Source organism: Ascidiella aspersa, chromosome 2 (genome assembly GCF_963924565.1).
Source record: "Ascidiella aspersa chromosome 2, kaAscAspe10.2, whole genome shotgun sequence".
Taxonomy (NCBI): domain Eukaryota; kingdom Metazoa; phylum Chordata; class Ascidiacea; order Phlebobranchia; family Ascidiidae; genus Ascidiella; species Ascidiella aspersa.
This window is the reverse complement of record NC_139448.1, coordinates 15045906-15260532: the sequence shown is the minus strand read 5'-3', so window position 1 is coordinate 15260532 and position 214627 is coordinate 15045906. Positions and strand designations below refer to the sequence as shown.

At 42.7% G+C, this 214627-nt stretch overlaps 5 protein-coding genes across 5 annotated transcripts; 3 read left to right on the top strand and 2 right to left on the bottom strand.

Annotated features, from left to right (window-relative positions):
- Positions 1-5588: 5588 nt before the first annotated feature.
- Positions 5589-8982, bottom strand: LOC146163908 (chloride channel protein 2-like). Its single transcript, XM_083382731.1, has one exon. It carries the CDS (start codon positions 8931-8933, stop codon positions 6591-6593), a length of 2343 nt encoding a protein of 780 aa, XP_083238857.1. The 5' UTR covers positions 8934-8982; the 3' UTR covers positions 5589-6590.
- Positions 8983-10471: 1489 nt separating this feature from the next.
- Positions 10472-12291, top strand: LOC146163907 (vacuolar fusion protein CCZ1 homolog). Its single transcript, XM_083382276.1, has one exon. It carries the CDS (start codon positions 10575-10577, stop codon positions 11862-11864), a length of 1290 nt encoding a protein of 429 aa, XP_083238402.1. The 5' UTR covers positions 10472-10574; the 3' UTR covers positions 11865-12291.
- A 7976-nt stretch (positions 12292-20267) lies between these two features.
- Positions 20268-24117, top strand: LOC146163906 (riboflavin transporter 2-like). Its single transcript, XM_083381197.1, has 6 exons — positions 20268-20506; positions 20964-21112; positions 21511-21747; positions 22375-22901; positions 22971-23053; positions 23891-24117. The coding sequence occupies exons 1-6, from the start codon at positions 20306-20308 to the stop codon at positions 24098-24100; spliced, it is 1407 nt and encodes a 468-aa protein (XP_083237323.1). The 5' UTR covers positions 20268-20305; the 3' UTR covers positions 24101-24117.
- An 832-nt stretch (positions 24118-24949) lies between these two features.
- Positions 24950-26842, top strand: LOC146163905 (EEF1A lysine methyltransferase 2-like). The gene is made up of 3 exons (XM_083381199.1): positions 24950-25106; positions 25299-25434; positions 25842-26842. Exons 1-3 carry the CDS (start codon positions 24963-24965, stop codon positions 26279-26281), a joined length of 720 nt encoding a protein of 239 aa, XP_083237325.1. The 5' UTR covers positions 24950-24962; the 3' UTR covers positions 26282-26842.
- Positions 26843-32240: 5398 nt separating this feature from the next.
- On the bottom strand, positions 32241-130784 carry LOC146163904 (uncharacterized). The gene is made up of 238 exons (XM_083380628.1): positions 130772-130784; positions 129574-129635; positions 125445-125589; positions 110073-114497; positions 109713-109879; positions 109394-109508; positions 109233-109321; positions 108820-109024; positions 108538-108686; positions 108329-108467; positions 107985-108065; positions 107520-107699; positions 106939-107013; positions 106524-106697; positions 106278-106358; positions 105919-106098; positions 105680-105754; positions 105320-105493; positions 105042-105122; positions 104671-104850; positions 104529-104603; positions 104282-104455; positions 104122-104202; positions 103799-103981; positions 103409-103483; positions 103156-103329; positions 102856-102939; positions 102593-102772; positions 102245-102319; positions 101634-101810; positions 101442-101522; positions 101182-101361; positions 101003-101077; positions 100759-100929; positions 100602-100682; positions 100248-100427; positions 100103-100177; positions 99786-99962; positions 99635-99715; positions 99391-99570; positions 99175-99249; positions 98919-99092; positions 98754-98834; positions 98452-98631; positions 98293-98367; positions 98043-98219; positions 97838-97918; positions 97577-97756; positions 96786-96860; positions 96549-96722; positions 96399-96479; positions 95978-96157; positions 95600-95683; positions 95348-95521; positions 95100-95171; positions 94832-95011; positions 94644-94718; positions 94395-94577; positions 93869-94041; positions 93675-93789; positions 93499-93587; positions 93060-93267; positions 92340-92482; positions 92115-92250; positions 91664-91939; positions 91119-91403; positions 90523-90807; positions 90320-90413; positions 89973-90154; positions 89417-89668; positions 89060-89153; positions 88604-88779; positions 88243-88336; positions 87921-88096; positions 87583-87676; positions 87159-87334; positions 86835-86986; positions 86576-86705; positions 86105-86241; positions 85764-85914; positions 85287-85568; positions 84527-84811; positions 84232-84427; positions 83900-84009; positions 83672-83817; positions 83418-83550; positions 83108-83283; positions 82827-82935; positions 82372-82547; positions 82128-82236; positions 81618-81911; positions 81243-81370; positions 80684-80855; positions 80290-80410; positions 79705-79956; positions 79380-79570; positions 78982-79069; positions 78627-78808; positions 78054-78212; positions 77591-77719; positions 77153-77301; positions 76877-77012; positions 76213-76482; positions 75597-75872; positions 75173-75244; positions 74938-75105; positions 74441-74521; positions 74182-74361; positions 73790-74074; positions 73492-73628; positions 73236-73374; positions 73039-73148; positions 72716-72896; positions 72473-72611; positions 72251-72387; positions 72055-72167; positions 71740-71911; positions 71399-71553; positions 71175-71298; positions 70954-71093; positions 70693-70831; positions 70191-70460; positions 69703-69978; positions 69231-69518; positions 68929-69062; positions 68710-68848; positions 68531-68640; positions 68284-68461; positions 68031-68169; positions 67790-67926; positions 67600-67712; positions 67126-67300; positions 66741-66898; positions 66484-66616; positions 66160-66302; positions 65906-66044; positions 65373-65642; positions 64855-65130; positions 64401-64685; positions 64040-64318; positions 63765-63858; positions 63364-63545; positions 62957-63244; positions 62734-62873; positions 62384-62528; positions 62166-62302; positions 61934-62075; positions 61756-61865; positions 61417-61597; positions 61199-61337; positions 60971-61107; positions 60679-60836; positions 60479-60611; positions 60253-60398; positions 60024-60162; positions 59810-59954; positions 59607-59731; positions 59393-59538; positions 59155-59293; positions 58929-59076; positions 58721-58845; positions 58489-58634; positions 58234-58372; positions 58020-58167; positions 57770-57894; positions 57534-57679; positions 57327-57465; positions 57117-57264; positions 56906-57030; positions 56681-56826; positions 56469-56607; positions 56257-56404; positions 56053-56177; positions 55820-55965; positions 55608-55746; positions 55394-55541; positions 55200-55324; positions 54970-55115; positions 54758-54896; positions 54549-54696; positions 54354-54478; positions 53999-54283; positions 53558-53704; positions 53280-53352; positions 52999-53128; positions 52791-52917; positions 52547-52651; positions 52370-52476; positions 51779-52004; positions 51219-51489; positions 50771-50898; positions 50400-50572; positions 49873-50092; positions 49553-49705; positions 49151-49297; positions 48845-48957; positions 48568-48775; positions 48447-48476; positions 48004-48122; positions 47727-47902; positions 46757-46963; positions 46399-46523; positions 46257-46325; positions 46024-46148; positions 45709-45881; positions 45352-45558; positions 44941-45068; positions 44806-44871; positions 44526-44644; positions 44234-44406; positions 43630-43836; positions 43322-43452; positions 42988-43056; positions 42766-42884; positions 42461-42627; positions 42048-42245; positions 41755-41888; positions 41353-41487; positions 40759-40976; positions 40187-40399; positions 39914-40042; positions 39496-39631; positions 38969-39213; positions 38460-38667; positions 37970-38088; positions 37554-37761; positions 37356-37382; positions 37039-37157; positions 36822-36906; positions 36575-36732; positions 35801-35915; positions 35265-35411; positions 34795-34910; positions 34542-34646; positions 33957-34119; positions 33489-33644; positions 33092-33197; positions 32241-32484 (listed from the first exon to the last, which is right to left on the bottom strand). The coding sequence occupies exons 1-238, from the start codon at positions 130782-130784 to the stop codon at positions 32436-32438; spliced, it is 39852 nt and encodes a 13283-aa protein (XP_083236754.1). The 3' UTR covers positions 32241-32435.
- Positions 130785-214627: the final 83843 nt, after the last annotated feature.

Here is a 214627-nt window from a genome sequence, read left to right as displayed (position 1 = left end):
CAAACATTACACCCAACGGTACGTTAGAAGCACGAAAGAATATTGAGATTTTGCCAAACACGCGAGGGACAACTAACCTTCAAATTTTAATTATTTTCACTTTTACTTCGCCAGTTTCAAAAATGGAATCGCCTGAATGCCAACCATGCAATTGTGCCCTTAGTCGTATTGCCTCGAAATAAATTCCGTCCTTTGGTTGTAAATTTAAATTGAAAAAATGTGTGGTTTTCAAGTAAGTGCAGTATGATTACTTATATTTGCTTCTCAGTCGTTTGGGAAAAATTTTGCGTTAGATCGATTGGGCACTTGTTGTAGCCGAAGCAACAGCATCTCTTGTCACGCCAATGCAATTTAAGGTCGTTACACGCGATAGCCGCCCGCCACAAATTATCGCTAACGATTTTCCCGCTCAATTTATGACGTGCCAAATTACGGAGAAACAGCGCCTATCGAAGCCAACACCCACTGTCAGGCTATGAGGTGCGCTAAGCAGTGTGTTATGTTGCTTCACCCCGTTCGGCGAACCGCCCACATACCTGCTGCTGCTGTTGTGATAAGGAATTAGCGGCAATTTGAAATTTGACCTAAGCTAGCGTCACTTTTTTGAAATGCGCCGAACAGTTTAAATCAGGAAATAACAGCGAAACTGTGACAGACGCTTCGTTGCCGTGCCGCTTATCGAAAACAACAAGTTATTGATGAATTTGTACTCTGCACTTGCAATAAGACGCGTGGAAAATCGTCTTGGATATCACGATGCACAGCTGCAAGTTACTTTTGCAGCATAAATGATGCGTCTGCCAACAAAATGTAAAATTTTTGTGCGATTAAAATATGGTAGGCTTCCATTAATGCGTTTAGAGTATGGTAATAATATACCAGCAACGATTGCATAAAATCAAATACATATCCTATAGGCAATACCGATTTCTAGGAAGCGAAAACGAAAGAGGGTATTATCTATAGTGCATATAAAACTTGTTAAATATTGATGCGTCACCCGGCTTGATTTTTGGCAGGATTTTATGCATTAACAAGATAACGACACCTTTAAAAAGGAAAGCACCCTCTCGAGAGTATAATATCGCGTGAGACAGGCTGTCCATTGGAACAGATACAACAGTGCGAATCAATTAGTGGCAGTAATTCAATCAAATGCCATTTAGGCAAAATCAATTGGTCTTTTTTGTCGCTTTACGTGTTTGAGCGTTCCAAAGGACCCATTAATGTGTTACGTGACGCAATTTGTTGACGTAACTTGTTGTCACAAATCCAGTCATAACAAACACCGCGTTTGTCGCGAAGCCATATTCTTTGGCGTTTTTGAACACCAAGCAATTGACGTCGTACACAATGTTCATGAGCCTTTGAATCGTTTTGCCGACGAAGTGCTTCAGATGCGAGAGATGTCATTTAAGCGCGCTTTGAAAACCATTTTTGGATGTTCAACGCTTTTTGGCTTCATTGAACTTTAATCCTCCATATAAAATGTTAGAAATTATGATTCGCGGGGCCTACATGTAGACAATAGCTGGTTTATATTAAAACTATGCAGTGCAAAGCATTAACCAAATTGAAGGTTTACTTATTTGCTCAAAAATTGCCTCATTTTTCATGTAAACCACACATTTAGAGGGTGTCGCAAACCCGCAATCATCCGCGGTAAAAAGAAACATGCTCTGTTTGAAAAAATATTCTAAGGAAGTCGAAAACGTTTAAAGTGGTAATTTTTTTATTAATTATGTTGCGCAAATATCCAAATATGTGTTTAACATATTTATACCGCATATAGTCGTACTTTTGTCATACGCAAATTCAGTTTTCCCCTGTCTGCAACACAGGACAACTAAGACGTCATATACAACGTAATAATACGTTTTTGGTGTTTCGTTTGCGTCAACAACACATGTGTGACCTAAAATTGGAACTTAGAATGACCAAAGCAATGATAACGAGAACAAAATTGCTTTGATATTCGTCTTGGCGCAATTCGTCAACAAAAATGGCTCGAAATCACGCTGAACTATCAAAGGCGTTTACACAACTCTGTTTGTTTTTGTCAAGGCCATTGAAGAGACGGTTTCAGTCATGAAATCTGTATACTTGTAACAATGCAGAACCCACCGGCCTAAACCCAAACACATTTGTTTTCACAAGGCATTGTCCTTTATGATTCGATAGTATAACCATAATAGAACACCACGTAATTACTACATAAAACACAGTGTCGCGATTCAGTTACACCTCTTGGGCGATATTACTAATATAAGTTCGGATAAAACTGCGTTCTACAATTATAAATTTCGACGAAAGTCAACATTCCGTGATAAACGGAAACCAATCTAAGCAAAACAAAGTACAGAACCTTTTATCGCGCGTTGGTACCTGTTCGAAAAGCCTTGTAAAATTTGCCATGCAAATAACGTGCCAGCGTTGCCATCAAAACTTCGTTTTATGTAAAAGGTCCAAGTTGCTGTAATCGTTGGTGGAAAATCCTTAGAGTAGTAGTGCAATAATCTCGTTACACCCAGCTTAAAGTGACTGTCGCCATGTTGTACTAAATGTCATGCAATGGATAGAACCCGCTTGGACAAACTTAATTCTCCTCTCATTTAAGAAGATCAATGCGGGCGTAAATTATTTTTAAGGTACATTTGTCTTGTTCACGCCGATCTTACACTTATAAATTTTTCATCAAGGTGGGTAGAAACTATTAAAAGCTCATTGTGTTGAAATATTTTAATTTTTTTATTTTGTTGGATGTGTTATCAAAAGAAGCTTTTTTTATGAAAAATTAAATTTGCTCTAATCTTCATATTTAAATTAGTTACTATAAAACTTAAAATCAACAAAGATTGGCTGTGGTTAATTCGATAGTTCAAAGGTTAAGCTACTGTAGGTAATCCCACCGTGACAGTGAAAAACAGAAATATATTTTATTACAAATAAAAAATAAGTTAGTGTGGCCAGTGAAAATAGGAAAATATATTTTATTACAAAAGTGCAGAAGAAAAACAAGTGAAAACAGTTTTGTGTCGTTACTTTTTGTATAGCCCACGTGATGAGCAGGGACGTGCAGTCAGGGGAGGCAGGTGAGGCACTGCCATCAGTTATATCTCTACCGCAAATTTTATGTTTCTATACCTAAAGCGTGCTTTATTTTTTCTTCTATTTCTGTTGCGTTATTCATATCAAGCGTTCGCGCGGTCAAAATCGTTGAATACGCGAAGAGAGGCAGCGCCAAGCCGTGCCTCTCTTCAGATCACAAAAGTTCCATACACTGCATTATGCGTGCCTTTTTCTTCTGCGAATTCTCTCGGAAAACATGATGAACGACGATTTAGCTATGATTTGAGGCTGCTGAGGAATGCCTCAATTGTGACGTCCAAGCTATGAAACCTTTCTTTGTCCAGCTTGAATTCTTGAATTCCCGCATAGTGCGTGTAGATTGACTTCTTGTAGTGTAAAGCTCTAAAGTTGAAGTCATAAATAAAGGCAGACCTCTGTTAAATAACACGCAACTTTTAAAGAGATTGATAAAAAAATAGTGACTGTGTAGATGTCATGGGTGTAGCCAGGGGGGGGGGCCATGGGCCCCACAATAATTTATAAATATTGTACTCTTAATATTAATTTGTTTTGTAGCATTTATGAGCAGTAGCCTACCACAACAGTCGATCCCAGGCGTGTCACGCCTTCAATTGTTTGCGTCATAAACGATGTAGTCATTATTACGTTTGTTATATTAATGTAGTTTTACTACTTTTTAGTCATTTTCTTTTTGCTTTCTGAATACAGTATTGCGCTAAAACTCAGTAAGTTGCTTCTCGAAACGGTTTGCTAGCATATTTATTTGTGTTCTATACGCAGTTCATACAATGGAAAAAGCTAAACATAAAGAGTTCAAACTTTCTTTTTATTTTTATTAGTACTATACCGTGTTTGTGTTGTGGTTGTTAAAGAAAAACGTGACTCGAAAAAGTTTGTGCCTCACCATCTAGGAACCTCACCGCACGTCACTGTGATGAGTGAACAAATGCAAATGAACTTGCCGATTGTATTTTCTTATGATAGGACCGATATTCGCAGTAGTTAATTTCGAAAAAAGGGCGGAAGTCCGATATGTTACTAAATTACTTAATTCCCAGGGTCCAACAACTTAAGTTATTAAAAATGAAACACAAAGTTATTGTTTTCCAAGTTATAAAAAAAAAATTGGCGCAAGAGTAAAAAGTCTCAAAATAAAAAACGTTTCTTTGAACAAATACTTTCGAACGTGTTTTAAATGTGTATAGGTACATATATTTGGTAAATAAAATCATCAATACATATATATATATAACATAGTAGCCTACAGGGGTTCTTTGTCGCTGGCCAAAGACACAATTAAAAAGGTTTTGGCGAGTTTTACTTTGTTGTTGAAGCGTTTAGGTTAGGAATAGGTGGTAGGCTTTTCATACAAAACCGTTAATCTAAGGCAGCCCTTATCTTAACCTGGGGGTAAATCTCCTTGTTTTAGGGGGTAAATCCTACGATATGTATTAAAGCTCTGAATATTCTAGTTCCGTTTCTTTTACTAACCTATGCGAAGCGGACCTGAATCTCATATTGCTTACTATAAAATCTAACGCACGAAACCGACTTGAATTTGATATTCGTTGTGCATTACCTACTGTACTTTACCGGACAATGAACAACAACTCGTTGCCAAAAAGCAAGGGCAGCCGTAGCACGCACTGAATATAACTGATGTAATTTGTTACTTACGTTTTTTATTCAATGAGCACCACTTTATATATTGGGGGTAAATCTTGATATTCATCTTGTTAAAAGGGTAAAATATACCAAAAAGTTTAAAAAACCCTGATCTAAGCCAAAAAAGTTTAAGAATCCGTGTTCCTATAGGAACTTTTTCAAGTTGAAAATAGCAATCGCGATAAAATGAGTCGTTAAATGGAGCTGTTTAAGCTTGTTCACGTTTAACGAGGCACCGAATTCTTACGAATCCCATTACAATGCATTCAGAATTCAGACACTAAGTTGGCGAAAGGTACAATGGTAATAGTTCCAGGGTATGCACAGCGCGTTTAGGCTAAAAAACTTCGCGAAGGCGAAACGTAAACCTACCAAACGTAAAAATATTTCGCGCGAATCGCAAATAAAGATTAATTTAAAGTTTTAGGGGAAAAAAGTGCGGGAATGGCCTTTGTCCACTATGTAAAAGAGGTGGCGGGTCTGATGATTTACTTTGGCTCTCGGATCCGGCCAGCAGGTCGTAAGATGCCGACCCCTGTCATTGTAGGCCTACTATGATAAGAAGCGATTATCAGATGTCATAGGGCAGTGGTTCTCAACCTTTTTTTATCCCGTGGACGCCTTCAACCGATATTCAAAAGTAAATCCTCTTGAGAAAAACAGCGCCTACAAATATAATTATATTAATTTCTCTAAATAATATGTAGAAAAAAAAATGTTTTCGTAAAGCACACAGAGCACAACCATGCCTAACCCGTGTTAAGTATTTAGATCTGACTGTGTTGCAGGGCAGTTAATAATCTTAATATATATAATAATTTCAAAACTTAATGTCTTGGATTAATGGAGTTATTGTATTTAATTGTTGGAAGCACACAAATAAAATGTGGAAATGTGCAATATCAAACACAGACAAAATGTAAGGCACCGACTATGAGAAAGCATAAATAAGCGTTTTTTCGGTTTACGTTAGACACATTAAGGATGTCAAACTGCCAAAAAATATTATTAGTGGCTAACATGCTGTACGCAATTGATCAGGGTCATTCTACACAGTAAAAAGCAGCGTCTTTAAATATAAGTCAATAATAAAATGAGAATGTATTAAAACGACAACCGTACAAAACGGTAAAAAGGCCTTTAGGCTAAGATTCGAAACACATAAAGTAAAAAAAACGTTTAGAAATGCTAGCCATAATATTAGCATTTGACGACGAAATGGAACTTGATTAGTTTGGTATTCTTATTTTAACAATCCATAACTTTATCAAAATCGAGTTATCTTTCACCACATTTAAACTAGATATAAGCAACAAACAACGTCAGTCAGCGAAAACACATGGTACAACTAATAAATAAAAGCAACAAAAATCTAAAAGTTCCAGTTGAGTTACTATTACAGGTATAGATTCTAATATTACGATATGACGAAACATTTTTGGCAGCAAAAATAGACGAAATTATAGTCTTTGAAAATAAGGCAATAAATGAGCATCACCTCGGCAACCTTTAGCGTTAAAAATGGCGTCCCAGGGTCGTTAAGACAAGTTGAAAACACATTGCACAGTGTTGTTTTTCGCAGGTATATATTAACGTTTTTTATTCGGCTTAATAAAACTTGATCAAAACAGTCACTCCAACCTCTAATAACATCTTTAGGAACATATCATTTTTACGAGAAGGGCGCAATTATTTTCAAGCTAGCTTGCTTTCAAACACTTTTGTAATCAAGGCGTTGGTGTAACGCAACTTTCCTACTCCCCGGCAGGTTTTAAACAACACAGTCTATGACACGTTTTACAGTCCAAACCCAATGCTTGGGCAGTGCTAGACCACTAAACTTCGTCGTCACTGCAATCGTCTTCGTGTTGACTTTGCAGCATTGTCATTTCCTGCGAATTGCTGTTATAAAAAAATCGGGTTTGCTCGTCGCTCGGTTTCGTAGCTCCGGCGATGGCGCTTCGAAGTTCTTTCAACGATACAACGCCCACAAGTCGCCCGCTACTAGTGACAAATGCGCTATGCAAGCCCAACATTGAGAATACGTGGTGGACTTTATACAGACAGGCTTGTTCCACAAGCTGGTACGGCGCTGGATCTATACGACAGTTCGCCAGGTGAATGAAATCGTTTCCGCTTACCCTTTCCGGTTCCATTTGAGGTTTTGCAAAGGGCTCTAACTCTATTATGTCCTGAAGATCAGCGTCTACCGAGTGTCGGCTCTCTCTGACATTCGGCTGAGGCTCAGTTTTCATTTCTGGTTTGGAAAAAGGGCGGGAATCCTTTTTGGCCAGCAAGCGCAACAGTGCGGATCGTTGGACCGAACCACTGAGCATCATTGCACCCGGAGTATCCACTAACGGGAATACATCCACATCAGTGCGTTTTAACAGTGCCTCAATGTCAGCGTATGTCGACAAAGAAGACACATAGTCAAATTTTTTCACCATAAAGTCTCTTACATATGTATTAAAAATCTTCTTTTTTCCACCGACTAGATCTGGTAAATATGGCAAGCCCTTGATCTGTATTATACTGTCGTAAATTGACGGTTGCAGAGACTGTGCTATCGCGTTAGCTATTAATACAGCAATCATAACTGGCAATATGTGAGATATTTGACCAGTCAGTTCAAACACTATAACAGACGTGGATATTGTATGTGTCACAGCTCCTGCCAAGCTAGCAGCTCCAACAACCGCATATCCACCAGGTACTATTCGAAACACAGTTGCCCCACTATAAAACCCATCTGGATAAAGAGCAGCAACACATTCACCTACTAAGCGTCCAAAAGCAGCCCCAATCAAGAACACAGGCATAAAAACACCAGATGGAACAGCTAAAGTTATTGCAACAGCAGTCATAAAGAAATGTAAAACAATAAACAGGACTAAAGTGACATATATGTTAACGACTGGGTGCTTCCAGCCTTGCTGAACATCGGGTATGAATTCAGATTCATCAATGTACCCCAGTTTGGCCCATGTCTTATTGTCAAACAGGGCATCAAGTGCCTCAGTTAGGGTCAACTCTCCAGCCATGAATTGGCCAATTCCTCTTGGGTAAGTAAGAGAGCTTATTACAAGTGACACAATAGTAGGATAAATAAAGCGATTTTTTGACATCAATGATTTAAAGCGAGTATGATTGTTTTGAACATTAACAATGCATCTATGAACATAAACAAATAAGGCACCTGCGAATCCACAGACAATTCCAATCACACTGAAAGCAGACAATTCCTGCAAATCAAAAGGAAATTCAACCCGAAAGTTGGTTTTAAACAGTGCTGTTATTGTTTCTTCCTCCTTATTCCACACAGCCAGCAAGCGAAATGCAAGTGCACCACATACTGCACTAAAAAACCCTCTCCAATAATTGCTGACAGCAAAATAGGTGGCAGTGACTTCAATGCTGAACAGCACACCTCCAATTGGTGCGGCAAAATTGCATGCAACTCCAACAGCACAAGCAGCGGCCAACATTTCAAAATGCCTGGTCTCATTTTCATGTATACTTGAAAATCCTTTAAGAAACTTGTTTAGAAGTGTCGCACAAACGCTTGCAATATGCACAAAGGGTCCTTCTTTGCCAATTGGAAGTCTGCTGCCAAGAGCTGATGTAAGTCCAATCATTTTAGCCATCAAAACACGAAATGTTAAATATTCAGGAAGAATAACACCCCTCATAATGGTTTTCATTTCTGGAATCCCAGAGCCTTCAGCTTGGGGTGATACCAAGTGAACAAATCCAACCGAAAATGTGATAAAAACCAAAGGAAACAAGACCCATGCAAGATATTGAAGTGCTACAAAATTTTCCAGCTCTGTGTATAACCAATAATGAGCTTTTTGGCATTTTTGAATGGTGTAATCCATGCCAAAACTTAAAAGGGCCATAATTATTCCAAGCAACAGTAAGAATAACCATTCTGCCCCTATGTATTGACAAAGCAACTTTTGCCAATGTGAACAATTGACACTGCACTCTCTGCAGCAATGTTTATCCATTGAGTGCAATGGGGATGTACCCCGTTTTTTTGATCTTCTATTGTTTAGCAGTTTGTCAGTTGAACACTGGTCATAATTCGAGGATTTGTCACATTCTGTTTGTAATACATCCTCCTCTAACGGCTGGTAGGAGTGATTTGAATTCATACTTTGTGTAAAGTACATGAGTCAGTTGAACTACAACGTTACGAATGATTTAATAACCTTTTTTTACTTAACGAACGACGTCTCAAAAAGTAAACAAACACTACGTCAGGATAACACGTATTGACCTAAAGTTCAGTAAACGGTAATACAATAAGGTGGAACTACAGTATTAAAATTACTTTTTCATGTTTTCTGTAACCAATAAACGAAAATGGATGGATTACTCTAATTTAATATTGAAATGAAAATATTGTGATACGTATTTTTACCTTTCTAAGGTACGACGTACAGTTGTACAGACTGTTTTGTGATGGAATTGAAAAATGTTGTCTAATAATAGCCGCCATATTTGGTCAAATTTGTTTAAGCCAAAGGAGTAGGACCAGGCACTGGTAGGACGAAACAACATTATTATTTCTGTTTTAAAAGTGTGACGTGCACGGTGCTTTTAGACCAAACTTTCCCACCTGGCACCCATTAGTGTTGATTTAGATTAGATAAATCGTATTTATGAATCCAATTTATCGATTCTTTTGTGTAATTTAATTCCTAATCATTTCTAACGATGATATGATACCATAGAATTAGTATTCTACGATGATACAGTTAAAATGTTGTTGGGAGTAATTCAAACCCAATTTTTTAATACGGAAATGACAATTTGAACGAGCTCGAGTTTTGTAAAACATTTAATTTGATTTTTTTTAAGTTAAAAAATAGGCGCTGGTATAGAATCCTACCACAATGAAACACCATTTGGGTTAGGGTGCGGGTTAGCGTTTGGGTTAAGGTGGGTCAAATATTATTATTAAACAAAGAATATAATAATACTTGACCCACCCACACCCGAACGCTAACCCGCACCCTAACTCAAATTTGTGCGTTGATTTTAGAACTGTGGTAGGATTCTAGACCAGCGCCAAAAAATATCCACCCTAATAATATATTGGGATTAATTATAACAATTTTTTTTTTCTTATTTGGCGCTCGTCTAGAATCCTACCACAACGAACATTATTTTGGTTAGGGTGCCGGTTAGCGTTTGGGTTTGGGTGAGTCCAGTAATAGTGTTAAACAATATTACTTGACCTACCCACACCCAAACACTAACCGACACCCTAACCCACATATTATGCATTGCTTAATAATCATTTCAACGTTGTGGTAGGATTCTAGACCAGCGCCTCTTATTTTTTAAACTAAATATTTGGTATAAAGAAGTCAGCCTTGATTAACCTGCACATCTACTCCTAACATAAGTGCACAAAATGTTTTATAATGCCTTTGTTTGTATATCTATTTTGTATCTAGTCTGAATAGTATAACAAATTAAATACAACCTCACTTGACACTGCAAAAAACAGGATAATTGTGCACCTAAGCTTGAAATGTGTCTAGTTTTGTAGGTCTGGTCTATCAAAAAAGCTTGCCATACTTATCTACAGTGACTGCAAACGATCTGACATAGTCATTGTACAATTTTGGGATTTTAGACAGTATATAAACTTTAGAGCATTTGATATCGTAAATTTATCTTTTGTTTCTAATAGGTTGTTTTGTTGATATTTAGGCAACTTCATGAACTACCTATCAGGTGAAAGCCTAATAAATACATATATGACTCTGTGTACCACATGGGTGGTATAGATCTGCCGTTAAATGCTGGAGATAGTGTCCTTCTTCATTTATAATTCTTCATTGTGCAAACGTGAGGGCGAAGAAGAAAAAAAGCTAATTTACTACTATCCACAAAATGAACAGCTCTTTAGAAAGATAAATAATGTTGGCCTGTGTGAAGCTGTGGTCCAATTTGGCAAAACATTTTCACCTGGGTATTGTAATTCTATGCATACCCTTTACCACAGTTATGCGATTTATCAACCAGAGGACCAATATTGGATGGTAATGACTGTTAGCACTCAACAAAATGATGAAAACCTAAAACTTGGTGAAAGAGTAGCCGACTTTCTTTGTCAGGAAATCTTAAAGCTATGGTCCAGCTTGTTCAAACTCTTGCACAGTTCTTTCTTATACAATATGGAACACCAAGGACTAGAAAAACTAAAGGCCAAAACAAATCTGTTTTTTACTGACCATCTTATGCGGATGACAGAAAAACTTAAAAGTTCCATTTTGTTTTCCGGTATGCAATATGTTAAATGCAATCGAGGTGCTGTTCTAAATTTAAAATCAATATTAGGCAAATGTTCTGATGTGAGCTGTTCAATTCTTTTCTACAAAGAACAAGTTATTTTAAGTGATTTGGACATTGCTGATTGTTGTTTGTTTGTTAAATATTTTATTAATAAGATCAAGCCTAACTTAGGTGGCCTTGTGCGCTTTGTTCAAAATAACAAAGTACATGTAAAACTGACTTACGGAAGTTTCTCCAAACTATCCAGTGATCCCATGTATATGAGAACACTTAGCAACGGTTTAACAGAAATGGGTTTGTTAATTTACAAAGTTTCACATTTTTGTTTATGCTTTTTCGTTCCTAACACATCATCACACATGGAAATTTGCCGTAAAGTTGATTCTTTGCTTGGTGCTTATTTATCGGCACTTGCAACCTCTACAGCTCAACTGTTTTCGAAAACACCACTTGTTAATATTAATCATAATTTGCAATCTGCGTTTTTAAAATATCAAGATTCTACTGTTGCCTCTGCCAATATTGGAACCTTTTCTGAGTCAAATTTTGTTGATTTACTTCCTTTTAAAATTGTCCACGCAATTTGTGATATCAGAGCTCTTCGTACATTTGATAGTAAAACCGAAAGTGAAACTGTCGAAAAAGTACAAAATGATTTTTGGGTATCTGCCAAAAAAATGGATAACAAGGAAGTTTATGCCATTCTTCATCACAAAAATGCAAATTTGATACATGTTAATGATGATATTAGAAAAATGTCAAACAACTTCGATACTATGTTTTTTTCTGAATAATAGAACTTAATTGTTGTTAGTTTGTTTTATTTATAAAACTCTTTTATCAATCAATATATTTTGTTATATTTGTTTGTGCAGTGTTCTGTTTTACTTTATTAATCAAATTAGTTATATGCATTATGCACTACAGTGTATTGTTATTTCTGGGCTCAGATAAACTAATGTTGCGTTAATTTCTATTACAATAGTTTTCGGAATTGTTTTATGAGAATTTGAATTAATTTTATTTATGGCGTATAGAAAAATTGCATATGCGAATAAAACTATTTCTCGCCTTTAATAAAACCAGGGTATCACACCGAACCTGAACCCAATTTTACGAACTCGTTTTGGGCTAATTGCGTGAAAATTAATAATCTCTATCGTAAATATAAAATGCTGTTTATGGACTTAGAATTTAAATCGCCATATATTGAACTTTTTTTTTCCCACTCATAACTGAACCTGATTTGTTTTTTGTTGTGTTATAAGAAGACGATCGTAAAAAAACGAATATTGCAAATTAAGCATACCAAAATACCTAGAGCTAGCCAGCTAACAAATGCCAGCAATATATTACAAGCGTTACTTCGATTCGAATTTTTAAATTGGATCAGCTACAGGCGTTTAAAATTTATCGCGAGGTATGGTAAATAGGGCGATTATTTTTGACCTAAAAAATAAAAAAACGTATCCCAAATTTTCACTAATTTTTTGTTGGCAAATTTGTGACCTGTAGAGGTATTAGCTACATAAATTTAAACCAGTGATCGACAAACTTTATTCTTGCGGCCCAAAATACTCTTTCAAGAGCTTTTGAAGGCCCAATATACGTAAAACTTCTACGAAAACAACAGCGAATCTAGAATTTTGTTTAGGGGGACATGGATATTTAAAAATCCTTACAAAGTTACGTCATAAAACAGTTAATCCTAAAATCGGGTAAAAAATACATTGATTGTTTTAAATTAGCAAAACATCAACTAAAAGGATACGTATAACGCATAAAGCACATAAAGAGCATTAGAATAACTTACAAAAAATACATATATATATACTAGTCTAAATCAATGTTTTTCGTGGCAAAATACTCTTTTCAGGGATATTGAAGGCTCACTACGTAAAATCTACAAAAAAGGGTAGGATCCAGGATATTTGCTTTTAGTTGGAGGCATTAGAATGACGTCACAAAAGTATGTCATGAAATAAGTCGTGCGCAAGCCAAATATGAAGCTTAAATCCAGTTTAATTGCGCGTATCGCGAAAAAAATGAGATTTGTTTTAAATTGAAAAAAATTGAATTAAAAGGATACGTTACGCGTGTGGGGCACGAGTTTAAGTTGTTGAGCTTATAATTGGAGATCGACCTATATCACTTTTTTTGACCGATACCGATGTCCGATTTTTTTACAATTTTGTCAACCGATACCCGATTTTTTTATATACCTGGGTAAATGTCCCAAACTTAAATTAATTGAAAATAAAATCCCAAACACGTTTTAGTTTATATACCTATATCATCAATTATAAACTATTATTTTGCGTATTGCCTTGACGATGCTAAAACCCAATTTTTTTTATCAAAAAAGGGTAAGTTGTTTGTTGTATAGGAAAAATTGTATCATTTTTTCGTACTAAAATATCGGCAAAAGTATCGGCCTACATTTACCGATACCGATATATCGGTAGAAGCCATATATCGGCCGATATTATCGACAATCCGATATATCGGTCCATCTCTACTTATAACAGTTTACTCAACAGAAGTGCGTTCTATAATTGACGCTTTCGTTCAGACTCCAATTTCAAGTTGGTATCTAATAACTCGCGCGCCAACCTCAAGACGTTCTAGTGATTAGAATTGTATTAGTTGATGAACGAACAACCAGTTTCAAACTATAGATCGGCGAAACGAGTTAGCATATAGCAGATGCCACTTGCAAATATCAACGCTGTCAGCAGTACAAGTCGATAGCTAAGAAGACGTTAATTTTCAATCGGATTGTGGTTTTAAGTAGCCTACAGAAAATCCCGGAACAAGCTTAGCATGTAACACTTTGGTGCGAGTTAGCGTTGCTTCGCATAGGCAATAATTCTGCACATAAGCAGATACACCATAAAACATACGGTAAATACAAAAGCCATTAGTTGGTAATAAACCATGCCCTCTACACGTGTATAAATTCATAAAACGATTTGAATATTTTTCTACATAATAAAAGTGAAATATTGAACAGTAGCTCAAAGCCAACTAAAATTTGCTCGAAGACCCACTTTTAGGCCTCGGCCCACAGTTTGCCGACCTATTATTTAAATAAACAATGCATTGTTGTATGAAGTACTGCATTAGTGTCTTAATTGGCGTCATCAGTTATTTACTTAATTGTTTTGCTAAAGACATGGAAGTTTGATCAAAAGCTTCACGAGGAAAATGGAATCTAAAATCGTCTGAATAGTACCTAAATATGTCGGAGTAAGTCCTAAATTTAACGTAGGCCTAATAAACTTAAATGGACGAACCAACACCCAAAACAGTAACTGTAGAGACAGGATATGTGACGTCTGGGGACAATTTTTTGGCATCGGCCTGTTTGGTGTCGACGTTTGGCCCCACTAGTTTAACAGGCGCCGTTGGGGCGACTCTGTTTTGGCACCGAGCTGTTTGCCTCTGTTTGGGGTTAGGCGGCAATGGGTATTAGAATTTTAATTAGGGTTGAAATTATTAGGGGAGTTAATGGTGAAGTAAGGGTTCGAGTTATGGTTGGGGAAAAGGTTTTGAAAGCCTTATTCTGGCCATTTAGGTCTTATTCCTAATTTTAAGTCCTAATTAAATTTAGACGTTTTTACGACTTTTTGGAATTATAGTCCTATTTTGGTCGTTGTTCTAACTTCGGTCTTAAGGCTGGAGCCCCGTTGGCTAGTTCCTCTTCCTCTGAAGAGCCAACATCAGCCATTGGGACTTCAATCAAAGGGCTACGAATCCTGTCGTGTTGCTCAGTGTTTATTAATAGAAAATGGGATTAATATTTTTTTAAGACGTAGTCTTATGAGAAATGTAATCGAAATACTCGGCGTTGCCCAGGTTAAGTAACTTGTTACAACAGCCTTTTGCAATAAGCGCAATATCTCACGTGCATTCGTGCAATGCCCCAATTTTGCGTGGTTAAAAATGTATGAATCCATTAAAGCTGTTGATTGTTGATAACCATCGAATACTATTGGTGTACCATTTCCGTGTAAGTGGAAATGAATGTGTAATTTAACATGTAACCCAGTGATTATCAACCTTTTATGGCTTACGGCAGCCCTCAATAAATAGATTTTTGGTACCTCGACTGAAATTTTCGTATTTCACTTACATGTCACTATAAATGGATCTGGAACAATACAATCAACCTAATCATGTAAGAAAATGTCATTTGATATAATGGTCTACAATCGCACACAATTTCCTCTATATCAAAAAGCTTACCAATTGGGGAAAAATCAGATTCTTAAACTTTCTCAAACACATATGGGCCCTTCAGCATTAGGAATGGCATACCGCAGGGTGCCGCGGCACTCTGGTTGAGAACCACTGATGTAACCGAAAGTAAAGTTTTGTATTGTGTATAAAATGGGTTTGTATAAAATGGCATATTGGCAGATGCGTATTCCCTGAGCCAAATCGTTCTCGAGTATAGGTTAAATAAAATATAAGATAAATATGTAACCCCAGGACCAAATCGTTAAGGATACAGTCAGTGTTGTAGTGACAATACCATTACAATTTAGCGAAGGCGATGGTCGGCAGGGCGGCGGAGTCGGTTAAAAATAACCCGAGTCCGACTCCCGAGTCGACTCCGGCCAAAAAAAAACACCCGAGTCCGACTCCGGCCAAATGTAAGATTTCGTCGAGTCCCGAGTCCAGCTCTGACTCTACAGCCTGTATTTTACCCATTTACGCAACTAAATTAAGGTGCATTTTCTGCAATCCACTCATATTGGTATCATAATTGATCCACCCGCATTACATGGTTTAAAAATATTTCATATATCACCATTTGCTATTACACTTTTACAACTTACATTTTAACGCCTTAACAGTTTTAAAATTTAATACTGCGCATGCGCACATCGGACTCGGGACTCGGGTAATTTACGTGGTCTTACTCGAGTCCCGAGTGCCGAGTCCGACTCCGGCAAAACAAACCGAATCCGTCGAGTCCCGAGTCCGACTCCGACTTTGCAGCCCTGAAGGTCGGCCTAACAAATACGTATTTCCGGCGCCTATCATTTTCGGAATGGTTTAGTACAGTGGTCGGCAACCGCCGGTTATGTTCAAGCGTACCTATACTCATCCTAGAGTACAATAGAATAAATCCATGCAAACAATGTTAATAAACGATGTCCCATAATAATAATATAAAACTTTTATTAGTCGTACTTGATGTACAAGCTTATAGTTCGCATTAAAAAAAAGTTATAATAAATTTCCTTTACTGAACATTTGTTGTATTTTTAAGGCCGGTCGGCGACAAAATTCCAGTTTTAAACCGGTCCGCAGTGCAAAATAGTTTGCCGACCCCTGGTTTAGTAAATAAGCGCTAATCTTAAACCGACTCCAACGTATATTGATCAGGAATCACTAACAAACCCAAACCTTAATTTGTTTACTTATATCTAAACGTTGCATTATATACGTGTCGTTAGTTCGGTAAATAGATATTTTTTAAACATGTTAAGTGTTTTTTGCTTTTCGCCGGTCATGGGAAACATGTAGCCTAAATTGTTATACAGCTTATGCGTCGGTCGTTCCTTAACCATTTCTCGCCGATTGTGCCTAAAATGGGTTGACGAAATGCTTCCACACGATTGGAGTAACACCAGTGTGGAGATCTCTCAAATGAAAACCAGAAAATCCCTAAAGCTATGTCAAAAAATAGCTCAAAAAAAAATCCCTAGGTGGCATGAAAAATCCCTAAACCATAAATTAGCGCGTTATACTATTATAATATCACATTAGCTAAAAGATGGTAGGCGTACAAATATATATAACAGAAATGACAAACAAATTAACCTTGTTTACATGCTAAAAGTGAGCTTTAGATATTCCTATATTTTTTTAAATAGCTGCATTGTGTAGCTCAGGGTGGTCCAAGGTTGACAGCATCGCGGGCCACAATATTTCTTTCTTGCATATATTTTACGGGCCACATAACGTAGACTACATGCGTCCAGAAGAGGATCTCACGAAATGGTTAGAATGACGTCACAAAGCATCGTCACATACATGTAAGCTCCAGAAACTTGCTGCTATCGTCGAACTTGTGCGCAAATAAAATCGAGTGTTATAAGACTGGGAAAAATGGTGCGCGTAAAGCGCGAAAAATTTGCGAATTTGACAAAACTTTTAATTTAGATCATTGTTTCTTAATTTTGTTCACCCCTAGCATTTATCTCCAGATTGCTATCAGCCATTTCTAACGGTTATAACTTATGAGTTCGCAAAACAGCCATTTTAGAAAGTTTCATATAAGACGTACTGCGGCTTCTCTCAAACCGGTCTAACACATACAAATTTATGCATAAAAAGGTTGCCTGTTTAAATATTACCGACTGATTGACACAACCCTTAAGTTTTACTTCACCAAGACTTGTGACAAGCGTCTGGGATGATATTTTAAACGCTTCAAAATTCAAAAAACAAAGTTGTCATCTACTTTATTCAAATCACTGCATTTATTATGTGTACATCGTTTACATCGGAAAATTTGAATTCACTCATCACCAGTAGGCATAGGAAGAAAATACAACTGGTGGCAATAGGAACATTGTGGTTCTTTCGCACAAGCACATTGCTTCGTCGAAGCAATCTGTCGTTGTCTTGTAGTATAACTTTTAATAATATTACCGAGTTAGGCTACCTGGATGTAGGTCTAATAGGCATTTAGTTGCCCAAATAAAAGTTAGAGGCTTAGTTTAAGAATGCAATGAAGCGGCGGGCATAATTATACACGTAGGCCTATTTCGGTGCATCTAAAGTATACAGGATCGCAAGGATCGCAAGGACCGCAATGATCGCAAGGACCGCAATGATCGCAAGGATTGCAAGGATCGCAAGGATCGCATGGATCGCAAGGATCGCAAGGTACACAACGATCGCAAGGATCGCAAGGTACACAACGATCGCAAGGATCGCAAGGTACACAACGATCGCAAGGATCGCAAGGTACACAAGGATTACAAGGATCACGAGGATCGCAAGTGTCGCAAGGATCGCAAGGATCGCAAGGTACACAAGGATTGCAAGGTTGAAATCGACAAACAAAGAAAATTAAACAATAAATTCGACTCAATTATAAAATGTGTTTGCGAATTAGCCCGAATCACTATATGCTTGCGTTAAAATAATAATCCAACCGATTTGATGTTTAATTTAAGTCATCTGAGTGTATCTCAAGTAGAGTTATTTGTTCTCGGATCGAAGTTATGTCTATATCAGGGGTGCCCAACCTTTTAGCTGTTGGCAGCCGCATTAACCGTCTTTATTCATCTTACGGCCGCCAGTAATTTTTTTAGAAATGACGCCAGAAAGTTAAGTCATAACGTGACGTCATAGAACAAATATTTCTAAACATATACTTGTTGTTCTCTAATGATCTCGTGCAAAAATATAGAAGTGAAATAAAGTCTAACCCCGCGAAGCGCGAAAAAATGCGTTTATTGTTTTTTTCAATGTGACACGTGACGCAGCTTAGCGGCTGGTCGTCGAAACGGCGCGCATGTAGTTCCAGGGTGGTACTTTGACCTGGGACCAAGTTCGTTGACCTGGGACCTCGGGTCCACTGTCTGTGGTTTATGATTTAATCTTTTTTGCCAGCCCTCACCAGCAAGAATAATGTTGCATGATAGGTTTAAGTTTGTGTTTAGTTTATTACTAATTCTAAACGTTAGTATTTTACCTAACAAAGATTTATATTTTGAGAAACGTTTTAAGAGGAGATTCTTTCGTAAATAACTATATAAGGGAGAACCCCTAAATCGTTTTCACATTTTTCAAGGCTACTCATAAAAATGTTACTATAAAATATTTTAATTATTGTTTTTTCAACAAATACCTCTCAGCATATGGGGCGTTTAGGAGATATTAGTCAGATAATAAAACATACATACAGTTGGATTGTGTAAAAATGTTAACTAAAATAAACGTAGTAAATCAATTATCCACGTGACCTAAGTTGTTTTAAACTAACATATGGATTTTGTAGTAAACGTTTTGTGCTGTGGTCAGTTTCACCATTGGAGCGTCATCATCGCCGATGGAGTTACATAATACTGCAGAGTTCTGAAGGTTGAAGCAATCGCATTTTGACTAAATTCTTGTTTGCAATGTTTCATTCTGACTTGATTTACTAGTATAGAGTGTTGGTGCTGGTCTAGAATTCTACTACTTTTTGGACAGTAACGAAACAAGTTGTCAGAAATGTAAATATGGAAAATTAAATATAATGGTATACTTGACCGTTGGAACCCAAACGCTAACTCACAACTTAACCCAAATAATGTTAGCAATATAAGTACCTAGATAAAAATGTTGTAGGATTTTGGACTGCGCTGATTAAACTATTAAAATGCTTTATTTACTTTCTTAATGAACTATTATTAAGCAGTGATTCTTAAACTTTTTACCTTGAAAAAAAATTATTTATTTATTATTTGTTTGTGTCAGACACGGAGTTTATGAAAAAGAAAAAGGGAAAGTATCTCAATTGATGCAGATATTTATTTAAATAAGATAATTATTTAACTTGCACATGATAGTTTTAAATAAGTGTGATGTGTTCACAAAAAGTTAATTTCAGAACGAAAAAGTCTCTGGGTTTATTTACAAATTCTTAAAGCAAAAAATAATCTCTTATCGTATTGTGAAACATCTTTTTGTTGCAAACCAGTCTGCAGTCAGAGGCGGGTGCACACCGGAGATTTTTTAAAAGCAATTTGTGTGCACACTTGAATTAGTAACTTACATACCTAAATTCCAGATAAAAGGTTTAGTTGTGCTAGGTTCCTGAACCGGAGGTGTGTTAAAACCCTAATTGTACACCTGCACAGTTCAAAATTTGGTGCTAAGTGCCATGAAATGCAGACTGGGCTGCAAATACCATACTAGGGTACATCTCATTTTTCAAAATATAGATTAACCAAAATCTATTTTAATTTGTGCATTTAAATTGTTAAATTCACAATCCATTGCTAAATTTTAACAATATGTTTGTACGCACATGAATAATATATTTGTGTTTTATAACTGTAATTGAGTTGTGTATCTTATGACTATATTCTTAGTATGTGACCAACTTATTAGGTATTCTTATTGGGCTTGTTTCATCCACAGTTGTTTATCATTGACTTTTTTTACAACCTATATTCTCAGCTGTTTTCTGCAATATATATATATATATATTTAACATAAAATCATGATAGTAAATAGGGAATCTGTGATTGTGCATATTTTGGTAATCTTGTTTGGTGCTGGTGCGTGGATTGCAGTCAATGGAGTATGGGTTGAACTACCTTTAATTGTAAACCAGCTACCAGAATCATGGACACTTCCAGCTTACCTCACAGTTATTTCTCAAGTTGGAAATCTTGGTCCAATCATTGTCACCATTATGCAGGTTTAAATATATATATTTACTATAGTTCTTCTAGATACTACTTCTTTAGGATTAATTATTTTTAAGATAAGCAATCTGCTCCGTAGCATTACTGTCATTCAAGGAAATCAAAATCATAAAATTAAATAAACGTAAAGTGGTACCAGCATAAATTTTGCAATGTTTATGTTATTGAAACACGTAACCATTTTCCACTAAATTTATAATGTCTCTAAAACCCGCCAAAATGGTGTTTTATATGAGGAGTAAAATACATTTGACTTGTAATAAACAATACTTGAAATCTGGCCAACTTATAAATTTTCATTAAAAAATTTAGCACTTAAAAGGTGTCCATGCACATAACCCAACAAATATTTTAAATAGAATAAGTTGTTCTACAGAGATTTATATTCATTCAAGAAGGAAGTTTGGTAATTAGATACAATTTCTTTTTCAATTAAACTTTTATTTTTAGGCATTTTTTACCAAGTATTATAGACAAAATGCAATGATCTACAGTATTGTAACTGTTGGTACACTGGCGTGTCTTCTGCTTTGTTTCTTTTGGAGCAAAACTGTTGTGATTTCTGGTGAAGAGTATAGTCTTGCCTTGTTTATTTTATGGTATGTTTACATTTGTTCTGTTTTACAATAATTTATGTGTTTTATGTCAGTTATTTAATACTTAAATATATATATTAACCAGTTCTATAAAAAAGGTAAGATCTATGAAAGTAGGTCAAGTGGAATGTAGCACCAGGCATAGTAGTAGTAGGTGTTATAAACAAATTAATAGGAGTCAGGCTAATTGCCAGTTTTTAGGTAACTTTGTGAAAAGTGTTCTCTCTGTAATTGCACAATCTTCCCCAAAAAATTAAATTGGGCACTAATTTCTGATGCTTAATCATAACCTTGTTTAGAAATCCAATATTACAATCTGTTGGATGTGTGACAATGTGACATTGGCAACTGGTTTTTAGCTAAATTGGTATGTTCATGTAACTAAATCTTTATTTTTGAAGGTATATTTTAGCATTTGTTGACTGCAGTTCATCTGTAACATTTCTTCCATTCATGACCATTTTCCCGAGCATGTTCCTGACAACCTATTTCTTTGGGGAAGGACTTAGCGGCCTTTTTCCTAGCATTTTTGCCTTGATACAAGGAACTGGCAACTCACAATGTATAAATGAGTCCTATGTAAATGAAACAACCAACATAACAGAGTATCACCTTGTTGCCCACTATACTGACCCAAGGTTTGTTTTTCATGTTTGTTTCTCCAGTATTAGGTTTTAGCAGTTGTTCTAATCAGGAATAAAACTTCCTGTTATGGTTCTATAAACAAAGACTTCTTGTTTTATTTGGCATGCAGCATGCACATTCCAATTTTGATACTTGAAAGTTAGGATACGTTCTATCTCATAATAACTTTCATCATTTGATATTTTGTATCTTTTAAATTTACTACAAGTTGGGGAAATGGCGGAGGATGCAAAACAGTTAGCCTACTATTTGTGTTACAACTTACAGTGGGAACATTGTAGGATACCAGCTCACTACCTCTTTTTTGCAATACTATTTATTTTGTACAGTAAACTTTTAAACAATATTAATGCAGTCAACTTTGTTAGACAATCAGTTAGCAAAGAGTGGTTGTGATTGTGTGAAGTGATGTTTACATTTCAGGTTCTTCCTCTAATAACAAAGAGCTAGACACAAATCAGTATTGTGTTACATTTAATTGAATGAATATTGATAAAATTAAACATTTGGGTCCATTTTATGCTAATATATTGGATGTCTAAAACACAGCTTTGTCAATAGTCCCAGTGCCTCTATATTGAGGTTGTTTTGGTTGCACAATCATATTGTTTATTTAACAGGTTTTCTGTTGAAGTGTTTTTTGGTTTGCTTTGCATCATGATGGCAATGTGCAGCATTTCGTTCATCCTTCTAAACCATCTCAACATAGCAAAACAGCTCCACATTCATTCCGAAGACGTAATGTACAGTAAAGGCTTACAAACTGAAGATGTGCCACAAGGTGCTGCATTTACACAGGAGATTGAACTTGAAACATCCAGTAGTAGCTTAGGTGGACCTCGAAGTAGCCCAGACAAGCCTAATGAACCCAATGACGCCTCTGCGTCAACGCTTGTTGTGCCTATTATTACTAAGTTGGGGCATGGCGAATATGTTTATTTGCTTTTTTTGATTTGTATTGTTAATGCTTTGTCAAATGGTATATTGCCATCTGTTTCTTCCTACACTGCACTGCCATATGGTGAGGTACCTTACCATCTTGCTACATCACTTGGAAATATGGCCAACCCTCTGGCCTGCCTGTTTGCATTCTTTTTTCCAATGGCATCTTACATAGGGATTGGTATATTTTCCCTCTTGTCGTCAGGTAACTGCAATTGAGTATTTCGATAATAATTGCAGTTTGGATATGTTTAATCTGTACTTTTATTTTCAGGTTTTGCTGGTTATTTATTGTTTTTGGCTCTCGGTAGTCCTTGTCCAATACTGGTTAATGAAACAAGTGGAGCTGTTTTGATGGTATGTGCAGCACTAAATTGGTTTTAAAATATGATAAACTCAAATACAAATTCTGTTATCTACAAATTTAATATTAACTTAATATATTATAATCCACAATACTCAAACTAGGCATAAAAATTGATGCTAATGCAATATTTTACCGTATGGTTGTAGATTGACCCTGTCAATTTACAGTGTAAAAAAATTCAGGATGTTGGTTTTTGTGCATGTTTGTCAGTGGAATGATCTTATTTTGTTAACAAATATGTTTGTGTCATTATTATAAGTCACAAGATACCTGATAAACAAAAATGGTTAATTATATATATTTTTAAACTGCCAAAAAGTTAGCTAAGTGCAGGAGATGCTGCAGTGGTTAAACTCAATGTGCCAAGCCTACGAACTTTATAGTACCTCAGTTATAAACAATACAACAAAAATTATGAGAACAGCTGACTTTACCTAACAGTCTTGTTCTTCTCCTATTCTTCTAAACAAACAAAGATCTAAGTTCTAAGTCAGAGGTTCCCAACATGGGCGGTAACTGGTGAAATAATGTATCTATAAATTCTTATAGTGAATGTATGTTAGACAACCTAAATATATGACTGATAGCTCATCGAAACGAAAGTGAAGACAATATAATGGTAGACAACTATTAATATAATACTTTACTGTAAAGCAAGATGAGGGGAGCGATATGAAACAATATTGAGCCCAAGGGGGCATTAGTGTAAAAAAGGTTGGGAAACACTGTTCTAAGATGTTTTTAAAATATGTGATTTTTGTCAAAAATATGTTTCTAGGACAATTCCTGAACCCCCCAAAAACGTTTAACCATTTTTATTTTTGTAGGTTTTAAGTCAGATTCTCTTTGTTGGCACTGCATCATATGTGAAAGTTTCAATTGCTCAAATATTCCGACAGCGTGGACACAAAAGGTCGCTAGTTTGGTATGGTGGAATTGTGCAGTTTGGTTCAATGGCTGGAGCCCTTACAATGTTTCCACTGGTTAATATCTACAACAAATTTCAAAGTGGAATTCCATGTGAATTTTGTCCTTGATGTGAAAAAATCGAAACCAATGTATAACAAAACAAGCTACTGATAATTTCTAAAAAATGTTACCCATAATGCATTAGCAATGAAGCTATTTGAAGTGTAAATAAATGGTATTTGCTTTTCTGAGCAAAAACATTTATTGCCAAAATTGTATAAAATGTGAAATAAACCCTTTGGCAGTTTGTGTGATAAGATTCTTTAAATACTAGCAATGTTTTAGTTGGATAATTTTATTTTTGTTATCATATCCAATTATTGTATTTCATGCAAGCATGTCAATTTTTTGCTTATTGCTATAAATGGGATAAAAATGTCATATGATTCTAGTTTTCTGTGTGTATTAGTTTATGTTTTGAATTCTAAATTTAGAAATATGGGCACTCGAATATTACTTTTCTAAGTGTTAAACAAGAATCTTTAGAAAATTTAATTTTTAATACTGCTTAGTGCTCTGCGTTACTGATACATTATGCATTTATTATTTATTTCTTTTAATAAGAAACATTGTTAATTTATGCCTGGTACATCTCATTACGTTGCCTATTTTGATATGCAACATGTTTTATGTTTGTAGAATTGTGATATTTAAGTGGTTTTAACCAAACTTTTAGGAAATATTTTAGTAATAGTTTTTATTGTTATAATATATTTATAAATGTCATGACTTTTTTATTAAGTTGTCTGATCTTACAATGTATACACGCAAAGTGTATTTTTGTGCTTTTGCCTTAATTGGGGAATAATATGTTTTCTGCTTTGTGGTTTTGTCAAGACGTAAAACTTGTTGAACTTGTATTTATTTGCCTTTGTATCTTCAATTATTATTTTTTACCTTAATCACACTAGCTTTGGTAGTGTTCATGTAATGTCAAATGCAAATGAGTTGAAACCCTCTGAATTGGGTACACAGGAATATTGGGAGAAAGTGTATAGTGTTGAACTGCAACAACTGGTTGAGCTAGATGACTCTGGCACTGAGTGGTTTGGCCCAACAACTACAAAACGAATGGTAAATCTTATTGTTTATTGTCAAATAGTTGTACTAATTTATATAAATAAAAAGGTATAATCAGCTTCATCCTACCTATGTTGTTTGAACTGCATCATAAAACACTGCACAATTATTAGCACAAACATGTTTAAAGTCTGGGTGATATAATCACAGTTATAAAATCCTTATGAACCATAAAGGCATTTTTAGGTAAAATGGCTGCAAAGCTGTAGTGACATTCCCAAGGAAGCTTCTATAATAGATTTGGGCTGTGGGAATGGATTGCTGCTGCTGGCTCTTGCCACAAGTGGTTACAGAAATATGCTGGGAGTCGATTACTGTAACAGTTGGGTATACATTACATATTTAGATACATTTACTGTTGCCATTGTTATGATGTGGTATTTATTTTAGGTCATTCATTCATTACTCTACATAATTTTTTGTGATAAAACGCTTTAGCCAGTAATCTATGAATTCATATAGATTGTTTAACAACAAGGGTTAACAAGGGATACAAAAGGGCCTATATTTTTCGTAATGTAATTCCAACTCTTTCCATTATTCAATTCCAACAACCATTTTGGATAATGCTTTATTAAGTTTAAACATGCTTAATCAACTAAAATCTAAAACTACATTTACCTTTTCTGCCTGTTAGAATTAGTGACCAATAAAGACTGTATTTTTTTAGTGACCAATAAAGACTGTATTTTCTTTACTATAATCTCTTCGTTTTTTGTCAATTTTTAGGCGCCTTAGAGCTCGCAAATGGAGTCTTTCAAAGAGAAGGCTTTGGAAATGACTCGCCAAAATGGCTTCAACTCGATATAACTCGACAAACTTTAGTCAAAGACAGTCAAGGCGTTTGCAAAGTCACGGACCTTGACCTATCGAACACAAAAACTTCATCACAAGGCCTATTCAAAGTGTGTTTGGATAAGGGAACGTATGACGCGATAAGTCTGTGTCCGAACGATTCTCACGCACAAAGGCAGGCGTATGCACGTAACGTTACAGAATTGCTGGTTAAAGGCGGCTATTTGGTTATAGCATCATGCAATTGGACGTCGGATGAACTGCAGTCGCACTTCACGAATTTACAATTCCTTTCCGAATTACCTGCTCCGACTTTCTCGTTCGGTGGCAAGACTGGTAAAAGCGTTTCTACTTGCGTTTTTAGAAAACTGTAGCTAAAGTGTTTAAAGCGGCGCAAAATATTCCGCGACCTATTTTTTGTTGTGGTGAAGCACTTAATGGCAAATTGTGGTTCGTTTCGGAGAAATATTGAAACATGATTAGAGTTGTATAGTCAGCGGATACGCTTTTGAAAATGTGCTACTTGTTTTGATTTCGTAGTAATTAAACTCCTGTTGTAACAACTATGCCACTGTTTGTGTTAAACAACGCTTTGTGTCTTAATAGGAAGCATTTGTAGGTCAATGAAAGTCGATAACATGTTTCAATGATATATATTGTCACTAAAAATATCCTTCCAACGGGCTAAAAACCTGACAAATACTGTGATACAGGTCAAATAGTTTTCATTGCAAAAAAACTAACTTTGCCTAGGTTACACTATTTGTAATTCAAACAATAAATAAAAAGTTTAAAATATATTGTGTTTGTTGGGTTAAATTTTATAAAAACAAAAAAGTTTTAGGCTTCACATTTCTTGGCTCTACACTTAAATCATTATCTGCATCATGGTGAGAATGTATTTTTTGTAAATACGTGACTAGGTAATTTTACTGGAGACGGGCACGATTTTGTATCACGCCTTATGGGGAACCTGTCTTTCCGTACCATGTGAAATAAAACTTTGCATACTAAGTCTCCAAAAAATAAAGGCTTTCTACAACCTTTGTAAAAACGGATTTATATTATTGACCCCTACTCCGACCTATTATAGCCTATTACTCCGATTAAAAGTGTATTGCATAAAACTCGTAAGAAAACTTTAACCGTTAACTTAGTAGCCTACCTGTTTAGGTGATCCTACATTAGTCGCCAGGCATGTTCTACTTCAACTTTCTTGTGAAACCTTTACAAAGTTTGTTTGACTTTGCGACGTAGTTAGCGATGGGAACTCTACTAATTTGTATTTATTAGTTTGTTTGTAACTAAGCCTTGTATCACCGCAATCGAGTTTAGGTAAGAAACGAATTTATTGTTCGACGCCCTTTAAAATTAAAACCTTTTGCATGATTGGCGTTGTAATGTACAAACTAAGACTGGTAGATTATGTGTTGAGCTTTGGTTGCCGCACATGATGTTCACGTGGCGGCTCATTCAGAAATGTTAATCAGAGGATTTGCAAAATGACTTGCAACCTGCCTAACCGCATACACAGCCGATGGTAATCTTAAATCGTTGTGCATTGAGGCAAAAAGTTTGTTATTAGACTACGGCAGGGGTCGGCAACCCCTGGCACAAGTGGCACGCGAGATGTTTTTTAAGGGCGCGCCAAAGATTTACCACGCACGAACAAAGTGCAACCATTACATCACTACTACATTATTAACAGTATTATTACCGGTACATCACTAATTTCGATTTGCAGGTTTCTTTTCAAAAATTAGTGTCCGTAGCCTACTGTTGGATTTAACATTATTTTTTGTGGGCGACTCGACGAAATCGCACATTTTGATGGAGTCGGACTCGGGTTCAACTTTTTAGTCGAAGTCGGACTCGGGTTGTTTTAACCGACTCTGCAGCCCTGGTTGCTAGTACAAAACCAAACATAGAAAAATGTTTGGCACATTATTTATAAACTGGCACACTGCATACGAAAGGTTGCCGACCCCTGGACTACGGCCATTAGACCGAAATAAGAATAACATCATCGTCGGATTGAAACAAGTTTCGAAATAGGACTATAATACCTAATAGTCAAATTAAGGTATAAATCAGGATAGGACCATAACCTATCGAAACAGGACCTAATTGTCCAGAATAAGGCCCTTTACAACATTTTACCTAAGTCTACTTCCCCCCTAACTTAACCAACTCCCCTAATAATTTAAACCGCAATAGAATTTGTAACCCCACACTTTAGAATTTGTAACCCCCCTTAACCCAAAACAGGGTGAAAATGTCCTGTGCTTAAACAGCGGTGGTATAAACTAGCGCGCTCAAATGACGACACCAATCGGGCGATGCCAGGCAGATGTCCCTCAATTGTCCTATACCGTATTATTTTGCCCATTTAGGTCTCATTTCATGAATTAAGGACTCATTCCGACAGGTCTAGGTCTTATTTAACAAATTTTGATCTTACTTGGTATGATTTGGTCATACTCTGGTAATTCTGTGAACAGTTGTCTGGCTGTCGCTCATACTGTCATTTGTCTTCCCGCTGCGTGTTGCAATTTCATTCGTCGAAGTCGTTTTATGTCTCGCGTATTCTTACGAATTACTAACTACTAACATCTGGCCGATTAAGGCTATATAAGAACCGGTAAAAGTCGTAAAAACGAGCAGTAATACTGTTCACTCGTGACTTGGGTTGCGCACGTTTACGGAGGTAGAATTATTGATTGTACCGTAAGTAAACCCGTAATTACTGATTTTCCGTTTGTACATTCGTAATAAATATCCTCTCATTGTGGTTCGCATTCACACTTGAATTGGAAGGTCGAGCAAGTGTGCAGGTGAGTGAGCGATTTTCTAACAATTTGAATGACAAACAAGAAAAATATTGCAACTTTTACCGAAACGTTTGTGCCTGAGTTTTCGATTAAAGTAACGAAGTTACACTGTTATCATGAAATTATATTCAGGTCAGTTATTGTATGTAATGCCTAATGCAAATACTCGCAACGATAAAAAAATAATTTAAATAACATTATGTTCGGTACGGTATTTTTTAGTCATTTATTGACCAAGGAGAACACATATATTAATACTTGGGCCATCTCAACCCAAATAAATAGCTACAGTAAGCATTACCGGTACGTCAAACCGGCAACACACAATAAGACCTAAAAAGCAACAATACATAAAGCAGAAAAATCTATAAAACCGTAGGATTAAGATCAACGACAAATTAAAAGTTAAATCCGCAGTGATAACCACGAAATAATTAGAACTTAATCGTCTGAATAAGAAATAAACTTGTCGGACTGAGCCCTAAATTCATCGAAATAAGGCCTAAATGGCCAAAATAACGCCTGAAATAGCCTTGAAGTTTTTGAGTCTTAAGAATCTAAAAACTTGTTTTCAAATTCACGTATTACCTGCCATTAGGCCTATATCGAATTTTTATGATTAGCAAGGTCTACGACAGGGGCGGGCAACGTGCGGCCCTTTGCCATTTTTTGTTCGGCCCTTCACCTTCTTTTAGCTTTTTTCCCTAAATAAGGCTATGAGCGTGCACCAATGTTGGAACGTTTGCTATTTCAGTTTCCTGTTTAAAAGTGCAATCTAACCCATAGGCTAGACCGCTACACTAAAGCAGTTGTTGAACTCGAATGGAAAGCATCTATTACAAAACAATCTTTATTCATAAAGTTTTACTTGCGTCACGTTGCTACGATAAAGAATTGTTTTGCAACAATTACACTTGTCTGCTGCGACTTTTGCCGCGCATATTGACTGAGATATTACGCTTAACAGCTGGTTTTGAATTATTGCTGTTAAATAGTTTGCGTCATGCACATCTGGCCTGGAACCAAACATTGACCAGTTGGTTCAAAATATCCAACATCAGCCTTCTCACTAACTTCTATTTGAACATCCACATGTGTGTCTGCTATGATATTTCATATTCGCTTGTACTTGTGTTTTTCTAGTAAAAGCTGAAAATATGAATTAGTGTTTATTTGATGTGCAAACTGGCCCTTCTGTTAAAAAGGTTGCCCGCCCCTTGTCTACGACAATTAGGGCATCCAATGGCAGAAAAGTCTAGACTTTTAGACCTTGAGGTCCTGGCAATGCACTAATATGGACCTTTAGGTAAACTCCCGGCGTAGATAAATTGAAAATATTCTATTTAAAACAGGTTCCTCTGGCAATATATATTACTTTCTACCAACGTTTCGGCTTACTATCCGGCAAGCCTTCGTCAGGGACTGACACACAAAGCCAACTAAAGGTAATTCCTAGTTGGCTTTGTGTGTCAGTCCCTGACGAAGGCTTGCCGGATAGTAAGCCGAAACGTTGGTAGAAAGTAATATATATTGCCAGAGGAACCTGTTTTAAATATACTATGCCTGGTAGCAACAGCATATTTATTGAAAATATTCGTTGAACATTCACAAAAGATTAGAAAAAGTGTGAGATAGCATTAACAACACTTGACCCACCCTAACCCAAACGCTAACCCGAACCCTAACCCAAATAATGTGAGTTAATGTAATAATTATTTTAATGCTGATGAAAAAGCCCAAACTCGGTGAGCATAAGTTTCTCGTCTATGGCAGGGGCGTGCAACCTGCGGCCCGCGGAACCGAAATATGTGGCCCGCGGTGTGCTTTGATTTTTTTCCGCACCACTATAAACATTCAGGTACCGTAACTGTTAAAATATTGAAACTTCCTGACTGTTCCTTAGTCTAGGTCGCCTTATATAGCATGTGAATTTTTAGTGTATTAGAATTAGAATAGAATGTGACCTGCTAACATATTAGAATAGAATGTTGCCGGCTAACAAAATAAAACTACAAAATGTGTTTTGGATGCTGTTGCTGAAAGTGTACAACTTTGTGTGAAAGTGAATTGCACTGAGCGCTGCAATTTTTTTGTTCTTGAAATGCTTTCGAATAGCTACTTATGGCCATGTAAATAAAGCATATTAAAAATGTCCGTTTGATCTTTTTCGCCCATTCGAAATGTAATTGTTTTATATTCAATTTCAATGTTCATGTGTTGTAACAAAAAGAAATAAATTTCTCTCTGCGCAGCTAAAAAGTAGTTTTTACCGCGAACATCTCGATCTAAATAAGTTTCCACAGCTGAGAAAATTCGTCGCTTTTAAAGTGGCATTACATTTATTGCACTTTGTTTTAACAATTGGTGTGGCATATAATGTTTTAAATTGGCTCAGTTTGGAAAGACCCACAAATGTGGTCTTGTGAGCCTGTAAAACTATATTTTTTGCCAACTTTATTTAACTCTATGTAAACGCAAATTTTTCGCGCTTCGCGCGTCTTTTTTTTTTGAATAATGTTTTATATTATAGCATGGCAGTGTTTTGGCCATTAAGCGCCGTAGATTATTTCACCTTAAAACCAAATATCCCCCTGAATCCGCCACTGTTTTCGTAGTGGTTTTATGTAGTGGACCTTTAAGTAGCTCTGAAAAGACTACTTTGGGCGGCAACAAAAAGTTTGCCGACCACTGCACTAACAGGTAGACGACGAGATATGCAAGTGGCCCGTGGTCTAATCCGAATACACATATTTGGCCCGGCAGTATGAAAGGTTGCATGCCCCTGGTCTATGGTACCATAGGATTGTTACGTCACAAATTGAGGTATTGGAGCCTAAAGCGTTTATGTAATTATTCATTCAATACACATTATTTGGGTTAGGGTGCTGGTTAGCGTTTGGGTTTAGGTAGGTCATGTATTATTAAACTTAATCTTTTGGAGCACATTGTTAAGTCAAATTAGTGCATTGTCCGAGACCTCAAAGTCTAAAAGTCGGATTTTTTGATCCTTTGGATGCACAAATTGTCGTAGACCTTTTTGCTTAGAAATGCACTGATTTCTAACGGATCGGGTGATTTTGTTTTGTCCTCTAAGCTTAAAAGTTTTGCCAATACAAACCGAATCATTCTTATCAAATTGTAATGATAATAACAAAGCATTTAAAACCTTATAAAGTAATTAATTTGTATGGGTACTGATTAAATTTTTTTAGTAATTATTATAGGACTGTTATAAAAACTTCTTGTTTTAAAAATTGATGGGGTCTTTCATTATAATATTTCAAAGAAACATATACATTTAGGGCCTAAATGTAAAATATTCAAATTTTAGGCGTTGTGTTGTATAACAATAAAATGTGGTCCCATTTCCAGTCATTGCTCGTATTCTTATAACTTATTCTCACTTATTTTATCTTTAAGGAGCCTAATTCCCCCTTCTCTATTTTTTAAATAGACCAAAGGTAAAGTGAAGAAAAAAACGTTCATTTTGTTGTGTGTGAATTTTATTAATTTAACCAAATTAAGTGCGAAACATTTTAAGGCACAATTCATTGTTGGGTGTGAATATGCTTTTACTATGTAAATATACTATTTTTTAAGATATATTTTTTACTACATTACTACAGAAATTATTAATATACTAAATACACATACTACAGTCTAAAATGTTTTTTTAGATTTAAATAAATCGGTTGTCTCAGACACGATTCAATCCTTCCTCGGCTTTGATGTTGTAAGCCCCTTGGCTGCAACAAAAATACATATTTTGTTTAGGACTGCAAAGGAAAACTTTAATGACCAAATATCTTACAGTAAAACACGGAGACATTTTAAGACTTTTAAAACATTTCGGCTATGCTTACAAATACAACCCTGCATCATACGTCCAGTGTTTTTAATCTCGGGCACAATCACTAAAATCGTGGTGGCGTACTTGGCGAGTAAATCTATTACATAGGCCGGCCTCGTAGTCGCATTTATATATATATATATATATGTTTCATGAAGTATGTTGGATCAATATGCCGAAAGAGAACGTAACAATATATATATATGTTATTCATTTATATTCAAGGTTATTTTTTCATTTGTCTATGAGGCACCTAAAAACCTTCCATACGGCACCTCAGTTAGAAGCGCTATCCTAGCAAGCAAACAATGCCACGTAAAAGTTACATTTAAAGGGACTGTTTTTTGTTATCTACCTGCACGCGTTTTTTGTATAAAAAAGGATTGCGATGGTTAAAAGCGATTGGTTGCAATGCTATGCAAAACACCAAATGCAAAAAACAAACAATTATAAAGGTATAAATAAATAAATAAATAAATAAATAAATGGTGCTTTACACGTACCCGACGGTTTTCTGGTAGACCATGAAAGCCAGTGCAGCGATGACCACGATCATTACTGCCGCCAAGATGATGAGGATAAGGACCAGCGTCGATTCGGATGTTGCCACTGTAAATATAAACCTTATTTTAAGCAAAATTGAAAACTTTACGGGAAAACTTCGTTTTGTTTAGATTAAACATGTCGCAGGGTATAATATACAATTATACATGCACATCGCAGTTATACTATACATAGTTACTCGTTGCCTAAACTAAATTATCATCGATACGAACGCGTACTAAAGTGCGCTTAACATATACTGTATTTAAACAAATAGGCAGTAAAAGCTACCCCTTGACTGTGAAAGCTTTACTAAGCTTAAATCTTGCATAAAGTATAGGCTGCGACAAGGCTTACGCTTTTTGGCGCAAATTCGTCCTGGATGTTTCGGACTGCCCTGATCTTCGTAGCCAGGGAAACACTTGCAGGTGAAGTTACGGTAACGTTCGTTACCAATGCACTCCGCCATCCTGTCGCAGTCCTCGACGAATTGGTCCAGACACGGGTTGTAGGCTAAAAATAACGAAAGAGAAATGCGCTTGAGATCTGATCAAGGAAGGATTCAAATGCGCTTTAACAAACGTAGATAACAATAGGAAGGGGTGCTCTTCACGCAAATATCAAATTATGTAAAGTGAATAAAAGCTGTAGTAACCAAAAAATGCCATAGTCTTTTAAAAATACGTTAGCCTTAGGTCATAGGCAAATATAAAGTAATCTAAAAGAAAAAAAATCGACTAACCAATGATTTATTTTTACCGTGAATAGCTTTTTTTTTGTTATTTCTACGAAATTGTTATACTCCTTTAAATAGTTTCAACAAACCTCCGATAAAGATTTTCTTAGGAACGATCTTTGCTCCAGCGATGTCGGACAGTCCGGGGTCTTCTTCGAACGTATTCCTTACTTCATTCTGGATTGCGTTGGCGTCCGGCACGTAAATGGTTCCATTTTCGGTCGTATTGAGGAATCGCATGTTGAAAGTCACCTTCGAATGAACAATAAATATAAAAAAAGTGTTAAAAATAATGATGGCACTGCGTAAAGAAATCGCATTTTAGTAATAGGTTTTCATTTTATTTATACCAAGCGATACCGATTGAAATAAGGTCCAAATTTCTGTTACAAAGTGTTCCACTTTTATCTGTTTAGTGCGAAAATCTTAACTGAGCTTACGATTAAGATAAAAGAGAAGTCAATGTTTTATCGTGCAGTGAAAATATCGCAATAAAATATTCTACTACAAATCCCCCGTATGTCCCCTGTTCGCTGCCTGCTTGTTAATAGGGACGTTCTGTCAACTGGTCCAGGCTTTAGAAAACGACATAAGCGCAGTCAGACAGTGACGTTTCTTCTGAACCTCAGCGCTACAATTAAATGTTTCGTTACATTGTTAGACGTCGGCGGTACCTTAGCCAAGTTCTTTTTCGTCGGATCGCTCGTGTCGTTGTGAAGAACGGCACGGACGTCAAATATCTGCACATCTCTGTTGTTCATCTTAAACGAGTCTTCCAACTGTAAAAGTTTGCACATTTCATTGAAAGTTCATAACAGTAACATAAAAAAAAATATATATGTATTGAGCAGCATGTTGCTCGGTAGGCTATAGTAAACACGCATTTGTATTTTTTAAGGTTTTGTTGTTTAGTGGGAAAAAACTTACTTTTTTCAAAACTTTTTCTTTGATGTATTTCAATACGTTTTCTGAAATGGTCCTGTTGTCCATATTTACGATTACCACTCCAGGGTACATCTTGTCCAGTGGGTTGGGTGGAATTACTGAAAAAAACATTGAGATTATCATTTAAGTTTTTCGTTTAACAAACATAGGCCTACATACGAAACAATAATTTTATTCAAATTTGATATTTGGAAGTCTACCAAAACTTTAAGTTAAAAAGACACCCATTGGAAGATAAAATATTAAAAAATTGGCACGCGCCTTTAGGATAAAACTACTTCTGTACGTAACTAACTGATGTTCGGATATTTAAATGAATTAGTACCATAAAATTTCGCAAAGCGCGCAGTAACAGTATCCAACAATATGTTCCAGTCGCCACTGGAACGTGAAGCTTTTTTTCACTGGATTCTGCCAACTGGAATAAATATTGTGGCTGCACTCGTTCTTACCGTATACGCGAAGGTTGAAGCTGCCAAAGGTGGGATAGAGAACGCGATAGAGTTCGCCAGGCGAAGATCTATCGTTTGTCCCGGTCACTATTCGAAATTGCATCTTGCGTTCCACGTTTCGCCTCTTGCGCTTCGGTGTTCCGTCCGCTGAAAAAATGTCATTTTTAAATGCTTGCGTATACAAGAATTTCCTTAGGCGTAGTTCCAATACTTTTCAGCGTCAAAAGGTCAGACCTGAAGTTGTGCGAGAGCTTGTTAATGTAAAACCGCAATATGGTAACAATGTAACTCTAATTTAAGCTTTTAAATAAAATGTTCAACACAAACAATAATGGAAATAGTTCCTATACTGTATAAAACTTTATCCAAATATGTTGGATTGATCATTTTTATGTTGTACATTTCTTGGCAGCCCAAGCGGTTATAAACACGATTTTCCACAAATATTAAACAGTATCCCGGAGAAAATGTTATAACGTTTAAGTGACATATTAAAAAAACGCTTTATTATTTTTACAATTATATTTCATGCTTACCATTTATGTAGTCTGCTGTAATTAATTCGATCTGTTTGATCCAGTAGTTAATATCCGGTTTATCCTTGTCAGTGAACAACGATGCATTTCCGTGCTTGCCCAGTGCTGCTTGGATCTGTTATAGGAGGATGTTAATTAACCAAAAACAATGGAAATGTGGTGATCGCGTAAATTCTCGCGTTTCTGTTTGTGTTTAGCGTCTTTTCGTTTCTTTGTACAATTTTTGTGTGTTGTTTAAATCGTTGGTGTACAAAACGTAATAAAAAATTTAGATAAACACAAGCGTGTGCATTAAATATCCTTCCGTGCAGTACATTATTGTTTTATGTTAATGTTTTTCAGTAAAAGCAGTAGCTCTTGGTACTGGAATAGCTTGTCCGGTATTAATCACCGGTTTGATTTAACTGACGTTTTGCTGCAACCCGACTAGTCGCCTGCAATAAAGTGAAGTAACCTATGCCTGGTATATATTACAGATTAAACAAGAAAAAACCGACAGCCAAACCCGACTAAATAAATATTGAGTTTAGTCTGCAACTGGATTTATTAAAGGGTTATTTAATTCACACAAAGGCCAGTAAAAAAGTGACCAAAAAAGTCATACAAATTGCAACAAAAGGTTTTTAAAAATGATGACGTCCAAGACATACCATATTTTTCCGGGGACTTTTTTAAGACTTTCTGACACATTTTTCGAGATAGGTCAACAACTAAACTTTCTGTTGCAATTTGTTTGAGGTTTAAGCTCCTTTAATTTAGCGTAAAAAGTTTCACCTCAGCAATAAATTCCTCTGCTGTTTTATTTTCGGTCGTGTAAAAGTGAGCAGCGAAATCACGTTTGACGGGCATTTTAAGTTCGCTCATCGTTATGTTGGTTTCCTTTTCCACATTCTTGAATACATCGGGCACGGTTTCCGGCCAACGTAGAGATGCTACAAAAAAGAGCGAAACAGTCGTTTATCAAGTTTGAGTTAGAGTTGTTTGAACAACGCAATTCCTCAAAAATAACCTATATACTTACCATTTACGAAGAATTGCACTTTAATCGAGTCAGAGTCAACTGGTTCGAAATAATCAATTGTCATATTGAAGGGAAGTTTTTCAATCTGAAAAAAAGGTGTGCGTTAGTTTCGTCATAATTATAAAAAATGATTGCTTGTTCTATTATGTCTCATTTATAAAGTTTTAGTCTTAATTAATCTTAAAAATAAACAATGGTAAAGATTGCCATTTCTCACCAAAGGTTTATAATGTTTCATGGCGTTGTTGGCTGGTTCGGAATCCCTGTTTATCCACATGTCAATAATGTGATGGTACGAAACGTTATGAATGACGAAAGAGCATGCGAACGGGTAATCTAAAAAACATTCACGGTTAAGTAAAGGAACAAAGCAAAATGCTTCATAACACAATTATAAACTATAGCCTATAAAAAAGGTAAGCCTAATAAATATTTACGAAAGCACTACAATCTAAATTTGCCAAATAACAAAATCTTATAATTGTAATGGCATGTTACTTTACTAATGGTTTCATGCAAAACAAATTTACTTACTTTTAATTGGGAAGAACGGTCCAGGCACTGCAAAGAAAGAAAATCAAAGTTAAGGATGATGTTTTTATTTTTACATAGTCTACAAAACGTTAGAGGATCGGCGGTTATATAAGTCGTTAATAAACTTTGCCTAAATCTATCAGGTGCAATAAATACTACCGCTCAAGGAAAAAAGAAAAGAGTTAACGCTTGTGTTACCGGAGACGTGGAATGTGCTCGGGTCGACGTCGAAGTTGGTCAGGTTTGGATAGTTCTTTAGCTTCTCAATGCCCTCCTTGGTAAGGTCGGGGGCGAGCGCCGGATTGTTGGGCAGAGCCGCCACCGAAAAGTTGAGACGAATTAGGGCGTTTCCGAGGCTTTCGACGCGCGGGTCGGATATGTTCTTGATGGGTAGCAATTGGGCCAGCTGACAGGAAGAAACAAATTCGAGTTAGAGTTTCAAAAAATGTTTTTTGGCAAATGTTGCCTTTGTTGATGTCAGACGTCAGATGCTGAGTTTAACCGATGTGCCTTTCTATTTAATTTGTTGTTAAATATTACCATTTACTTTTGATCATTTCAAAAAAATGAAAAATTAAACGCGCAAATTAGCGATCGGAAAAAAGGGCAATCACCAGTGCTCCGAGATCGGCAGTTGCTTGGTCGGTGGCAGTTTTGTTGTCAGGGTTGTTAAGGGGGTTTCCAGGGGTCGGGTCTACAGCAATCACCACACTGCCGTCGAATAGTCTCGTTTCTGCAAAAAGTTAGGTTGTTAGTGAGTTTCAATCTCTCGACGACGGGTTCAAAATAAAAAGGTGGCAAAGGTTTCTACTTGCAAAGCGCCCTAAACGATTATGTAAACGAATCCCGAAAAAGGAGCCCAGAAAATGTCACAAGATAACTTTATAACACATTTAATATTGGCGTTAAACGTCAAAAAACAGTTTTATCACTAAGCTATAGAAGTTTTAAGTAAAAATACACGCAAAAAAACGCCAGAAGATGTTTCTCATATTAGCAAAATTATAAAATCAGTTTCTTTGGGCGAAGACTGTCCCTCAAAACAAGAAATCCAGAGAGTTTACAGCAGACGTATGAAAAAAAGGTTTGATTAGATTCCCGCACCTCCAACCGCCATGCCTTCGAGCATAGGCTCAGAACTAATGGAAGCGTTCAGAACGGCCTCGAGGTGCGAGGCGTTGGTGCTGTTATGGGCGGGCTGCTTGAGCAGAACGTGCGCCAACACAGACTGGTCAGGAAGTTGCTCGAAGTACTGCACCACGGGCTGCCAGGAGTCAGGGTTGTTCAGTGACTTGTTGACCGGTTTGAGAACCTGAGCAGAAAATTAAAAATCGATTTATTTTTACCTTTTAAATAAATTTGTTTGAATAATTTAGCGTAAATATGGTGTAACGTTTGTTTCATCGAATAATAAAAAAAGTTAATAATATATAAAAAGTTTGCATATATTGATGTAAATTTCGATAATGGATACCGAAGCACAGTCAAACCTTATGGAACCGATCAAGCTATGTCTTATCGTTATCAACAAATAGAATAGATTATCTTAGCAAAAACGGTACAGTTCAAAAAATTAGCAAGCAAGCAAAACAATGGCAGTCGGATCTTCTAACCTCTGCAACGTATTGGTGGAACACGTCTTTGTCGATTTGCGGATAAAGTCCTAAAACTGCGGGCAGTGGAACATCGCGAAGACGGGCGACAACCAGTCTGTCGATGGGCATGGTGGAGGGGGTTGGAGCGGTTGTAACATTCGGAGTGGTGGCGTTGGTCGCAAGAGTAACGTTTGGAGTCGTGACGTTCGTGGCGATTGTCGGAGCCGCGGTTGTATTCTGAGTCAGAGTCGTAGGCGCCAAAGCTTTGGAATAAAAGGAAATAAGAACGAACATCAAATTTGGAGGCCTATCAGGTTTTGATAGTAACTAAGTACTACTATCAGTTTTCAAGTAATTATTTATCATAAACACGAACTTGAATTAGGCAAAACTGTTATATTAGGAATTTTAATTTAGAGCGGACTACTATGTTTCCAAATAAGATCTATCTGGGGTAGTTTTAAGTATTATTGTAAAGGAATGCATTGCTAACCTGACCTATACCATTTGTTAGCATACAATTGCCATAAAAAGCAAATACTAACCTTTGATGATAATCATCGATTCATTGCTGCCATAAGCATTCAACATTGGCTCTCTTTTGTTCTTCGCAAAAGTTCTTGCCTCCCTTGTTAAACCAACCGGAGTCAGGTTTTCGCCAGGTTTACCAGTGATGCGTACCTAAAATAGTTTGACATTATTTTAGACCAACTGGACTAGGCTTGGTTGATAAGACATTTTAATACAATTGCAATTTAAAAAATGTTATGTGCTTAATTCTAAACCGACATGAGAATCACTAAATATACATAAATATGATTCTGACTGGCCAAATTGAAATGTATGTTAACCTCCAATTTAGGCCCGAAAACATTTTGGTGCAAGATAGGTATTTGATTACACTTGTGATAAAGTGTTACAAAATGTATATTACGATGTCAAAAACCTGGCATTTGAATATACCTGGGCTTGTATTAAGGTTCCGTTGTTATCCTTCGGCTTTGCACGTTCATCGGACTTTTTGCCAAGGTCGACAAAGTCGGAAAACTTCATTGCTGCTCGCGGCTTTTTCTCGTTAATTGCACTGTCAAACTGCAGAACATATGGGTGTCAAACAACATACACGCAGCATTTGTGAATATTGACTAAATTTGTTGCGGATTGTATAAGCTGTCTTACAAAACATTGGTTCGGCTATTGACACTAAGGCGAGTTATATCGTTTAGCAAAACGTACCAGGTCGGTAAAGTTGGCCCGGTTGGACTTGTTCAGTTTGTCGAGCTCAGGCTTGGTGAAGTTCATTTCGCCAAGGAACTCTCGGACTATGTGAGGCCCGATGTCGACGGTGTTGGGTAGCACGGTCACGTCCGCAGGTTTATCGGCTGGTGTCGTCCAGTTCTTCAACTGTTCCAAGATCGGTACAGAACTGGTTCCGTTTGGCAAGAGCATCTGACGAAGGAACATAACAATACACGGTAAGTACGAAGAGTCGCTGGCCGTCCTTATATACGTTATACATGATCGCACCAAGACACCATAGAGATAAAATGTCCAGCGTATCTAAGCGAATCGAATTTAAATGGAGATTTATGACAAAATACATCGAAAATTTGATATACAGATTAACATACACGGATTAAAAATCAATTTCCTGTCATATTCTGCCTAGAAACGCTGGTACTCGCAATACGTTAGGTTAGTAGGTATGTTCAAGATATTTTGGTACAGTTACAGTTTAAGGCAAAGTTGTCACCGACTATTCCCAAAACTAAGCCCTGTCTTTTTATATCGCTGCAACATCAACTTACGCGGAATTGGGCGATGATTGGTTCGCCAGCTGTGGGTTGATAGTATTGGACTTCAACTTCCGTCGGTATGTGGTGCTTCAACTGACTGACAAGCGCTTTCTTGATGTATTTGTCGGTTTCGTTTTTCTTTGTGCTGTTAGCGAAGCTGTCCAAAAGTGCTTCCCTTTCCGAAGGTTTGGTGCCCGTGAAGTGCAAAAGGCCGATGTATTCGACGTACTCTGCACCAAAAGAACATTAGCGTGAACTAACGAAACGGCACATGCAAAAATATGTTTTTGTGTGTGTTGGATGGGTTCCAAATGTGTACAAATTCACACAGAGTATAGTGGTGCGGTATAATATTATTCTAAAGCTAGTTGGCTAATCAAAAATCATTTGCCAGTAAATATTTACGGCACAGCTGACTTGAGGGTCTTTTAGTGCTCCTTACTGTCCTGGACCTGATAAGGATATTTTGTTTTGTGCGTGACATTTTGTTGATATATGCTTATCATTATGCTTGACAGATAAAATGTAGCACTATTACTATCCCCCCTTACCACAATAAGGCTTTTGTAACTAAAAGTCAAAGTGAATTTGTTGTATAATATATACCTGGTGGATATAGATAGGTTGTGACATTTGCTGTGGCGGTCACTAGAGGAAGCTTGCGTGAAATAGATCTGCCAAGTCTTGTCAAAGCATCAAACGGTGACAAAGCTGTGTTAGGTTGCTGGTTGTCGGACAAAACTGCAAAGCAGGAAAAAAATGAATCGTGAGTACGGTTTATTTATTTAAAGGTATACATTATTAGTTACAATAAAAAGTGTGTTATACATAAATAAATAAAGTTGGGAAAAACGTCTTTAATTCAAACATTTGATCATACCATACAAAGTTACATACTATTTGCTCAAACTTTCGCCTAGTGACCAACAAGGTAAACATTGTAGAAAGTACATTTTTGTGCATTCAATTTGGCCAAATTAGTGAAACCTTACGTTACAGTAAACTCACCTGGAATTAGGAAAGGTGTCTGCTCCATCTTAGCACGGGTTTTGGCCGTAAGATAGAATGGATCGTAAGCTAAGTTCTTGGATAACGTCCCGTTGGCGATGATCTTCAGGCCAGTGACACCGTATTGCTCGAATCTGAAAAATAAAATTATTGCAAGTTTATCCTTGGTGTTAAAATTGACAGTATCAAACGTATCATGATGTAGTGGGTACAACCGCATAATTGGTGTTAGTCGAAAACTCGTTTCAGAAAACACCGTTGGTATTAACAAAAACATAGTGCAGTAAAATCACCGTAGCAGGCTGAGATTAGGGAAGTTCTGCAACTCGAGTGAAAGTTCTCGCTCCGCCCCTTTCTTTACGCTTCTGTAGAAATCGTTGTCGCCATTCAGTAGGTCTCGTTTTTCAGAGGTTGTAAGTCCGTCGATTTCCGCCTCGAAGTAGAAGTAACGGTCGGTTGGAAGGATTTTGGCGTCCTTCAAGAAGTTGAACCTGTATGAAGGAAATCACCATTAGAGAATGTGGTATTCCTAAAAAAGGCCTTTAAAAACCCTCATTCGTATTTAATATTTTTTTGTGACAAAAGAGGCTAAAAATATAACCCAGTAAAATAACGAGGTATAAATATTAACTTAATGTTTGTTTAACAAGTAAGTTAGAAATTTATCGTGCATTTTATGACACATTTTTCACCGACAGTGACTCACGGATAGGTGTCTTTGTGTTGCTCTTTTATCATTTGTGATATGGCGTCAGTGTCGTTCAAGTCGGTCTTCAAAACGAAGTGAGCGGTCAAGCCGAATTTTCCCTTAGGCGAGAAATATTGGGCTTCGTAGCTCAAAAAGTCCGAACTGAAGTTGAGGCTTGCGTTTAACTGAAACACGTTATAATAACAGCTGTTAACATATTTCCAATGTTAAAAAAACCGTTGCAAAAAGCTTAGCGTTAAGCGCAACACCTTAATACAAGGTTTGGACCAAAGCAAAAATTAGAAATGCGTCGACAGACGTACCACTTCATTGGCCGCTTGTATAGATTTTGAGAAGCTGCTACTTGAATTTGAAGTGCATGCTTTGTACTGGTTGATTCCGAACGGAACTTGCTCGAACGACAATTCGCCAAGGTATTGGCCTGAGAACAATTGTTGAACAGTTTTATTTTGCCATATTAAAGATTTGCTAAAACTTGACAAAAACATGAGGAACGCTAAATACGTGAATACAAAGTTACTTACGTATTGGGGTAGGAGGAGGCGGCAACCAAACGGTGATGTTAACGTTGGTGGGGTCGGGATTTACAACATCTATGGAGAATAGACAAACCAATGTTTATTATATAGACCCTGGTTGATTTCCGCAAACTGCAACTGTGTCAAGGTCCTTATTAAACTGAACCGCGCAGGTATAACGTATTTTACTTTTCATTGGGCACGACATAACGCACAATACCGCTTATAAAACCGGAGAAACAGAGTGAACACTCACGTTTTCTAAGTTTTGTTTTGAAAGATAGAAAATAATGTTTACCCAAAAAGTAACTTAAACACAGTGCGAACGCTTGTAATTTACCTGATATAGTTGGAGTAGCAGAAAGTGCTTGTCTCATAGTCTTAGTCATGCCGAATGGATCGCTAATGTCGTTCATCGCCAGATCCAAGGCCAAGTACGCTTTTAGTTTGTTGTCGCGTGTCTGGAATACTCTGCAAGTGGAACACATGTTGGTTATTAGGAAGGCGTTCACATTGAACGAACATTTTTATTAGGCATATTTTAGGCAACAACCACACCAGAATCACACTCCTAACGACTTAATAGTCCTTCTAATACACCGCATTTAACATTGGTACGCTAATTTCAAGTGCACAGAAAAGACTTACGCGGTGACGCGAGTTTGGGTTATAACATCGTGGCCAACGTGTGCGTTGTAAATATCCTTGAGAGATTTGGCCAAGGAGTTGAAGTCGACGGCGTCCAAAGGCACCTCGTTTGCGAGGTAAGCCTTGTCGCTGTCTGTGAGATTGTTAAGGTATATCTCGCCGAGTAACTTTCTTGCGGTGGGGATCTGCGTGGTGTTGGGCTGGTACCTGTAGAGTACAACAGAAAACGGTTTAAAAAAAAGTAAAAGATTTGCGTATCATCAAACTTATGTGACGCAGAAAACATGTAGAAAACACATTTTAAAGATTGTATTCCAGTACAATAACATCCCTATGCCATCTATTTAATTGTGAAAACACGACCATTTCAAACTAACATATTTTTGGAAAGCCACAACGGATTATGAAACATGGCATGTTGAAATAAACAAGTTTTGGCGTAGTACCACGCGATTCATAAGTGGTAAAGTTATGTCTGTAATTACTCACGCAATTCTGCTAATAACATTTTTGGCAACATACTGCCATTAACAGAAAATACTCCCTTTAAACATCAGCAACAGTAAGACACAGAAATCATTGTGCAAGATAACAATGAACTTACATCAATTCCATTGGTGCGTTCGTGATTCCGAAGTCCTTGACAGCATTTTCGAGCGCAGTAACGTTCGTGTCGTTGGTCCTCAGTTTAAAGTGAGCGGTCAGACCCGAATTGGAATCCGGAGCAAAGTACTGGACCTCTGGTGTGATTCCAAGTGACTGGAGAGCACTTTCCAGCTGAGACACAAAGCATACATTTAGGTACCGTGAATAAAATTCAACAAGTGCATAACTAACTCGACTCTTATACGAGTTTACAGCGTGTAAAGCAATCTAAACAGACAAGACAAGCTTACCATTCCATCGGTTACACCCTTCATTTGTTGGAAACTGTCGCTGGACTGATTGAGCATTGCTTGAGACTGGTTGATCACAGGCAAAAGTTTTGGGAAGCTGACCTTTCCGTTAAATATTTCTGCAGAAACGCATAACAGTTATGATAATTCGGCAATAAATAGGTGATATTTTACTATCTGCCATTTAGTTGATCTCATACAGTGGTATCAGTCATACATTTTAATATAAAATTTGCACGTATACATGCTTTATTGTATAACATTAAAATGGTAAACTCACTGATTGGTGCTGGAAGTTCTGGCAGCACGACTGTGATATTCGCGTTGTTTGGTTCCAGATTAATGCCTGAAATATACAGAGTTGTGTCATCTATTTTGAAGAACAAAAGTAATCTCAATAGCGAAGTCGTTTTACCTTGAGGTTGGTTTTTAGCCAAAGCGGTTCGGAGTTTGTTGGTCATATTAAACGGATCGCTGATGTCATTCTTTGTTAGTGTTAAATTGAAGTTGACTTTGGGTTTTCCGTCCGGTGTAAGGAAAACGCTACAATACAAGGAAACAATTTTGGTTAAATGACATCTGCAATTAATATAAGAATAACGCGTCACCACAGCAAAACGACACTACTGCGAAACGAATTTAACGTGAAGTGAGATTACCATGCTGTATATCTGCAAAATAATAATAAATATTTTCCATTAGTTAACCAATATACCCTTGTTTGATACTTTTTTGAAGGACGTTATTTTACTTCGCCGCGAACGAACCCCTAAAACAACAAATTGCTGATTTGCCTAATACCATAGTGTGTAAGACATGCACTTACTCTGACACTGTTAGGTTAGCGATGACTGGTTGCCCAGTAGCGTTGTTGTAAAGTTGCTTCAGGGACTCAGCGATGTTGGCCAGAGTTTTATTGTCGAAAAGTTTACCATCGGCAAGCTGTTGCTTCTGTGGCGCGGTAAGGTTTTGCACGAAAGCCTCGCCAAGAAGTTTTCTTGAAGTTGGCACTTTTACGCTGTTAGGAGTAAACCTAAAAACAAGATAGCAAAACATGACTAAAACAAAACAAATGAATAATATTGAACTAATAGTTTGGGACACTAAAATAACAAAAATACCATACTGAAATTCAAATGTTGATTTAAATTTATTATAAACACGTTTGGTTTGTTATACGTACATGTTGGTTTCGTTGGGTGTTTTATTGGCAAAGTCTTGCAGAGCAGTTTGTATTGCAGCGGGATTCGGCTCGTTTGTCTTTAATTCCAAATGAGCGGTCAAACCGGAGCTGTTATCTGGAGCAAAGTACTGCACGCGCGGCTTCACTGCGAAGTTCTCTAGTGCTTTGTCAAGCTGAAAAAGATGAATCATTTCATGTTTAATTGATATGATTTAAGACACTTTTTACATTAGTTGTATACTGTACTGCATTTTTAGGCAAGATAATTTGAAAAATGATTTATCTAGCACAGTTAAAACTTTCTTTAGGACTTACCAATTTGTCAACGATTCCGGCTAACTCTTTGAAGCTTGGGCTAGACGTATTTAACATTGCTTGGTTCTTGTCGATATTTGAACTGACATTTGGCAAGCCAAGCTCTCCATTATAGGTTTCCGTAACTGCAAATAAATTTAATCTTATAGGTGCTTTATTAGTTTTCATAGCGAATAATTTGCTCAGATTATACGTGTTCTATGGTTTACTCTCCATGCCATGTATATACTTACGTTTGGGCATTGGTGGCTTAGGAAGTAAGACTGTTATGTTTGCATTGGACGGTTCAGTCCGTAGGATAGCTGAAACAAAACCAAATGTCATTTTTAATTTATATTTACAAAGTGTGACAATTCTATGGGGAATATAGCTTGCCTGTTTCGTTTGCGGCTAGGGCGTCTCTGAGTGTAGGCGTCATATCGAAAGGATCGCTGATGTCATTGCGAGCAAGTGTAAGGTTGAAATATGCCTTCAGCTTTTTATCAGGCGTTTGGAATAGACTGTGAAATAGTGATATAAAAATATCAGATAACTGGATGAATAAATGAAACTGACATGGTGACTTAGAGCTTATGATGCAAATTTTCTTCAGCAAAACAACTAACTTTCAAAAGGTTAGGTAACAAAGTATAACATAACATGCACAAAATTGCACATATAATGCAAACTGGAAGTATTTCATATCTATTGCACAAAAAACAGAATAAATGAAATGAACAAAAAAAAGTCGTACTTTGTTAATGTTAAGTTGTCGATAATTGGTTTCTTGGCAAAGTTGTTGTAGATGTTTTTCAGCGATGTCGCAAATAGTTCTAGGATTCGTTTGTCCGCTTTAAATGCATCCACTAGATCGGCTTGATCATTCTCGTTGGGAACGTTGAGAAGCACTTCACCGAGTAACTTTCGCGAGGTCGGAATGCGAACGCTGTTGTTGTCGTATCTGGAAATATAAAAGCAATTAAAAATTGCATACTGTTGGCTAATCCAATGCTCTTCAACGGTGTGCACGGTTCATCCTAGGGTGCACAAAAATATGCTTGGGGTGCACCATTACTAAAAGGTATACAAGGGTGCATCACAAACTTTTAATCAATCATTAATATTTGACGTTGAATGCTGTTGTATGACATGCAATAGTACTCGCAAGTAGCCTGCAGCCATAATCAAACTCTCACCGACAGTGTGTAAAACTTCGGCAGCTCCGCTCGGTTTAATTGACATGATGATATTGGTATGCATAATGGTTTTTCCTATCGCTTCTTACCTCAGTTTACCTTTTAAGTATGGGGTGCACGAGTTTGTCATAACAACTTTAAGGGTTCACCAAACCAAAAAAAGGTTCACTGGGCTAATCCACTGAAGTTTATTTAAGGTATCCAAATGTTTGGTCTTCTAGTGCGTTAATACATTTATCGGTTCAGTGTCCTCTAAAAGTATCTAAAATGTTTTATTTTTTGTTTTTTACTAGATACACCTTGTGAGTATAATTGCAAACCTATAATGAGGCAACTTAAACTTTAAAATGGAACAATACATCCGCGAAGCTCTAACTAAACACGAAGCCGACATAACTCGAGCGAAATGTTGGAAACAAAGACCAAACATTGCCGAAGAAACAAGTCGCATTTTTTGCAACACTTCTGAGGTACTTATCGTGCTTGGTGACCACCAACCAATGTAATAGGACATAAAGGAAGACTTACGTCATCGGACTGTTGGGTGGAAGTTGACTGGCGAGATCGCGCGCTGCATCTTCCAGATCGGTTGTGTTGGTTCCGTTTGATTGGACTTCGAAGTGAGCAGTGAGTCCCTTGCCGTCCTTTGGTGTAAAGTACTGAACGGTGGCCTTGGCGCTGAGGTTACGGAAAGCCTCCGACAGCTGGACAAACAGAGAGTCACATTAGGCCAACAAAGCATTTAACCAAAGCAAACGATTAGTTTTATAGCAATACGAGCGCGTTTCACAGCACGATGGTTTACCAAGTTCTCCGTTGCGTTCTTCAATTCCAAAAAGCTTGGACTGCTCCTGTTCAGCATTGCCTGTTTGTTGTAGATGGAGGCGGGAACCAGAGGGAAGCTTACTTCGCCGTTGTGTGTTTCTGTAGCGGAGAGAGTCGCGTTAACATTAATTGCACCGACACCATTAGGTACTAGGTTTGGTGACCAATTCTGACATTTCAAGTAGGGCTATATATACACAGAAATTAGAGAAATACAATAACAATTTGGCTGAAAAGTGATTAATCTGAATTCACTTTAGGTATCGTACCGTTTTTAAAGGCGCGTAGTAAACTTTATTTTATGCTGTATTAACGAAATACTATTAATGAGCGTAGCTGAATGGCTATATATATTACAATCCTAATCAATTCTCCAATAAATCATAATACAAAAGGGTGTTAAGTAGGAGTCTTGCCACATACCTGGTTTAGGTGGAATCGGTGGAAGACCAACTGTAAAAAGCAAACAAATGTTAGATGATTGTTGAAACAACAACATTCACGAATTTAATACTTTAATATGCTATCAAAACGGGTTTCTTACAGTAAATTTTGACAGATTTAGGTTCGAAGGCTGACGGTATGATGTTCAACAGCAAGTTGAACTCGTTCGGGGTTGTGACGTCATATTCTGACATCACCATATCGAAGTGGAAGGGATGCTTTGTGCCGTTGACCGTATCCGGTTCGGTTGTGATGTTGTCCAAATAACTGACGCCGATGTTACTGTTGGTGTCGAGCACTTTGGCCAACTAAACAGAAACTCAAGTTAAGTTTTCGTTCAAAAGGATCGAACGCCATGTTTGTTTATTAAAGCTTACGTTGTAGTAGACAAGAAGCTCCAGTTGTGTTTCGTTCGGCGATGTCGTGAGAACGCCCTTGCCCTTGAACTTTCTTGGTACCCCGACGTAAGTCGTTGAATTAATGTATGGCACTAATAATAATAATAGAAAAAAAATTAAGTATAACAGAAGAGCTTTAATGTTGTTACAGCAAGCTAAAACAGCTTAGCATTTTTATACATGTGTAATGTCAAAAAGCCGAGCGAATTCTTCACAAGAAATCGTCTGCTCTTTTAGCGTGCACTTAGTCCATAACTCTAGACAAGGCAACAAAGTGATGCCAACCTGGTACGCTGTTTCCAATTGCGTTCGACAATGCCGTAGTGTTCAAGTCGTCGGGTGACGTGTTGTTTTTCATTTGCACGTTAAAATGCGCGACGATCGAGTTCGGAGAGTCGTGGAAGGACTCCAAGTACTGAACCGCAGTTGATGCTGAAGAAAAAAACATTATTAAAATTAAACCACTTTTACAGGCGCGATAGCGAGAAGATGACGTATATCTAGAGCAGCTTCATTTACTTTTGGCAAGTCGCAAACAATAATTTTTTCAGATGATTTAGTTAGGTCATTAGTTGCTTATAGTTGTTTTTGGATCCTCATTTAATAGATGATTCTTTGACATAACTACCGATTACCAAGTTATATTTTTTAATTGTAAAACCACTACGTAAATCAATTCATTCTTACGTATATCGAGGGAGGAAGCCTGTGCAGAGGAGGATAGCTTGCTTTTTATCAATTTGGGCAGGTCGTCAAACAACGCAGCTGCTTCGGTGGAATTCGGATTCAGCATTATATCGTGAATTCGAGTCGGAGTCAGTCCGCCGACAGTGATTTTGCCTAAAGTTAAAATAAGAAATAAACCACCAAATATTAACAAATACTTTGAATATAAGTGATACTTGGTTAAAACTAGTTCGATTTAGGGCCCAATAATATTTAGTTCAAATAGGATTATTTTACGATGCTGGTAATTGTTTTTACAAAGTTGTTCATGATGATATTACCTGGGAAGGGAATGCCGTAAACGACGCCAGTGGGCCACACTTCAATTGTGTCTGCCACGATCCGGCTGCCTACGTTCGTGCTGTTATCCGCGTCATGCTGCTTCTGTGCGTCAGTGAGCTGCTTCGCCAGGCCTTCTGGAGTATAAGCGGTCGCGTTGGACAAAGGCAGTAGATGCACAGTCGCATTCAGCAGTTTTGGGTTAGTTTTGTCGACAGCGATCTGAAAAAAACAAACAATGGTCAGATTTTTTAATTGTAGCTTGACATGTAGAAAGTGGTACCTGAATGTAATTTGTCTGTTAATTGTATTAATTGTGGCTGATCTGAATTGCTAGCTGTGCTAAGAGTATTTTGAACTGTTACTGATCAGGAATTAAGATCGACATTTATCCAGCAAGGGATAAGGGGATTTCTATTTTCATATAATCAGTGCAACATTTATTGTAATTTGTCGTTGTCTTGTTTACTATAGTTTATACAGAAAACGCAAACAAGCAATGCAATGCATGTCGAGGACTGAAACTCACGTCTGTTACTGTAGCAGCAAACTTCGCTCCTATGGTGTTCAGTAGTGCATCAAACAGATCCTTGGCAAACTTCCTGGCTCTTCCACTGGATGTTCTATTACCGTTGGGTACATCTTGCAAGATGAAGTCGGACAGGTTGGCCAACTGAATCTCGCTCCTCATTGTACGAAGGTCTGTGAGGACAATGATAAAGGTAAATAGATACCATAAGTCAGAGAAAATCACCATAAGTATATGTTGCTTGGTAAATGCAGCGGACCAACAAAATATAATAGCACAAATTACAGCAACAGATAATGTTTTGCAACTAATGATAACACACTCTGCTAAAACACATTTTCTTTGTTTTACAAAAAAAAAACGTAATCTACCTGGATACACCAGTGAGTCGGGAATGACTTGCAGATAAGTGCTAATATTGGGGAAGATCGACTTAACCGCTTCGGAAAGCGGCGTTCCGTCCTTCTTGTCCGTGATGCCAACAAAGTGAGCGCTCACACTGCAAAACAAGTCATAAAATTGGCATTAAAGCAGAAAAAGCTAAATGGCACAGAGGCTCTTGGAAAAAACGGTTTTGAACATAAATAGAGAAATCAATTCAATTCAATACAATTTGTCTTTACATAGTGCCACCTGATTCCTCTATTTAGAATAAGAAAAATACGGCCATTTACAAATATTCACCATAAATAGTTTCCGTTTAGTTGAAAATATCTAATGTCTTTCAACAAAAAATTCGTTCATAAATTAAAACGTTTTTTGACATCCAAAGTCAAATACAAATATTTACTACAAAAAATAGTAGGACAATCCACTAACCGGGAAGCGGGCGGCGTTTGCGGCTGGAAGTATTCGAACTTGAGTTGGGCGTTGGTGTTGTTGAGGGCCGGGTCGTGTTGCATGCGGCCGAGCAACTCGTCGGCCATTTCCTTGAATGTCTGGTGGTCGCTTGAGTCGGGTCGGAACACCAGGTTGTAAACGTCTTGCGGCGGCACGCTCAGGTCGAACGAGAAGCCGAAGCGGTTGGGATGCGGGGCGCTTGCGTCGCAGAAACGGTCCTTGCCAAATCGCGCAGGGATGAATCCGAAAGCTGTAAAGATAAGGTGTTTGTTTTTTACCTTTTATATGACAAAATAAAATAATCTTGTCGACAGGTTTTGTCTGTCGATTCTAAAACAAACTTAAAATCTAAAAAAAACGAACTAGATTTTTTTATGATGTGCTTTAATCCAGGCAAATTTTGCCTGAAAATAAGAAAAATATATATCTAGTTTGTCGGAGTTACAAAGCTGTCATTGCTAATTGTTCATTTAAAAAAAAACGTGATTAATAAAAATGTAAAATAAAGAAAAGGTTGCATCCGCAAAATGGTCAGTTACCTGCTGCGGTTACGTTTTCCGGGTGTATGTTGAACAAATATTTCGCGACGGCTTCCTTCAGCAGGTTGATGACGTGCACAGGAGTAGCGTTTCTGTCGTTGAGGGCCGAGGTGAGGTTGAATGTGGCCATGAGGCTGGTGTCGTCCACCTTGCTCATACCCGCGTAACTCCAGCGAGCGCCTTCGGCCAGGTGGCTCGAAAGCCTGGTTGAAACCGCCTGCTTGAGCTGCAGAAAAGATTTGTTAGAGAGACGCCAATGCACTACGATGTGGGCGTTAGTATTCAACAAACGACAAATAATGTTAAGCAAGTGATTAACACATCTTAGAAGTAGCCTACTTTCATGAGTTAGAAACAAATTGGTAAACCTAATAATCAAGCGCCCACAACAAACTGTAGTTTACATTTTATAGCGACATTTGTTTTTACTTTTTATTGTAATATCTAAAAAATCAGTAAGAATATCGAAACATTTTTAATTCAATCCGTATAGTGTTTTCGAATTATCCGGCCAGGACCATTAACATAATATTTAAACTGTTAGAATCAAGATTTTCCCTTTATTCATGCTGGATCAAATATAGTTATTACCATAATAGAAACCAAGGCACGGAAGTCATCTGGATATCTGACGAGGTCGGCAACCAGACCAGTTCCGAGATTGTTCATGGTCACTTCACCGCGGAAACGTCGTTTACCTTTGAGTGTTGTAAAAGTTTATTAAATTGCCGAGATGAATTCGTAAAACCAAATCTACAAGTTGCATACCTGAAACTCGGAATGACATCACTTCTAATGTCAAACCAATTGGCGATGCTCCGTTTTGGAGGGCCAATGTTACGAAATTTTCAACCACACAAGGTTCAATGGTTTCTAAATAAGAAATATACTTGTAATCAAGACTAACCATTTGCCAAATAAACCAACGTAACAGTGTGACAGAAAGAGGCTATGACAGAATATAGTTCATAGAATTTTAATAATAAATAAGCGTAATTCTAATAATACAGACCTGCTATTGAAATGGCGAAATGAACACCAAACTTAGAACCATCCAGTGGTTCATAGTACTGAACATTAATTTCTACAATGTCTTGTCCATCGGTATAGTTTTGACGTTTCTTGTATTCTTGTTTAATCTGTAAACGTATACAGTATACCAAATAAACTTTAACACAGCCATTTTTGATAGGAAGTATAAAGATGTTAGCGACACTTACAAACTTGCTAAAGTTTTCGTCCATTTTTTTGAGTGGTTCCGATTTTGTTGGATTCATAAGGTCAGATATTTGAATGCCGTCTGCGTTGTTGACTATCACTTCTCCTACGTACCAGGTGACGACAGGAGGACTAAAAAAACAAAAATTAGGCTCAGAGATAGAAACAGACTATAGCATTCGACGTAGTTAGTAACTAGACTCTATAATGGTATTGTAGCAAAAAGTAGGCTACTATTTTAAACTTGGGGTTAGATATTTATAGTAACACAAAATCGACTTACATGATTTCGGTTGGTGGTAGCGGTGGTGGCGGAGTAATCATTGGCGGAGGTGGCGGTGGTGGAACAGTGGTAGCTACCAAAAAATAAAGCATTTAAAAAAAGCGAAACCTTTGTCCTTGTCTTATAAACAAGTAACAGAAGAAAAATAATAAGCGCCCAAACCAGAAAGCTACAAGAAAGTCTATATAGAAAAATATACTCTATATAGGTATACGAACCTGGGGCGGTTTCAAAAAGGGACAAAATAACATTTAAAACATGAATGGAAGTCATCTTACGTGGTGTGATGATTTGTGGAGTAGGGGGCGGAGGCGGGGGAGGTGTTATCGGAGGTGGAGGAACGATGTTGAAGGGAGGTATCAGAGGAGGAAGTGCTGGTGGCGGAGGAGGAAGCGGAGGTGGTGGAACAATTGGAGTGCAAGGACCTTGAAAAAAGACAAAGACGATTATACACTCATCCAAAGGCGTTAACAGCTCGCTAATGAAATAAAAATTCGTGATAGCAGAAAAGTATTTCAGTGTCTATAATAAAAAATATCATTTAAATTAATTTTAGGCAGGACCACGTTTAAGTAGTTAAAACATGATTTTATATGGTGTCGTGGATAACCATTTAGAATGCCACTATTGGTACATTTGACTGTGTTTGACCGTGGTAGCTCATATTGATATCCTATATTGGGATAATACAGTAGATCACCGCAAAAAACATAACACACCGAGAGTGAACAGGGTCGACACAGGTGCGCTGGTCTTGTTGCGCAACAAGGACACGACGGTGACATTGTAGGTGTGGTTGCACTTGAGTCCGCTAAGTAAGATGGGAGAAGCGATCTCTGCTGGTTGGATCGTTTCCGTTACGTTGGGAGTAGCATTAGGGTCGACAGACGGTTGTAGGGTCAGAAGGTACGAATCGATGGGACGCACCGGCGGTTGTACAGACACCTTGGCGGCGGTAGAATTCAAAATTGCTACCGAGATGTTGAGCACAGAGGCTGGGGCATCTGAAAAAGGTTGTTGGGTAAAGGCGGTCGTCGAAATTTAACAGGAAAGGGGGAAAACATTTTAACTTACCGGTCTCTACCGGAATGGAGGTAGATGGACCTGCGGTGTCATTTTGCGCACCGACCGGAGTCAGAGTTACGTTGTAGAGGGTAGACGGCGTCAGATCGCTGATTGTTTTCTTGGGTGGAAGGGAGCTGGGTAAAACATGGGTTGAAAGTCAAGTTCGTACATATAAACAATAAATACATTGCGACCAATACTTACTTATCGTGGTTTACTGTCAGGTCAGGAGCTCCTATTGCGGTGGCTGTAATGTTGTAATGGGAAACAGCTGGGTCCTTGTTCCATCCTATGGTTGCGTTTGTCTCGGTGACAGACAAAAGGGTAACGTTCAAAGGAATAACAGGACGGTCTGTAGAAAATGTAATTTTGTAAGCTGTCCAATTAAAACCAAAAAAAACATCGTAATTTACCAGTGGTCGCGGTCTTGTTGGAAGGCTTTCCTGTATACTTGCTTGTTGCAAGTTCAAGTTTCACTCGGTATTTCTGAGCGGCAAGTAGGCCAGTGAATGGAACAGTGTCGTTTTTGGTATCAATAGGAAGAGTTTTGTTCTACAAAAGCGTAAAATAATGTTTTTAAATGTATAGTTTAGACCAAAATATTATCCAAATTATTTATACAAACCTCAATGATTTTGGATGGAGTTGAATCCAAAGCGATGGCCAATTTGATGTGTGTGTAAGGTGATGGAAGATTAACTGGCGTCAAATGTACGGTGACGTTAGAATCGGTGGCAGAAAGGGTCCAGTTATCATATGGTTTACTTGCAGCTGATTTAAAAAATAGGGTTTAATATTGATTTAGGACGAAATAAATACAATATTCCTGTAAGTATAGTATATTTGTAATCTTACTTGTCAGGGCAGGTATTGTGGCAGATGGCCCATCCGTGTCATTGAGTGCCCCATACGGAATCAAAGTGACATTATACTGAGTTTCAGGAAGGAGGTCACTGATTGTTTTATTTGATGGTAGGTCGCTAATAAAAATAATAAGTTAGTATATTTAGATTAGATAAATGTTTAATAAAAACACTTAGAAGACTTACTTTTGATGTGCGATAACCACTGGTGTTTGATTGGCCGTAGTCACATTTATTTTATAAAAGGAAACAGCCGGGTCTTTTTTCCAACCAATGGTGGCCGTTATTTCGTCAACATCTAATAGAGTCACGTTTAGGGGAGTCGTTGGACGTTCTATTGGGTAAAATCGTGTGTTAAACGTGATTCACAGGTAAATTTAACAAAAAACTAAAATATTACTTGTGACTGCAGATTTGGATGAGGGTAGTCCCACGAACTTGCTTGCGACAAGCTCAAGTTTAACTCGGTACTTTTGCACTGCCTTCAATCCTTCAAACGGGAGCGTATCATTCTTCGTGTTAATCGGAAGTGATTTGTTCTATTTCACAAAAAATACATATTAGTTTGCGATATTAAAAAAAACGGCCTTGAATTCAAAACTATTCCCATACTTCGATAATGTCATCAGGAGTTGAATCCAATGAGATTGAGAACTTATAATGTTCATAAATTGATGGAAGAGGTGCTTGTTTGAAATGAACAGTGACTTCAGAATCAGTGGTGGAAAGTGTCCAGTTGTCCCATGGTCGACCTAACTCTGCATACGCATTAAACACAGCTCATTTGTTATCTATGTTATTCAATATCTAATATTGAATTAGTGTAAATCATCCCATACACTTACTTGTCACTACTGGTATTGAACTAGATGGACCAGACGTGTCGTTTTCAGCACCAATGGGAGTCAAAGTCACGTTGTAAAGGGTCCCTGGAACTAGGTCGGGAATAGACGTGTTGCTCGGCAAGGTGCTGTAGATTTGAATTTTATATTGTTAGGGTCAGCACAATAATAAAATAAAATAAAACTTGCAAATGAAGAATGACGCACTTGTCGTGATCGATAGTCACATCTGGCGAATCAGCAGACGCTACAGTTATCACATATTTAGAAACAGCCGGGTCTTTCGTCCATCCGATGACTGCACTTGTCTCATCCGTGGATAACAAGGTAAGATTCAAAGGAATGGTTGGCCGATCTATCACAAGTGCGATGTGAGTCATGTACAGCTCTAGTATTATAATATGTACAATAAAACTTACCAGTTTGTGCAGTTTTGTTGGAGGGTGCACTGTTAAACTTGCTGGTCGCAAGCTCAAGTTTCACTTGGTATTTCTGAGCGGCAAGTAGGCCAGTGAATGGAACAGTGTCGTTCCTGGTATCAATAGGAAGAGTTTTGTTCTGAAAAAATAAAATAAATAACTGCTTGTTTGGCTACCAAAATATTAACTAAATGCAATCTAACAATATATACTTCAATAGTGTCGTTAGGAGTAGAGTCCGACGCAATTGCAATCTTGATATGGGTGTAGGGCGAAGGAAGTGTAACTGGCGTCAAATGAACAGTAACTTCAGAATCTGTCGTTGATAGCGTCCAGTTATCGTAAGGTACACTTGATGCTGTAAAAACGGTAAACATGAGAGTAGTCTTGCATAGGTTGTAGTATAACCGTGAAATGGGGCATCGTTAGACGCTTACTGGTTAGGATAGGGATTGTCGCAGGTGGCCCTGATGAGTCATTTCGAACTCCAAACGGAGTCACTGTGACATTGTAAGGAGTTCCGGCAATCAGGTCGGTAACACGTTTCTCGGCTGGCAGATCGCTGAAGAAACATGTAACAACATTAGTTTATGCTGAAAAACCCTTATCAACAAAGCTATATATAGGTAGTTGAAGTAGTCGACTTACTTATCGTGTTTGAATACTTCAGGTGTTAAGCCATTGCTAGAAACATTTACTTCATAGTACGAAACGGCTGGATCCTTTGTCCATCCAATGGTTGCGCTTGTTTCATCCACCGCCAACAAGGTGACGTTCAATGGAATCGTTGGTCGATCTGGGATAAATATTTCGTTATTTCTTACCTTTTGAAAGTTAAAAATATATATTTAAACATACCGGTGACTGCAGTTTTATTTGATGGAGTTCCATTAAAGTTGCTTGTAGCAAGTTCAAGTTTCACTCGATATTTCTGTGCAGCGATCAGGCCAGTAAATGGAACAGTGCTGTTCTTTGTATCAATTGGAAGAGTTTTGGTCTAAAATAAAGAATCAATTATCATTTAGGCCTTTCATTACCCTACTAAATAGATTGTTGAAAACGTACTTGGATAGTGTTATTTGGGGTTGAATCCAACGCAATAGAAAGCTTGATAAGAGTATAAGGCGAAGGAAGTTTGACAGGCGTCAAGTGGACAGTCACATTAGAGTCAGTGGTAGAAAGTGTCCAGTTGTCAAACGGATGACTCGATGCTGCAAGTAATCAAAGGGTATTACTTGGATGCATTATTTTGCTATGGCATATAAAATAGTAATAAAAACCATGTGGTTCATTTCACTTACTTGTTCTGACAGGAATTGTAGCAGATGGCCCTGCGGTGTCGTTAAGTGCTCCAAACGGAGTTACTGTGACATTGTAATCCGTGTCAGGAAGTAGATCGATAATTGTTTTATTTGGAGGCATGGTGCTGCGAAAAATATTGTTTTAAAATTATACAAAAAAAACTTATTACAGTGGAAGGAAGCACTTTGATAGACTTCGGTACTATTGTGAGCACAAAATCCGGCAAACTTGTCACATAACAAAACTTACTTTTGATGCGTAGCGATCACTGGTGTTGAATCGGTCGTAGACAGGTTAAGTTTATAGTAAGAGACAGCGGGATCCTTTGTCCAACCAATTGTCGCCGTTATTTCGTTCACAGACAACAAAGTTACATTCAACGGAACCGTTGGTGGATCTAAAAACAAAATACCGTAAAAAAACTAAAAAATGACAGGTCGCAAAGGCCAAGGGTAACAAATACCAGTTATTGCGGTCTTGTTTGAAGGTGCTCCGTTAAACTTGGCTGTAGCAAGTTCAAGCTTCACTCTGTATTTTTCTACGGCAAGCAAACCAGTAAATGGAACGGTGTCGTTCTTTGTGTCAATAGGAAGTGTTTTGTTCTGAAATATATACATTCAGTGATATATTTATATGTTAGTACAAAGGCTGCATTTAGACTAAAGTGAATATAACTTTAATTCAGTTACGTCCCGATAACCACATACATAATGCAAACCTGTATAGTTTTGTTTGGAGATACGTCCAAAGCGATGGCCAATTTGATGTGCGTGTAAGGTGATGGGAGTTCAACTGGCGTTAAATGTACCGTGACTTCAGAATCGGTGACAGAAAGGGTCCAGTTGTCGTACGGCACACTTGCACCTACAGGCAATTACGTTAATATTTACTCGTTTGTACTGTTGACTTAACAGTTATATTACTGTATCACTGGTCGCCCATTTACTTACTGGTCAAGATAGGAATTGTAGCAGATGGTCCGGAAGTATCATTTTGAGCTCCATATGGTGTCACCGTGACATTGTAATGTGTTCCAGCTATCAAATCGGAAAGTTTTTTCTCAGGGGGTAGATCGCTGGAAAATGTACACAGGAAATAGTTAGTTGTTTTACTTCAATTAGAAAGATGCAAACTTTTTTTAAATTATATGTTGATTACTTTTCGTGTTTAAATAGTTCCGGTTTTACTCCAACTGTAGAAACAGAGATTTCGTAGTGCGATACAGCTGGATCATTCGTCCATCCTATAGTTGCACTTGTTTCATCAACAGCCAACAAGGTTATATTTAACGGTATGGTGGGACGATCTACAAAAAATAAATAAAAGTGAAATGACAATAATGCAGTTTGAAGAATTCAATTCCCAAAATTGAAGCTTTCATTACCGGTAATGGCACTTTTGTTGGAAGGTGCTCCGTTAAACTTGTCGGTAGCAAGCTCCAGTTTTACATTGTATTTCTGCGCTGCAAGTAATCCGGTGAATGGTACTGTGTTGTTCTTGGTGTCAATTGGAAGAGTTTTGTTCTAACGAAAAAGAATACAACGTTTAAACACAAACTTACTGTGAACTCGGAATACAAAACTACCTTATAATTTTTATATTTAATTTTTGTCTTTGCATACCTCAATTGTTTTTTCTGGTGAGGATTCCAATGCTATTGACAACTTGTAATACTTGTAAGGTGATGGAAGCTTAACAGGTATCAAGTTAACGGTAACTTCGGAATCGGTTGTAGAAAGGGTCCAGTTTTCATAAGGGACGCTTGAATCTGCGAAAGTTAAATATTATGCTAGCTTGATACAGTATGATTTCTTATCTCAAAGGAGGTATTCCTACTTGTTATGACAGGTATCGTTGCGGAAGGTCCGGTGGTTTCATTTAGTGCACCAAATGGTGTCAGTGTGACATTGTAATGAGTTCCAGCAACCAAATCACCAACCTTCTTTTCAGATGGCAGATCACTGAAAAAGCGAAAATGTTACACAATCATCTGAAAGCTCAAAGCCAAAAATTGTGCGAATTTAAAATCTTAAACTTACTTTTCGTGTTTAATAACTTCTGGTGGTCCAACACTGGTAACCGTTATTTCGTAGTGAGACACGGACGGGTCCTTCGTCCATCCAACAGTTGCACTTGTTTCATCAACGGCTAACACAGTAAGGTTCAACGGAACCGTGGGTTTATCTAATAAAATATTTGAGGTAATTGTAAGCGCCAATGTCGTACATAATAAATAACAGCAATTTAAAATACCTGTTATGACAGTTTTGTTTGAAGGCAATCCTGTAAACGTGTCTGAGGCAAGCTCAAGCTTGACGTCGTATTTCTGCACTGCGAGTAATCCATCGAACGTGACGGAATCGTTTTTGGTGTCAATCGGTAGCGTTTTGTTCTGTTTGAAATTTGATTATAAATTTAGTTATGCGTTGCAAGTTTTAATGATAGTTACACCGCATTAGAGTTGTAGGTAATTTGTAAATACCTGAATGGTTTTGTTCGGATTGGAATTCAATGCAATGGAAAACTTGTAATATTGGTAAGGCGACGGAAGCTCAACCGGCGTTAACTTGATAGTAACTTGAGAGTCGGTTGTAGAAAGAGTCCAGTTGTCGTACGGTGGACCAGGTTCTGTTTAAGAACATAAATAAAAGTTTTATTGGTACTTGCAAGCACAATTTTAATTGGGTATATGACGGCGGTAAACACACCTGTCAAAACGTTTTTGGTAGTTTCCGGGCTGGTGATGTTTTTAATTGAAGTTCTAGCCGAAACTGAATAGTTCGAGCTCGGATTCAAACCTTGGAAATTCACGTTTTGTCGAGGCAGGTCAGTGGAGGGGATCTAAAATTAATGTGTAATTATTTAGATTTATTTAGACAGTGGAATGTGCCTAACTTGGGATACATACAGTAGTTGTATTCAAAATGTCAGATGTATTCGACGCAGGTGCGATGGTAAGAACATATTCGTCAATGGGTTCGTCGTTAAGCAATTTGGAAAACAATGCTTTCACGTTAACGGTGGTCGGTGTAGACGTCAGGTTAAAATCAACAGCCGGTGGTAAATCTACAAAAAAAACGATAAAAGTTCGCATATTTTATTAGCCTTAGATGTTTAGCATTTGTAATAAACCAAAAAACTTATAAATTAAAATTATGTAATCAAAAGAATGTGTACCATTAAGAAGGTGTTTAGCCTACCTGTCAAGACAGGGAACTTGCTAGTGTTTCCAATTGTATTGCCTGCGTGCGTAAACACACCGACCATGTACTCAGTATCAGGTACTAAGTCCTTGAAGACGACTGTGTAGTTGGTAGGCACTTTCTTTTGTTTAGAACTGTTTAACATTCATACATTCGGGTTATTATATCGTACACTACATTTAATATCTTAAGGCAAAATGGTTTGTGACTGAGTTGTTCACTTACTCGATAATGTGTGTTGGATCAGATCGCAAAGTCACGAACACGTTAAAGTAGTCGATCGGGGTTTTCGGAGGTCCAAATACCAACCCGATTGTAGTGGCCGATTTGTTTAAGTTGACAATGTTGAGGTCGGGTGGCAGAGCTGTATTAAAGATACAAAACAGATGAATAATGTTACGTGCTCAGTGTACTTCGGCTTTACTCAGCAAACTATCACGTACCAAGGGAAGCATTGAAAGGCTTCGACTTGGCTTCTTTTCCGTTACTCATCGTGAAAATGTGGTAAGTGTAATCGGTTCCCGCAGTAAGGTTTCCTTCAAACTTGGCTTGCATTGTCGCATTTTTGTCATTCATCGGAGGATAACTCATCACCGACGAAAGCCTTCTCTCAGTGTCGTTGGCCTAAATTTATTTTAAAGTGTAAATTGACCACGGACAATGTATTCAATAAGTGCTGATTGTATTGGGGAGGTTTATTACCACGTTTATTTTTCTAACCATTAACATAGAGCTGCAACAACAACAACAAAAAAAACCCAAAAAGACTCTTTACATCATACCTTGTACAGTTCCAGTCTGTAGGAGTCAACGTCTCCTGCTACCTGCTCAAAGCTAACGTTGAAATGGTCAGCAGCCGAGGTCGCTGATGCAACAGTGACCGGTAGAGGGTCTGATTTCCAACAAAAAACTATAGTTAAATTGAGCGTTCGCTTCCAGTTTAGAACAGTGTTGTCATACCTGTTGTTAGGTTGTAAACGGTTTCGGGACCGGATACACCACGAACTATTCCAGCAACGGTCAATTGGTAAGATGCACCTGGTGAGAGTGAAGTGTCAAACGAAGCAACTGTGTTGTTGGGTTTATTTGCGTTGAAAAGGGTCTAAAAGAAATGCAAACATTTTGAGTTTAAAATAAAAATATTTTTTAAATACACCAAATAAATTTCTGAAATTTAATCTGATTTGTTTACATTGTTTAAGATGCTGGTTGAGTTTTCCTTCTGCAGTGTCACATTGTATTTATCGAACATGTTTTCATCCTGCTCTAAAGTCGCGTTAATCAGGTAGGGCTCGGTCGTGGTTGTTACAACGACGGCGGGAGGCATTTCTACAAACGAAAATAGTTTCCACCAGCGTTATTTTAAATAAACATCAGTTAGAAGTGTGGATATTAGTCATTTGTACTTACTCATTGTGAAGTTTATCGGCACTACTGGGCTGCGCAAGTTGTTGCTGATTGCCTGAACGTAGGCAGTATAATTCTTTCCCGGAATGAGTTCCTTATCGTCAAACGTAATATCCATTGGCTGAGACCCGTTCTTGGCAGTTATGTTCTGTTTAACACCAAATATGTTTATGAAGGAAACAATAGTATCAACAGGACCACTACAATCGCAATAGCCTTCTATAAGAATCAAAATTGCATATTATGTTTTGATACCTGATTTCAGTGAGCACGATTTCATATAAGTTTACAATTTACCAGGCAATATAGAGTTGGTAATGTCACTTTACAAGTATTCCTGACTAATTGCTTACCGAAGGTTGCATTTCAGTTTCGTTGTTCGGCCGAGTAAAGTAAGTGGCGTACTTCTGGACAACGCCATGCGGTTGTTGGAAAGTCAACAGTGCTGTGACGGGTGTTGTTGCTACTGAAGCATTAGTCACTGGCAGCGGCGCTACAAAAGACAAATCGCAATTACGATTTCAATTCCTATTAAAATGTAAAAACCTAAACAACGTATAAAAAGGGTAGACCTACCAAAAGCCACAGTCTTTCTGGCCGGATCTCCGGAAACATTGGCAACGACAGAAGTGACGTCGACGTTGTACTTCTTTCCGGGAGTCAGACCCTGAATTGTGGTAGTTAGGGGAACTTCGTTAGCGGGCACTGTGATATTGTAAGGCTCAGCATCCTTGGGTGATTTGATTGCCGGTGTAACTGTTACAACGTAGTGGTCTACAGGATCCACAGATGGTTCAAAAGTCACATTCAACGTATTATTTGGCTCCTTTGTTATATTTACTATCGCCGGAGGTAGAGGCAAAGCTGGAAAAACACATACAAAATTTACTATTTTTTAAGTCGCATGAAGCACATTACACGAACAACCGTACCGCTACTTAAAAAAAAACTTTTAAAACACAAAATCATAATTATATACTTACAAATTTCGGCCGTGCTGTTGACAGGCTGGCCTGATTTTCCGTAACTTTGGGCAACGATGGAAAAGTTATATGGTTTCGCTGGGACAAGGTCTTTGTCAAATGTCACGTTAAGTTTTTGTTGGGGGTCGAATGGACCCGACAGTGTTTTTTCCTCGCTCGAGTTTCCGTTGGAGATCGATATTCTAAAGAATAAAAAAAGATAAATAAATATGTTCGTGACCAACACTGCCATTTCGCGACGCTGTTTCCGGCAAGCTACCTATGTGATTCCACAACTACATAGTAGGGCAAGATTACTCCTAATATGTTTATCTTTCTTTGTTTTTAAACCTCTTCTTCGTTTAATTTTTGTATTTTTAAAACAAAAAACATTGTCGTGGAATTAAATAAACTCCATTTACTTGATTTCGTCCGCTTGGCCTTTGGGTGGGTCGAATATAAGCGTAATGTTCCTCGTAGTTGAAGTCGAGGTCACGTTGGTCACTTCAGCAGGAACTGAAATGATATTGAGTTGAATTTGGTTAACCTCATTGCTAGACCGGTAAATGTATTAGGGTTTAAAACCATATTAAGCCTAACATTTGAGCCCAAATGCTATTATTGCATCGTAGGTTAACTTGAAAAAAAAAAGGTGTAATTTGGAATACTACACAAGACTAGAAGGCAGAACACCAACCTGACGTAGCCTCGAACGACGCGGGAACGCTGGAAACGCCTCGAATCACGGTCGTTACGTTGATGGTGAAACCAGCTCCAGGCTTTACATCGATGGAGGAGGCGAGAGTGCCGTTGGCGGGTGTGCTCTTGTTGACCGCTGACTCGCTTGCGTTTTGCCGAGGCAGGAAATCGATGTTGTAGTGGCTGATGCCTTTGCCTTGAGCCGGCTCGAATGAAATTCCAAGCGTCGTTGGGTTGTCGCTGGTTACAGTAGCGTTGGTAATCGGCTGTGGAAGTTCTGCGACAACAAATTGTATATGTAAAAAAAGCGCATACTGAAATTACGGACAAAATGGTGTAAAATGAAAAAGATTGCTTACTCAGTGTTGTGGACGACTTTCGTGGTGAACTGCTTAGGTTTCCCATGTAAGTTGTGACCGAAACATTGTAACTTAGCCCGGGCACTAAAGTCTGGTTCTCAAATAAGTGCTGGTAGGTGTTGTTGTCAGTCGAATAATTAGCGTTAAATGTAGGAAGCAATGCACCGGATTGTGCGTCGAGGACAGAAATTTGAATTTTGTCGAACAACCCAGTTGGCAATACAAAACTTATTCCAATGTCGATTTCGCTAGGATCAAGAAGCAAGTTCTTCACTGGATTCGGTGCTGCATAAAATACAAAAGTTTTCAATTTTTTATAATAAAGCCCAACAACCTTCAAGACATTTTATAAGTATAAAGCTTACCATTGTTTATACAATCGCATATCTACAAGTTCCGTTTATGCATAGGATAACCATAGATGCGAAATGATAAATACTGGCGAAATACTTACCAAGCTGTATAACAGTTGACACGGGCAAGCTGGGTACGCCATTAGCATTAGCCACAACGGTTACATTGTAGGTTTCACCGGGTGTCAGGTTATCCAAGGTCGTGTTTGTTGTGTCTGCATTGAACTTGGTGGACGACGAATTGCTGCGTGTGGTGTCAGACGGATCTACAGTTATGTGGTACGAATCGACAGTGCTATTGGATGGCGCGAAGAAAACATTCAACGATGATGTAGTTGGAGACGTCGCCACCAAAGCGGTCACTGGTTCTGGACGAGCTAAGGGACAGTAAAAATAATACAACAATGAAAAATAGGCAGTGGTAAAATAATCTTTTTGGGAAGAACTATGGTAAACAAAAACGTTTTTATTAATCCGTATAGAGGAAAGATCAGACAAATTATTTATGTGAGGTAATATAATAATGGTATGGCATTGAGATTGATTAGGCTCGCAACAACGTTTTTTGTATCAGGGCTTTGCAAACGTGACATCACAACAAAATTAACTACAAACTTACGAGTAGAAATGACAATCGTTTCGGGATCACTTGACTTGTTGCAGGAGTACGACATAACCGTTACGTTGTACGTCTCAAGTGGTTGGAGGGCTCTGGAGAACACGATGAAATCCACTGGAGCAGAAACGTTCATCGTGTTGAGAACGGTGCCATTGCGGTTGGCAATGTGAGCCAGATAGTAGTCAACCGAACCATTTGGAGGCTCGAAGAAGACAGACACCACCCAGTTCGAAGTGACGGAGGTGTTCGATATGGTTACCGATGCTGGATCTGTAAAAGGATTATTGAAAATCAGATGAGTTTACTTGAATAGTGAAACAAGCCGAACGATTTGTGTACAAAAGTTTTCAAACGGTTATGCTAAATGGTTTACTTATTTAAATTATTCTAGATTGCCTAGCATTTCCCTAAACCGCAAATGCTAATTATACAACACAGCGCACTTTGCTATACATTGCAAGTATTCATAACCTTTGATCGCAATACCCAAAACGTTAAGTTAACAATTAAATACATGCTATAAAGACACTCACAAGTACAGAAGCGTGTTGAAGAAGCGTTTCCGTATTTCCCGTTGACATTAGTTTTGGCTGATATTTCGTATTCAGTTCCCGGAAGTAAATCTTTCTTGGGCACGACGAAGTTGGAGACGTTCGATGGTTTATTGTATGTCTGAAGTGTAAGAAAATGTTCGGAATGTACAAAACATACAAAAAAGTGCCAAAGTTTTTGCAAAATAAACATAAAAACTATCGCAAGAAATAGTTGGTAGTACACCGCGTATTACCTTCACTGTATCGTTGGGATTGACAGTGGGGGTAACAGTAACTTCATAGCGTCCGTCATATCCATCGGGAAGTACAACCGCAACGTTAGTGCTGCCGTTTTTAAGAGGCAGCGCACCGATTGATACAACATTTGGTAGGGTAACTATAAAACAAAATATTTTAGTTTAAAACGAAATACCGGCCCGTTTAACAAAATAAAATATCAAGAACACTTTTTTTAACGGTCACAACAGCGCGATATCTCACACAAGTCAAAGGGTTAAAATGATCAGTAATAATTACTAACGAACAAGATCGCTCACTAGTTTAATTTTAAAGCTTACGAGTTGCGATGTCCTTAGCAACGGGAATTCCGCTCACTCCTTCTATTACTGTTGTGACCGAAACCGAATAATTGCTCTCCGGGGTCAGACCTTCAAAGGTAACTCCTTCAGCTGGAGGGTCAACAGCGGCAATCTAGTAAAACAAAGTCGGTTGATAAAGAACCTTAAATATGTGCAAAATCACCTAAATTGTAAGTGGTAACCTAAACAAGGTTAACCAGCATTATTTTGAAGAACATTGGAGTTATGATGATTACCGTGGTTGTGTTGATTGGGTTGCTTGGGTCAGAGGCCGGGGCAACGCTCACGTTGTATTCGTGCACGGTTTCGTTGTCAAGGATTGGCGCAAACACTGCTTGCACCGACACCGTGGTAAGTGTGGACGTCAGATTGAAATCGATGGATGGCGGTAGTTCTAAAGTTGAAAATAAAATAAAAAAATATTTTTTAAAAAGCCAACTTCTGCTTTAAATAGCAATCGATTAATGTTTACCACACATATTAATTGTTACCGACTAAAATGAAGAGTATAACAGTTATATTTATTCATTACCGGCAGGAAGGTACAAAGTAATTGCATACGCCCGAATCGAAACGTTATTTTCTGTTAGAGCTTTTTATATTACTTTATCGGACAAGTACCTGTTGTTTCAAAAGCGCGAGCAGGTTTGCTTCGAACTCCTTTGAGCACAGCACGAATCTCGATGCTGTAGTTGGTGCCGGGCACAAGACCGGGAATCGTTGCGTTCATATCAGGGTCGGCGCTCACATTAAAAACAAGCTTAAACGGCGTTCCTGATTCGTTTGCGACGGTTACCTGGTAGTTTATAGCAGAATAGATTATAGGTAATAAGCAACTCAATAATTTATTTTAATTTATTTGCCATACGGTTAATTCATAGTTTAACAGTTTTGCCTTTTGTGTCGTTTTACTCAGTTTACAAACCAATAACACATGCAGGCGAAGCTGCTAAACAAATATGTTTGTTCTAAAAAGCAAACTGCATCCTTTCCTTTTTTAAGCATATTGTTATTTTATAAGCCTGTGAAATTAAATTTGCACAACTGTACCTCACCAAACAACGAACAACTATATATTTAATTAGGAGGGCGCACCTCGTAGTCCGAAATTTGCCGCAGTACGTCTTTAGTTGTACCACTTTGGAAATGCAAAGCGATTTCAGTTGCCTTGGGAACAGTTTGCGTTATGACCGGTGTAGGTGGAAGGTCTACATGGAAAATACAGCCGATTATTCCTAAGCAGCACTAAATATAGCGAAATTTAATGTTAGGTTCAATATCTTACCGGTCAAGATTGAAACTTTGGTGGCATTTCCGTCCTTAAAACCGACGAAGGTAAAGACAGACGCCTCGTATTGGGTATTCGGGGTTAGGTTTTGGAACGTAACTGACAGAGATTCGGGATAGATCAGATCCTTGGTTCTAAAAGAGAATGTAATTCATTGCACATAACAACTTTTTCTTACCACGTTGTTTATTTTTTATTTTGACTAAAGCGTTGATAACACTTTATAGCATAAACTTACTGGATGAGATTAGTAGGATCAGATTTCGGTGCAATGGATACAGTGAAGTGCTCGATGTCGTAAGGGGGTTCCCCGAACACGAGCGTTGCAGTTGTAACCGTTTTATTAACGCGAACGAGGTGCACATTGGGTGGCAGATCTAAAAACAATTGTACATAAATAAACCCTACACCTATACTAATATTTAAACGTTGGCTTAATAAATCGAGCCATATATGGTTGCAAAACACGTTTTACACATATTTTTACCAACCTAGTGTGACGTTAAACGGCATCGATTTAGCTTGTTTTCCATTTGCCTGGGTGTGGAAGAAGTACGTGTATTCAGTTCCAGCGGTTAGACTGTCATCAATAGTAACGTTAAGAGGCGTGGTCTTATTTCCGGTTGGGTAAACGACGGTTGAATTTATCTCTCGAGTCGTGTCGTTTGTCTGAAAAATGATTGTCATGTTCAGCACTAAAACTAATAAAAGAAAAGGTACCATCATGCTTAAACGTACCTCGTAAACTGTAACCAGGTAGGAGTCGACGACACCCTCGACTTGTTGGAAGACAATAAGGAAATCGTCTGCGGTTGGTTTAGCCGTGGAATTGGTAACAGGCAAGGGATCTAAATAAAAACGGTTGTTAGAATAACCCAAACTTTGACATCGGCGTGCCTGTTCGCTAACACTTTTACCTGCTACTTGTGCAGTTGTAGATTCTGAACCGGACACCCCTCGGATTTTCCCAGAAACTGCGAAAGTGTAGTTACCACCAGGTGTGTCGGGTTTAAATGAAATCGTGGTATTTCCAGTTGGCGAGGCTGGTACGGTAGTCTATAAGAAAAAAAATTGTAAAACAAAGAACCTACAAAACATAAAATCCACTACAAATTTTATGATAATAAAAACTTTACCTGATTTGAAACGCCGGTTGTAAGGTCGGTGACATTAACCAAGTAACTTTCAAAAGGAACCTTGTTCTGAGATAATGTAAGATTTATCTCGCCAGGTTGCGTTTGGGTTTGGACATCAACCGTCGGCGGCATTTCTAAAAAAACATTTACACGTTTATTTACTTATATATGCTGCAAAATTATCTGTTTATTTTAGTGTAATGGAAAAATATGTATTATTATATAAAGTATTTTTTCCAAAATGAAAATTATTTTAAATGCAATTTGGGAAACACTGCTATGTAAAATCCTTATAAACATACTTAGTGTTACAGACGATTCTTCCGGTTTACTGGACTTATTTCCGTTGTAGGTTGTTGCAGTAACGTTGTACTTCTCTCCAGGAATCAAACTGTTGTTTGCCAACAACTGAGCAAACGTTTCGTCCGAGATGTCGCTGGCGTTGAGCGATACTTGAATAATGGGTTTCGGGTCGGACGAATTGCTTACTACGAGTTTGATTTTGTCAAAAAGTCCAGTAGGTTTAGCGAAGGTGGCTGTAATGTCAACCTCACTGGGGTCCAGTGTGAGGTTTGAAACTGGGCTTGGACCTAAAAACATTAAAAAAATATCATTTTGTTTATCAGTATTATTGCGCCAACAGCAGTTTTTCCCGTTTGACATAATTTACTGAGTATTGCTTGCTTTGACAGCCTTACGGCCAGCAGTTAACCTTTACAAGTGCTACCAAATCCGCACAGATAACCGTCGAACTATACTATAACATATACTTACGCAGAGTTATATTGGACACTGTGGGTTTGCTTGTTACATTATCGAGCACAGCAACCGTCGTGATTTCGTAAGTTTCACCCGGAACAAGATTGCCAAGATCGGTGGATGTCTCGTTGGGGCCGAGGTCTGTGGTGACGGTTTGATTTTCAGGTGCATCCACTGGCTTAACGGAAACGATGTATTTGTCGACAGGACTGGCGGAAGGCTGGAACGTCACGGCGACGGTGCTTTCGTTTGGCGAAGTCAGATTTAAAGACTTGGCGGGGTCAGGACGATCTGCAATTAACCAAATTATGTCAATATATATTCGTCAGTCAAAGAAAGCGTTTCTTGTTACAAAGACCAGTATTTTCGTTATTATTACTGGCAAAAAAACGATTTCGTAAACTCTAAGCTCCAAAAATCCTTTTTTAGGTCACTATGCCAAACATCAATATCTTTAATGTCAAAACAACACGTTGCTTTGCAATAGACATGTATTCTCTTACCAGTATTAAACGCCATCGATATTGGCAGGCTAGTCTCATTGCAGCTTTCGCTTTCAATCGTGAGGGTGTAATTTCTCAAGGGCAAAAGAGAGGTTGTAAAGTTGACCGTGGTTTCCGCGGCGCTAACATTGACGCGTTGCACCAGATCTCCGCTGCTGTCAGTGATTGAAGCCTTGTAGTTGTCAACAGAACCGTTTGCCGGTTTAAAACTGGCAGTCAGGAGGAACTCGGCACTGACTTGGACGTCATTGATGACAACGGGAGCGGGGACTAAAATAAACAACAGGAATTTTTATATTTGCTCAGAAAGGATTTCTCCAGCTTTTGTTTTATTAAAACCTCCTAAGTTTACTACTTCATTATATATCATCTTGGGAATTATCTAAATTTGTATTTCTTGACATGAATGCTTTGCAGTTGGTTTCCACAATAAATTAAGGATAAAGCAAATAAAACATCTTACTAATTGTTAACAGCTATAACCAAAATCAAAATCTCTTACATGTGCAGAATTCCGCTTTGGTTTCTTTGCCGTTGCTGCCTTCTGCAGTGGTTTTGGCTGTGATGTTGTACTTGCTTCCAGGAACCAAATCGCCGACGGGAATAACGAATTCGTTCTCGCCGGAAGGTTTCGTAAAATTCTGAATTTGCATGATCAAATGGTTAATTAATTTACAAGCGAACATTTACAAGGTTATTGCCAAGGCGTTTATTAGGTTTAGATAGTTATTATAGTAGCCTATATATACAAATAAATGATTACAATTGGATCGCTGGCGTTGGAGACAGGTGTTACAGTCACTTCGTACGAGCCGTTGTAACCAGGTGGAATGGCAACCGTCACAACAACGCTTCCGTTTTCTAGAGGACGTGCTTCGATAGATATCACGCCGGGGAGAGCTTCTGAAGTAAAAAATTGTTTGTGCAATCAAGTAAGAAAAGTTTTTATATTTCAACTCGGCAGTAAAAGTGTAAATTTCTTACTGGTTTTAACGGTTTTGTCGTTCGTTGGTCCACTGACGTTGCTTATCCTGGCAACGACTGAGACGGTGTAATTCTCGTCGGGATTCAAGCCAGTGAATGTGTGATTATCGGTAGATGGGGCAACCTGCAAAAGGACATTGTCGGATTTACCGTGCTACTAAGTATGCCTATGCGGCCGTCATACCCATTTCAACAGAAGATATATTTAAAGTAAAACGACTTACCGTAACATTCGAGGTTTCACTCGGATTGTTTGTCGGATACAAAGCAACGACTATATCTTCAACCGGATCTTCGTTGTCCTGCTTCGGTTTCGCCAGTTTTACCGCAACTGTTGTAAACGTCGCCGTAAGGTTGAATGGTACAGCTGGCGGAAGTTCTGCAAAGCAATTTGTAATTATTTTATTTAAATCGTAAATATGTCTGCCATTAATTTAATAGAGAAAAGTAAACGACGACGCTTAGGCAGCAATAAGAAGCAAAATATTGCAGGTTTACCAACCCTAGGTCTGTAATCATAGAACAGAAGTGATTCTAATATGAATAAAAAAGGAAACGACTTTACCTGTAGTTACGTTTACTGCTGCTGGCGCGCTTCTCACGCCCTTCAGTACAGACTGAATTTTGATGTTGTATTTCACTCCCGGGGTAAGGTCGGTAAAGGTGGTGTTCATCAGAGCTGCTGGTGTGACGTTGCGCATGACCTGGCTGCTTGGGGAAGAACTTGACAGGGTAACCTGAGTAATAAAAGTCAATACTTAGGTGTATATACAACTAAAATATATATAAATCTTGCTAAAAGCACTAAAGGTGTTTCTATGATATTCACAAACTAAGCGAGTTTATTTACATATTTTGCTATATTTAAACACATTTGCACCTCATAGGTTTTCGTTTGGTTCAAAAGACTGTCCGTAGTTCCACTCTGAAATCTCAAAGCTATCTTTGTGGCGGTTGGAACTGTAGTCAAGTTAATTGGAGATGGCGGTAGATCTGTGAAAATAATACATGAGAAATTTTCAGTTGATTCTAACCGTAACGATTTGTACTTTCGCCTCTTCCAGATAGTTACGTACCAGTTAAAACCGAAATATCTGAAGAGTTGCCGTCGACCTGAGCCACGAAAGTCGAAACCGTAACAACGTATTCTGTGTCAGGTGTCAGTCCATCGAAAGTGACCGTGTTGTTTCCAGGGTATATGAGATCTTCGTGACTGAACAAGCAAAACATACAAGGAATAGTTAGATGATGATGCCAAATTAATTAATAGACACTAGCAAAAAGTTCAAAATCCTTACCGAATGGTTTCATTAGGCGAGGATTTCTTAGCAAGAGACACGTTGAAGTTGTCGATGTCGAAAGGAGGTTTACCAAACACCAGGGTCGCAGTAGTGGCTGTTTTGTTAATACGGACTACATTGACATTTGGCGGTAGATCTATAGACAAAGGAACAATTACGAAAAAAGTTTAGGTTATCATTTTACTTGTTTTTTTGCTGTACCGCCTATTGAGCTTAAATAAACAGTATCTATATTTGTACCAAGTGTTGCGTTGAAAGGTTGCGATTTCGCTGACTTATTGCCGCTTTGCGTCTCAATGTAGTAGGTGTATTCGCTGCCGGCCGTGAGATTCCCATTGAATGTAACCTCTAACGTGGCGTTTTTATCGCCAGTCGGTGGATACTTCATCTGGGTTGCAATCTCTCTCGTGGGGTCGCTCGTCTGTAGCAATGGAATGCAATTAGCTACTTGGTAACGGCAATAAATAGTCACTTTAAATTTAAACCCTTGTATTATATTGATGGCGCTAAATATTCTTATTGAGCGATACTTTATTATATCTTGGGTACGCTTAATAAAGTACCTCGTAAAGTGTTAACTTGTAAGCATCCACGACGCCTGCAACTTGCTTGAAGCTAACATTGAAATGATCCGGAGTTGTTACAGACGTTGCATTCGTTACTGGAAGCGGGTCTACAAAAGTGGAAATCAAATAACATAACATTCATATACTTTAAATTCGAATATTCCCAGGTTTCGAATATTCTCAAGTCTGCCTACCTGTTGTTATATTTGTTCTAGACTCTGGGCCCGAAACTCCACGAACACTTCCAGAAACAACCAAGGTGTAGGTTTGACCGGGTGTAAGCAAATTCGTTGTAGCTTTCGTTTCGTTGTTGTTTGCCGACGGTATGATAGTCTGTTATAATTTGTAGCATTTATTTTTAACTTATAACTTAAATATCTGTGTCTACTGCATAAAGCTACATCTAAACGTATAAAAAACATTAAACCAATCATTTGACGTGTGGCGTACCTTGTTTACGACGTTGTTATTGCTAGCATCAATCAATGTAACATTGTAATCGTCAAACACATCATTCCGCTGTAAAGTTGCTGTTATGGATGAAGGTGACGTAACAACGTCGCCAACCACTACTTCTTTGGGCGTTTCTACAAGATAAAGTATTTTTTACAAATGAGCTTAAAAAACGCTAAAAACTGAATTGTGCTAAACAAACACTATTTTTAGACATGTTTAAATTGTGATTTAAAGTTAGCATAGGTGTAGGGTACAACGGGCAGGACAACCCTTTTATATCAGTTACACTTACTCAAAGTTGTTGACGAAACTACAGGATCGCTGTAGTTGCCCCCCTTGAAGGTAACTACAGAAACGTTAAGTGTCTGACCAGGCAAGAAATCAGCATTCTTCAACAGTTCCTTGAATTTTCCATCAGTTGGTAGACCAGTGACATTATAAACAGCAATGGCTGTAATGCCGTTATTATCAGTGACTGAGATGTTAAAGCCGTCGTAGTTACCGACAGGAGGTTCAAAGATTGCAGTTATGTCGATTTCGCTCGGTACCAAGGTCAGGTTGACAATGGGGTTTGGAGCTGCGGAAAGTAAAAACAAAGTGTATAAGTTTGTAAAAAAGAACACAATTTCAACACGTAGTTGCAACACGAAGAAATGTACAAATCAATGTGATTTATTAACTTACGAATAATCGAGCTGAATGTATTGGACTTTCCGATCAAATTGCTCTGGTTGTCATAAGCAAATACGGTTGCCGTTAAAGTGTTTCCTGGCATCAGATTAGTCAGATTGGCCATGTTAATAGGAACAGTTGTGTTGTAATCCGTTTCGCCAACTGTGTACTTGATGTCATATTTCGCAGTATCTGTGAAGCGAGATAAACGTCGTTATAAGTGGCATGACCAACGCCCAATTACTCAGGGACAATAATAATCTTGACTCACCGTTTACAGCGGTCCAGTCCGCGTTGGCCGTGAAGGCTGTCACGTTGGACACTGTGAGATCAATTTGGACAGCGGGAGTAACTGTAGAAGACAAATGCGAAGCTATAAGTATAGTAATTGAGAATGTAGATTTCCTTTAAAACAGCGTTTCTCAACATTTTATGGCTAGCGGCACCCCTCACAAATAACAAATAAGTTGCGGCCATCTACAAGGTTTGTTCTGTAGGTAATTCACTAGAATGTCACAATAAACGGAACTGTAGGAAGTTATAATTAGATTTATTCCACTCTAATCTTTAAAAAAAGTTGTAAGAGTTGAGTAAAATCAGATTCCTAAAGATTCTCAAATATAACTCGGCACCCTTGAGCATTAGAAATTGCATTCAAGGGTGCCTGGTACCCCGGTTAAGTAACACTTCTTTAAAACAACAACCATTTAAAACAAACTTTGCGAAAATGTTTTCCCAGCACTTCTGTTATAAGGACAGAATACTTACCGATTACGGTTAAGGGCGATTTGCCAGACAAGTCTCCTGAAGGTCCGTACGATGCAACGTAAACCGAGTAGTTTCGTCCCGGCTTCAAATTTGAAAGGGCCAGGCTATTGTCGGCTGTGGTGGTGTTGATTTGGTCGGGTGGGGTGAGGACCACGTAAGTAGACGGGCCTAAATACAGGTGAGAAAAAAACGCGTAAATTCGACGAAATGACGCGTCATAAAAAGAACACCATACCTCGCACAGGTGTCCACGTAAGGTTGGCCGACGTCGGGGTCACGTTGTGCGCGATAGATATGTTCTTGATAGCTATATAATCACAAATTAAAAATTCATTATTTATATAAGTATTTCTGAAAGATATTTCTCACGCCTCTTCTAAACCTACAGCGGTAATTTCAAACAAAATATTTTTTCTTTTACCTTAGTGTGCACTCTATTGACTGCATTAAACCAGGCGCATTCTAGTTTTGTATGATACTCTAGGTTTTAGCGGATATAAAGAGAGATGAAGTTTGCTCTACACGTCTGAAACATAATCGAAACAAGTAACAGGAATGAAGATATATTGAAAATGCTAGTATCCTATTTATGCACTTTATATTTGCTTTTGACTACAACCTTTAAAAATTTTGCAACTTGAAAAAAAGCGGTATCTTACGCATGACGATCTGTCCCTCGGCGACTGGGCTCTTCACTCCGTCCAGAACGGCCACCACGCTAACGTTGTAGCGCTCGCCAGGCGTCAGATCAGGAGCCGTGGCGCTGGTGTCGTTGCCACCGACTTCGATCAATCGCGAGCGGTTGGCGGGAGGCTTGGCCGGCGTCACCACAACCTCGTATTTGTCGACGGGGCTGGCGGATCGGTTGAAGTGTGCCACGATCGTGTTTTCGTCGGGAGTCGTTAGGTTAAGATCGGTCACCGGTTGGGGAATTGCTGATGAAAACAGGTCCTTGTCAATAATAACACTATTCGGTTTCAGTTCTATGTATTAGAATAGTAAACAACAAACGTACATGGAATACAACAATTTTGTCATAACAGTTGCGTGTTACTAGAAAGTTTTCATTGTTTTCATTGAGGTGTTACAAACATGTTTGGTTATGTCTGAACGTAGTCGCTTTAAAAATATTTCTTAAATATTGCTAGCTGTGTTAAATTTAGGTAGCTCATCTATGGCAAAAACAAGCCAAGCAGAGTGAATTAAAACGATCTAAGAGCAGCGAACCAAACTTGCGCCGAATTGAAAGAAACCGCAAGGCGGCAATTATCATACCGGTCTCGAAAGGCATAGTGGCGGGCAGGCTGGCCTTGCCGCAACTGTTGGTCTCGACGATCAGCTTGTACTTCTGGCTGGGAACGAGGCGTTTGGTGAACGACACGTTTCGTTCGATCGAAGTCAGAGGGACGGTTTCGACGATCGCGTTGTTGGCGTCTGTTATGTAGGCTGCAAAGGAACTGGCAGCGCCCTGTGTTGTGTCGAAAGTGGCGCTGGCCAGGAACTGCTCGTTCACTCTGGTCGAGGTGATGTTGACAGGCGCTGGGTCTGAAGAAGTTACAAAATTGTATTCACTTATGTATCCCTTAAAGAGGCAGCTCTTACAATATACAGATTTAATTATGCTTTTCACAACACAGGTGTAGAGCAAAGTACTTGAAGCAAACTTAACGAAACTAAAGATTATTTAAAAAAAAAACTCTGATGCACAATTTATGTAAAGATGAACCATCATTTTTGTTAAACAGAAGGCCGTTTTTAAAACAAGCAAAATCTCGTCCAGCAAATATTCTACGCACGATGAGGTAAATGAAAAAAATACAAAAAATATTTATTGTTTTTAGACATCGTAAACCTTGGACAAGTTTCCTGTTTATTGCTTTAGGGTTGTCCTATATTATTCTAGCCGCCAGTTATTGCGTATCCGTCATGATGTACTTACACGTGCAGAAAACGGTGGTAGCTGGTGGCCCGAAAGTGGATCCCAACTTGGTTCTGGCTGTCACATTGTACTCTATTCCGGGAACCAACGCATCGGGAATTGTGAATTGTGAAACGTCGTATGGCTTTGTGTAGTTCTGCAAATGACGATGCATAGTTTTGTGAATAACTATTCACTAAAGTCTAACACAAGACGACTAAAATCATTTCGACATAAATTTTCAAGACAATAATTAGAAACGTAGAGTTTAAACTCAGAAAAAGCTATAAAACATACCAATCCAGGGATGACCGTTGATAGATCTTTAGTTGGTTTGATATCGACATCGTATAATCCGGTGTAAGCGGACGGCAATTCCACCGATAAATCGTTAGTTCCATTTTGTTGAGGCGTTGCCTTTACTGCTATTACTTTCGGCAAAGGAACTACATAACATCGATTATTTATGTAAGTTTATTTTACGATTTAAAGATACTAATTTGGAGCTATTGCAAAACGAGTTTCACTGCATGTAAACATCGAAGCTTTAAGGACTACTACTCAGATACAGTATCAACAAATACCTTTCCTAAAATATGCTTAGCACAAATAACAAGAAATCATTGTTTTATAATAAAAAATAAAAACGAAATGTAAGAGGCAAATATGTTTTTGTTCTATGCTTTATTCCCTGGTATAACTATCACTAAAAATAGATCAGTTTTCGGCACTTACGGAGCTTAGCTTCTGTTGGTACTGGCTCGCTAACTTCGTCTCCGCTCTTAGTTGTTATGTTGATCTGGTAGTTGACACCTTGTTCAAGCAGCGGTGAACTGATGGTTGTAGTAATCCTGCCGTCCACGGCTGTTAAATGACAATAAACAAGTTAATCCACGGGGCGCATATCCTTCTCGCTTCCAAAACACTTGATACTGACCTGCGCTATGCAAACAAACGGACAATAGGCAGAGCAGAGATAAGCATCTCGTTGTCATATTTCCATAATATTTAGGCTCGAAACAAAAAATCCTGTCGCGCGTCGCGTCTAATTTCGCGAAGCTCAAGCTTACAATGAACTATCAACGAGCGCTGGGCGACGCACGACGCACAGACATGACAACAATGCCCCGCGGTTAAATTGATGCGTCATATTCGGGCCGGCGAAATACGGTTCACTCAAGAGTAATGTAATTATTACCGTTGGCCGGCACGTCCACGCTGACAAGGGTTTCTTGCGGCTTGCTGTCCGTCGCAACTGTGACCAGGTAGGAATCAGCCACGCCACGCGCGGGTGCGAACGACAGAGGAATGGTGGTGCTCGTCGGTTCTGTTTTCACTTGGTCGACGGCATCGGGCACTGTTGAGAAATTCGATGCATTTTTAACACAGAAGGAAAACTATTATAATAGTTTAATGGACTTGGGTTAACGGTGCGGTTAAGTGTTTGGGGTTTAGCTGTTTAAACACATGCTTTTGGAATAAAAATAAAACTTGCCAAAAAACAGTTCCTTTTTAAACCGTTTATACGAATTGGTATTTGGCGACTGATGTTTAGTCATAGTGAAATTTGTTCATAATATTCCAACTAAGGTTTCAACATACAATTGTTGTGCATTTTGTAAACGATTTTGATTTAAATTAATTTGACACATTTGGATATGTCCGCCTGCTGGTCGAAATTATTGACTGCGATACTTTTATAGTGCGCTCGGCTATATAGCACGCGCCCGTGAGTCAGCCATCTAAACTTAGCATTTTAGCCATTACGTACCGGCGGTGACTTCTACGGTAAGCGGGTCGCCTTCAATCTTGCTGATGGCGTAGCGCGCCTCGATCGTGTAGGTTTCGCCGGGAACGATTCCGCTGCCGTTAAACTCGTGCGTGAAGTTATCGCCGGCCGAGTCGTATTTCGCCACCAAGTCGTAGGGAGGATCCTGTCGCGTCAGGGTCAGGCTGAAACATAAACAAACTTCGGTTGCATGGGGAACGGCCTGGCAAAAGACTACGGTCATAGCGCTCACTTGTAAAAATAAAGCGATCGAACATTTAGCGTGCTATTAGTAGATAACAAATATTTGATTTATTTTTTTCTTTGTCTGATATATAGTAATGCAAGGCTGCTGTACCTGATTTGGTCTACGTTCGCCGGATCCAGAATGAGAGTGACACTGGAATTGGTGGATGTCGTGTTTCCGGTAGGCACTGGTACGGGATCTGTTAAGCGAATAATAATCATAATCGAATTGCGAGCAGGATAAAGTCAAGTCCTGTTTTAATAGCCTACTATGTGGAACAAATAATTTAGCTCATTTAAAACAGAATTAATTTGCCAGCAGTTAAATGGAGAAACTAGACAAAAACAAATACCGAACTTAAAAAGTTTTTCTATGAAAAAATGATCTATAAATGCACATAAAATATTCTGATTATATATATCCACATGTATTTCTCCTTAACCATATAATCTGTGCAAATTAAAGAGTTCCTGTTTGCATCTGTGACGATGTTCGAAGTATGTAATTACCTGTGGCGGTCGAAGCCTTGGTTGGTTTGCTTGGGACCGAATTGCTGACGGCCCTTATAGAAACGGTGTAGTTTGTGTTCGGAAGCACCTCGTCGGCAGCCGTAAATGTTGCGTTGTAAAGGTCGGCTCCTGTTTTGTTCACCCTCTTTTGCGCGACAACCGCTGATGGGTCGCCATTTAAAAGTGAAACCCTAAACCGAACAGTGAGAAGGTAAGCGATACCCGAGAGTTTTAAAATTATTGTTTTAGAACAACAAACAAAATGATGGAACACTATAAGTTTAGTTTTTCGGTGAACCAAAATGTTTCTTATCAACGAACCTACCTGTAAAACTCAACCTTTCCTTTGTCGGGCTTCTTGAAAGTGACGTAAACGTTGGAAATGTCTGCTGAAGTGTTAACGATTGTCACAGGATCGGGTGGTATTGCAACTTCAGACGTGGTCACTTCGCCGGAGATGTTTCCGATTAGAGTGTTCGCTTCCACGGCATATTTAGTGCCAGGAGTTAAGTCGGTGAAGTTGGCCACCAGGGGGCGTTGGTTGCCGGTAATGTTTTGGGTGTGACGTTCCGAAGGCCTGCGGTTACGATTAAAGCTCGTTTGTATTACCTAACAATAATTCATACTTGATTTGTAGCATCGAGCATCTATGTTAAACTATATAATATTTTAATAACCTCTTTTAGTCAGTGCATTGGTTATTCAAATTCAAGGAATAATGGTGGTTTACTTTGTCATCATTACACAATTGCAAACTAGACTGCATATATATGACCTGTTTCGACTCTTTTTGGTTAAATATTTTGATAAATAAAGCAAATTCACAAAAGCAACTATAACTTAGCTAAAAAATAAGAAGTTTATGTTCCTATATTGACATAGTTTTTAAATTACACTTCATATAGCTTACGCAATAAGTTCCACTCTGTATTGGTCAACGTTTGCACCGTTGATAAGCGCCCTCTTAAGGTTAACCGTAGCTTCTGTGCCGTTAGTTGTAATGTTGGCATATTCAACCTTGGGTGGAGCATCTATCCAAACATAACAGAATTAAAACATTGGTCAGCAATCTTAGTGTTGAAAACTAACCTATTTAGCATACATATTAAGACATTCATAAACAAGATTGCTACCACTAAAGGTTTATTCTGAAGACAAATTCAATTGCAATACAATCAATTGCAGTGATTTCTGAAATTTATTCCAGAATTATTAGTTAACAAACCTTTATAAAGCTTGTTAAACAAGATTTATCGCAAAAGAAAAACACTAAGAATTTCTACATCATGCAGCCGAACACTCACCCATTGAGAAAGAAATATTGGCTGGCGGACCTGGAAGTCCATTTTCTCCAATCGGAACAATTGTGAAAGTAAAATTTTGACCAGGTAGAAGAGGTTGATCCGAAGTGGTCGCGTTGATAGATTCGTACAGCTCAAATGGATTGTGCGTCACACCAGTAAATCGTTCCAAAATCTTTCACAGAAAACAAAGCAAGGATTGATTTCGACTTGATTTTCGGCGATTTATTAAACATTTCGGCGGTTTATTAAATATGCATTGTAGATTTGGGAACACAATGCCCGTTTGGTAATTTTAATAAAAATTCTAAAGAAATTATGTTTCAAAAAATCGTCATGTCGTTGTTTACAAACGTTTCGGCAATACCTCATGCCATCATCAGCGCTAAAAACAAGTGAAGATAAAAACGATAACACACACTGATAATGGCATGAGGCATTGCCGAAACGTTTGTGAACAACGATAAGACGAATTTTTGAAATATAATAGCTTTAGTATGGATTGTTTGCGATTTTAGCAAAACAAATGTAGATTGTCGTTTTTTTCTAAATAACCAACTACCTTGCTAGGGTCTTCCGTAGTTGCAAGTGTGATGTTGTACTGCTTAATCGCGCCCTTTACTTCAGTAAAGTAAAGAGTGGCGTTTTCAGGCCCCTTGATCACGTAACCGTATTTGACTGCTTCAGGCCCTGAAAATATTAATTGCGGTGAACTCCCACTCTGGTGTGCAACAACTATATCTCGATACAGTAAACAATTTGTAAGTGATTCTATGATTTGGCCAAGTCACATTTTAGATCACCGTTTTACCACCGAAATGGCAAATCAATTGCTGAACCACTCAACAACGCAAAAAAATGACAGAGCAAGTAAAAATAAAAAATGGAGGTTTTGCGTTTAATTGATCTTAGGTCGCCGAACGCAAAGTGCACTTACTGAGTTTAACTTCCCCGATTTTCTCCGGTTCGGACGTGGAGTCGATATGGTGGGCTGTCACGGTACCGATGTAGGTTTGGCCTGGCAGCAGGTCGATGAAAGTGTGGTTGAAGAATTCGCTCTGATTGCCTGTGGCGATGGCTTCGGCGACCGGCAGCTTCGGTTGGTCTATCGGAGCCAGTAGGAAGGTAAAGTTGGTGTCCGAAATAAGGGATGGGGTTCGCGTGAAGAGAAGACGGATCTTATCAGGGCCGGCGGCGGTGAGATTACCTTGACCAGGTGCGGGTAAGGGCTCTGCAAGCAGAAATAACCAGGCGTTACAATGCCATTGGAATATGAATCTGGAAAATACGCGCAAAATATATTCAACATACGCAACGTAAATTTAGGCTCTGACAGCGATTTTCGAGTTAGAAATTTGACGGAAGGATGTCCAGGAAAAATCCACTTTTCATTAAGTTTATGATTCCTTGTGGAAATAAATAGATTAAGTGTGTTTTAATAGATTACCTGTATCAGCGTAGAAAGTTTTGGGAATACTCTGCTTCGTGTAAGACTCGGTGATGGTAAAGACCCTGTAGGTTTCGTTCGAATGCGCGCCCGGAAAATCTGCCACATACTGAAAGCAAAGCGTTACCAGTAAAAATCAATCCAAAGTGAATTTAATTTACGTTTAAAGTTACGCATACATTTTCAAAATTTAACAACGGTAAGAAAAATTACTGATATGTTATCGTCAAAAGGAAAAACTTACAGTGCCGTTTTTGATTTGATCTTTCTCTATAACGGTAGAGTTTTCGATGTCGAGGGGGTCGTCGCCACGAACAAGATAGACTCGGTAGCTGCTGACAACTCCAGTCGCCGGTTTAAACGTTAGTTTTACGTCATCCATCGTTGTAGTTACGTTTCCGTCAGTCACAGGAGCAGGGCCTGCAAATATACAGCTCATTGTTCAGTGCTTTCCGTATTATATGTATCCTTACAGCCCGACGGGGATCCAGGATTTGTTGGGGGGTTGGGGCATATAATTTTTAGAAATGACGTCACGTTACGTCATAACGTGACATCACAAGGGTCATGAAAAATTTTATAACAAATTTAGACAATTAATTAACACATAACACAATTCTTCTATAAGTTAGACAGACTGGTATACATTTTTTAAGTTCTGAACGCTTTACGAAACTGTAAATCGAATTATATACGCACGTAAGACAACTGAATCGAGGAATGCTTCCGGTTCTGGCTCTCCTGCGAACCGAGCCGCATATTTTACGTTGTACTTCTCGCCGGGCACTAAGTCTTTGACAAACTCAACCTGAAAAAGGTAATAAAAGGTATCTTTAAAGTTAATTTGTTCGAAAGTAGCGTACAATATGTTTTCACCTATGGTTAGAATACGTGTTAAAAAGAGCAAGATGGGGATTTATTGACGCAAATCGGCAAACGGAGAGTGTGACAAAAAACTAGTAGACTGTTCAAGTATTTACCTGTAATGTACTAAGCGGAGCTGTCTTTTCTTGCAGTGTAACGTTGGGGGCATTTGATTTGGAAAGAATGATAAGGTAGCCGTCGAATTGGGGTTTAGTTCGGTTTTGCTTCATTTGTACAAGGATCGTGTTGTTGTCCGTGACAGTAACGATTCCGGCATCAGACATGAAAGGGTCTGTTACATTTTAACGTATTGGTTAGATAAACATTTTTCCGATGCGAGTTATAAACGTGATTGTGTGAAGCCTTTGCAAATTTTATTTGTATTGCGACGGAAAATCAATCCAACTATAATCTACAACTGCTTACCAGTTGAGAGGTTGAATTTACTCGTCGGACTTCGTTTGTCAAAGCTGTGCGTAGTTACATGCAATGTGAAAGAGGTGTTGCGCTCAAGTTGGGGAAAACTGACGTTGAAGGTGGGTTTATCTGTGCTCGGGATCTGGAAACATACAATCGAATTGCATAGTATGTTTATATAAAAAACATAAATTACATTGTTGTAACGTGATGCTGCATTTCGGGAAAACTGGTGAATGTCATTCGTGAATAAAATTGTTAACCTTTTTCGAGGAAACTGGGACATTTGGTTCGTTGTCAGCAGCCAAGGTCAGTGAGAAGTAGTCGACGATACCCTTTACATTATCGAGAACAACATTGCACTCGTGTAGCGTGCAGGTCGGCTTTGCCGTTTTGACTGCTTCTGGGTCTAAAAGTGACAAAAACATAGTGAGATTTCGCTATTTGAGCTTGAAAAAGCCTTTGTTTTGTTTTAGGTTAGTCAATATTACCGATGGTTACATATCCGATCAGGTTTGGATCGCCCTCTACTCCGGCGATTGTAGCTGTTGTATATACCGCATACTTTTCTCCGCTAGTAAGATTGGTGAACGTTGCGGCTCTGAACAAAAAATGATATATTGTAACGCACAAATCATGAATAAAAAGTTGCATATTAAATAATGGTTATAAAACTGGCGCCACAAGGGAGAAACTTATGTTACGTAACCAATAGTATGTACGTTGCACATTGTGACAATAAGCCCAAAACCTATACGTTTTAGCGTCTGACGGCAGAGGTTACACTACAAAAAGTAAACAAGAACCAATATAAATATCGTACAAGTCTGTTGCGTTGTCCGAAGAACTGTTAATCGCTTTCTCTATTGGAGCCAGAGATAGATTCGATTGAGGCTGTAGGATCACGCGGTACTGAGATATCCACGATTCAGCAATAGGGTTCTTCGGTGGTGTAATCTGCAGCTTTGCCGTTTGGTTGTTTACATCGGTAATGTTGCCGGCGATTGCCATGGATTTTTCTGCAGATGAGTATAATTATGTGCGTCGGTAAACGAAATATTTTTTAAGAAATGTTTTGCACTAGTTAATTTCGGGATGGAAATTTCTAAACTACTTACTGGTTTTAAATCCGACGGTGGTCGCCTGGCTGGGCAAATTCTTGCTGAAACTTTGTGCGCTCACAAGATACTCTGTGTCGGGCACCAGGTTTTTGAAAACGCCGTGGAACTGCTCCCTCAGCGCCCTCACTGCAGGCCTGAAAGTGAGCTCATCAATTTGCGTGCTGGGTTCTGCTTGGCTGTAGAGCTTCACTGTGTACTTGTCGGACACTCCTTCGGGTTGCGTGAAAGTCAGGTCGGCAGTGGTCTCCGTCGGAACTATCGTCGGTAAGACAGGTCCCGGATCTGGTAAGATATCAATAGCGGTTCAACGTAGCGCAGAGTTTAGTACAAAAGGCGTAGCCAACACGTCCGATGCAATAAAGTAGTAGAGTATCCCATCTAGCCTTGTCGATGGGTCAATCGTCAATTGTAGGACATTTCGTCAAACAACATTCATATGAAGAGAACGAAAAAAGTCCATTTACCAGTTACTTCACGGATTTGTTTTGTAAAACATACTTGTGACGCTATTTGGTTTTGCCCCCATGTTGAAGATTAACCAATTGGTACCCAAAGAAGCGTTTAATTACGCTTGTTTCGGTAACCATTAGCGACCTGGCTGACTGTGAGAGAAAAAATAGTCGGTAGCAACAAGTCATAAGTATGTAACACCTTATGTGTAGTAATACTTTAAACGCTACGCTACATAATTGAACAAACGCTACATAATTGCTCAACTACCGAATGTAAAATGACAACATGTACTTAAATAACTTACAGAGGGTGACTTCCTGGATGGGACCTATCACGCTGACAACGGCGTCAATCTTTGACAGGGCAGTTATCATGTAGGTCTGGCCCGATACCAGTCGGGTGTAGTTGACTCGGGGCGCTGGACCCTGGGCCACCTCCCTCTGTTGAATAACCACGCTGGGCGAAGTCGCCAGGCCGACGAAGACCTCGTAGCCGGTGATGGGCAGCTCCGTGATCGGCGTCAATTGAACCGAAATGATGTTGTCGAGGCTCACGTTGGCGAAACCAAGTGGTGGCCAGGGAACAGCTAAAAATAACGTGTTTCACAGTTAATGAAGCAGGAAGACCATTTGTTTTTTAGAATTCTTTCATCTTCATTCAATAAGCAGACAAAAAAGTCAAAAAATAGCAAAATCTATAAGGAACTAAAAATGACAAATACATAAAAATGATTTTTGAGCTCGTCAAACGACGGTATATTTCTGAGAAAGGATGTACGTACTTGTTACAGCACTGAACATTGCGTTCTTTGTGCAGGCAATGCCGACACGTCGTGTGACCACTGTTATGGTGTACTTTTGGTGCGCTTCCAGGCGGCTGGTGAAGTTGTGAACGTATGACATTTGACCAGCTATAGCTGGCAGTACCACGTCCTGGAAAGATAAAATAGCGTAAAAGAAGAACCAAACTAAAAGTTTATTTAACATGTCGATAACGGAAAAACGCAGGTTTCTCACAGTAAAACATATGCGGTGTAGGCCACATGGAATTTGTGCTTTAACTAGAAGCGATTTCGACTTGCCGAGAAAAATATAATTAGATAAATTGAAAAAAGACAAATACCTGGATACGATTCGTTGTGTCGTCGGCCTTGGTAATATACACAAGGTAGCTATCCGCTCCACCCTCGGCAGCAGAAAACGTCAAAGAAATCGACGAAATCGTAGCCAATGCATCTCCATCTATCACGGCCGACGGACCTACGACACGAAAAAAAATAGGAGATACAAAACAATTTTTCGCTATTCATAAGAATCTGCGTCCAAAATGCGTAATTTGTTAAAAAAGAAATTAGAGTAAAAAGCGTTTTCGTATTGTGTATTTGTACTGCTAAAAATTCGAATTAGATACAATCAATTCCTAATCCTTGAAAAACTAACAAAACTCCCAAACCCACCCGAATAGAATCCTACAAATTAATTTCATTTTAGTTAGTTTAGTGGTTATATTTTACACTAATGACGGTTTGTCCGTATAACATCGGGTTTGCAATACAGTACGTGTGTTAAAAATAAAATTACAGCTAAAACTCACAGGTCGAGAAGGTGAACGAAACCGGAGGGCCTCGGAAGGGTTCAATGACTGAGGCAACAGTTCCGCGATAGACCTCTCCTGCTGTCAAGTTGTCAAATGGCGCGACGACCATTTGGCGTAGTGATGTTGCCTGCATGGATCAATGACACAATTTAAATCCGCCTTTATGAATCACACAAAGTTTTGTATAAATTTCATCCGAGAGAATTATATTTGCATCTACAAAAAGTAGCCGTTTCTTAAACCTTGCCAAACTTACATTGACAATCTGGGTTTTGTTCGGAGGAACAGCGTCTGGTGAGGCGACTGTGACTTCGTATTGGCTGATCGTCTTGGGGTCGGTTAAAACTGTCACGTTCACCGAACGTTGCTTTACGAATGGGAAAACGTTCGTGGCTTTCGGCATTGGACCTTTGTAATATATCGGTGTTAGACTGGCAAAGAAAACGCAAACTTAAGGAATAAACTAGCAAAAAATTTCTACAAGTTTCTCCAGGATCGTTTACAATTTTATTCTTGCTTTTGAATATTTTGTTGACGCACTTTGGAAATTTAAATTGTATTTCATGAGATGTAAACTAACTTGTTGTCCCAGTCAGTGTAACAGTGGAGCCTGGCTTTCCGTGACTTATTGCAGTCACATTTAATTGGTAGACACTGCCTGGTTTGAGGTTCTTCAATACTGGTGTGGAAATCGACAGTTTGGGTGACTGGATTTCAAAACTGTCGATGACTGTATCGTTTACGTGGAAAGTGAGGCTGTAATGGAGTTAATAACAAGTTACGTATGTTCAAAGCATGCGATTTGTTAAAAGAAACAGAATTGTTCAACATAATTAGTTCTTACTAGGTGGATGTTTATTGATTATGTTGCCGGTTGAAGATTGCAATATTTCACGTTACAAGATTAAAAAAAGTAATATTCAATTGCGGGACAAAAGTAAGCCGAGTTTTCTGGCTTAGGATATCTATTTCATATACTAGTATTATTTTACAGTGAAGCTTACTTGTAACTATCTGCTTTGCCAACTGGTCGATTGAATTCGTATTTCAGAGTCGTTGGAGTGGAGGTGACCTTGGTCAGAGTTACCTTCTCAGGGACTGAACAAACAGAAAAAAAAAATTATTACCACCATCATAAAAATACCAACAGTTAACGCTTACATTCCTTTTTTCAGGATAAGGGCAATAAACCATACTTTTAATTACACACAACACATACACACAAAAAAATTAATTTAGTTAGACAATAAAAAGAATATCTTTATTGTAAAAAGAATTTGTTTATCACATTTAACCATCAATCAAACGAGTGAAAAATCAGGAACCTATTCCAAAGATCTACCTGTAACTCCGACAATTGTCTTCGGTTTGCTTGTCAAGTTATTGCTCACAGTGGTAACCGTCAGCTTATACTCGGTGCCAGGTTGCAGGTTTGTCATCACTGGAGTGGTAACGGTTTCGTTTGGTGACGTAACTTCGAGTTCGTGGAGAACCGGACCGTCGCCTGTCAGTTGTAACCTACCAAACAATATTTGCGATTCTTTGACAATCCACTTTACATTTTAGTTGAGGAATACGCTTAATGCTTGGGAGACTAAAATGTTAGTGCGTTATAATAGCTCTGACCAACAGACGCAAACAGGCAGTGATAAAATGATCCTTACTTGTATTTGTCGACTCCACCGATTGGACGACTGAAGGTAGCTTTGAAAGTGGTAGGTGTAGTGATGGGAGTTCCGTCAACAATCGCTTCCGGCACTGCGTAAAAATACAGGGAAAATACATTTGCATGTTAAGTATCTTAGCTAAAATAAAAACAATATGCGCCAGAAAACATGTTGTATATTTTTAGTTATAAATTACACGAACGTCCAAAGCACTCTACGGTCAAAAATGACAGTTATGACATATATCAAAATCGGAAAATAATAATTTATTAATGCCAACTATGGTTTAGCAGACTGTGCACGCGATTCTATATTATCGGAAACCCTAATTTCTGTTGTTAGTACTTTATTAACGCACCTGTTGCTCCAGGAAGTTTAACCGAATCTCCCTTCACATCGTAGCTAACGGCAACAACTTCCAACTCGTACAAGGTTCCAGGCAGCAGGTTATCGTACACACTTGTGGTTATTGTTTTGTTTTGTGTCTCGATAGCTTCGGAAGATTTTACTGACCCGTTTACTTTCAAAGTGACGCTGGCAAAACAAAAAGCTCAATGAACAGCTCATAAACTTTAAGTATAGACATTGAACCATGTCTTGACTTGTAGTTTTATTCCGAACAAAATTGAATGAAAAAATCTTTTGTTTATAACCCAGCTAGCAACGTTTTTACGCTTCGCCAAACAGAATGTATAATTCAAGACACTTATGATTTTTGAAATTTAATTTAAACAAAAAAAAAAAAAAAAAATCAAGAAAAGCGATAGCACCTATTTCATTTAGTTACTATAAAAATGGGAAGTATACTGCTTACTTGTACTTGTCTACACGCCCGGAGGGTTTGTCGAAGGTAAACTGAAGCGTGTTCAGTGTTGAATTAACACTTCCTTCTGCCACACCACCCGGTGCTAAAATATTTATAAAACATATTGTGATTACGATCGTGAAACGCAACCAGTAAGAAGAATATATCTAGGCTATACGGAAATTCCACCAAAAAGACAGTTAACGCTGGCGTATATATAAATAACGCGCATTATAAAAAATAAAACAGTTATTTATCACTATAGAATGTATTCCATAAATAACAGAATTAAAAAAATCCCTATTTTAAATCACTTTTAGTTCAATTCAACGTTACTTTTTATTTTTCAAAAATATTTAAACTCACGATTGACGAAGGTCAGCACCGTCTTGGGCGCGAGGTACGAGTGATTCTTCTTGCAGACGAAGAGTCCGACGTATTTCTCGCCGGGCCGCATGATCCACGTTTTGTTGCTGGGAGGGAAGTTTTCAGTAACGTTGCTCTTCACCAGCGGCTTTTCCTCGACGATGCTGGTTACGTTGGAAGCTAGCGCGATGCTCACGTAGGAATCGAGCGAATGATTGGCACAATTGCCAGGCTCGGACACAGGCCGAATAACTGCACAAAGCATTAAGAGGTTAAGTTAAATCCTCGTATTTCGGCATATAATAACCGTCCGTTGCGGTACTGATTGCGCTGACTAAAAATTGTAAAAAACTCCTAGCCCTGAATCATATTACTCTGAGGTATTATTACCCAATATAAGTTTTTTATAGGTTTGTACCAATTAGTGTATCACAGGTTACATGCAACGTATATTCTACACGTGGAACAACATTTATTAACTGCGATTTCGAATGAAATCCAATTCACTTGATACCGTAAGCTGCGTTAATTCCCACCAATCTTAAAAAAAACTTACGCGTTGTAAAGCCCAAATCCACCGGTTTGCTGTAGGTCGAATTGCTGTCCGTCACCACGTTTCCGCTGTACGAAGTGTTGGGCTCCAGCGAGTTAATGGTGAAATTCAAGGTAGGCAAACTCTTGTCGGGAGGTAACGTTTTGTTGTACACAACATCGCCCGCAGGATCGCGTAGTGTCACACTAAAACAGATGGACCATTACTTTAAAGGCAATTCGGCAATATTCATACATTTTGCGTTCGCTAAACACAAAGCAAAAATGAGCTGATGTTGCAAAAATTTAAGCAAAAAATTAGAAGACTTTATGCAACAATTTGTATATATGCCATGTATTTGTCAAACTTACATAAATGAGTCTGATACGCCGGTTGGTCGCTGCATTGAGATCTTAGAGCTGTCAAACGATGGTTTAGTATCGGTGATGTTAACTTGTCCAGGAACTGTAAAATTATAGTTTTTTGTTTTTAAATAAATCTGATAAAATACGTAAAAGAGGCGTTTAATACCTTATAAATACACTCCAGGCAAAAGTAAAGGAACGTTACTTACGGATTACGACCCTCTTGATAAATTGATCCGGCTCCGAGAAACTTTCGTTATTGCGCGAAGCGTAGACATAGTACTGCGTTCCCAAAACCAGATTGTCGAACTGGAGGTACTGCAAGGTAGTGGTGGACGAGTTGTGGCGCACGTCGTGCAGGGGTCGCTCGACGTTGGGAAGGGCGTAAATCTTGATGTCGTACCACAAATAGAAATCTCCGAAAGGCTCGATTGCCAAGGTTAAGTTGCTCGCACCGACGTAAATCACTTCAGGAAGCGGGGGTTCGGAGTTATCTTCAACAAATATGAAAACAACATTTATGTTTTTGCTGACAAGATAAATAAAAAAATCCCGGTAAAGCGTGGATGGCCTAAACATAATTATAAAAATATAGTCTATATAGATCAAAAAACAAAAATGAGGGAATTTTTTGTTTACTGGTTCCCTCGTGCAATCACTTTCAATGTTGTGTAATAGCCGTGCGCAACATCTTCATTATTACCACCTTACATTTCGCCCTAATGCTATGAGTGTGTGAACATATTCTCACACTGCTCAAATATGCGCAAAGTGCGGCTGTGTTGAGGCTTAGCATTAAGCTCACCATTGGGCAAGACGAATTCAGTTGAGTTGCTCGGGACACCGAAGCTTAAAGCCACAACCTTTGCGACCCAGACAGCGCTCGGCAGCACGTTGTTGAAGTTCAGAGCGAACGACGTGGGTGTGGTGGGCGAAGCGGGTTTAAACGTGCGCTTGGATATAACTGACGGGTCAATCTGCTGATGGATGGTCGCATTGTATTCGTCTGCTCTTCCCGGCGATGACCTCCACTGGACAGTGATAGTCGTTCCGTTTCGGACCGCCACGACGTCGAGCGGTTCGGCGGGAGCTGTAGGTGCAAATAGGGCTAATGACCGGTGTGTAATTATAAACATGCCCATTTTACTTTGGATGATAAATTTTAGGAATCGATACTAAACAAAACGACTCAATCAACACACGATATATCCCCTTAAATAAAACTTCAGGGTATATTGTGCATTTAATAAAGTACACAACGCCAGGGCCTTCCCATTAAAATTCGTCGAACCTTATAAAGACAAAATCTTGTCGGGAATGATATAGTTCTTGGATGTTAAACGAACTTACGGATGACTACTGAGCCGATGTCAGATTCCGGACCGTTTAATTCCTTGTAGGTGTTGAAGCCTGTTACGAGATACTTTTGACCGAGCTGTTTATCTGGAAACTCTATCGCCGACGTGCTTTCATTTGGATTAACAATCAGTTCTTTAAGTTCCTGTCGGTCACTGAACAGTCGCAATTTTACGACGTAGTTGGTTGGTGTCCAGTTGCCTCGCTTTAGATCGACTATAACGCTTCGGTTGGAATGCGAAACGTTGCCTTGCAGAAGAGGAATGAGATCTAAATGAGAAAATAAGATGAAATTCTACATATTAGTAAAGGTGAGGGTTAAATGACTAGTGCAAAGTGATTAGAGGGTCAAAGACAAATTACAAGGAGAGAATTCAAGCAGAACTCGTTATCATTAGCGAAGAGAATAGTTATATACCTTAATTACTGTAGATATTTGACTTACCAGTGTAACCAGTTAAATTGACTGGTTTACTCGGAACGTTATTGGAGTAGGCTATGCCCGTAACTGTATACTCGGTATCCGGCTCAAGATCATCGAACACAATGGTAGTATTTGGTTTGACAGTGAATGCTTCGATCTATAGAAAACCGAATAAATATATTATCGATTTCTTTCAACAACCTGTCTTGTACGAATCGATTAAATAGGTGTTTGACAATAAATTACCTTCTTCTCTTGAAGAACGCTTGACGAGTTGACCTTTGCAATCGACAGATTGTAGTACATTGCTCCGGCAGTGGCTTTGAGGAAGGTGGTTAGAGAAGATGGAGACATGTGTACAATTTCCATACCACTGGGGGATTTGGGTTCTGCGTGGTGAAATCCGAATAAATAGCTTAACTAGACAAGCGTGAGTTAAGAACTAGTAGTTAAATAAGCGTAAGTATGGGAATTGCAAATCTATAATTTTAACGATAGCCGACATGAATAGCCAGTTTATTGTTATAAGGAAAACATAGTTTAATATATGCATTACAATGCCGATACATTACTGTGGTTAAAACTAGACTCTTTGTAGCTGCTAAGGCCTTCGTTTATTTGTGAAATAGGTATTATACTATTTAAATTATTTCCATGAAACAAAAAAATCCGAAAATATCAAATTTTAGGTCAAATAGGCTTTATTCCAAAAAAAGTTTGATAATATACTAAAGAAAACCGTGTATGGTTTACTAAGGTTTAATAATGTTATTTGAAAAAATAATTCACAACAGGATTACAAAAATTACACAAGAAAACAACAACTGCCCTAACATCCAAGCAAGAACCAAAATCATTGAACCAAATGTCCGTAGTCAAGTCTACTGCCTAAATTTAATTCATTCATGAAGTTTAAAAACAAATCATTTTTGGCCAACTTTTATGTTGGTGATACCGACTGCTTACCCGTGGCCACTGTCAAAGCGTCGGGTGGAGAAATATGACCGTTTACGAAGGCGTGAGCTTGTACGAGGTACTTCTTGCCCGGAAGCAAATCGCTTACGGTGACGTGGTTGGGTCTGATGTTTCTAATCGTTCGAACTTCCTTGTACGACTTGTTGCCAACAAGCACACGCTCTAAGTCATCCGGCAACAGGACGTGGATGTTGTATCCCTAAAATGGAGCAGTGTTTTTTTGGTATGTCCCCGAAATATTGCAAATCTGTAAAAAGTTATGTCCCACAGAGTTTCGTTCCTCAAGTTCAATTTATGTTTCATGAGAAAGTTCGACTTACACTTATTCCGTAAAATAATTTATCTTTTGCAACTTCCTGAACATTTTAGACATAATCAATAACTGCCAACGGATTGCTTCCGTTTTATTATTGTATGTTTATCAACCTACCTGGGCAAATGGAACAGAATTCCAGTTCAGGGCGAAGCCTGTTGTCGTCACATTTGTGGCGGTTATGTTACTTGGCATTCCGAATTGCTCTGTAAAGAAATACATTGTTCATTAGGCCAATTAGTAATTAGTAAAGTTATAAAATCGTAGTTTGCACTGGTACAAACGTAACTTACTTGTTCTGATGTAAGCATAAGCAGGTTCGCCTTCTTCGTGCGTAAGGACCGTAAAAATAGTGAAGCGGTAGTCCGTAACTGGTCGCAGTGTTCCCCAAAAGGATGCGTTATATATCTAGAAAGTTAAGTTTAGTTTTATTGCATGTTATTTTTTTATGAACTTAGGTAGGATGCCAGCACCAAACAAATCTTACCGCAGAGGCACTCTCAAAAGAAATTTTAACTGAGTCTGTAATATTTGTGGTGTTCGAAACTGGTGCGATGTCCACTAGGTAACTTTCTGTGTTGTTGTCCAAGGGTTGGAAGGTCAGCCAAGCCGACACTGGGTTGGACCAGCTGTCCAGCGTTCTAACTCCCAACTCCGGTCCTTTAAGATAGATAAAGAAGCAATGTTTGTACAGGATAAAGTTTGCTCAGTCAACGGTTTCCAAAATGTTGACTGTACCTTAGAAAACCCAAAAGCAAAGCTGTTTTCTCCGAAAATAGATGAAATTATACAGGCAAAAAACAATTTCATTAAACTTCGTTATACATATTTTTCTTCAAATGAATTTAGCTTTTCAGTTTATAGATCTTCTCCTAAAGATGATGTTTTACTTTTACTTTTTTGAAATTAGGGGCTGCAAATCATTAAGAAATGTAAGAACACCACCATACAGATTATCTTAGCATATTTGGAAATCACTTGGGTAGACGAAATACCTTGGTTTTAATACTTACGAGTGGCAACAACCAAAGGATCAGACTTAACAATAGATGCGTTGTTTCTGTTATATCCCTCCACCAGAACTGTATAATTCGTTTCCGGCTCCAGGTCTCGCATTACAAGGTAGTTGTTCTCAGTTGAGTTTGCAACTGGTTTTGATTGGTTAGAGATGTGCGAAACTATGTACCTCGTCACCGCTTTAAAATAAAATCACGTTAAAAGCGCAAATGCACGTTAAAAACTTTGCAAAGTCAAACTCGAACCTTCAGTTGACTTCCACCAAACCTCGGCGGATGTTGGCCCGATAGCGGTTTCGGTGAAATTGATAGTCAAGTTATCTACGGTAAAATCAATGGTCATGTTGTTATACGTTATACTTAGAACGTATAAAGATAAGCAAAAATATAAGAAACTTGCTGATAAATCAGTTGAGAACTACTAGTCAACCCACTTGTTTTAAATGTAAGCAACTTTGATTGAGCAATCGGCAAGTTTGAGATGTTCATGCCACGTAGGAATGCTTTGTACAGAGTTGATGGAATCAGATCTGAGATCTTTATAGACGACCGTAGAGTTGATTTTGAAACCGGTTTTCCGTTGGAGCTGTACGTCAGCGTGTACGACACAGCCCCTGTTGAATAAAATAAAAAATTGATATAAAATAGTAGGCCAAAAAATAGTAACGATTCAGCTGTTTTGCGTAATATGTAAAAACTAACCGTGAACCGCAGTCCAGTTGAAAGTGGCAGTGGTTCCTGTTTTATTGTTGACGTCCAAATATAAGATATTTTCTGTAAGAAAAGATCCAAAATGATTATGGATAAATTTGTTAAACTAAGAAAGTATAACCAACTATTACCAAAGTGTTATCAAGGTTCTTACAAAATTATGTTTAAATGATAGAAAATTTATTCGTTATGGTTCTATGGTTCAGTTCATGTTTCGTGTGTAAATCATTCAAACTTACTGGTGGTGAATGCTTTTGAAGTTGAAGTTCCAAGAAGGACTCTATTTGGAGTGAAAGCGCGCACGACTACGGAGTAAGTCGTGGTTGGGTCCAATTGGGTTATAACCGTTTTATTGTCAGGCATTCTGATGGTTTGATTGGCGAAACTCGACGTAATATAGTAAATCGAAGCATCTGTAAAACAAAGCGAGAAATATTGTTGTTCTATTTCGCTACGGTAGCGCAAACACACCATTAAACAGCTGTTCTTACCTGGTACCCTGTTCCACTCAACGGTGGCAGATGTAGCTGAGACGTCCGATATACCAACTGAAATGTTTCTCGGCGACAGCGCATCTGTTCAGTAGATTCATAATATATAACTTAATTCGTTTAAGTCCCAAATACCAAAATATTAACTTTAGAATTTTAAACAATAGAATTAATAGCGATTATCACAAACGATTTATCTATTTAAGGTTGATGTTATAAAAGTCTGAATGTTAAATTGAATTAAAATTAAAAGTTTAACTACACGTGCTTGGTTCAGAATAGCAAACAGGGTACGATATTTCATCATATTTCTAAACCGGTAGACCAGACAGTTCATACTACTCTTGAGGCGCAAAAACAAAGTCCAATATAAGTTACCTGTCGTGAAAGTTTTGCCCGACGAAACTGAGATCTTAGCGTCGGTTGGATCGTAGCCGTCTACCGTTACGTTGTAGGTCGTTTCAGGCAGCAGGTTGTCGATCACAGCGGAATTATTGGTTACATTTTTCGAAGTGCTGGTTTCGTTAATGGTGTGTGTAACAAAATAGCGATTTGCGTCTACAAAAAACAACAAAACTGTGTAACCAGCACTAAACAAAATTTGAATGGGTAAATTAAATATGAATAGCTAAATTCTAAAACACAAAAGTGACCGTAATAGAAAAACATTTCATAAATTTTGTTGTTTTAAATTTGAAAAACGTTTATTAGTATGAACAACATTTCATTCGATAATCGACAAACAGTCTAACATGCGTTTAGTGTAAATTACAGAAGTTGATCTGTTTAATGTTATTACCTTTTACTACAGGCCAACTCAGACCGGCTTTCAAAGCTGTGACGTTATCCAATGTAAGGGGGATTATCGACGGAGGTACAGCTAAAACACATTAAAAGCGTTAACAAACGTACATACTAAACAAATCGCTGTTGGACATGAAATACTCACTCAGGGACAGTGTTGTCGATTCACCAACCAATACGTTTGTTCCGGCGATGGCCTCTACCTTTAAACTGTATTTCCATCCTGGATGTAGCGGTGTCAAAGTCGTGTTTGTGAACGGTACTTCAATTGGGATGGTTTGGTTACGGCCCGTGTACGAGACATTATAATCTTTCGCAACTGCATATACAAGAACGTTATACAAGGCACGTGCAATAATATGCTGATCATGGTTAAGTATACCTCCGACAGGGGTCCATGTAATGTTGGCTGACGTCGGCGTGGTCTGGGCAATGGTGATTGTAATCTTGTCCAATACTGTTAAAAACAAATTCGACTTTACAAAGGTTAAAATCTCAATAAATATTCGAACATGCATTAAATGGGTTAAATTGTGTTTAAGTTGGTTCGTCTACTCCAGTGTGGACCAACTGCAGGCCCGCGGCTCAAAGTTGGCCCGCGAGTTCCGCTTTTTTGTGCCCGCAAACTGATAGTCAGCTTTGCTTCAATCCAGCAATATCATTTCAATTTTTTATTTTTTTGTTATTGTAATTGACAAAAAAAACTTTGTGAATGATCCTTGTGATGTATAACAATACCACTTTGTTCAACGATGTTCTTTATTTTTAGATACTCGCCTAGCCTAAAACTTAACCAGTTTCGCAAAACCTAAGGGTCAAGGTAAGGAATTTGCAAAATTTTGGTGTTGAAATTATTTCACAACTAACGTTGCTGAACAAAGGTGTGCATTTCATAAAGTTAGTATATATGCCATTAGGCTTTATTTTGCCAGCAATAAGACTAAGAATTGCTATTTAAAAACATTGGCCCGCAAGATAAAAAAAATGTTTTTGGCCCGCGATGAAAAGAAGTTGGACCACGCTGGTCTACTCTATAACAATTATGCGGTTAATTTGTACATCGCAACACACAATGTTCACAGCTATAGTCTGGTCGTACGAGGCTAACAAGTACTAGCGCTTTTTGACTCTAAGATTTGTTTACGTAAACCAATTAGAAAAATCGTAACGTGCCTGTCGCATTGGTGTATGACATGGACTTTCCGATCACATTGCCACTACCGTCCACGGCAATGATGGCAACATCATACGGGACTTTAGGGATAAGGTTGCCCAATGTGGTTTGATTAGTGGTGACGTTCTTCGCGTACTCGGTCCCATTAACGGTGTGCTTCACCACAAAAGTCGGTGAGCCTGAAACAGGTTATGTTTGAATCGTCATTCGCGTTAAAAAAACAGGCATTATTAATTATAGTAACGGTGATAAATGACCACCTTCAAGGTTGGGCCATCCCAAGCTGGCAGAAACCGGCGTGGAATCAACAATCTCCAGAACAAAAGTGGTTGGTTTGGTTGCTAAAATAAAAAAAAAGTTTATAGATCTCAAGATAACCAAGTTACAATTTTCAACCGGTAATGTATGAAAACAGGCCAGATAACACTGTTAAACAATACAATTACATATTATAACAGTGCTAACTTATTGACTTGATGGTGGATTGTCCGACCAGAACACCGGATTTTGTGTACGCTTGTACAATTATTTCGTATGGCAGACCGGGCTTTAACTTCTCAACCGTTGTTGTGGTGTTCGGTATTACCGCCTTTTGAATGACTTGTTTAGCAAAGTAGGTAGTGATATTGTACTGCGATGCAACTGTAAGTATTAGAATTTGTTAATGGATTGCTGAAATAGCCAACAGATTTACTCAATCTACATAAAACTTTACCTTTCACCGGTGTCCATTTAGCGGTTGCCGAAGTAGACGTAACGTTGTCGACATTTACATCTATTGGCTCGATATCTTAAGATAAAAAACCAAGACATTTAAAACTCTAACACAATAAGTGAAGACAAATTTCAGTTATTTTAACATAGTTACACTGACCTGTTGCGTTGCTGACAGATTTCGATTGTCCAATGACGACATTATTTTTGTCGAAAGCTGACACGGTGACAATGTAGGGTTCACTTGGTGTTAGGTCTTGGATCGTTGTTGTGTTGGTCGGTACATTTTTAGATGTGTTTTTCCCGTCAAAGTTTACCTCGACAGTATAGTGCGTCGCATCTGGAATGATAAATTATTGTGACGCGATATTTAAAGCACGCTTTTGCGTAAAATGTGACAACACATTTTTAACGTTTTTAAATGCGGTTTGCATATATACTCGATTAGGCATCGGCAGTTACCTGCAACCGGATTCCACTCAGCTTTGGCCGAAACGGGCGAGGTGTTGATAACGCGCAAAGTAAAGACGGTTGGAAGTGTTGCTGCAAACACAGTGCGTTACAAATATAAAGATCTTCATAAAAAAGTAGCATAGAACTTAAATCAAGTTAAAGAATACAACTTACTAAAATTTTGGACAAGCGATTCTCCGACCGTTACAGCCTTGCTCGTCAATGCAGTTAGTTTGACCTCGTATGTTTGGCCCGGTTTTAATCCAGTAAGCGTGGTATTGTTTGCTAACGGATAGGACACCTTGGTCATGTTGCCCTTGGATATCCAGATGTGGTAAGAGGATGCACCTGTTTTAATATAATCGGACGTTAATGGATATCAGAAAATGGAAAACGTGTTAGGTATGATCGTTATTACAAATAAACCAACCGTCAACTGGATTCCATGTCAAAGATGACGTAGTTGATGAAACGTCCGGGATAATAAGCTTCACCCTCTCGATTTCTTAAGAAGCGTTTAAGTAAGTTATTTATTTAATAAAGCACATTTTCTTAAAAAAAATATCGTAATACAATGTTTTGAACATGCCTTTATAAATTCAAAAGACATCCATAAAAGAAAAAAAATATCAAAAAGTGTATTTACCGGTGGTATTCACATACGACTGAGACAGTGCAATCACGATGTCGTCCTGGTCAAGGGCAGCAACAGTGACGTTGTATGGAACAGACGGAATCAGTCCACTAATGGTTGCATTGAAAGTGGTAATATTTTGAACATACTCTCTGCCATCCGTGATGTGTTTTAAAGTGAATTTTACAGCACCTTTTAACAAGTAATCAGTTAGTGTTCGGCTTTAACCACGTTTTACTGACTGGTCTTTACTTACCTTTGACTGGTTCCCACTTTGCCACTGCAGTGACAGGAGAAACATTGACAACATGCAAAGTGATGTTCAGCGGATTTGTAGCTGAAAATTTACAATCAAGTTTAATTTGCTAGCGCTGGGTGGAAACCACGAATAGATTAAAAACACTTACTGAAGGCGTGTAGATCAGAATCACCGACGAGTAAATCCGTTTTGGTGTCGTAAGCCTTGATTTCTGTCAAGTAGGTCCAGCCGGGTTGCAGGTTATTTAACTCTAATTCATTGATCGGCGAATGCTGATCTTCAGAAAAGTTGCCTCGCGAGTAGGTGATCGTGTAGTTAATAGTACCTTCGTTTTGGGTATTTGTTTTAAATAGTTATATAAAAATAATGCATTTCTGATCAACATGAAACTGGGTATTGAGTAAACTTAATCTACAACCTTATGTTTCGATTCTCACACAATAAGAGTTACTGCTAGGTATATACCTGGTATATGAGACCATCCGGCGACTGCTGAAGTCGACGTTATGTCGGAGAATTCAATCAGAATATCATGTAATTCTAAACCAAAAAAATACGTTCGTTACAACCGTCTTACGACTTTTACAAGCTGACGTCCAGTGAAACGCACCACTACGATTTCGGTAGGTGTTCGATATTCCAATCACAATTCCTGTCGCGTCATGTGCGTAAACCGTGACGTTGAACGGGGAATCGGGAACCAGTCGTTCAATTGTTGTTTCGTTGTTCGTAACGTTTTTCTCAAAGTTCTGTCCATTTACCTTGTATTTGACGTTGAAGTATTTCGTACCTAAATAAAGCAATATACCCTTTACATACCTGGGTAACAGAAACTTAAAGACATTCTACAAATATAAACTGATACACGTCTATGTTAAAAAGGTAGGTTAAAGTTTATTTATTGAAACAAAGTCATTATTTAGTTTCGTGAATAGTAATCGACAAACCACCAATATATAATTACCATTCACGTGTTGCCATTTAATTTTAGCAGTCACAGGAGTAACGTCGACAGCGTGTAGAGTGAAATTAGTTGGTTTTATTTCTGCAAAAAAACGTCGAATTGTGGTTATAGCTGTTGTGAGTTATACTTTCGCCTCAAACTAATGTGAAATGCTTACTTAATGTGTTTGGCGGAGACTGTGCAAGTAGCAAACCCGAGTTTGAGTGTGCGTACACTCTTACGGTGTACGTGTATCCCGGTGACAAATTAGAAACATTGGTCTTGTTGCTGCCTACAGTCAAGTTTGTGGTCGTGGCGTTAGTTACTGTGATTGTGTAATTCAGCGCGCCTGCAAATAAAAATAAAAGTCAGGTTTAATTTTCGCATATGAGAAAACGCGTAACAAAAGGAGATGAGCTTACCTTCGACGTTGTTCCAGTCTACTTTTACGGAGGTAAGAGTTACATGTTCCAGTGTGACATTTATTTTTGGGAGTGCTACGTAAAATACAACGCAACGCGTTAAGTTAAGCAATTATTTTGATTTTAGTTATTTTAACCAATGTTTTTTTACGTATTACGGCACTGCGAAAATCGCTTACCATTAACGTTGTAATAAGAAACAGATTTTCCAATAACAACACCATTGTTATCCAATGCGGTAACAGTAACGTTATAGGAGATTCCAGGGATCAAACCGGCAATGGATGTTTGGTTGGTGGTCACGTTTTTAGACCTTGGCAAATCTTTACTCTCATGTTCAACGGTAAACTTAATAGCGCCTACAGAACAAACAAAATATGCATAAAATAACGACGATACAACATAATAGTTCAAAACAACACGAGAAATAATATTCTACCTTTAACTGTACTCCAGGCAACATTGGCCGTTTCGGGTCCAGTGCTGACAATAGACAAAGTGATGTTCACCGGAGTCGTGGCTAAAAAACAATGTGAAATGTTATCAACGTTTCATCTTCTTGAAGTAGAACTCGGGTTTGTAAAGTTCGGAATACAAATTTACTTTGACATAAAAAGAAAACTGTGCATACTTAAGGAATTAAAAGTCGATATTCCAACAACAATATTTGTGTCTGTGAAGGCGGTTATAGTAATGTTGTAGGTTTGTCCTGGTGACAAATCGGTCAGTTTCGCCTTTGGCTCGGTAGTTGGCATGACGAGGGCCGGCAATTTTTCTCTCGAGTATGTTACATTGTAACGACTTGCTCCTAAAAGAAACTTTTATTGTAGCAGTGTAGACTATTTTATGTACTTGCATTTACCAATAAAATATGAGAACACGCGGAAAATAAATTTGTTAACTAAGAATAGTAACACATTATAATATAAAAATGTTCATGCTTTACGGCAAAAAAGCTGATATATCCGGGTTGATTACTATACATTTTACTAATATAGGGTGAACCATAATTACAGAACAAAATAAACCAAGTATTAAACGGCCTGTATATAATCATCTCATCTTACCAAATATATCAATCATCTTACCGAATATATAATATTTCACATATTATAAGTAATCGTTAACAGAAAAGTGGTCACATGTTTTTAAAGCCTCTGCTTTGATCTTTTCTATCCTTAAATCACTTAACAGTCAATCTTGCGCCAATAAAATTCGCCGCATGATAATCAAACTACAAACCGTATACTGGTGTCCATTTCAAATCTGTAGTTGTCGGGGTAATATTGGAAGGAGTCACTTTTATTGGCTGAAGTTCTGTTTTAATCATAATATAAAAACGTTTAAAAAGGGTCAATCTATTAATGCGAATAGACTAATACGAGTTATAACACGCAATGTCGGACGCATGTCGCTATATAAAAAAATAACAGAGACCCATGTCGCTATTTAAAAAAATAACATCCTGGTAATGGTGCAAGTGGAAAATAAGACAACCACTAGATATAAAGTTCGCCTTAAAATATTAACATATTTTTTTTAAGTGTTGTCACAAATACTTTTTATGCCCTACCGAATAGCAACACTTACTTGTTTTGTTGCTGTAAGAAACAGATTTTCCGATCAGGACGTCGTCAGCACTGTAGGCAAGTACGGTAAGATTGTACGACGAGCCCGGGATGAGTCCAGCGATAACTGCAGCGTTGGTTGTCACATTTTGTGAGTAGTTCCTTCCTTCTACTTGGTGTTCGACGACAAAAGTTGAAGAACCTGCAAAACGAATTAGTCTTCATTCGAGTTTCTTGCTTTATTGCAATAGAGATATACAACAAAACAGAAATGCATGATGTTACCTGGTGGAACTGGTGTCCATGTAACGTTTGCGGAAACCGGGGTCGAACCCAGCAGATTGGTATAGATGACCACGGGGCGGGTCGCTAGTAAAATAGAAAGGTTATGAGTACAACATAGACGTCGCTTCGCTGTTCGTGTTATAGCGACCTTTAACTTAAATTTTTGCTAGTAAAGTAACAACAGTTTAAAAAAAACAAATTTTTGATTTTAGCTGATATACGTTGAGACAGTTTTGGAACGAATTGTTCAGTGGAAATTAAATTCTCATTAAGGTCAAAAAATATCCCAGAATGACTGACTCAGTTGAGTTACGCTGGTTTTTCCAAGAACTCTTCCAGTTTCACTGTACGACGTCACAGTAAAAGTGTACGTATGACCCGGTTTCAGTTGCGTTAAAGTCGTAACGTTATCCGGCGACGTCGTTTCTAAGGTGATAGCCTTCCTCGTGTACGTGACGTTGTACTTGGAGGTTCCTTAACGACAAAATTGATGCGAATAAAACATGAGGTAATTGTGGCCAGGACATCGCAGAAAAATATTGATTTATTAAACCTGGAACTCGTGTCCATTTGAGTACTGCGTAAGTTGATGACGCTTCGGCAATGGTGGCGGTCATGTTGAAAAGATCTGGCAAAATCAATAGAAATGTTGGAAATAAAGCTCAAACGTTTTAGGGCATTTTCAGTAAAATAAAAATATTATTAATTTTATTGTTTATATTAAGATATATTTCTGTACTACAGTTGTTGTCATTTATTTATATTGCAAGATAAATCAAGAACCACCAAGTTTAAAAAGATCTAAAACAACTTCATTGTTGTTGGATTTTTGGAAAGTTGTTTTAGCTATTTTAAAAAAATAACATATCAATATATAAATGATTCCAGTAATATATAATATAAAAGATTCTAGTATTTTCTTGTCTAATGCGACGAATGTTACCTGTTCGATCTGTCAATGGATTGGATTTTCCTATCAGTTTTCCGTTTTTATCGTAAGCAAAAACGGTTACATTGAACGGTGTATTTGGCAGAAAATCGCTGATGGTTGTGGTGGTGCCTTCGGTGACATTTTGAGAAATTGGTTTTCCGTCCACGGTGTAAACGACTACAGTATGTGTTGAACCTTTCACATAGAACAAATTGATAAATAGCGTATTAAACAAACAAAAACAATAATATTTCACCAAATATTGATAAAAAAACCTAATAGACATAAAATGGTTTAAATAAAACGTGCGGTTCGTTGCTTCAAAAATCTCTTACCGATTACATTATTCCATTTTAGGTCAGTGGTCACTGCAGTGACATTTTCTATTGTCAGGGAAATGTTCCTCAGAAGGGTAGCTGAAAAAATTTGATGTTACCACATATCGGCCTACATCTTCAATATCGTATCATTGTTATATTTAGCGACAATACTTACTTAGCGCACCGACGGTTGATTCGCCGATTAGAACTCCATCCTTGCTATATGCACTGATTTTCAGCGTAAAAGTTTCAGCAGGGGTCAAATCGTTGAGATTAGTTTTGTTAATGTTACCCGGGAAGACCATGGGAACCGGCGCAAAACTCCGTGTAATGTTATATTGTGAAGCACCTAATGAATGTTATACACGGTAAAGTAAGTATTCGTTTACATAACGATTAGACCAAGTAATATACTAAAGTACCAATAACCGGGGTCCATTCCACAACAGCAGAACTAGGAGTAATCTTCGAGAATAGTATCGTGATGTTTGCGAGTTCTAAGTGAAACAATATATATTTACAAGAATGATGCTTGTACTCAAAAATTTAGTTAAGACAGCTTACCTGTTTTGTTGCTAACAACGACCGATTTACCAATAACGACGCCTTCATTGTTGTAAGCGAATACCGTTACGTTATAAGGTAACTGCGGATTCAAATCACCAATGGTCGTACCGGTGGTGGTGAGATTTTGAGTGTAGGTCGTTCCGCCGATCTCGTGAGTGACAACAAACTTGGCGACACCTGGAGACACAAACACTAACATTACTATAATATGTCGTAACCATACGTTAATAAACTGTAGTATACTCAACGAATTTAAAATTGTAAATGGTTTGTTATATATTAAACAACTTAAAAGTGCATATGGTTGTTATCAGGTTTATTCTATATCTAATACGCTGATATAAGTGCCATGGAAACTTTATTCTTGCCTGGTACGTTATCCCACTTTAAAGTTGCCTCGACAGAATTGATGTTCGTCACATATGTGGTGATGATCGAGAGAGGAGTGGCTAAAATAAAATATTTTTTTTCGTGATCATTTTCGTTACTATGGGATGTGTTCATCGAACAAGATTCCAACAAAATGAATCGCGTTTAGAAGCGGCAAAATTCAATACAAAACTATTAGCAGTTTCAGTGTACGAAATGACCGAAACACAAGTTAAATTTATCGATTTGGGAAATCAGTTAAACTGTTTGAACTTACTAAAGGGTTTAAGCGTTGATTCGCCCACGAGCACACCAGAGGAGGAATATGCCCGTATATATATTATATAGGTGCGAACGGGAAGCAACTGATTTAGCTTTGTCTGATTGGTGGATGATCCGATGAAGCGAGGCACACCCTTGTTTGTGATGGTGACGTTATATCCCGTTGCGCCTAAAAAAGCATATTTTTACGAAGTGATTTTTTTTCAAAAGTGAAAGCAACGGGACAACGTCATCTTATCACTAGTTTTTTTGCTCTTGACTCACTGTGTATGACTTATCCCAAACCTAATTTAAGCCTATTGTTCAATATCTGAACAAATGTATTGCAACATAATTTTACAAATATCTGTGTAACCTGGAATGGAGTTCCATTTAATAGTAGCTGTTGAGGACGTTTGGTTCGCAACCTGAACTGTTATTGGTTGTAGATCTGTTTCGCGACGAAAACATAAACACGATTTTACTATTTGGGATATATAGTAATTAAACAAAAAAAATCTTTCTTAGTGCCAAGTAATAATATGTTTTTTACTACGGAACTTTAACTCAAGTACCTTTTTGACAACAACTAGCTAACAAAATGCCCAGCATCACCTGTCTCGTGGCGGTAGGTGTTTGACTTGCCCATGACAAGACCGGCTGCATCATAAGCGTAAACGGTTATGTTAAAAGGAGAGTTTGAAACAAATCGGTTAATGGTCGTCTTGGTTCTCGTCGTGTTGATGGAGTATGGTTCACCGTTCGCTCGGTACTTGACAATGAAGTACTTGGAACCTACAGCAAAACCGTGTTACTCGATTTTCTTTAAATCGAGTATACATGTTGGTACCCGGTCGGTTTAATACTATTATAAAAAGTTGTTTATTAACTTTCTGAAAGGCCATGAAAGACATTTAATATGATACCCAAGTATTTAAAAAACCACACTACGTTTGAATAGGACACATACAAACCTTCAACATTATGCCATACAGCATCGGCTTCCAGTGGATCAATTCTAACCACCGAAAGAGTAATATTGACGGGCAGTGTTGCTGAAAAGGTACAGGGGGTGTTAAAAAGGTGGAAACCATCTTAATATACAACCTGTCATTCTAAAACACATACTAAATTTAAGTCTAAGAAACTTCCTATCATAATCCATGGTAAAAACGAACGCTTATATAATTCAAACAAATTGTGTTGTAAGCGTAACTTACTGATTGGTTGGTCATCAGAATCGCCTATAAGTATGACAGCTCTAGTATATGCCTGAACATGCATGATATAGGTCCAGCCTGGATTTAACTCATCTAAAGTGGTCTTGTTAATGTAGCTTTCAAAATATTTGGTTTTATTTTGAGTGGTAGTCGACACGTTGTACAAAAATGCACCTGAAACAGCAAAGACGCACTATGTCGCGCAAGCTGGAAACATACAATATATTTTCGAAGAACTAAAAACATGTATACTATAATATTTTGTTTTGTTAAATTGTAAATATACCAGATAACAATGTAGCCTTGTAATAGTAAAAACTTTGAAAATTGTACCTAAACTACATTCTATGATCAGCAACGTAAAGCTGCTATTGGAGTATTCTACAAAATATGAGGTATAGTTTAGTTTACTTACCTTCTACAGGAGTCCACTCAAAAGCAATCGATGTGGTTGTTACTTTGGTGTAAACGATAGTTATATTATAAAGGTCTGCAACGAAAACAAAAGAAAACTATCTTTTTGGAAAATTTGTACACGCTTATGCAAAACATTAACAATAACGAATTTTAAGTAACAAAAGCTGGAAATTGATTTAAATTGCAGAAAAACACTTCACGACCTATGACCCGCGAACCTCTTGTAGGTGGGCCGTACCACTTTAAGTTTGTTTTTCCCTATTAAAAGCTATAAGCTGTTCGAACATATAAGTAATACATTTTTGTGGTTTTGTATTGCTTGAGTATTGTTTAGCGATAAACATTTTTAATATTTAGTCATTATTGTGGTATGATATGATTCCCTTTTTTACAATACAGTCAATCCCTGCATATTTGGAGCAAAAAGTGTTAAATAGATATTTTCGAATATCTTAAATTCACGTCTTTTTGTGTTTATTTTTTCCGCCTTATAGTGGGCACTGAAATAAATTCTTGGTAAAAGTGGGCTGTGATGTTAAAACATTAATCAGCACTGTTAAGGAAAATGTGAAATGTTACCTGTTTTACTGGTATAAGTTGGAGAAATGCCAACTTTAACGTTTTTCTTGTTATATGCTACCACTGAAACGTTATATGGAACCGTTGGTTGTAGGTTATTAATTGTGGAAGTCGTTGTGGTTGAGTTATATTGTTGAACGCGACCTTGCACGAAGTACTTAAAGATGTAGTATGTGGCGTCTGAAAACATACAAAGGGCTTAAAAATCGACAAAAACTCGGTAGGGTAGGGGGTACTTTTTTTAAACTCCCGTGTTTCCAGTAGCCTAATTAAACATTTTGTGTTAAACATACCGTGGCTTGCTGACAGACAAAACAAAGGACTGTGAACAGTTAACAGCATATAAATCACAACAACATATAATTACTGTGTACGGCGACACGCATTGTAGAGATTTAAGAAGCGAAGAGACTTACTACTGATATTCAAATCAATAGCAAACACGATGTGAGAATGTTCACTTACTTATTACATAGGTGCATGTCCAACGAGCAGACACTGGACTCAAGTTAATGCCAGTCATTGTAATGTTCATCGGTTGGTCGGCTGTAAATCAATTAACCCACAATTCAGATTTCAGTTTATATTAAATGAAGTAACCAATTAACCATTATGTTCATTGCTTTTATGTTAGATCGAGAGAACCTACACTTCGATCTCCAATTTTTCTACAACAATTTGGCAATTGGTTAAAATGAAGGACTATTTAATTGCTGTACCATTTTTTAATTGAACGCACAGCAGGTCACAAATCAAATAAAGCAAACGCGAGTTCGAGACAACTGGCTTAATGCTGTTGACATTCTTACCTGTCTTAGCTTGTGAAACGTAAACAGGTACACTGTATTGATCCAAAACATGGGTTGTAGCAACAATATGGTATAATGTTGATGGAGTGAGATGGTTGAACGAAACATTCGCACTTTCGTTAACATCCGACTTGTTCACCTTGAACGTGTAATCCCATATTTTCAGTAAATGTACAAATAACTGCACATTTTGCAAACTACTATCTTACCCGCTTTACTTCGATGATATGAGATTTATTGGAGAGTGGAGCAATGCTAATCAAGTAGTATTGGAGGTTTCCTTTAGCCTTTCCAAAATTGACATCAATGGTAGTTGGGCCTTCGTGTAGTAGATTCAACCAGGCAACGGGATTAGGTTCTAAGAGTTATAAAAACCAACTCGTTTTTGGACACAAAATCTTGGTATTATATGCTCTCTATCTCACAGCAAGTTTAAGTCTTGCGTAAATCTGCCATAACTAAACTGCGCAACAATACAACACTATACTTACTAGTAGCTTGACGAATTTGAATAAACTCAGTTTTAAATCCGTTAATAACAGCCAATAAGCGAATTGTGTATATTGTTCCGGGCTGCAGTCCGGTCAAAGGCGCCGTGCTGGACATTACATTAAGTTCTTTAACCAAATTTGAATTCCCACTTGTAACGTCACGGCGAACAATATGGTTTGGAACAAAAATGTAAAGTATGTAACCCTGCAAAAAATATGGGACTCAAAATTCCTTAATAAATAGGAAATTTCATGATATGAACAGTTTGACCACTCTATTGTGGTGTTAAATGTATCAAAAGTAAGGTAGATGAAACACAATCAAGACTACTATAATAACGACAAGTTGGAGGGTGAAAAATATCATGTCAAGAATAATTCCTGCTTGAAATGTTTTTCCGTTTAAAACTAACCTCTGATCCAAGCACGGGTGACCAGTCCAAGATAAACGAAGTTAGAGTGACGTTAGATGCTGTGATGTATTCCGGCTTTGGGATTCCAGCTAAATAGGTTGTACAGGAATATAAACCGAACGAAGTAGAACAATTCAGCTACGACAAAAGGCAATACTTACTCGTCGAAACTTGCGTGTTAATCGCCGAACCTTGTATGTTTTTCAAAAAGGGTTTAATGGAAACATTATAGTTGTGCAATGGTCCCAACCCTTTGGTAAATGTCACATTGTAAATCTGTGGTAACATAAAAAAGTAAAGCCTTAGGAAAAAACAAAATATAGCACACAAAATACATAAAACTTACCGAATAGCGCTATAAACATTTGAACAAAACATTCACACGCTAACTAAGATGTGTAAGTAAGTAAATATTTCTAGTTCAGAAATATGTAATATTTTGTTTGGAAATACGTAATATAAGCGTTTCGAAATACGTACAGTTTGATTGGATCGACTGTTTAGCTCGATTGTTTCCAAAACGGAAGGAGGAATTTGCAATTCATCAGATATTTTCAGAACGAATTTGTCAGCAGGCAAAAGCTGCTTAAACACCACATAAACTTCCATATATGTTGAACCAGTTTCGATAAGAACAATAGAGGTTTCTACATGGATATAAAAATCAAAGTAAGTTAAAATTATTGACAATAACAAGCGAACAGCAAGTCGTAAACCTAGTAAATTAAAAATATGAAACATAATCTGTTACAGCCATCATGCAAACAATCTATCTACAAACAATCTATCTACAAACAAGTGACACTGAAACATGCAACTATAAAAACTAATACACACTACCTTCATGCAAAATGCTTGTTGGGGTAACAGTGAATTCGGACGTCCTAAAATGAGAAGTTAGCGGCAGTGATGACCAGGAAGTGGAGTTCAATGCATGATGAATAAGACTTGAAGAGGATTCGTGCGGAACAGTTGTAGTTAAACTCGAGGACGAAAAAGAGGAGGAAAGATTTAAAGTAAAGTTCGACAAGGATGAGAACGGCGGCAGGGTAGTTTCATTCGACTGTGTAGATGGATGCAATGAAGGAAACAAAACACGGCCAATTGTGCTTTGGTTAACTTCAGAAAAAAAGGGAGTTGATAAAGGTACTAAACCGGTAACAGCAGTCGAGTTTTGGAAACCAGTATTTGTAGTGACATACTCGGGAATAACGGAAGACAACTCAGCTATTGAAGTGTTAAATCCACTTAAAGTGTAAGTTTTAGTGGTACCAGATGAAGCTTGTGATACCAAAGCATCAACCGTTGGTGAAGATGTTACTGCAACACCAGGGGTTGTGACCGCACCAGAAGTAATATCTGTTGAAACTTCAGTTCCAGCCGTAACAAATGTCGGTTGCGATACCAAAGCATCAACCGTTGTTGAAGATATTACTGCAACACCAGTGACATCACCAGAGGTAATTCCAGTTGAACCACCAGTTCCAATGATACCAGATGTTGTTTGCATTACCAAAGCATCAACCGTCGTTGAAGATGTTACTTTAACACCAGAGGTTGTGACATCACCAGCGGAAATTCCAGTTGAAATACCAGTTCCAGTGGTACCAAATGTTGGTTGTGATACTAAAGCATCAACAGTTGGTGAAGATGTTACTGCAACACCAGGGGTTGTTACCGCACCAGAGGTAATTCCAGTTGAAACACCAGTTCCAGTGGTACCAGATGTTGGTTGCGATACTAAAGCGTCAACAGTTGGTGAAGATGTCACTGCAACACCAGGGGTTGTGACGGCACCCGCGGGAATTCCAGTGGTAACTTGAGTTCCAGTGCTACCAGATGTTTGTTGCGTTGCTAAAGTATCAACAGTTGGTGAAGATGTTACTGCAACACCAGGGGTTGTGACATCACCAGAGGTAATTCCAGGAGAAACGTCAGTTCCAATGGTACCAGATGTTGGTTGCGTTGCTAAAGCATCAACTGTTGGTGAAGATGTTACTGCAACACCAGGGGTTGTCACCGCACCAGAGCTAATTCCCGTTGAAACACCAGTTCCAATGGTACCAGATGTTGGTTGCGTTGCTAAAGCATCAACTGTTGGTGAAGATGCTACTGCAACACCAGGAGTTGTCACCGCACCAGAGGTAATTCCAGTTGAAATACCAGTTCCAGTGGTACCAGATGTTGGTTGCGATACTAAAGCGTCAACCGTTGGTGAAGATGTTATTGCAACACCAGGGGTTGTGACATCACCAGAGGAAATTCCAGTTGAAACATCAGTTTCAGTGGTACCAAATGTTGGTTGCGTTGCTAAAACATCAACCGTTGGTGAAGATGTTACTGCAACACCAGGGGTTGTGACTGCATGCGCGGAAATTGCAGGTGAAACTTCAGTTCCAGTGGAACCAGATGTTGGTTGCGTTGCTAAAGCATCAACTGTTGGTGAAGATGTTACTGCAACACCAGGGGTTGTGACCGCACCAGAGGTAATTCCAGGTGAAACGTCAGTTCCAGTGGTACCAGATGTTGGTTGCGTTGCTAAAGCATCAACCGTTGGTGAAGATGTTACTGCAACACCAGGGGTTGTGACTGCACCCGCAAAAATTCCAGTTGTAACTTGAGTTCCAGTGGAACCAGATGTTGATTGCGTTGCTAAAGCATCAACCGTTGGTGAAGATGTTACTTCAACACCAGGGGTTGTGACCGCACCAGAGCTAATTCCAGTCGAAACTCCAGTTCCAGTGGTACCAGATGTTGTTTGCGATACTAAAGCATCAACTGTTGGTGAAGATGTTACTGCAACACCAGGGGATGTGACCGCACCAGAGGTAATTCCAGGTGAAACGTCAGTTCCAGTGGTACCAGATGTTCGTTGCGTTGCTAAAGCATCAACCGTTGGTGAAGATGTTACGACAACACCAGGGTTTGTGACTGCACCCGCAGAAATTCCAGTTGTAACTTGAGTTCCAGTGGAACCAGATGTTGATTGAGTTGCTAAAGCATCAACCTTTGGTGAAGATGTTACTGCAACACCAGGAGTTGTGACTGCACCCGCGGAAATTCCAGTTGTAACTTGAGTTCCAGTGGTATCAGATGTTGGTTGCGTTGCTAAAGCATCAACCGTTGGTGAAGATGTTAATGCAACATCAGGGGTTGTGACATCACCAGAGGTAATTCCAGTTGAAACACCAGTTCCAGTGGTACCAGATGTTGATTGCTTTGCTAAAGCATCAACTGTTGGTGAAGAAGTTACTGCAACACCAGGAGTTGTCACAGAACCAGAGGTAATTCCAGTTGAAACATCAGTTTCAGTGGTACCAGATGTTGGTTGCGTTGCTAAAGCATCAACCGTTGGTGAAGATGTTACTGCAACACCAGGGGTTGTGACTGCACCCGCGGAAATTGCAGGTGAAACGTCAGTTCCAGCGGAACCAGATTTTGGTTGCGTTGCTAAAGCATCAACTGTTGGTGAAGATGGTACTGCAACACCAGGGGTTGTGACCGCACCAGAAGTAATTCCAGGTGAAACGTCATTTCCAGTGGTACCAGATGTTGGTTGCGTTGCTAAAGCATCAACCGTTGGTGAAGATGTTACTGCAACACCAGGGGTTGTGACTGCACCCGCAGAAATTCCAGTTGTACCTTGAGTTCCAGTGGAACCAGATGTTGATTGCGTTGCTAAAGCATCAACCGTTGGTGAAGATGTTACTGCAACACCAGGGGTTGTAAACGCACCAGAGCTAATTCCAGTTGAAACTCCAGTTCCAGTGGTACCAGATGTTGGTTGCGTTGATAAAGCATCAACCGTTGGTGAAGATGTAACTACAACACCAGGGGTTGTGACCGCACCAGAGCTAATTCCAGTTGAAACTCCAGTTCCAGTGGTACCAGATGTTGGTTGCGTTGCTAAAGCATCAACCGTTGGTGAAGATGTTACTGCAATACCAGGGGTTGTGACTGCACCCGCAGAAATTCCAGTTGTACCTTGAGTTCCAGTGGAACCAGATGTTGGTTGCGATACTAAAGAATCAACTGTTGGTGAAGATGTTACTGCAACACCAGGGGTTGTGACCGCACCAGAGATAATTCCAGGTAAAACGACAGTTCCAGTGGTACCAGATGTTGGTTGCGTTGCTAAAGCATCAACCGTTGGTGAAGATGTTACTACAACACCAGGGGTTGTGACTGCACCCGCAGAAATTCCAGTTGAAACATCAGATTCAGTGGTACCAGATGTTGGTGGCGTTGCTAAAGCATCAACTGTTGGTGAAGATGTTACTGCAACACCAGGGCTTGTCACCGCACCAGAGCTAATTCCAGTTGAACCAATGGTACCAGATGTTGGTTGCGTTGCTAAAGCATCAACTGTTGGTGAAGATGTTACTGCAACACTAGGAGTTGTCACCGCACCAGAGCTAATTCCAGTTGAAACTCCAGTTCCAGTGGTACCAGATGTTGGTTTTGTTGCTAAAGCATCAACTGTTGGTGAAGATGTTACTGCAACACTATGAGTTGTCACCGCACTAGAGCTAATTCCAGTTGAAACTCCAGATCCAGTGGTATCAGATGTTGGTTGCGTTGCTAAAGCATCAACCGTTGGTGAAGATGCTACTGCAACACCAGGGGTTGTGACAGCACCAGAGGTAATTCCAGGTGAAACGTCAGTTCCAGTGGTACCAGATGTTGGTTGGGTTGCTAAAGCATCAACAGTTGGTGAAGATGTTACTGCAACACCAGGGGTTGTGACTGCACCCGTAGAAATTCCAGTTGTAACTTGAGTTCTAGTGGAACCAGATGTTGATTGCGTTGCTAAAACATCAACCGTTGGTGAAGATGTTACTGCAACACCAGGAGTTGTGACTGCACCCGCGGAAATTCCAGTTGTAACTTGAGTTCGAGTGGAACCAGATGTTGACTGCGTTGCTAAAGCATCAACCGATGGTGAAGATGTTACTGCAACACTAGGAGTTGTCACTTCACCAGAGCTAATTCCAGTTGAAACTCCAGTTCCAGTGGTACCAGATGTTGATTGCGACGCTAAAGCATCAATTGTTGAAGAAGATGTTACTGCAACACCAGGGGTTGTGACCGCACCAGAGGTAATTACAGGTGAAACGCCAGTTCCAGTGGTACCAGATGTTGATTGCGTTGCTAAAGCATCAACTGTTGGTGAAGATGTTACTGCAACACCAGGAGTTGTCACCACACCAGAGGTAATTCCAGGTGAAACGTCAGTTCCAGTGGTACCAGATGTTGGTTGCGTTGCTAAAGCATCAACCGTTGGTGAAGATGTTACTGCAACACCAGGGGTTGTGACTGCACCCGCGGAAATTCCAGTTGTAACTTGAGTTCCAGTGGTACCAGATGTTGGTTGCGTTGCTGAAGCTTCAACCGTTGGTGAATATGTTACTGCAACACCAGGGGTTGTGACCGCACCAGAGGTAATCCCAGGTGAAACGTCAGTTCCAGTGGAAACAGATGTTGGTTGCGTTGCTAAAGCATCAACCGTTGGTGAAGATGTTACTGCAACACCAGGGGTTGTGACTGCACCCACGGAAATTCCAGTTGTAACATGAGTTCCAGTGGAACCAGATGTTGGTTGCGTTGCTAAAGCATCAATTGTTGGTGAAGATGCTACTGCAACACCAGGGGTTGTGACCGCAGCAGAGGTAATTCCTGGTGAAGCGTCAGTTCCAGTGGTACCAGATGGTGGTTGCGTTGCTAAAGCATCAACCGTTGGTGAAGATGTTACTGCACCACCAGGGGTTGTGACTGCACCAGTGCTAATTCCAGTTGAAACACCAGTTCCAATGGTACCAGATGTTGGTTGCGTTGCTAAAGCATCAACCGTTGGTGAAGATGTTACTGCAACGCCAGGGGTTGTGACTGCACCAGAGCTAATTCCAGTTGAAACACCAGTTCCAATGGTACCAGATGTTGGTTGCGTTGCCGAAGCTTCAACCGTTGGTGAAGATGTTGCTGCAACACCAGGGGTTGTGACCGCACCGGAGGTAACTTCAGGAGAAACGTCAGTTCCAGTGGTACCAGATGTTGGTTGCGATACCGAAGCATCAACTGTTGGTGAAGATGTTAATATTAAACTGTGGGACGTTACACTGTCAGAAACAGTATGAGTCGAAGTTATTTCGCGCGTTGATGAGGAATATGGAAGCGAAATCAATCGTGATGAAACATCGGTTGCAGTGGTACCAGATATCGGTTGCGATTGAGTGGAATCAGCAGTTGACGACAATGATCCTACAACACCAGGGGCTGTTACCGCACCAGAGGTAATACCAGTTGAAACTTCAGTTCCAGTCGTACCAGATGTTGGTTGCGATGCTAAAGCATCAACCGTTTGTGAAGATGTTACTGCAAAACCAGGGGTTGTGACCACATCAGAGGTAATTCCAGGTGAAACGTGAGTTCCAGTGGTACCAGATGTTGGTTGCGATGCTAAAGCATCAACCGTTTGTGAAGATGTTACTGCAACACCAGGGGTTGTCACCGCACCAGAGCTAATTCCAGTTGAAACACCAGTTCCAATGGTACCAGATGTTGGTTGCGTTGCTAAAGCATCAACCGTTGGTGAAGATGTTACTGCAACAACAGGAGTTGTCACCGCACCTGCGCTAATTCCAGTTGAAACACCAGTTCCAATGGTACCAGAGGTTGGTTGCGTTGCTGAAGCATCACCTGTTGGTAAAGATGTTACTGCAACACCAGGAGTTGTCACCGCACCAGAGGTTATTCCAGTAGAAATGCTAGTACCTGTGGTACCAGATGTGGGTTGCGATACTAAAGCGTCAATGGTTTGTGAAGATGTTATTGCAACACGAGGGGTTGTGACATCAACTGAGGTAATTCCAGTTGAAACATCAGTTCCAGTGGTACCAGATGTTGGTTGCGTTGCTAAAGCATCAACTGTTGGTGAAGATGTTACTGCAACACCAGGGGTTGTGACCGAACCAGAGGTAATTCCAGGCGAAACGTCAGTTGCAGTGGTACCAGAAGTTGGTTGCGTTGCTAAAGCATCAACCGTTTGTGAAGATGTTACTGCAACACCAGGGGTTGTGACCGCACCAGAAGTAATTCCAGGTGAAACGTCAGTTCCAGTGGTGCCAGATGTTGGTTGCGATACCGAAGCATCAACTGTTGGTGAAGATGTTGATACAAAACTGTGGGACGTTACACTGTCAGAAACAGCACGAGTCGAAGTTATTTCGCGCGTTGATGTAGAATATGGAAGCGAAAATAATCGTGTTGAACCATCGGTTGCAGTGGTACCAGATATCGGTTGCGATAGAGTGGAATCAGCAGACGACGACAATGATCCTACAACAGCAGGGGCTGTTACGGCACCAGAGGTAATACCAGTTGAAACTTCAGTTCCAGTCGTACCAGATGTTGGTTGCGATGCTAAAGCATCGGCAGTTGGTGAAGATGTTGCTGCAACACCAGGGGTTGTCACCGCACCAGAGCTAATTCCAGTTGAAACACCAGTTCCAATGGAACCAGATGTTGGTTGTGTTGCTAAAGCATCAACTGTCGGTGAAGATGTAACTGCAACACCAGGAGTTATCACCGTACCAGAGGAAATTCCAGTCGAAATACCAGTACCAGTGGTACCAGATGTTAGTTGCGATACTAAAGCGTCAATAGTTTGTGAAGATGTTACTGCAACACGATGTGTTGTGACATCACCCGAGGTAATTCTAGTTGAAACATCAGTTTCAGTGGTACCAGATGATGGTTGTGTTGCTAAAGCATCAACTGTTGGTGAAGATGTTACTGCAACACCAGGGGTTGTCACCGCACCAGAGCTAATTCCAGTTGAAACACCAGTTCCATTGGAACCAGATGTTGGTTGAGATGCTAAAGCATCAATTGTTGGTGAAGATGTTACTGCAACACTAGGAGTTGTCACCGCACCAGAGCTAATTTCATTTGAAACTCCAGTTCCAGTGGTACCAGATGTTGGTTTCGTTGCTAAAGCATCAACTGTTGGTGAAGATGTTACTGCAACACTAGGAGTTGTCAACACACCAGAGCTAATTCCAGTTGAAACTCCAGTTCCAGTGGTACCAGATGTTGGTTGCGTTGCTAAAGCATCAACTGTTGGTAAAGATGCTACTGCAACACCAGGGGTTGTGACTGCACCAGAGGTAATTCCAGTTGAAACACCAGTTCCAATGGTACCAGATGTTGGTTGCGTTGCTAAAGCATCAACCGTTGGTGAAGATGTTACTGCAACACCAGGGGTTGTGACCGCACCAGAGGTAATTCCAGGTGAAACGTCCGTTCCAGTGGTACCAGATGATGGTTGTGTTGCTAAAGCATCAACCGTTGGTGAAGATGTTACTGCAACACCAGGGGTTGTGACTGCACCCGCGGAAATTCCAGTTGTAACTTGAGTTCCAGTGGTACCAGATGTTGGTTGCGTGGCTGAAGCTTCAACCGTTGGTGAAGATGTTACTGCAACATCAGGGGTTGTGACTGCACCCGCAGAAATTCCACTTGTAACTTGAGTTCCAGTGAAACCAGATGTTGATTGCGTCGCTAAAGCATCAATTGTTGGTGAAGATGTTACTGCACCACCAGGGGTTGTGACCGCACCAGAGGTAATTCCAGGTGAAACGTCAGTTCCAGTGGTACCAGATGTTGGTTGCGTTGCTAAAGCATCCACCGTTGGTGAAGATGTTACTGCAGCACCAGGGGCTGTGACCGCTACAGAGGTAATTCCAGGTGAAACGTCAGTTCCAGTGGTACCAGATGTTGGTTGCGTTGCTAAAGCATCAACCGTTGGTGAAGATGTTACTGCAACACCAGGGGTTGTGACCGCACCAGAGGTAATTCCAGATGAAACGTCAGTTCCGGTGGTACCAGATGGTGCTTGCGTTGCTAAAGCATCAACCGTTGGTGAAGATGTTACTGCAACACCAGGGTTTGTAACTGCACCAGAGCTAATTCCAGTTGAAACACCAGTTCCAATGGTACCAGATGTTGGTTGCGTTGCTAAAGCATCAACTGTTGGTGAAGATGTTACTGCAACACCAGGAGTTGTCACCACACCAGAGGTAATTCCAGTTGAAATACCAGTTCCAGTGGTACCAGATGTTGGTTGCGTTGCTAAAGCATCAACTGTTGGTGAAGATGTTACTGCAACACCAGGAGTTGTCACCACACCAGAGGTAATTCCAGTTGAAATACCAGTTCCAGTGGTACCAGATGTTGGTTGCGTTGCTAAAGCATCAACTGTTGGTGAAAATGTTACTGCAACACCAGGAGTTGTCACCACACCAGAGGTAATTCCAGTTGAAATACCAGTTCCAGTGGTACCAGATGTTGATTGCGTTGCTAAAGCATCCACCGTTGGTGAAGATGTTACTGCAACACCAGGGGTTGTGACCGCACCGGAGGTAATTCCAGGAGAAACGTCAGTTCCAGTGGTAACAGATGTTGGTTGCGTTGCTGAAGCTTCCACCGTTGGTGAAGATGTTACTGCAACACCAGGGGTTGTGACTGCACCCGCAGAAATTCCAATTGTAACTCGAGTTCCAGTGGAACCAGATGTTGATTGCGTCGCTAAACCATCAATTGTTGAAGAAGATGTTACTGCAACACCAGGGGTTGTGACCGCACCAGAGGTAATTACAGGTGAAATGCCAGTTCCAGTGGTACCAGATGTTGATTGCGTTGCTAAAGCATCCACCGTTGGTGAAGGTGTTACTGCAACATCAGGGGTTGTGCCATCACCAGAGGTAATTCCAGTTGAAACGCCAGTTCCAGTGGTACCAGATGTTGATTGCGTTGCTAAAGCATCAACTGTTGGTGAAGATGTTACTGCAATACCAGGAGTTGTCACCACACCAGAGGTAATTCCAGTTGAAATACCAGTTCCAGTGGTACCAGATGTTGGTTGCGTTGCTAAAGCATCAATTGTTGGTGAAGATGTTACTGCACCACCAGGGGTTGTGACCGCACCAGAGGTGATTCCAGGTGAAACGTCAGTTCCAGTGGTACCAGATGTTTGTTGCGTTGCTAAAGCATCCACCGTTGGTGAAGATGTTACTGCAACACCAGGGGCTGTGACCGCTACAGAGGTAATTCCAGGTGAAACGTCAGTTCCAGTGGTACCAGATGTTGGTTGCGTTGCTAAAGCATCAACCGTTGGTGAAGATGTTACTGCAACACCAGGGGTTGTGACCGCACCAGAGGTAATTCCAGTTGAAATACCAGTTCCAGTGGTACCTGATGTTGGTTGCGTTGCTAAAGCATCAACTGTTGGTGAAGATGTTACTGCAACACCAGGAGTTTTCACCACACCAGAGGTAATTCCAGTTGAAATATCAGTTCCAGTGGTACCTGATGTTGGTTGCGTTGCTAAAGCATCAACTGTTGGTGAAGATGTTACTGCAACACCAGGAGTTGTCACCACACCAGAGGTAATTCCAGTTGAAATACCAGTTCCAGTGGGACCAGATGTTGATTGCGTTGCTAAAGCATCCACCGTTGGTGAAGATGTTACTGCAACACCAGGAGTTGTCACCACACCAGAGGTAATTCCAGTTGAAATACCAGTTCCAGTGGTACCAGATGTTGGTTGCGTTGCTGAAGCTTCCACCGTTGGTGAAGATGTTACTGCAACAGCAGGGGTTGTGACTGCACCCGCAGAAATTCCAATTGTAACTTGAGTTCCAGTGGAACCAGATGTTGATTGCGACGCTAAAGCATCAATTGTTGAAGAAGATGTTACTGCAACACCAGGGGTTGTGACCGCACCAGAGGTAATTACAGGTGAAACGCCAGTTCCAGTGGTACCAGATGTTGATTGCGTTGCTAAAGCATCAACTGTTGGTGAAGATGTTACTGCAACACCAGGAGTTGTCACCACACCAGAGGTAATTCCAGGTGAAACGTCAGTTCCAGTGGTACCAGATGTTGGTTGCGTTGCTAAAGCATCAACCGTTGGTGAAGATGTTACTGCAACACCAGGGGTTGTGACTGCACCCGCGGAAATTCCAGTTGTAACTTGAGTTCCAGTGGTACCAGATGTTGGTTGCGTTGCTGAAGCTTCAACTGTTGGTGAAGATGTTACTGCAACACCAGGGGTTGTGACCGCACCAGAGGTAATCCCAGGTGAAACGTCAGTTCCAGTGGAAACAGATGTTGGTTGCGTTGCTAAAGCATCAACCGTTGGTGAAGATGTTACTGCAACACCAGGGGTTGTGACTGCACCCACGGAAATTCCAGTTGTAACATGAGTTCCAGTGGAACCAGATGTTGGTTGCGTTGCTAAAGCATCAATTGTTGGTGAAGATGCTACTGCAACACCAGGGGTTGTGACCGCAGCAGAGGTAATTCCTGGTGAAGCGTCAGTTCCAGTGGTACCAGATGGTGGTTGCGTTGCTAAAGCATCAACCGTTGGTGAAGATGTTACTGCACCACCAGGGGTTGTGACTGCACCAGTGCTAATTCCAGTTGAAACACCAGTTCCAATGGTACCAGATGTTGGTTGCGTTGCTAAAGCATCAACCGTTGGTGAAGATGTTACTGCAACACCAGGGGTTGTGACTGCACCAGAGCTAATTCCAGTTGAAACACCAGTTCCAATGGTACCAGATGTTGGTTGCGTTGCTGAAGCTTCAACCGTTGGTGAAGATGTTACTGCAACACCAGGGGTTGTGACCGCACCGGAGGTAACTCCAGGAGAAACGTCAGTTCCAGTGGTACCAGATGTTGGTTGCGATACCGAAGCATCAACTGTTGGTGAAGATGTTAATATTAAACTGTGGGACGTTACACTGTCAGAAACAGTATGAGTCGAAGTTATTTCGCGCGTTGATGAGGAATATGGAAGCGAAATCAATCGTGATGAAACATCGGTTGCAGTGGTACCAGATATCGGTTGCGATTGAGTGGAATCAGCAGTTGACGACAATGATCCTACAACACCAGGGGCTGTTACCGCACCAGAGGTAATACCAGTTGAAACTTCAGTTCCAGTCGTACCAGATGTTGGTTGCGATGCTAAAGCATCAACCGTTTGTGAAGATGTTACTGCAAAACCAGGGGTTGTGACCGCACCAGAGCTAATTCCAGGTGAAACGTCAGTTCCAGTGGTACCAGATGTTGGTTGCGTTGCTAAAGCATCAACCGTTGGTGAAGATGTTACTGCAACACGAGGGGTTGTGACCGCACCAGAGGTAATTCCAGCTGAAACGTTAATTTCAGTGGAACCAGATGTTGGTTGCGTTGCTGAAGCATCCACCGTTGGTGAAGATGTTACTGCAACACCAGGGGTTGTCACCGCACCAGAAGTAATATCAGTTGAAATACCAGTTCCAATGGTACCAGATGTTGGTTGTGTTGCTAAAGCATCAACCGTTTGTGAAGATGTTACTGCAAAACCAGGGGTTGTGACCGCACCAGAGCTAATTCCAGGTGAAACGTCAGTTCCAGTGGTACCAGATGTTGGTTGCGTTGCTAAAGCATCAACCGTTGGTGAAGATGTTACTGCAACACGAGGGGTTGTGACCGCACCAGAAGTAATTCCAGGTGAAACGTCAGTTCCAGTGGTACCAGATGTTGGTTGCGTTGCTAAAGCATCCACCGTTGGTGAAGATGTTACTGCAACACCAGGGGTTGTCACCGCACCAGAGCTAATATCAGTTGAAACACCAGTTCCAATGGTACCAGATGTTGGTTGCGTTGCTAAAGCATCAACTGTTGGTGAAGATGTTACTGCAACACCAGGAGTTGTCACCACACCAGAAGTAATTCCAGTTGAAATACCAGGGGTTGTCACCGCACCAGAGCTAATTCCAGGTGAAACGTCAGTTCCAGTGGTACCAGATGTTGGTTGCGTTGCTAAAGCATCAACCGTTGGTGAAGATGTTACTGCAACACGAGGGGTTGTGACCGCACCAGAAGTAATTCCAGGTGAAACGTCAGTTCCAATGGTACCAGATGTTGGTTGCGTTGCTAAAGCATCAACCGTTGGTGAAGATGTTACTGCACCACCAGGGGTTGTGACTGCACCAGTGCTAATTCCAGTTGAAACACCAGTTCCAATGGTACCAGATGTTGGTTGCGTTGCTAAAGCATCAACCGTTGGAGAAGATGTTACTGCAACACCAGGGGTTGTGACTGCACCAGAGCTAATTCCAGTTGAAACACCAGTTCCAATGGTACCAGATGTTGGTTGCGTTGCTAAAGCATCAACCGTTGGTGAAGATGTTACTGCAACACCAGGGGCTGTGACCGCACCAGAGGTAATACCAGTTGAAATTTCAATTCTAGTCGTACCAGATGTTGGTTGCGTTGCTAAAGCATCAACCGTTTGTGAAGATGTTACTGCAGCTCCAGGGGTTGTGACCACATCAGAGGTAATTCCAGGTGAAACGTGAGTTCCAGTGGTACCAGATGTTGGTTGCGTTGCTAAAGCATCAACCGTTTGTGAAGATGTTGCTGCAACACCAGGGGTTGTGACCGCACCAGAGGTAATCCCAGGTGAAACGTCAGTTCCAGTGGTAACAGATGTTGCTTGCGTTGCTAAAGCATCAACTGTTGATGAAGATGTTACTGCGACACCAGGAGTTGTCACCACACCAGAGGTAATTCCAGGTGAAACGTCAGTTCCAGTGGTACCAGATGTTGCTTGCGTTGACAAAGCATCAACTGTTGGTGAAGATGTTACTGCAACACCAGGGGTTGTCAACGCACCAGAGCTAATATCAGTTGAAACACCAGTTCCAATGGTACCAGATGTTGCTTGCGTTGCTAAAGCATCTACTGTTGGTGAAGATGTTACTGCAACACCAGGAGTTGTCACCACACCAGAGGTAATTCCAGTTGAAATACCAGTTCCAGTGGTGCCAGATGTTGATTGCGTTGCTAAAGCATCCACCGTTGGTGAAGATGTTACTGCAACACCAAGGGTTGTGACCGCACCGGAGGTAACTCCAGGAGAAACGTCAGTTCCAGTGGTACCAGATGTTGGTTGCGATACCGAAGCATCAACTGTTGGTGAAGATGTTAATATTAAACTGTGGGACGTTACACTGTCAGAAACAGTATGAGTCGAAGTTATTTCGCGCGTTGATGAGGAATATGGAAGCGAAATCAATCGTGATGAAACATCGGTTGCAGTGGTACCAGATATCGGTTGCGATTGAGTGGAATCAGCAGTTGACGACAATGATCCTACAACACCAGGGGCTGTTACCGCACCAGAGGTAATACCAGTTGAAACTTCAGTTCCAGTCGTGCCAGATGTTGGTTGCGATGCTAAAGCATCAACCGTTTGTGAAGATGTTACTGCAAAACCAGGGGTTGTGACCGCACCAGAGCTAATTCCAGGTGAAACGTCAGTTCCAGTGGTACCAGATGTTGGTTGCGTTGCTAAAGCATCAACCGTTGGTGAAGATGTTACTGCAACACGAGGGGTTGTGACCGCACCAGAGGTAATTCCAGCTGAAACGTCAGTTTCAGTGGAACCAGATGTTGGTTGCGTTGCTAAAGCATCCACCGTTGGTGAAGATGTTACTGCAACACCAGGGGTTGTCACCGCACCAGAAGTAATATCAGTTGAAATACCAGTTCCAATGGTACCAGATGTTGGTTGTGTTGCTAAAGCATCAACCGTTTGTGAAGATGTTACAGCAAAACCAGGGGTTGTGACCGCACCAGAGCTAATTCCAGGTGAAACGTCAGTTCCAGTGGTACCAGATGTTGGTTGCGTTGCTAAAGCATCAACCGTTGGTGAAGATGTTACTGCAACAAGAGGGGTTGTGACCGCACCAGAAGTAATTCCAGGTGAAACGTCAGTTCCAGTGGTACCAGATGTTGGTTGCGTTGCTAAAGCATCAACCGTTGGTGAAGATGTTACTGCAACACCAGGGGTTGTCACCGCACCAGAGCTAATATCAGTTGAAACACCAGTTCCAATGGTACCAGATGTTGGTTGCGTTGCTAAAGCATCAACTGTTGGTGAAGATGTTACTGCAACACCAGGAGTTGTCACCACACCAGAAGTAATTCCAGTTGAAATACCAGGGGTTGTCACCGCACCAGAGCTAATTCCAGGTGAAACGTCAGTTCCAGTGGTACCAGATGTTGGTTGCGTTGCTAAAGCATCAACCGTTGGTGAAGATGTTACTGCAACACGAGGGGTTGTGACCGCACCAGAAGTAATTCCAGGTGAAACGTCAGTTCCAATGGTACCAGATGTTGGTTGCGTTGCTAAAGCATCCACCGTTGGTGAAGATGTTACTGCACCACCAGGGGTTGTGACTGCACCAGTGCTAATTCCAGTTGAAACACCAGTTCCAATGGTACCAGATGTTGGTTGCGTTGCTAAAGCATCAACCGTTGGAGAAGATGTTACTGCAACACCAGGGGTTGTGACTGCACCAGAGCTAATTCCAGTTGAAACACCAGTTCCAATGGTACCAGATGTTGATTGCGTTGCTAAAGCATCCACCGTTGGCGAAGATGTTACTGCAACACCAGGGGCTGTGACCGCACCAGAGGTAATACCAGTTGAAATTTCAATTCTAGTCGTACCAGATGTTGGTTGCGTTGCTAAAGCATCAACCGTTTGTGAAGATGTTACTGCAGCTCCAGGGGTTGTGACCACATCAGAGGTAATTCCAGGTGAAACGTGAGTTCCAGTGGTACCAGATGTTGGTTGCGTTGCTAAAGCATCAACCGTTTGTGAAGATGTTGCTGCAACACCAGGGGTTGTGACCGCACCAGAGGTAATCCCAGGTGAAACGTCAGTTCCAGTGGTAACAGATGTTGCTTGCGTTGCTAAAGCATCAACTGTTGGTGAAGATGTTACTGCGACACCAGGAGTTGTCACCACACCAGAGGTAATTCCAGGTGAAACGTCAGTTCCAGTGGTACCAGATGTTGCTTGCGTTGATAAAGCATCAACTGTTGGTGAAGATGTTACTGCAACACCAGGGGTTGTCAACGCACCAGAGCTAATATCAGTTGAAACACCAGTTCCAATGGTACCAGATGTTGCTTGCGTTGCTAAAGCATCTACTGTTGGTGAAGATGTTACTGCAACACCAGGAGTTGTCACCACACCAGAGGTAATTCCAGTTGAAATACCAGTTCCAGTGGTGCCAGATGTTGATTGCGTTGCTAAAGCATCCACCGTTGGTGAAGATGTTACTGCAACACCAGGGGTTGTGACCGCACCGGAGGTAATTCCAAGTGAAACGTCAGTTCCAGTGGTACCAGATGTTGGTTGCGTTGCTGAAGCTTCCACCGTTGGTGAAGATGTTACTGCAACACCAGGGGTTGTGACTGCACCCACGGAAATTCCAGTTGTAACATGAGTTCCAGTGGAACCAGATGTTGGTTGCGTTGCTAAAGCATCAATTGTTGGTGAAGATACTACTGCAACACCAGGGGTTGTGACCGCAGCAGAGGTAATTCCAGGTGAAGCGTCAGTTCCAGTGGTACCAGATGGTGGTTGTGTTGCTGAAGCTTCAACCGTTAGTGAAGATGTTACTGCAACACCAGGGGTTGTGACCGCACCGGAGGTAACTCCAGGAGAAACGTCAGTTCCAGTGGTACCAGATGTTGGTTGCGATACCGAAGCATCAACTGTTGGTGAAGATGTTAATATTAAACTGTGGGACGTTACACTGTCAGAAACAGTACGAGTCGAAGTTATTTCGCGCGTTGATGAAGAATATGGAACCGAAATCAATCGTGTTGAAACATCGGTTGCAGTGGTACCAGATGTTGGTTGCGTTGCTAAAGCGTCAACCGTTGGTGAAGATGTTACTGCAACACCAGGAGTTGTCACAACACCAGAGGTAATTCCAGTTGAAATACCAGTTCCAGTGGTGCCAGATGTTGATTGCGTTGCTAAAGCATCCACCGTTGGTGAAGATGTTACTGCAACACCAGGGGTTGTGACCACACCGGAGGTAATTCCAGGAGAAACGTCAGTTCCAGTGGTACCAGATGTTGGTGGCGTTGCTGAAGCTTCCACCGTTGGTGAAGATGTTACTGCAACACCAGGGGTTGTGACTGCACCCGCAGAAATTCCAATTGCAACTTGAGTTCCAGTGGAACCAGATGTTGATTGCGACGCTAAAGCATCAATTGTTGAAGAAGATGTTACTGCAACACCAGGGGTTGTGACCGCACCAGAGGTAATTACAGGTGAAACGCCAGTTCCAGTGGTACCAGATGTTGATTGCGTTGCTAAAGCATCAACTGTTGGTGAAGATGTTACTGCAACACCAGGAGTTGTCACCACACCAGAGGTAATTCCAGGTGAAACGTCAGTTCCAGTGGTACCAGATGTTGGTTGCGTTGCTAAAGCATCAACCGTTGGTGAAGATGTTACTGCAACACCAGGGGTTGTGACTGCACCCGCGGAAATTCCAGTTGTAACTTGAGTTCCAGTGGTACCAGATGTTGGTTGCGTTGCTGAAGCTTCAACCGTTGGTGAAGATGTTACTGCAACACCAGGTGTTGTGACCGCACCAGAGGTAATCCCAGGTGAAACGTCAGTTCCAGTGGTAACAGATGTTGGTTGCGTTGCTAAAGCATCAACCGTTGGTGAAGATGTTACTGCAACACCAGGGGTTGTGACTGCACCCACGGAAATTCCAGTTGTAACATGAGTTCCAGTGGAACCAGATGTTGGTTGCGTTGCTAAAGCATCAAGTGTTTGTGAAGATGCTACTGCAACACCAGGGGTTGTGACCGCAGCAGAGGTAATTCCTGGTGAAGCGTCAGTTCCAGTGGTACCAGATGGTGGTTGCGTTGCTAAAGCATCAACCGTTGGTGAAGATGTTACTGCACCACCAGGGGTTGTGACTGCACCAGTGCTAATTCCAGTTGAAACACCAGTTCCAATAGTACCAGATGTTGGTTGCGTTGCTAAAGCATCAACCGTTGGTGAAGATGTTCCTGCAACACCAGGGGTTGTGACTGCACCAGAGCTAATTCCAGTTGAAACACCACTTCCAATGGTACCAGATGTTGGTTGCGTTGCTGAAGCTTCAACCGTTGGTGAAGATGTTACTGCAACACCAGGGGTTGTGACCGCACCGGAGGTAACTCCAGTAGAAACGTCAGTTCCAGTGGTACCAGATGTTGGTTGCGATACCGAAGCATCAACTGTTGGTGAAGATGTTAATATTAAACTGTGGGACGTTACACTGTCAGAAACAGTACGAGTCGAAGTTATTTCGCGCGTTGATGAGGAATATGGAAGCGAAATCAATCGTGATGAAACATCGGTTGCAGTGGTACCAGATATCGGTTGCGATTGAGTGGAATCAGCAGTTGACGACAATGATCCTACAACACCTGGGGCTGTTACCGCACCAGAGGTAATACCAGTTGAAACTTCAGTTCCAGTCGTACCAGATGTTGGTTGCGATGCTAAAGCATCAACCGTTTGTGAAGATGTTACTGCAAAACCAGGGGTTGTGACCGCACCAGAGCTAATTCCAGGTGAAACGTCAGTTCCAGTGGTACCAGATGTTGGTTGTGTTGCTAAAGCATCAACCGTTGGTGAAGATGTTACTGCAACACGAGGGGTTGTGACCGCACCAGAGGTAATTCCAGCTGAAACGTCAGTTTCAGTGGAACCAGATGTTGGTTGCGTTGCTAAAGCATCCACCGTTGGTGAAGATGTTACTGCAACACCAGGGGTTGTCACCGCACCAGAACTAATATCAGTTGAAATACCAGTTCCAATGGTACCAGATGTTGGTTGTGTTGCTAAAGCATCAACCGTTTGTGAAGATGTTACTGCAAAACCAGGGGTTGTGACCGCACCAGAGCTAATTCCAGGTGAAACGTCAGTTCCAGTGGTACCAGATGTTGGTTGCGTTGCTAAAGCATCAACCGTTGGTGAAGATGTTACTGCAACACGAGGGGTTGTGACCGCACCAGAAGTAATTCCAGGTGAAACGTCAGTTCCAATGGTACCAGATGTTGGTTGCGTTGCTAAAGCATCCACCGTTGGTGAAGATGTTACTGCACCATCAGGGGTTGTGACTGCACCAGTGCTAATTCCAGTTGAAACACCAGTTCCAATGGTACCAGATGTTGGTTGCGTTGCTAAAGCATCAACCGTTGGTGAAGATGTTACTGCAACACCAGGAGTTGTCACCACACCAGAAGTAATTCCAGTTGAAATACCAGGGGTTGTCACCGCACCAGAGCTAATTCCAGGTGAAACGTCAGTTCCAGTGGAACCAGATGTTGGTTGCGTTGCTAAAGCATCAACCGTTGGTGAAGATGTTACTGCAACACGAGGGGTTGTGACCGCACCAGAAGTAATTCCAGGTGAAACGTCAGTTCCAATGGTACCAGATGTTGGTTGCGTTGCTAAAGCATCCACCGTTGGTGAAGATGTTACTGCACCATCAGGGGTTGTGACTGCACCAGTGCTAATTCCAGTTGAAACACCAGTTCCAATGGTACCAGATGTTGGTTGCGTTGCTAAAGCATCAACCGTTGGTGAAGATGTTACTGCAACACCAGGGGTTGTGACTGCACCAGAGCTAATTCCAGTTGAAACACCAGTTCCAATGGTACCAGATGTTGATTGCGTTGCTAAAGCATCCACCGTTGGTGAAGATGTTACTGCAACACCAGGGGCTGTGACCGCACCAGAGGTAATACCAGTTGAAACTTCAATTCTAGTCGTACCAGATGTTGGTTGCGTTGCTAAAGCATCAACCGTTTGTGAAGATGTTACTGCAGCTCCAGGGGTTGTGACCACATCAGAGGTAATTCCAGGTGAAACGTCAGTTCCAGTGGTACCAGATGTTGGTTGCGTTGCTAAAGCATCAACCGTTTGTGAAGATGTTGCTGCAACACCAGGGGTTGTGACCGCACCAGAGGTAATCCCAGGTGAAACGTCAGTTCCAGTGGTAACAGATGTTGCTTGCGTTGCTAAAGCATCAACTGTTGGTGAAGATGCTACTGCAACACCAGGAGTTGTCACCACACCAGAGGTAATTCCAGGTGAAACGTCAGTTCCAGTGGTACCAGATGTTGCTTGCGTTGATAAAGCATCAACTGTTGGTGAAGATGTTACTGCAACACCAGGGGTTGTCAACGCACCAGAGCTAATATCAGTTGAAACACCAGTTCCAATGGTACCAGATGTTGCTTGCGTTGCTAAAGCATCTACTGTTGGTGAAGATGTTGCTGCAACACCAGGAGTTGTCACCACACCAGAGGTAATTCCAGTTGAAATACGAGTTCCAGTGGTGCCAGATGTTGATTGCGTTGCTAAAGCATCCACCGTTGGTGAAGATGTTACTGCAACACCAGGGGTTGTGACCGCACCGGAGGTAATTCCAGGTGAAACGTCAGTTCCAGTGGTACCAGATGTTGATTGCGTTGCTAAAGCATCAACTGTTTGTGAAGATGTTACTGCAGCTCCAGGGGTTGTGACCACATCAGAGGTAATTCCAGGTGAAACGTCAGTTCCAGTGGTACCAGATGTTGATTGCGTTGCTAAAGCATCAACTGTTGGTGAAGATGTTACTGCAACACCAGGAGTTGTCACCACACCAGAGGTAATTCCAGGTGAAACGTCAGTTCCAGTGGTACCAGATGTTGGTTGCGTTGCTAAAGCATCAACCGTTGGTGAAGATGTTACTGCAACACCAGGGGTTGTGACTGCACCCGCGGAAATTCCAGTTGTAACTTGAGTTCCAGTGGTACCAGATGTTGGTTGCGTTGCTGAAGCTTCAACCGTTGGTGAAGATGTTACTGCAACACCAGGGGATGTGACCGCACCAGAGGTAATCCCAGGTGAAACGTCAGTTCCAATGGTACCAGATGTTGGTTGCGTTGCTAAAGCATCCACCGTTGGTGAAGATGTTACTGCACCATCAGGGGTTGTGACTGCACCAGTGCTAATTCCAGTTGAAACACCAGTTCCAATGGTACCAGATGTTGGTTGCGTTGCTAAAGCATCAACCGTTGGTGAAGATGTTACTGCAACACCAGGGGTTGTGACTGCACCAGAGCTAATTCCAGTTGAAACACCAGTTCCAATGGTACCAGATGTTGATTGCGTTGCTAAAGCATCCACCGTTGGTGAAGATGTTACTGCAACACCAGGGGCTGTGACCGCACCAGAGGTAATACCAGTTGAAACTTCAATTCTAGTCGTACCAGATGTTGGTTGCGTTGCTAAAGCATCAACCGTTTGTGAAGATGTTACTGCAGCTCCAGGGGTTGTGACCACATCAGAGGTAATTCCAGGTGAAACGTCAGTTCCAGTGGTACCAGATGTTGGTTGCGTTGCTAAAGCATCAACCGTTTGTGAAGATGTTGCTGCAACACCAGGGGTTGTGACCGCACCAGAGGTAATCCCAGGTGAAACGTCAGTTCCAGTGGTAACAGATGTTGCTTGCGTTGCTAAAGCATCAACTGTTGGTGAAGATGCTACTGCAACACCAGGAGTTGTCACCACACCAGAGGTAATTCCAGGTGAAACGTCAGTTCCAGTGGTACCAGATGTTGCTTGCGTTGATAAAGCATCAACTGTTGGTGAAGATGTTACTGCAACACCAGGGGTTGTCAACGCACCAGAGCTAATATCAGTTGAAACACCAGTTCCAATGGTACCAGATGTTGCTTGCGTTGCTAAAGCATCTACTGTTGGTGAAGATGTTGCTGCAACACCAGGAGTTGTCACCACACCAGAGGTAATTCCAGTTGAAATACGAGTTCCAGTGGTGCCAGATGTTGATTGCGTTGCTAAAGCATCCACCGTTGGTGAAGATGTTACTGCAACACCAGGGGTTGTGACGGCACCGGAGGTAATTCCAGGTGAAACGTCAGTTCCAGTGGTACCAGATGTTGATTGCGTTGCTAAAGCATCAACTGTTTGTGAAGATGTTACTGCAGCTCCAGGGGTTGTGACCACATCAGAGGTAATTCCAGGTGAAACGTCAGTTCCAGTGGTACCAGATGTTGATTGCGTTGCTAAAGCATCAACTGTTGGTGAAGATGTTACTGCAACACCAGGAGTTGTCACCACACCAGAGGTAATTCCAGGTGAAACGTCAGTTCCAGTGGTACCAGATGTTGGTTGCGTTGCTAAAGCATCAACCGTTGGTGAAGATGTTACTGCAACACCAGGGGTTGTGACTGCACCCGCGGAAATTCCAGTTGTAACTTGAGTTCCAGTGGTACCAGATGTTGGTTGCGTTGCTGAAGCTTCAACCGTTGGTGAAGATGTTACTGCAACACCAGGGGATGTGACCGCACCAGAGGTAATCCCAGGTGAAACGTCAGTTCCAGTGGTAACAGATGTTGGTTGCGTTGCTAAAGCATCAACCGTTGGTGAAGATGTTACTGCAACACCAGGGGTTGTGACTGCACCCACGGAAATTCCAGTTGTAACATGAGTTCCAGTGGAACCAGATGTTGGTTGCGTTGCTAAAGCATCAATTGTTGGTGAAGATGCTACTGCAACACCAGGGGTTGTGACCGCAGCAGAGGTAATTCCTGGTGAAGCGTCAGTTCCAGTGGTACCAGATGGTGGTTGCGTTGCTAAAGCATCAACCGTTGGTGAAGATGTTACTGCACCACCAGGGGTTGTGACTGCACCAGTGCTAATTCCAGTTGAAACACCAGTTCCAATAGTACCAGAAGTTGGTTGCGTTGCTAAAGCATCAACCGTTGGTGAAGATGTTACTGCAACACCAGGGGTTGTGACTGCACCAGAGCTAATTCCAGTTGAAACACCACTTCCAATGGTACCAGATGTTGGTTGCGTTGCTGAAGCTTCAACCGTTGGTGAAGATGTTACTGCAACACCCGGGGTTGTGACCGCACCGGAGGTAACTCCAGGAGAAACGTCAGTTCCAGTGGTACCAGATGTTGGTTGCGATACCGAAGCATCAACTGTTGGTGAAGATGTTAATATTAAACTGTGGGACGTTGCACTGTCAGAAACAGTACGAGTCGAAGTTATTTCGCGCGTTGATGAGGAATATGGAAGCGAAATCAATCGTGATGAAACATCGGTTGCAGTGGTACCAGATATCGGTTGCGATTGAGTGGAATCAGCAGTTGACGACAATGATCCTACAACACCAGGGGCTGTTACCGCACCAGAGGTAATACCAGTTGAAACTTCAGTTCCAGTCGTACCAGATGTTGGTTGCGATGCTAAAGCATCAACCGTTTGTGAAGATGTTACTGCAAAACCAGGGGTTGTGACCGCACCAGAGCTAATTCCAGGTGAAACGTCAGTTCCAGTGGTACCAGATGTTGGTTGCGTTGCTAAAGCATCAACCGTTGGTGAAGATGTTACTGCAACACGAGGGGTTGTGACCGCACCAGAGGTAATTCCAGCTGAAACGTCAGTCTCAGTGGAACCAGATGTTGGTTGCGTTGCTAAAGCATCCACCGTTGGTGAAGATGTTACTGCAACACCAGGGGTTGTCACCGCACCAGAACTAATATCAGTTGAAATACCAGTTCCAATGGTACCAGATGTTGGTTGTGTTGCTAAAGCATCAACCGTTTGTGAAGATGTTACTGCAAAACCAGGGGTTGTGACCGCACCAGAGCTAATTCCAGGTGAAACGTCAGTTCCAGTGGTAACAGATGTTGGTTGCGTTGCTAAAGCATCAACCGTTGGTGAAGATGTTACTGCAACACGAGGGGTTGTGACCGCACCAGAAGTAATTCCAGGTGAAACGTCAGTTCCAGTGGTACCAGATGTTGGTTGCGTTGCTAAAGCATCCACCGTTGGTGAAGATGTTACTGCAACACCAGGGGTTGTCACCGCACCAGAGCTAATATCAGTTGAAACACCAGTTCCAATGGTACCAGATGTTGGTTGCGTTGCTAAAGCATCAACTGTTGGTGAAGATGTTACTGCAACACCAGGAGTTGTCACCACACCAGAAGTAATTCCAGTTGAAATACCAGGGGTTGTCACCGCACCAGAGCTAATTCCAGGTGAAACGTCAGTTCCAGTGGAACCAGATGTTGGTTGCGTTGCTAAAGCATCAACCGTTGGTGAAGATGTTACTGCAACACGAGGGGTTGTGACCGCACCAGAAGTAATTCCAGGTGAAACGTCAGTTCCAATGGTACCAGATGTTGGTTGCGTTGCTAAAGCATCCACCGTTGGTGAAGATGTTACTGCACCATCAGGGGTTGTGACTGCACCAGTGCTAATTCCAGTTGAAACACCAGTTCCAATGGTACCAGATGTTGGTTGCGTTGCTAAAGCATCAACCGTTGGTGAAGATGTTACTGCAACACCAGGGGTTGTGACTGCACCAGAGCTAATTCCAGTTGAAACACCAGTTCCAATGGTACCAGATGTTGATTGCGTTGCTAAAGCATCCACCGTTGGTGAAGATGTTACTGCAACACCAGGGGCTGTGACCGCACCAGAGGTAATACCAGTTGAAACTTCAATTCTAGTCGTACCAGATGTTGGTTGCGTTGCTAAAGCATCAACCGTTTGTGAAGATGTTACTGCAGCTCCAGGGGTTGTGACCACATCAGAGGTAATTCCAGGTGAAACGTCAGTTCCAGTGGTACCAGATGTTGGTTGCGTTGCTAAAGCATCAACCGTTTGTGAAGATGTTGCTGCAACACCAGGGGTTGTGACCGCACCAGAGGTAATCCCAGGTGAAACGTCAGTTCCAGTGGTAACAGATGTTGCTTGCGTTGCTAAAGCATCAACTGTTGGTGAAGATGTTACTGCAACACCAGGAGTTGTCACCACACCAGAGGTAATTCCAGGTGAAACGTCAGTTCCAGTGGTACCAGATGTTGCTTGCGTTGATAAAGCATCAACTGTTGGTGAAGATGTTACTGCAACACCAGGGGTTGTCAACACACCAGAGCTAATATCAGTTGAAACACCAGTTCCAATGGTACCAGATGTTGCTTGCGTTGCTAAAGCATCTACTGTTGGTGAAGATGTTGCTGCAACACCAGGAGTTGTCACCACACCAGAGGTAATTCCAGTTGAAATACCAGTTCCAGCGGTGTAAGATGTTGATTGCGTTGCTAAAGCATCCACCGTTGGTGAAGATGTTACTGCAACACCAGGGGTTGTGACCGCACCGGAGGTAATTCCAGGTGAAACGTCAGTTCCAGTGGTACCAGATGTTGATTGCGTTGCTAAAGCATCAACTGTTTGTGAAGATGTTACTGCAGCTCCAGGGGTTGTGACCACATCAGAGGTAATTCCAGGTGAAACGTCAGTTCCAGTGGTACCAGATGTTGATTGCGTTGCTAAAGCATCAACTGTTGGTGAATATGTTACTGCAACACCAGGAGTTGTCACCACACCAGAGGTAATTCCAGGTGAAACGTCAGTTCCAGTGGTACCAGATGTTGGTTGCGTTGCTAAAGCATCAACCGTTGGTGAAGATGTTACTGCAACACCAGGGGTTGTGACTGCACCCGCGGAAATTCCAGTTGTAACTTGAGTTCCAGTGGTACCAGATGTTGGTTGCGTTGCTGAAGCTTCAACCGTTGGTGAAGATGTTACTGCAACACCAGGGGATGTGACCGCACCAGAGGTAATCCCAGGTGAAACGTCAGTTCCAGTGGTAACAGATGTTGGTTGCGTTGCTAAAGCATCAACCGTTGGTGAAGATGTTACTGCAACACCAGGGGTTGTGACTGCACCCACGGAAATTCCAGTTGTAACATGAGTTCCAGTGGAACCAGATGTTGGTTGCGTTGCTAAAGCATCAATTGTTGGTGAAGATGCTACTGCAACACCAGGGGTTGTGACCGCAGCAGAGGTAATTCCTGGTGAAGCGTCAGTTCCAGTGGTACCAGATGGTGGTTGCGTTGCTAAAGCATCAACCGTTGGTGAAGATGTTACTGCACCACCAGGGGTTGTGACTGCACCAGTGCTAATTCCAGTTGAAACACCAGTTCCAATAGTACCAGAAGTTGGTTGCGTTGCTAAAGCATCAACCGTTGGTGAAGATGTTACTGCAACACCAGGGGTTGTGACTGCACCAGAGCTAATTCCAGTTGAAACACCACTTCCAATGGTACCAGATGTTGGTTGCGTTGCTGAAGCTTCAACCGTTGGTGAAGATGTTACTGCAACACCCGGGGTTGTGACCGCACCGGAGGAAACTCCAGGAGAAACGTCAGTTCCAGTGGTACCAGATGTTGGTTGCGATACCGAAGCATCAACTGTTGGTGAAGATGTTAATATTAAACTGTGGGACGTTGCACTGTCAGAAACAGTACGAGTCGAAGTTATTTCGCGCGTTGATGAGGAATATGGAAGCGAAATCAATCGTGATGAAACATCGGTTGCAGTGGTACCAGATATCGGTTGCGATTGAGTGGAATCAGCAGTTGACGACAATGATCCTACAACACCAGGGGCTGTTACCGCACCAGAGGTAATACCAGTTGAAACTTCAGTTCCAGTCGTACCAGATGTTGGTTGCGATGCTAAAGCATCAACCGTTTGTGAAGATGTTACTGCAAAACCAGGGGTTGTGACCGCACCAGAGCTAATTCCAGGTGAAACGTCAGTTCCAGTGGTACCAGATGTTGGTTGCGTTGCTAAAGCATCAACCGTTGGTGAAGATGTTACTGCAACACGAGGGGTTGTGACCGCACCAGAGGTAATTCCAGCTGAAACGTCAGTCTCAGTGGAACCAGATGTTGGTTGCGTTGCTAAAGCATCCACCGTTGGTGAAGATGTTACTGCAACACCAGGGGTTGTCACCGCACCAGAACTAATATCAGTTGAAATACCAGTTCCAATGGTACCAGATGTTGGTTGTGTTGCTAAAGCATCAACCGTTTGTGAAGATGTTACTGCAAAACCAGGGGTTGTGACCGCACCAGAGCTAATTCCAGGTGAAACGTCAGTTCCAGTGGTAACAGATGTTGGTTGCGTTGCTAAAGCATCAACCGTTGGTGAAGATGTTACTGCAACACGAGGGGTTGTGACCGCACCAGAAGTAATTCCAGGTGAAACGTCAGTTCCAGTGGTACCAGATGTTGGTTGCGTTGCTAAAGCATCCACCGTTGGTGAAGATGTTACTGCAACACCAGGGGTTGTGACTGCACCAGAGCTAATATCAGTTGAAACACCAGTTCCAATGGTACCAGATGTTGGTTGCGTTGCTAAAGCATCAACTGTTGGTGAAGATGTTACTGCAACACCAGGAGTTGTCACCACACCAGAAGTAATTCCAGTTGAAATACCAGGGGTTGTCACCGCACCAGAGCTAATTCCAGGTGAAACGTCAGTTCCAGTGGTACCAGATGTTGGTTGCGTTGCTAAAGCATCAACCGTTGGTGAAGATGTTACTGCAACACGAGGGGTTGTGACCGCACCAGAAGTAATTCCAGGTGAAACGTCAGTTCCAATGGTACCAGATGTTGGTTGCGTTGCTAAAGCATCCACCGTTGGTGAAGATGTTACTGCACCACCAGGGGTTGTGACTGCACCAGTGCTAATTCCAGTTGAAACACCAGTTCCAATGGTACCAGATGTTGGTTGCGTTGCTAAAGCATCAACCGTTGGTGAAGATGTTACTGCAACACCAGGGGTTGTGACTGCACCAGAGCTAATTCCAGTTGAAACACCAGTTCCAATGGTACCAGATGTTGATTGCGTTGCTAAAGCATCCACCGTTGGTGAAGATGTTACTGCAACACCAGGGGCTGTGACCGCACCAGAGGTAATACCAGTTGAAACTTCAATTCTAGTCGTACCAGATGTTGGTTGCGTTGCTAAAGCATCAACCGTTTGTGAAGATGTTACTGCAGCTCCAGGGGTTGTGACCACATCAGAGGTAATTCCAGGTGAAACGTCAGTTCCAGTGGTACCAGATGTTGGTTGCGTTGCTAAAGCATCAACCGTTTGTGAAGATGTTGCTGCAACACCAGTGGTTGTGACCGCACCAGAGGTAATCCCAGGTGAAACGTCAGTTCCAGTGGTAACAGATGTTGCTTGCGTTGCTAAAGCATCAACTGTTGGTGAAGATGTTACTGCAACACCAGGAGTTGTCACCACACCAGAGGTAATTCCAGGTGAAACGTCAGTTCCAGTGGTACCAGATGTTGCTTGCGTTGATAAAGCATCAATTGTTGGTGAAGATGTTACTGCAACACCAGGGGTTGTCAACGCACCAGAGCTAATATCAGTTGAAACACCAGTTCCAATGGTACCAGATGTTGCTTGCGTTGCTAAAGCATCTACTGTTGGTGAAGATGTTGCTGCAACACCAGGAGTTGTCACCACACCAGAGGTAATTCCAGTTGAAATACCAGTTCCAGTGTTGCCAGATGTTGATTGCGTTGCTAAAGCATCCACCGTTGGTGAAGATGTTACTGCAACACCAGGGGTTGTGACCGCACCAGAGGTAATCCCAGGTGAAACGTCAGTTCCAGTGGTAACAGATGTTGGTTGCGTTGCTAAAGCATCAACCGTTTGTGAAGATGTTGCTGCAACACCAGGGGTTGTGACCGCACCAGAGGTAATCCCAGGTGAAACGTCAGTTCCAGTGGTAACAGATGTTGGTTGCGTAGCTAAAGCATCAACCGTTTGTGAAGATGTTGCTGCAACACCAGGGGTTGTGACCGCACCAGAGGTAATCCCAGGTGAAACGTCAGTTCCAGTGGTACCAGATGTTGCTTGCGTTGCTAAAGCATCTACTGTTGGTGAAGATGTTGCTGCAACACCAGGAGTTGTCACCACACCAGAGGTAATTCCAGTTGAAATACCAGTTCCAGTGGTGCCAGATGTTGATTGCGTTGCTAAAGCATCCACCGTTGGTGAAGATGTTACTGCAACACCAGGGGTTGTGACCGCACCGGAGGTAATTCCAGGAGAAACGTCAGTTCCAGTGGTACCAGATGTTGGTTGCGTTGTTGAAGCTTCCACCGTTGGTGAAGATGTTACTGCAACACCAGGGGTTGTGACTGCACCCACGGAAATTCCAGTTGTAACATGAGTTCCAGTGGAACCAGATGTTGGTTGCGTTGCTAAAGCATCAATTGTTGGTGAAGATACTACTGCAACACCAGGGGTTGTGACCGCAGCAGAGGTAATTCCAGGTGAAGCGTCAGTTCCAGTGGTACCAGATGGTGGTTGCGTTGCTGAAGCTTCAACCGTTAGTGAAGATGTTACTGCAACACCAGGGGTTGTGACCGCACCGGAGGTAACTCCAGGAGAAACGTCAGTTCCAGTGGTACCAGATGTTGGTTGCGATACCGAAGCATCAACTGTTGGTGAAGATGTTAATGTTAAACTGTGGGACGTTACACTGTCAGAAACAGTACGAGTCGAAGTTATTTCGCGCGTTGATGAAGAATATGGAAGCGAAATCAATCGTGTTGAAACATCGGTTGCAGTGGTACCAGATGTTGGTTGCGTTGCTAAAGCGTCAACCGTTGGTGAAGATGTTACTGCAACACCAGGAGTTGTCACCACACCAGAGGTAATTCCAGTTGAAATACCAGTTCCAGTGGTGCCAGATGTTGATTGCGTTGCTAAAGCATCCACCGTTGGTGAAGATGTTACTGCAACACCAGGGGTTGTGACCGCACCAGAGCTAATTCCAGGTGAAACGTCATTTCCAGTGGTACCAGATGTTGGTTGCGTTGCTAAAGCATCAACCGTTGGTGAAGATGTTACTGCAACACGAGGGGTTGTGACCGCACCAGAAGTAATTCCAGGTGAAACGTCAGTTCCAGTGGTACCAGATGTTGGTTGCGTTGCTAAAGCATCCACCGTTGGTGAAGATGTTACTGCAACACCAGGGGTTGTCACCGCACCAGAGCTAATATCAGTTGAAACACCAGTTCCAATGGTACCAGATGTTGGTTGCGTTGCTAAAGCATCAACTGTTGGTGAAGATGTTACTGCAACACCAGGAGTTGTCACCACACCAGAAGTAATTCCAGTTGAAATACCAGGGGTTGTCACCGCACCAGAGCTAATTCCAGGTGAAACGTCAGTTCCAGTGGTACCAGATGTTGGTTGCGTTGCTAAAGCATCAACCGTTGGTGAAGATGTTACTGCAAAACCAGGGGTTGTGACCGCACCAGAGCTAATTCCAGGTGAAACGTCAGTTCCAGTGGTACCAGATGTTGGTTGCGTTGCTAAAGCATCTACCGTTGGTGAAGATGTTACTGCAACACGAGGGGTTGTGACCGCACCAGAAGTAATTCCAGGTGAAACGTCAGTTCCAGTGGTACCAGATGTTGGTTGCGTTGCTAAAGCATCAACCGTTGGTGAAGATGTTACTGCAAAACCAGGGGTTGTCACCGCACCAGAGCTAATTCCAGTTGAAATACCAGTTCCAGTGGTGCCAGATGTTGATTGCGTTGCTAAAGCATCCACCGTTGGTGAAGATGTTACTGCAACACCAGGGGTTGTGACCGCACCAGAGCTAATTCCAGGTGAAACGTCATTTCCAGTGGTACCAGATGTTGGTTGCGTTGCTAAAGCATCAACCGTTGGTGAAGATGTTACTGCAACACGAGGGGTTGTGACCGCACCAGAAGTAATTCCAGGTGAAACGTCAGTTCCAGTGGTACCAGATGTTGGTTGCGTTGCTAAAGCATCCACCGTTGGTGAAGATGTTACTGCAACACCAGGGGTTGTGACCGCACCAGAGCTAATTCCAGGTGAAACGTCATTTCCAGTGGTACCAGATGTTGGTTGCGTTGCTAAAGCATCAACCGTTTGTGAAGATGTTGCTGCAACACCAGGGGTTGTGACCGCACCAGAGGTAATCCCAGGTGAAACGTCAGTTCCAGTGGTAACAGATGTTGCTTGCGTTGCTAAAGCATCAACTGTTGGTGAAGATGTTACTGCAACACCAGGAGTTGTCACCACACCAGAGGTAATTCCAGGTGAAACGTCAGTTCCAGTGGTACCAGATGTTGCTTGCGTTGATAAAGCATCAATTGTTGGTGAAGATGTTACTGCAACACCAGGGGTTGTCAACGCACCAGAGCTAATATCAGTTGAAACACCAGTTCCAATGGTACCAGATGTTGCTTGCGTTGCTAAAGCATCTACTGTTGGTGAAGATGTTGCTGCAACACCAGGAGTTGTCACCACACCAGAGGTAATTCCAGTTGAAATACCAGTTCCAGTGGTGCCAGATGTTGATTGCGTTGCTAAAGCATCCACCGTTGGTGAAGATGTTACTGCAACACCAGGGGTTGTGACCGCACCAGAGGTAATCCCAGGTGAAACGTCAGTTCCAGTGGTAACAGATGTTGGTTGCGTTGCTAAAGCATCAACCGTTTGTGAAGATGTTGCTGCAACACCAGGGGTTGTGACCGCACCAGAGGTAATCCCAGGTGAAACGTCAGTTCCAGTGGTAACAGATGTTGGTTGCGTTGCTAAAGCATCAACCGTTTGTGAAGATGTTGCTGCAACACCAGGGGTTGTGACCGCACCAGAGGTAATCCCAGGTGAAACGTCAGTTCCAGTGGTACCAGATGTTGCTTGCGTTGCTAAAGCATCTACTGTTGGTGAAGATGTTGCTGCAACACCAGGAGTTGTCACCACACCAGAGGTAATTCCAGTTGAAATACCAGTTCCTGTGGTGCCAGATGTTGATTGCGTTGCTAAAGCATCCACCGTTGGTGAAGATGTTACTGCAACACCAGGGGTTGTGACCGCACCGGAGGTAATTCCAGGAGAAACGTCAGTTCCAGTGGTACCAGATGTTGGTTGCGTTGTTGAAGCTTCCACCGTTGGTGAAGATGTTACTGCAACACCAGGGGTTGTGACTGCACCCACGGAAATTCCAGTTGTAACATGAGTTCCAGTGGAACCAGATGTTGGTTGCGTTGCTAAAGCATCAACTGTTGGTGAAGATACTACTGCAACACCAGGGGTTGTGACCGCAGCAGAGGTAATTCCAGGTGAAGCGTCAGTTCCAGTGGTACCAGATGGTGGTTGCGTTGCTGAAGCTTCAACCGTTAGTGAAGATGTTACTGCAACACCAGGGGTTGTGACCGCACCGGAGGTAACTCCAGGAGAAACGTCAGTTCCAGTGGTACCAGATGTTGGTTGCGATACCGAAGCATCAACTGTTGGTGAAGATGTTAATATTAAACTGTGGGACGTTACACTGTCAGAAACAGTACGAGTCGAAGTTATTTCGCGCGTTGATGAAGAATATGGAAGCGAAATCAATCGTGTTGAAACATCGGTTGCAGTGGTACCAGATGTTGGTTGCGTTGCTAAAGCGTCAACCGTTGGTGAAGATGTTACTGCAACACCAGGAGTTGTCACCACACCAGAGGTAATTCCAGTTGAAATACCAGTTCCAGTGGTGCCAGATGTTGATTGCGTTGCTAAAGCATCCACCGTTGGTGAAGATGTTACTGCAACACCAGGGGTTGTGACCGCACCAGAGCTAATTCCAGGTGAAACGTCATTTCCAGTGGTACCAGATGTTGGTTGCGTTGCTAAAGCATCAACCGTTGGTGAAGATGTTACTGCAACACGAGGGGTTGTGACCGCACCAGAAGTAATTCCAGGTGAAACGTCAGTTCCAGTGGTACCAGATGTTGGTTGCGTTGCTAAAGCATCCACCGTTGGTGAAGATGTTACTGCAACACCAGGGGTTGTCACCGCACCAGAGCTAATATCAGTTGAAACACCAGTTCCAATGGTACCAGATGTTGGTTGCGTTGCTAAAGCATCAACTGTTGGTGAAGATGTTACTGCAACACCAGGAGTTGTCACCACACCAGAAGTAATTCCAGTTGAAATACCAGGGGTTGTCACCGCACCAGAGCTAATTCCAGGTGAAACGTCAGTTCCAGTGGTACCAGATGTTGGTTGCGTTGCTAAAGCATCAACCGTTGGTGAAGATGTTACTGCAAAACCAGGGGTTGTGACCGCACCAGAGCTAATTCCAGGTGAAACGTCAGTTCCAGTGGTACCAGATGTTGGTTGCGTTGCTAAAGCATCTACCGTTGGTGAAGATGTTACTGCAACACGAGGGGTTGTGACCGCACCAGAAGTAATTCCAGGTGAAACGTCAGTTCCAATGGTACCAGATGTTGGTTGCGTTGCTAAAGCATCCACCGTTGGTGAAGATGTTGCTGCAACACCAGGGGTTGTGACCGCACCAGAGGTAATCCCAGGTGAAACGTCAGTTCCAGTGGTAACAGATGTTGGTTGCGTTGCTAAAGCATCAACCGTTTGTGAAGATGTTGCTGCAACACCAGGGGTTGTGACCGCACCAGAGGTAATCCCAGGTGAAACGTCAGTTCCAGTGGTACCAGATGTTGCTTGCGTTGCTAAAGCATCTACTGTTGGTGAAGATGTTGCTGCAACACCAGGAGTTGTCACCACACCAGAGGTAATTCCAGTTGAAATACCAGTTCCAGTGGTGCCAGATGTTGATTGCGTTGCTAAAGCATCCACCGTTGGTGAAGATGTTACTGCAACACCAGGGGTTGTGACCGCACCGGAGGTAATTCCAGGAGAAACGTCAGTTCCAGTGGTACCAGATGTTGGTTGCGTTGTTGAAGCTTCCACCGTTGGTGAAGATGTTACTGCAACACCAGGGGTTGTGACTGCACCCACGGAAATTCCAGTTGTAACATGAGTTCCAGTGGAACCAGATGTTGGTTGCGTTGCTAAAGCATCAATTGTTGGTGAAGATACTACTGCAACACCAGGGGTTGTGACCGCAGCAGAGGTAATTCCAGGTGAAGCGTCAGTTCCAGTGGTACCAGATGGTGGTTGCGTTGCTGAAGCGTCAACCGTTGGTGAAGATGTTACTGCAACACCAGGAGTTGTCACCACACCAGAGGTAATTCCAGTTGAAATACCAGTTCCAGTGGTGCCAGATGTTGATTGCGTTGCTAAAGCATCCACCGTTGGTGAAGATGTTACTGCAACACCAGGGGTTGTGACTGCACCAGAGCTAATTCCAGTTGAAACACCAGTTCCAATGGTACCATATGTTGATTGCGTTGCTAAAGCATCCACCGTTGGTGAAGATGTTACTGCAACACCAGGGGCTGTGACCGCACCAGAGGTAATACCAGTTGAAACTTCAATTCTAGTCGTACCAGATGTTGGTTGCGTTGCTAAAGCATCAACCGTTTGTGAAGATGTTACTGCAGCTCCAGGGGTTGTGACCACATCAGAGGTAATTCCAGGTGAAACGTCAGTTCCAGTAGTACCAGATGTTGGTTGCGTTGTTGAAGCTTCCACCGTTGGTGAAGATGTTACTGCAACACCAGGGGTTGTGACTGCACCCACGGAAATTCCAGTTGTAACATGAGTTCCAGTGGAACCAGATGTTGGTTGCGTTGCTAAAGCATCAATTGTTGGTGAAGATACTACTGCAACACCAGGGGTTGTGACCGCAGCAGAGGTAATTCCAGGTGAAGCGTCAGTTCCAGTGGTACCAGATGGTGGTTGCGTTGCTGAAACTTCAACCGTTAGTGAAGATGTTACTGCAACACCAGGGGTTGTGACCGCACCGGAGGTAACTACAGGAGAAACGTCAGTTCCAGTGGTACCAGATGTTGGTTGCGATACCGAAGCATCAACTGTTGGTGAAGATGTTAATATTAAACTGTGGGACGTTACACTGTCAGAAACAGTACGAGTCGAAGTTATTTCGCGCGTTGATGAAGAATATGGAAGCGAAATCATTCGTGTTGAAACATCGGTTGCAGTGGTACCAGATGTTGGTTGCGTTGCTAAAGCGTCAACCGTTGGTGAAGATGTTACTGCAACACCAGGAATTGTCACCACACCAGAGGTAATTCCAGTTGAAATACCAGTTCCAGTGGTGCCAGATGTTGATTGCGTTGCTAAAGCATCCACCGTTGGTGAAGATGTTACTGCAACACCAGGGGTTGTGACCGCACCAGAGCTAATTCCAGGTGAAACGTCAGTTCCAGTGGTACCAGATGTTGGTTGCGTTGCTAAAGCATCAACCGTTGGTGAAGATGTTACTGCAACACGAGGGGTTGTGACCGCACCAGAAGTAATTCCAGGTGAAACGTCAGTTCCAGTGGTACCAGATGTTGGTTGCGTTGCTAAAGCATCCACCGTTGGTGAAGATGTTACTGCAACACCAGGAGTTGTCACCGCACCAGAGCTAATATCAGTTGAAACAACAGTTCCAATGGTACCAGATGTTGGTTGCGTTGCTAAAGCATCAACTGTTGGTGAAGATGTTACTGCAACACCAGGAGTTGTCACCACACCAGAAGTAATTCCAGTTGAAATACCAGGGGTTGTCACCGCACCAGAGCTAATTCCAGGTGAAACGTCAGTTCCAGTGGTACCAGATGTTGGTTGCGTTGCTGAAGCTTCAACCGTTGGTGAAGATGTTACTGCAACACCAGGGGTTGTGACCGCACCAGAGGTAATCCCAGGTGAAACGTCAGTTCCAGTGGTAACAGATGTTGGTTGCGTTGCTAAAGCATCAACCGTTGGTGAAGATGTTACTGCAACACCAGGGGTTGTGACTGCACCCACGGAAATTCCAGTTGTAACATGAGTTCCAGTGGAACCAGATGTTGGTTGCGTTGCTAAAGCATCAAGTGTTGGTGAAGATGCTACTGCAACACCAGGGGTTGTGACCGCAGCAGAGGTAATTCCTGGTGAAGCGTCAGTTCCAGTGGTACCAGATGGTGGTTGCGTTGCTAAAGCATCAACCGTTGGTGAAGATGTTACTGTACCACCAGGGGTTGTGACTGCACCAGTGCTAATTCCAGTTGAAACACCAGTTCCAATAGTACCAGATGTTGGTTGCGTTGCTAAAGCATCAACCGTTGGTGAAGATGTTACTGCAACACCAGGGGTTGTGACTGCACCAGAGCTAATTCCAGTTGAAACACCACTTCCAATGGTACCAGATGTTGGTTGCGTTGCTGAAGCTTCAACCGTTGGTGAAGATGTTACTGCAACACCAGGGGTTGTGACCGCACCGGAGGTAACTCCAGGAGAAACGTCAGTTCCAGTGGTACCAGATGTTGGTTGCGATACCGAAGCATCAACTGTTGGTGAAGATGTTAATATTAAACTGTGGGACGTTGCACTGTCAGAAACAGTACGAGTCGAAGTTATTTCGCGCGTTGATGAGGAATATGGAAGCGAAATCAATCGTGATGAAACATCGGTTGCAGTGGTACCAGATATCGGTTGCGATTGAGTGGAATCAGCAGTTGACGACAATGATCCTACAACACCAGGGGCTGTTACCGCACCAGAGGTAATACCAGTTGAAACTTCAGTTCCAGTGGAACCAGATGTTGGTTGCGTTGCTAAAGCATCCACCGTTGGTGAAGATGTTACTGCAACACCAGGGGTTGTCACCGCACCAGAACTAATATCAGTTGAAATACCAGTTCCAATGGTACCAGATGTTGGTTGTGTTGCTAAAGCATCAACCGTTTGTGAAGATGTTACTGCAACACCAGGGGTTGTGACCGCACCAGAGGTAATCCCAGGTGAAACGTCAGTTCCAGTGGTAACAGATGTTGGTTGCGTTGCTAAAGCATCAACCGTTTGTGAAGATGTTGCTGCAACACCAGGGGTTGTGACCGCACCAGAGGTAATCCCAGGTGAAACGTCAGTTCCAGTGGTAACAGATGTTGGTTGCGTTGCTAAAGCATCAACCGTTTGTGAAGATGTTGCTGCAACACCAGGGGTTGTGACCGCACCAGAGGTAATCCCAGGTGAAACGTCAGTTCCAGTGGTACCAGATGTTGCTTGCGTTGCTAAAGCATCTACTGTTGGTGAAGATGTTGCTGCAACACCAGGAGTTGTCACCACACTAGAGGTAATTCCAGTTGAAATACCAGTTCCAGTGGTGCCAGATGTTGATTGCGTTGCTAAAGCATCCACCGTTGGTGAAGATGTTACTGCAACACCAGGGGTTGTGACCGCACCGGAGGTAATTCCAGGAGAAACGTCAGTTCCAGTGGTACCAGATGTTGGTTGCGTTGTTGAAGCTTCCACCGTTGGTGAAGATGTTACTGCAACACCAGGGGTTGTGACTGCACCCACGTAAATTCCAGTTGTAACATGAGTTCCAGTGGAACCAGATGTTGGTTGCGTTGCTAAAGCATCAATTGTTGGTGAAGATACTACTGCAACACCAGGGGTTGTGACCGCAGCAGAGGTAATTCCAGGTGAAGCGTCAGTTCCAGTGGTACCAGATGGTGGTTGCGTTGCTGAAGCTTCAACCGTTAGTGAAGATGTTACTGCAACACCAGGGGTTGTGACCGCACCGGAGGTAACTCCAGGAGAAACGTCAGTTCCAGTGGTACCAGATGTTGGTTGCGATACCGAAGCATCAACTGTTGGTGAAGATGTTAATATTAAACTGTGGGACGTTACACTGTCAGAAACAGTACGAGTCGAAGTTATTTCGCGCGTTGATGAAGAATATGGAAGCGAAATCAATCGAGTTGAAACATCGGTTGCAGTGGTACCAGATGTTGGTTGCGTTGCTAAAGCGTCAACCGTTGGTGAAGATGTTACTGCAACACCAGGAGTTGTCACCACACCAGAGGTAATTCCAGTTGAAATACCAGTTCCAGTGGTGCCAGATGTTGATTGCGTTGCTAAAGCATCCACCGTTGGTGAAGATGTTACTGCAACACCAGGGGTTGTGACCGCACCAGAGCTAATTCCAGGTGAAACGTCAGTTCCAGTGGTACCAGATGTTGGTTGCGTTGCTAAAGCATCAACCGTTGGTGAAGATGTTACTGCAACACGAGGGGTTGTGACCGCACCAGAAGTAATTCCAGGTGAAACGTCAGTTCCAGTGGTACCAGATGTTGGTTGCGTTGCTAAAGCATCCACCGTTGGTGAAGATGTTACTGCAACACCAGGGGTTGTGACCGCACCAGAGCTAATATCAGTTGAAACACCAGTTCCAATGGTCCCAGATGTTGGTTGCGTTGCTAAAGCATCAACTGTTGGTGAAGATGTTACTGCAACACCAGGAGTTGTCACCACACCAGAAGTAATTCCAGTTGAAATACCAGGGGTTGTCACTGCACCAGAGCTAATTCCAGGTGAAACGTCAGTTCCAGTGGTACCAGATGTTGGTTGCGTTGCTAAAGCATCAACCGTTGGTGAAGATGTTACTGCAACACGAGGGGTTGTGACCGCACCAGAAGTAATTCCAGGTGAAACGTCAGTTCCAATGGTACCAGATGTTGGTTGCGTTGCTAAAGCATCCACCGTTGGTGAAGATGTTACTGCACCACCAGGGGTTGTGACTGCACCAGTGCTAATTCCAGTTGAAACACCAGTTCCAATGGTACCAGATGTTGGTTGCGTTGCTAAAGCATCAACCGTTGGTGAAGATGTTACTGCAACACCAGGGGTTGTGACTGCACCAGAGCTAATTCCAGTTGAAACACCAGTTCCAATGGTACCAGATGTTGATTGCGTTGCTAAAGCATCCACCGTTGGTGAAGATGTTACTGCAACACCAAGGGCTGTGACCGCACCAGAGGTAATACCAGTTGAAACTTCAATTCTAGTCGTACCAGATGTTGGTTGCGTTGCTAAAGAATCAACCGTTTGTGAAGATGTTACTGCAGCTCCAGGGGTTGTGACCACATCAGAGGTAATTCCAGGTGAAACGTCAGTTCCAGTGGTACCAGATGTTGGTTGCGTTGTTGAAGCTTCCACCGTTGGTGAAGATGTTACTGCAACACCAGGGGTTGTGACTGCACCCACGGAAATTCCAGTTGTAACATGAGTTCCAGTGGAACCAGATGTTGGTTGCGTTGCTAAAGCATCAATTGTTGGTGAAGATACTACTGCAACACCAGGGGTTGTGACCGCAGCAGAGGTAATTCCAGGTGAAGCGTCAGTTCCAGTGGTACCAGATGGTGGTTGCGTTGCTGAAGCTTCAACCGTTAGTGAAGATGTTACTGCAACACCAGGGGTTGTGACCGCACCGGTGGTAACTACAGGAGAAACGTCAGTTCCAGTGGTACCAGATGTTGGTTGCGATACCGAAGCATCAACTGTTGGTGAAGATGTTAATATTAAACTGTGGGACGTTACACTGTCAGAAACAGTACGAATCGAAGTTATTTCGCGCGTTGATGAAGAATATGGAAGCGAAATCATTCGTGTTGAAACATGGGTTGCAGTGGTACCAGATGTTGGTTGCGTTGCTAAAGCGTCAACCGTTGGTGAAGATGTTACTGCAACACCAGGAGTTGTCACCACACCAGAGGTAATTCCAGTTGAAATACCAGTTCCAGTGGTGCCAGATGTTGATTGCGTTGCTAAAGCATCCACCGTTGGTGAAGATGTTACTGCAACACCAGGGGTTGTGACCGCACCAGAGCTAATTCCAGGTGAAACGTCAGTTCCAGTGGTACCAGATGTTGGTTGCGTTGCTAAAGCATCAACCGTTGGTGAAGATGTTACTGCAACACGAGGGGTTGTGACCGCACCAGAAGTAATTCCAGGTGAAACGTCAGTTCCAGTGGTACCAGATGTTGGTTGCGTTGCTAAAGCATCCACCGTTGGTGAAGATGTTACTGCAACACCAGGGGTTGTCACCGCACCAGAGCTAATATCAGTTGAAACACCAGTTCCAATGGTACCAGATGTTGGTTGCGTTGCTAAAGCATCAACTGTTGGTGAAGATGTTACTGCAACACCAGGAGTTGTCACCACACCAGAAGTAATTCCAGTTGAAATACCAGGGGTTGTCACCGCACCAGAGCTAATTCCAGGTGAAACGTCAGTTCCAGTGGTACCAGATGTTGGTTGCGTTGCTAAAGCATCAACCGTTGGTGAAGATGTTACTGCAACACGAGGGGTTGTGACCGCACCAGAAGTAATTCCAGGTGAAACGTCAGTTCCAATGGTACCAGATGTTGGTTGCGTTGCTAAAGCATCCACCGTTGGTGAAGATGTTACTGCACCACCAGGGGTTGTGACTGCACCAGTGCTAATTCCAGTTGAAACACCAGTTCCAATGGTACCAGATGTTGGTTGCGTTGCTAAAGCATCAACCGTTGGTGAAGATGTTACTGCAACACCAGGGGTTGTGACTGCACCAGAGCTAATTCCAGTTGAAACACCAGTTCCAATGGTACCAGATGTTGATTGCGTTGCTAAAGCATCCACCATTGGTGAAGATGTTACTGCAACACCAGGGGCTGTGACCGCACCAGAGGTAATACCAGTTGAAACTTCAATTCTAGTCGTACCAGATGTTGGTTGCGTTGCTAAAGCATCAACCGTTTGTGAAGATGTTACTGCAGCTCCAGGGGTTGTGACCACATCAGAGGTAATTCCAGGTGAAACGTCAGTTCCAGTGGTACCAGATGTTGGTTGCGTTGCTAAAGCATCAACCGTTTGTGAAGATGTTGCTGCAACACCAGGGGTTGTGACCGCACCAGAGGTAATCCCAGGTGAAACGTCAGTTCCAGTGGTAACAGATGTTGCTTGCGTTGCTAAAGCATCAACTGTTGGTGAAGATGTTACTGCAACACCAGGAGTTGTCACCACACCAGAGGTAATTCCAGGTGAAACGTCAGTTCCAGTGGTACCAGATGTTGCTTGCGTTGATAAAGCATCAACTGTTGGTGAAGATGTTACTGCAACACCAGGGGTTGTCAACGCACCAGAGCTAATATCAGTTGAAACACCAGTTCCAATGGTACCAGATGTTGCTTGCGTTGCTAAAGCATCTACTGTTGGTGAAGATGTTACTGCAACACCAGGAGTTGTCACCACACCAGAGGTAATTCCAGTTGAAATACCAGTTCCAGTGATGCCAGATGTTGATTGCGTTGCTAAAGCATCCACCGTTGGTGAAGATGTTACTGCAACACCAGGGGTTGTGACCGCACCGGAGGTAATCCCAGGAGAAACGTCAGTTCCAGTGGTACCAGATGTTGGTTGCGTTGCTGAAGCTTCCACCGTTGGTGAAGATGTTACTGCAACACCAGGGGTTGTGACTGCACCCACGGAAATTCCAGTTGTAACATGAGTTCCAGTGGAACCAGATGTTGGTTGCGTTGCTAAAGCATCAATTGTTGGTGAATATACTACTGCAACACCAGGGGTTGTGACCGCAGCAGAGGTAATTCCAGGTGAAGCGTCAGTTCCAGTGGTACCAGATGGTGGTTGCGTTGCTGAAGCTTCAACCGTTAGTGAAGATGTTACTGCAACACCAGGGGTTGTGACCGCACCGGAGGTAACTCCAGGAGAAACGTCAGTTCCAGTGGTACCAGATGTTGGTTGCGATACCGAAGCATCAACTGTTGGTGAAGATGTTAATATTAAACTGTGGGACGTTACACTGTCAGAAACAGTACGAGTCGAAGTTATTTCGTGCGTTGATGAAGAATATGGAAGCGAAATCAATCGTGTTGAAACATCGGTTGCAGTGGTACCAGATGTTGGTTGCGTTGCTAAAGCGTCAACCGTTGGTGAAGATGTTACTGCAACACCAGGAGTTGTCACCACACCAGAGGTAATTCCAGTTGAAATACCAGTTCCAGTGGTGCCAGATGTTGATTGCGTTGCTAAAGCATCCACCGTTGGTGAAGATGTTACTGCAACACCAGGGGTTGTGACCGCACCGGAGGTAATTCCAGGAGAAACGTCAGTTCCAGTGGTACCAGATGTTGGTTGCGTTGCTAAAGCGTCAACCGTTGGTGAAGATGTTACTGCAACACCAGGAGTTGTCACCACACCAGAGGTAATTCCAGGTGAAACGTCAGTTCCAGTGGTACCAGATGTTGGTTGTGTTGCTAAAGCATAAACCGTTTGTGAAGATGTTGCTGCAACACCAGGGGTTGTGACCGCACCAGAGGTAATCCCAGGTGAAACGTCAGTTCCAGTGGTAACAGATGTTGCTTGGGTTGCTAAAGCATCCACTGTTGGTGAAGATGTTACTGCAACACCAGGAGTTGTCACCACACCAGAAGTAATTCCAGTTGAAATACCAGTTCCAGTGGAACCAGATGTTGGTTGCGTTGCTAAAGCATCAATTGTTGGTGAATATACTACTGCAACACCAGGGGTTGTGACCGCAGCAGAGGTAATTCCAGGTGAAGCGTCAGTTCCAGTGGTACCAGATGGTGGTTGCGTTGCTGAAGCTTCAACCGTTAGTGAAGATGTTACTGCAACACCAGGGGTTGTGACCGCACCGGAGGTAACTCCAGGAGAAACGTCAGTTCCAGTGGTACCAGATGTTGGTTGCGATACCGAAGCATCAACTGTTGGTGAAGATGTTAATATTAAACTGTGGGACGTTACACTGTCAGAAACAGTACGAGTCGAAGTTATTTCGCGCGTTGATGAAGAATATGGAAGCGAAATCAATCGTGTTGAAACATCGGTTGCAGTGGTACCAGATGTTGGTTGCGTTGCTAAAGCGTCCACCGTTGGTGAAGATGTTACTGCAACACCAGGAGTTGTCACCACACCAGAGGTAATTCCAGTTGAAATACCAGTTCCAGTGGTGCCAGATGTTGATTGCGTTGCTAAAGCATCCACCGTTGGTGAAGATGTTACTGCAACACCAGGGGTTGTGACCGCACCGGAGGTAATTCCAGGAGAAACGTCAGTTCCAGTGGTACCAGATGTTGGTTGCGTTGCTGAAGCTTCCACCGTTGGTGAAGATGTTACTGCAACACCAGGGGTTGTGACTGCACCCGCAGAAATTCCAATTGTAACTTGAGTTCCAGTGGAACCAGATGTTGATTGCGACGCTAAAGCATCAATTGTTGAAGAAGATGTTACTGCAACACCAGGGGTTGTGACCGCACCAGAGGTAATTACAGGTGAAACGCCAGTTCCAGTGGTACCAGATGTTGATTGCGTTGCTAAAGCATCCACCGTTGGTGAAGGTGTTACTGCAACATCAGGGGTTGTGCCATCACCAGAGGTAATTCCAGTTGAAACGCCAGTTCCAGTGGTACCAGATGTTGATTGCGTTGCTAAAGCATCAACTGTTGGTGAAGATGTTACTGCAACACCAGGAGTTGTCACCACACCAGAGGTAATTCCAGTTGAAATAACAGTTCCAGTGGTACCAGATGTTGGTTGCGTTGCTAAAGCATCAACTGTTGGTGAAGATGTTACTGCAACACCAGGTGTTGTCACCGCACCAGAGGTAATTCCAGTTGAAATACCAGTTCCAGTGGTACCAGATGTTGATTGCGTTGCTAAAGCATCCACCGTTGGTGAAGATGTTACTGCAACACCAGGGGCTGTGACCGCACCAGAGGTAATACCAGTTGAAACTTCAATTCCAGTCGTACCAGATGTTGGTTGCGTTGCTAAAGCATCAACCGTTTGTGAAGATGTTACTGCAGCTCCAGGGGTTGTGACCACATCAGAGGTAATTCCAGATAAAACGTCAGTTCCAGTGGTACCAGATGTTGGTTGCGTTGCTAAAGCATCAACCGTTTGTGAAGATGTTGCTGCAACACCAGGGGTTGTGACCGCACCAGAGGTAATCCCAGGTGAAACGTCAGTTCCAGTGGTAACAGATGTTCGTTGCGTTGCTAAAGCATCAACCGTTGGTGAAGATGTTACTGCAACACCAGGGGTTGTGACTGCACCCACGGAAATTCCAGTTGTAACATGAGTTCCAGTGGAACCAGATGTTGGTTGCGTTGCTAAAGCATCAATTGTTGGTGAAGATGCTACTGCAACACCAGGGGTTGTGACCGCAGCAGAGGTAATTCCAGGTGAAGCGTCAGTTCCAGTGGTACCAGATGGTGGTTGCGTTGCTAAAGCATCAACCGTTGGTGAAGATGTTACTGCACCACCAGGGGTTGTGACTGCACCAGTGCTAATTCCAGTTGAAACACCAGTTCCAATGGTACCAGATGTTGGTTGCGTTGCTAAAGCATCAACCGTTGGTGAAGATGTTACTGCAACACCAGGGGCTGTTACCGCACCAGAGGTAATACCAGTTGAAACTTCAGTTCCAGTCGTACCAGATGTTGGTTGCGATGGTGAAGCATCAACCGTTTGTGAAGATGTTACTGCAAAACCAGGGGTTGTGACCGCACCAGAGCTAATTCCAGGTGAAACGTCAGTTCCAGTGGTACCAGATGTTGGTTGCGTTGCTAACGCATCAACCGTTGGTGAAGATGTTACTGCAACACGAGGGGTTGTGACCGCACCAGAGGTAATTCCAGGTGAAACGTCAGTTTCAGTGGAACCAGATGTTGGTTGCGTTGCTAAAGCATCCACCGTTGGTGAAGATGTTACTGCAACACCAGGGGTTGTCACCGCACCAGAACTAATATCAGTTGAAATACCAGTTCCAATTGTACCAGATGTTGGTTGCGTTGCTAAAGCATCAACCGTTTGTGAAGATGTTACTGCAAAACCAGGGGTTGTGACCGCACCAGAGCTAATTCCAGGTGAAACGTCAGTTCCAGTGGTACCAGATGTTGGTTGCGTTGCTAAAGCATCAACCGTTGGTGAAGATGTTACTGCAACACGAGGGGTTGTGACCGCACCAGAAGTAATTCCAGGTGAAACGTCAGATCCAGTGGTACCAGATGTTGGTTGCGTTGCTAAAGCATGCACCGTTGGTGAAGATGTTACTGCAACACCAGGGGTTGTGACTGCACCAGTGCTAATTCCAGTTGAAACACCAGTTCCAATGGTACCAGATGTTGGTTGCGTTGCTAAAGCATCAACCTTTGGTGAAGATGCTACTGCAACACCAGGGGTTGTGACTGCACCAGAGCTAATTCCAGTTGAAACACCAGTTCCAATGGTAACAGATGTTGATTGCGTTGCTAAAGCATCCACCGTTGGTGAAGATGTTACTGCAACACCAGGGGCTGTGACCGCACCAGAGGTAATACCAGTTGAAACTTCAATTCTAGTCGTACCAGATGTTGGTTGCGTTGCTAAAGCATCAACCGTTTGTGAAGATGTTACTGCAGCTCCAGGGGTTGTGACCACATCAGAGGTAATTCCAGGTGAAACGTCAGTTCCAGTGGTACCAGATGTTGGTTGTGTTGCTAAAGCATCAACCGTTTGTGAAGATGTTGCTGCAACACCAGGGGTTGTGACCGCACCAGAGGTAATCCCAGGTGAAACGTCAGTTCCAGTGGTAACAGATGTTGCTTGGGTTGCTAAAGCATCCACTGTTGGTGAAGATGTTACTGCAACACCAGGAGTTGTCACCACACCAGAAGTAATTCCAGTTGAAATACCAGTTCCAGTGGTACCAGATGTTGGTTGCGTTGCTAAAGCATCAACTGTTGGTGAAGATGTTACTGCAACACCAGGAGTTGTCACCACACCAGAGGTAATTCCAGTTGAAATACCAGTTCCAGTGGTACCAGATGTTGATTGCGTTGCTAAAGCATCAACTGTTGGTGAAGATGTTACTGCAACACCAGGAGTTGTCACCACACCAGAGGTAATTCCAGGTGAAACGTAAGTTCCAGTGGTACCAGATGTTGATTGCGTTGCTAAAGCATCAACTGTTGGTGAAGATGTTACTGCAACACCAGGAGTTGTCACCACACCAGAAGTAATTCCAGTTGAAATACCAGTTCCAGTGGTACCAGATGTTGGTTGCGTTGCTAAAGCATCAACTGTTGGTGAAGATGTTACTGCAACACCAGGAGTTGTCACCACACCAGAGGTAATTCCAGTTGAAATACCAGTTCCAGTGGTACCAGATGTTGATTGCGTTGCTAAAGCATCAACTGTTGGTGAAGATGTTACTGCAACACCAGGAGTTGTCACCACACCAGAGGTAATTCCAGGTGAAACGTAAGTTCCAGTGGTACCAGATGTTGGTTGCGTTGCTAAAGCATCAACCGTTGGTGAAGATGTTACTGCAACACCAGGGGTTGTGACCGCACCGGAGGTAACTCCAGGAGAAACGTCAGTTCCAGTGGTACCAGATGTTGGTTGTGTTGCTAAAGCATCAACCGTTTGTGAAGATGTTACTGCAACACCAGGGGTTGTGACTGCACCCGCGGAAATTCCAGTTGTAACTTGAGTTCCAGCGGTACCAGATGTTGGTTGCGTTGCTGAAGCTTCAACCGTTGGTGAAGATGTTACTGCAACACCAGGGGTTGTGACCGCACCGGAGGTAACTCCAGGAGAAACGTCAGTTCCAGTGGTACCAGATGTTGGTTGCGATACCGAAGCATCAACTGTTGGTGAAGATGTTAATATTAAACTGTGGGACGTTACACTGTCAGAAACAGTACGAGTCGAAGTTATTTCGCGCGTTGATGAGGAATATGGAAGCGAAATCATACGTGATGAAACATCGGTTGCAGTGGTACCAGATATTGGTTGCGATTGAGTGGAATCAGCAGTTGACGACAATGATCCTACAACACCAGGGGCTGTTACCGCACCAGAGGTAATACCAGTTGAAACTTCAGTTCCAGTCGTACCAGATGTTGGTTGCGATGCTAAAGCATCAACCGTTTGTGAAGATGTTACTGCAAAACCAGGGGTTGTGACCGCACCAGAGCTAATTCCAGGTGAAACGTCAGTTCCAGTGGTACCAGATGTTGGTTGCGTTGTTAAAGCATCAACCGTTGGTGAAGATGTTACTGCAACACGAGGGGTTGTGACCGCACCAGAGGTAATTCCAGGTGAAACGTCAGTTTCAGTGGAACCAGATGTTGGTTGCGTTGCTAAAGCATCCACCGTTGGTGAAGATGTTACTGCAACACCAGGGGTTGTCACCGCACCAGAACTAATATCAGTTGAAATACCAGTTCCAATGGTACCAGATATTGGTTGCGTTGCTAAAGCATCAACCGTTTGTGAAGATGTTACTGCAAAACCAGGGGTTGTGACCGCACCAGAGCTAATTCCAGGTGAAACGTCAGTTCCAGTGGTACCAGATGTTGGTTGCGTTGCTAAAGCATCAACCGTTGGTGAAGATGTTACTGCAACACCAGGGGTTGTGACTGCACCAGTGCTAATTCCAGTTGAAACACCAGTTCCAATGGTACCAGATGTTGGTTGAGTTGCTAAAGCATCAACCGTTGGTGAAGATGTTACTGCAACACCAGGGGTTGTGACTGCACCAGAGCTAATAACACCAGTTCCAATGGTAACAGATGTTGATTGCGTTGCTAAAGCATCCACCGTTGGTGAAGATGTTACTGCAACACCAGGGGCTGTGTCCGCACCAGAGGTAATACCAGTTGAAACTTCAATTCTAGTCGTACCAGATGTTGGTTGCGTTGCTAAAGCATCAACCGTTTGTGAAGATATTACTGCAGCTCCAGGGGTTGTGACCACTTCAGAGGTAATTCCAGGTGAAACGTCAGTTCCATTGGTACCAGATGTTGGTTGCGTTGCTAAAGCATCAACCGTTTGTGAAGATGTTGCTGCAACACCAGGGGTTGTGACCGCACCAGAGGTAATCCCAGGTGAAACGTCAGTTCCAGTGGTAACAGATGTTGCTTGCGTTGCTAAAGCATCAACTGTTGGTGAAGATGTTACTGCAACACCAGGAGTTGTCACCACACCAGAGGTAATTCCAGGTGAAACGTCAGTTCCAGTGGTACCAGATGTTGCTTGCGTTGATAAAGCATCAACTGTTGGTGAAGATGTTACTGCAACACCAGGGGTTGTCACCGCACCAGAGCTAATATCAGTTGAAACACCAGTTCCAATGGTACCAGATGTTGCTTGTGTTGCTAAAGCATCAACTGTTGGTGAAGATGTTACTGCAACACCAGGAGTTGTCACCACACCAGAGGTAATTCCAGTTGAAATACCAGTTCCAGTGGTACCAGATGTTGGTTGCGTTGCTAAAGCATCAACTGTTGGTGAAGATGTTACTGCAACACCAGGAGTTGTCACCACACCAGAGGTAATTCCAGTTGAAATACCAGTTCCAGTGGTACCAGATGTTGATTGCGTTGCTAAAGCATCAACTGTTGGTGAAGATGTTACTGCAACACCAGGAGTTGTCACCACACCAGAGGTAATTCCAGGTGAAACGTCAATTCCAGTGGTACCAGATGTTGGTTGCGTTGCTAAAGCATCAACCGTTGGTGAAGATGTTACTGCAACACCAGGGGTTGTGACTGCACCCGCTGAAATTCCAGTTGTAACTTGAGTTCCAGAGGTACCAGATGTTGGTTGCGTTGCTGAAGCTTCAACCGTTGGTAAAGATGTTGCTGCAACACCAGGGGTTGTGACCGCACCGGAGGTAACTCCAGGAGAAACGTCAGTTCCAGTGATACCAGATGTTGGTTGCGATACCGAAGCATCAACTGTTGGTGAAGATGTTAATATTAAACTGTGGGACGTTACACTGTCAGAAACAGTACGAGTCGAAGTTATTTCGCGCGTTGATGAGGAATATGGAAGCGAAATCAATCGTGATGAAACATCGGTTGCCGTGGTACCAGATATCGGTTGCGATTGAGTGGAATCAGCAGTTGACGACAATGATCCTACAACACCAGGGGCTGTTACCGCACCAGAGGAAATACCAGTTGAAACTTCAGTTCCAGTCGTACCAGATGTTGGTTGCGATGCTAAAGCATCAACCGTTTGTGAAGATGTTACTGCAAAACCAGGGGTTGTGACCGCACCAGAGCTAATTCCAGGTGAAACGTCAGTTCCAGTGGTACCAGATGTTGGTTGCGTTGCTAAAGCATCAACCGTTGGTGAAGATGTTACTGCAACACGAGGGGTTGTGACCGCACCAGAGGTAATTCCAGGTGAAACGTCAGTTTCAGTGGAACCAGATGTTGGTTGCGTTGCTAAAGCATCCACTGTTGGTGAAGATGTTACTGCAACACCAGGGGTTGTCACCGCACCAGAACTAATATCAGTCGCAATACCAGTTCCAATGGTACCAGATGTTGGTTGCGTTGCTAAAGCATCAACCGTGTGTGAAGATGTTACTGCAAAACCAGGGGTTGTGACCGCACCAGAGCTAATTCCAGGTGAAACGTCAGTTCCAGTGGTACCAGATGTTGGTTGCGTTGCTAAAGCATCAACCGTTGGTGAAGATGTTACTGCAACACGAGGGGTTGTGACCGCACCAGAAGTAATTCCAGGTGAAACGTCAGTTCCAGTGGTACCAGATGTTGGTTGCGTTGCTAAAGCATCCACCGTTGGTGAAGATGTTACTGCAACACCAGGGGTTGTCACCGCACCAGAGCTAATATCAGTTGAAACACCAGTTCCAATGGTACCAGATGTTGGTTGCGTTGCTAAAGCATCAACTGTTGGTGAAGATGTTACTGCAACACCAGGAGTTGTCACCACACCAGAAGTAATTCCAGTTGAAATACCAGGGGTTGTCACCGCACCAGAGCTAATATCAGTTGAAACACCAGTTCCAATGGTACCAGATGTTGCTTGCGTTGCTAAAGCATCAACTGTTGGTGAAGATGTTACTGCAACACCAGGAGTTGTCACCACACCAGAGGTAATTCCAGTTGAAATACCAGTTCCAGTGGTACCAGATGTTGGTTGCGTTGCTAAAGCATCAACTGTTGGTGAAGATGTTACTGCAACACCAGGAGTTGTCACCACACCAGAGGTAATTCCAGGTGAAACGTCAGTTCCAGTGGAACCAGATGTTGGTTGCGTTGCTAAAGCATCAACCGTTGGTGAAGATGTTACAGCAACACCAGGGGTTGTGACTGCACCCGCTGAAATTCCAGTTGTAACTTGAGTTCCAGTGGTACCAGATGTTGGTTGCGTTGCTGAAGCTTCAACCGTTGGTGAAGATGTTACTGCAACACCAGGGGTTGTGACCGCACCGGAGGTAACACCAGGAGAAACGTCAGTTCCAGTGGTACCAGATGTTGGTTTCGATACCGAAGCATCAACTGTTGGTGAAGATGTTAATATTAAACTGTGGGACGTTACACTGTCAGAAACAGTACGAGTCGAAGTTATTTCGCGCGTTGATGAAGAATATGGAAGCGAAATCAATCGTGATGAAACATCGGTTGCAGTGGTACCAGATATCGGTTGCGATTGAGTGGAATCAGCAGTTGACGACAATGATCCTACAACACCAGGGGCTGTTACCGCACCAGAGGTAATACCAGTTGAAACTTCAGTTCCAGTCGTACCAGATGTTGGTTGCGATGCTAAAGCATCAACCGTTTGTGAAGATGTTACTGCAAAACCAGGGCTTGTGACCGCACCAGAGCTAATTCCAGGTGAAACGTCAGTTCCAGTGGTACCAGATGTTGGTTGCGTTGCTAAAGCATCAACCGTTGGTGAAGATGTTACTGCAACACGAGGGGTTGTGACCGCACCAGAGGTAATTCCAGGTGAAACGTCAGTTCCAGTGGTACCAGATGTTGGTTGCGTTGCTAAAGCATCCACCGTTGGTGAAGATGTTACTGCAACACCAGGGGTTGTCACCGCACCAGAACTAATATCAGTTGAAACACCAGTTCCAATGGTACCAGATGTTGTTTGCGTTGCTAAAGCTTCAACCGTTTGTGAAGATGTTACTGCAAAACCAGGGGTTGTGACCGCACCAGAGCTAATTCCAGGTGAAACGTCAGTTCCAGTGGTACCAGATGTTGGTTGCGTTGCTAAAGCATCAACCGTTGGTGAAGATGTTACTGCAACACGAGGGGTTGTGACCGCACCAGAGGTAATTCCAGGTGAAACGTCAGTTCCAGTGGTTCCAGATGTTGGTTGCGTTGCTAAAGCATCCACCGTTGGTGAAGATGTTACTGCAACACCAGGGGTTGTCACCGCACCAGAGCTAAAATCAGTTGAAACACCAGTTCCAATGGTACCAGATGTTGGTTGCGTTGCTAAAGCATCAATTGTTGGTGAAGATGTTACTGCAACACCAGGAGTTGTCACTACACCAGAAGTAATTCCAGTTGAAATACCAGTTCCAGTGGTACCAGATGTTGATTGCGTTGCTAAAGCATCCACCGTTGGTGAAGATGTTACTGCAACACCAGGGGTTGTCACCGCACCAGAGCTAATATCAGTTGAAACACCAGTTCCAATAGTACCAGATGTTGGTTGCGTTGCTAAAGCATCAACTGTTGGTGAAGATATTACTGCAACACCAGGAGTTGTCACCACACCAGAGGTAATTCCAGTTGAAATACCAGTTCCAGTGGTACCAGATGTTGATTGCGTTGCTAAAGCATCCACCGTTGGTGAAGATGTTACTGCAACACCAGGGGTTGTGACCGCACCAGAGCTAATATCAGTTGAAACACCAGTTTCAATGGTACCAGATGTTGCTTGCGTTGCTAAAGCATCAACTGTTGGTGAAGATGTTACTGCAACACCAGGAGTTGTCACCACACGAGAGGTAATTCCAGTTGAAATACCAGTTCCAGTGGTACCAGATGTTGGTTGCGTTGCTAAAGCATCAACTGTTGGTGAAGATGTTACTGCAACACCAGGAGTTGTCACCGCACCAGAGGTAATTCCAGTTGAAATACCAGTTCCAGTGGTACCAGATGTTGATTGCGTTGCTAAAGCATCCACCGTTGGTGAAGATGTTACTGCAACACCAGGGGTTGTGACCGCACCGGAGGTAATTCCAGGAGAAACGTCAGTTCCAGTGATACCAGATGTTGGTTGCGTTGCTAAAGCATCAACTGTTGGTGAAGATGTTACTGCAACACCAGGAGTTGTCATCACACCAGAGGTTATTCTAGTTGAAATACCAGTTCCAGTGGTACCAGGTGTTGGTTGCGTTGCTAAAGCATCAACCGTTGTTGAAGATGTTACTGCAACACCAGGGGTTGTGCCATCACCAGAGGTAATTCCAGTTGAAATACCAGTTCCAGTGGTACCAGATGTTGGTTGCGTTGCTAAAGCATCAACTGTTGGTGAAGATGTTACTGCAACACCAGGAGTTGTCACTACACCAGAAGTAATTCCAGTTGAAATACCAGCTCCAGTGGTACCAGGTGTTGGTTGCGTTGCTAAAGCATCAACCGTTGTTGAAGATGTTACTGCAACACCAGGGGTTGTGCCATCACCAGAGGTAATTCCAGTTGAAATACCAGTTCCAGTGGTACCAGATGTTGATTGCGTTGCTAAAGCATCCACCGTTGGTGAAGATGTTACTGCAACACCAGGGGCTGTTACCGCACCAGAGGTAATACCAGTTGAAACTTCAGTTCCAGTCGTACCAGATGTTGGTTGCGATGCTGAAGCATCAACCGTTTGTGAAGATGTTACTGCAAAACCAGGGGTTGTGACCGCACCAGAGCTAATTCCAGGTGAAACGTCAGTTCCAGTGGTACCAGATGTTGGTTGCGTTGCTAACGCATCAACCGTTGGTGAAGATGTTACTGCAACACGAGGGGTTGTGACCGCACCAGAGGTAATTCCAGGTGAAACGTCAGTTTCAGTGGAACCAGATGTTGGTTGCGTTGCTAAAGCATCCACCGTTGGTGAAGATGTTACTGCAACACCAGGGGTTGTCACCGCACCAGAACTAATATCAGTTGAAATACCAGTTCCAATTGTACCAGATGTTGGTTGCGTTGCTAAAGCATCAACCGTTTGTGAAGATGTTACTGCAAAACCAGGGGTTGTGGCCGCACCAGAGCTAATTCCAGGTGAAACGTCAGTTCCAGTGGTACCAGATGTTGGTTGCGTTGCTAAAGCATCAACCGTTGGTGAAGATGTTACTGCAACACCAGGGGTTGTCACCGCACCAGAGCTAATATCAGTTGAAACACCAGTTCCAATGGTACCAGATGTTGGTTGCGTTGCTAAAGCATCAACTGTTGGTGAAGATGTTACTGCAACACCAGGAGTTGTCACCACACCAGAAGTAATTCCAGTTGAAATACCAGGGGTTGTCACCGCACCAGAGCTAATATCAGTTGAAACACCAGTTCCAATGGTACCAGATGTTGCTTGCGTTGCTAAAGCATCAACTGTTGGTGAAGATGTTACTGCAACACCAGGAGTTGTCACCACACCAGAGGTAATTCCAGTTGAAATACCAGTTCCAGTGGTACCAGATGTTGGTTGCGTTGCTAAAGCATCAACTGTTGGTGAAGATGTTACTGCAACACCAGGAGTTGTCACCACACCAGAGGTAATTCCAGGTGAAACGTCAGTTCCAGTGGAACCAGATGTTGGTTGCGTTGCTGAAGCTTCAACCGTTGGTGAAGATGTTACTGCAACACCAGGGGTTGTGACCGCACCGGAGGTAACACCAGGAGAAACGTCAGTTCCAGTGGTACCAGATGTTGGTTTCGATACCGAAGCATCAACTGTTGGTGAAGATGTTAATATTAAACTGTGGGACGTTACACTGTCAGAAACAGTACGAGTCGAAGTTATTTCGCGCGTTGATGAAGAATATGGAAGCGAAATCAATCGTGATGAAACATCGGTTGCAGTGGTACCAGATATCGGTTGCGATTGAGTGGAATCAGCAGTTGACGACAATGATCCTACAACACCAGGGGCTGTTACCGCACCAGAGGTAATACCAGTTGAAACTTCAGTTCCAGTCGTACCAGATGTTGGTTGCGATGCTAAAGCATCAACCGTTTGTGAAGATGTTACTGCAAAACCAGGGCTTGTGACCGCACCAGAGCTAATTCCAGGTGAAACGTCAGTTCCAGTGGTACCAGATGTTGGTTGCGTTGCTAAAGCATCAACCGTTGGTGAAGATGTTACTGCAACACGAGGGGTTGTGACCGCACCAGAGGTAATTCCAGGTGAAACGTCAGTTCCAGTGGTACCAGATGTTGGTTGCGTTGCTAAAGCATCCACCGTTGGTGAAGATGTTACTGCAACACCAGGGGTTGTCACCGCACCAGAACTAATATCAGTTGAAACACCAGTTCCAATGGTACCAGATGTTGTTTGCGTTGCTAAAGCATCAACCGTTTGTGAAGATGTTACTGCAAAACCAGGGGTTGTGACCGCACCAGAGCTAATTCCAGGTGAAACGTCAGTTCCAGTGGTACCAGATGTTGGTTGCGTTGCTAAAGCATCAACCGTTGGTGAAGATGTTACTGCAACACGAGGGGTTGTGACCGCACCAGAGGTAATTCCAGGTGAAACGTCAGTTCCAGTGGTACCAGATGTTGGTTGCGTTGCTAAAGCATCCACCGTTGGTGAAGATGTTACTGCAACACCAGGGGTTGTCACCGCACCAGAGCTAAAATCAGTTGAAACACCAGTTCCAATGGTACCAGATGTTGGTTGCGTTGCTAAAGCATCAATTGTTGGTGAAGATGTTACTGCAACACCAGGAGTTGTCACTACACCAGAAGTAATTCCAGTTGAAATACCAGTTCCAGTGGTACCAGATGTTGATTGCGTTGCTAAAGCATCCACCGTTGGTGAAGATGTTACTGCAACACCAGGGGTTGTCACCGCACCAGAGCTAATATCAGTTGAAACACCAGTTCCAATAGTACCAGATGTTGGTTGCGTTGCTAAAGCATCAACTGTTGGTGAAGATGTTACTGCAACACCAGGAGTTGTCACCACACCAGAGGTAATTCCAGTTGAAATACCAGTTCCAGTGGTACCAGATGTTGATTGCGTTGCTAAAGCATCCACCGTTGGTGAAGATGTTACTGCAACACCAGGGGTTGTGACCGCACCAGAGCTAATATCAGTTGAAACACCAGTTCCAATGGTACCAGATGTTGCTTGCGTTGCTAAAGCATCAACTGTTGGTGAAGATGTTACTGCAACACCAGGAGTTGTCACCACACGAGAGGTAATTCCAGTTGAAATACCAGTTCCAGTGGTACCAGATGTTGGTTGCGTTGCTAAAGCATCAACTGTTGGTGAAGATGTTACTGCAACACCAGGAGTTGTCACCGCACCAGAGGTAATTCCAGTTGAAATACCAGTTCCAGTGGTACCAGATGTTGATTGCGTTGCTAAAGCATCCACCGTTGGTGAAGATGTTACTGCAACACCAGGGGTTGTGACCGCACCGGAGGTAATTCCAGGAGAAACGTCAGTTCCAGTGATACCAGATGTTGGTTGCGTTGCTAAAGCATCAACTGTTGGTGAAGATGTTACTGCAACGCCAGGAGTTGTCATCACACCAGAGGTTATTCTAGTTGAAATACCAGTTCCAGTGGTACCAGGTGTTGGTTGCGTTGCTAAAGCATCAACCGTTGTTGAAGATGTTACTGCAACACCAGGGGTTGTGCCATCACCAGAGGTAATTCCAGTTGAAATACCAGTTCCAGTGGTACCAGATGTTGGTTGCGTTGCTAAAGCATCAACTGTTGGTGAAGATGTTACTGCAACACCAGGAGTTGTCACTACACCAGAAGTAATTCCAGTTGAAATACCAGTTCCAGTGGTACCAGGTGTTGGTTGCGTTGCTAAAGCATCAACCGTTGTTGAAGATATTACTGCAACACCAGGGGTTGTGCCATCACCAGAGGTAATTCCAGTTGAAATACCAGTTCCAGTGGTACCAGATGTTGATTGCGTTGCTAAAGCATCCACCGTTGGTGAAGATGTTACTGCAACACCAGGGGCTGTTACCGCACCAGAGGTAATACCAGTTGAAACTTCAGTTCCAGTCGTACCAGATGTTGGTTGCGATGCTGAAGCATCAACCGTTTGTGAAGATGTTACTGCAAAACCAGGGGTTGTGACCGCACCAGAGCTAATTCCAGGTGAAACGTCAGTTCCAGTGGTACCAGATGTTGGTTGCGTTGCTAACGCATCAACCGTTGGTGAAGATGTTACTGCAACACGAGGGGTTGTGACCGCACCAGAGGTAATTCCAGGTGAAACGTCAGTTTCAGTGGAACCAGATGTTGGTTGCGTTGCTAAAGCATCCACCGTTGGTGAAGATGTTACTGCAACACCAGGGGTTGTCACCGCACCAGAACTAATATCAGTTGAAATACCAGTTCCAATTGTACCAGATGTTGGTTGCGTTGCTAAAGCATCAACCGTTTGTGAAGATGTTACTGCAAAACCAGGGGTTGTGGCCGCACCAGAGCTAATTCCAGGTGAAACGTCAGTTCCAGTGGTACCAGATGTTGGTTGCGTTGCTAAAGCATCAACCGTTGGTGAAGATGTTACTGCAACACGAGGGGTTGTGACCGCACCAGAAATAATTCCAGGTGAAACGTCAGTTCCAGTGGTACCAGATGTTGGTTTCGTTGCTAAAGCATGCACCGTTGGTGAAGATGTTACTGCAACACCAGGGGTTGTGACTGCACCAGTGCTAATTCCAGTTGAAACACCAGTTCCAATGGTACCAGATGTTGGTTGCGTTGCTAAAGCATCAACCGTTGGTGAAGATGCTACTGCAACACCAGGGGTTGTGACTGCACCAGAGCTAATTCCAGTTGAAACACCAGTTCCAATGGTAACAGATGTTGATTGCGTTGCTAAAGCATCCACCGTTGGTGAAGATGTTACTGCAACACCAGGGGCTGTGACCGCACCAGAAGTAATTCCAGTTGAAATACCAGTTCCAGTGGTACCAGATGTTGGTTGCGTTGCTAAAGCATCAACTGTTGGTGAAGATGTTACTGCAACACCAGGAGTTGTCACCACACCAGAGGTAATTCCAGTTGAAATACCAGTTCCAGTGGTACCAGATGTTGATTGCGTTGCTAAAGCATCAACTGTTGGTGAAGATGTTACTGCAACACCAGGAGTTGTCACCACACCAGAGGTAATTCCAGGTGAAACGTAAGTTCCAGTGGTACCAGATGTTGATTGCGTTGCTAAAGCATCAACTGTTGGTGAAGATGTTACTGCAACACCAGGAGTTGTCACCACACCAGAAGTAATTCCAGTTGAAATACCAGTTCCAGTGGTACCAGATGTTGGTTGCGTTGCTAAAGCATCAACTGTTGGTGAAGATGTTACTGCAACACCAGGAGTTGTCACCACACCAGAGGTAATTCCAGTTGAAATACCAGTTCCAGTGGTACCAGATGTTGATTGCGTTGCTAAAGCATCAACTGTTGGTGAAGATGTTACTGCAACACCAGGAGTTGTCACCACACCAGAGGTAATTCCAGGTGAAACGTAAGTTCCAGTGGTACCAGATGTTGGTTGCGTTGCTAAAGCATCAACCGTTGGTGAAGATGTTACTGCAACACCAGGGGTTATGACCGCACCGGAGGTAACTCCAGGAGAAACGTCAGTTCCAGTGGTACCAGATGTTGGTTGTGTTGCTAAAGCATCAACCGTTTGTGAAGATGTTACTGCAACACCAGGGGTTGTGACTGCACCCGCGGAAATTCCAGTTGTAACTTGAGTTCCAGCGGTACCAGATGTTGGTTGCGTTACTGAAGCTTCAACCGTTGGTGAAGATGTTACTGCAACACCAGGGGTTGTGACCGCACCGGAGGTAACTCCAGGAGAAACGTCAGTTCCAGTGGTACCAGATGTTGGTTGCGATACCGAAGCATCAACTGTTGGTGAAGATGTTAATATTAAACTGTGGGACGTTACACTGTCAGAAACAGTACGAGTCGAAGTTATTTCGCGCGTTGATGAGGAATATGGAAGCGAAATCATACGTGATGAAACATCGGTTGCAGTGGTACCAGATATTGGTTGCGATTGAGTGGAATCAGCAGTTGACGACAATGATCCTACAACACCAGGGGCTGTTACCGCACCAGAGGTAATACCAGTTGAAACTTCAGTTCCAGTCGTACCAGATGTTGGTTGCGATGCTAAAGCATCAACCGTTTGTGAAGATGTTACTGCAAAACCAGGGGTTGTGACCGCACCAGAGCTAATTCCAGGTGAAACGTCAGTTCCAGTGGTACCAGATGTTGGTTGCGTTGCTAAAGCATCAACCGTTGGTGAAGATGTTACTGCAACACGAGGGGTTGTGACCGCACCAGAGGTAATTCCAGGTGAAACGTCAGTTTCAGTGGAACCAGATGTTGGTTGCGTTGCTAAAGCATCCACCGTTGGTGAAGATGTTACTGCAACACCAGGGGTTGTCACCGCACCAGAACTAATATCAGTTGAAATACCAGTTCCAATGGTACCAGATATTGGTTGCGTTGCTAAAGCATCAACCGTTTGTGAAGATGTTACTGCAAAACCAGGGGTTGTGACCGCACCAGAGCTAATTCCAGGTGAAACGTCAGTTCCAGTGGTACCAGATGTTGGTTGCGTTGCTAAAGCATCAACCGTTGGTGAAGATGTTACTGCAACACCAGGGGTTGTGACTGCACCAGTGCTAATTCCAGTTGAAACACCAGTTCCAATGGTACCAGATGTTGGTTGAGTTGCTAAAGCATCAACCGTTGGTGAAGATGTTACTGCAACACCAGGGGTTGTGACTGCACCAGAGCTAATTCCAGTTGAAACACCAGTTCCAATGGTAACAGATGTTGATTGCGTTGCTAAAGCATCCACCGTTGGTGAAGATGTTACTGCAAAACCAGGGGCTGTGACCGCACCAGAGGTAATACCAGTTGAAACTTCAATTCTAGTCGTACCAGATGTTGGTTGCGTTGCTAAAGCATCAACCGTTTGTGAAGATATTACTGCAGCTCCAGGGGTTGTGACCACATCAGAGGTAATTCCAGGTGAAACGTCAGTTCCATTGGTACCAGATGTTGGTTGCGTTGCTAAAGCATCAACCGTTTGTGAAGATGTTGCTGCAACACCAGGGGTTGTGACCGCACCAGAGGTAATCCCAGGTGAAACGCCAGTTCCAGTGGTAACAGATGTTGCTTGCGTTGCTAAAGCATCAACTGTTGGTGAAGATGTTACTGCAACACCAGGAGTTGTCACCACACCAGAGGTAATTCCAGGTGAAACGTCAGTTCCAGTGGTACCAGATGTTGCTTGCGTTGATAAAGCATCAACTGTTGGTGAAGATGTTACTGCAACACCAGGGGTTGTCACCGCACCAGAGCTAATATCAGTTGAAACACCAGTTCCAATGGTACCAGATGTTGCTTGCGTTGCTAAAGCATCAACTGTTGGTGAAGATGTTACTGCAACACCAGGAGTTGTCACCACACCAGAGGTAATTCCAGTTGAAATACCAGTTCCAGTGGTACCAGATGTTGGTTGCGTTGCTAAAGCATCAACTGTTGGTGAAGATGTTACTGCAACACCAGGAGTTGTCACCACACCAGAGGTAATTCCAGTTGAAATACCAGTTCCAGTGGTACCAGATGTTGATTGCGTTGCTAAAGCATCAACTGTTGGTGAAGATGTTACTGCAACACCAGGAGTTGTCACCACACCAGAGGTAATTCCAGGTGAAACGTCAATTCCAGTGGTACCAGATGTTGGTTGTGTTGCTAAAGCATCAACCGTTGGTGAAGATGTTACTGCAACACCAGGGGTTGTGACTGCACCCGCTGAAATTCCAGTTGTAACTTGAGTTCCAGTGGTACCAGATGTTGGTTGCGTTGCTGAAGCTTCAACCGTTGGTGAAGATGTTACTGCAACACCAGGGGTTGTGACCGCACCGGAGGTAACTCCAGGAGAAACGTCAGTTCCAGTGGTACCAGATGTTGGTTGCGATACCGAAGCATCAACTGTTGGTGAAGATGTTAATATTAAACTGTGGGACGTTACACTGTCAGAAACAGTACGAGTCGAAGTTATTTCGCGCGTTGATGAGGAATATGGAAGCGAAATCAATCGTGATGAAACATCGGTTGCCGTGGTACCAGATATCGGTTGCGATTGAGTGGAATCAGCAGTTGACGACAATGATCCTACAACACCAGGGGCTGTTACCGCTCCAGAGGAAATACCAGTTGAAACTTCAGTTCCAGTCGTACCAGATGTTGGTTGCGATGCTAAAGCATCAACCGTTTGTGAAGATGTTACTGCAAAACCAGGGGTTGTGACCGCACCAGAGCTAATTCCAGGTGAAACGTCAGTTCCAGTGGTACCAGATGTTGGTTGCGTTGCTAAAGCATCAACCGTTGGTGAAGATGTTACTGCAACACGAGGGGTTGTGACCGCACCAGAGGTAATTCCAGGTGAAACGTCAGTTTCAGTGGAACCAGATGTTGGTTGCGTTGCTAAAGCATCCACTGTTGGTGAAGATGTTACTGCAACACCAGGGGTTGTCACCGCACCAGAACTAATATCAGTCGAAATACCAGTTCCAATGGTACCAGATGTTGGTTGCGTTGCTAAAGCATCAACCGTGTGTGAAGATGTTACTGCAAAACCAGGGGTTGCGACCGCACCAGAGCTAATTCCAGGTGAAACGTCAGTTCCAGTGGTACCAGATGTTGGTTGCGTTGCTAAAGCATCAACCGTTGGTGAAGATGTTACTGCAACACGAGGGGTTGTGACCGCACCAGAAGTAATTCCAGGTGAAACGTCAGTTCCAGTGGTACCAGATGTTGGTTGCGTTGCTAAAGCATCCACCGTTGGTGAAGATGTTACTGCAACACCAGGGGTTGTCACCGCACCAGAGCTAATATCAGTTGAAACACCAGTTCCAATGGTACCAGATGTTGGTTGCGTTGCTAAAGCATCAACTGTTGGTGAAGATGTTACTGCAACACCAGGAGTTGTCACCACACCAGAAGTAATTCCAGTTGAAATACCAGGGGTTGTCACCGCACCAGAGCTAATATCAGTTGAAACACCAGTTCCAATGGTACCAGATGTTGCTTGCGTTGCTAAAGCATCAACTATTGGTGAAGATGTTACTGCAACACCAGGAGTTGTCACCACACCAGAGGTAATTCCAGTTGAAATACCAGTTCCAGTGGTACCAGATGTTGGTTGCGTTGCTAAAGCATCAACTGTTGGTGAAGATGTTACTGCAACACCAGGAGTTGTCACCACACCAGAGGTAATTCCAGGTGAAACGTCAGTTCCAGTGGAACCAGATGTTGGTTGCGTTGCTAAAGCATCAACCGTTGGTGAAGATGTTACTGCAACACCAGGGGTTGTGACTGCACCCGCTGAAATTCCAGTTGTAACTTGAGTTCCAGTGGTACCAGATGTTGGTTGCGTTGCTGAAGCTTCAACCGTTGGTGAAGATGTTACTGCAACACCAGGGGTTGTGACCGCACCGGAGGTAACACCAGGAGAAACGTCAGTTCCAGTGGTACCAGATGTTGGTTGCGATACCAAAGCATCAACTGTTGGTGAAGATGTTAATATTAAACTGTGGGACGTTACACTGTCAGAAACAGTACGAGTCGAAGTTATTTCGCGCGTTGATGAAGAATATGGAAGCGAAATCAATCGTGATGAAACATCGGTTGCAGTGGTACCAGATATCGGTTGCGATTGAGTGGAATCAGCAGTTGACGACAATGATCCTACAACACCAGGGGCTGTTACCGCACCAGAGGTAATACCAGTTGAAACTTCAGATCCAGTCGTACCAGATGTTGGTTGCGATGCTAAAGCATCAACCGTTTGTGAAGATGTTACTGCAAAACCAGGGCTTGTGACCGCACCAGAGCTAATTCCAGGTGAAACGTCAGTTCCAGTGGTACCAGATGTTGGTTGCGTTGCTAAAGCATCAACCGTTGGTGAAGATGTTACTGCAACACGAGGGGTTGTGACCGCACCAGAGGTAATTCCAGGTGAAACGTCAGTTCCAGTGGTACCAGATGTTGGTTGCGTTGCTAAAGCATCCACCGTTGGTGAAGATGTTACTGCAACACCAGGGGTTGTCACCGCACCAGAACTAATATCAGTTGAAACACCAGTTCCAATGGTACCAGATGTTGTTTGCGTTGCTAAAGCATCAACCGTTTGTGAAGATGTTACTGCAAAACCAGGGGTTGTGACCGCACCAGAGCTAATTCCAGGTGAAACGTCAGTTCCAGTGGTACCAGATGTTGGTTGCGTTGCTAAAGCATCAACCGTTGGTGAAGATGTTACTGCAACACGAGGGGTTGTGACCACACCAGAGGTAATTCCAGGTGAAACGTCAGTTCCAGTGGTACCAGATGTTGGTTGCGTTGCTAAAGCATCCACCGTTGGTGAAGATGTTACTGCAACACCAGGGGTTGTCACCGCACCAGAGCTAAAATCAGTTGAAACACCAGTTCCAATGGTACCAGATGTTGGTTGCGTTGCTAAAGCATCAATTGTTGGTGAAGATGTTACTGCAACACCAGGAGTTGTCACTACACCAGAAGTAATTCCAGTTGAAATACCAGTTCCAGTGGTACCAGATGTTGGTTGCGTTGCTAAAGCATCAACTTTTGGTGAAGATGTTACTGCAACACCAGGAGTTGTCACCACACCAGAGGTAATTCCAGGTGAAACGTCAGTTCCAGTGGTACCAGATGTTGCTTGCGTTGCTAAAGCATCAACTGTTGGTGAAGATGTTACTGCAACACCAGGGGTTGTCACCGCACCAGAGCTAATATCAGTTGATACACCAGTTCCAATGGTACCAGATGTTGCTTGCGTTGCTAAAGCATCAACTGTTGGTGAAGATGTTACTGCAACCCCAGGAGTTGTCACCACACCAGAGGTAATTCCAGTTGAAATACCAGTTCCAGTGGTACCAGATGTTGGTTGCGTTGCTAAAGCATCAACTGTTGGTGAAGATGTTACTGCAACACCAGGAGTTGTCACAACACCAGAGGTAATTCCGGTTGAAAAACCAGTTCCAGTGGTACCAGATGTTGATTGCGTTGCTAAAGCATCAACTGTTGGTGAAGATGTTACTGCAACACCAGGAGTTGTCACCACACCAGAGGTAATTCCAGGTGAAACGTCAGTTCCAGTGGTACCAGATGTTGGTTGCGTTGCTAAAGCATCCACCGTTGGTGAAGATGTTACTGCAACACGAGGGGTTGTGACCGCACTAGAGGTAATTCCAGGTGAAACGTCAGTTCCAGTGGTACCAGATGTTGGTTGCGTTGCTAAAGCATCCACCGTTGGTGAAGATGTTACTGCAACACCAGGGGTTGTCACCGCACCAGAGCTAATATCAGTTGAAACACCAGTTCCAATGGTACCAGATGTTGCTTGCGTTGCTAAAGCATCAACTGTTGGTGAAGATGTTACTGCAACCCCAGGAGTTGTCACCTCACCAGAGGTAATTCCAGTTGAAATACCAGTTCCAGTGGTACCAGATGTTGGTTGCGTTGCTAAAGCATCAACTGTTGGTGAAGATGTTACTGCAACACCAGGAGTTGTCACCACACCAGAGGTAATTCCGGTTGAAAAACCAGTTCCAGTGGTACCAGATGTTGATTGCGTTGCTAAAGCATCAACTGTTGGTGAAGATGTTACTGCAACACGAGGGGTTGTCACCACACCAGAGGTAATTCCAGGTGAAACGTCAGTTCCAGTGGTACCAGATGTTGGTTGCGTTGCTAAAGCATCCACCGTTGGTGAAGATGTTACTGCAACACGAGGGGTTGTGACCGCACCAGAGGTAATTCCAGGTGAAACGTCAGTTCCAGTGGTACCAGATGTTGATTGCGTTGCTAAAGCATCCACCGTTGGTGAAGATGTTACTGCAACACCAGGGGTTGTCACCGCACCAGAGCTAATATCAGTTGAAATACCAGTTCCAATGGTACCAGATGTTGCTTGCGTTGCTAAAGCATCAAATGTTGGTGAAGATGTTACTGCAACACCAGGATTTGTCACCACACCAGAAGTAATTCCAGTTGAAATACCAGTTCCAGTGGTACCAGATGTTGGTTGCGTTGCTAAAGCATCAACTGTTGGTGAAGATGTTACTGCAACACCAGGAGTTGTCACCACACCAGAGGTAATTCCAGGTGAAACGTCAGTTCCAGTGGTACCAGATGTTGGTTGCGTTGCTAAAGCATCAACCGTTGGTGAAGATGTTACTGCAACACGAGGGGTTGTGACCGCACCAGAGGTAATTCCAGGTGAAACGTCAGTTCCAGTGGTACCAGATGTTGGTTGCGTTGCTAAAGCATCCACCGTTGGTGAAAATGTTACTGCAACACCAGGGGTTGTCACCGCACCAGAGCTAATATCAGTTGAAACACCAGTTCCAATGGTACCAGATGTTGGTTGCGTTGCTAAAGCATCAAATGTTGGTGAAGATGTTACTGCAACACCAGGAGTTGTCACCACACCAGAGGTAATTCCAGTTGAAATACCAGTTCCAGTGGTACCAGATGTTGGTTGCGTTGCTAAAGCATCAACTGTTGGTGAAGATATTACTGCAACACCAGGAGTTGTCACCACACCAGAGGTAATTCCAGTTGAAATACCAGTTCCAGTGGTACCAGATGTTGATTGCGTTGCTAAAGCATCCACCGTTGGTGAAGATGTTACTGCAACACCAGGGGTTGTGACCGCACCGGAGGTAATTCCAGGAGAAACGTCAGTTCCAGTGGTACCAGATGTTGGTTGCGTTGCTGAAGCTTCCACCGTTGGTGAAGATGTTACTGCAACATCAGGGGTTGTGCCATCACCAGAGGTAATTCCAGTTGAAACGCCAGTTCCAGTGGTACCAGATGTAGATTGCGTTGCTAAAGCATCAATTGTTGAAGAAGATGTTACTGCAACACCAGGGGTTGTGACCGCACCAGAGGTAATTACAGGTGAAACGCCAGTTCCAGTGGTACCAGATGTTGATTGCGTTGCTAAAGCATCCACCGTTGGTGAAGGTGTTACTGCAACATAAGGGGTTGTGCCATCACCAGAGGTAATTCCAGTTGAAACGCCAGTTCCAGTGGAACCAGATGTTGATTGCGTTGCTAAAGCATCAACTGTTGGTGAAGATGTTACTGCAACACCAGGAGTTGTCACCACACCAGAGGTAATTCCAGTTGAAATACCAGTTCCAGTGGTACCAGATGTTGGTTGCGTTGCTAAAGCATCAACTGTTAGTGAAGATGTTACTGCAACACCAGGTGTTGTCACCGCACCAGAGGTAATTCCAGTAGAAATACCAGTTCCAGTGGTACCAGATGTTGATTGCGTTGCTAAAGCATCCACCGTTGGTGAAGGTGTTACTGCAACACCAGGGGCTGTGACCGCACCAGAGGTAATACCAGTTGAAATTTCAATTCTAGTCGTACCAGATGTTGGTTGCGTTGCTAAAGCATCAACCGTTTGTGAAGATGTTACTGCAGCTCCAGGGGTTGTGATCACATCAGAGGTAATTCCAGGTGAAACGTCAGTTCCAGTGGTACCAGATGTTGGTTGCGTTGCTAAAGCATCAACCGTTTGTGAAGATGTTGCTGCAACACCAGGGGTTGTGACCGCACCAAAGGTAATCCCAGGTGAAACGTCAGTTCCAGTGGTAACAGATGTTGGTTGCGTTGCTAAAGCATCAACCGTTGGTGAAGATGTTACTGCAACACCAGGGGTTGTGACTGCACCCACGGAAATTCCAGTTGTAACATGAGTTCCAGTGGAACCAGATGTTGGTTGCGTTGCTAAAGCATCAATTGTTGGTGAAGATGCTACTGCAACACCAGGGGTTGTGACCGCAGCAGAGGTAATTCCAGGTGAAGCGTCAGTTCCAGTGGTACCAGATGGTGGTTGCGTTGCTAAAGCATCAACCGTTGGTGAAGATGTTACTGCACCACCAGGGGTTGTGACTGCACCAGTGCTAATTCCAGTTGAAACACCAGTTCCAATGGTACCAGATGTTGGTTGCGTTGCTAAAGCATCAACCGTTGGTGAAGATGTTACTGCAACACCAGGGGTTGTGACTGCACCAGAGCTAATTCCAGTTGAAACACCAGTTCCAATGGTACCAGATGTTGGTGGCGTTGCTAAAGCTTCAACCGTTGGTGAAGATGTTACTGCAACACCAGGGGTTGTGACCGCACCGGAGGTAACTCCAGGAGAAACGTCAGTTCCAGTGGTACCAGATGTTGGTTGCGATACCGAAGCATCAACTGTTGGTGAAGATGTTAATATTAAACTGTGGGACGTTACACTGTCAGAAACAGTTCGAGTCGAAGTTATTTCGCGCGTTGATGAAGAATATGGAAGCGAAATCAATCGTGATGAAAAATCAGTTGCAGTGGAACCAGATATCGGTTGCGATTGAGTGGAATCAGCAGTTGACGACAATGATCCTACAACACCAGGGGCTGTTACCGCACCAGAGGTAATACCAGTTGAAACTTCAGTTCCAGTCGTACCAGATGTTGGTTGCGATGCTAAAGCATCAACCGTTTGTGAAGATGTTACTGCAAAACCAGGGGTTGTGACCGCACCAGAGCTAATTCCAGGTGAAACGTCAGTTCCAGTGGTTCCAGATGTTGGTTGCGTTGCTAAAGCATCAACCGTTGGTGAAGATGTTACTGCAACACGAGGGGTTGTGACCGCACCAGAGGTTATTCCAGGTGAAACGTCAGTTCCAGTGGTACCCGATGTTGGTTGCATTGCTAAAGCATCCACCGTTGGTGAAGGTGTTACTGCAACACCAGGGGTTGTCACCGCACCAGAACTAATATCAGTTGAAATACCAGTTCCAATGGTACCAGATTTTGGTTGCGTTGCTAAAGCATCAACCGTTTGTGAAGATGTTACTGAAAAACCAGGGGTTGTGACCGCACCAGAGCTAATTCCAGGTGAAACGTCAGTTCCAGTGGTACCAGATGTTGGTTGCGTTGCTAAAGCATCCACCGTTGGTGAAGATGTTACTGCAACTCCAGGGGTTGTCACCGCACCAGAGCTAATATCAGTTGAAACACCAGTTCCAATCGTACCAGATGATGGTTGCGTTGCTAAAGCATCAACTGTTGGTGAAGATGTTACTGCAACACCAGGAGTTGTCACCACACCAGAAGTAATTCCAGTTGAAATACCAGGGGTTGTCACCGCACCAGAGCTAATATCAGTTGAAACACCAGTTCCAATGGTACCAGATGTTGCTTGCGTTGCTAAAGCAACAACTGTTGGTGAAGATGTTACTGCAACACCAGGAGTTGTCACCACACCAGAGGTAATTCCAGTTGAAATACCAGTTACAGTGGTACCAGATGTTGGCTGCGTTGCTAAAGCATCAACCGTTGGTGAAGATGTTACTGCAACACCAGGGGTTGTGACTGCACCCGCTGAAATTCCAGTTGTAACTTGAGTTCCAGTGGTACCAGATGTTGGTTGCGTTGCTGAACCTTCAACCGTTCGTGAAGATGTTACTGCAACACCAGGGGTTGTGACCGCACCGGAGGTAACTCCAGGAGAAACGTCAGTTCCAGTGGAACCAGATGTTGGTTGCGTTGCTAAAGCATCAACCGTTGGTGAAGATGTTACTGCAACACCAGGGGTTGTGACTGCACCCGCTGAAATTCCAGTTGTAACTTGAGTTCCAGTGGTACCAGATGTTGGTTGCGTTGCTGAACCTTCAACCGTTCGTGAAGATGTTACTGCAACACCAGGGGTTGTCACCGCACCAGAGCTAATTCCAGGTGAAACGTCAGTTCCAGTGGAACCAGATGTTGGTTGCGTTGCTAAAGCATCAACCGTTGGTGAAGATGTTACTGCAACACGAGGGGTTGTGACCACACCAGAAGTAATTTCAGGTGAAACGTCAGTTCCAGTGGTACCAGATGTTGGTTGCGTTGCTAAAGCATCCACCGTTGGTGAAGATGTTACTGCAACACCAGAGGTTGTCACCGCAACAGAGCTAATATCAGTTGAAACACCAGTTCCAATGGTACCAGATGTTGGTTGCGTTGCTAAAGCATCAACTGTTGGTGAAGATGTTACTGCAACACCAGGAGTTGTCACCACACCAGAAGAAATTCCAGTTGAAATACCAGTTCCAGTGGTACCAGATGTTGGTTGCGTTGCTAAAGCATCAACTGTTGGTGAAGATGTTAATGCGACACCAGGAGTTGTCACCACACCAGAGGTAATTCCAGTTGAAATACCAGTTCCAGTGGTACCAGATGTTGATTGCGTTGCAAAAGCATCCACCGTTGGTGAAGATGTTACTGCAACACCAGGGGTTGTCACCGCACCAGAGCTAATATCAGTTGAAACACCAGTTCCAATGGTACCAGATGTTGCTTGCGTTGCTAAAGCATCAACTGTTGGTGAAGATGTTACTGCAACACCAGGAGTTGTCACCACACCAGAGGTAATTCCAGTTGAAATACCAGTTCCAGTGGTACCAGATGTTGATTGCGTTGCTAAAGCATCCACCGTTGGTGAAGATGTTACTGCAACACCAGGGGTTGTGACCGCACCGGAGGTAATTCCAGGAGAAACGTCAGTTCCAGTGATACCAGATGTTGGTTGCGTTGCTGAAGCTTCAACCGTTGGTGAAGATGTTACTGCAACACCAGGGGTTGTGACTGCACCCGCAGAAATTCCACTTGTAACTTGAGTTCCATTGGAACCAGATGTTGATTGTGTCGCTAAAGCATCAATTGTTGAAGAAGATGTTACTGCAACACCAGGGGTTGTGACTGCACCAGAGGTAATTACAGGTGAAACGCCAGTTCCAGTGGAACCAGATGTTGATTGCGTTGCTAAAGAATCCACCGTTGGTGAAGATGTTACTGCAACATCAGGGGTTGTGCCATCACCAGAGGTAATTCCAGTTGAAACGCCAGTTCCAGTGGTACCAGATGTTGATTGCGTTGCTAAAGCATCAACTGTTGGTGAAGATGTTACTCCAACACCAGGAGTTATCACCACACCAGAGGTAATTCCAGTTGAAATACCAGTTCCAGTGGTACCAGATGTTGGTTGCGTTACTAAAGCATCAACTGTTGGTGAAGATGTTACTGCAACACCAGGAGTTGTGACCGCACCAGAGGTAATTCCAGTTGAAACACCAGTTCCAATGGTACCAGATGTTGGTTGCGTTGCTAAAGCATCCACCGTTGGTGAAGATGTTACTGCAACACCAGGGGTTGTGACCGCACCAGAGGTAATTCCAGGTGAAACGTCAGTTCCAATGGTACCAGATGTTGGTTGCGTTGCTAAAGCATCAACCGTTGGTGAAGATGTTACTGCAACACCAGGGGTTGTGACCGCACCAGAGGTAATTCCAGATGAAACGTCAGTTCCAGGGGTACCAGATGGTGGTTGCGTTGCTAAAGCATCAACCGTTGGTGAAGATGTTACTGCAACACCAGGTTTTGTAACTGCACCAGAGCTAATTCCAGTTGAAACACCAGTTCCAATGGTACCAGATGTTGGTTGCGTTGCTAAAGCATCAACTGTTGGTGAAGATGTTACTGCAACACCAGGAGTTGTCACCACACCAGAGGTAATTCCAGTTGAAATACCAGTTCCAGTGGTACCAGATGTTGGTTGCGTTGCTAAAGCATCAACTGTTGGTGAAGATGTTACTGCAACACCAGGAGTTGTCACCACACCAGAGGTAATTCCAGTTGAAATACCAGTTCCAGTGGTACCAGATGTTGGTTGCGTTGCTAAAGCATCAACTGTTGGTGAAGATGTTACTGCAACACCAGGAGTTGTCACCACATCAGAGGTAATTCCAGTTGAAATACCAGTTCCAGTGGTACCAGATGTTGATTGCGTTGCTAAAGCATCCACCGTTGGTGAAGATGTTACTGCAACACCAGGTTTTGTAACTGCACCAGAGCTAATTCCAGTTGAAACACCAGTTCCAATGGTACCAGATGTTGGTTGCGTTGCTAAAGCATCAACTGTTGGTGAAGATGTTACTGCAACACCAGGAGTTGTCACCACACCAGAGGTAATTCCAGTTGAAATACCAGTTCCAGTGGTACCAGATGTTGGTTGCGTTGCTAAAGCATCAACTGTTGGTGAAGATGTTACTGCAACACCAGGAGTTGTCACCACACCAGAGGTAATTCCAGTTGAAATACCAGTTCCAGTGGTACCAGATGTTGGTTGCGTTGCTAAAGCATCAACTGTTGGTGAAGATGTTACTGCAACACCAGGAGTTGTCACCACACCAGAGGTAATTCCAGTTGAAATACCAGTTCCAGTGGTACCAGATGTTGATTGCGTTGCTAAAGCATCCACCGTTGGTGAAGATGTTACTGCAACACCAGGGGTTGTGACCGCACCGGAGGTAATTCCAGGAGAAACGTCAGTTCCAGAGGTACCAGATGTTGGTTGCGTTGCTGAAGCTTCCACCGTTGGTAAAGATGTTACTGCAACACCAGGGGTTGTGATTCCACCCGCAGAAATTCCAATTGTAACTTGAGTTCCAGTGGAACCAGATGTTGATTGCGTCGCTAAAGCATCAATTGTTGAAGAAGATGTTACTGCAACACCAGGGGTTGTGACCGCACCAGAGGTAATTACAGGTGAAACGCCAGTTCCAGTGGTACCAGATGTTGATTGCGTTGCTAAAGCATCCACCGTTGGTGAAGGTGTTACTGCAACATCAGGGGTTGTGCCATCACCAGAGGTAATTCCAGTTGAAACGCCAGTTCCAGTGGTACCAGATGTTGATTGCGTTGCTAAAGCATCAACTGTTGGTAAAGATGTTACTGCAACACCAGGAGTTGTCACCACACCAGAGGTAATTCCAGTTGAAATACCAGTTCCAGTGGTACCAGATGTTGGTTGCGTTGCTAAAGCATCAACTGTTGGTGAAGATGTTACTGCAACACCAGGTGTTGTCACCGCACCAGAGGTAATTCCAGTTGAAATACCAGTTCCAGTGGTACCAGATGTTGATTGCGTTGCTAAAGCATCCACCGTTGGTGAAGATGTTACTGCAACACCAAGGGCTGTGACCGCACCAGAGGTAATACCAGTTGAAACTTCAATTCCAGTCGTACCAGATGTTGGTTGCGTTGCTAAAGCATCAACCGTTTGTGAAGATGTTGCTGCAACACCAGGGGTTGTGACCGCACCAGAGGTAATCCCAGGTAAAACGTCAGTTCCAGTGGTAACAGATGTTGGTTGCGTTGCTAAAGCATCAACCGTTGGTGAAGATGTTACTGCAACACCAGGGGTTGTGACTGCACCCACGGAAATTCCAGTTGTAACATGAGTTCCAGTGGAACCAGATGTTGGTTGCGTTGCTAAAGAATCAATTGTTGGTGAAGATGCTACTGCAACACCAGGGGTTGTGACCGCAGCAGAGGTAATTCCAGGTGAAGTGTCAGTTCCAGTGGTACCAGATGGTGGTTGCGTTGCTAAAGCATCAACCGTTGGTGAAGATGTTACTGCAACACCAGGGGTTGTGACTGCACCAGAGCTAATTCCAGTTGAAACACCAGTTCCAATGGTACCAGATGTTGGTTGCGTTGCTAAAGCATCAACCGTTGGTGAAGATGTTAGTGCAACACCAGGGGTTGTGACTGCACCAGAGCTAATTCCAGTTAAAACATCAGTTCCAATGGTACCAGATGTTGGTTGCGTTGCTAAAGCATCAACCGTTGGTGAAGATGTTACTGCAACACCAGGGGTTGTGACCGCACCAGAGGTAATTCCAGGTGAAACGTCAGTTCCAGTGGTACCAGATGTTGGTTGCGTTGCTAAAGCATCAACCGTTGGTGAAGATGTTACTGCAACACCAGGGGTTGTGACTGCACCAGTGCTAATTCCAGTTGAAACACCAGTTCCAATGGTACCAGATGTTGGTTGCGTTGCTAAAGCATCAACTGTTGGTGAAGATGTTACTGCAACACCAGGAGTTGTGACCACACCAGAGGTAATTCCAGGTGAAACGTCAGTTCCAGTAGTACCAGATGGTGGTTGCGTTGCTAAAGCATCAACCGTTGGTGAAGATGTTACTGCAACACCAGGGGTTGTGACTGCACCAGAGCTAATTCCAGTTGAAACACCAGTTCCAATGGTACCAGATGTTGGTTGCGTTGCTAAAGCATCAACCGTTGGTGAAGATGTTACTGCAACACCAGGGGTTGTGACCGCACCAGAGGTAATTCCAGGTGAAACGTCAGTTCCAGTGGTACCAGATGATGGTTGCGTTGCTAAAGCATCAACCGTTGGTGAAGATGTTACTGCAACACTAGGGGTTGTGACTGCACCCGCGGAATTTCCAGTTGCAACTTGAGTTCCAGTGGTACCAGATGTTGGTTGCGTTGCTGAAGATTCAACCGTTGGTGAAGATGTTACTGCAACACCAGGGGTTGTAACTGCACCAGAGCTCATTCCAGTTGAAACACCAGTTCCAATGGTACCAGATGTTGGTTGCGTTGCTAAAGCATCAACCGTTGGTGAAGATGTTAGTGCAACACCAGGGGTTGTGACTGCACCAGAGCTAATTCCAGTTAAAACATCAGTTCCAATGGTACCAGATGTTGGTTGCGTTGCTAAAGCATCAACCGTTGGTGAAGATGTTACTGCAACACCAGGGGTTGTGACCGCACCAGAGGTAATTCCAGGTGAAACGTCAGTTCCAGTGGTACCAGATGTTGGTTGCGTTGCTAAAGCATCAACCGTTGGTGAAGATGTTACTGCAACACCAGGGGTTGTGACTGCACCAGTGCTAATTCCAGTTGAAACACCAGTTCCAATGGTACCAGATGTTGGTTGCGTTGCTAAAGCATCAACTGTTGGTGAAGATGTTACTGCAACACCAGGAGTTGTGACCACACCAGAGGTAATTCCAGGTGAAACGTCAGTTCCAGTAGTACCAGATGGTGGTTGCGTTGCTAAAGCATCAACCGTTGGTGAAGATGTTACTGCAACACCAGGGGTTGTGACTGCACCAGAGCTAATTCCAGGTGAAACGTCAGTTCCAGTGGTACCAGATGATGGTTGCGTTGCTAAAGCATCAACCGTTGGTGAAGATGTTACTGCAACACTAGGGGTTGTGACTGCACCCGCGGAATTTCCAGTTGCAACTTGAGTTCCAGTGGTACCAGATGTTGGTTGCGTTGCTAAAGCATCAACTGTTGGTGAAGATGTTACTGCAACACCAGGAGTTGTGACCACACCAGAGGTAATTCCAGGTGAAACGTCAGTTCCAGTAGTACCAGATGGTGGTTGCGTTGCTAAAGCATCAACCGTTGGTGAAGATGTTACTGCAACACCAGGAGTTGTGACCACACCAGAGGTAATTCCAGGTGAAACGTCAGTTCCAGTAGTACCAGATGGTGGTTGCGTTGCTAAAGCATCAACCGTTGGTGAAGATGTTACTGCAACACCAGGGGTTGTGACCGCACCAGAGGTAATTCCAGGTGAAACGTCAGTTCCAGTGGTACCAGATGTTGGTTGCGTTGCTAAAGCATCAACCGTTGGTGAAGATGTTACTGCAACACCAGGGGTTGTGACTGCACCAGTGCTAATTCCAGTTGAAACACCAGTTCCAATGGTACCAGATGTTGGTTGCGTTGCTAAAGCATCAACTGTTGGTGAAGATGTTACTGCAACACCAGGGGTTGTGACTGCACCCGCAGAAATTCCACTTGTAACTTGAGTTCCATTGGAACCAGATGTTGATTGTGTCGCTAAAGCATCAATTGTTGAAGAAGATGTTACTGCAACACCAGGGGTTGTGACTGCACCAGAGGTAATTACAGGTGAAACGCCAGTTCCAGTGGAACCAGATGTTGATTGCGTTGCTAAAGAATCCACCGTTGGTGAAGATGTTACTGCAACATCAGGGGTTGTGCCATCACCAGAGGTAATTCCAGTTGAAACGCCAGTTCCAGTGGTACCAGATGTTGATTGCGTTGCTAAAGCATCAACTGTTGGTGAAGATGTTACTCCAACACCAGGAGTTATCACCACACCAGAGGTAATTCCAGTTGAAATACCAGTTCCAGTGGTACCAGATGTTGGTTGCGTTACTAAAGCATCAACTGTTGGTGAAGATGTTACTGCAACACCAGGAGTTGTGACCGCACCAGAGGTAATTCCAGTTGAAACACCAGTTCCAATGGTACCAGATGTTGGTTGCGTTGCTAAAGCATCCACCGTTGGTGAAGATGTTACTGCAACACCAGGGGTTGTGACCGCACCAGAGGTAATTCCAGGTGAAACGTCAGTTCCAATGGTACCAGATGTTGGTTGCGTTGCTAAAGCATCAACCGTTGGTGAAGATGTTACTGCAACACCAGGGGTTGTGACCGCACCAGAGGTAATTCCAGATGAAACGTCAGTTCCAGGGGTACCAGATGGTGGTTGCGTTGCTAAAGCATCAACCGTTGGTGAAGATGTTACTGCAACACCAGGTTTTGTAACTGCACCAGAGCTAATTCCAGTTGAAACACCAGTTCCAATGGTACCAGATGTTGGTTGCGTTGCTAAAGCATCAACTGTTGGTGAAGATGTTACTGCAACACCAGGAGTTGTCACCACACCAGAGGTAATTCCAGTTGAAATACCAGTTCCAGTGGTACCAGATGTTGGTTGCGTTGCTAAAGCATCAACTGTTGGTGAAGATGTTACTGCAACACCAGGAGTTGTCACCACACCAGAGGTAATTCCAGTTGAAATACCAGTTCCAGTGGTACCAGATGTTGGTTGCGTTGCTAAAGCATCAACTGTTGGTGAAGATGTTACTGCAACACCAGGAGTTGTCACCACATCAGAGGTAATTCCAGTTGAAATACCAGTTCCAGTGGTACCAGATGTTGATTGCGTTGCTAAAGCATCCACCGTTGGTGAAGATGTTACTGCAACACCAGGTTTTGTAACTGCACCAGAGCTAATTCCAGTTGAAACACCAGTTCCAATGGTACCAGATGTTGGTTGCGTTGCTAAAGCATCAACTGTTGGTGAAGATGTTACTGCAACACCAGGAGTTGTCACCACACCAGAGGTAATTCCAGTTGAAATACCAGTTCCAGTGGTACCAGATGTTGGTTGCGTTGCTAAAGCATCAACTGTTGGTGAAGATGTTACTGCAACACCAGGAGTTGTCACCACACCAGAGGTAATTCCAGTTGAAATACCAGTTCCAGTGGTACCAGATGTTGGTTGCGTTGCTAAAGCATCAACTGTTGGTGAAGATGTTACTGCAACACCAGGAGTTGTCACCACACCAGAGGTAATTCCAGTTGAAATACCAGTTCCAGTGGTACCAGATGTTGATTGCGTTGCTAAAGCATCCACCGTTGGTGAAGATGTTACTGCAACACCAGGGGTTGTGACCGCACCGGAGGTAATTCCAGGAGAAACGTCAGTTCCAGAGGTACCAGATGTTGGTTGCGTTGCTGAAGCTTCCACCGTTGGTAAAGATGTTACTGCAACACCAGGGGTTGTGATTCCACCCGCAGAAATTCCAATTGTAACTTGAGTTCCAGTGGAACCAGATGTTGATTGCGTCGCTAAAGCATCAATTGTTGAAGAAGATGTTACTGCAACACCAGGGGTTGTGACCGCACCAGAGGTAATTACAGGTGAAACGCCAGTTCCAGTGGTACCAGATGTTGATTGCGTTGCTAAAGCATCCACCGTTGGTGAAGGTGTTACTGCAACATCAGGGGTTGTGCCATCACCAGAGGTAATTCCAGTTGAAACGCCAGTTCCAGTGGTACCAGATGTTGATTGCGTTGCTAAAGCATCAACTGTTGGTAAAGATGTTACTGCAACACCAGGAGTTGTCACCACACCAGAGGTAATTCCAGTTGAAATACCAGTTCCAGTGGTACCAGATGTTGGTTGCGTTGCTAAAGCATCAACTGTTGGTGAAGATGTTACTGCAACACCAGGTGTTGTCACCGCACCAGAGGTAATTCCAGTTGAAATACCAGTTCCAGTGGTACCAGATGTTGATTGCGTTGCTAAAGCATCCACCGTTGGTGAAGATGTTACTGCAACACCAAGGGCTGTGACCGCACCAGAGGTAATACCAGTTGAAACTTCAATTCCAGTCGTACCAGATGTTGGTTGCGTTGCTAAAGCATCAACCGTTTGTGAAGATGTTGCTGCAACACCAGGGGTTGTGACCGCACCAGAGGTAATCCCAGGTAAAACGTCAGTTCCAGTGGTAACAGATGTTGGTTGCGTTGCTAAAGCATCAACCGTTGGTGAAGATGTTACTGCAACACCAGGGGTTGTGACTGCACCCACGGAAATTCCAGTTGTAACATGAGTTCCAGTGGAACCAGATGTTGGTTGCGTTGCTAAAGAATCAATTGTTGGTGAAGATGCTACTGCAACACCAGGGGTTGTGACCGCAGCAGAGGTAATTCCAGGTGAAGTGTCAGTTCCAGTGGTACCAGATGGTGGTTGCGTTGCTAAAGCATCAACCGTTGGTGAAGATGTTACTGCAACACCAGGGGTTGTGACTGCACCAGAGCTAATTCCAGTTGAAACACCAGTTCCAATGGTACCAGATGTTGGTTGCGTTGCTAAAGCATCAACCGTTGGTGAAGATGTTAGTGCAACACCAGGGGTTGTGACTGCACCAGAGCTAATTCCAGTTAAAACATCAGTTCCAATGGTACCAGATGTTGGTTGCGTTGCTAAAGCATCAACCGTTGGTGAAGATGTTACTGCAACACCAGGGGTTGTGACCGCACCAGAGGTAATTCCAGGTGAAACGTCAGTTCCAGTGGTACCAGATGTTGGTTGCGTTGCTAAAGCATCAACCGTTGGTGAAGATGTTACTGCAACACCAGGGGTTGTGACTGCACCAGTGCTAATTCCAGTTGAAACACCAGTTCCAATGGTACCAGATGTTGGTTGCGTTGCTAAAGCATCAACTGTTGGTGAAGATGTTACTGCAACACCAGGAGTTGTGACCACACCAGAGGTAATTCCAGGTGAAACGTCAGTTCCAGTAGTACCAGATGGTGGTTGCGTTGCTAAAGCATCAACCGTTGGTGAAGATGTTACTGCAACACCAGGGGTTGTGACTGCACCAGAGCTAATTCCAGGTGAAACGTCAGTTCCAGTGGTACCAGATGATGGTTGCGTTGCTAAAGCATCAACCGTTGGTGAAGATGTTACTGCAACACTAGGGGTTGTGACTGCACCCGCGGAATTTCCAGTTGCAACTTGAGTTCCAGTGGTACCAGATGTTGGTTGCGTTGCTAAAGCATCAACTGTTGGTGAAGATGTTACTGCAACACCAGGAGTTGTGACCACACCAGAGGTAATTCCAGGTGAAACGTCAGTTCCAGTAGTACCAGATGGTGGTTGCGTTGCTAAAGCATCAACCGTTGGTGAAGATGTTACTGCAACACCAGGGGTTGTGACTGCACCAGAGCTAATTCCAGGTGAAACGTCAGTTCCAGTGGTACCAGATGATGGTTGCGTTGCTAAAGCATCAACCGTTGGTGAAGATGTTACTGCAACACCAGGGGTTGTGACCGCACCAGAGGTAATTCCAGGTGAAACGTCAGTTCCAGTGGTACCAGATGATGGTTGCGTTGCTAAAGCATCAACCGTTGGTGAAGATGTTACTGCAACACTAGGGGTTGTGACTGCACCCGCGGAATTTCCAGTTGCAACTTGAGTTCCAGTGGTACCAGATGTTGGTTGCGTTGCTGAAGATTCAACCGTTGGTGAAGATGTTACTGCAACACCAGGGGTTGTAACTGCACCAGAGCTCATTCCAGTTGAAACACCAGTTCCAATGGTACCAGATGTTGGTTGCGTTGCTAAAGCATCAACCGTTGGTGAAGATGTAACTGCAACATCAGGGGTTGTGACATCACCAGAGGTAATTCCAGTTGAAATACCAGATCCAGTGGTACCAGATGTTTGTTGCGTTGCTGAAGCATCAACCGTTGATGAAGATGTTACTGCAACACCAGGTGTTGTCACCGCACCAGAGGTAATTCCAGTTGAAATACCAGTTCCAGTGGTACCAGATGTTGATTGCGTTGCTAAAGCATCCACCGTTGGTGAAGATGTTACTGCAACACCAGGGGCTGTGACCGCACCAGATGTAATACCAGTTGAAACTTCAATTCCAGTCGTACCAGATGTTGGTTGCGTTGCTAAAGCATCAACCGTTTGTGAAGATGTTACTGCAGCTCCAGGGGTTGTGACCGCACCAGAGGTAATCCCAAGTGAAACGTCAGTTCCAGTGGTAACAGATGTTGGTTGCGTTGCTAAAGCATCAACCGTTGGTGAAGATGTTACTGCAACACCAGGGGTTGTGACTGCACCCACGGAAATTCCAGTTGTAACATGAGTTCCAGTGGAACCAGATGTTGGTTGCGTTGCTAAAGCATCAATTGTTGGTGAAGATGCTACTGCAACACCAGGGGTTGTGACCGCAGCAGAGGTAATTCCAGGTGAAGCGTCAGTTCCAGTGGTACCAGATGGTGGTTGCGTTGCTAAAGCATCAACCGTTGGTGAAGATGTTACTGCACCTCCAGGGGTTGTGACTGCACCAGTGCTAATTCCAGTTGACACGCCAGTTCCAATGGTTCCAGATGTTGGTTGCGTTGCTAAAGCATCAACCGTTGGTGAAGATGTTACTGCAACACCAGGGGTTGTGACTGCACTAGAGCTAATTCCAGTTGAAACACCAGTTCCAATGGTACCAGATGTTGATTGGGTTGCTAAAGCATCCACCGTTGGTGAAGATGTTACTGCAACACCAGGGGCTGTGACCGCACCAGAGGTAATACCAGTTGAAACTTCAATTCTAGTCGTACCAGATGTTGGTTGCGTTGCTAAAGCATCAACCGTTTGTGAAGATGTTACTGCAGCTCCAGGGGTTGTGACCACATCAGAGGTAATTCCAGGTGAAACGACAGTTCCAGTGGTATCAGATGTTGGTTGCGTTGCTAAAGCATCAACCGTTTGTGAAGATGTTGCTGCAACACCAGGGGTTGTGACCGCACCAGAGGTAATCCCAGGTGAAACGTCAGTTCCAGTGGTACCAGATGTTGGTTGCGTTGCTAAAGCATCAACCGTTTGTGAAGATGTTACTGCAACACCAGGGGTTGTGACCGCACCAGAGGTAATTCCAGGTGAAACGTCAGTTCCAGTAGTACCAGATGGTGGTTGCGTTGCTAAAGCATCAACCATTGGTGAAGATGTTACTGCAACACCAGGGGTTGTGACTGCACCAGAGCTAATTCCAGTTGAAACACCAGTTCCAATGGTATCAGATGTTGGTTGCGTAGCTAAAGCATCAACCGTTGGTGAAGATGTTACTGCAACACCAGGGGTTGTGACCGCACCAGAGGTAATTCCAGGTGAAACGTCAGTTCCAGTGGTACCAGATGATGGTTGCGTTGCTAAAGCATCAACCGTTGGTGAAGATGTTACTGCAACACTAGGGGTTGTGACTGCACCCGCGGAAATTCCAGTTCTAACTTGAGTTCCAGTGGTACCAGATGTTGGTTGCGTTGCTGAAGATTCAACCGTTGGTGAAGATGTTACTGCAACACCAGGGGTTGTAACTGCACCAGAGCTAATTCCAGTTGAAACACCAGTTCCAATGGTACCAGATGTTGGTTGCGTTGCTAAAGCATCAACCGTTGGTGAAGATGTAACTGCAACATCAGGGGTTGTGACATCACCAGAGGTAATTCCAGTTGAAATACCAGATCCAGTGGTACCAGATGGCTGTTGCGTTGCTGAAGCATCAACCGTTGGTGAAGATGTTACTGCAACACCAGGTGTTGTCACCGCACCAGAGGTAATTCCAGTTGAAATACCAGTTCCAGTGGTAACAGATGTTGATTGCGTTGCTAAAGCATCCACCGTTGGTGAAGATGTTACTGCAACACCAGGTGTTGTCACCGCACCAGAGGTAATTCCAGTTGAAATACCAGTTCCAGTGGTAACAGATGTTGGTTGCGTTGCTAAAGCATCAACCGTTTGTGAAGGTGTTACTGCAGCTCCAGGGGTTGTGACCACATCAGAGGTAATTCCAGGTGAAACGTCAGTTCCAGTGGTACCAGATGTTGGTTGCGTTGCTAAAGCATCAACCGTTTGTGAAGATGTTGCTGCAACACCAGGGGTTGTGACCGCACCAGAGGTAATCCCAGGTGAAACGTCAGTTCCAGTGGTAACAGATGTTGGTTGCGTAGCTAAAGCATCAACCGTTGGTGAAGATGTTACTGCAACACCAGGGGTTGTGACCGCACCAGAGGTAATTCCAGGTGAAACGTCAGTTCCAGTGGTACCAGATGATGGTTGCGTTGCTAAAGCATCAACCGTTGGTGAAGATGTTACTGCAACACTAGGGGTTGTGACTGCACCCGCGGAATTTCCAGTTGTAACTTGAGTTCCAGTGGTACCAGATGTTGGTTGCGTTGCTAAAGCATCAACCGTTGGTGAAGATGTTACTGCAACACCAGGGGTTGTAACTGCACCAGAGCTCATTCCAGTTGAAACACCAGTTCCAATGGTACCAGATGTTGGTTGCGTTGCTAAAGCATCAACCGTTGGTGAAGATGTAACTGCAACATCAGGGGTTGTGACATCACCAGAGGTAATTCCAGTTGAAATACCAGATCCAGTGGTACCAGATGTTTGTTGCGTTGCTGAAGCATCAACCGTTGATGAAGATGTTACTGCAACACCAGGTGTTGTCACCGCACCAGAGGTAATTCCAGTTGAAATACCAGTTCCAGTGGTACCAGATGTTGATTGCGTTGCTAAAGCATCCACCGTTGGTGAAGATGTTACTGCAACACCAGGGGCTGTGACCGCACCAGATGTAATACCAGTTGAAACTTCAATTCCAGTCGTACCAGATGTTGGTTGCGTTGCTAAAGCATCAACCGTTTGTGAAGATGTTACTGCAGCTCCAGGGGTTGTGACCACATCAGAGGTAATTCCAGGTGAAACGTCAGTTCCAGTGGTACCAGATGTTGGTTGCGTTGCTAAAGCATCAACCGTTTGTGAAGATGTTGCTGCAACACCAGGGGTTGTGACCGCACCAGAGGTAATCCCAAGTGAAACGTCAGTTCCAGTGGTAACAGATATTGGTTGCGTTGCTAAAGCATCAACCGTTGGTGAAGATGTTACTGCAACACCAGGGGTTGTGACTGCACCCACGGAAATTCCAGTTGTAACATGAGTTCCAGTGGAACCAGATGTTGGTTGCGTTGCTAAAGCATCAATTGTTGGTGAAGATGCTACTGCAACACCAGGGGTTGTGACCGCAGCAGAGGTAATTCCAGGTGAAGCGTCAGTTCCAGTGGTACCAGATGGTGGTTGCGTTGCTAAAGCATCAACCGTTGGTGAAGATGTTACTGCACCTCCAGGGGTTGTGACTGCACCAGTGCTAATTCCAGTTGACACGCCAGTTCCAATGGTTCCAGATGTTGGTTGCGTTGCTAAAGCATCAACCGTTGGTGAAGATGTTACTGCAACACCAGGGGTTGTGACTGCACTAGAGCTAATTCCAGTTGAAACACCAGTTCCAATGGTACCAGATGTTGATTGCGTTGCTAAAGCATCCACCGTTGGTGAAGATGTTACTGCAACACCAGGGGCTGTGACCGCACCAGAGGTAATACCAGTTGAAACTTCAATTCTAGTCGTACCAGATGTTGGTTGCGTTGCTAAAGCATCAACCGTTTGTGAAGATGTTACTGCAGCTCCAGGGGTTGTGACCACATCAGAGGTAATTCCAGGTGAAACGACAGTTCCAGTGGTATCAGATGTTGGTTGCGTTGCTAAAGCATCAACCGTTTGTGAAGATGTTGCTGCAACACCAGGGGTTGTGACCGCACCAGAGGTAATCCCAGGTGAAACGTCAGTTCCAGTGGTACCAGATGTTGGTTGCGTTGCTAAAGCATCAACCGTTTGTGAAGATGTTACTGCAACACCAGGGGTTGTGACCGCACCAGAGGTAATTCCAGGTGAAACGTCAGTTCCAGTAGTACCAGATGGTGGTTGCGTTGCTAAAGCATCAACCATTGGTGAAGATGTTACTGCAACACCAGGGGTTGTGACTGCACCAGAGCTAATTCCAGTTGAAACACCAGTTCCAATGGTATCAGATGTTGGTTGCGTAGCTAAAGCATCAACCGTTGGTGAAGATGTTACTGCAACACCAGGGGTTGTGACCGCACCAGAGGTAATTCCAGGTGAAACGTCAGTTCCAGTGGTACCAGATGATGGTTGCGTTGCTAAAGCATCAACCGTTGGTGAAGATGTTACTGCAACACTAGGGGTTGTGACTGCACCCGCGGAAATTCCAGTTCTAACTTGAGTTCCAGTGGTACCAGATGTTGGTTGCGTTGCTGAAGATTCAACCGTTGGTGAAGATGTTACTGCAACACCAGGGGTTGTAACTGCACCAGAGCTAATTCCAGTTGAAACACCAGTTCCAATGGTACCAGATGTTGGTTGCGTTGCTAAAGCATCAACCGTTGGTGAAGATGTAACTGCAACATCAGGGGTTGTGACATCACCAGAGGTAATTCCAGTTGAAATACCAGATCCAGTGGTACCAGATGGCTGTTGCGTTGCTGAAGCATCAACCGTTGGTGAAGATGTTACTGCAACACCAGGTGTTGTCACCGCACCAGAGGTAATTCCAGTTGAAATACCAGTTCCAGTGGTAACAGATGTTGATTGCGTTGCTAAAGCATCCACCGTTGGTGAAGATGTTACTGCAACACCAGGTGTTGTCACCGCACCAGAGGTAATTCCAGTTGAAATACCAGTTCCAGTGGTAACAGATGTTGGTTGCGTTGCTAAAGCATCAACCGTTTGTGAAGGTGTTACTGCAGCTCCAGGGGTTGTGACCACATCAGAGGTAATTCCAGGTGAAACGTCAGTTCCAGTGGTACCAGATGTTGGTTGCGTTGCTAAAGCATCAACCGTTTGTGAAGATGTTGCTGCAACACCAGGGGTTGTGACTGCACCAGAGCTAATTCCAGTTGAAACACCAGTTCCAATGGTATCAGATGTTGGTTGCGTAGCTAAAGCATCAACCGTTGGTGAAGATGTTACTGCAACACCAGGGGTTGTGACCGCACCAGAGGTAATTCCAGGTGAAACGTCAGTTCCAGTGGTACCAGATGTTGCTTGCGTTGCTAAAGCATCAACTGTTGGTGAAGATGTTACTGCAACACCAGGGGTTGTCACCGCACCAGAGCTAATATCAGTTGAAACACCAGTTCCAATGGTACCAGATGTTGCTTGCGTTGCTAAAGCATCAACTGTTGGTGAAGATGTTACTGCAACACCAGGAGTTGTCACCACACCAGAGGTAATTCCAGTTGTAACTTGAGTTCCAGTGGTACCAGATGTTGGTTGCGTTGCTGAAGCTTCAACCGTTGGTGAAGATGTTACTGCAACACCAGGGGTTGTGACCGCACCGGAGGTAACTCCAGGAGAAACGTCAGTTTCAGTGGTACCAGATGTTGGTTGCGATACCGAAGCATCAACTGTTGGTGAAGATGTTAATATTAAACTGTGGGACGTTACACTGTCAGAAACAGTACGAGTCGAAGTTATTTCGCGCGTTGATGAAGAATATGGAAGCGAAATCAATCGTGATGAAACATCGGTTGCAGTGGTACCAGATATCGGTTGCGATTGAGTGGAATCAGCAGTTGACCACAATGATCCTACAACACCAGGGGCTGTTACCGCACCAGAGGTAATACCAGTTGAAACTTCAGTTCCAGTCGTACCAGATGTTGGTTGCGATGCTAAAGCATCAACCGTTTGTGAAGATGTTACTGCAAAACCAGGGGTTGTGACCGCACCAGAGCTAATTCCAGGTGAAACGTCAATTCCAGTGGTACCAGATGTTGGTTGCGTTGCTAAAGCATCAACCGTTGGTGAAGATGTTACTGCAACACGAGGGGTTGTGACCGCACCAGAGGTAATTCCAGGTGAAACGACAGTTCCAGTGGTACCAGATGTTGGTTGCGTTGCTAAAGCATCCACCGTTGGTGAAGATGTTACTGCAACACCAGGGGTTGTCACCGCACCAGAACTAATATCAGTTGAAACACCAGTTCCAATGGTACCAGATGTTGGTTGCGTTGCTAAAGCATCAACCGTTTGTGAAGATGATACTGCAAAACCAGGGGTTGTGACCGCACCAGAGCTAATTCCAGGTGAAAAGTCAGTTCCAGTGGTACCAGATGTTGGTTGCGTTGCTAAAGCATCAAACGTTGGTGAAGATGATACTGCAACACGAGGGGTTGTGACCACACCAGAAGTAATTCCAGGTGAAACGTCAGTTCCAGTGGTACCAGATGTTGGTTGCGTTGCTAAAGCATCCACCGTTGGTGAAGATGTTACTGCAACACCAGGGGTTGTCACCGCACCAGAGCTAATATCAGTTGAAACACCCGTTCCAATGGTACCAGATGTTGGTTGCGTTGCTAAAGCATCAACTGTTGGTGAAGATGTTACTGCAACACCAGGAGTTGTCACCACACCAGAAGTAATTCCAGTTGAAATACCAGGGGTTGTCACCGCACCAGAGCTAATATCAGTTGAAACACCAGTTCCAATGGTACCAGATGTTGCTTGCGTTGCTAAAGCATCAACTGTTGGTGAAGATGTTACTGCAACACCAGGAGTTGTCACCACACCAGAGGTAATTCCAGGTGAAACGCCAGTTCCAGTGGAACCAGATGTTGGTTGCGTTTCTAAAGCATCAACCGTTGGTAAAGATGTTACTGCAACACCAGGGGTTGTGACTGCACCCGCTGAAATTCCAGTTGTAACTTGAGTTCCAGTGGTACCAGATGTTGGTTGCGTTGCTGAAGCTTCAACCGTTGGTGAAGATGTTACTGCAACACCAGGGGTTGTGACCGCACCGGAGGTAACTCCAGGAGAAACGTCAGTTCCAGTGGTACCAGATGTTGGTTGCGATACCGAAGCATCAACTGTTGGTGAAGATGTTAATATTAAACTGTGGGACGTTACACTGTCAGAAACAGTACGAGTCGAAGTTATTTCGCGCGTTGATGAAGAATATGGAAGCGAAATCAATCGTGATGAAACATCGGTTGCAGTGGTACCAGATATCGGTTGCGATTGAGTGGAATCAGCAGTTGACGACAATGATCCTACAACACCAGGGGCTGTTACCGCACCAGAGGTAATACCAGTTGAAACTTCAGTTCCAGTCGTACCAGATGTTGGTTGCGATGCTAAAGCATCAACCGTTTGTGAAGATGTTACTGCAAAACCAGGGGTTGTGACCGCACCAGAGGTAATTCCAGGTGAAGCGTCAGTTCCAGTGGTACCAGATGGTGGTTGCGTTGCTAAAGCATCAACCGTTGGTGAAGATGTTACTGCACCACCAGGGGTTGTGACTGCACCAGTGCTAATTCCAGTTGAAACGCCAGTTCCAATGGTTCCAGATGTTGGTTGCGTTGCTAAAGCATCAACCGTTGGTGAAGATGTTACTGCAACACCAGGGGTTGTGACTGCACTAGAGCTAATTCCAGTTGAAACACCAGTTCCAATGGTACCAGATGTTGATTGCGTTGCTAAAGCATCCACCGTTGGTGAAGATGTTACTGCAACACCAGGGGTTGTGACTGCACCAGAGCTAATTCCAGTTGAAACACCAGTTCCAATGGTACCAGATGTTGATTGCGTTGCTAAAGCATCCACCGTTGGTGAAGATGTTACTGCAACACCAGGGGCTGTGACCGCACCAGAGCTAATTCCAGGTGAAACGTCAGTTCCAGTGGTACCAGATGTTGGTTGCGTTGCTAAAGCATCAAACGTTGGTGAAGATGATACTGCAACACGAGGGGTTGTGAGATCAGAAGTAATTCCAGGTGAAACGTCAGTTCCAGTGGTACCAGATGTTGGTTGCGTTGCTAAAGCATCCACCGTTGGTGAAGATGTTACTGCAACACCAGGGGTTGTCACCGCACCAGAGCTAATATCAGTTGAAACACCCGTTCCAATGGTACCAGATGTTGGTTGCGTTGCTAAAGCATCAACTGTTGGTGAAGATGTTACTGCAACACCAGGAGTTGTCACCACACCAGAAGTAATTCCAGTTGAAATACCAGGGGTTGTCACCGCACCAGAGCTAATATCAGTTGAAACACCAGTTTCAATGGTACCAGATGTTGCTTGCGTTGCTAAAGCATCAACTGTTGGTGAAGATGTTACTGCAACACCAGGAGTTGTCACCACACCAGAGGTAATTCCAGTTGAAATACCAGTTCCAGTGGTACCAGATGTTGGTTGCGTTGCTAAAGCATCAACTGTTGGTGAAGATGTTACTGCAACACCAGGAGTTGTCACCACACCAGAGGTAATTCCAGGTGAAACGTCAGTTCCAGTGGAACCAGATGTTGGTTGCGTTGCTAAAGCATCAACCGTTGGTGAAGATGTTACTGCAACACCAGGGGTTGTGACTGCACCCGCTGAAATTCCAGTTGTAACTTGAGTTCCAGTGGTACCAGATGTTGGTTGCGTTGCTAAAGCATCAACTGTTGGTGAAGATGTTACTGCAACACCAGGAGTTGTCACCACACCAGAAGTAATTCCAGTTGAAATACCAGGGGTTGTCACCGCACCAGAGCTAATATCAGTTGAAACACCAGTTTCAATGGTACCAGATTTTGCTTGCGTTGCTAAAGCATCAACTGTTGGTGAAGATGTTACTGCAACACCAGGAGTTGTCACCACACCAGAGGTAATTCCAGTTGAAATACCAGTTCCAGTGGTACCAGATGTTGGTTGCGTTGCTAAAGCATCAACTGTTGGTGAAGATGTTACTGCAACACCAGGAGTTGTCACCACACCAGAGGTAATTCCAGTTGAAATACCAGTTCCAGTGGTACCAGATGTTGGTTGCGTTGCTAAAGCATCAACTGTTGGTGAAGATGTTACTGCAACACCAGGGGTTGTGACCGCACCGGAGGTAACTCCAGGAGAAACGTCAGTTCCAGTGGTACCAGATGTTGGTTGCGATACCGAAGCATCAACTGTTGGTGAAGATGTTAATATTAAACTGTGGGAATTTACACTGTCAGAAACAGTACGAGTCGAAGTTATTTCGCGCGTTGATGAAGAATATGGAAGCGAAATCAATCGTGATGAAACATCGGTTGCAGTGGTACCAGATATCGGTTGCGATTGAGTGGAATCAGCAGTTGACGACAATGATCCTACAACACCAGGGGCTGTTACCGCACCAGAGGTAATACCAGTTGAAACTTCAGTTCCAGTCGTACCATATGTTGGTTGCGATGCTAAAGCATCAACCGTTTGTGAAGATGTTACTGCAAAACCAGGGGTTGTGACCGCACCAGAGCTAATTCCAGGTGAAACGTCAGTTCCAGTGGTACCAGATGTTGGTTGCGTTGCTAAAGCATCAACCGTTGGTGAAGATGTTACTGCAACACGAGGGGTTGTGACCGCACCAGAGGTAATTCCAGGTGAAACGTCATTTTCAGCGGTACCAGATGTTGGTTGCGTTGCTAAAGCATCCACCGTTGGTGAAGATGTTACTGCAACACCAGGGGTTGTCACCGCACCAGAACTAATATCAGTTGAAACACCAGTTCCAGTGGTACCAGATGTTGGTTGCGTTGCTAAAGCATCAACTGTTGGTGAAGATGTTACTGCAACACCAGGAGTTGTCACCACACCAGAAGTAATTCCAGTTGAAATACCAGGGGTTGTCACCGCACCAGAGCTAATATCAGTTGAAACACCAGTTCCAATGGTACCAGATGTTGCTTGCGTTGCTAAAGCATCAACTGCTGGTGAAGATGTTACTGCAACACCAGGAGTTGTCACCACACCAGAGGTAATTCCAGTTGAAATACCAGTTCCAGTGGTACCAGATGTTGGTTGCGTTGCTAAAGCATCAACTGTTGGTGAAGATGTTACTGCAACACCAGGAGTTGTCACCACACCAGAGGTAATTCCAGGTGAAACGTCAGTTCCAGTGGAACCAGATGTTGGTTGCGTTGCTAAAGCATCAACCGTTGGTGAAGATGTTACTGCAACACCAGGGGTTGTGACTGCACCCGCTGAAATTCCAGTTGTAACTTGAGTTCCAGTGGTACCAGATGTTGGTTGCGTTGCTGAAGCTTCAACCGTTGGTGAAGATGTTACTGCAACACCAGGGGTTGTGACCGCACCGGAGGTAACTCCAGGAGAAACGTCAGTTCCAGTGGTACCAGATGTTGGTTGCGATACCGAAGCATCAACTGTTGGTGAAGATGTTAATATTAAACTGTGGGACGTTACACTGTCAGAAACAGTACGAGTCGAAGTTATTTCGCGCGTTGATGAAGAATATGGAAGCGAAATCAATCGTGATGAAACATCGGTTGCAGTGGTACCAGATATCGGTTGCGATTGAGTGGAATCAGCAGTTGACGACAATGATCCTACAACACCAGGGGCTGTTACCGCACCAGAGGTAATACCAGTTGAAACTTCAGTTCCAGTGGTACCAGATGTTGGTTGCGTTGCTAAAGCATCAACCGTTGGTGAAGATGTTACTGCAACACGAGGGGTTGTGACCGCACCAGAGGTAATTCCAGGTGAAACGTCAGTTTCAGCGGTACCAGATGTTGGTTGCGTTGCTAAAGCATCCACCGTTGGTGAAGATGTTACTGCAACACCAGGGGTTGTCACCGCACCAGAACTAATATCAGTTGAAACTCCAGTTCCAATGGTACCATATGTTGGTTGCGATGCTAAAGCATCAACCGTTTGTGAAGATGTTACTGCAAAACCAGGGGTTGTGACCGCACCAGAGCTAATTCCAGGTGAAACGTCAGTTCCAGTGGTACCAGATGTTGGTTGCGTTGCTAAAGCATCAACCGTTGGTGAAGATGTTACTGCAACACGAGGGGTTGTGACCGCACCAGAGGTAATTCCAGGTGAAACGTCAGTTTCAGCGGTACCAGATGTTGGTTGCGTTGCTAAAGCATCCACCGTTGGTGAAGATGTTACTGCAACACCAGGGGTTGTCACCGCACCAGAACTAATATCAGTTGAAACTCCAGTTCCAATGGTACCAGATGTTGGTTGCGTTGCTAAAGCATCAACCGTTTGTGAAGATGTTACTGCAAAACCAGGGGTTGTGACGGCACCAGAGCTAATTCCAGGTGAAACGTCAGTTCCAGTGGTACCAGATGTTGGTTGCGTTGCTAAAGCATCAACCGTTGGTGAAGATGTTACTGCAACACGAGGGGTTGTGACCGCACCAGAAGTAATTTCAGGTGAAACGTCAGTTCCAGTGGTACCAGATGTTGGTTGCGTTGCTAAAGCATCCACCGTTGGTGAAGATGTTACTGCAACACCAGGGGTTGTCACCGCACCAGAGCTAATATCAGTTGAAACACCAGTTCCAATGGTACCAGATGTTGGTTGCGTTGCTAAAGCATCAACTGTTGGTGAAGATGTTACTGCAACACCAGGAGTTGTCACCACACCAGAAGTAATTCCAGTTGAAATACCAGTTCCAGTGGTACCAGATGTTGATTGCGTTGCTAAAGCATCCACCGTTGGTGAAGATGTTACTGCAACACCAGGGGTTGTGACCGCACCGGAGGTAATTCCAGGAGAAACGTCAGTTCCAGTGGTACCAGATGTTGATTGCGTTGCTAAAGCATCCACCGTTGGTGAAGATGTTACTGCAACACCAGGGGTTGTGACCGCACCAGAGGTAATCCCAGGTGAAACGTCGGTTCCAGTGGTACCAGATGTTGATTGCGTTGCTAAAGCATCCACCGTTGGTGAAGATGTTACTGCAACACCAGGGGTTGTGACTGCACCCACGGAAATTCCAGTTGTAACATGAGTTCCAGTGGTACCAGATGGTGGTTGCGTTGCTAAAGCATCAACCGTTAGTGAAGATGTTACTGCACCACCAGGGGTTGTGACTGCACCAGTGCTAATTCCAGTTGAAACACCAGTTCCAATGGTACCAGATGTTGGTTGCGTTGCTAAAGCATCAACCGTTGGTGAAGATGTTACTGCAACACCAGGGGTTGTGACTGCACCAGAGCTAATTCCAGTTGAAACACCAGTTCCAATGGTACCAGATGTTGATTGCGTTGCTAAAGCATCCACCGTTGGTGAAGATGTTGCTGCAACACCAGGGGCTGTGACCGCACCAGAGGTAATACCAATTGAAACTTCAATTCTAGTAGTACCAGATGTTGGTTGCGTTGCTAAAGCATCAACTGTTGGTGAAGATGTTACTGCAACACCAGGAGTTGTCACCACACCAGAGGTAATTCCAGGTGAAACGTCAGTTCCAGTGGTACCAGATGTTGATTGCGTTGCTAAAGCATCAACCGTTTGTGAAGATGTTACTGCAACACCAGGGGCTGTGACCGCACCAGAGGTAATACCAGTTGAAACTTCAGTTCCAATGGCACCAGATGTTGGTTGTGTTGCTAAAGCATCAACCCTTTGTGAAGAGGTTACTGCAGCTCCAGGGGTTGTAACCACATAAGAGGTAATTCCAGTTGAAATACCAGTTCCAGTGGTACCAGATGTTGGTTGCGTTGCTAAAGCATCAACCGTTTGTGAAGATGTTGCTGCAACACCAGGGGTTGTGACCGCACCCGAGGTAATCCCAGGTGAAACGTCAGTTCCAGTGGTAACAGATGTTGATTGCGTTGCTAAAGCATCAACCGTTGGTGAAGATGTTACTGCAACACCAGGGGTTGTGACTGCACCCACGGAAATTCCAGTTGTAACATGAGTTCCAGTAGAACCAGATGTTGGTTGCGTTGCTAAAGCATCAATTGTTGGTGAAGATGTTACTGCAACACCAGGGGTTGTGACCGCACCAGAGGTAATTCCAGGTGAAGCGTCAGTTCCAGTGGTACCAGATGGTGGTTGCGTTGCTAAAGCATCAACCGTTGGTGAAGATGTTACTGCAACACCAGGGGTTGTGACCGCACCAGAGGTAATCCCAGGTGAAACGTCGGTTCCAGTGGTACCAGATGTTGATTGCGTTGCTAAAGCATCCACCGTTGGTGAAGATGTTACTGCAACACCAGGGGTTGTGACTGCACCCACGGAAATTCCAGTTGTAACATGAGTTCCAGTGGTACCAGATGGTGGTTGCGTTGCTAAAGCATCAACCGTTGGTGAAGATGTTACTGCAACACCAGGGGTGGTGACCGCACCAGAGGTAATTCCAGGTGAAACGTCAGTTCCAGTGGTACCAGATGGTGGTTGCGTTGCTAAAGCATCAACCGTTGGTGAAGATGTTACTGCAACACCAGGGGTTGTGACTGCACCAGAGCTAATTCCAGTTGAAACACCAGTTCCAATGGTACCAGATGTTGGTTGCGTTGCTAAAGCATCAACCGTTGGTGAAGATGTTACTGCAACACCAGGCGTTGTGACCGCACCAGAGGTAATACCAATTGAAACTTCAATTCTAGTAGTACCAGATGTTGGTTGCGTTGCTAAAGCATCAACTGTTGGTGAAGATGTTACTGCAACACCAGGAGTTGTCACCACACCAGAGGTAATTCCAGGTGAAACGTCAGTTCCAGTGGTACCAGATGTTGATTGCGTTGCTAAAGCATCAACCGTTTGTGAAGATGTTACTGCAACACCAGGGGCTGTGACCGCACCAGAGGTAATACCAGTTGAAACTTCAGTTCCAATGGCACCAGATGTTGGTTGTGTTGCTAAAGCATCAACCCTTTGTGAAGAGGTTACTGCAGCTCCAGGGGTTGTAACCACATAAGAGGTAATTCCAGTTGAAATACCAGTTCCAGTGGTACCAGATGTTGGTTGCGTTGCTAAAGCATCAACCGTTTGTGAAGATGTTGCTGCAACACCAGGGGTTGTGACCGCACCCGAGGTAATCCCAGGTGAAACGTCAGTTCCAGTGGTAACAGATGTTGATTGCGTTGCTAAAGCATCAACCGTTGGTGAAGATGTTACTGCAACACCAGGGGTTGTGACTGCACCCACGGAAATTCCAGTTGTAACATGAGTTCCAGTAGAACCAGATGTTGGTTGCGTTGCTAAAGCATCAATTGTTGGTGAAGATGTTACTGCAACACCAGGGGTTGTGACCGCACCAGAGGTAATTCCAGGTGAAGCGTCAGTTCCAGTGGTACCAGATGGTGGTTGCGTTGCTAAAGCATCAACCGTTGGTGAAGATGTTACTGCAACACCAGGGGTTGTGACTGCACCAGAGCTAATTCCAGTTGAAACACCAGTTCCAATGGTACCAGATGTTGGTTGCGTTGCTAAAGCATCAACCGTTGGTGAAGATGTTACTGCAACACCAGGGGTTGTGACCGCACCAGAGGTAATTCCAGGTGAAACGTCAGTTCCAGTGGTACCAAATGTTGGTTGCGTTGCTAAAGCATCAACCGTTGGTGAAGATGTTACTGCAACACCAGGGGTGGTGACCGCACCAGAGGTAATTCCAGGTGAAACGTCAGTTCCAGTGGTACCAGATGGTGGTTGCGTTGCTAAAGCATCAACCGTTGGTGAAGATGTTACTGCAACACCAGGGGTTGTGACTGCACCAGAGCTAATTCCAGTTGAAACACCAGTTCCAATGGTACCAGATGTTGGTTGCGTTGCTAAAGCATCAACCGTTGGTGAAGATGTTACTGCAACACCAGGCGTTGTGACCGCACCAGAGGTAATTCCAGGTGAAACGTCAGTTCCAGTGGTACCAGATGATGGTTGTGTTGCTAAAGCATCAACCGTTGGTGAAGATGTTACTGCAACACCAGGAGTTGTGACTGCACCCGCGGAAATTCCAGTTGTAACTTGAGTTCCAGTGGTACCAGATGTTGGTTGCGTTGCTGAAGCTTCAACCGTTGGTGAAGATGTTACTGCACCACCAGGCGTTGTGACCGCACCAGAGGTAATTCCAGGTGAAACGTCAGTTCCAGTGGTACCAGATGGTGGTTGCGTTGCTAAAGCATCAACCGTTGGTGAAGATGTTACTGCAACACCAGGGGTTGTGACTGCACCAGAGCTAATTCCAGTTGAAACACCAGTTCCAATGGTACCAGATGTTGGTTGCGTTGCTAAAGCATCAACCGTTGGTGAAGATGTTACTGCAACACCAGGCGTTGTGACCGCACCAGAGGTAATTCCAGGTGAAACGTCAGTTCCAGTGGTACCAGATGATGGTTGTGTTGCTAAAGCATCAACCGTTGGTGAAGATGTTACTGCAACACCAGGGGTTGTGACTGCACCCGCAGAAATTCCACTTGTAACTTGAGTTCCAGTGAAACCAGATGTTGATTGCGTTGCTAAAGCATCAATTGTTGGTGAAGATGTTACTGCACCACCAGGGGTTGTGACCGCACCAGAGGTAATTCCAGGTGAAACGTCAGTTCCAGTGGTACCAGATGTTGGTTGCGTTGCTAAAGCATCCACCGTTGGTGAAGATGTTACTGCAACACCAGGGGTTGTGACCGCTACAGAGGTAATTCCAGGTGAAACGTCAGTTCCAGTGGTACCAGATGTTGGTTGCGTTGCTAAAGCATCAACCGTTGGTGAAGATGTTACTGCAACACCAGGGGTTGTGACCGCACCAGAGGTAATTCCAAATGAAACGTCAGTTCCAGTGGTACCAGATGGTGGTTGCGTTGCTAAAGCATCAACCGTTGGTGAAGATGTTACTGCAACACCAGGTTTTGTAACTGCACCAAAGCTAATTCCAGTTGAAACACCAGTTCCAAAGGTACCAGATGTTGGTTGCGTTGCTAAAGCATCAACTGTTGGTGAAGATGTTACTGCAACACCAGGAGTTGTCACCACACCAGAGGTAATTCCAGTTGAAATACCAGTTCCAGTGGTACCAGATGTTGGTTGCGTTGCTAAAGCATCAACTGTTGGTGAAGATGTTACTGCAACACCAGGAGTTGTCACCACACCAGAGGTAATTCCAGTTGAAATACCAGTTCCAGTGGTACCAGATGTTGGTTGCGTTGCTAAAGCATCAACTGTTGGTGAAGATGTTACTGCAACACCAGGAGTTGTCACCACACCAGAGGTAATTCCAGTTGAAATACCAGTTCCAGTGGTACCAGATGTCGATTGCGTTGCTAAAGCATCCACCGTTGGTGAAGATGTTACTGCAACACCATGGGTTGTGACCGCACCGGAGGTAATTCCAGGAGAAACGTCAGTTCCAGTGGTACCAGATGTTGGTTGCGTTGCTAAAGCATCAACTGTTGGTGAAGATGTTACTGCAACACCAGGAGTTGTCACCACACCAGAGGTAATTCCAGTTGAAATACCAGTTCCAGTGGAACCAGATGTTGATTGCGTCGCTAAAGCATCAATTGTTGAAGAAGATGTTACTGCAACACCAGGGGTTGTGACCGCACCAGAGGTAATTACAGGTGAAACGCCAGTTCCAGTGGTACCAGATGTTGATTGCGTTGCTAAAGCATCCACCGTTGGTGAAGGTGTTACTGCAACATCAGGGGTTGTGCCATCACCAGAGGTAATTCCAGTTGAAACGCCAGTTCCAGTGGTACCAGATGTTGATTGCGTTGCTAAAGCATCAACTGTTGGTGAAGATGTTACTGCAACACCAGGAGTTGTCACCACACCAGAGGTAATTCCAGTTGAAATACCAGTTCCAGTGGTACCAGATGTTGGTTGCGTTGCTAAAGCATCAACTGTTGGTGAAGATGTTACTGCAACACCAGGTGTTGTCACCGCACCAGAGGTAATTCCAGTTGAAATACCAGTTCCAGTGGTACCAGATGTTGATTGCGTTGCTAAAGCATCCACCGTTGGTGAAGATGTTACTGCAACACCAGGGGCTGTGACCGCACCAGAGGTAATACCAGTTGAAACTTCAATTCCAGTCGTACCAGATGTTGGTTGCGTTGCTAAAGCATCAACCGTTTGCGAAGATGTTACTGCAGCTCCAGGGGTTGTGACCACATCAGAGGTAATTCCAGGTGAAACGTCAGTTCCAGTGGTACCAGATGTTGGTTGCGTTGCTAAAGCATCAACCGTTTGTGAAGATGTTGCTGCAACACCAGGGGTTGTGACCGCACCAGAGGTAATCCCAGGTGAAACGTCAGTTCCAGTGGTAACAGATGTTGGTTGCGTTGCTAAAGCATCAACCGTTGGTGAAGATGTTACTGCAACACCAGGGGTTGTGACTGCACCCACGGAAATTCCAGTTGTAACATGAGTTCCAGTGGAACCAGATGTTGGTTGCGTTGCTAAAGCATCAATTGTTGGTGAAGATGCTACTGCAACACCGGGGGTTGTGACCGCAGCAGAGTTAATTCCAGGTGAAGCGTCAGTTCCAGTGGTACCAGATGGTGGTTTCGTTGCTAAAGCATCAACCGTTGGTGAAGATGTTACTGCACCACCAGGGGTTGTGACTGCACCAGTGCTAATTCCAGTTGAAACGCCAGTTCCAATGGTTCCAGATGTTGGTTGCGTTGCTAAAGCATCAACCGTTGGTGAAGATGTTACTGCAACACCAGGGGCTGTGACCACATCAGAGGTAATACCAGTTGAAACTTCAATTCTAGTCGTACCAGATGTTGGTTGCGTTGCTAAAGCATCAACCGTTTGTGAAGATGTTACTGCAGCTCCAGGGGTTGTGACCACATCAGAGGTAATTCCAGGTGAAACGTCAGTTCCAGTGGTACCAGATGTTGGTTGCGTTGCTAAAGCATCAACCGTTTGTGAAGATGTTGCTGCAACACCAGGGGTTGTGACCGCACCAGAGGTAATCCCAGGTGAAACGTCAGTTCCAGTGGTACCAGATGTTGGTTGCGTTGTTAAAGCATCAACCGTTGGTGAAGATGTTACTGCAACACTAGGGGTTGTGACCGCACCAGAGGTAATTCCAGGTGAAACGTCAGTTCCAGTAGTACCAGATGGTGGTTGCGTTGCTAAAGCATCAACCATTGGTGAAGATGTTACTGCAACACCAGGGGTTGTGACTGCACCAGAGCTAATTCCAGTTGAAACACCAGTTCCAATGGTACCAGATGTTGGTTGCGTTGCTAAAGCATCAACCGTTGGTGAAGATGTTACTGCAACACCAGGGGTTGTGACTGCACCCACGGAAATTCCAGTTGTAACATGAGTTCCAGTGGAACCAGATGTTGGTTGCGTTGCTAAAGCATCAATTGTTGGTGAAGATGCTACTGCAACACCAGGGGTTGTGACCGCAGCAGAGGTAATTCCAGGTGAAGCGTCAGTTCCAGTGGTACCAGATGGTGGTTGCGTTGCTAAAGCATCAACCGTTGGTGAAGATGTTACTGCAACACCAGGGGTTGTGACTGCACCAGAGCTAATTCCAGTTAAAACACCAGTTCCAATGGTACCAGATGTTGGTTGCGTTGCTAAAGCATCAACCGTTGGTGAAGATGTTACTGCAACACCAGGGGTTGTCACCACACCAGAGGTAATTCCAGTTGAAACACCAGTTCCAATGGTACCAGATGTTGGTTGCGTTGCTAAAGCATCAACTGTTGGTGAAGATGATACTGCAACACCAGGAGTTGTCACCACACCAGAGGTAATTCCAGTTGAAATACCAGTTCCAGTGGTACCAGATGTTGGTTGCGTTGCTAAAGCATCAACTGTTGGTGAAGATGTAACTGCAACACCAGGAGTTGTCACCACACCAGAGGTAATTCCAGTTGAAATACCAGTTCCAGTGGTACCAGATGTTGATTGCGTTGCTAAAGCATCCACCGTTGGTGAAGATGTTACTGCAACACCAGGGGCTGTGACCGCACCAGAGGTAATACCAGTTGAAACTTCAATTCTAGTCGTACCAGATGTTGGTTGCGTTGCTAAAGCATCAACCGTTTGTGAAGATGTTACTGCAGCTCCAGGGGTTGTGACCACACCAGAGGTAATTCCAGGTGAAACGTCAGTTCCAGTAGTACCAGATGGTGGTTGCGTTGCTAAAGCATCAACCGTTGGTGAAGATGTTACTGCAACACTAGGGGTTGTGACTGCACCCGCGGAAATTCCAGTTGCAACTTGAGTTCCAGTGGTACCAGATGTTGGTTGCGTTGCTGAAGATTCAACCGTTGGTGAAGATGTTACTGCAACACCAGGGGTTGTAACTGCAGCAGAGCTAATTCCAGTTGAAACACCAGTTCCAATGGTACCAGATGTTTGTTGCGTTGCTGAAGCATCAACCGTTGGTGAAGATGTTACTGCAACACCAGGTGTTGTCACCGCACCAGAGGTAATTCCAGTTGAAATACCAGTTCCAGTGGTACCAGATATTGATTGCGTTGCTAAAGCGTCCACCGTTGGTGAAGATGTTACTGCAACACCAGGGGTTGTCACCACACCAGAGGTAATTCCAGTTGAAATACCAGTTCCAGTGGTACCAGATGTTGGTTGCGTTGCTAAAGCATCAACTGTTGGTGAAGATGTAACTGCAACACCAGGAGTTGCCACCACACCAGAGGTAATTCCAGTTGAAATACCAGTTCCAGTGGTACCAGATGTTGATTGCGTTGCTAAAGCATCCACCGTTGGTGAAGATGTTACTGCAACACCAGGGGCTGTGACCGCACCAGAGGTAATACCAGTTGAAACGTCAGTTCCAGTAGTACCAGATGGTGGTTGCGTCGCTAAAGCATCAACCGTTTGTGAAGATGTTACTGCAGCTCCAGGGGTTGTGACCACACCAGAGGTAATTCCAGGTGAAACGTCAGTTCCAGTAGTACCAGATGGTGGTTGCGTTGCTAAAGCATCAACCGTTGGTGAAGATGTTACTGCAACACTAGGGGTTGTGACTGCACCCGCGGAAATTCCAGTTGCAACTTGAGTTCCAGTGGTACCAGATGTTGGTTGCGTTGCTGAAGATTCAACCGTTGGTGAAGATGTTACTGCAACACCAGGGGTTGTAACTGCACCAGAGCTAATTCCAGTTGAAACACCAGTTCCAATGGTACCAGATGTTGGTTGCGTTGCTAAAGCATCAACCGTTGGTGAAGATGTAACTGCAACATCAGGGGTTGTGACATCACCAGAGGTAATTCCAGTTGAAATACCAGATCCAGTGGTACCAGATGTTTGTTGCGTTGCTGAAGCATCAACCGTTGGTGAAGATGTTACTGCAACACCAGGTGTTGTCACCGCACCAGAGGTAATTCCAGTTGAAATACCAGTTCCAGTGGTACCAGATATTGATTGCGTTGCTAAAGCATCCACCGTTGGTGAAGATATTACTGCAACACCAGGGGCTGTAAACGCACCAGAGGTAATACCAGTTGAAACTTCAATTCCAGTCGTACCAGATGTTGGTTGCGTTGCTAAAGCATCAACCGTTTGTGAAGATGTTACTGCAGCTCCAGGGGTTGTGACCACATCAGAGGTAATTCCAGGTGAAACGTCAGTTCCAGTGGTACCAGATGTTGGTTGCGTTGCTAAAGCATCTACCGTTTGTGAAGATGTTGCTGCAACACCAGGGGTTGTGACCGCACCAGAGGTAATCCCAGGTGAAACGTCAGTTCCAGTGGTAACAGATATTGATTGCGTTGCTAAAGCATTAACCGTTGGTGAAGATGTTACTGCAACACCAGGGGTTGTGACTGCACCCACTGAAATTCCAGTTGTAACATGAGTTCCAGTGGAACCAGATGTTGGTTGCGTTGCTAAAGCATCAATTGTTGGTGAAGATGCTACTGCAACACCGGGGGTTGTGACCGCAGCAGAGTTAATTCCAGGTGAAGCGTCAGTTCCAGTGGTACCAGATGGTGGTTTCGTTGCTAAAGCATCAACCGTTGGTGAAGATGTTACTGCACCACCAGGGGTTGTGACTGCACCAGTGCTAATTCCAGTTGAAACGCCAGTTCCAATGGTTCCAGATGTTGGTTGCGTTGCTAAAGCATCAACCGTTGGTGAAGATGTTACTGCAACACCAGGGGCTGTGACCGCACCAGAGGTAATACCAGTTGAAACTTCAATTCTAGTCGTACCAGATGTTGGTTGCGTTGCTAAAGCATCAACCGTTTGTGAAGATGTTACTGCAGCTCCAGGGGTTGTGACCACATCAGAGGTAATTCCAGGTGAAACGTCAGTTCCAGTGGTACCAGATGTTGGTTGCGTTGCTAAAGCATCAACCGTTTGTGAAGATGTTGCTGCAACACCAGGGGTTGTGACCGCACCAGAGCTAATTCCAGTTGAAACACCAGTTCCAATGGTACCAGATGTTGGTTGCGTTGCTAAAGCATCAACCGTTGGTGAAGATGTTACTGCAACACCAGGGGTTGTGACCGCACCAGAGGTAATTCCAGGTGAAACGTCAGTTCCAGTGGTACCAGATGATGGTTGCGTTGCTAAAGCATCAACCGTTGGTGAAGATGTTACTGCAACACTAGGGGTTGTGACTCCACCCGCGGAAATTCCAGTTGTAACTTGAGTTCCAGTGGTACCAGATGTTGGTTGCGTTGCTGAAGATTCAACCGTTGGTGAAGATGTTACTGCAAAACCAGGGGTTGTAACTGCACCAGAGCTAATTCCAGTTGAAACACCAGTTCCAATGGTGCCAGATGTTGGTTGCGTTGCTAAAGCATCAACCGTTGGTGAAGATGTAACTGCAACATCAGGGGTTGTGACATCACCAGAGGTAATTCCAGTTGAAATACCAGATCCAGTCGTACCAGATGTTTGTTGCGTTGCTGAAGCATCAACCGTTGGTGAAGAGGTTACTGCAACACCAGGTGTTGTCACCGCACCAGAGGTAATTCCAGTTGAAATACCAGTTCCAGTGGTACCAGATGTTGATTGCGTTGCTAAAGCATCCACCGTTGGTGAAGATGTTACTGCAACACCAGGGGCTGTGACCGCACCAGAGGTAATACCAGTTGAAACTTGAATTCCAGTCGTACCAGATGTTGGTTGCGTTGCTAAAGCATCAACCGTTTGTGAAGATGTTACTGCAGCTCCAGAGGTTGTGACCACATCAGAGGTAATTCCAGGTGAAACGTCAGTTCCAGTGGTGCCAGATGTTGGTTGCGTTGCTAAAGCATCAACCGTTTGTGAAGATGTTGCTGCAACACCAGGGGTTGTGACCGCACCAGAGGTAATCCCAGGTGAAACGTCAGTTCCAGTGGTACCAGATGTTGGTTGCGTTGCTAAAGCATCAACCGTTGGTGAAGATGTTACTGCACCACCAGGGGTTGTGACTGCACCAGTGCTAATTCTAGTTGAAACGCCAGTTCCAATGGTTCCAGATGTTGGTTGCGTTGCTAAAGCATCAACCGTTGGTGAAGATGTTACTGCAACACCAGGGGTTGTGACTGCACCAGAGCTAATTCCAGTTGAAACACCAGTTCCAATGGTACCAGATGTTGATTGCGTTGCTAAAGCATCCACCGTTTGTGAAGATGTTACTGCAGCTCCAGGGGTTGTGACCACATCAGAGGTAATTCCAGGTGAAACGTCAGTTCCAGTGGTACCAGATGTTGGTTGCGTTGCTAAAGCATCAACCGTTTGTGAAGATGTTGCTGCAACACCAGGGGTTGTGACCGCACCAGAGGTAATCCCAGGTGAAACGTCAGTTCCAGTGGTAACAGATGCTGCTTGCGTTGCTAAAGCATCAACTGTTGGTGAAGATGTTACTGCAACACCAGGAGTTGTCACCACACCAGAGGTAATTCCAGGTGAAACGTCAGTTCCAGTGGTACCAGATGTTGCTTGCGTTGCTAAAGCATCAACTGTTGGTGAAGATGTTACTGCAACACCAGGGGTTGTCACCGCACCAGAGCTAATATCAGTTGAAACACCAGTTCCAATGGTACCAGATGTTGCTTGCGTTGCTAAAGCATCAACTGTTGGTGAAGATGTTACTGCAACACCAGGAGTTGTCACCACACCAGAGGGAATTCCAGTTGAAATACCAGTTCCAGTGGTACCAGATGTTGGTTGCGTTGCTAAAGCATCAACTGTTGGTGAAGATGTTACTGCAACACCAGGAGTTGTCACCACACCAGAGGTAATTCCAGTTGAAATACCAGTTCCAGTGGTACCAGATGTTGATTGCGTTGCTAAAGCATCAACTGTTGGTGAAGATGTTACTGCAACACCAGGAGTTATCACCACACCAGAGGTAATTCCATGTGAAACGTCAGTTCCAGTGGTTCCAGATGTTGGTTGCGTTGCTAAAGCATCAACCGTTGGTGAAGATGTTACTGCAACACCAGGGGTTGTGACTGCACCCGCGGAAATTCCAGTTGTAACTTGAGTTCCAGTGGTACCAGATGTTGGTTGCGTTGCTGAAGCTTCAACCGTTGGTGAAGATGTTACTGCAACACCAGGGGTTGTGACCGCACCGGAGGTAACTCCAGGAGAAACGTCAGTTCCAGTGGTACCAGATGTTGGTTGCGATACCGAAGCATCAACTGTTGGTGAAGATGTTAATATTAAACTGTGGGACGTTACACTGTCAGAAACAGTACGAGTCGAAGTTATTTCGCGCGTTGATGAAGAATATGGAAGCGAAATCAATCGTGATGAAACATCGGTTGCAGTGGTACCAGATATCGGTTGCGATTGAGTGGAATCAGCAGTTGACGACAATGATCCTACAACACCAGGGGCTGTTACCGCACCAGAGGTAATACCAGTTGAAACTTCAGTTCCAGTCGTACCAGATGTTGGTTGCGATGCTAAAGCATCAACCGTTTGTGAAGATGTTACTGCAAAACCAGGGGTTGTGACCGCACCAGAGCTAATTCCAGGTGAAACGTCAGTTCCAGTGGTACCAGATGTTGGTTGCGTTGCTAAAGCATCAACCGTTGGTGAAGATGTTACTGCAACACGAGGGGTTGTGACCGCACCAGAGGTAATTCCAGGAGAAACGTCAGTTCCAGTGGTACCAGATGTTGGTTGCGATACCGAAGCATCAACTGTTGGTGAAGATGTTAATATTAAACTGTGGGACGTTACACTGTCAGAAACAGTACGAGTCGAAGTTATTTCGCGCGTTGATGAAGAATATGGAAGCGAAATCAATCGTGATGAAACATCGGTTGCAGTGGTACCAGATATCGGTTGCGATTGAGTGGAATCAGCAGTTGACGACAATGATCCTACAACACCAGGTGCTGTTACCGCACCAGAGGTAATACCAGTTGAAACTTCAGTTCCAGTCGTACCAGATGTTGGTTGCGATGCTAAAGCATCAACCGTTTGTGAAGATGTTACTGCAAAACCAGGGGTTGTGACCGCACCAGAGCTAATTCCAGGTGAAACGTCAGTTCCAGTGGTACCAGATGTTGGTTGCGTTGCTAAAGCATCAACCGTTGGTGAAGATGTTACTGCAACACGAGGGGTTGTGACCGCACCAGAGGTAATTCCAGGTGAAACGTCAGTTCCAGTGGTACCAGATGTTGGTTGCGTTGCTAAAGCATCCACCGTTGGTGAAGATGTTACTGCAACACCAGGGGTTGTTACCGCACCAGAACTAATATCAGTTGAAACACCAGTTCCAATGGTACCAGATGTTGGTTGCGTTGCTAAAGCATCAACCGTTTGTGAAGATGTTACTGCAAAACCAGGGGTTGTGACCGCACCAGAGCTAATTCCAGGTGAAACGTCAGTTCCAGTGGTACCAGATGTTGGTTGCGTTGCTAAAGCATCAACCGTTGGTGAAGATGTTACTGCAACACGAGGGGTTGTGACCGCACCAGAAGTAATTTCAGGTGAAACGTCAGTTCCAGTGGTACCAGATGCTGGTTGCGCTGCTAAAGCATCCACCGTTGGTGAAGATGTTACTGCAACACCAGGGGTTGTCACCGCACCAGAGCTAATATCAGTTGAAACACCAGTTCCAATGGTACCAGATGTTGGTTGCGATGCTAAAGCATCAACTGTTGGTGAAGATGTTACTGCAACACCAGGAGTTGTCACCACACCAGAAGTAATACCAGTTGAAATACCAGTTCCAGTGGTACCAGATGTTGGTTGCGTTGCTAAAGCATCAACTGTTAGTGAAGATGTTACTGCAACACCAGGAGTTGTCACCACACCAGAGGTAATTCCAGTTGAAATACCAGTTCCAGTGGTACCAGATGTTGATTGCGTTGCTAAAGCATCCACCGTTGGTGAAGATGTTACTGCAATACCAGGGGTTGTCACCGCACCAGAGCTAATATCAGTTGAAACACCAGTTCCAATGGTACCAGATGTTGCTTGCGTTGCTAAAGCATCAACTGTTGGTGAAGATGTTACTGCAACACCAGGAGTTGTCACCACACCAGAGGTAATTCCAGTTGAAATACCAGTTCCAGTGGTACCAGATGTTGGTTGCGTTGCTAAAGCATCAACTGTTGGTGAAGATGTTACTGCAACACCAGGAGTTGTCACCGCACCAGAGGTAATTCCAGTTGAAATACCAGTTCCAGTGGTACCAGATGTTGATTGCGTTGCTAAAGCATCCACCGTTGGTGAAGATGTTACTGCAACACCAGGGGTTGTGACCGCACCGGAGGTAATTCCAGGAGAAATGTCAGTTCCAGTGGTACCAGATGTTGGTTGCGTTGCTGAAGCTTCAACCGTTGGGGAAGATGTTACTGCAACACCACGGGTTGTGACTGCACCCGCAGAAATTCCACTTGTAACTTGAGTTCCATTGGAACCAGATGTTGATTGCGTCGCTAAAGCATCAATTGTTGAAGAAGATGTTACTGCAACACCAGGGGTTGTGACCGCATCAGAGGTAATTACAGGTGAAACGCCAGTTCCAGTGGAAACAGATGTTGATTGCGTTGCTAAAGCATCCACCGTTGGTGAAGATGTTACTGCAACATCAGGGGTTGTGCCATCACCAGAGGTAATTCCAGTTGAAACGCCAGTTCCAGTGGTACCAGATGTTGATTGCGTTGCTAAAGCATCAACTGTTGGTGAAGATGTTACTGCAACACCAGGAGTTATCACCATACCAGAGGTAATTCCAGTTGAAATACCAGTTCCAGTGGTACCAGATGTTGGTTGCGTTGCTAAAGCATCAACTGTTGGTGAAGATGTTACTGCAACACCAGGAGTTGTGACCGCACCAGAGGTAATTCCAGGTGAAACGTCAGTTCCAGTGGTACCAGATGGTGGTTGCGTTGCTAAAGCATCAACCGTTGGTGAAGATGTTACTGCAACACCAGGGGTTGTGACTGCACCAGAGCTAATTCCAGTTGAAACACCAGTTCCAATGGTACCAGATGTTGGTTGCGTTGCTAAAGCATCAACCGTTGGTGAAGATGTTACTGCAACACCAGGGGTTGTGACCGCACCAGAGGTAATTCCAGGTGAAACGTCATTTCCAGTGGTACCAGATGATGGTTGCGTTGCTAAAGCATCAACCGTTGGTGAAGATGTTACTGCAACACCAGGAGTTGTCACCACACCAGAGGTAATTCCAGTTGAAATACCAGTTCCGGTGGTACCAGATGTTGGTTGCGTTGCTAAAGCATCAACTGTTGGTGAAGATGTTACTGCAACACCAGGAGTTGTCACCGCACCAGAGCTAATATCAGTTGAAACACCAGTTCCAATGGAACCAGACGTTGGTTGCGTTGCTAAAGCATCAACTGTTGGTGAAGATGTTACTGCAACACCAGGAGTTGTCACCACACCAGAGGTAATTCCAGTTGAAATACCAGTTCCAGTGGTACCAGATGTTGATTGCGTTGCTAGAGCATCAACCGTTTGTGAAGATGTTACTGCAACACCAGGGGCTGTGACCGCACCAGAGGTAATACCAGTTGAAACTTCAGTTCCAATGGTACCAGATGTTGGTTGCGTTGCTAAAGCATCAACCGTTTGTGAAGAGGTTACTGCAGCTCCAGGGGTTGTGACCACATAAGAGGTAATTCCAGGTGAAACGTCAGTTCCAGTGGTACCAGATGTTGGTTGCGCTGCTAAAGCATCAACCGTTTGTGAAGATGTTGCTGCAACACCAGGGGTTGTGACCGCACCCGAGGTAATCCCAGGTGAAACGTCAGTTCCAGTGGTAACAGATGTTGGTTGCGTTGCTAAAGCATCAACCGTTGGTGAAGATTTTACTGCAACACCAGGGGTTGTGACCGCACCAGAAGTAATTCCAGGTGAAGCGTCAGTTCCAGTGGTACCAGATGGTGGTTGCGTTGCTAAAGCATCAACCGTTGGTGAAGATGTTACTGCAAAACCAGGGGTTGTGACTGCACCAGAGCTAATTCCAGTTGAAACACCAGTTCCAATGGTACCAGATGTTGGTTGCGTTGCTAAAGCATCAACCGTTGGTGAAGATGTTACTGCAACACCAGGGGCTGTGACTGCACCAGAGCTAATTCCTGTTGAAACACCAGTTCCAATGGTACCAGATGTTGGTTGCGTTGCTAAAGCATCAACCGTTGGTGAAGATGTTACTGCAACACCAGGGATTGTGACCGCACCAGAGGTAATTCCAGGTGAAACGTCAGTTCCAGTGGTACCAAATGTTGGTTGCGTTGCTAAAGCATCAACCGTTGGTGAAGATGTTACTGCAACACCAGGGGTTGTGACCGCACCAGAGGTAATTCCAGGTGAAACGTCAGTTCCAGTGGTACCAGATGGTGGTTGCGTTGCTAAAGCATCAACCGTTGGTGAAGATGTTACTGCAACACCAGGGGTTGTGACTGCACCAGAGCTTATTCCTGTTGAAACACCAGTTCCAATGGTACCAGATGTTGGTTGCGTTGCTAAAGCATCAACCGTTGGTGAAGATGTTACTGCAACACCAGGG

What these genes read in the sequence shown, in the direction of transcription:
- LOC146163908 (XM_083382731.1), bottom strand. Translation starts at nt 8,933, where the DNA reads ATGTACTTTACACAAAGTATGAATTCAAATCACTCCTACCAGCCGTTA.
- LOC146163907 (XM_083382276.1), top strand. Translation starts at nt 10,575, where the DNA reads ATGCTGGAGATAGTGTCCTTCTTCATTTATAATTCTTCATTGTGCAAA.
- LOC146163906 (XM_083381197.1), top strand. Translation starts at nt 20,306, where the DNA reads ATGATAGTAAATAGGGAATCTGTGATTGTGCATATTTTGGTAATCTTG. An exon ending in GCCCACTATACTGACCCAAG is followed by an intron (nt 21,748 to 22,374) that starts GTTTGTTTTTCA and finishes TTTATTTAACAG; the next exon opens with GTTTTCTGTTGAAGTGTTTT. An exon ending in ATTTTCCCTCTTGTCGTCAG is followed by an intron (nt 22,902 to 22,970) that starts GTAACTGCAATT and finishes TTTTATTTTCAG; the next exon opens with GTTTTGCTGGTTATTTATTG.
- LOC146163905 (XM_083381199.1), top strand. Translation starts at nt 24,963, where the DNA reads ATGTCAAATGCAAATGAGTTGAAACCCTCTGAATTGGGTACACAGGAA. An exon ending in CAACAACTACAAAACGAATG is followed by an intron (nt 25,107 to 25,298) that starts GTAAATCTTATT and finishes AGGCATTTTTAG; the next exon opens with GTAAAATGGCTGCAAAGCTG. An exon ending in GGGAGTCGATTACTGTAACA is followed by an intron (nt 25,435 to 25,841) that starts GTTGGGTATACA and finishes GTCAATTTTTAG; the next exon opens with GCGCCTTAGAGCTCGCAAAT.
- LOC146163904 (XM_083380628.1), bottom strand. An exon ending in ATTCTGTTCCATTTGCCCAG is followed by an intron (nt 93,268 to 93,498) that starts GTAGGTTGATAA and finishes GCTCCATTTTAG; the next exon opens with GGATACAACATCCACGTCCT. An exon ending in ACGAAAACTTTAGCAAGTTT is followed by an intron (nt 52,918 to 52,998) that starts GTAAGTGTCGCT and finishes ATACGTTTACAG; the next exon opens with ATTAAACAAGAATACAAGAA.